Source organism: Odontesthes bonariensis, chromosome 2 (genome assembly GCF_027942865.1).
Source record: "Odontesthes bonariensis isolate fOdoBon6 chromosome 2, fOdoBon6.hap1, whole genome shotgun sequence".
Classification (NCBI taxonomy): domain Eukaryota; kingdom Metazoa; phylum Chordata; class Actinopteri; order Atheriniformes; family Atherinopsidae; genus Odontesthes; species Odontesthes bonariensis.
In genome coordinates this window covers 42,930,417-43,182,861 of record NC_134507.1, presented here as the reverse complement: position 1 = coordinate 43,182,861, position 252,445 = coordinate 42,930,417, and the positions used below count along the sequence as shown (strand labels likewise).

The window sequence follows — 252,445 nt, the reverse complement described above, 5'->3', positions numbered from 1 at the left end:
ACTGGCTGGAAGTTGGTCGCGTTCAACCAGAGGAGTTGAGGCGGGAGAGCTAAATGCGAGACGCTGTCCAGCCATTGTAGCAAAAATCCTTACTAGCGTGTAGACAAGGCAGCAAAACCACAGGAACTGGAAATGAAGGTCTGAGAACTAGCTAGGTACGATAATGTTTGTGTATATGCTAGTCGTGCAAGTAGCCGTGGCCATGACCTCTCACGTGATGAGGAGTAGAAGGCTCGTCGGGCTCCTCCAATCACATGCAAGGTTATTGTTATACGGAAGGACTCGCGAGACAAGCTCGCCCTGGCTCGCGTCTATGATATAAAAAAGGTGTGCCTGTGAAACTCTTGTTTGTTGAAAGATGGAAGTCCCAAGACGGAAGGAAAGACCTCGGCGCTTCTGTGAACATTGCAACTATGAACTCTCTCATTCACAGTATTATGACCACAGAAGGCGCTATTTCAAAAATGGAGTTTGGGAGAGAAAATCCAAAAGCATTCATTAATATTGTGGATGTTAATACATCCACTGTGCATTTAAGTAAGACCAAAGAAAAGGTCACTGTAGTCATGCCACTATGCACAGTGGTTGAGCTCTAGGATGACAGGGACAACAAGAAAGCAGACATTCCCAGCTGCACTCCCCCTCCAGGCAATTGCATTCCCACCCATAGCGTCTTATTCTTACGTGTAGCCTTAATTCTATTCTTACTGTTCTGTATTTTTTATTCTTTTTTATGTCATTGTTGAGTGTTGTACTTTGAGAGCAAAGATTAACCAGAGTCAAATTCCTTGTTTGTTTACGCCAACCTGGCCAAAAAAGCTAATTCTGATTTTGTGTATCTTTTTTTACATAACATTTGCCATTGCTAATTAATCTAGCATACTTTCATTAAATGAATCAATTGAAGCTAAAATGTAAGAGTCTATAATTAGGCTATACTTAGCCTGATCTATTTGTACCAGAGATTTTACCTTTTAGAAAAATCTCACCTGGGATAAAACTCCCCCTGCAACCCTGATTTGGACAGGGCAAACCAGTTTAACCAGTTTTTCAACAGGTTTAGCTCACCTCCTGCCACCCCCCTGTCACCCCCATCCCCCCACACATCCACACTGTCCCAAGTTGCTCAACACACCTACCGGCATTCTCCTGCACGACACCTCTCCATCTGCCCCTCTCCCCCCTCCCCCTCCTCCCCCTCCTCCTCCTCCTCCCCCCTCTCCTCCTCCCCCCTCACCTCCTCCCCCTCCTCCACTGCGGACAACAACACCAGCCCCCAGCTAACAGTGACTACAGGCCAGGTTAAGAGGCAGCTGGATAGACTACATCAGGGGAAGGCTGCAGGCCCTGACGGCATCACACCATGGATCCTGAGGACCTGTGCCAGCCAGCTGTCTCCTGTACTGGTACATCTGTACAACCTGAGCTTGAGTCAGGAGAGAGTCCCGTTGCTGTGGAAGACGTCACACGTGGTTCCTGTCCCCAAGAAGTCGAGGCCATCTGACCCAGAGGACTACAGACCGGTCGCTCTCACATCTCATGTGATGAAGGTCATGGAGAGACTGGTCCTAGCCCAGCTGAGGCCTCAGGTGAGGACGTTTCTAGACCCCCTACAATTTGCCTACCAGCCCCACTTGGGAGTTGATGATGCTGTCATCTTCCTGCTGCAACGAGCCCACATGCACCTGGATGGTGGAGGAGACACTGTGAGAATCACATTCTTTGATTTCTCGAGTGCCTTCAACACCATCCAGCCCCTGCTACTGGGTGAGAAGCTGCAGGGGATGGGTGTCCACAGCTCAGTGATCTCCTGGGTTACTGACTACCTGACAGGCAGGCCACAGTCTGTCCGTCTGGGCAGTGTCCTGTCTGATGTGGTGGTCAGTGACGTAGGAGCTCCACAGGGAACCGTGCTTTCTCCTTTTCTCTTCACCTTGTACACCACTGATCTCCAGTACAACTCTGAGTCATGTCACCTACAGAAGTTTTCTGATGACTCAGCTGTTGTCGGGTGTATAAGAGATGGAGAGGAGGGGGAGTACAGGACACTGGTGGACAACTTTGTGGAGTGGTCTGAACAGAATCACCTGAGGCTGAACGTCAGCAAGACCAGAGAGATGGTGATGGACTTCAGGAGGAAGAAGAAGACGCCTTCACAGCCACTGAAGATCAAGGGGGAGGTGGTGGAAGAGGTTGAGGACTACAAATACCTGGGAGTGGTGATCGACAACAGACTGGACTGGGCATCCAACACTGACGCTGTGTGCAAGAAGGGGATGAGCAGACTTTATTTCCTAAGGAAGCTGAGATCCTTCAATGTGTGCAGCAGGATGTTGGAGACCTTCTACCACAGTGTTGTTGCCGGTGCCATCTTCTTTGCTGCTGTGTGTTGGGGAAGCAGCATCAGAGCCAGCGACTCTAACAGGCTGGACAAAATCATAAGGAAAGCTGGCTCTGTACTCGGACAAAAATTAGAGTCACTGGAAACCGTGGTGGAGAGGAGGACACGGAAGAAGCTGTTATCCATCATGGACAACAAACAGCACCCTCTCCATCACACAGTGGACAGACAGCGGAGCACCTTCTCACACAGACTGCTTCAGCTCCGCTGTCGAAGGGACAGATACAGGAAATCTTTCCTGCCACATGCCATCACCCTGTACAATAACAGTTAAGTGTCATTATGGTATCTCAATACCATGACTGCATAACCGCACAACTGCATTGTTGCACTTTGATGTACATATATTTTTATTTATTTATTTTATATTTTATTTTATTTTATTTTATTTTATTTTATTTTATTTTATTTTATTTCTATTCTTATTCTTATTCTTATTTTTACTGTCTGTACGCTGCTAATGCAAAATAATTTCCCAGCTGGGATGAATAAAGTAGTTCTATTCTATTCTATTCTATTTGCATTTGTATAGCCTCCCCTAGAATTAGGAGCAGGGGGGGTCATAGGGGATGACTGCCAAGCCAGGCCCACGTCAATTTCCGGCAATTCATGGCAGTTTTCTGCATTGCCTGCAAATTGCCGTAAACAGCCGTAAACCTGAAATTTCACGACAATCTACAGTGCCGCATACTGACGAAAATCCCACTTTTCATGCAGTGACTGGTGTAAGTAAGGCCACACCCCCACTAAACAGCTCATTCTGAGGATCCTAAGGAAAGCTCATTTTTGGGACTGGCTGTAATTCTGCACCAAGGCAGAATTTTGGGGAAAAAAACTCAGATACAGTATTAGGGGACCACTAAAGCCTATAAAAATATATAAAAGCCTCCATTTATTTTCATGCCATAGGACCTTTAATTCTAACCATCAATCTGTACTCAGTGCCACCATAATTGTCTCAACACAAAGTAAACGACTACTGAATTGAAAAAAAATAAAAATAAAAATCACCCTTCAAACCCTGAAGAATTTGGGGAATCACAGACTTTATCCAAACACAGAAACACGGCTACAGTTATCTTGTTAAATTGTTACAAAACAACTCCAACTCAAAATAGTTTGCTTTAAAAAGGCTGCTCTGACCCCTGTCTGAAAAAACTGTCTCTATTCAGGGTTCCTCCTGCTCACTATAATAGATTCCTTTGTGAACTCTCATATAACTGCTGAATCCATTTATTATGAAGGTCGAAACATATTGTGGTATTCAAAACTGTTTTATCATGAAGGTCAAATAGACTTAAAATATGTGACTTCTTCAAAAAGAGAGCGAACAACAAAAGTTCTCAAAACCCTTTGGCAGTTTTGTTTGTCTCTGTCTGCAAGAACTCTCACTGTATATTAAACCACATTGTTGTTCTTGTTGAACATTCATATCTTCTTTTTGCTTCAGCGGCATACTTGACAATTCTTCTGTGCTGATACTGAATTGTTCTTGATGGAAATGCATTCTAGCCAGCTGCCAGGGGTTGCGTTTGTTGTGTAAGCATTCCTCAGGGGAGCCATTTTTCTTTTACCACCTACATCTGTACCTCACTAATTCATGACCTGTCTATAAACGCTTTGTTGGAAACAATGCCACCCCCAAAGCTACTGGCTTAAAGATCAGAAAAAGAAGCACTGTCATTTGCAAATTTCCTTTGACAAACACAGATAATTACAGGAATTAGCCTGCTATTTTGTCATTAGCCTTCACTTTCAATGAGTCAATAATGAAAAGAGAAACAAGAGTCGGGGACAAAGACGGATGTCTTTGGAGGATTTCAAGACACTCTCTCCCCCCACCTCTTAGCCCACACATTCAATTTGCTGTTTTATTAATATTATTAATGTAGTCAAGCTTCAAGCTTTGAAGCCAAGAGTTTTTCTTCTGATTGGTATTGTGTGAGCGCTGATGGCTCAGCTCAGTGGAAGTCAGAGTGATTTCAAATGCACTTTGTTATTGCCATGATGAAAATGGCAGCTCGCCTTTTTAAAGCCGTATATTTGCAAGCATGATTATGGGGTGTGTGTTCAAATAAATGAAGCCAAAACAATGACACACAATCAGGACTTCATAAGCCAGCGAAAGGCCACAGACAGATTAATAAGTGCTTTCAAGATACACACACACACACACACACACATGAACATGCAAAAGACTTTGGGAAATATAGATATATGTGACACATTACAGAAGATTTTGTCCAGAATAATTTTGTATCCAAATGAGCAAGAGAAAGCAGAGACAGCACTGTGTAATTTGCTGTTGATTTGTGTATGCACAAATGGAATCTGATGTCTTTCAACATTAATAAGGGTTCTATTTACCCTCTCTTTGTCCTGTCAGTCCTTGGCAGAGAGGAACGGTTAGCTTTCTACAGCGAGAGAAAGACAAGTGATGTTAATCATTGTCCATCGTGCTGCAGCCCTACCATGGCCTAATTAGGAGACAGTAATAACACTGCAGTAATGGGATGATAAGTTGTCAGGAATGGTTTTATGTCAATTTATGTGAAATCTCAGTCTTCTGCAAGACTGAGAAATAATGACTGAAGTTCATATATTTAGCTTGCATTTTAAAAATGGTCTCCCTGATTCCAACTAGACTTCGATTAATGTTTTTTGTCCATATTGAGTGTCGTATTTTTTACCATTTCAAATCTATAATATTCAACATTAGTTCTTTTTTTCAAGCACATTTACATCCATTTTGGATGTCTGGTTTTGGGTGAACAAATATAACCTTTTTTTATGTACTGTCATACAAATGTGATATATGATATCATCATTTTTGGTCCCATTTTGTCATTTTGTGTCTCTTGTAAAATATTCTCATTCCAAAATCATCACATACTGCCACTTAGTCAAGAGTACTTCATGTTAGTTTTCAGCGCATGGGATACCCCCCTTATCGTCACTTTATAGCCCATCTGGAACTGCTCTATGGCAGCATTTGCCATTTATATTTTTGTGGAAGCAAGTGATGCACTGGCTCCACCAATAGTGGATGCAAACAGGAAACATCATTCTTTAGTCTTAGGGGATGGGTACAAACATCAAGTTTGTACCCATCTTCCCCTAATATGTTTCGACCCATCTTTACCCTCAAGCAGCCAGCTTATGTTAAAGTCCTACTTTGAGACAACTGTTTTCTGCTTTGTTTGGTTACATCCTGAGTAACAGGGCTAAAAGATTAAAAGAAGATCCTGAAAATGGGGGGGGGGGGGCTTTTTTTAAAGAGAATGTCAGTTTCATTTTGATAAATATTTCTGAACAACAGTGGTGTCTCCTCTAGTTCGATCTAATTGATAAAGTGGTGAGGAGTAATGTTTAAATTGTCTGTGTGCTTATAATAAGACATGCATTAACTGATAATTCCAGTAATAACATATTTGTTCCAGTCAATTTGAGCACAATCATGTGCCCAGACTTTGTACCTTTATCAATATCAATAAATGTATTATTATATAATACAAAAAAGAAGAAAAAGAGTGGAAAAATCTATTCGTCTCCTTGGTGTCAGACATGCCATAGAGACAAATCAACAATACAAAACCTATCCTCAACTTCCAGCTACTCTCGCCACTAGAGGGCACTACGGATAGTACAATGCTGCCCTCCAGTGGTCAAAGATGATTCTTGTCATTCTGTAGCTCTGGAGCAGCAACTAAATACTTCACTACCTCCTATAGATTTTATTGATAGTCTAGATTTAAAGTTATATTCTTAGACCCCAAACATCAATAGGGTTTTATCACTTTGACTGAAGACCTTTCTTAATTTATGAGAATTGCTAGTGTTTGTGATTATGAACAGATGCATTACTTAATCTGGGACTCCCCTCACCAAATAATGTTCATTTTGTTTTATTTTTATTCTATTTGGTTTTATCTGTTTTCCTTCTCACTCATGATTGGAGTAAATGGAGAGTTTAATTTCTTCATAGTCTAACTGAGCCCAAATGCTAGAAATATCACAATGTAGGGGAACATGTTGTGCTTTTGAGGATGAGAATATTGCATTTATATTTTCATGCATTCTGCATGGTATCTCTGTGTTTGGCAGAATAACAGTCCCTCTGTCACTGTCATCAAATATGAAATCCACGTTTGTGCATCCTCCAAAATTAAATAAATGAATAAACAAACAAGTTTATTTATTTTACAGAATAGGAAGTGAAGGCTGTGGGAAACAAGGTTTTATTGAATGTAAGGCACCTTCTTCATACTGTAATTTTTCATGAAACTACTAGGAGGTGTGTTTGTCACATCAGTTCAATGATTAAGAAACAGCTGATAAAAATTACAAATGTAGATACAAGGAAGGTGAGGAGAAAGGAAGGCAGAAATAGGTAAAACTCAAATCAGTATCAGATGATCTAACTGTATACGTTTATGATGTTAAATTATAGTTAAATTTTGAATTGATTATTTATGTACACACACATATATATATATATAGATATATATATATAGATATATATATATATCTATATATATATAGATATATATATATATATTTACAGTCAAGCCTGAAATTATTCCTCTCCCAGGGAAATTTTGGCTTAAGTTACTTTTATTCAACCGGCTTGACTGGAAATGACACAGGCGTCTCCTAGAAGACAAGGCATCCTTGTGGATTTTTTTTTTTTATTTACATTTGAACAAAAAGTGAAATGTCCAAAATTATTCATACCCTTTGCAAACTGCCACAGTCTGTGGAAAAATCCAAAGTTTTATACCATTCCAAATAGTCCAAGCTAAAGCATCCTAATTGCCCTGATTCGTTGGGAACTGCTGTTTTAATCAACTCAACAAGTGAAAAACAGCAGCTCTCTGCAGTTGGTTTGTGGACAGTCATGGCTTGGAACTCACTGAGAACCTGCAGCTGCGAATTGTGGCTGCTCACAATTTACCAATGACATCAACATTAAACAATTTTCACACGTTATTTAATTCTATGCGGTTGATTCTTTCAATCGCTACACAAGACCTAATCATTTGTGTACCTGAAGAAACAGTTCAGACAGTTTGGGGTAATGTATTTTTGTCAGTCTTTACTGGTTGCTGATAGTGCTGATTTACAATGCACTTTGTACTAGCACACAGACAATAGACAATGAGGTAGACAATCCTCTATTCTCTAAATTTTCTATTTGAACTAATTATAACCAGTTAAGAGCAATATTCTCAATTGCTGTATTTTCTTGAATATTTTCATCCATCTATCCATTCTCTATACTCACTTAATCCTTTTAATGATTTTACGGGGTCGTAAGGGTTGCTCCTAGTTATTTAATTCTAAGAAAAATTTTAGCTAGATGCCCAACCAACTCCCCTCTGCTTGTGGTTCCCAAAATTTCTAAGACTGAAAAAGAAGGAAGAGCTTTCGGTTTTAGAATCCTCTCCTTTTTAGGATAATTCTTAAAACACACTTTTTAGAAAATATATATTTCTAATTTCTTGATTTCTTTGTGCCTAAATTGTTTTGATAAAGTTTTTTGTGTATTTTGATTTATTTAGTCTATCACTGACTTTTATTTCTATTCAAAAATCTGCTGTACGTAAATCTCCTCAGAGGATGTTCTAATTGTTCTTGTTTTTTTGTAACACTTGGTGTTACACTTGTGTTTGAAAACTGCTATATGAATAAAATTGAGTTGACTATTGATGATTTGTGTCTGTCACAATCTTCCATCAAAAGAGATCATGTACTGAGAGTATTATGAACTGAAAGTTCTTTAGTTTCAAATACAGTAACTACAAAATGAACAGTATAGCAAATCAAAAATAGATAGAATATTTTTTTAAATATGTTTGATATGAATAAAAAGGCAAAAATAGTTCAATTATATAAAATAATGCCTTGTAGTAGAAAACACTCAAAAGTGCTTTTATGTGTTTGTGTGTATGTTAGGGTCGACCGTGACTGAGTGGTTAGAGTGGGTCATCCAATAACTGGAAGGTTGGTGGTTCAATTCCTCCTCCACTGTTCAAAAGATTGGTGAACTGACAGCTGGAGGTCCACCTCCTTGCCACGGCTTGAGCAAGGCACTGTGCCCCAATCCCTGGGCGCTGTGAATGGCTGCCCACCAATGGGTTAAATGCAGAGGAGTAATTTTGTGCATTTACATGTATCTACATGACAATAAAGTTTAAATCTAAATCTTAAATGTTCTTTTGGACGACCAATATGTCATATCTAGGAACAAGGTGAGCCCCACCTCCTCATTAAGATGCAAGTTTTTGTCTTTTCCTTTATAAATTTAGCCCCAAGCCTAACCTGTGGATTTGGGTGTGATAATCTTATGTGAAGCATCTTTATGTTTAATTAATTACTTACATACGCAAGTCACGCCCAGTAAAATACTATCCTGTCAAATTGTTAGAGAATATCACAGGGGAAAATGTGCTCTGGCAAAGGGTTTTCAAACCACAGCCATTTTCTAAATACAGTGAGAATCAATATCACTCAGCGTCCATGAATACATTAGACAAACTAAACTTCCAAACCATCTCCATGAATCAACCAATTGGCAAAGGAAAATGGGCAAACATGATGTCATTGTGTCAGTTTGCATGATTCTAATTGTTTGTGACATCTCGGTGAAGAGCCCAAAAGCCACTTTAACAAAATACAAACTCACATCTTATTGTCTCTTCTTCTCTGCAGCTCCACCTTTGATGGACCATACTTGGGACTCATGGGGTTGATGATATGGTTGTTCCACCGAAACTTCCCCTCGATGTCCAATTCAGCATCTATTAGCACATCGTCCTCCCTTCCGTAAATGTACAGGAAGATGCAATCACTTGATGGGCATTGCTGCCTGTCGCACCTTTTCCGGTGCCCATGGGTCTGCAGGGTCATCAGCCAGGAACCACCATTCATCAACGTTTCTTTAATCCTGTTCCAGGATTCTTTAATCCTGGAACGTCTCCTGGTGGCGGAGCAGTGACAGGGACGTCTCCCTGTCAACGCCCTGCAGCTGATATTTGTATCAGAATATATATGTATATGGAAAACACTGTGTATTGTAATATTTCTAATTACGGATCAGATAAATGTTTCAACACCCCCCCCCCCCCCCCCCAATCTGTTATTTGTACCTCTTTTAGGGGAAATTAAGTCATAATTTGGGGGGTCAAACCCCTCCAAACCCCCCTGTAATTCGCATTATGACTGTAGCTATCAAAACAAAGACAGAGGCCTCTGCCACCTGTGGGGGTCCTCCGCCTGAAAATCTCACACCAGCAGAGGAACTTGCTCTAACCAGCAATCGAAGGCGGCCACTGGTGGAAGGAATAGAGTGAGGGACCTCCTTGGGATATGTTCCCAAAAGTGTGCGGGATCAGTATGTAGAAGGTATTGATCACTTTCCCTCAAATTATCAGTCTTTCAATTATAATAAATAATGGTGTGCCTATGTCTGTCAGTGGTGGGAGACACCATCTGCCTGCTTGATCCCCAGACTACAGAGGACATCCCTAACCCATGTGTGAGTAGTTGTATTTTCATTTTCATTTTCTTTCGATGGAAATACTATGCATCCCTGTGATCTCTTACTTCAACAACTGCAGTGTTTCTCCGTTTGCATTTTGATGGCCCCAGCACATCTCGGGCATTTGATGACGAAACTGTGTCTGTAGACACAGAAAAGCCACAGGTAGGCTATTTATTATTAAAAATGTGAAACGGTTTGGATGCGTCTACAGTCTACCTATTCTATACCAATAGGCCTAATTATAAACAATACACTTTACTGCAGGTTGCAACAGGAACACAATTTCGAGCAACAAAGAGTGAAGTAAGTAACTCTTCACATTACTATCACTACCTACATACTTCGTTGCTCACAGGCACATTTCCTTGATCACAGGATGTCCGAACTCTGTACAAACGGAAACTTCTGTGTTGTTTTAGCCAAGGAAATCCCAGAACCAGAGGATATTGAGGTGAGTGAAAAAGATGAAAAATCAGGCTCTCGTTGTGGTGGTCAGGGAAGGATATTCTCACCAGCTGGGTGCAGTGCGTCACTTGACTGAGTAGACCACCGTCTAATGCCATAGCATCTACTGATTGAGGTAACGGCACAATCTGAATCCCCAGCCGCTCAGCCAGTCTGTAGTCCATGAGATTGGCTGAGTCCACCAACACCGCCTGAGAGAGAGAAACAGAGGCAGATGACAAGGTAACAGAGATCCTTGGACGAGAGGGAGAGCAAACAATGTTGGTCTGACTCACCAGGGTCTCCCTGGTCCCTGATGAGCCAGGTCTTTTACTGGACAGGATGAGAGAAGATGGCCACTCTTTCCGCAGTAAAACCAACAGCCTTCCCTGAACTTGCGCTGCCGTTCCTTAGATTGGGCAACCTGGTGCGGCCAAGCTGCAATCGGCTCCTCCGGACCAGATGATGGCGATGGAGCACATGAAGAAGGTGAAGGTCCCCGAAAGTCATTCAAATCCGAACGGAACTTGAAAAAACCTGGAGTGGAATATCTGGAACGGCTCCGCTCTTTCTCCCTCTCTGCTAACCGTTTGTCAATCTTGATGGCGAGGGAGATGAGGGAGTCGAGGTCATCGGGAATGTCGAGAGGTGCCAACTGATCCTTCATGGAAGAACCCAAACTATGGAGAAACGCGTCGATCAGAGCAGATTGATTCCATCCACTATCAGCAGCCAGTGTGCGGAACTCGATAGCAAAGTCAGAAACTCGTCTTTTCTCCTGGCGTAGAGAGACCAGAGCACGAGCTGCTTCTTGGCCCGGAGCGTTATGCTGGAAAATGCGGGCAAGTGTATCCGTGAATTCATCCAGAGAGTCACAAACCCTGGTTCGTTGCGCCCACTCTGCTGTAGCCCAAGCTTCAGCCCGACCAGAGAGGTGTGAACTAATGAAGGCTACTTGGGATCTCTCTGACGGAAATGCAACTCTCCTCAGTTCAAAGTGGAGTTCACATTGAGTTAAAAATGAACGACAATCTCCAGAGTCGCTGGAGAATTTCTCTGTTCTCGCCAGATCAACCATGACCTGTGAATCCATACTGGACTTGTGGACTTGTGGCCGCAGTCGGAGCCAGTTGTGAGTGATCCTGGGCAGGTGAGTGCTGCAGCCCTCGTACCTGATTGATCAGCTGGTTGATTTGACCATCAAAAGTCGTGAGCAGGGTTGACTGGCGATCAGACATGTCCCTCATTGCTTTGCGGACTAAGGCCAATTGCTCTTCGTGTCGACGAAGGTGCTCTTGGTGTGTCCTGAAAGCGGAGTGCACCGTAGAGGAGTTGGCTGAGTCCATGATGGCGTGTTCGTGCTATCACGCTCCGAACTGGTGGACTCAAATGCACGACTCAGACAGAACGTATTCCAAAATCAGTGTCGGTTTAATATTCCAAGGTCTGGTACACAGGTAGGCAAGAGTAGAAAGGCAAAGGTACAAAATCAGTTGGCAAAATCTCTGGTCAAAAAACATGCAAAGGGGTCAATAAATGTGAAAGCAAGACTTGAAATAAATGCTTGAACGAATGACAAAAATGACTAGACGAACATGCAACGAACAAGACAAAGGCTTGGGTATAAATGCACTAAAGGAGGGAGACAATGATACACAGGTGAGAATAATTAGGATGACGACAATAAGACTGTGACAGGAAGTGACTACCAAAATAAAGCAGGAAACAAAGAACAGATACATAGACCTGGCATGACAGAAATAATCTGTTTGAAGAGTTTCAGTCAGGATTCAGAGTGCATCATAGCACAGAAACTGCACTGCTGAAAGTTACCAATGATCTCCTCTTAGCCTCTGATAGCGGACTTGTGTCTGTGCTTGTCCTGTTGGATCTCAGTGCTGCATTTGATACGATCGATCTCAGTATCTTATTAAAGAGACTTGAACATGTTATTGGGATTAAAGGAACTGCATTAGGCTGGTTTAAGTCATATTTATCTGAAAGATTTCAGTTTGTTCTTGCAAATGAAGAATCTTCCTCACAAACCAGAGTAAGTCATGGAGTTCCTCAGGGTTCTGTGCTTGGACCGATTCTTTTCACTTTATACATGCTTCCATTAGGTAACATTATTAGACAGCATGGCATAAATTTCCATTGCCGTGCTGATGATACTCGGCTGTACTTATCTATAAAACCAGATAAACCCAATAGGTTGGTCAGACTACAAGCATGTCTTAAAGACATAAAGACCTGGATGACTCAGAACTGTCTGCTTCTAAATTCAGACAAAACTGAAGTCGTTATCTTTGGACCTGAGCGCTTCAGGGAGAAATTGTCTAGCTATATAGTTACTCTAGATGGTATTTCCTTGGCTTCTAGTTCTACAGTGAGGAATCTTGGAGTTATTTTTGACCAGAATTTATCATTTGACTCGCATATAAAACAGGTTTCTAGGACTGCCTTCTTTCATCTTCGTAATATTGTTAAAATCAGGAACATCTTGTCTCAGAGTGATGCAGAAAAACTAGTCCATGCATTTGTTACTTCAAGATTGGACAACTGTAATTCTTTATTATTGGGCTGTCCCACATATTCTCTGAAAAACCTTCAACTGATCCAAAATGCTGCAGCCAGAGTTCTGAGGAGAACTAACAGGAGAGATCATATTTCTCCAGTTTTAGCTTCTCTTCATTGGCTCCCTGTTAAATTCAGAATAGAATTTAAGATTCTTCTCCTCACATATAAAGCTCTTAATGACCGAGCTCCATCATATCTTAAAGATCTCATTGTAAGATATTTTCCTAACAGAGCACTTCGTTCCCAAACTGCAGGTTTACTTTTGGTTCCCAGAGTTTCTAAAAGTAGAACGGGAGGCAGAGCCTTCAGTTATCAGGCCCCTCTCTTGTGGAACCAGCTGCCAGTAAATGTCCGGGAAGCAGACGCCCTCTCTAACTTAAATCTCTAACTAAGATTAGGCTTAAAACTTTTCTTTTTGATATAGCTTATCTAAGTACAAGTTTCTTGTGTTTACCTTAAATAGTTAAGGATGGGTCAGGTAATCCTGAAACATCCCATAGTTTTTTCCCCCGCATAACTGCTCCATGAAAGTTAAAAACCAAAAGAGCACAACCTAAAACATGGAGATCCCACTGCAACTTAACTCCAGTTAGAGATACTAAACAGACTAAAGCTGGACTTTGTGGCTTGTTGGAAACTCTTGAGAAGGATTTTTTTTTTTAACCCCAGTGTGGAAAAGTTCTGAAATTCAATTCATAACAACTCATTTAGTCAAATTTCCATGTACATGAAAAACAATAGAGAGTCATGTCCCAGGAAAATAATTTTATACTCTACATCTAAAATTAGCTTAACACATGAAAATTCAGACAATTTTACCTCTAAGTCTGCTGTACATGGAGCTCCATGATAATTCTGTGAAGCAAAGTATATCATTTTGACCACCAAAACCAGGTCCAAAGGATGTTATGAGCTTTTTGGATGAAGAACATTACTACCACTAAACAAAGCTGAAATCATGAAAGACAAGAGATAGAAAAGAAAGAAAAATATGTACTTTTATGTGCGCCTCACAGTGAAATCCATCCAGTCACACTATTATTTTTACTAGGACAGGGAAAACAAAGTACTTAAGGCCAAAGGACTTTGAACTGCCTGTACTCTGAGGAAGTACTTGGTCTTTGAAATGTCATCAGTCATAGTGGAACATCAGAGGACATTGGCTGTCTGCACATGGGAAACACTTTCCCTGTCAAGGCAAAGACACAGTGAGGTGTTAAGAATATCATCCTTTGACTGAAATAAGAGTCTCCTCCTATCCATGGTCAGTTTGACAACCCATGACCTTTTCTCCTGTTATGTTTTCAAATCCTGCTTTAAATACAGAGATGGTTAATGGCATTGGTTTTATAGTAAGTTACTTCATTGGAACAGGCTGACTGTAAACAGTTAGAAAAGCTGCAGGAAAAACAATAGGTAGTTTATGAGTGAGTGTTTACGAGGTGAGCAACAAGGAGACGCTGTCATCTTCAACATGGACATAGTTACATGAGGTCATTTTTGGCACTCCCTGTACCTCCTTTGATCGGGACATGTGTCCGAAGAAGGGATAAACTGTAATTAAACCCAACAGCTGCAGATACATGCCCCTCCCTTATGGAAGACATGAGGGAAGCCCATTTACATCACTCCATGTGCCCCAACAAAAATTCAATCTTGCTGAATTGACTTCTAAAAGCAAAGAAATGGTTTGCAGCCATATCAGTGTCATACAGCAGCAACAGGTGGCAGCCCCCATGCTCATGCTGGGATGGTGGAGACGTGGGCCCCTTCTCGCCCAAGCCCATCTTTGTCTCAGTCTGTCAGTGACAGCCAGGGCTGGCTTTTAAAACTAAGGACATGAGATGCCTCCCAGATCCCCTACCACCAGGAATCTTGTGAAAATTAAAGCTCCTCTGGAGACTGTTTTAATGTACAGATCCAATAGCATTCAAGCTATCATCTAACTTGAACATATATATTTCAAGATTTTGGTGTGAATTTTATGTGAAATTCCTTTGACTGCTACAATACTAAATCTGCAAAACTCGATATGATATGAAAATCAAAAACATCAATCAATAAACAAATTGATAAATACATTTGGATTGGCATTTGGAATATGAGCAGTTTAAGTTAGTAGGTATAAATAAAATAAAACAAGATCAAATAATAATAATAAAACATTAATAATTATGATAAGAATCTTACTATTAAAAATAAAAATTCCATAACACCCCACATTTCTCCGATATAGGGCCACACTGTACTGTACACCTTTAACTGAAGGTCTGCTAACACAAATGAAGTTGTACACTGAATTCAGTCTTCTAAATGTTTGGGGATTAGATTTTTGCAGATGCTGTACTAATGTACAAATTGTTTACTTGTGGCAGGTAACTGAATGACTATTAGCACCAACAATTTAACACTAACAATGTGAAAATGTTGTACCCTTGAACAAGGGAAATATCGATGGGAGAACGAATGAACGAAAACAGCCGCCCTCTCCTTCACTCGTTTTTACTGAGTCTTCATGAATCATAAGCACAGCAAACACAAAATTCATATATGGCACAATCACTCCCCGCTTCAGTATCCACCTACGATGCGAGACTCGAACCAGGGCTGGCTGCAGCAAGGACTATAGCCTCTTTCACATGGGGCGCCTGCTCAACCCACTACGCCACGGACCACCACACAGTCACCATGTCTAGCCTATGTTTTTAACATATTCTAAATCAGTGGTCCCCAAACTACGGCCCGTGGGCCACATCCGGCCCGCCTAAACAATTGGAGTGGCCCGCTTAACAATCCCTCTCAACATGGCCTATTTATTTATTTATTTTTTTCTTCAAATTTTATTTTCCTATTATAAAATATCAGCACACAATTATTAAGGTTGGCATTTCAATTAAGATTTACCTTATTTACGAATTATTTACAGTTGTAGCTCATTTTAACCCCCCCCCCCCCCCACACACACACACACACACACACACACACACAATGGTATATTCCAACTTGACTTTGCTTGTGATCAACGGTCAAGTGCGCACGGGCGAGTCGAGCTAACAAAAGAAAAGCAGAAAACAAAATGTCGAAACGTAAAACGGCAGTGTGGACGAATGAATATTTTTTTGTCCAGTGCAAGGAAAAAGCGGTTTGTCAAATCTGCAAGGAGACAGTGGCGGTGTTTAAAGAATTCAACATTCGCCGGCACTATGAAACTCGCCACAGAGGGCAGTATGCTAGCTTGCAGGGTCAAGTGAGGAGAGACAAGGTGGCGAAGCTAAAAAAGTTGAAAAAAAGAGTATAAGCTAAAAGCTCAACATGTCAAAAGTAAAAGTTGCCCAGTAGAGTACAATGCTACGCCAAACACAGACGAACCTGTCATCCGTTCGGGCCAGCTTCAAGGTAGCTAAACTGATAGCAAGCTGTGGAAAGTCGTTCAGTGATGGGGAGTTCATTAAGAAGTGTTTGAATGCTGTCCGGACAAGAAAGATGCCCTGAACGCGGTTAGTCTGTCGGCATCTACAGTAACCAGGCGAATAGAGGAAATGGGACATAATGTACATATCGTACACATAACTAAATCACATCACCTCATTGTTACCTGACATTAGCTTGTGTTTTTATTTTCTATAAATAAAAAGTGTATCTGTGGTACTTCAAATAAACACGTGAAGACTTTTTATTACTTTTTTTTCGCAAACCAACAGGTGGCGCCAAGCGAAGTGCAGCTGCAACAAACGATCATTATAATCTCCATAATAATACTGGTTGTCACTTTGGTCCATATCATTTCCTGTTACAGACTGACCTCGGCCCCCCATCACAGAAAGGAAAGTTGATGTGGCCCCCACCCAAAAAAGTTTGGGGACCCCTGTTCTAAATGATCAAAATTATCTTTTTAACACAACCTATTTTATTGCCATGAAAATATGATACATGTTTTTAAACTCTGAACTTATCTTGCTGCTAACATAGATTTAACTTGGACAAATAAAAGAGTAAGCACATCCGTTAGATTAACAGTGTAACTCTCTGGCGTTGTCACGAGGTACCTAGCCGCTTAGCTTGAACCTGTTTGCATGAGCTATACACAACTTCTAAGACACTCAATAAAACTATTCTACTTATGTATCAACCTACAGTCACACAGAGAAAACTCTTATCAACTCTTATCTTATTAACTAACAACTGTCTAATTGATTGTACTAACAATTATGAGACATAAATCAATATCAGTTATTTTAGTTATGTTTGTCATTTCACTTATCACATACTCCCCCTCAAAAATAAATGTTGTCCTCAACATCATTACCTTTAACCTGAAGTACCCAAATGCATTTAAGCATGGTCAAAGCACTTGTTACTCTTTTGACACATTCAATGTTTTGTTTTGTTGAGTCCACAAAACACATACTGGTGGTCATTGTCCCATATCTGCAGAAATGTCAAAACTGTTTATAGTATGTCCCTTGCATTAACCACAGTAAACTTTGTAACAAAGTTCTCAACTGTGCAATGTTTGTGACATCAGCAACACTCGTCTTTGCTTAACCCATTGGCGCCTAAAGCACCTGCAAAAAAGGCTGCTCAATGCCTAAGCCAGTTTTTAGAAAAGGTCACCAATGCCTGAGGGTTTTTTTAACTAAAAACAATTAATTGAAAACACCTAAGAAAAATTCAATATCTCAGCCTCTGAAACACTGGCTGGATTGTATTACTTTTTTTTTTTTTTATCAATGTTGGACATTTGGTTCATGTAGTTTTGCTTTATGATTCAGGATAATACCCAATGCTGCTATTTATTATACTACTATTACTATACTGTTACTATACTATAACTAAATCATAATCATCATTACTATTATTATCATCATTATTATTATTATTATTATTATTATTAGTAGTAGTAGTAGTAGTAGGCACCACTTCAGCTACATTACTGGCCATGATAGAGACGTCATTGCAAAATAATAATATCAGCAATAATAATAAATGATAAAAAAAAACCTGCAATATATCTTGCATTGTGCAGTTATACTGTATACTTCAGTGACACGACTTCTAAAACATCATAGTTGTCATACTGCAGTAATTCGTACCGGGCTCTCTTTTTTTTTACATAAGGGCAACGCCACTCAAATAAGAATGAGAAGTCGTCACAATGAAGCGCAAGAATAAATAATTACCTCCAGATCATGTCGAAACGATCTCGTGCCATCACTCGGGCAACATTTGTCTGATACAGCCACTTGCTCTGCCTCCAGTAATCCCGGCGAGTTGGTAGTTTGATTATTCCAAAAGTTAGGCAGATACCGATGAAAGATTTCATCTTCTGCTTTGACACGGGGCTCCACTTCGAGTTGGATGGTGTGTGGCCGCGCGCCTGATCCGCATATAAGTTTGTCTGTGTCACCAACATATTCCAAACTTCATCAGTGAAAATATGCGAGAACACATGTACCCCAGCCAGGATCTGGTCTCATGTTGTCCATCGCAGAGGTAAATCCAGCACCAAACCTAAACCTCCAGCAATCACTCCGCCACCTGAAGTTCTATTGCATAATAGATACGATCCGTTGACTCAAAATAGAGTGTGTGATGATGAATGTAACCCAAACATGAAGACAAACAAGAGAAATGGCCCCAAACCTCAGCCAAGGGCTAACCAGATCATCAGGAGAAGCCCAAATCCCACAACAAAGGTGAGGACTACAGAAGCGATCGACACCGCCACACAAAAAGGAATAGACACCATTCTAATAGGGGATTCTATAACACAGCATGTCAGAATGGCAAAGACGGAAAATTTAACTTTTTCTGATACATCAGTCAGGGAATTGATAGATATTTTGCCGACCATTCTGTCTACTCATCCAGATGGCACGAGGATCATTGTCCATACAGGGTCTTTTGATATTCTGAGAAGGAAGACTGGCTCTGAGATCCTGAAGAAGGATTTTTCTCTGCTGTTGGAGAGACTGTGTCACTATGGAGCACATAGGGTCTCCATTTCTGGCCCCATTCCTACTGTGGGTAAAGGAATTGAACTTTTCAGCAGACTTCTTGGCCTAAACACATGGTTGTCAAATGCATGCATCACCCATGGGATTAAGTTCATTGATAACTTTAATATCTTTTGGAACTGTAAGGAGCGTTTCAGACCTGATGGCGTGCATCCCAATGGAACTGGATGCAGATTACTTGGTACACATTTACGTCATGCTGTTGGGACGGCAAACCCAAACATGACTGTACAGATTAGACTGAAGGACACAGCAGCGAGGCAAACAACCCCCAGCCCTCCCCCTCACCAGACCCTTTTAGTCCACATCACCCAAGGTCTCCAAAGGATGTCTCTATCCCAGCCAGGACTCCAGCGACCACCATCTACCAAGAAACGCAGGGCACCCCCCTCCTCCTCTTACATCATCTGTCCTGGCAGATCAGGGCACAAGGGGATGGGCAGGATGTTCAAGGAGCAGCACAACATCCAGAGTTCAAAACAAAGATAGTACTGTTCAAAACAAAGATACCATGCCATGATGCGTTCAGGGTCCCTGATATAGTAGTCCGACTACTGACAGCTGTTCTGAGAACAAGCTGGGGCCCAATAGGATTCCTGTTTTAGTTAGTAAAAGAAGGAATCGAAAACAGTCAACTTCCTGGGTGAATCTATCTAATCTGTTATCGGTACCACGTACAACTCAGAACACAACAGAGACCAGTGTAAACTCCACAAAGCTAGCCTTACTTAATATTAGATCTCTGTCCAATAAGTCACTGTTAGTTAAAGACTTCATAATTTCACACAATTTAGATTTTCTTTTTCTGACAGAAACATGGTTAACAGAGAGCACAAGTGCTACTGTTCTTAATGAAGCAGCCCCCCCAAACTTTAGTTTTATGGATAAATGCCGAAATGGTAAGAAAGGTGGTGGTGAAGCTGCCTTATTTAAAGATACATTCCAGTGTAAAGAGATCTCATTTGGTGATTTCACTTCTTTTGAATGTCTGAGTTTTATTTTAAAGGGTGTTCCTAAAATCCTGTTCTTAATCATTTACAGATCTCCAGGATACTGTGCAAGTTTTATTGATGATTTTTCTGAATTATTGTCTGTTCTTTCGACTGATTTTAACCATTTTATCTTGACCGGGGATTTTAACATTCACATAGATAATATGACGGATGGTAATGCCAAAGAATTTTCTTCTGTGCTGGACATGTTTGGTTTGTGGCAACAGAACCAACCCACCTTCGAGGTCACATACTGGACCTGCTCATTTCTAAAGGTGTTGATATTTCTTCTGTTGTGGTTATTGATTTGGCCTTGTCTGACTATTTTTGTATTTTATTTGATTTACATATTACTCAGAATGTTCAAACAACCAGCTTCTCAGTTAAGAAGAGCTACATCAATGTGAAAACAGGTGCTCAGTTTAGGGAGGCCATAGCTATGTTACCAACAATGAGCGCAGAGTCGGTTGAAGGAATGCTGGATCATTTTAACTTGCAAATTTTTAATGTAATGGAAGCTGTTGCACCGATAAGAATCAAGAGCACCTTGATCAAACAGAAAACCCCATGGAGAAACACCACTACGGTCAAAAACCTGAAAAGAGAATGCAGGAAAGCTGAACGTAAATGGAGGAAAACTAAGCTTCAGATTCACTATGAGCTGTACAAAGAAAGCCTGCGTAGTTATAACAATGAGCTGTGCAAGGCCAGACAGCTGCATCTATCTGAAATGATTAATTAAGAATGTCAACAATTCTCAAACTCTGTTTGCTATGGTTGAAAAACTCACAAATCCTCCTAAACAGTCAAACCCAGACCTCCTCTCCACTGAGAAATGCAACGAATTTGCCAACTTTTTTAGCCAAAAAATCAAAACAATTAGACAAAACATTCACGCCACACAGACAAACAAGAAAACTAATCTGTGTCTAAAACCTAGAAATAACTCTGACGTTATGTCACAATTTAATATTGTTAATTTAAAAATCCTAGAGGAAACAGTTCGGCAGCTGAAATCAACAACTTGTTCTCTGGACATAATACCATCCGACTTTTTAAAAACTGTTTTTACCTCAGTAGAAAGTGATCTCCTACGAATAGTTAACAGCTCACTGGCATCAGGCATTTTTCCCAAGTCACTAAAGACAGCTGCCATTAAGCCACTCCTAAAGAAGAGAACTCTAGACGCCTCTATGATGAACAACTACAGACCTGTCTCTAATCTCTCTTTTATATCTAAGATTATTGAGAAAGTTGTATTTAACCAGCTCAACGACTTTCTGAATGAAAGTGGAAGTCTTGATAACTTTCAATCAGGCTTCAGACGTCATCACAGCACTGAAACAGCTCTGGTCAAAGTGTTAAATGACATCAGGTTGAATACTGATTCTGGTAATGTTTCAGTCCTGGTTCTGTTGGACCTCAGCGCTGCGTTTGATACTGTAGATCACAGAATCCTGTTGCACAGGCTGGAAAACTGGGTTGGACTTTCTGGAGCGGTCCTTAACTGGTTCAGGTCCTACTTAGAAGGCCGGAGTTATTTTGTTACAATTGGCAGCTATGAATCTGAGCGAGTGGCCATGACTTGTGGAGTCCCCCAGGGGTCAATTCTTGGACCTCTTCTGTTTAACTTGTATATGCTCCCTTTGGGTCAGATATTGCAGAATTTTAACATCAATTATCACAGTTATGCAGACGATACACAACTTTATGTGTCTCTGTCACCGGACGACTGCAGCCCAGCAGACGTACTGTGTCAGTGTAAACACCTGGATGAGAGAGAATTTTCTACAATTAAATGAAGACAAAACTGAGATCATTCTGTTTGGTAGCAAAGAGAAGAGGGTCAGCATTGGTAAATATCTTGAGACTCAGGCCCTTACAATCACTGACCAAGTTCGTAACCTCGGAGTGTTGATAGACTCAGATCTGACTTTCAGCAGCCACATCAAAGCTGTCACCAAGGCAGCTTTTTACCATCTCAGAAACATCAACAGAATTAAAGGTTTCCTCTCCCAAAAAGACCAGGAGAAACTCATCCATGCATTCATCTCCAGTAGACTCCATTACTGTAATGCTCTTTTAACTGGACTTCCCAAAAAGAGGATTAAACATCTGCAGCTTATCCAGAACGCTGCTGCTAGAGTTTTAACCCGGACTAAGAGATCTGAACACATCACAGCAGCTTTAAAATCTTTACACTGGCTTCCAGTCAGTCACAGAATAGATTTTAAAAGCCTGCTGATGGTTTACAAATCCCAGAACGGTTTAGGCCCAAAATACATCTGTGATATGTTCAGAGAATATAAAGCCAGCAGAGCTCTTAGATCCAGGACTCAGGTCAGCTGGTCCAGTCCAGAGTCCAGACTAAACATGGAGAAGCAGCATTTAGCTGTTATGCTGCAAACAAGTGGAACAAACTGCCAGTGGAGATTAAACTTTCACCAAATGTAGACATTTTTAAATCCAGGTTAAAGACATTTCTTTTCTCATGTGTCTATGCATGAAATCTGCACGCTATCTTATCTAGACTGTTGCCTGTTTTTAAATTCATTTAAATGATTTTATTTGTTTCTCTTTATATTCTTTTATGTATTTTTAATGCTTCTTGCACTCCCTGCTGCAATGCTTTTATTTTATGTAAAGCACTTTGAACTGTTTGTACATGAAATGTGCTATATAAATAAATTTGATTTGATTTGATTTGATCTAAAGCACTTGCATCTTCAGATATTGGCACCTTCAGCCCCGGTGTACGAGTAAACTTTTGTTATTTGTTTGAACCAATTATTGTGCATTACATGCTGCATGCGTCTTGAAAATAATAATAAATGTACAATGTTGCGTTATGCAACAACCGGCGTTAGGGACAATGTTGCGTTATGCAACAACCGGCGTTAGGGACAATGTTGCGTTATGCAACAACCGGCGTTAGGGACAATGTTGCGTTATGCAACAACCGGCCTTAGGGACAATGTTGCGTTATGCAACAACCGGCGTTAGGGACAATGTTGCGTTATGCAACAACCGGCCTTAGGGACAATGTTGCGTTATGCAACAACCGGCGCTAGGGGCAATGTTGCGCTACGCAACATCCGGCGTCAATGGGTTAAAGTCCATGGGTGTAAGACACTCTAAACTGTCCAAGGCAGAAAAAGGTTTTTCAGTTTACATCCCTTACAAACTAAGGCTGCACTGGCTGTCTCCATACTCGGGGCCTTACATAAAAGGGGAGTGCAGCAAGACTGTAGCAGGACAGAGTTCCAATTTTATCATATCTGAGGGTCTTTGGTGGCCTGCGTTGTCTCTGAGGCCGTTGAGGTCTCTTCTCCATCTCATTTCTCTGTGCGTACTCCATTGAAGAAAGTGATCCTGGCTTTCTGGTAGGATATCATCACTGTTCTCTGGCTGAGGTGGTTCTGTTGCAGGTTCATTTGGCTCTGGTTCAATCACGTCATCTGGCATGACAGGAGTCCTCTCACTGATTCTGATGGTTGAGCCATGATCCGAGGAGGCATGAAAGAATACTCATCCTCTGACTCCTCTCTGACTCCTCTCTGACTTTATCACTCACTGTAGCTTTCCTGTTTTGGTGTCACAGGTGGGCGCACTTCAGTTTCTAGCGGCGGGTGATCACATGGTAAAAGGAGGTTTCGATGCAGAATCCTAGACTTGCCTTCCCCATGTTCAGGTATCAGCTCGTAAATGGGGACATCCTCTCCGACTTGCCGAACAACAGTATGAACCATGTCTTCCCAGTGATTCCTCAATTTTCTAGGTCCACCACGAGGAGTCGTATTTCGGACCAATACACGATCACCTGGGAACAAAACTGAACTTCTCACTTTGCCATCATAACCCCTCTTGCTTCTTTGAGCAGATTTGTGCACATTGTCTCTTGCAATAGTATACGCCTTCTGCTTTCCTTGCTTTCACTTTTCAACGTACTCACGCTGACTATAGCTTCCTGCTTCGGTGAGCAAGTTAAATAACATTCAATGGGTAGTCTTGGGGAGCGGTCATACAGTAGTAGGTCATACATACTTCTGTATGTGTGCAGTTATAAGCAAATATGAGCTTATTCAGAGAGTCTTTCCAGTTCATCTAGTCTTTGTCTGTGAGAGTTTTAAGCATCAGCATTAGAGTTTGGTTGAAACGTTCTACCTGTCCATTCCCCTGTGGAGGGTAAGGGGCAGTCCTTGATCCAGCCACTCTGCAGTATGTGCTCAGCTGTGAGAAGAGCAGATTCTCAAATTCACCTCCCTGATCATGGTGAATGCGCATGGGAAATCCAAATTTCAGTGCATAATCATTGAATATCCTATCGGGCACTGTTTTTTCAGACTTCGATGTTGTAGAGTACACTTGTGCAAAATGCGTGAAGTGATCTACAATCACAGGTATATATTCATAGCCACCTTTACACTTTACACTAGTTCAAAGGGCTCGGTTGTGACAATGTTCATAAGAGAGGCCCTTGTCTCACGGCAAGTTTTTTTTGTTTCAGACAAGTAGAGCTCATTACATATTGCTCTATTTTACGCTGCACGTCTCGCCAGAAAAAGCAATTTCTGATCAGTGAAACCGTCCTGTCAGTGCCTTGGTGCCCCATCTGGTTATGTAGCTGCTTTAATGCTGTCATTTTGTGTTTTTCAGGCAATATAAGTTGGGAGCACGAATGAATGAAAACAGCTGCTCTCTCCTTCACTCATTTTTACTGAGTGAGAAAGAGGTGCGCGCTCCCCCTACTGGATGCATTACCAATAGCAGCGAACATTTAACCACATCACTGGTTTGCTTTCCTCTTTCAAACGCAATCAGGGGTAAATGCATTTTAATACCCTAATACCCTAGTATTAAAATGCATTTACATTCAACTCAAAATGAAACTACGTTCTAACTAACAACTGTCTAATTGATTGTACTAACAATTATGAGACATAATTCAATTTCAGTTATTTTAGTTATGTCTGTCATTTCACTTATCACAAACACTTGAGTCTGATAACATTTACAAAGTATGAAAGGGTGCTGAAAATAACAACACTGCTGCTGTAACTGAAAAGTAGCATCTCACCAGTGTCATAGCATACTTCTGGCACCTCATCGGCCACCGTACTGATCCTTTTAGCCCTTCATGCAGTCATAATCACTATTTCGACTACTGTAACGGCCTGCTCACTGGGCTCTCTAAACGGGCTGTAAGACAGCTGCAGTACATCCAGAATGCTGCTGCTCGATTCCTGACTAGAACCAGGAAATATGACCACATTAGTCCAGTGCTCAGGTCTCTGCACTGGCTTCCTGTCGCTCAGAGAATAGACTTTAAAACAGCTCTGCTTGTGTACAAGTCTCTTTATGGTCTAACGCCAAAGTACATCTCTGACATGTTAGAGCCATATGAACCAACTGGGACTCTGAGAACCTTAGGGAGGGGTCTCCTGCTGGTGCCCAGAGTCAGGACTTAACAAGGTGAGGCTGCGTTTCAGTTTTATGCTCCTAAAATCTGGAACAGTCTTCCAGAAGATGTGAGACAGTTGTTTAAATCCAGGCTGAAAACAGTTCTATTTAGCTGTGCATATGACACCTGAAAGTATTTTATCTGCACTCTTCGTTTTTAATTTAATTAATGATTATTTTTTTCTGTTTTATGGAATAATTTTAGCTGTAAAACACTTTGAATTGCCTTGTGAATGAATTGTGCTCTACAAATAAACTCGTCTAGCCTATTTCACCATACTTCAAGCACCACTTTTTTCAAATACAAAAACAAGTTTTAAGTGTATTGTCCAGAAGGAGCAATGCAGTAAAACAGGATCTAAACTATTTACTTATCTTCTACCAACTAGACTTCCAATTTTTTATTCAGAAATGCAGTTATTTAAGCTAGAAAGGCTTTTTCCCCCCACAGTTTTAGAATTATTCATACTCACTTTGTATTAATAGAGCCCCAAACTAAGAGATTCAAAAAGGCTTTTCTCAATAAAAAAAGTAAGCAGTAGTAGTTTTTCCAAAGACTTACAGCAACAAACCTGTTCTTGTCAGAGCAGGGGAATCCTATAAAGCCTTGGGATTTACCAATGCTTTCTGTGAAGTACTCATAAGCTCTAGCATGGCTGCAGGCATCAAACCTTGAAGTACCTGGCAAAAGATTGGATTAGATGACATGCAGATGACATGGTAAAGAAGGAGGAGTGAGAAGGACATCTTCTATAAAGATTGAACTCTAAGGAGGAATAAGGGAAACTATATAATACAGATTAGATCCTTACATTTCTTCTTTTGGTTAAGGATGAGCTGATGATATATTTGTAGCTTTTGAAGATCGAGTCTCACAGCAAAACATGAATTAATCATGAAAATGTTTGTTCACATGAATGGCGACCTTTTTAACGACATTACATATTTCTATTGGTGACTCCGATGCATTTTCACTCTGTTGTAGACAGAATGGGACTCATTACCCAGAAGGCCTGAAAAATATCTTGCTTCATGTTATGAGTGTCTGTTCCAAAGGAAGCTGTGATAATTTGTTGTCTTTTTGCTCATTAAAACTAAAAAACATTTTTTATTTTAGAACGGTTTCAGAAAATGGTTTATATATGTTTCATGTATTGTGCATCATATAACTAATATATGATTTACTCCTGAAAGTGGCCACTTTTGCATTATTTTTATACAATTTAATAAAAAGAATTGCATAAGAATCATGTGAAAACCATGTATGTGGAAAATAAGGAAAGCACACATCAACATGTGTTTTTCATACATGTTTCATATAATTTTTGCAGTTTTTTTTTTTTTACTTTGCCTGTTATAAAGACATATACTTTACTTATATGAACAATTATATAAAGGTTTTCTGTACGTAAAGTGAATATTTTTTTCCAGGGGAATTATACTGTCTTTATATGTTTCATATAGGTTTATTAAATAGCATCTAATAAAAAACATAAAGGAATGTGTACCATTACATATAGATATGTTAAGGGAATATAATTTTCTTTTATGTTTTTTTTGTATAAGAATTCTTAATAGTCAGCCTATGAATTTGTAATATAATTACTTTTTTATGAATTATTTCAGACAGCTTCATATAAGTTTCTATCATAGGAAACATGTAACTTATATATGAAAGTGACGAAACTTAATTTGTCCCTTTACTACTGCAATACTACTTTCTACCATCCCAGCTACATAACTGCAGTCTTTAATGCAATCTTTCAATATCTGTAATGCTGAAAAAAATGTCTGTTTGGCAAACTTTTTATTTCATGGACTTTGCAGCGAACTGATATTATAGTGAACATCAACATGGGCAAAACTAAGGAGGGATAAAAACCTGCCCACATATAACAATTTCCCTCTAACAGGTAAAACCTGGCTACAAATGTGACACTGTAACAGTAACAGTTACTTCCATGTGGATAATGTTTGTGGTGTGGTAAACAGTGTTTTAAGAGGGTGTTGTAACAGAAACAATTTTATTTTTGGAACGGAGCTCTGTGATCTTGGCAATAATTGTGCTGCCAATGCTGGAGGACTGGGTCCCAGGCCACCTCTCAAGCATTGCACCTATATATTATGAACACAAGAATAGGGGGAAATGGAAAAGAATAACAGTACAATTATTGATCTGGAACCAACCAATAAAAAAAGCATCATGACATTATATTAATGTCTAATGGTGCCAGCTCTATTGCCCTGTATCAGAGATGCATGGAAAACTTAACTAAAAGGAAATACATCACAATGTATAACTTTTGATAAAGAAATGCCTCTATCAAATGCAATATTATACTTCAGACTTGTCACGTCCATGGGGTTTTCCCCATGTTTTTAGTTTTATGTTTTATCATGTTTTAGGTTGTTTTATGTCTTGGTTTTTGAGTTCATGTTTTGCCATTGCCATTCCCCTCACTTCCCATAACAGAGGGGTATTCCACGAAGCTGGCTTAGCGGAAAGCCTGGCTTTTCTCGCTACTTCTGGCTAATCTTAGAGAGAGTTCCGTTCCACGAACGTGGCTTTTTTGAATGCCCGCTGAGTAACCATGGTAACTTATGCCACTGAACTAGCCTGCTCCTGGGCAGGTTAAAGTTGAAGCTTAGCTTAGCTGCATCTCAAGGAATGTCCGACCGGCTGAAACAGACTCCCGAAAGAAATGTTCAACTAGAATTCTGCGCTCCCGCAACTCATGTCTTGTATAAAAAACGAAACAAAAACTGTGGTTATCATATCACCACTTTCACTGTCTCGAAAAGGCATCCTAACCAGATGCCCGGGCCACCTCATCTGACTCCTCTCGATGCGGAGGAGCAGCGGTTCTACTCCGAGCCCCTCCCGGATGACCGAGCTTCTCACCCTATCTCTAAGGGAGAGCCCAGACACCCTGCGGAGGAAACTCATTTCGGCCGCTTGTATTCGCGATCTCGTTCTTTCGGTCACTACCCACAGCTCGTGACCATAGGTGAGGGTAGGAACATAGATTGACCGGTAAATCGAGAGCTTGGCCTTCTGGCTCAGCTCCTTCTTCACCACGACGGGCCGGTGCAGAGCCCGCATCACTGCAGACGCCGCACCGATCCGTCTGTCAATCTCCTGCTCCATTCGTCCCTCACTCATGAACAAGACCCCGAGATACTTGAACTCCTCCACTTGGGGAAGGATCTCATTCCTGACCCGGAGAGAGCATTCCACCCTTTTCCGGCTGAGGACCATGGTCTCAGATTTGGAGGTGCTGATTCTCATCCCAGCCGCTTCACACTCGGCTGCAAACCGCTCCAGTGAGAGCTGAAGGTCACGGCCCAACGACGCCAACAGAACCGCATCGTCCGCAAAAAGCAGAGACCCGATTCTGAGGTCGCCAAAACGGACCCCCTCAACGCCCTGGCTGCGCCTAGAAATTCTGTCCATAAAAATTATGAACAGAACCGGTGACAAAGGGCAGCCCTGACGGAGTCCAACCCTCACAGGAAACATGTCCGACTTACTGCCGGCAATGCGGACCAAACTCTGACACCGGTCATACAGAGACCGAACAGCCCATATCAAGGAGTCCGGCACTCCATACTCCCGGAGCACCCCCCACAAGAGTCCCCGAGGGACACGGTCGAACGCCTTCTCCAAGTCCACAAAACACATGTAGACTGGTTGGGCGAACTCCCATGCTCCCTCCAGGATCCTGCGGAGAGTATAGAGCTGGTCCACTGTTCCACGGCCAGGACGAAAACCACACTGCACCTCCTGAATCCGAGATTCGATTATCCGGCAGATCCTCCTCTCCAGTACCCCCGAATAGACCTTACCAGGGAGGCTGAGGAGTGTGATCCCCCTATAGTTTGAACACACCCTCCGGTCCCCCTTTTTAAAGAGGGGGACCACCACCCCGATCTGCCAGTCCAGAGGCACTGCCTCCGATGTCCACGCGATGCTGCAGAGGCGTGTCAACCAAGACAGCCCCACAACATCCAGAGCCTTGAGGAACTCAGGACGGACCTCATCCACCCCCGGGGCCTTGCCACTGAGGAGTTTTTTAACCACCTCGGCAACCTAAGCCCCAGAAATGGGAGGCCCCATGTCCGAGCTCCCCAACTCTGCTTCCTCATCGGAAGGCGTGTCGGTTCCATTGCAACTAAAGACACGCAACTATACACACGTATTGAACATGAAATTAAATGAGAGAGAACATGGTATTCATTAAAACTAATCAATACCTAACAAACATCCGATCTACACCCACTTAGGACCAGACTCAGCAAAATGGGAGACAGGTAATAATGTTAATAATACAAATTATTGAAAGCTCCTTTCAAAACAGTCAAGGACACTGTACAAACAAGATATTATATAAAAACACAGGAATTAAAACATCATACCATATTAAAAATACACAGAATGGAGCAATCGCTGGAGGTAAGAACACTTGAATGGATGGGTTTTGAGTTAAGACTTGAACAGAGGGAGTGTCAGTATTGCGAATGTTTGGGGGGGGGGGGGGGGGGTGCGGGTGGCGGGGTTTGTTTAGTCAAACCTGGCCAATAAAGATGATTCTGATTCTGATTCAAGTTGTGTTGAATTGTTTAATTATTATTACATGTTTCTCAAGCTGGGGAGAGAAAACAGAATTAAATACAGTTCACACCACGACCTTCTCCTTTATCTGAATTTATACTAACATTCCTCTCCAGTTTCCTAATCTCTCGCTTGATCTTTTTTATTTTCAGTTTCTTGTATTCCATATCTAGTTTGGTGCTCTCTTTATTGGACAAACACATTTCTTCAAAGGCTACTTACCACTCTGAAATATTTTCCTGTACTTTACCTTCACCTGCTGACAGGTACGCTTTTGGCTGTTAAGATTGCTCCTGTTGAGATGTAATAGTGAAAAATTAATATGTGGGTCACACGCTCACGATAATATAGTCACAAAGTATGATGATGCGTGTCGATTATTGGGTTATTAATAAGCTGAGCAGGGCCAGTATATTTGTGCTGTACATCTCATACAGTGACAATTCAGCATGCTTTATGTAAACAAATTATAACACAAAGAGGAGAGCATAAAAACATGAGGACAGTAAAATAAATTTCTAACAATTGACAATGGTATGAAACTTTCATAACTTATGCATTTAGTCTGTCTGCAGTTGTTTGCCATGCCGTTTCCCTCGCTTTATTGATCGCAGCTGTATTACCATTTCTGGTGAAGACACTTTTAAAATCCTCATACAGCTCCATAAGCATTAATTGTTCAGCTGCCGAAAAAATAACAGCTCTTGTCTTGCTCTCCTTTTCTGCCATCTCCGTTTTTCCACCATCCACTCGTCAGGACTTCTTACGTTCCTCGTGCACTCGCACACAGCCAGGCTATGTAAGCCTCGCTTGGATTAGCCTCGCTGAGATGCAGCTAAACTGGCTTCGTGGAACGACTTGAGGCTTAATTGGGAGGTGGTGTTAGTTCAAGCGAGGCTTTCCCTCTGCAGCCTGGCTTTCTTTAGCTACTTTCGTGGAATACCCCCCTGGTCATTAGTTGTCACTCACGTCACCTGTTTTCATTGTCCCCAGCTGCACTCATTCACAATCACCCAGTTCACTATTTAGTTCCCAGGCTCCCCAAACATGTTGTGAAATCCTTTTTCCCTGATTTTCACCCCTCATGCCACGACGCCACGTATCCAAGATAAGTGTTTTTTCTTTTTTTTCCCTTGTCCTGTCCAGCATTATGGCAGCAGAATTGTAATCTGAATACCGTTTATGCTAAACACATTTGCTATGCCAAGGGAAGCTTTATGAATGTAAAGCTCCCCTTGACGCCCATATTCCCTTATTTTTATTTATTTATTTTTGTTACAATATTTAACATGATATGATAATAGTGCCGAACCGGACCGGGGGACAGAGAGAGAGGGAAAGCGAAGAAGAGAAAAAAAGAACAGAAACATGAAGAGACAAACATAAAAAACAATGAAAAATCCGACAACCAGCTGCTACACCTGTAAAAACAAAACTGAAGACGATTCACGGCTTTTGTGGGGAATCCAACCTTAGAAGCACCAGGAGCACCTGTAAGCAGACAAGCAGAGAACAAACACACAAACAAAAAAAAACACAAGCAGCAGCAATCTCATATGATACACAGGTGACCTTAAACCACAGGACAGCACAACAACTGCTTAGTGAGCGTGCTACTGGGCTAATGAATGTGTGTGAGTTTGAGTGTGAGTGTGTGTGCATGAACATGCAATACACAGGGACGACCACGCATCCCCCCAGAAGACAGCAGAGGAAGCTCCCGGACAGAGCCCCCACAAGCATCGGGCAGAGCCCCCCCGGCGACCAGAGGCGGCAGCCTACCAGCCCCGCCAGGCCCCCCGCCACCCAGACATGGGCCGCGCGCCGGAACCGGCCCCCGCGAGCCCGAGCGCCACCAAAACCCCCCTACAGGGGCCCCGCCCAACACCCGAGAGGGCCAGGCGCCTGGGCCCCAGCCCCTGGGCCCCGGGAGTCAAGACGTGCCCACAGGTGGGTGAGACCGCGAGCAGCGGGGAGAAGCAATGCCCCCCCCCATCAGGAACAGCACAAGCAGGCCAGAGGACAGCAGGACCCAGACCCAGACCCAGACCCAGTCACCCCATAAATCATAATAATAATAATAATAATAAATAAATAAATATATAATAATAATAATAATAATAAAATAAATAAATACATACATAAAGACAAAAAAAGAAACACATCCACACACACTCGCACAGCACATGCATCCATCCCCCACCTCCGCTTGAGTGTGGCGTAGCGGGCACATCCGGGGGCCAGCAGCCCCCCAGCCACCACAGACCCCGAGCCAGCAGGACAACTCCTCCTCCTGGCCCCCCCGCCCCAGGCAGCAACCAGGCGACAGGGGTGCGGGAAGACCCCTCCCCTCTCCCCTCTGGCTCTTTGATATTTTCTAATAGTGAGCATTTAAAATTGAGGGGCAAGCAACCTTGCGGAACTGGGAGCGTGGCCCTCCGGGCAGCCTACATACCCAAAGAGCCCCGCCCACCAGATACCACTCAGTGCTATCGCCCCCCAAAACCAAAAGGCTCGTGTATACTTCGCAGCAGTGTGTCGCAGTGAGCTTGTCGCAGACACGACGGAGTTATTTTTGATTTATGCCTTGAAGCGCTGTCTGCGCTATGTTAATCCCACGCCACAACGCAAGAGGGACAATCACGAACAAGCTAGGATTGTGGGTGTTACGGTTACGGAGGTCATTCAACAACAATGGCGACTGGACGAATGCGCACTTTAATTGAGATGCAGCTGATCGATCTAGAAATAGAAGAAATATTGATACTACTGGAGCTGGCAGAGAGGCGAAAGAATCGTCACGGTTAGCACGGTTAGCGTCAGCCGGTTAGCAAACCGGAAATACGCATAGTGTAGAGCGGATGTAGAGTTGACCAATCAGAGGCCTCCTTTCTCTCCTCCCTGCGGCGATGTCTGCGGCACTGTCTGCGGTGAGTTACAATTTGGGGAGGTGCACCAGAGTGTCTGCGTAAGGGGCGGGGGCATGTCTGCGTTAACTGCGACACACACGCAGACGACCTGGTTTCCGACCATAAATCAGCCTTAATGTGTGTGTGTGTGTGTGTGTGTGTGTGTGTGTGTGTCTCATGATTAGTAATGTCTAAGGTGTAATTAAAACAAGGGCGGGGGGCTGCAGAATGCAGCAAATGGGACCACCTACGTGGACCCATCCACTGCCCCCCACAGAACACACCCGCCCTCAAACCCTACGTGTGTGAATGTGTGCTGTGTACAGGAGCCAGAAGGGAGAGGGGTATGGGGATCTAGAAGACCGGGGGAGAGAGGCTCCCCCAGAGAGGGCAGCCAAGGAATGGCTGCAACAGGCACCCCTGTTTCCTGGGATCCGCCACAGAGCAAGAGGGCACGATGTTCACCAGGTCCGGGGCCCGCAGCGTATTCGGGGAGCCACTTGGCAACCCGAAGGCACCCACCCACCCCACCCCAGACGGCCCCTACACATAAAGAAAAGAACAAAACAAAACACAACACAACAAACAAAAACAAATAAACAACAAACAAACCACACAATCACTCCAGTCATAACAGCCCGGGCCTGAGACCCACCATCACCCAGGCCCACCCAAGCCGCCCCCAACAGGGGAGAAGCACCGCCACACCCCACCGCACGCCACCCCACCCTAACAAAGAACAGCCTGCAGGCACATCAGAGACCCCAGAGCAACCAGCCCGACACCAGGACCCGCACCGACCCACCTTCACGGCGGCGTGCCCAGGGCAACCAGACCCCCCCGGGACGCAAGGCAGCGCCTTAAGATAAGTGTTTTTTCAATATCATGCCAAGTCTTTTGTTTTCTTTAGTCATAGTCATGTTCATGTTTTTTGTCCCAGAGTTTAGTTTTTTGTCATCCGGCTCAGCCGCGCCTTTTGTTTAACTTTGTTTTGTGAATAAAACCTAGTTTTTTGCCTTACACCTCTGGAGTGCGCATCCGTGTCCTGCCAACCCCACCTTTCTGACAAGAATGAAAAGAAAATGTTTTCCTAAATGTGTTCATTTCTTTATTTGCTCTCGGACAAAAAAAACAAACATTTCAGAGGCACTTGAAACAGCAGAGAAAGTGGTTGCCTACAACAGCATGTCATGAGAAGACCAATATTACACCTGTGCATACCTGTGCAGTATATGAGAAAAGGAAGATCAGACAGTATTCTATGAATTAGGTTCTTCCATTTGACAGAGGCATTTTTTCATTAACAGCTATACATTGTAGAAATGTTGGGTAGATATGTTTTCCATGCCTCTCATAGAATTTAACACAACTACTACAAAAGTATGACACTATCGAATGCTGTTGTGTTGTATGACTCCATACATATTCGTCATACAAAAAAGCATGGACTATTGTCAAAGGTTGAAAACTTACTGTAGATAGCATCCAGTTTAGTTTTGTCCAGAGGTAGACGAGCATCTCCTCTGCCTCGTTCCCCTCCTCGAAGATTGCTCTCCAGCAGTATCACCACTGGAAAGACTGCTGTGAGCAGATGCCTGACAAATACTGTAGCTGAATTTGCATCAACTGCATAGGCCCACACCTACCCTGACTCTACCATGATTCGAGTCCCAGGATGGATCGCCACATATTTAAACAAGGAGACATGGTGAGTATTTAGGGTTCAAATATAATTTGCTCACCCCTCTTTGTCACGACCTGAGACACAGTCCAGATGGACCCAATTGCACGACTCAGAAGATGAGGTAATCCAACAATAAGTATTTATTTTCCAAAAAAACAAAAGACGCTCTCAAAGAGGATGACGATAATAATTCAAACTAGATTTGAAACAAGATAATTCCTGAAGACTGGAAGGTCACTCACGCTTGACATAAACTTAACTTGAACTGAACAAGATGAACTGACAACAAGACAAGGGAGACAAAGACTGTTTGAACATGAGGTAGGGGGACACAGGTGGAACCAATCAGGGGCGGGGTTGACAATCACAACCAGGGAAAGCACACAAAGGGAGGAAGTCAGGTGAGTACAACATAAAACAGGAAGTGCATGACAGGACTGGACATGAGTGACTTGAATAAACTAAAACATACAGGACCTACACATGAAACTAAACACATAAAGACATGACGTAACATAAACATGATTAACAAATTTGACGAGACATAACAGTATCCCCCCCCTATATGGCCGACTGCTGACGACCCAGGAGCCCCCGAGTGACGGGCATAAAAGTCCCAGACCAGACCCTTGTCCACAATTAAACGTGAAGGGATCCATAAACGCTCCTCCGGACCAGAACCTTCCCAGTCCACCAAAAATTGTTTCCCATGGCCACGGTTGTGAACCGCCAAGAACTTCCTGACAGTATACACAGGGTAATCCGAGGGGGCAGTGGAGGAGTGGCGGCCGGCATCATAGCACTTTCCTTGACCGGCTTGATTTTGCTGACATGGAACGTGGAGTGGATCCTTAAAGACCTGGGAAGGCGTAGATGTACAGATACAGGGTTTAAAGGTGCCATGGCATGAAAATAAATGGAGGCTTTTATATATTTTTATAGGCTTTAGTGGTCCCCTAATACTGTATCTGAGTTTTTTTCCCCCAAAATTCTGCCTTGGTGCAGAATTACAGCCAGTCCCAAAAATGAGCTTTCCTTAGGATCCTCAGAATGAGCTGTTTAGGGTCTGCAGCTTTATCTAATGCAAATTAGGAGGAGAAAGGCGGGGCAAAGATTGCTCTGGTTTGCAAAGATGCACGTAGCGCTAGTCATTTCAATCAGGGGAAAGGCAGATATCGTGCGCGCCATAACACCAACAGCAGGACGGCTATCAAAACAACAAATAAGTACACAACACTCGCGTTACAGTAAATGAGGTGTCCACTCGCATACCTCATGCTATTTACCGTTACATTAGCGACAGTGACTGAGCTATTAGCTGCAGAGCTAACGACACAGACAGACTGATCGTTTTGACTCTGGAACCATGAATGAATCATTATCCTGATTAAATGCACTGAATTTGCGGATTCATTGTTCTTCAGGAAGCTTGAAGTAGGGGGTTTTGGTCTAAAATGAGCGAGCTAACCATCTCATGGGCATGCAAACACCTCCAACAGTCCAGCTGGCAGAGTTAAGAGCTTGTTAACATGTATGACACACGCATACCTGAGGCTATTAGCTGCATAGCTAAAGATACAGACACTTTCTTGTTGTAACAAGCTATGTAACTATACTGTACATACAGGAAAGCAACACAATTATAGAGCGTTAAATTACTTACTTGTCCGATGTCTGTATTTGGGCCAAAGAGAGTTGGTACTGATCCAGGGTTAATTTTCGTTCGGCAAGGCCAGCTCGGTATTGGCCCAAGACCTGGGAACATTCGTCGGTGAAATGTTTGGCGCACACATACACAAATCTCTTCGGTACTTTCCCTGAAAAAACAAAATCTGTCCACTGGCTCTTTAGAGTTTCTGATGCAGGAGCTCTAAACAGATTTTTTTACATCCATGTACAGAGCAATGAGCTGGCAAAAGAGCTGTGGGCGGGGAAAGGCAGTTTTGGCATAGCCATATATGGGCTCTGGGGGGAAATAACCTCGACGTCATATGAGGCGCCACATCATAAGAGGCAGCTTTCCCAATCAGGCCATCTGCATGGTCACATTACCAAAGGCGGAGAATAATCTCCAGTGCATGGTTTAGGTCTATCGTCATTTTTAGCCACTGGGGGATCGCAGGCAGGCTAGAGGAACTCATAATAATGTTAAACAACCTTAGAAAGTGAAAATTTCATGCCATGGCTCCTTTAATGACTTTTGATATGGGAAATGGACCCACAAACCTCGGAGCCAACTTCCTGGAGTCGACATGAAGGGGCAAGTCTTTGATGGCCAGCCAAACTCTTTGGAGGGCCTGTAAGGAGGAGCCGGCTGCCTGCGTTTATCTACTGCTGCTTTCATCTTGGCTGAGCTCCGGAGGAGGACCTGCCGAGCACCGGCCCATATCCACCGACAGCGTCTGACAATGGCGTGAGCCGAGAGGACCATGATCTCCTTCTCGCTGGCAGGGAACAGGGGAGGCTGGTAGCCGTTGACACACTGGAAAGGTGAGAGACCCGTGACTGATGAGGGAAGGGTGTGGTGGGCATATTCCACCCATGTGAGGTGGTCACTCCAGGTGGTTAGGTTCTGGGAGACGAGGCATCTTAAGCACGTCTGAAGCACCTGTTTGAGGCGTTCAGTCTGACCATTTGACTGTGGGTGATAACCAGAGGACATGCTCACAGTAGCCCCAAGGAGCTGGCAAAACTCCTTCCAGAAGCTAGAGATGAACTGCGGCCCTCTATCTGAAACAACATCACTGAGAACGCCATGGATTCGGAACACATTAATCATCATGGCCTCTGCAGTCTCTTTGGCAGGGTAACTTGACAAGTGGAATGAAGTGTGCCATCTTGGAAAAGTGGTCAACCACCGTAAGGATGGTCGTATTACCTTTAGACGGTGGCAGCCCTGTCACAAAATCCATGGAGACCCACCACTTCAGCTCCTTCCTCTATACTGCTTCCACTGCCCAGCTGTACTTCCACCTCAATGGCAACCTGCATCGCCAAGCCTCCTCCTCCGCCTGATTGCACCTCCACCTCTGCAGCAACTGTCACCAACAGGCTTTTTCGGTCCAGCTGTATCTCCGCCTCTACAGCAGCTTCCACCGCCAGGTCTCCTGAGCCAAGCTACACTGCCACCTCTGTGGCAGCTTCCACCACCAGGCCTTCTGAACCCAGCCACACCTCCACCTCTGCGGCAGCTTCCACTACCAGGCATCCTGAGCACAGCTGCATCTCCACATCTGTGGCAGCTCCCACCACATGGCCTCCTCAGTCCAACTGCACCTCCACCTCTGCAGCAACTCCCACCACTAGCCCTCCTCTGTCCAGCTGCACCCCCACCCCCCTCTCTATGATTGATAGCAACATCACTCCTGTCGCCATCCTTCCGCTACAACCTCTGTGTCTAACTATAGAGGAGGTTGGAGTTGAGGTCAGGAGACTTAAGTCAGGGAGTGCTTCAGACCCAGATGGAGTCTGTCCAAGGCTTCTGAGGGACTGTGCTGGTCAACTAGCAGTCCCTCTTCAGAGGCTTTTCAATATGAGCATTCAGATGGAAAAAGTCCCGGTGCTGTGGAAAACTTCTTGTCTCATAATTAGGGCAACCGGTGGAGCTGAATGACTACAGACCGGTGGCTTTGACATCTCATATCATGAAGACCTTGGAGAGACTCCTTGTTCGTCGCATGAGATTGCAGGTTGCTGAGGCTCTTGATCCCCTCCAGTTTGCCTACCAGAAACACATAGGAGTGGAAGACGCGATTCTGTACATGTTACATTGGGCATATGCTTATCTGGATGTGCCTGGTTCATATGTGAGAATCATGTTCTCCCATACTGAAAGATAAGCTTCTAGGTATGGGTATGGCCCCCTCCCTGACATCGTGGACCATAGACTATTTGTCTGCCAGACCACAGTATGTCAGGATGGGGAGATGTGTTTCTGGAACACTCGAATGCAGTACTGGGGCTCCATAGGGTACTGTATTGGCTCCTTTTCTTTTCACCCTTTACCCATCGGACTTCAGGTACAACTCAGAGTCCTGCGACATACAGAAGTATTCTGATGATACGGCTGTTGTGGCATTAGCTGTTTTCACACTGAGATCCGCTACCATCGCAGGTCCAAATTGCCACTTCATCCCGCGTCGAGCAATGTGAAAGCTTGGCGTATTAGGTGATCCGTGCCGCCTGAAGCCGAGTTCTGGGGGCGTTGCCTAGTGTTAGAGCGTCACACGAAACACATAAAATGCTGGGCGTGTACAATGACGTAGGCACAACCCATTCGTCGGAGGTAAGCCTAAATACACCTGTCTGCATCAAATTTTTCAAACCAACGATGGCGGGAAACCTTGAGGACTTGTTTTTGTTGCTGGCTGTTTGTTCGGTCACGCAAGTGTCCTTCTCGCCAGCCCTTCCAGCAGAGGTCCATCTTTCATCGTCCCCGACATGTGGCGGTAAATAACGTCCTCTGCTTGGAGGCTGAGGAGCTTGGTGACCTCCTTGTCTCCCCAGTTGGCCATCTTGCAAAATGTCTCAAACTTGCAGAGTAGAACTTGAAGTGAAACTTGTCCTCACCTGTCGCTGTTGTTCTGATCAGCTGTCCATCCTGTCTTTTAAACTCCTCACGTCACGCCACGCCCACGTCCATCCCGCGTCAATTGCTTTCACATCAAATTCGGATCGGCAAAAAGACTAGGGTCCGACGCGGGTCGAATGGCGAATCGAGTTGACACCCCAGCCCGGATCGTCAGTGTGAAAGGAACAGTGGACACACTAAATTCGCGAATTAAACGTGGGTTCTTCCTCAGTGTGAAAGGGGCTAGAGAGTCACTGTCTCTAGAAACTAAAGACCAAGTCCGGAACCTTGGCGTGCTGATAGACTCAGAGCTGATCTTCAACAATCATATCAAATCAGTCACCAAATCAGCCTTTTATCAACTTAAGAACATATCCAGAATTAAAGGTAGTATAGCGGCAGTATAGCGATCTCTACTGGTCAACCTGAAATTCTACACTGTTGTAAAAATCCCCACCTTCCTCCCCCTCCTCCCCCTCCTCCCCCTCCTCCCCCTCCCCCAAAGCGCAATGAATGTATGAGCTATGAGCCACTGACCTATTCGTGCAACCTGGCAGATAAACGACAGCGACCATGTCTTCTGAGGTACATTGTCCGTTTTTCCTATGATAATTTGGTTGTTTTGCATGTTTGTATTATACACATCCACTAACTAAACATCGTGGCGAATGCTGCCATTGTGTTATTTAGTCAGTGCAGTTAGGTTATCTGATTCACAAGTGTAGACTGCCCACGTAAGATACTATAATCAGAGATTTTCTACAGAGAGAACTCAAGATAATATGCTATAATACTGTTGCTGGAGGAAGTGGCCGGGGACAGGGACGTCTGGGTTTCTCTGCTCAGGCTGCTGCCCCCGTGACCCGATCCCCGGACAAGCGAAAGATGATGGATGGATGGATGGATGGATGGATGGATGGATGGATGGACTGATCTTGAATGGGATTCTTCCCTCATCATGGTGTATTCGTGGAGTGATTCCTTTGTATTAGCAGGCACTTACAAAAGTTACTTCTTAGACAGATGCGCGCAGGGACTACCAACATACACGCCGCAATCAACGCAGACTAGCTCTACACTATTCCGATTACAATCATAATCCGAACAAATGAATCCATTTTCATGTGTAGATAACAATTTTTGTTCGGATCAAAACGCTATTCTTATTCTAATCAGGTCAGTCCGTGTATTTCTGAAGCTAGGCTACGTCTTGAACTCAGAAGGAATTAGAGCACCATCATCAGAAGGGCCAGGCTAACCTGTCTCTTTACGATCTAAAACGCAGATCACTATGGTAGATGAACAAGATCACGCTTGGAGAAATTTCACAAAGATGGGAAGTGCCAACATCGAACGTTTCATATTCAGTCTGTGAAAGGCAGAATATGAAACGCTTGGTGTTGGCTCTTCAACGCAAGCGAACACATAGCCTACAACTACAACTAGCATACAGTACCTAGCTAAGTGCCGAAAACACAAACGACTCTTCTCGCGCATCGCGAGACTTCAGAAGCAGGTCGCTCCTGCAGAAGTTACATATTTGATTCTCAGCATACAGACCCCTGTTGGGAGCGAGACAGGCTTCATTCGCTTACTATTGACTTGTTTAACCTTTGGTAAACTCCTGAAGGCTATAATTTTAGGTGAAAATGCTACCTAGTGCCCCTTTAAGGGTTTCATGTCCCAAACAGATCAGGAGAAGCTGATTCATGCTTTCATCTGCAACAGACTTGACTACTGTAACGGTCTTCTGACTGGACTCCCCTAAAAGAGTCTCAAACAGCTGCAGCTCATTCAGAACGCTGCAGCCCGAGTTTTAACCAGAACAAAGAGATCAGATCACATCACCCCTGTTCTCAAGTCTTTACATTGGCTCCCGGTCAGATACAGAATAGATTTCAAAGTGCTGCTACTCGTCTACAAATCACGGAATGGTTTAGGTCCAGAATACATGAATGACATGCTAGTAGTCACCCAGTAGACCCAGTAGAGCTCTGAGATCTACTGACTCAGGTCAGATAGTGGAGCCCAGAGTTCAAACTAGACACGGTAAAGCAGCTTTTAGCTGTTATGCTGCACACAACTGGAACAAACTACCAGCAGAACTAAAATCAGTCCCAACTGTAAGCACTTTTAAATCCAGGTTAAAAACATTTATCTTTCGGTGTGGTTATGGTTAAGTTTATATTTTTCTTTTTTCCCTTCTTCTTTGATTGCTTTTAACTGTGTTTTCATTTTTATTCTATTTCTTTTATTCTCTTTAAATTGCTTGTTTTTAAATGCCTTGTCTTTATTTAAAGCACATTGAGTTGCCTGTGGTATGAAATGCGCTATATAAATAAAGATGCCTTGCCTTGCCTTGCCTTGCCTGTTTATTTGAATGTCTCATATTTATGGCACACACAAGTAAAATTTGTAAGTATTTTGTATAATGTTTGCAACAGTTTAGTTTAACTGATGATTGTCCAACTTTCCTACTAAGGATATTGTATGAAGCATTACTGTCATATATTGTTCTTATAAATACCCAAGTTTTCATTTTGGTTTCATTTTGTTCAAATTTACTAAGGATCTTATATCTGGTTTCACTGTTGTATGTTTTACATACAAGTTTCAGACAAAGGACATACACATTTGACAAGATTTATCTATATCTTTATACATATGGGCAGTTATCTTTCCCCACATGCATGAAAAATAAAATGATTTTGTGTCTTAGCACAAGACGCAGTTGATTAAATTTACTAACAGTTACTAACTTCCAGTAGACAGGTTTGGAAAATCAGATCTGCAGTGCAGAGGAGAGTCAGGGCTGCTTTTGTTTTCTCTTCTAATACACCAGGCACTCCAGGACCTCCAGCTATTCAGCCCTCGCTTTCACTCTCCCTCTCTTATCTATAAGATCAAAAGGGGCAGATTCAGCTGTGACAACACTCCACTCCACTACTGCCCCCCAGACCACAGCACTCTGCCACTTGATCCTTTCTACTCATCAGTACATGTCAGAAGAAGGCTGTCGTCATCCATTTAAAAAAATATACTCTCCGATGAGTCTAGCCTAGATAACTCAGCCTTCTTTTTTTAATTTTTCCATTGGGACAACTCCAATATTCCAGAGGGGACTCTGCATCGTTACGTCGCATTGGTTGAGAATATAGGATGTATGAGGCATTGTATGATGAATGGCAATAACGACTGTGATGATGCTTGATGCTAGTTTGAGAACACTTGGTATGTAGTGTGACAAAAAGAGGTCACATTATGTGCTTATACCGAAAAGAAGTTAATGGTTAATGACTAGATAATGTAATTCAATTCAATTCAGTTTTATTTATATAGCGCCAAATTACAACAAATGTCATCTAAAGGCACAGATATAATACAGTCCAATTCAAGCCAATTGGAGTTCAATTCAATGTAATCATAATCCAATGAAATCTAATGAATTAATTTGAAAATAATCCAATTATTTCATGTTCTTTCATGTTGACATTTCAACCTTTTTATTCTCCATTATTTCCAACTGCATTCTGATTATTGGTTTGTATGAAGCTGCATCCATATTTTAAGAACATGATTCACTGTTTCTAACACTGATGTCCTTCAGAAACCATCACAGGATGCCCCATGGTCTCTCTTGAGCTTTCAAGTTATTTTGTTCTGTGGGATCAGCACTCCAACTACAACCCCATTTTCCAATTGGAAAAGGGCTTGTTCATATCAGATAGATGTATTGTCTGTCTAAAGTGAAGAAATTAAAGTGTCCTGATACTTGAGTTGCACTCTACAAGATCTTTAAATAAAGTAAACATATCTTATGTGCCACAGACTGCTCCCAAACACGAATGCCTCTAAAACACTTAAGTTGGCTTCATTAAATGTTTGGTTTTTAGCTGGGAAAACATTTTTGATTAATGACACCCTGGATTTTATGTTTTTAACTGAAACTTGGTTAGACCAAAATAACAGTGCTGCTGTTCTCATTGAGTCGACCCCTCCTGGTTACAGTTTTATCAGCGAGGCCAGAGTGAGCAGGAGAGGAGGGGGGGGCAGTCTTATTTCATGAATCATTTCAATGTAAGCAGTTTTCAGTCCTTTGAATATGTGGCCGTACAGCTGAAGGCCTCATCCAGAGTCCTGTTTCCAGTGAATGTTTACAAGCCCCCCAAATACTGTGCAGACGTTTTTTGATGACCTCAGTCAACTGCTGTCTATGATCTGTGTTGATTTTGACTCTAGACTTACTTATCTCTGAGGGTCTGAGCATTTCAAAGGTTACTGTGTCTGATGTGGGCCTGTCTGATCATTCCTGTGTTTTCTTTGAGAGTACAATTTCAGTTAAATGTTATGGATGCTAATGCTCCCATTGAGGTGAAGGTTATCTCTGGAAGGAAGAAGTCTCCATGGCGAAATTCCACACTGGTGAAAAATGGGAAAAGAGAGTGTCGGAAAGCTGAGCGCAGATGGAGAAGAACAAATCTCCAGGTTCATTATAACATCTATAAAGAGAAACTTCACTCTTATAATTTACAACTGAGGAATGCAAGCAAGTCCTACTTCTCTGACATCATCACAAAAAACAGTCCTAATGTTCGGGCCTTATTTGCTACAGTTGACAGGCTAACAAACCCTCCTGTGTTTGTGGCAACTGAACTTCATTCCACCATGGCCTGCAATGACTTTGCCAAATTCTTCACAGACAAAATCCAAAATATTAGACAAGCAGTTGGTTGTCAAATACTGACAGTAGGACACAGACTGGTGCAAATCGGCGCTCCCTGTGCGGCGATTGCGCTGTTTGCGCAGCCTGTCATGCTAGCCAAAGACGTGGTGGCCAAGGGGCAAATAATAAATCTTCCACGTAAAACAACAACTTGCACACTGCAGAAACGTCACACCACTTTATAAACCATCCGACAATAAAGTCACAAGCCTTACCATCAAAACCATATGCACGGTTCTTACATTACTGGCATGGGGACGTTACTTTACGTTACAACTTTATAAACAGCATGTCACTTACCGGTTGTTGGTATGCGCACGCATGTGAAAGCCCAAAACAGTCAATGGACGATACTCCCATATCCAAAGCAATTATCTTCTCTAGAAAAACTGCGTTCAAGTATTTAAAACATTACAACAATACATGCCCAGTAATACTGTTGTAATGTTTTAAATACTTGGGCTTTCACATGCGCGCGCATACCGACAAGAGGTAAGTGACATGCTGTTTATAAAGTTGTTTTGTAACGTCCCCATGCCAGTAATGTAAGAACCATGCATATGGTTTTGAAGGCTTGTGACTTTATTGTCGGATGGTTTATAAAGTGGTGTGACGTTTCTGCAGTGTGCAAGTTGTTGTTTTACGTGGAAGGTTTATTATTTGCCCCTTGGCCACCACGTATTTGGCTAGCATGACAGGCTGCGCAAACAGCGCAATCGCCGCACAGGGAGCGCCGATTTGCACCAGTCTGTGTCCTACTGTCAGTATTTGACAACCTCTAGCAATGGGATTGCGCTTCAAATGCCCCGGAGTTCCCCTTTAATGTCAAGTGTGTTTCCAAAGCCACTAAAAACAGCTGTAATCAAACCTCTGCTGAAAAAGGACAATCTTGACAAGACACAAATGAACAACTACAGGCATACCTCAAATCTCCCATTTTTAAGTAATATCATTGAAAAAGTTTTTTTTTTCAACAGCTTAATAACTTTTTAACACAAAATAACTGCTATTATACCTTCCAGTCAGGTTTTAGACAGCACCACAGCACTGAGACTGCTCTGACCAAAGTGTTTAATGACTTATGTCTGAATACAGACGGTGGAAAAATGTCAGTCTTAGTTTTACTGGATCTCAGTGCTGCATTTGACACAGTTGACCACAATATATTACTCAAACGACTGGAAAACTGGGCGGGTCTTTCCAGAACTGTACTAAACTGGTTCAAAACATACTTAGAGAACAGGAAGTACTTTGTGTCAACAGGTAACTTTACATCTGAGCAGACAAGAATCACATGTGGAGTTCCCCAAAGTTCCATCGTGGGACCTCTTCTGTTTAACATCTACACGCTCCCACTGGCACAGATAATAAAAAACAACAAAATAAACTACCATAGCAATGCAGATGCCACGCAGATATATATTACACTGTCACCAGGAGACCGAAGCCCTGTACAGGCTCTTGGTAAATAATCAAGGTTAAAAGATCAGATGTCTCAGCAGGACCTGGAAAAACTAGTCCATGCATTCATCTTCAGTAAGCTTGATTACTGTAACAGCATCTTTACAGGTCTACCTAAAAAGTCAGTTAGACAACTGCAGTTCATTCAGAACTCTGCTGCTTGAGTCCTCACTGAGACCAAAAAAGTAGACCACATTAGTCCAGCTCTGAGGTCTTTACACTGGCTGCCTGTCCATCAGAGGATAGACTTTAAAGTTATGATGCTGGTCTATAAAGCTCTGAATGGTCCAGGACCAGAATACATCAGAGACCTCCTGACCCAGTATGAACCTTCCAGACCCCTCAGGTCATCTAGATCCAGTCTTTTATCAGTTCCCAGAGTCAGAACCAGACATGGAGAAGCTGCAATCAGCTTCTATTCAATTCAGTTTTATTTATATTGCGCCAAATAAAACAATTGTCATCTCAAGGCACTTAAATAGTATAGTCCACTTCAAGCCAATTGGAATTCAATTAATTGTAATCATAATTATTTTCAAAATAATCCAATTCATTCATATAGAGCCAATTCAAAAACAATTTCCTAGTTAAGGAAACCAACAGATTGCACCGAAACTTGTCTTCAGTCCAATCTCCCGTCCTGAGCGTGCCTGAGGCGACTGTGAAAAGGAACGACTCCCTTTTAACAGGAAGAAACCTCTGGCAGAACCAGAACCAGGAAGGGTGGCCATCCGCCTCGACCAGCTGGGGTTTGAGAAGACAGAAAAGAGGGGAAAACAAACACTGTAACACCATTCAAAGGATAGCTGTTGGAACAGGGAAACACAGTTAATGACCACAATCATGTCACATGTACATAATATCATTTGAGAATTTTTTTGAAAAAGAGAGTAAAGTGAGGAAAGGTGTGACAGATGAGCTCCCCCATGATGGAGCTTGGTCATTAAGACATAATTATATGTGAGGAGAAGAATCTTAAATTCTATTCTGAATTTAACAGGGAGCCAATGAAGAGAAGCTAAAACTGGAGAAATATGATCTCTCCTGTTAGTTCTCATCAGAACTCTGGCTGCAGCATTTTGGATCAGCTGAAGGCTTTTCAGAGAATATGTGGGACAGCCCATAAATAAAGAATTACAGTAGTCCAATCCTGAAGTAACAAATGCATGGAGCAGTTTTTCTGCATCACTCTGAGACAGGATGTTCCTGATTTTAACAATATTACGAAGGTGAAAGAAGGCAGTCCTAGAAACCTGTTTTATATGCGAGTCAAATGATAAATTCTGGTCAAAAATAACTCCAAGGTTCCTCACTATAGAACTAGAAGCCAAGGAAATACCATCTAGAGTAACTATATAGTTAGACAATTTCTCCCTGAAGCTCTCAGGTCCAAAGATAACGACTTCAGTTTTGTCTGAATTTAGAAGCAGACAGTTCTGAGTCATCCAGGTCTTTATGTCTTTAAGACATGCTTGTAGTCTGACCAACCTATTGGGTTCATCTGGTTTTATAGATAAGTACAGCCGAGTATCATCAGCATAGCAATGGAAATTTATGCCATGCTGTCTAATAATGTTACCTAATGGAAGCATGTATAAAGTGAAAAGAATCGGTCCAAGCACAGAACCCTGAGGAACTCCATGACCTACTCTGGTGTGTGAGGAAGATTCTTCATTTGCAAGAACAAACTGAAATTTTTCAGATAAATATGACTTAAACCAGCCTAATGCAGTTCCTTTAATCCCAATAACATGTTCAAGTCTCTGTAATAAGATACTGTGATCGACCGTATCAAATGCAGCACTGAGATCCAACAGGACAAGCACAGACACAAGTCCGCTATCAGAGGCTAAGAGGAGATTGTCACGCCCAAGGGACTCTGCCATGTTTTTAGTTTTGTTTCATCATGTTTTCAGGTCTTGGTTTTGAGTTTTTAGTTTTGCCATTGTTTTCCCCTCACTTCCATGTTCAGTTCATTACCTTCACTCATGTCACCTGTTCATTCCCCACCAGCTGCACCCAGTCACTAATCACTCAGTCCCTATTTAGTTTCCAGGCTCCCCTGTTTCCTTGTCGGATCTTTTTCGTACCTACCCATGTCCCTTACCTACTCTCCTGTGATTTCCCTCATGCCATGCCACGTTGTCCTTCAAGTTAAGTATTTATTTATTCTAAGCCATGCCAAGTTCTTTGTTTATTTTTTCCACAGGTAGTTTCTTTAATCCGGCTCAGCCGCGCTTTTTGTTTGTACTTTGTTTTTTTGATCCCTGTAAATAAACCCAGTTTTGCTTTTGAAGTCCGCATCCGTGTCCTACCTTCCCCACACCCACGTGACAGAGATCATTGGTAACTTTAACCAGTGCTGTGCTATGATGCACTCTGAATCCTGACTGAAACTCTTCAAACAGATTATTTCTGTGTAAATGATCACAAAGCTGAGCTGCAACTCTCTCTAATAGAAACAATTTTATTGATAAAGAAGCTCATGAAATCATCACTGCTGAGAGTTAAAGGAATACCTGGCTCAACAGAGCTCGGACTCTTAAGGCCAGTGCACACCTTTACGATTCGTGTACGATTTTGTCGACCCGATGACTTCGCATGGGAATTGTAAAGGTGTGCGGTAGCAGCCGACAAACGATTTTGTCGTTTGTCGTTTCATCGGATCAAATCAAACATGTTTGATATTTCCGTATGGATTTCCCTTGTGCCGAATACAATCGTATGTGTGTGCGGTAGAGGCCTGCGCGGGACAGAATTTACAGTCCCGCGCCCGCCCGCTCCAGCCCGCTCCCGCAAAAAGATAGGATTTTTAGTCCCGCTCCCGCCCGCAATTCCTGCATGATTCAGACGTTCGCGTTACTTCTCACGGAAGTTCTTGTCATTGGCTTGAGGAAAGAAACATGATCTTAGCTGCGCACACCACTGTCCGATCCTTCACGTGGGGCACATAGTGCAGGAGCGCATTAGATGGCACAAGCAGCTGAGGCTTTACAGCAATAAGCCTACCCAACATACCTACCAAAATCTACCGTGAATATTAAGAATAATATATTGTACATGTTATATGCCACTCCTCACATTTCCATTCTTGGAAGTAAAAGTATATTTTTAGTTAATATGATTTTAAACACAGCGTGATGGAGCCCCGCCCCCTACTTTGAGTGGATTTGAGCATAAATATCTAAGCCTACAGCTCACGTTACATTGATTTAAATGCAAACAAGTGGAATGAAAACAATATGTGTTATTAATTACCCTACCTTTTCTAAACCCAGAATGTTGAAAATGTAACACGTAATCCAATTATTATTTAAGTCGGTTAACCATGCCCTGTCCCTCGTCGTTGTGCAATGCGCATCTCCTGAATAAAAGGAGAGATGGGTCGCGCTTTTGAACTTCTTTTAGTTAGGCTTTATTTCTTCTCAGTTGTTTTCAGCAGCAGGAGATCATTATAGCTTTTATATTAAACACGTTTTTAGTTACCGGGACTGCAGCTTATCACCGCTCCCGCCCGCTCCCGCACTGGGCACTCCCCCTCGCGCCCGCAATGAGCTTTCAAAATGTGTCCCGCGCTGCACTGCTTTGTGTTGGGTCCCGCGAGTGCAGGGCTCTAGTGTGCAGTCTCTGTTCCGATGTCATCGCACAGGATTATTTAAACAGCCAATGGGAATAGCGCACTTAGTCACGTTGGACGACAACGACACAAACATGGCTGCCTCCAGTTTGAAAGTCACGTGATTTGTGGCTTCCTATTTCGGTCATGTGATAACATTCGGTCAAAAAACTCGTAGGTTCGCAAGTGTATGCGGTGGACATGCGAGCGTGTCAAATACGGTCCGAATTGTTATGCCGATCACCCGACAAACGATGCAACGATGACATCGTAAAGGTGTGCGCCGGCCTTTAGTCAGCCTGGCTACAGTGCTGAAAAGAAACCTGGGATTGTTCTTATTCTCTTCTATCAATGATGAATAATAAGCAGTTCTAGCTTTACGAAGGGCTTTCTTATACGTTATTAAACTATCTTTCCAGACTAATTGAGACTCTTCTAAATTAGAGGAACGCCACTGTCTCTCCAGCTTTCTTGCAGTCTGCTTTAAAGCACGCAGCTGTGAATTATACCAAGGAGCCAACCTCTTCTGGCTGATTACCTTCCTTTTCAGAGGGGCAACATTGTCCAGTGCTGTACGCATTGAAACTATAGTGCTGTCAACAAGAGAGTCAAATGTTGCTGGAGTCAAATTTAGGAAGTCGTTTTCTGTCATATCTGCACATGGCAGTGAAGAAAAGGATGATGGAATTAATTCTTTAAATCTGGTTACAGCATCCTCTGATAGACACCTTCTATACGTAAATTTCTTCTCAGAAACTGTATAGTCAAGTAATGTAAACTCAAAGGTTATCAGAAAATGGTCAGATAAGACAGGGTTATGAGGGAACACTGTTAACTGTTCACTCTCAATGCCATAAGTCAGCACAAGATCAAGGGTGTGATTAAGGCAGTGAGTCGGTCCGTGAACACTCTGAGAAAATCCAATAGTCTAATATAGAATTAAAGTTCATATTCAGGCTGTCATTTTCAACATGTACATGAATATTAAAGTCACCCACTACAATGACTTTATCTGTACTCAGCACTAACTGGGATAAAAACTCTGAGAATTCAGAAACTCAGAATAAGGGCCAGGTGGACGATACACAACAACAAACACAAGAGGTTTCTGGGATTTCCACTTTGCGTGGGAAAAACTGAGAATCAGAGATTCAAAAGAGCTCAAACTAATCTTGGGTCTGGGACTGATTAGTAACCCTGATCTGAAGATAGCTGCCACTCCTCCTCCTCTGCCTGTGGTTCGAGGAACGTGAACATTTAAACAGTCAGAGGGAGTTGCTTCATTAATGCTAACATGATCCTCCTGCTGCAGCCAGGTTTCTGTAAGACAAAATATATCAATATGATGATCACAAATCAACTCATTGACTAACAGAGACTTCGAAAGGAGAGATCTGATATTCAGCAGACCACATTTAATAGTTTGATGTTTTTGTTCAGTTAAAGTTTTTGTTTTAATAATTTCTTTTTGCACAAGAGGATTTGCTCCTTTTGTGTTAATCGATTGGGTGGGTAGCAGCAGGTGGGAAGCTGCAGAGAAGTGTGTAAGACTACAACTCTGCATCCTGGTCTGAGCCCTGGGTTGTCATGTTCTAGGGTGACAAATAAATTCGGCCATATTTCTAGAAAAGAGAGCAGCTCCTTCCAAAGTGGGATGGATGCCGTCTCTCCTCATCAGACCAGGTTTTTTTTGTACAAATTACTTAGCAATAAAACCTTTTCTGATTCTGATTCTGATTCATTTGAATAAAGCTCCAAATCTGAAGCTTGAGTTTCAAAACTTAATCATATTTTAACTACTGATTTTATCTGGTTTTATCTATTGTTCTTATTTCTTTCTTTTTTGTTTAAATTGTTGTGCTTTTTATTTATACTGTCTCTGTAAAGCACAATGACCTTGTTGTTGAATTGTGCTATACAAATAAACCTGCCTTGCCTCGATAACTTGTTCACAGTTGAAGGGGACAAGAGTCTGGAGATTGTTTCATAGGTTGGACACAGCTTGGGCTATTCATTCATTTTACACCATCTGCTTTTCCATTTGCTTGTGGATGTAGTGGACTGGAGGTAATGTCTAAAAATCCATACTGCTTAGTTAACTCCCTGAATTCTCCCCTGCTGTACTGGAGAACATTATCACTGACCATACATTGAGGGATTCCATGCCTGGCGAAGACACCCTTGATGTGTATGATGACAGAATGTTTAGATGTAGTGGATAGTTGTGCTATCTTAGGGTAGTTAGAGTAATATTCTAATACCAAAAGACAGTTCTTGCCATTCAGGTGAATTAGATCAGATTTTGCCATGGCTCAGTAGGCATATCTGTAATCAGCATTTGGTTCCTTAGTTTGTTTACTGATGCGTGAGACATGTGCTGATCATTTTTTTCAATACCAGTGTTCATACCTGGCCAATAGACTGCTTCTCTGGCTCTCCTTTTACATTTTTCTATTCCAAGATGTCCCTCATGGATTCAGTGAAGTATATCCTGTCGCATGTTTAGAGGGATGACAATACTGTTTTGTCTCAGCATGAGGCCATTAGCCACACCTGGCTCAGCTTGAACGGGGAAGAACTCTTGGCATTTTTCTTTTGGCCACCCTGTCAGGACATTGTCTGCCGCTTTCTGCAGTTTAGCCTCTTTGGCCGTTTTTGTGTGCAATTTGTTGCAACATGTGATCAGATGGAGGAAGTTTCAATGTCATCATCCGTCAAACTGTCTTGTTTGTGTGTGGAGGTTGCTGGGTGCTCTTGAGAGTGCATCTGCAAGTACAATTATAAATATACTTTCCTTGTGTGTAAACTAACCCAAAGTAATGTCACTGTAACTTTATCATCATTCATTGAATTCTAGGCATCAGTCATTGAGGTTATTTTTAATGATTGAGATAAGCAGTTTGTGGTCAGTCTCAGCTGTAAAGGTTGGCAAGCCATAAATGTAACCCTCTCTGGAACTTCTCGCATCCAAAAACCAATCTGCGGTTTTGGAAGAGGGGTTAGGAATAAACTTCCTTCGGAAATTAATCATTCCCATGGCTCCCAGAACTCCTTTTTTATCGGTCGGGGAAAGCATGTCCAAAGTGGCTTGCACTTTTGTCAGATCTGGTTCCATTCATGATCTTGTCTCCTAAAAAGGGGATTTCAGTCAGGTTGCCAGTCCATCACAGAGACAAACGAGACAAACAACCACACATGCTCACACTCACTCCTAAGGACAAGTTTAGAGACACCAATTAACCTAACATGCATGTTTTTGGACAGTGGGAGGAAGCCGGAGTACCCGGAGAGAACCCACATATACACAGGGAGAACATGCAGACTCCACACAGAAAAGATCTAGCTGGGAGTTGAACATGGAACCCTGTTGCTGTGAGGCGACAGTTCTAACCACCACACCACCGTGCAGTGAGTTAGCACAAACGTAAACCAAAATTAATTTTTCTTTTGATCTGCAGGCAGTATTTTAAGATGGAATGGACTTGGAAAGGAGGACTGGGTTAACATCAAGTGGCAGCCTGGTAAGATGTCCCACACCTACCAGAATGGTGACACCAGTTGTGGGATCTTTGTCATGCAGGTCATTCTATGCAACATGTTGTCTTTGAGAGATGATGATAGATAAAACATGTTATTTCACTGTGTAAGATCATATGCAGAACATGTACTGTTATGCCATCCGTACAGAGGGCAAAGATGTTTCCAAAAAATACCACAGATGTTTCACATCGACTAATCAAAACAATCTCTTCAAAATTTAAGGAGAGAAATGGCAGAAGAAATTCTCAAAGGATCAGGTATCATTTGAAATAATAAAAGTAATGTGCTGAACACTTTTTACAAATGGAACACTGATACATTTAGGTTTTTTTTTTCAGTTTCAAAGCATGAGTTCTGTTCCTTCTGTGGAAATGAGGACCTGCCCAAAGCTGCTGTTTGGGTGAGACTTAGTGCCTAATTGTTTAAAAGAAAAAAATCAATGGACAACCTGAATAGTGTATAAACTGTAGATTTAACGGTGTTTGGCGATCATACACAGAGTTGACATTTACAGTGATAATCAAGAGAAACAGAAGCAAAGTACGGAGAGACAAACGGCAGCCCTCACACACTGGCACTATGTTTGAAGACTGACCAAAACAGTCAGAAATCTATGCTATTTTACCAGCTATAACTACTTCACATGTTCTGTTTACACTGAACGACCTGGTTACCTTTCAAGGACAAGCACCACAAGTGGAGACAAAATTATGAGAAAAGAAAGGACGTGTAAAACGGCTTATGGAGTCAAACTAGCATATGGCCCTCTTATTTCCTGTGTGCATGGAGTTGCTCATGTCAACTATAAGTGTGTGACTGATTACATTTACAAATACGTTTTTACTATTGGTCTGGAAAGACAAGTAAGAGATTTTATCAGAAGATGTCTAGTCTGTGCTCAATGTAATTCTCAAACTAACCCGGGGAAGCATGATCATTTACCAAAACCTGATTCGGCTATTCAGTTTCTACAGATTGACTTTTTACATTTGCCAAGAGTTAAAGGATATTCATATCTTCTTGTCATTGTGGATTGATGTTCTAAATGGCCTGAAGCTTTCCCTACGAGGAAAGTGCCCAAACAGCTGTGAAATGTTTAATAGAACATGTTATTCCTCGATTTGGTATTCCACTTTGGCTTTAGATATTTAGATGTTCCATATTTCATATCATCCACAAAGTTCTGGACAAGTGGAACAAACTCATCGAACAATTAAGGATAAATTATTAAAGATTCATCAATCTAGACAAATAAATTGGGTTGAGGCATTACCGTTGGCTTTAATGTCAATAAGAGTTATGCCTAACAAGACTACTGGTTTGTCACCACATGCGATACTAATGGCACAGCCATTCCTGTTAGGGGTAGCTGTGCTCTTTAACCCTTGTGCGGTCTTAACATTGTGTTTACTCCCTTTGTCCTATGGGTCAAAAATGACCCGCCCTACCAAAGCCCCAAAATAAAGCAACTTCATTGAATTTTAAATCCAAAATCTATTTTGTCTGATGAAACCACCTGTTATTGATCTATTCAACTCAATTCAATACATTTTTATCATGTATTTTTTATTACACAATACAAAAAGACAATCACCAGTTTTCAGAATTACACTTTTTTGTAACTGTCAGTTGGACCAACAGTTTTCTTTTTTCTCAGTTTTCTTTGACATAATAAAGGTTTATTATTGCTATTATATAAATGAGAAGTCGTGCTGATCTTCAAAGCTTAACGTCTTTGAATTACTCTGCCTACTTATCTCATAACCTTGGTTTTTGCATTTTTAGCTATGGCATGAGTTGTTATCTTATCTTGTTGACTGTGTTTAGTTGATCATGAAAAGGAGAGTATTATGACAATAACTCCTCAGTCTGCTGGAGGAACTGTGGAAATCAAAATGCAAACCATTACCATATTTTCTGGGACTGCCCGGTCATGAAGGACTATTGGAAAAAGATACACAACACCCTACAGGACATCTTCAAATGCGAAATACCCCTCGAAATTAAGATTATGTTTTTCGGACACATACCTGAGGGATGGCTGAAAAGAGATAAGCACCTCATAAATATCCTGCTAATGGCTTGTAAAAAGAATATAACCAGGAAATGGCTGTCACAAGAGAGCCCAACTGTCAACATATGGATGGACATCACAATGGACATATATAAAATGGAGAGAATAACAGCATTTGTTAATCTTAAACTGGAGAAATTCACCTCATATTGGGAAAACTGGGTCAACTATGTCATGCCCTATAGGCCTGATTTTATTCTACAAATCAGTAACTATGCCATATAAAAAGGATCACTCCCCACTTTGTACATATTCTTGTGTTTTTTTTGTTATTGTTTGGTTCTTTTTTTTTTTTTTTTATCGTTTAGACATAAAACAAAAATACCACTTTGGCATTTAGGACAGACAAGAGATGTAAGATGTATGCACATGTACCGGATGTGAATGTTTGTTTCTGAATGTCAATTAAAAAAAAAATTAAATTATAATATTTTTTTTTTTTTTTTAAGTCAAAAAAAGAAAAGGTAAGTGTTCCGACTGTTAAATTTCATGTGAGTGAGTATATTCAAAACACTATGCATTCTTTTGATTCTTCTTCTGATTCTCCAGTGAGACTTACACGTGACATAACATCCAAGCCTCAGAAAGGCAGTACTGGTTACATACCATTTACACCCAAGGAGTTCCAGTGCTTATATTCTCCAGTGAGTGTGAATGGAACCAAACCCTTTATTATCCAGAATGTGACAGTCCAAACATTCACGCAGACTTATGTTAAGGTTGAGACTCACTATAAATCTCTGAAGATTCACTTCCCTTTCTGTTAATGCGTATTCCTCTGGAATTCTGCAATATGATGTGGATGAATTTCACTCCTGACATGGTGGTTCATTATCATCTTGATGCATCGCAACTGTTCTAAAAAGCCCCATAATCTGCAACACTGCTAATCGAGGTTACATGCCGCTATCCCACCATTCCGACATGGGCCTCAAATTGTTATTTGGAAAATTAATTTTCCATCAAAGGTCCCGTCATTCCATACCTTTTTCCTCCTATTATCGGAATGTTTTATTTTTTCTAAACATCTGGCCATTCCGACAATTCCTTTAAAGGGATAGTTCGCCTCTTTTGACATGAAGCTGTATGACATCCCATATCAGCAACATCATTTATGAACATCTTCTTACCCCCTGCTACGTCCTGTGAGCAGAGTTCCAGCTGAGTTTTGGTGTTGATGAAGGTAGTCCGGCTAGTTGGCTGGGGTTGCAAAAATAAAGCGTTTTGCTTCTCAAAACAATATGCGTTCAAAAGAGTAATACATTTACATCACAAAATCGTTCTCCAGGAAAAAGTCAGACCTCACAATCGCTTGGTGCTATTTCACTGCCTGCTGCCGCCTGCCGACAGCCGCGCCGTGTTACGGTGTTTGCTGCTCGGAAGCAGGGGACTGCTCGGTCTGCACTTCGGTCTGCACTTCGGTCTGCACTTCGGTCTGCACTTCGGTCTGCACAACAAGTGGCTCAAACCCCTCCATGACCATGAGTTGGATCAAGTATGCGTGGAAAAGGAATGGAAGGAAATCAGCAATTCAGATCTGTTTCACAGTCTAGTAACTCATGCTTGACCCATTACTGAAAGCGTAAAGATCTTAGAATTAGGTTTTCATCGACAGTAGCACTTAAGTTGTGTATCTAACTACAAAAGCTGTTAGGGTATCAACAGAAATACCTGATCACCTGATTTTATGTATTTCCTCCATGTGTGGTCTCTGGCTTCTGTTGGTATGTTGATAGAGTAAACTTTGCTCTTTCTAAAATGGTTTAGCATAGTTTGAGACTGTAAATACATTGATTTCATCATGTACAGTGGATCCTTACATCCTTACATTTTTTCAGCTTGACAGCTTCACCCCTGTAGCTAAGGAAGCACCTGCCCCCATACTTGGCTATTAGTACTTAACCTAAGCTCATAAGTAATAAGTATAAAAGGAAAATTCCACCGTTATGGCAATTTTACATTCTGCATGTATCTCTAACACTAAAATCTACGTATAACACTTCAAGTGATATTAACACATCAAAAGGAAGTGTGCATCAGTTTATGCACACTGTCCTTGAATTCACCCTGTTCATTTATATAATTTATAACCTTGAGATGTTGGCTATATGATTTTAAATACAACTCTAAATCAGAAAAAGTGGGACGGTGTAAAAAATGAAAAACAAACAGCTGTGACCATTATTGTAGATTTTTTTTTGTACCCCAGCAGGACGTTCAAACTGTTATCCCGAAAGACTCATGTAGTGTGGATGTGTGGTGGAGAAACTCTGGCCAGATACAACCCCAATAAACCCCAACCCCTTATGGAAAAGAAAATGACAAAAAAAAAAGCCAAATCCAAAAGAAAAGTTGGACCGAGGGTTGGAATATAGAGCTAACAATGAAGTAATAAAAACAATAATCATCATCATCACCATAACTCATTTCAATTTATCAATAAATATGTGAGTCAAATGTTGATGGACTAAGAATTGGACGATGGATTAAAGAGATGGCATTAAACATGACAATGGAAAAGATAACATACATTATTAGACGGAAACAACAAGTTTTTGATGATACCTGGAGACCTTTTCTAAGACATGATGCTAATGTTGGTAACTTGCTCCAGCAAGAAGAGACTTTGAGGGAGTAGAATGTCTGTGTGATATGATATAATGTTCTGAGAAACGCCCTTGACACTCATTAGCACTGTAACTGTTTTCAGTACATATATTTAAAAAGTATGTATTATTATATATTTATTCATTTATCTCTATTTCTATGTTTTATTTTTATTGCATTTATTTATTTATTTACTTATTGCTTTTTTGCTTGATGTAATTTGCAAACAAAAACTAATAAACACATACATTAAAAAAAAAATATGTGAGTCAAATATTGAAATGTTACAAAAGAAAATATGATAATTTGCACATTTCTCCCTCTAAAGTGCAGATAAATATAAATAATTCAAGCAATCCAGAGGAATTTCAGTGTGGAAAAGGCAAGAGTGCAAGCCTAAGCAGGACACCTGTGATCTATGATCCCTCAGACAGCGCTGCATCAACAACATGTCACAATGACATTGTGTATTCGTCAATAACTGATAGAACCACATGGGCAAAGGGATTATGTGGGAAACCTTTGTCAGGCACTGCAATACAGAGTTACATTCACAAATGTCACTTAAACTTTCCAGTGCAGAGCAGAGGTCAAATGTTAACCATGTCCAGAAGTGCCTTAAACTCTCTGGGCTTGGAGAAAACTAACTACTTTTTTACTGCTGAAACGTAAAAAAAAAAGTATTATGGCCAGACTAGTCAGTATTCCAGATTCTTTTTTTGAAGAAATGTGTTCAGGAACAAAGATGAAAAAGACCATCCAGACTGTTATCAACAATAAGTTCGAAAGCCAGGCTCTGTATTGCTATGGGTTTGAGTCAGTGCTCTTGGCAAAGCCAAATTCCACTTCTGTGATGGCAGCACTAATCCAGAAATCTTTTCCTGGGATGTTCATGCATTTTTCATCAAATGTTCTGCACACAATACTAATTCATGGCCATGGAAGAAAAGGGTATTCGTATTGGCCTGGCCTGCGTACTGTCCTGACTTATCCCTAAAAGAGAATGTGTGGGGATTTTTCATATTAAATAAAAATAAATAAATAAATAAGCAATTACCCCAATATTTTGCACATCTTAGGATTTTTTTGAAGGAAGAATGGGGCAAAATGGATGTACATTAATAAATGAAATGACATTAATGAGAAAAAGAATTCAATATCTCAATAACCCTTTTTTTTTTAAATTGGTCTCCATTTTGTCCCAACTTTCTGATTTTTGGTTGTAGAAATAGTTTATCTGGTCAGTGTTTCTCCACACAGCACGAGTTTGTGGTGGAGAAAGCCTGAGTGTCCCCCAGGGATACAACAAACTACCCTATTAATGATGTGATAGTAGCAGTTACTTTTCCTTCTTCCTTCCATATTCAGAAGACAGTTCTTCCAAATATGACCCCATATAACTTGTATCTGGAAGACTTGTTCATTTTTCCTTAGTATTTCAGCATTTTATAAATGTCCAATAGATGGCGGTAGAGAACAAGTGTAACGAGCGGTTGATCTCCTTTTACATTTAACCAGCTTCCTTCATATCTCAATTTAAGCAGATCCTGCCTACTTGTGCCTTGTTCATAAAGGGGGTCTGTTTATGGCCATCTGCACAGTATGTAATATCATACAGACTTTTAAACAGCACATAAACCTTTATTATTGCATTATTCAATGAGTCCTTCTGATTTCACTCAGTGAACAATTTTTAAAAAGAACAGAACAAATCAAAATGATCTCTATAAGCAAGCAATGATCAGTATCTGCCTGACATTCACAATATTTATGCTCATTTTTATTGTATTTTCAGTGCACACTGCGGAATCATTACTAAAAAACGATCTTTCTTACTGTCCACATGTGCACAGATTCTAACTGAAGTTTCATCAGAATCAGAATCAAGTTTATCGCCGAGTAGGTTTTCACTTACAAGGAATTTTACTTGGTGTAGTTGTTGCAAACAATATAGATATACATACAGAATTTTCATGTCTGAAAAGTGGGCTCCACGTTTTTTCATGTTTTTTAAACTAAAGTTTATATTTTGGCTACCATAATAGCATTTTTGTATGAAACAATGGTGTGGACAACATTGAAACCCATCACCTGCCAAATGACCTGCGGTTTAGTTACTCTGAGCTAAATCAGAGCAGTCAGTTTGGGTTAACAGGCCAGCAGGGGCCAATCTTTGCCAGATGATGCAATGAGAATGCTGGGGTTTTTCCTCAGTGAAGAGTGCTTGGATTTAGACCTGAGTTAATCCCATGTGAAAACAGCACTGCATGCTCTCTGCTCTCCGGGGCTCCTGGATAAATACCAGCCAATTAGAAGTGTCTGGATAGGGTTTTAGGGAAGAGTTGCAGCTACAGCCATGAGGACTGTCTTTGTGACCAATTTTTTTTTATGCTGTTTGAACCGGTAGAGACTTAAACTCACATGATATTAGTCACTTTAAGGTGACAAAAAGAGCTTTAATAAACAAAGAAGACAAATCTAAGGAGCAGAGCATAGGTATGCATCTTAGGAAACACTCTTTATCTGTAGTTATTTTAATGTACTATGACAGTGATATGAACCAGTTAAATATTGATTTTCTCATTCAGTATCTCAGCCAACCCATTGTTACTTGTTCAATAAACAAAGATGGGAATATTAAGAGTTAGAATGTTAGGCTCAGAGTCAAGATTACATGCCTGTTCCAGCAGGCAGTTAACTAGTTGTTGTCAAGAGCATTCGTTTTTAGTTGAAAGCAGCATAAAAAGTCTTTAACAAATGCAAGACTAAGCAATGAGTTTGATTAATTGGATGAGCAAGGGGTTGAATTGGGCCACGGCTGTCCAGTGCGCAGCCACAATTCTGGACATATAAAAGAGATGCAGCCAGTGGGATTTCACCCATATTGGAAGCATCCATTTTTAAGCCTTGTCCATTTCCATGTTATTCTTTTTGGATTTTAAATGTGACCACATTAGAAGAGGATAGAGCTGGAGAGTAATGGTTGAAACATGATTAGACAAAAATGGGTACTGTTGAGACCTGATATCTATGTAATTCTGAGATTATTTTCAAAAAGGCCCAGCAGCACACTGGTTAGGCGGGACTCTAGCTAATGACTTGAGGGAAAAGTTAACTGATTTAGTATTTCATGAGAACAGTTGCCGTTTTTATAAATAGGAGCCAACTGAAGTTGAAGATTAAATAGGCTAGAGCCAGTGCCTAGTGGTCTTTAGTGGTATTGCACTTTCAGTAAACATTACCTCAACTTTTGACAGGACACATTTGTGTTTTATGGAAAGGCAATGGCCCAGCACATCCACTCCACCATCTCATAGGGAGTCAGAACAGAAAGAAAAAAAAAAAAAAATAGTCAGTAATGCATCTTTTGTTGTCGTGACATCTTAAAAAGTTTCACTTCCACAATACAACTCCTCACAGCAGGCTCAAGAGTTAGAGAGGACTTGTAGGTTGCTGAACGGGCGGTGGTCTGGTTCCTACCTTTCTCAGTCTTCATGATGAAATATTTATGTGCACGATATCTAATATGTGTCTGCTTTTGTATCTGCAGCATGGTCTCACATATACAATGCTCATCTGTCTGGATGGCATGTATATTGGAGTCCATTATTAGATGGTGGGGGAGTTCTAAGGCAAACGGGAAATTACATGCAAGACAGCACAAGCTGGAGGAGCTGGGGAAGAGGACAGAAAAGCTCAGTAGGTTGAGTCTGCACTGTAGAGGCTTACTGTCGGAATGTTAATCCTCCTTATGTATCACAGTTAGAGGAAGAGTAGGAAGAGTACAGAAGGGAGAAGAAGAAGAGTAAAGGAAAATGGAATAATTATAAAGGCAGAGGTGAGAAGACAAACGGGGGGGGGGGGGGGGGGGGCAAGACTGAAAAAAGACACGAGTGCACAATACAACATGGAGTTACTGAATGCTTGCTTAAATTTTTTGTGCGTGTGTGTGTGTGTGGTTTGTGATCATGTGTGTTTCCATCATTATCTTTATTTTGACTTTAAATAAACCTCAAACAAATTGCTTTGGTGGTCTATAAAACTGACACAAGTCCAAAAGAAAGCTGTTTTAAATATGTTCCTTTGCAATGTCTGTGGTTCCTATCCATGCAAATAATTGCTTCCACCCTCAAGCAGCAAAGCTTAATGGAATTTGTTTGGGTTGTCCCATAAAAAATGAAAAACAAAGTGATTCAAGATTAAGATTCGAAAACTTAACTCCCTCTCTTGCCTATGTGTTAATTGTTTGTTGGGCATCCCTGTGTCAAGGCAGATGGAAACTGTAAGAATGTATACAATTTAAATGATAAAACCCCCCAAAATTAGAAATAAACGCTACAGTTACTTTACTATAGAATTAAACTGGTAAAATGAGAGGATATTCCCATTCAAGTGATACTACTAATACTACAGACCTTTTGTAAATATTCTATACTTACTATACTATACTTTAGTCATATTCATAAGAGTATGACTCTCAATGAATCCTTAAACCCAGTCCAAAAGACTAAAAAACATATGCTCAAGTTCACTCCAAAAGCCAATCTGGAATCACCAGCTGACCTAACATGCATGGTTTGGGACTATGGGACTACCTAAAGTAAAGCCGAGCAGGCACTTTCGTTTACATCGTAAATATATGACTATTTAAAAAAAATGTGATTCTATGTCTTGAATCAAACCCCAAACTAGGTGTGGGCCCTACTTGCAGACAGGTGTCTCGTTGCTGATTATCACCTGTAGGGATGACTATTGTATTGCAGCTCCCACCTGCTGAGAGGTGGAGGCTGTTGGAAATTATAGCCAGACTAAAATACTGAGTTGGTGTCATACTGATGGTATATAAATGCATTAGATGTACAAAAATATTCTTAACATATGCAAGACTTAACAAACTATCAGGACATAATGATGTAAGCAAATTGGTTAGCCAGAGTTGTAACACTTCATTCATGAGTAAGTAAGATGCAAATCTAACCTGGTGAATCTGAGTTATAGCAATTTGCTGGCAGCAGTAATGAAATGTTTGGCATGATTGTTAGTGCATTAAAATATCTATAAAACTTTGCATTACTGGGTTTAATATATCATCCTAAACTTCCCTCCCTGTCAGTGGATGTGTATATCACAGCCTTGAAACAGATGTAAATGTTAATGCTTCAGCACTAATCTGCTGTTGACTGTAAAAGTGATATTGGTCCCAAGGACGTTCCGGTGACAGATTATAAGCGGATCCAATAACACACAAGCACGTCAGTTATGAGATTTTGGCTTTTTTCTGCCATAATATTGTCTGATAAGTTCATATTGTGGCATTTGCTTTTTTTTTATTAGCACATCTAATGTTAAGGAAGTACTTTGACCATTAATGTGATTTAGAATGTTGCTGCTTTGAAAATGTCCCCTTCAACATTATTTTCAGACTTTCTGCATGTGAGAAAAATAAAGTAAAGTAAAAATAAAATAAAATAAAATAAAATAAAATAAAATAAAATAAAATAAAATAAAATAAAATAAAATAAAATAAAATAAAATAAAATAATTCTGTTCATTTCCAGATCCCAACCCCCATCAGATATTTGCTAAGAACCAGTTAATTCGGCTGAAATCAAAGGAGCAGGTAGCAATGAGCAGTGGTCGACTTCAACAAAGCTAAACAAGGTCAGAACTATACCAGATAGCTTCCAGGTCATAACAATGGCTCCACGTTGGCTTGAGGCATGGAGCTGGAGGTTTGCTTATATGCTATGTTTTTACACTGGTCTTGCTTTCGTCGTACAATTGTATGGCATGTCTTCATTAAATCGCTATGGATTAAATTAAAATCCAATAAGATTGGATAAAATAAAATAAATAAATAAATAAATGAATAAATAAAAATGCACCCAGTGATATAAAATGATCTATTATGGTATTTCACAGATTTTTCCTTAATACTTTCCCCTTGACCATGTGTACCAAAATTTTGTGAAATTTCCTCCAGCAGTGTGTGTATTGCTCCCAGAAGTAAAATCCTAAAATTTGATGTCTCTCTACTGCTTTCATATTATGCAAATAAGCTAGCCTGGCTGACGCGTCCACAATCTCGATGAGATGGTGGTCTGGGAACTAGGTGTGCATTTTCTCGTATTTGAGGCGTGGTTTACGAATGCCTGGAGCCGTTTATTGGGCGCTACGAATGTCTATCAAATGACGTCAGGTTCTTCCCATGCTGCTTTGCGTGCGATTAATAGCCAATTGTATCACTTATACCAGATGACGACAGAAATTCGACGAGGAAGAAGAAAAAAAAGGAAAATAAAAGTAAACTTGCGCTCTAAGCTACTTAAATTAACAACAAAGTAGGCCTATATGCTATATTCTACATGAATTTTTATGTTGTAGAGTTGTGAATTTATTTTATCAATGGAGAAATTGAGCAGCCTTGCTTTGTTGTCTACAGTAGTAGATCAACCCTCATCTTACTTTGAAGCTCCCAGCTCTCTGAAGTGACGTCGACGCAGCTTTAGCTGCAGAGAAGCTATCAGGCTTGTGTTGATGATAATAATAAACTCCTGGACTATAATCAAACTTCCAAATGCATCCTTTTGTGAGTACAGACCATATTTGTACTACTGTAGAAGTTTGGTGTCATGACATGTGATTTTAGTGTGGTAATTTTGGAGATACTGCCAGGGTCCGTTAGCGCTTGTACGAAGCTATTCGGGATAACTCAGTAACTCAGCTGATGTTCAGCCAATATCGGAAAAACTGCGGGTGGGCTACTTGGCTGGATGTCACGGTTCAAATGACCCCAGGGTGAATCTACTCCGAAACACTTTCTAAGGCTGCATTGAACGGTAACGTTGTGTCCGCTGTCATGTTGGATTAACACTCTACAAGCTTCGGTGTAGCGCATAGACGTCGTCATCGTCTTGCTGCCCCCCCGTTCTGTGATTGGTTCCCAAACTCTGGCAAAAATAAGGGCGGTGGTTTCCAGGCTGACTTTGCAGTGAGAATGAAATCGAGCGCAAAGCAGCATGGGATTTCCCAGGCTACAAATAAGCTACAAATTATTGATATATTTCCTAGAATGTCTAGGTCCAGGCCATTTTTTGTAGACCACATTCTGATGCAAATACATATAGAATTTCAAGTCAGTCAAAGTTACTATTAATAACAGTGCCACCCTCCATCAGATTTCTTATGGAAGTAGTTGTGTCTTAGCTCATGTGAAATGATCAAGTTTTGTGTCTCTCCATATGTCCAAAGATCAGTAAATTAAACAAGACTGCAGAACAGCAGTAATCATTCTAAAGCCACATCCACATGACCATTCTTTGTCATAGTTGGTGCTTGTTCACCAGCTTTGAAAAAACAAAGGCTGCTCTCCTACAGAGACATGTATGTTTGTTAACCGTTTCTACAACTTATTCCTCCATGTATTTTCCCATCTTCCTCCTCTGTATTCTCTGAGGTAATCGTTAGAACTTCCTGAGGTTATGTCCGGCCCACGGTCTGTGCCTTCTCCTCCTTTTGCAGTGTGAGTAAACATCAGGGACCCCCGCAGACCTTCTCTCCAGTGGAATATTGATTCTTTAGCGTTGTGTGGCAGAGAGGAGCACATACTGTGACCGTCTCACCTCACTCCACAAAATAGCTCTGTGAGGAGGCCACCAGAAGACCACTGTAGCTAAGGTCAGGTCAGCAGGTTGATCTGGAAACTCTTTGCTACCTCTTTTTAGAATCTGACAACATCTCTCTTAAACTGAGGTTGATGGATATAATAGTTGCTCAGTTTGAAGAAGATATATCTTTAACCTAAACCCTGAAAGCTAGCATTCATTTGATATTGATAAAGACGTATGTAACAATTTGTCGTAATTTAAATAGAGTTGGCCCTCCTATTTGTTCAAATTGATTTGACTTACAACATCTTTGAACTGAAAACTGCTGTTTGATGGCTCATAGTCTGACAGGACTATAGAATGGTAAAACCTTTTGTTTTCACCTTTCTGTTTCTTCCTTTAACCATTGAATCCATTCACATTTTTTTAAAAATCAGTTATTATTTAATCCTATGAAAAGAAAACACCAACAAAAAGTAACAACTTTTATCTTATTTTCTTTTTCTTCTTCCGCAGTTATACTGTTAAGATAACTCAGTGGGTTAATATTTAAATCTGTGAATCTTACCCACAAGAAAAGTGTAAACTCAGGCAGACAACAGTTAGTGCTTCATGGCCATTAAAGGCAAATTAATGTTATATACGTAGATATAGTCTGACTTATATGGTTAAATAGTTTCACTCCTGTGGTTTACACATATTTTTCTAGTTCTTGTATATTTTTCTTAAAGAGAAAATACACATTATGTTACCTCCTATTTTCTTTTACAAGATAAAATTAAAAAATAAAAGAAATAAAACTTATAAATGGTATGCATGGAGTGGTATCTATTTATGTATTTCTTTACTTATTTATTTGATGCCATGGGTAGCAATAAAGGTTAGCCCTTTGCATTTGTTCTAAAACTTTAACCTGTTCGGTCCCAGGAGTCTTTCTGGTGTACCTGCTCGAAAAAGAGTAAGAGTATTTCTCTGCCATTACAGACTCTGTGTAAACCATCTTGTGATACATCATCAGAGGCAGATCAAACTGGATGTTGCCCTCCTGGTTGAAGAGGTTAAGCAAGTGTACATTTTAATGTTATAAAGTGATAATTCCCTATTGTTGTTAGATTTAGTGGAGAATAGGGGTTTCTTTTTGATAGACACGTCCATTTACTCTTATTTAACGTTTCACCATACAACCTGTTAAAAAAAAACAATCTGTACAGGAGGTCCTCCTAATTAATTCCGTAAACTCCATGAGATGATAACAACCATTAAATAAAGTTTCAAGCTACTAAAAGGTATACTTAGACAATTGTTATATTCTATGTAGATTAGTTGGAACTCCATTTCCATGGTTTTTAAATCAGGATGTTTTTAATGATATTCCAGCTATATGTTTTTTACTTTTTACCTTTGAAGTTTGACGTAGATACAGTTATTACATTGCGGTTTTTATGTTGTAATGGCAATATTAGAAATGAACTTAAAGGTCATCCCATCATTGTTTTATTTCTTGAAATTACTATATCAAAGCAATTTTTAAAAAATATATATTTTTCTCAACTTGAGCTCTACTTGAAAGTTCAACTTCAACAAGTTGAACTTTCTTCAACTCAGGGTCACATGGGGACTGGAGCCTAGCCCAGCTGTCACCCTGGACAGGTCACCTGTCCATCACAGAGCCACAGACAAACGAGACAAGCAACCATCCACACTCACACTCACTCCTAGGGTCAATTTAGAGTCTTGACAATATGGATTTGTGATTGAAATAAGTGACATAAGAGATGCTATCTATCAATCAGCACAAAAAAAAACCTAAAAAGCAGAAGTAATGAAAATATGATAAAAAGTTATTGGAGCTCATTAGGATGAATGGGCTTCTAAAACTTGTTTTTTTTGGCTTGACAGGGACACTTCACTCCTTGAGGTCCTTATGTAATCCTGGCACTCATTCAGCCCTCACTTCTTGAGGCCCTTATGTAATCCTGGCGCTCATTCAGCCCTGGCCTCTGTGAATTCCTACTGTTATTGGATAGCCTGTGGTTAATGCACGGAGTGTAGGTCAAACATATCAGTAGGCAGTCATCAGGGACATCTATATCTCCCCTAACTCTCTCCTGTCCAGCCTACTATGTTCTTTCAGTGTTGTATAGGTGTTGCCATGGAAGTGAGTTAAGCCTCCATGGTGTTCTGCTCAGTGTTTTGACCAACATCAGGCAACTATTGTAATATGCTCTCAAGGTAAGTTGTGGAGGAACAAGTATTGCTCTGCTCCATATAAAAGTCAATTTATAGTTCATAGAAACATATCTTTTATTCTTTAATGAGACAAAGCAGGCTACACCAAAAAAAAAAAAGCTTGTTTTTTGTTATAACAGCTGCACTCTTACATACATTTTTTTTACAGTCATGGACTCCCTTTGTATAACACCACACAAAATCTATATACTCAATGGCTTTTTAAAGATTTACTTGAAAAATGTTGCTGATATTCTGGTATATATGCATGTGAAAAGCGGATTTTGTGTTGTTAAAAGCTCGAGGTTGTGTTCACTTTCTAGAACTGCCCTCTTTTCACCAATCCAAGTCACCCTTTGACCTGTGACCTTTTGAGGTGAGAGGAATTCACAACAAAGTTTAAAGTTCCTAAATGATGTGTTCATAGTACACCAAACTAGGGTCTTTGCTTTTCAAGAACATGCTTTTCTCATTTTTAAAGTACTACGTTTTCATGTATTTTTGTCACATACAAAACAGAAAAAGTCCATTATATACACTCTCCATTTCCCTCAAATTGCAACCACAGGTCGCTCTTCCTGTATCAGTGGCAAAGATTGAATTGGATGTTTATAAGGCCAGTATGCTGACCAACAGTCCAGTTGAAGCATCCAAATTTCATTTACCCTTGGTTTATATATGTACTCTGATCATGCAGTTCAAAGGAAGGAAAATCATAGTGGACACAAATCTTTAGAAAATCCTTTGAGGTGGTTGGTCAGTTCAGCAATAAAGTCTCAAAAAATGGAGGAAAATCCTTTGAAGATCGGTGGTCCGTCTGAAGGTGTCTATTTGCTGTGTCGGTTTTGAGAATTATTCTCATTCTGTACCATCAAAACACAAACGGTCAGTCTACTGCACATTTGGCAGTTATGAGATGGAACTGAAGAGATGAGAAGTGGGGTAACAGTGGACTTGTAAGCTGGTAGGTTACGTCAAGGGTTAGAGTTGGAGCTTCTTCTTCATACTGGCCGGTCAACAGCATATTGGCAGGGGCTTAGGTTGGACACAGGGTTCTGCACTGTCGGGTAAGCAAAGTTGGTGTGCTGCTTCGCTTTGAGCCGCAGGCTTGCCAGGCTGGAGTTGCAGGTATCTCTGTACATGTAAGGACTGGCTGTAGTGGCATAGGGACACGTGGCTGCAGTCACTGCTACCGAGTTGAGAGCCGTAGGGCTATTGAGGTTGTTGAGGTTGCCCAGGTTGTTGAGCCCAGTAGCAGGAACTCCAGCCACTGCTGAGGGCACCATGCTAGAGGCCATGTTCATAGAGGGGATGGAGCTGGGGGGTGAGAACATGGGCTGGGATGACAGGGGGCTTACATTCATTGAATTAAAGAATGGGAAGCTCTTGGCAGAGAGTGGGCTGCTTGCTAGACTCTTTGTCGCCCAGTTGTTGTAGGAGTAGCCTGTGTACATGTCATCATAGGGTTGCATGAGTCCATTGAACTGGGCACCGAAGCCATTTTTACATAGCTCTGCCTGCTGGTTTCTCTCCCGTTTTCTCCACTTGGCACGTCGATTTTTGAACCACACCTAGGGAAACAAAAAGGAGAGAATAATGTGAGTTTGTAATTTATTGGATGTACTCTCTGTGAACTCTGTTGTACCCCCATGGCAGGGCAGGTTGTTCTTCAATATGACACTGAAACCTAAGGTGCCTTGCAAACCGGGACCTAGCAAGGAAGCAAAACATTAGGGGCTTTTCCACTAAGGTAAAATACATTTTTTTAAAATATCCTGTCTTTTATATTACCAAGTATCAGAGGAGTAGTGTTGCTGTGAAGTATTACTCAAGTAGCCACCTCTCTTGCTGTTACTGGAAAGAACAGAAGTAAAGTTGACCAAAACTTTGAAAGAAAGCCCAAGCTGTCGAAAGCAGCTTGGGCTCTTGACTTTCAAATAGCGAATTAAAAGTTACATTAAGCTTATGCGTTTAATAATCCGATATTATGATGAGGCTTATCTATCAAGGTAGTGGGGGTTAAATTTCTGTACACACAGAACATTAAAAACTCCTGTGAATAGATATCTAATTTGTCTGCAAGTTGATTGATATTGAGATGTTTTCACAGCTTCACTCATAATTTAAATTGGTTTGATTTTTGAGAACGAGGAAAAAAATAGAAGATTGAACGAGTTATTTTCAAATGAATTTTTCCTTCAAAAACTGTAGTCAATAAAGTCTAATTCTAAAACACATTCAGTCAGACTACCTTAAACCCTCTTAAATGATTTCAGTATTATTGTGTGCAAAGGTATCCAGAATTTTTTAAATATATAATGATCCCAGAAAGTAAGTTGAAGTGTATCATCAAACAGTCATATTAGGCCAGGCTTATTAAAACTAATCATTCACTTATTTGAATAGTGAGATCCCAATGAAAGAAATGTCAGGGCAGGGGTATCTTCACATTTGTATTTTATGGACCTATATTTAGAGGATATGAATTTGATTAGAGCTTTAGTGGAAAATCAAAAATGGGTGGTTTTAGAAATTAAAACTATGCCAATTTTGTCTATGGGTAAAGTTCTCAACAAACTTTGCTCTGAATTTAATATAGAAAGGAAGATGCGTCAGAAAGCTAGTGACCATCTGTTAACACTTGTGTATTTGTTATATTTTATAATAATTTAGTATCAGAAACTACTAATACTTAGTCTTGTCTGCCCTCTTGGCACACATGCTGTACGTCATCCAGTCCTGTGTTATCATAGTAATAGAATTCCACTGACCATTAAATTTGAGTTTAAAGTGAATGACACTGAGTTTTCCATCACATCCAATGACATCTTACATCTTGAATTATTTAGGAATAAGCTCCACATAAGGGAAATGTAAATTAAAATAATAACTGACACAGAGTCCTAAAACAAAACAGTGCAAATAATAAGGTTGCAGCTCACTTAATATTCTGCTTTGATGATGAATAACTTTACAATCACTACATATACATGTAGTACATGCAATATTAATATTTTTGGAGCTCCTGACAAGTTCATCACTTTATCATAACAGTGCATAAAATAAAATGTTAGCATGCTAACAGTGCTAACAGGGATGTTACATTTGGTACGCGAAGGCTCCGTTGGGGTACATGTCATCATCAGAGGGTGTGCACAATGCTCCCTGTGAAAAAACAGTGAGCTTGGCATTTTGATGTGGTCACACAAAATTGTCAACTGACTTAATTCGCTCAGCACGTGCCCAGGATGGGGGCGAGGGTTAACCCCGGATGGCAGAGGGCTGTCATTCTCAAATGGATGGGGTTAGGAGTTAAAAATACATGGCAACGGTTAGAATTAAGTTACATGGTTAGGGTTTAGATATTTGACTATAAATGGGTTATGATTCCCTTCATGTCACATGCACTATGGAAAACACCAGCCTACTGATTTGTTACCAACTCACTAATTAGAATGAGGTGTTGTGACTCTACATTTTAGGGATGTGAACAGTTGTGCCTTTTAGCCAACACACTTTTCAGTGAGACTGGGCTGTGGGACTAAAGACAAAAACACCATGAATTTTTGTTGCCTTTTTTTGTACATTCTGCATGTCCTATTACATGATAATGAAATTCTAAAACAAACAAAAAAAGGTAATAAATGACATCACTGATCAACTTTGAAGGTCTTCACAGTCAGTCCGCCCTGTATGCCCAAAGACTGGATTAAGTGTTATCAATATGTTCCTCCTGACTGCAACTTTGATGATTAAAAACAGCTCACTGACAAATCATGTGAATCAAGCTGACAGATGACATATTTAGGGCACCTAGGAATCTGTCTGCATGCGGGGCTTTAAAGAGTCACTGGTGGATATTAGGGGAAAGACAATGTGCAGTCTGTTGTCCTTTCAAAATAACAACCAAGAGTGTGTGCTATGTGACCTTTCATCCAGCCAACATTAATTTGATCCATTACTTGTCAGGCAAGCCAGCAATTGTATTGTCATCCATCAGAATGTGTGTCCCTCCGCTCCATATAGCTGCAGTGACCAAACTGTTGGGTGTGGCCGCATTCTGTTGCACCTTTGACATTTAAGTTTAGTGACTCGACTAAAGCTTTGGTAGAGGGAACAAAACATTTTAGCTGGTAGAAGAAATAATAGTTTTCCACGTATTCTATTAAACCATTCTAGAATTATCATTGAAAACTCATCAATAGAAAGGCTAAAACATCTATAAAGTTGGTGGAGTAAAAATAATAATAATATCTCGGGTAACAATTACAAGTACACTTAGTAACTGTAGAATTTTTTTTTTCTATAATCCCTTAACACCTATTGTCGCATATATGCTACAAACCGTTTGACTCAAACAACCAGCTGAGATAGCATCTTTATTCCCCCAATGCCGGTTAGTCCATATTCACTACGGACCTAGGAACCTTTATATAAATAAATATGTAAAAAAAAATGGGTGAATAAAAAAAACATTGTTTTACCATACCAAATTACATACCAAACATACCAAATTGACTCCAAATTGACCAGGATGCCTGTTGTCGCAAATTTGCAACATACCAAAATTTCTATTTATTTTTTGTGTAAAAGTGAAATTAATAATCTCAGCATTATTTACCATCTACTTAAAGGCTAAAACACACACAAAACATTTTTTAATATACAACTATATAAATTCAGGCGTTTAAGGGGTTAATGGTTTTATAAAAGCCAGAAACTCCAAGAAGAGGACAACATGACAAGTGTAAATCATAGTAGTCAATCAGAAAGATATGCTTGAGTTATGTGCCTGGCCAGGACAGGGTTTTGCTGGATTATGTATTGTTTTTTTGGTATTAATGTTGAGCTTAATGTAGGCAGTATTCATTTCAATTATCCTTAAACATGCTACATTTGCACAGGAGAATCAGTGTCCATCTGCTCAGGAGAATATTAACTGAATGGAAAATTTGGTCAGGTGGAGATGCTGGAAGGAACGTAATGAACATCATCACAAGTCATAATAACATGTATTACCAATCTCATTGTCAAGTGTTCCTGAAACAACAGTATCAAATCTGTTTTCCTTCTTTCAGTATTTTGTTGGCTTTCATTCTACCAAACATCTCACTAGTTGCACAACTCAGTTTCCATTCTAGCGGTAGAACTTGTGTACCCACCCTGACCCGTGCCTCAGTGAGGTTGGTCCACACAGCAATCTCCTCTCTGGTGCTCATGTCTGGGTAACGATTCCTCTGGAAGGTGGCCTCAAGCTCCTGGAGCTGCTGGCTGGTGAAATGAGTCCTCTGGCGCCGCTGCTTCTTCTTCATAGAGCCGTCCTCAGCGCTGGACTCCTCCAGCTGGTTCTGGTGGGATTTCTCTGTGTCTGCAGATACACAAACAGGAAAACAGTTTGAAGAAGCCATTGGCTCTGTTCTTAAACAACTGACCCCCAATGAAGGAGGATAAATGTATGACCAGGGACAAATATGAAGTGAAAGTAAGTTGAATCAATTTAATTTATACAAGGACATTTCTTTTTGCTATTCTGAACTCAAATTCAACTCCTTTGTAATGGCAGCTTCCCCTATTGTTAGCTTCTCCTCCCTATTATTAAGAGTATAAAATTACCACAGAAGTAGGAAAAGGTTGAGAAGGTTGGGATTTTAATAAATGAAGGTTGGGGGCCTAATGCTGTCCAACCTATTTAAAGCATTTTTTGTCCCCGTCAAGAGTGGCAACTGTTGATATAATCACTTTGCCAAGATGGAAACGCACCAGAAGCGTGATGGAAGCTGCTTCAGAGCAGAGAACTACAGATACTGAGTTTTTATTGTGAAATCGTAAACATTTGCCACATATTTTTTTCATACACCGACACACAAATTTTACAATCAGTCATGTGATCATGTTGCTACAGTTAAGCCCACATGTGTCTGCACACCCTTTAGTTGTATTTAACCAGCTGGTTCGTAGAGGATTTCATTTGAAAGCCAGTGCTTTGAAAGAAAGAAAATGACATTGTGATAGATCATGTGCCTTATGAAGGAAGTGTTATCAGTCTGGTCCAATTCACTGTGTTTTGCAAAAAAATAAGAATTTGTGAGGCTGATTTTGTGCTTAATGAAATGTGCTTAAAGTAAATCTGGGCAGATGTTTTGCTCCTTGAGTGTAGATTTTGGAATACTTTTGATTATGTTACTACTTACTTTTGAACTGTATCAACACGGTTTAAGAAGTCAGTTACAAACAGTAGCATAATCTGCCGCCCTGTAAGAATTTAAAGAAGACTTAAGCATGACGACTTGTTATGAAATGATACATTGCATCTTTGGCTGTTATCATTGATATAAAAATTCATGTGTAAGTCCAATGTTTAGTGTTGTGACTGCTCACAACAGTGAGCAGTTAGTTTGAGCATTTTTTAATAGTTTTATTATTTGTGCAAACAAACAATCTAGGCTTCATCTAAAAAGTAAATGCAGTTGATAATAAATGCAGCAGAGTTCTGTGTAAAATATCTAGTACTATAATACTATAGTATTAGTGAAAGAAAGCATCAAATGGAAGCACTCAAGTAAAGTTCCTTAACATTTTCATTCAACTGCCTTATTTTCTTTATATGCTCTTCCAGCAGATAATGTTAGGTGGAGTTTTCAAATGCAAATACTACGGGGAAAACTGCAAAAAGCTTAATATTAATAATAAAACAAACAAACAAACAAAAAAAGCATTTAAGCCTAAGGATATATAATCGCTGTTTTGGTGGCTGACAAGAGGAGATCTGTGGACACTTGAAAGCTGACACATTGTTTAACGGCACATTATTCTGATCCTTTTCTGATATATTACATCAACACAATCCAACCCCAGCTGAATGTAACCAGATAACATCACATGATCAAACGTTAGCAGAAATCCCTCCATCTCACAAGCTGAACAATGACAAGGATGGATGTAACGATACCGGGAGAGAATGACTACAAAGCCTGCATTACATCCAAAGATGTGCAGGAACACCGAATGATTGCATTATGAACACAGCACAGCAAGTTTAAAAGACCACACATCCATGTTATGTCTGTCAGGACTCCTCTCTGCCAGATCTGACTCCTGCAATTTGAGGACCTCACAGAAAGAAGTGAAATTAGTTGGCTAGCTAATCCTGCGGATCAGGCTTTTGTGACTGGGGCAGGTTGGGGTCTGTTTGGCAAGGGCTTAGCTCTCTGGGAGCAGTTCAAAATGATCAGCGGGGTTTAAAAAGAGGCTCCACAGGGCCACCAGCAAAACCAATAAGGGCCAGGCTGAGGCTGTTATCTGGGAGTAAACCGACACTGGGTAAGCTGTCACTTAAGGCCAAAGTCTATATCACAATACAGAGGAAAGGGCAGCCCTTTTTAAGGTGATGCACTGACCAACAATGGGAGCAATCTGACTAATAACGTGCCGACATGACAGAGATACTCAAAGTCAGCTTCTCAGAGGACTTTAATCTGGAAAATGACTTCAAGATGCTTTTAACCAAATCACTTTTCCACATCTGGAAAAATCTGAAAATGTCAACAGATATTGACAGAAATAAATAGCTTTACAAATCAAAAAGCAATGATGGTTACATCTAGACAATCAGATTCAGATCGAGATCCCGGAGGGGGGGGGGGGGGGGGGTTGTTTCATTACAGCACTCTATTAACGACAAAACATACATTTTGTCAGAGCTTTCAAAAGCAGCCTACTACACTTGCTGGTAAAGCCAAAGTCAGGCTTTACAAGAGGCGCCTTTATTTCAAAGAGAAAGGTTCTTATAACAGAGCTCACGTAGACGATTCAGTCATGGCCTCAGGCATAGGCGTCAGCTTAGTCTGCCAAGGTGGGGCAGCCAAATGATTCACTCCAATAATGGAGTCCAGATTCAAGGTTATTTAATTGTAACAATAATTCTAAACAAGTAAATCCTAACAGGAGTAAATGTACCTGTGCTCTCTTAGTATGAGTCAGAGGGAAAATACGTGGAAAACACATGAATTAAAGGGCTGTCTTTCATCATTGTTGTTTTAACAATCACATTCATTCTTACAGAGAAACCAAGACATGGCTATTTGCTGGGATTGTCTGAGTCAAGGGCTCCCAAAACACTTCCTGTCTTGTAGAAAAATGTGTTTAGGCCTGTAAGTGTATAAATGACTTTAGATTTGTATATCTTTTCTCCCAGTGACAAAAAGAGAATTGAGAGAAAGTGATAGAAATGCTTTGTCCAAAAGTTGCCATCTTAATTTTACATTCGATGTCAAACTCCTGAAACTAGCTTGTAAAATGTCCACGCTGTGTCGGTGTACCTAATGATTTCTCATGTTAATGTTTAAGAAAATCATTGAATATTTTACAATAAGGTAAATATTTCGATTATTGGTCAAATAAAATAGATTTAGAAAAAAAAAAGCTAAAAGTGAATGACGGCCTAATTCTAAATGGTTGAAATAATTCCTCTGTGCTTCCGCTTTTCTTTGGATGATGTGTTTTACCTTTAAAATACAAACCTGCAATTGGCTCATGCAACACTGAGGATGTGTGTTTGAATAGAGGATTTATTAAAGCTTTTGTAAAGAGACTTTCTCTTCTTTTTTTTTTAAGACTCGTGAAAGCATACTCCACATCTCTGTCCAAAAATAGAAAGCGTTTGTTCAGACTTAATTTCTAAATATACACAGTTTGACGGTTAGGTCACACACACACATAAACACACACTCACACCAAGCCAGATAAGTGGCTGCGCCATAACGAGAGCGAGCGCAGAAAACCCCCCCAGCTGATTATTTGGAGCCTCATACATCACTTGAATACATGACATAACCTAAAGATGAAATGGTGTTTCCTTCAACATGGCCTCGGTCTGATCTCAAATATTTTGGAAGCGAGTCATCACCAAGAAGCCATCCATCAACAGCCTGCGTTTAGGAGATTAAACGGATGTGTCGTGTGTGATCAACCACGTGCCCTATAGAGTTAGAATATTTCACTCCCGATAAAGACCGTGAGATGCTGTCAAAAATCCTCGGAACAGGAAGAAACAATCATCGTCTTCCTCGCGAACATTCCTTGTTTTGTAGAATAAATTCAGAATAAAGTCAGGAAGCCGGTAGCGTAACAGCTCACTTAGATTTATTCCCATTAATAAAGAAGTAGCCTAATACAGGGGCAATTTTAGGATCTGGTCTTTAGGGGTGCCCAGCCCCCAGTACTCACAGAGGCACATTATTTCTCACTAATTGAGGCGAACTAGTACATTTATAAATTTTGGAGCCATATTTTGCTTTGAGTAGTGTTTTCTCCTACAACATTCAATTTTGACCTCTTCATTTCAAAAGGCTTGACAGGGATAAGAGAGAGCCTGAGACAAATATTGAAGATAACTCAACGTTTATTTTGGGAGTAAAGAGTTAAAACAAAAACAAATGCTAGAAAATAAATAAAATGGTCACTAAAACAATGCATCCTTGTGCTGAGCCAGGGAGTGCCGAGTTATCTCACGGTGGTGCCTTGGCACCACTAAAAATACCTTAGCCTCGCCCCTGGTAACAGCTCACTTAGATTTATTCCCATTAATATAAAGAAGTAGCCTAATAAAGGAAACTAGTCAGGGAGTAATACACTTCTTTCTTCCCAACGCATTTTCATATTCAAAGACAGACCGAGCAATGTTTGATTACAGCCGCACGCGGACCGGCGCGCGCATAAAGAAGGACTCCATCTCAGGTACAGCTGATGGGCGCTCAGCTTTCCGCCGACAGTTTAATAACGAAATATCGCGTATGATAATCTTTATTAAAATGACTGTGGGTAGAATGGAGCCCGCTGGAACTCTACCTGAGGGTGAAATACTGAGGACAACATGGCAACGAGCTGTTCGAGCTGCAGTGCGCGTCAATTAAGCTGAGCTGATTATCTTTCAACTGCCAATATTTTCGGAGCATTTCCTTGAATAAAAGGGAGGGGCGGGGGCTGGGGGTTGCTTTAATCCAGCGGTGCAAACCGTGGGCCTAATATATCCACACAACGTAAAGGTTAGGTTGAGTTGAGTCTGGACAGACAGGTGCGTCCACAGTGCGCCTTTCCCACTGACCGCTGGTATCTTGGCCCTTACATCCCTGGTCGTGCTGCGGGGTCCCGGAGTCGGAGAGCGACAGCGCCGGACTGCGGGCTTCACTGTCTGTCAGCAAATTAAAATCCATGACCAGGCTCTGCAACAGACAGAAAGAGACACACATCAGCCTTCTGACACCCAGTATAGCCAACACTACCAGCAGCAGCCTCCACAGTAATAATCCCATCATTAGATACATTTTATTAAAAGGGTTAAGATATTTTCTGTGATGTCTAAACCTGATATACTCACCTAAAAATACTGCTGCAGGAAAACAATATATTTCCTTATATTATTTGTTCCGCACTGTTACCATGCTGCTTTACTTATTTGAAGAGATTACTTTGTGTTTCTTGTAATATTCTGTGTCTGTGTCTGCTGGATTACATGGGGATTTCGCTGAAAAAGTTGGCCGCTTACAGCATAATATTCCCATACAATGCAGACATTGTTACATGAAATGTGTCAGTAAGCATGCCAGAATCCTGTTTTTGTTCACTCGTTCTTACAATGTAAAAGCCGCCAGTCCTTCAAACACTCCAGCTCCCCTTTTTAGATTATGCTAACAGAAATATTGATACAGCAACTTACCCGTCAGACAGGAACAAAACACTGTGTGTAAAACACTGATTTAAAAAAAAAAGAAGTATAGAGTCCTACCAGAAGTCACTTTAGAGTTTGCTTAAAAGCACAGCTGATGAGTTAACATGTGTTTTTGTGCCTTTTTATGGTGAAGAACACCTAACCTGATTGTTTTCTGCTTTCACTCCTAAACAGACTCCTTCCCAACACGAGGAAAAGTAAATCAAAGCAGACTCCGTCTGCAGTGGCTTAGTGTGTATTTCGTTCTGTGTTTTTTCTTTCTTCCATCTTTCCATTCACCCGGTGGTTGTGATCCTGACCCTGTTTATGAGAGCCTGGCATTTTAACAAGACTTGTCCTGATGTGGGCCTATTTTGAGTAACATGGAAAGAGCAATAAAGGTTTTCAAGCCAAATTAAAGCTGGTGAGGAAGAAGTCATGTGCAGCGATGCCCTAAAAATAATCAGTTGTTTATTTCTCTGAGAGCATTTAACACCGTGGCAACGTTGAGAGAGAGGAGGTGCAAATATTTCCACCAAGCTGAGAGAGTGTTGGGGTGATTTAGGGCTTCAATGCAAATAAACTTAAACAACTTTGCATAAAATGCATCCCGATTCAAAGTGACAGGAACAGATGATGTTCTGCAGTGTCCTAATCATTATGTCTTCAATGTTAGCTGGCAAAAAGATAATGAAAGAAGAATAAAATGGAAAAGGTATCTAACCACTGCACTCTGCTGCTGTTTATCACTATTTTTTTTATTTAATTTACCATTTTTCATTCCATTAGAAATTTAAATAAGACACCAGTATACGATGTTCTGTCTTTAAATAGAGCCTAAAGCGACCCTGTTTACTTTTCATTGCCAGTCTCAGTCAGCCCTGTGGTTACGAACGTTAAACAGGTGGAAACAGCAGAATTCCATTTTAAGAGGAAGGCGTATTTGTGAAGCCCCATACACTCGTACGCTCACACACATTCCCAACCACCAGCAACAGCACATTGTACGACTTGATTAAACCGTTTGAAGTAACTGAAACAGGATTCTGGTGGTCCGAACATCAGTATATCCTTTGCTCTTCCAGTCAGCTGATGATGGATAAACTGATATGAGATAGAAGGCCTATTATTTTACATCGTGCTCATCCTAGGACAAATAGTAATCGGTTTTGAATGATTTTAAAACCCTGTTTAAATGATTTTTAAAAACACATACAACCTCCAAAACCAGCCATGCATTTATTTGTATATGAATGTAGAACTTCTCACAGAACTGTTGAAGACCCAGTCAGAAGTCCAAGCTTGCCGTTGAACACGGTAATATTAAGTGTATCCTACAGGGAAGGTGCTCTGACTTTTCATTTTTTTTACTGAGGTTTTTTTAAATGTCACATAACAAGAGTTTACCTAAAGAATGATGATGTAGTCCAAAATGCACAGCCTGGATCAGGAGTGTAAATACAACACGTCCTGAACATCAGTCACTTCTTATCACATCAGAGGAAAAAAATTTAAATTCTTCTTCTTATCATTAAATTACAGTCTAAATTATTCAACAAATTTGGAACAAACAGACTTTTAAGAGATCGGAGAGGCCTGAAATAAACTTCACATTGGCTTCACAGAAATCCACTCAAGCTTTATTGTGAAATTGATGGAATGGGTGTTCTTTGTGCTCATCACAGAGTTCCACTCTCTGCTTTTCTGATGGTTCGGCCCTGACAAAAATGAACAACGTCAACACTATGAATGGAGAGCTTTCCGTTTAAACTCCTCCTGACCCTCACCTAACATTGCATCTGCCACTCAGCAACACAAGGCCAACATACATTTTCTAATTAAAGGTTTAGCACCTTATAACAACTGAATATCCGTGACGTCTGACAATTCCATCAACCGTTTACTCCATCAGACACGTTTTTTTTCTCACACAAAATGCTTAAAAGCTACATTAATGTCATCACGAGTCACTTTTTGACTTCAAAGAAGACTCTTGCATCTGTTTTTTGTTGAGCGGCCGTGAGAATGATCGCCGCATTTCACAAAAGATTAGAAGACAGGAAAATTGGACTTCTGCTGTCAGCCGGAGGCTATCGCCCCATCCCTGGGAAAGAGATGCAAGAGCGAGGATAAGGTCAAGCCTCTCAGTGGAGAGATTACCTCGGTAAGCACACTGCCTCGGTGTCGTGGTTTTGGATTAATCGGGCTCTGATATGGATTTGTGGGTTAAAGTTGACTTTTGGGTCAGAACGATCAGTTTCATAATATCGTGTCGTCGTCAGTTAGAATGTTTCAATCACGGAAAACGATGTGCTTCTGGTTTCAGATTTCCATCGGGAACAAACTGTGCGTGACCTCCATCGTGCGTATTTGCGCCAAAGCGCTTGATCTTGTGTCTGATTTCAAATGGCCCTGATTTGACATTTCAGGGGAACCTTTCCTTGCAGAGACACATGTTCGTAATGTGCCACCATGAAACGCTCCAGCCTGGCCAAAAAGCGCCACAGCCTCCTGCCAGCCAGCCAGCCGCGCGACGCGTCCGACTTCTTCCAGCTTTGACTTAAAGTAACTCAGTACCGGATCAGTACCACACGAGCAGCTCTTGTCCTTTACAGTTGGAACATGAAAAAGTAGATCATCGCCTCGTGTTTGTTTACCTAAAGATGCGCGTTGCTCGTGTTTTAATATCCCAACCATTGGTTCAGTTGGGTTAGAGCAACAGCTGCTCCAGTATGGTGCTGTATTTTGGTCCGAAATATGAACGTGAAGCAGTCCCGCGCGGACTATATTCGCTGTGGCAGTGATGGATGAACAACCGGCCTGGTGTCAATGTGGTGCTGAAAGGCCGGCTGCTTGGCAGCAAGCGGAGTGCGGGTGATGCAAGCCAGTCATTTTGTCCGTGCACCCCACACACCCACCCACCCCCACTCTTCTTTCCCCTTCGCCACCGAACTACACACACATGGACGCGCACTCATCGGGGCCTCTGCGTGATAATATTTCTAGAACCGGGAACCCTCCTCCTTCTCTGCTCAGTAAGTTGTCATAGCCTACGCTAAGAAGCGGGCTGGGGGCCTGGGGGGGGCTGGGGGTCCGGGGGCCTCAGCTGACAGTCAGACGATCACGGCTGTGTCGTTGTTGTTCGACCCTGTGAAAAGTGTGGAATAAATCTGGGATTTCGCAGTAGATTTCAGAGGGCCCGGTCTACTTTCTGGAGGGCCCTTGAAGCGGACAGATCTCGCCTTTACGTCAACCTGACGCGCAGTGGAGGAGCCTCATTAAACACAGCCAGAATGGGACTACGCGTTTACCTTTGATGCTGATGTTGGGGGGCCTCGTGATAAAAGATTAACACAGCTGTATGACGAGAGTCTCGAGTTTGCATAAAGTTGAGTGTTTTGCATAAGCAGTCGCTCTGTGACACCGATCTAATTTAAATACATATGTGGTTATGATAATAAAAATAATAATTTGGAGGCAGAAATCCTCTCATTTTTCGGCAGACTGTCGGATCCATCTGGCGACGCGCGCGGTAGACTGCTTGCATTTGCACGCACTGCATGCATTACCCTGGGAATTATTCATAAACGCGTTGAGAATTAATTCCCGGGATTAAGAGTTGATTAAGATGTGTGTCACTTTGCTGTCTGAGAACTTATTAAGGGCCTCTTCGAAGAGGCGGCAGATGGAATTTCAGTCCAATGTTTGTAGATGTTAATTTCTGCCCTGGTATAACAGCCATTTGCATATGATTGAGGGAGTGAGGCCCAGGCAGTCCTGCAGCAGAATCGCAGGGAAATAATTGGCCGTTCAAGCCAATAAGAAGTCCTCGGCGCGTGATTAACACAGAGCTTTTTCATTTCCAGAATCTATGATGGTTGATCAAATGAAATTTCACTGATTTGACTCAGTCTGTTGGTGTAAAACAACTTTTGTAATTCACATCAAATCATTTGATACATCAACGAAGCGGACGTTTTCATTCTAAGGGAGCAGTCAAAGCTGTGCGAATTGTTCCTTTAATTAAAAAAAAAAAAATCACTCATTTTGAACAATATGAGTTGTGTAAATTTAAATATCTTAAATCTTTAGTTTGGCATTCGTAGCTTTTTATTCAGTAAATTCACAGGTTGAACGAAATCCTCTGACTGCAGCGAGGCGTTTTTTTTTTTTTTTGTTTGTTTTTTTGCGCATCCCGCGATTTGAGAAACTCTTTTAATTATTGTGCGATTCACTGGAAACGTGTGAGTTACTATTAAATTCAAGTTCGGACCTCTTGCGACAATTAATTCTCGTCTCTAAAAATATCTATTTTTTAAAAACAGAACAGTTTCTTCATTATTATTGGAAATGACATCGTGCTTTCACTGCCTGATGAGAGCTCAGCCCCAGGGCACAGGGTCGGGTGATAACCAATAAAAAACTTTTTTACATTTCCACCCTGAGGCCAAACGTGAACTTCGAATTGAATGAATCTTATTTCCATATGTCTGGATTTGAGAATAGATGCAAAAGAGGCCATAAACTGAAGGCTTGCAGGAGGAAATCTGACCTGGTGATCTGGAAAAGTAAATCAAATGTTTTTCTTTAAATCTAAATATGTTTTTTTTTTTTTTTGCTTTGTCAGAAAATAGAAATACAAACTAACAGTGTTGGCTTAAAAGCCTAACATAAATTCTTTTTTTCAATTGAATCCCAGCTGTCATATGGTTCAGGCCTGTTTTTACTCAGCGAACTCCTCGATGATAAAAACACGAGGGTGAACATTTCAAATTAATTTCTATCATGTGTCTATCAGGATTTACTTTAATTATATTTTAATGGTGTGGTTATTTACTTTAATTACTTTTTTAAATGTGTTTAAAAAAATAAAGATAGATTCTGAAAAAAACGTGAGAATATTATTATTATTATTATTATTATTATTATTATTATCATCATCATCGCTACTATTCTTTGGATTATATTGCCGTTGTTGGCAAACTGTTTCTGAGGCCTGAGCGATGTTCTCTCTGAGATGGGTTTTCAGTGTGGATGCAATTATTGAAAGTAAGAATGGAGTTGTGGTATGCGAGTGCACGCGCGCGCGTTTTGTGCCTGTAAATGGTGGTGGGTGAAGTCTTTTCTCCTTTTTTGCTCTTCTCCTGTGGAGAGCCATTTCCTTCACATCGCCAAACATGTTTCATCTTTTATTAATATATCTTTACAAAGTCTATCTACGTGTCAACATTTTGCAAGAGCCGGATCACGATAATTTTTCTGGCGCCCCAACAGAAGAGCTTTTGTTGAAGCAGGGAAGCGCTTTACGCACTCAGTAAGAAAAAAACAACAACAACAACAACAAAAAAAGGCCTCACAGACGGACAGACACCAGGCCGGGACAGACTGAGAATATGAGGCTATGGAAAGAAGACGTCGACCAACTCTACACACGAGAAAAATCAAGCGCTGTGCGCAATGTGGAAAGTTGTGAATTGCATCTTGCTGTTCTTCTTTCCATGTCGACTATGCACAAATACAATACAATTAAAAGGCCTTAATCGGTTGAATTTTTTTTTTAAACTACAAATATAGAAAGAGAAGAGTAAGGCGAGTTTAGTTGCACTTACATCGAATCCCGGTCTGGTTAAATTAATCCGTGGAATAGGCAAAGAGCTTTGCTGCTGCGTGATGGATGTCCTGGCCTCAGGTTTGTTGGTGACATGGACAAAAAGTTCCCGGGTGCAGAAAAGAGTCAAAGATGCGTTCGCCACTCAGTTCCCTTCTTCTCCTTCCTCCTCGTTTTCCCAGTGTGCTGTCAAACATGAAGGCTGTGGAGGAGTGAGGCTTGATCCCCACATTGAGCAAAGGGAGGGAGGGGGCGGGAGCTGCCTTCATGCTAAATATTCTGTGTGACAGGTCCGCTGGAAGAAGGACGGCCCCTTTCTTTTCTCTCCCCCTCGTCCACTCCCGTTCTGACTTTGGGAGCACATGGAGCTCTCCCGCACGCATCGGTGTGCAAACACACGCCGCCTCCCTCACCCTTCTCTTTGACATTGTGCGTTTACAAACCGAAAGTGCGGCTCTTTATTCACCTGTAGTGTTTGGGGGGCTCGGGTCGCAAAGATGTGGAACTTACTGTGCTGAAAGTTTTTAAGTGCAAATATAATTATTCATTTTTTACACTTGGAACATGTTTTACTCTGAATAGTAGACCAAAATGAAATCAAAAGCAAAAATAAAGACAACATATTGCTGTAACATACTATGACCCTTTTTGACAGTGTTTAGAGCAGGCAAACATATCTTTATTCCCATTTGAGACGAGCCTAAGTATTTGCATGAAAGGGTGGCAAAGGAAAGTCAAATCAGAATGAAATCTGCATGTAGCCTACTTTCTTTTGGAAGGTTTGTAGTTTAGGGGTGAATGTTGAAAAAACTGAAAGAAGAAAACAAAATAAAAATTTGAAAATTATACTAGGGTGATGAAACTTAAGTGTAAGTGCTGAAGAGATGAGGGAAGTTCACTTAGATCACTTGCTGAATAATCATGGATGGAATGCTTTTTGTTTTCTTTTTTTTATTCATTCACTCATTCATTCATTCATTCCCCACTGTTGGGCCTTATCTACACAGCATGATCAATAGCAGCCTGTCCTTGGGAGTGGTTCCTGTACTTTTTAAACATGCAGTGGTACAGCCACTGATTAAAAAACCTGGTCTGGATCCTGCTGTCATAGCCAATTTTAGGCCCATTTCCAAATTGTCTTTCCTTTCTAAAGTTTTAGAAAAGATTGTTTACTGTCAGCTCATGGACTTTCTAAATGAACACAATGTGCTTGAAATGTTCCAATCTGGTTTTAAAACATTGCACAGCACTGAATCAGCGCTTTTAAGAGTTTTTAACGATATCTTTTTAGCCACTGACTCTGGTCACTGTGTTATTCTTATACTGCTGGATTTAACTGCAGCATTTGACACAGTAGATCATGACATTCTGATCTCTCGCCTGGAGCATTGGGTGGGCATCAGGGGCCCGGCGCTGGCATGGCTCAGGTCTTACCTGTCTCATCGGACGTTCTGTGTCAGCCTTGGTGACTCTGTGTCCTCTACTGCTCCTCTCTCTTACGGGGTCCCTCAGGGTTCAGTGCGCGGCCCTCTTTTGTTCTCATTATATCTTCTCCCGCTGGGTTCCATTCTCAGGAAGCATGGTATTTCATTCCACTGTTACGCTGATGACACTCAGATTTATGTCCCCCTTAAAAAAGCTGACTCCTTCTCTCTTAAGCCACTGGTAAATTGTTTAGATGAAGTCAAGGCTTGGATGGCTCTAAACTTTTTAAATTTTAATGAAAAGAAGACCGAAGTGATGGTCTTTGGTGGCACCTCTGAGTCCCCCTCAATCGATCTCGGTTCCTTGGCGCAGTACGCCAAACCTATTATAAGTTATCTGGGGGTAAAAGTGGACGCGTACCTCAAGTTTGACAGCCAGATTAAAGCTGGGGTTAAAACGAGCTTCTTCCAGTTGAGACAGTTGGCAAAAATAAAACCCTTTCTTCCAAGACAGCACTTAGAAACAGTAATCCACGCCTTTGTAACCACTAGGCTTGATTACTGCAATGCACTTTTTATGGGGGTTAGTGGGTCCTCCATCGCACGCCTTCAACTGTTACAAATCGCAGCTGCACAACTTTTAACTGGCACTAGGAAATTTGAGCACATTACGCCGATTTTAGCATCTCTCCATTGGCTTCCTGTCCATTTTAGAATTCATTTTAAAATTCTTTTATTTGCTTTTAAAGCCATGAATGGCCTTGCACCAGTGTACCTCTCTGAGCTTCTGCAGCCCTACGCACCCAGTCGAACCCTCAGGTCAGCTGATCAGCTGCTCCTGAGGGTTCCTAAAACAAGGCGGAAGCTCAGGGGGGACCGAGCATTTTCTGTTGCTGCCCCTAGGCTCTGGAATGAGTTGCCGCTGCACATTAGGCAGGCCCCTTCCTTGTCCTGTTTTAAAAGTCGTCTTAAAACACACCTCTTTTCTTTGGCTTTTACCACCGTCTAGGTTGTTTATTTTATGTGCACAGTTTTGTTTTATGATGTTTTTATTGTGTTTATTTTAATGTACAGCACTTTGGTAACCTTTGCGTTTATTTAAAATGTGCTTTATAAATAAAATTGATTGATTGATTGATTCAAGGTAAACACAAGAAACTTGTGCTAAAGAAAAAAAAATAATAAAGGACCAGACTCAGTGAGTAATTCCCTATACTCCCTATATAGACCAGTGAGCAGTGCTGACCAACATATCACTGGGGTCATCAGGTGGGAACCTCCTTTCATCAGTGTTTCGTCTAGTTGGGCCCACGACACCTCCAGGAGGCTAGACAATGACCACTGGCGTCCCAGAGTCACCCCCCTAATGCCAGCCATCACTGCTCCTCACACCACAACAACCATCTTTTACAACCACAAGCTACCTCAGCCTCTCACCAACTGCACACCAGTCACAGCGGGGTGGGGATGCAAACCCTGGTTCGGGTAGGGGGAGAACTAAAAGCGGTTAAGATAAGTAGGAATGGGATTCAAACCCTGGTTCGGGTAGGTGTAAATGAAAATATAGAGGGTGTCAGAGGTGGAGGCAGGACAAGACACACTAGCAGATTCAGCAGACAAACTCACCTAAACAATCCTACAGTCACTAAGAATGCCAGCAAAAACAAAGCCATACAACTCACTCTCACCAACTGCACACCAGTCACAGCGGGGTGGGGATGCAAACCCTGGTTCGGGTAGGGGGAATTATTTGAATAGGGACATTGCACATTAATGAACATCAGTATAAAAACAAATGTAAATATGCCGGATTATAGCTACAAAGCTAGTTTTCATCCGTAGTCCCTAGGCAGGCAAATACACAAGAAAGAAAATACATAAGAAAGAAAATATAATATACAATAGAAGCATCACAGGGAATGTTTAGAGTCTAATGGTCACATGACTGGTTTGCTTTCAGCCATAGTTTAAACTGAGCTCTAAAGCTGATCAGTGTGGGGCTGATTCTGACCGGAAGGTTGGCTCCTCCATGTGTTGAAGTTTCCACTACAAAACACCACACTGCCCCACTTAAAATGCACTCAGACTGTACGTAGTAGGTATATATTCGTGATGCGAATCACGACTGGGGCCTTTCTGTGTGGAGTTTGCATGTTCTCCCCGTGCATGCGTAGGTTCCAGTGGCGGCTCCTGGGGTTGGGGGGGGGGGGGGGGGGGGGGGGGGGCGCAATAGTAGCGATGATGACTAAAGTGACCCGTTTAATGGGTAAATTAATAAGTAACATTTCTTCACTTTATATTAGAATTGATTTCCCATTAATAATAGTTACAATTTCTGTTGTTAATCAAAGACACCACCAGACTATTTACATTAAAAAAGCAGAATTAAAAAATCAGAGGCAGAATAAAGCGTTGGCTGTTTCACAGACCCCGAGCCAAGTTTTCCGCTCTTACCAGCTCCGCGAAAATCCTTGGTTACATGGTTTCCCTCCCTTAGTATAAATTTGTTTTATATTTAAACCTGATTGTTTGGTTGCCAATTTATCCTCATTGCTATGCCGACTGAAGGGGATTTCTTTCAATGAAACAATTGAGTTACTCCGTACATTCTAGTGCGTGGTGGCTACGCTAACTATCTTCAGGTTACGTATGAAGAAAGCACGTTGGGGCGAGCCCTACCGGAACCCATGGAGATTGTATTGTAACGCCAGGAATTTGAAAAAAAAATATATTTTATATTAGAGTCAATGGGAGCAGTTGGGGCGATTTTCAACCTGACCGAAATTGCCCCAAAGGGGCAGTACCTCATGGAGAACGGCCTTACGCTGATTGGACAGTGACAAACATAGCAGCTGAAACTGTCTAGAACTGTCACAACCACTGTAATGCTGTGGAAAAATCAGATGCACCACCAAAGGGAAAAAATAAGAAATTTTTCCCTTTGGTGGTGCGTCGCCCGATCACCCTTATGGACAAACTGCCCCTGGTGGGTTCTCTCCGAGTACTCTGGCTTCCTCCCACCACCCAAAAACATGGCAGATGGCTTAATGATCTCCTCAACCTCAAATAAACCAATGAAATGTGTGGAGAGCTTCCTTGACTGGGATGTTCTGAGAGGGAAGCCAAACCTTCTGATCAGGCTGGTAATGTTCATTAGCTTACTGTTGTGACTTTTCTGATGAGCACAATAATGCTGTGCAAGTGTCCCTCCAAACCTTACGACACCGGTTAATGTGAGCCTGATCAGAAGGTACAGCCAGATCATGCTCCTTTATAGGGAATAAAGGGGGCTGATATCTGAAGGCACATTCCAATGTCGATTTGCCTGTGGCTGAGCTGATCAAAGTGTTATGAGCGTACTCAATCCAGTGAAGATGTTCACTCCAGGAGGCTGGGTTTGAAGCAGTTACACAGCGGATAGCTGCTTCCAGTTCCTGATTTGGACGGTCAGTCTGACCGTTAGTTTCAGGGTTATAACCAGATGAAAGACTCACAGTAGCTCCCATGTTCCTTGCAGAACATCTGCCAAAGCTAAGAGGTGAACTGGAGAGGTGTCTCTGTCCCAGACCATGTCTGCCGGAATGCCGTGTAACCTGAACATTGGTTGCACTAGAAGTTTTGTGGTTTCCAATTCAGTAGGTCATTTAGGTAATGCTACAAAATGCACAGACTTAGAAAAAAAAACGATCTACAATAGTGAGAATGACAGTGTTCCCTTGGGAAGAGGGATGGCCAGAGACGAAATCCAAAGCAAAATGAGACCAAGGCCGACCTGGAGTGGATAGGGGCTGCAGGTGACCTGCGGAAGGTTGCTGAGAAGACTTTGCCCGATTACACTGTAAACACACCAGCACCAGTGAATAAATATCTGAAGTCATGGTGGGCCACCAGAAGAATTGATGTAGAAAGGTAAGAATACGACAGATTCCTGGATGACATGTTAGATAAGAAGAGTGCCCCCACCGTAACGCCTTAAAGTAGATTGCGGAAGGTACATAAAGGCAGCCCGGGGATCATCTGCCAGGATCAGATTCAGTCTTTTGGGCCTGTCCAATGGCTATCTCAACCTCCCAGGTAAGAGTTGCAGCTACACATGTTTGGCTGGTTCTGAGGTAGCAAACTGGTGAGAAAAGGCATCGATCCAGGATCCAGGTAAGTGATGGTGAAGTTGAAGTATCCAAGAAATAAGGAAGAGCGTGCCTGCTGCACATTTAACCTCTTAGCTGTCTGGAGATAAGAGAGTATCTTGTGATTGGTCCACAACACAAATGGATGTTCGCTCCCTCCAGCCAGTGTCTTCACTTCTCAAAAGTTAGTTTAATAACTAGTAACTCCCCATTTCCAACATCATAGTTTTGCTCAGCTGCAGACAGACGACGGTAGAAGAAAAGCACAAGCGTGCAATCTCCAGCTCCAGCGCCGAACGTTGAGGTAGTACAGCTCCCACTCCCACATCTGAGGCATTCACTTCAACTACAAATTGTCTATCAGGATCTGGCTGAGTAAGGATGGGTGCAGTTACAAAACTCTCCAATTCATAGAGAGCCTTCTCAGCCTCTTTGGACCTGGTGAAAGGAACGTTTGAGGAGGTGAGTCTAGTCAAAGGAGCGGCTATGCTGCTGTAATTCTTGACTAAACATTATGAGAAGTTCACAAAGCCAAGAAATCTTTGTAGTTGTTTTGCAGTTAGAAGCACTAGGCCACTCTGCCACTGCTTTTATCTTAGCCAGGTCTGCCTGGATTTTGCCATGTTGAATGATCTAACCGAGGAAGCTAATAGATATAGCATTGAACTCACATTTCTTAGCTTTTACTAGTGGTGTGCCGCTGAGTTCTATTTGTCTCCATATATGATATGATTTGAGTGAATCTAGTTTTGTAAAGATTTGTGCCCCAGTCAAGAGGTCAAAAGCTGTACTGATAAGGGGAAGAGGATTTGTTCTCGATGGTGTTTAATCCTCGGAAGAAAATACAGGGACGAAGAGTGCCATCTTTCTTGGATGTAAAGAAAAAAAACAACTCCCAGAGGTGAGGAAGAGGGATGGAAAATGCCCGCAGAAAGAGACAGAGATGTACTTCTCCGTTGCTGCCTGTACTGGACGGGTGAGGTCAAATAGTTTGCTGAACTGTAATGGGCCCCAGGTATAAGGTCTGTAGCGCAATCATGAGAGTGATAGGGAGGCAAAGACAGAGCTTTATCCTGACTAAATACCTCGGCCAGATCATGATACATTTCTATAACAAGAGATATATATCAATATACTCAGAGTCTTTCTCAAGCAGCTGAACAGTGGTGAGAAAGCTAGGTGAGCGAAGACGAGTGGCATAGCAAAACTTTCAACTGAGTAAATGACAAGAAAAGACTTGAGGCTGAAAAGTTGTCCACAAGACAAAATGTATAAAATATGAAGTATACTATTAATTTAAGATGGCTCTGTCAGAAGTCAGCCATGGTGCCTGAGAACATTAAGCAATGAACCTGTATTTAATTTGGCCAAAGGTCATTTCTATCCGTGCCCTTGTTGTAGCATGTGCATGTGCATGTGCATGTGCATGCCCTTGTTCCTGGATCAGGATATGGCGTGAGGAGGTACGGCCAGCATGCATAGCCTCTGTCCCCAAGCAGGACACCATTCAACTCTCCTGCAGAATAAGAGAAATGTTGGATGGATATACATGTGTTAAGACTTGGCAATTTGATGCAATATGTGCCTTATATGGCTATCTATAATAAAGTATGACGAGCACTTTAAATTCCTTAAGATGACCTCTACACCTGACCTCTCATTACATTACCAAAATTCTGCCTATGCTACACCTTACTTCAAAAGTACACTCCTTCAGGTTAGTAAAATTCATGCGCCTTGTGCAAACCTCTGTGCCAGTGAGGATGCTCGGAAGATCCTAGAATCATGAACTGATCCCGGCCATTTAGCTTCAATGTTGGAAATGAAATGACCTCCATCACAGATCATCTGTATGCTCGGAGGATAGGAGTCAATGATGAGGTTTCACAGGGCATAAATGTAACATTGCTCAGCATTACTCAAAGGGGTTGATGTGGTGTTTTTCAAAATGAGAAATCCAGTTCAGAGTCTATGGACAATTATCCCCAAGTGTACCTGTACATTTAGGATATGGAAAAATGTTCGGTTTACATAGTCAGCCTCCACGGGTCCAGCAGGGGCCTGGACAATGTGACAATGTTTAAATCCAGACTGAAAACAGTTCTATTTAGATGTGCATATGACACCTGAAAGTATTTTATCTGCACTCTTCACTTTTAAATTAATTAATTAATGATTTTTTTTGTTTTTTGGAATGATTTTATTGCCTTCTTGTGATTTTATGTAGCTGTAAAGCACGTTGAATTGCCTTGTGTACGAATTCATCCATCCATCCATCCATTATCTTCCGCTGGTCCGGGGATCGGGTCGCGGGGGCAGCAGCTTGAGCAAAGAGACCCAGACGTCCCTGTCCCCGGCCACTTCCTCCAGCTCTTCTGGGGGGACCCCCGAGGCGTTCCCAGGCCAGCCGAGAGACATAGTCTCTCCAACGTGTCCTGGGTCTTCCCCGGGGCCTCCTCCCAGTGGGATGGGCCCGGAACACCTCACCGGGGAGGCATTCTCACCAGATGCCCGAGCCACCTCATCTGACTCCTCTCGATGTGGAGGAGCAGCGGTTCTACTCCGAGCCCCTCCCGGATGACCGAGCTTCTCACCCTATCTCTAAGGGAGAGCCCAGACACCCTGCGGAGGAAACTCATTTCGGCCGCTTGTATTTGCGATCTCGTTCTTTCGGTCATTACCCACAGCTCGTGACCATAGGTGAGGGTAGGAACATAGATTGACCGGTAAATCGAGAGCTTGGCCTTCTGGCTCAGCTCCTTCTTCACCACGACGGGCCGGTGCAGAGCCCGCATCACTGCAGACGCCGCACCGATCCGTCTGTCAATCTCCTGTTCCATTCGTCCCTCACTTGTGAACAAGACCCCGAGATACTTGAACTCCTCCACTTGGGGAAGGATCTCGTTCCCGACCCGGAGAGAGCATTCCACCCTTTTCCGGCCGAAGACCATGGTCTCAGATTTGGAGGTGCTGATGGTCATCCCAGCCGCTTCACACTCGGCTGCGAACCGCTCCAGTGAGAGCTGAAAGTCATGGCCTGACGACGCCAACAGAACCAAATCGTCCGCAAAAAGCAGAGACCCGATTCTGAGGTCGCCAAACCGGACCCCCTCAACGCCCTGGCTGCGCCTAGAAATTCTGTCCATAAAAATTATGAACAGAATCGGTGACAAAGGGCAGCCCTGACGGAGTCCAACCCTCACAGGAAACATGTCCGACTTACTGCCGGCAATGCGGACCAAACTCTGACACCGGTCATACAGAGACCGAACAGCCCATATCAAGGAGTCCGGCACTCCATACTCCCGGAGCACCCCCCACAAGAGTCCCCGAGGGACACGGTCGAACGCCTTCTCCAAGTCCACAAAACACATGTAGACCGGTTGGGCGAACTCCCATGCTCCCTCCAGGATCCTGCGGAGGGTATAGAGCTGGTCCACTGTTCCACGGCCAGGACGAAAACCACACTGCACCTCCTGAATCCGAGATTCGACTATCCGGCGGATCCTCCTCTCCAGTACCCCCGAATAGACCTGACCAGGGAGGCTGAGGAGTGTGATCCCCCTATAGTTGGAACACACCCTCCGGTCCCCCTTTTTAAAGAGGGGGACCACCACCCCGATCTGCAAGTCCAGAGGCACTGCCCCCGATGTCCACGCGATGCTGCAGAGGCGTGTCAACCAAGACAGCCCCACAACATCCAGAGCCTTGAGGAACTCAGGACGGACCTCATCCACCCCTGGGGCCTTGCCACCGAGGAGTTTTTTGACCACCTCGGCAACCTCAGCCCCAGAAATGGGAGGCCCCAAGTCCGAGCTCCCCAACTCTGCTTCCTCATCGGAAGGCGTGTCGGTAGGATTGAGGAGGCCCTCGAAGTATTCCCCCCAACGACTCACGACGTCCCTAGTTGAAGTCAGCAGAGCCCCGCCCTCACCATACACGGTGTTGACGGTGCACCGCTTCCCCCCCCTGTTTTAATTCCTGCGTTTTATCTAATATCTTGTTTGTACAGTCCTTGACTGTACAAATAATTTGTATCATTAACATTATTACCCGTCCCCCATTTTTCTGAGTCGGGTCCTACGTGGGTGTAGATCGGATGTTTGTTAGGTATTGATTAGTTTTAATGAATACCATGTTCTCTCTCATTTAATTTCATGTTCAATACGTGTGTATAGTTGCGTTTCTTTAGTTGCACTGGCACCGACTGATTGATTTTTCGAGACAGTGAAAGTGGTGATATGATAACCACAGTTTTTGCTTCGTTTTTTAGACAAGACATGAGTTGCGGGAGCGCAGAATTCTTGGTGAACATTTCTTTCCGGAGTCCGTTTCAGCCGGTCGGACATTCTTTGAGTTGCAGCTAAGCTAAGCTTCAACTTTAGCCTGCCCGGGACCAGGCTAGTTCCGCAGCATAAATTACCATGGTTACTCAGCGGGCGTTCAAATAAGCCACCTTTATGGAACGGAACTCTCGCTAAATTTAGCCAGAAGTAGCGAAATAAGCCAGGCTTTCCGCTAAGCCAGCTTCTAGGAATACCCCCCTGGACTTGAAAACTAACAAAACTAAGACATGAGAGTCTCATGTCCTGCACCACTTTCAAAACCATGACAAAACTAAAAACTAAACAGGAACTAAAAACATGACCAAAACTCAGAGACATGACAGAGTTCTCTGCAGATAATCCAAATGAGTACAACCCACAAAGTTATTAAGAACTGACTGCACTGTCCAGGAAAAAGGGTTGCTGTGATGGCAGCACCTACAGCCGCACAGCTAAAGTCGGTAACCCAATGCACCAACACTTTCAGTTATGTTTAGTTTATTTCTTGACACCATTTTGTGTACATATTTGTTTAAACTTAGTTGACATGCATTAGTTCTATTTGTAAGCGTGCACCTTTAGATATTATTGTATTTTCAACTTTGTTAAATTTGGCTTATTTGTTTAACCTTTTTCTATTTCTTTTACCGGTGCTGGGGGGAGCCATGTGGGGCAGGAATGAGCACTAGGGTGCAGGCAAAGCCACATTCCTTTGGATTCATGAGTAGTTTGTTTATTTAGTCATTTTGCTAATTCTTTGTTTGAGTAATTATTAAACAGACTGTTAGGTTCTGTTTCTTAGGTTATTTGTTAGTATGTGTTACCCCTCTTATGTTGAACACTGGTCTGATCAGCCAGTATTTAAGTTCTCCTTTGTTTCCTGTTTGTTAGGTCAGTTTGGTTCTTTTTTGTGTGAAGTTACTTATCATTTGAACACAAGGGCGTAATTTTGGTCTTATCTGTGGTTGGGACACTACCCTCCTCACACACACACACACACACACACACGCACACACACACACACACACGCACACACACGCACACACACACACACAGGGAGAAAAAAAATTGTCACTGAATTATGCTGAACAAGAAAATACTGGATCAATTGAAGCCCTGACGGTCCAGCTGCACACAACCTGCACTACATCTATACTGGATCTCTGAGTTTCCTGAATGATAAATAATGCATCAATGAATAAAATGTAGACCTTATCTGATGACTATATTCAATTCAATTCAATTCATTTTTATTTATATAGCGCCAAATACAACAAATGTCATCGCAAGGCACTTAGATAATAAAGTCCAATTCAAGCCAATTGGAATTCAATTCATTGTAATCATAATTATTCATAAAATAATCCAATTCGTTCATATAGAGCCAATTCAAAAACAATTTCCTAGCTAAGGAAACCAACAGACTGCACTGAAACTTTTTCTTTTTCGGTCGAATCTCCCGTCCTGAGCGTGCCTGAGGCGACTGTGGAGAGAAACGACTCCCTTTTAACAGGAAGAAACCTCTGGCAGAACCAGACTCAGGAAGGGTGGCCATCCGCCTCGACCAGCTGGGGTTTGAGAAGACAGAAAGGGGGGGAGGGGGCCGCGGCGGCACTGTAACACCATTCAAAGGATATCTGTTGGAACAGGGAAACACGAGTTAATGACTACAATTATGTCACATATACATAAAGAGAGTAAAGTGAGGAAAGGTGTGACAGATGAGCTCTCCCAGCAGTCTGGGCCTATAGCAGCTTAACTATGGGATGTTTCAGGATCACCTGAGCCATCCCTAACTATAAGCTTTATCAAAAAGGAAAGTTTTAAGCCTGGTCTTAAAAGTGGAAAGGGTGTCTGCTTCCCGAACATTTACTGGCAGCTTATTCCACAAGAGAGGGGCCTGATAACTGAAGGCTCTGCCTCCCATTCTACTTTTAGAAACTCTGGGAACCTCAAGTAAACCTGCAGTTTGGGAACGAAGTGCTCTGTTAGGAAAATATCTTATAATGAGATCTTTAAGATATGATGGAGCTCGGTCATTAAGAGCTTTATATGTGAGGAGAAGAATCTTAAATTCTATTCTGAATTTAACAGGGAGCCAATGAAGAGAAGCTAAAACTGGAGAAATATGAGCTCTCTGTTAGTTCTCATCAGAACTCTGGCTGCAGCATTTTGGATCAGCTGAAGGCTTTTCAGAGAATATGTGGGACAGCCCAATAATAAAGAATTACAGTAGTCCAATCTTGAAGTAACAAATGCATGGACTAGTTTTTCTGCATCACTCTGAGACAGGATGTTCCTGATTTTAACAATATTACGAAGATGAAAGAAGGCAGTCCTAGAAACCTGTTTTATATGCGAGTCAAATGATAAATTCTGGTCAAAAATAACTCCAAGGTTCCTCACTGTAGAACTAGAAGCCAAGGAAATACCATCTAGAGTAACTATATAGCTAGACAATTTCTCCCTGAAGCGCTCAGGTCCAAAGATAGCGACTTCAGTTTTGTCTGAATTTAGAAGCAGACAGTTCTGAGTCATCCAGGTCTTTATGTCTTTAAGACATGCTTGTAGTCTGACCAACCTATTGGGTTCATCTGGTTTTATAGATAAGTACAGCTGAGTATCATCAGCATAGCAATGGAAATTTATGCCATGCTGTCTAATAATGTTACCCAATGGAAGCATGTATAAAGTGAAAAGAATCGGTCCAAGCACAGAACCCTGAGGAACTCCATGACTTACTCTGGTGTGTGAGGAAGATTATTCATTTACAAGAACAAACTGAAATCTATCAGATAAATATGACTTAAACCAGCCTAATGCAGTTCCTTTAATCCCAATAACATGTTCAAGTCTCTGTAATAAGATACTGTGATCGACCGTATCAAATGCAGCACTGAGATCCAACAGGACAAGCACAGACACAAGTCCGCTATCAGAGGCTAAGAGGAGATCATTGGTAACTTTCAGCAGTGCTGTTTCTGTGCTATGATGCACTCTGAATCCTGACTGAAACTCTTCAAACAGATTATTTCTGTGTGAATGATCCCAAAGCTGAGCTGCAACTATTTTTTCAAGAACTTTAGACATAAAAGGGAGATTGGATATAGGTCTATAATGAGCTAACACTTCTGAGTCAAGAGTAGGTTTTTTAAGTAAAAGGTTTAATTACAGCAACCTTAAAAGTCTGAGGTACATATCCTGTCAACAAAGACAGATTGATCAAATCCAATATGGAAGTGTCAATTAAGGGGAAAACCTCCTTGAACAGTCTGGTTGGGATTGGGTCTAAAACACAAGTTGATGGTTTAGAAGAGACTATTGCTGTCATTAGTTCAGAGAGATCAACTGGGCAGAAGCCGTCTAAATACAAATCAGGTTCTAAAGATACTTCTAAAGCTGCTGTACTTGATGATACATCACTGATAATAGTGGGAAGGACTCCATCAATCTTCTCTCTAATAGAAACAATTTTATTAATAAAGAAGCTCATGAAATCATCACTGCTGAGAGTTAAATGAATACCTGACTCTTAGTCAGACTGGCTACAGTGCTGAAAAGAAACCTGGGATTGTTCTTATTCTCTTCTATCAATGATGAATAATAAGCAGTTCTAGCTTTACGAAGGGCTTTCTTATACGTTATTAAACTATCTTTGCAGACTAATTGAGACTCTTCTAAATTAGAGGAATGCCATTGTCTCTCCAGCTTTCTTGCAGTCTGCTTTAAAGCACGAAGCTGTGAATTATACCAAGGAGCCAACCTCTTCTGACTGATTACCTTCCTTTTCAGAGGGGCAACATTGTCCAGTGCTGTACGCATTGAAACTATAGTGCTGTCAACAAGAGAGTCGAGTGCTGCTGGAGTAAAGTTTAGGTAGTCGTCCTCTGTCATATCTGCACATGGCAGTGAAGAAAAGGATGATGGAATTAATTCTTTAAATCTGGTTACAGCATCCTCTGATAGACACCTTCTATACGTAAATTTCTTCTCAGAAACTGTATAGTCAAGTAATGTAAACTCAAAGGTTATCAGAAAATGGTCAGATAAGACAGGGTTATGAGGGAACACTGTTAACTGTTCACTCTCAATGCCATAAGTCAGAACAAGATCAAGGGTGTGATTAAGGCAGTGAGTCGGTCCGTGAACACTGAGAAAATCCAACAGAGTCTCATATAGAATTAAAGTTCATATTCAGGCTGTCATTTTCAACATCTACATGAAAATTAAAGTCACCCACTACAATGACTTTATCTGTACTCAGCACTAACTGGGATAAAAACTCTGAGAATTCAGACAAACTCAGAATAAGGGCCAGGTGGACGATACACAACAACAAACACAAGAGGTTTCTGGGATTTCCACTTTGCGTGGGAAAAACTGAGAATCAGAGATTCAAAAGAGCTCAAACTAATCTTGGGTCTGGGACTGATTAGTAACCCTGATCTGAAAATAGCTGCCACTCCTCCTCCTCTGCCTGTGGTTCCAGGAACGTGAACATTTAAACAGTCAGAGGGAGTTGCTTCATTAATGCTAACATGATCCTCCTGCTGCAGCCAGGTTTCTGTAAGACAAAATATATCAATATGATGATCACAAATCAACTCATTCACTAACAGAGACTTCAAAAGGAGAGATCTGATATTCAGCAAACCACATTTAATAGTTTGATGTTTTTGTTCAGTTAAAGTTTTTGTTTTAATAATTTCTTTTTGCACAAGAGGATTTGCTCCTTTTGTGTTAATTGATTGGGTGGGTAGCAGCAGGTGGGAAGCTGCAGAGAAGTGTCAGACTACAACTCTGCATCCTGGTCTGAGCCCTGGGTTGTCATGTTTTAGGGTGGCAAATAAATTCATCCATATTTCTAGAAATGAGAGCAGCTCCTTCCAAAGTGGGATGGATGCCGTCTCTCCTCATCAGACCAGGTTTTCTCCAGAAAGATTGCCAATTATCTATGTAGCCCACGTTGTTTGCTGGACACCATCTAGACAACCAGCGATTGTAGGACGACATGCAGCTAAACATGTCATCAATGGTCAGATTTGGCAGGGGTCCAGAGAAAACTACGGAGTCCGACATTGTTTTGGCAAAATTACACACCGATGCAACATTAATTTTAGTGACATCCGATTTGCGCAACCTGGTGTCATTAACGCCGACGTGAATAACTATTTTACCATATTTACGTTTATCCTTAGCCAGCAGTTTTAAATAGGATTCTACGTCGCCCGCTCTGGCCCCTGGAATGCATTTGACTATGGCCGCTGGTGTATCTAATGCCACGTTTCTGACTATAGAGCTGCCAATTACCAGGGTTTTTTCCTCAGCGGGTGTGTCGCTGAGTGGGGAAAATCTGTTTGAAGCGTGGACAGGTCGATGGTGAACAACGGGCTTGACTTTAGAGCTATGCCTCTTCCTGACAGTCACCCAGCCACGTTGTAATCCTGGCTGCTCAGGTTCTGCTAGGGGGAGGCTAATTGAGCTAGCTACGCTAGGTGGCTCCACACTGGCTAAAGGGACCTGGCTCGCTATCGGTTGATTTTCAACAGTGCAGAGCCGAGCTTCCAATTCAGATAACCTCGCCTCCAAAACTACAAAAGACTACATTTGTTACATGTACCATTATCGCTAAAGGAGGCAGAGGAGTAACTAAACATCTGACACACGGAGCAGGTGAAAGCAGCAGGAGATGGAGGAAGAGAACCGGTAGCAATGCTAAGCTAGAGAACCAGACACAGCGCTAAAAAGTGAGAATAAAGATTAAAGATCTGTAGGAGTGTGTTAGAACAGAACGGTAAGCTATAGAGTTTAACTATGCAAAATTGTGTAAGTTATAGATAGAAATAAAGTGATTATCAGTAGTCCAAGCGGAGCAAGAAATTCCACAGTGCACAAGCAAGGTAACAGGAAGTGATGCAACACGTCTTACCGCAAAGCAAAGCGTCACAGCGTCAGTGGGTTTCCAAAAGATGAGACAAGAGACTATGCATTACACTTTTCAAACTTATTAGAAAAAATGTTTGAATATTACAGGAATAGCCAAGATTTAGGCTGTATGGAACCAACTTTGTTTATAATTAAAAAAAAAGAGAAACAAACATCTCCTGATAAAAAAATGCAAATGAAATAAAGCAAAGGATAATCTAATGTTCCATTCCCACTGATGCCCTCTGATTGTGAGTTGTCAGCTGGATGCTCGGCTGTCTGCATCAGATCTGCGCTCATACCCGGGCTCAGTCTCAGCTGTCTGTTGGAGATCCAACATAGCCACTGCACATGCCGACCGTGTTTGTTGGTCCTCCTTGAGCTTCATCCTTTGCTCTCGTTGAAGAGATGCCTTGGATTTCGGCTTAGTGGTTTCATAACCGAGCTTGACCGTCGGAGCCCAGTCTACCGACTCAACGTCACCCCAAGTGCTAGGGACGCCTAAAAAGTCACAATGAAGCCCATATTAGACTACCGTAAACTTAATAATCATTACTAAGTAAATGAGTATTTAACAACAACCCAATGCTATATAAACAGAGCCACAAAAACAAAGTTAGCAGTTAGCAAACATACCTCTGACGAAGTGGTCGCTGCAGACACGAGAGTAAACAGACTCTGCTCCTCCCGACTGCAGACGTAGGTTTAAATCCATTTTTTACGGCGTTGTTCTGTTAGCTTTTTATATTTCTCACCTTTGTGTACGACCACCTTTGGTATTCTAAAGAAACTTTTGTCCTTTTCACAGGTAGAACGGTTGGAGCAGCCGTAAACAGCACAAAACACGGGCATCTTGCTTGCAGTTCTATGGGCAGAATTCCTTTCCTGACAACCATCTGAAAACCGCGCCCCCTTACGACCACGTGACTGAAACCAAGCTATTGAAGTAACTCTCATCATTACTTCTATTGGTCAGACATTTCCTCTTGCTACACCCTCTACAATGGACTAAAAGATTTCGTTTTTTTCCCAAACATTCTATTTTAGTGGGTGCAATGGGGTCGTGAGGAGGTTTTCAGACAATATGATAAAAAATGCTCCAGAAAACATCACAGACCCCACCTTTAATTCAATTCAATTTTTCAATTCATTTTTATTTATATAGCGCCAAATACAACAAATGTCATCTCAAGGCACTTAGATAGTAAGTCCAATTCAAGCCAATTGGAATTCAATTAATTAATAATAATCATAATTCATAAAATAATCCAATTCGTTCATATAGAGCCAATTCAAAAACAATTTCCTAGCTAAGAAAACCAACAGATTGCACTGAAAACTTTTTGTTTTTCGGTCCAATCTCCCGGCCTGAGCACCGTGCCTGAGGCGACTGTGGAGAGAAACGACTCCCTTTTAACAGGAAGAAACCTCTGGCAGAACCAGACTCAGGAAGGGTGGCCATCCGCCTCGACCAGCTGGGGTTTGAGAAGACAGGCGGCGGCACTGTAACACCATTCAAAGGATATCTGTTGGAACAGGGAAACACGAGTTAATGACCACAATAATGTCACATATACATAAAGAGAGTAAAGTGAGGAAAGGTGTGACAGATGAGGCCCCCCAGCAGTCTGGGCCTATAGCAGCTTAACTATGGGATGTTTCAGGATCACCTGAGCCATCCCTATTCAAGGTAAACACAAGAAACTTGTGCTAACGAAAATAAATAAATAAATAAAGGACCAGACTCAGTGAGTAATTCCCTATACTCCCTATATAGATCCATATATAGAACCATCTTTTACAGCCACAAGCTACCTCAGCCTCTCACCAACTGCACACCAGTCTCAGCGGGGTGGGGATGCAAACCCTGGTTCGGGTAGGGGGAGAAATAAAAGAGGTAAGATAAGCGGGAATGGGATTCAAACCCTGGTTCGGGTAGGGGGTAATGAAAGTATAGAAGGTGCCAGAGGTGGAGGCAGGACAAGACACACTAGCAGATTCAGCAGACAAACTCACCTAAACAGTCCTATAATCACTAAAAATACCAGCAAAAACAAAGCCATACAACTCACTCTCACCAACTGCACACCAGTCACAGCGGGGTGGGGATGCAAACCCTGGTTCGGGTAGGGGTAGAAATAAAAGAGGTAAGATAGGCGGGAATGGGATTCAAACCCTGGTTCGGGTAGGGGGTAATGAAAGTATAGAGGGTGCCAGAGGTGGAGGCAGAACAAGACACACTATCAGATTCAACAGACCTAACTATAAGCTTTATAAAAAAGGAAAGTTTTAAGCCTGGTCTTAAAAGTGGAAAGGGTGTCTGCATCCCGGACATTTACTGGCAGCTTATTCCACAAGAGAGGGGCCTGATAACTGAAGGCTCTGCCTCCCATTCTACTTTTAGAAACTCTGGGAACCTCAAGTAAACCTGCAGTTTGGGAACGAAGTGCTCTGTTAGGAAAATATCTTACAATGAGATCTTTAAGATATGATGGAGCTCGGTCATTAAGAGCTTTATATGTAAGGAGAAGAATCTTAAATTCTATTCTGAATTTAACAGGGAGCCAATGAAGAGAAGCTAAAACTGGAGAAATATGATCTCTCCTGTTAGTTCTCATCAGAACTCTGGCTGCAGCATTTTGGATCAGCTGGAGGCTTTTCAGAGAATATGTGGGACAGCCCAATAATAAAGAATTACAGTAGTCCAATCTTGAAGTAACAAATGCATGAACAATGAATGTGTCATTATACATTCTGCTATTATTGTCAACATTATATAAAATATTTAAATCATTACAAGTCAATGAGCACAAAAGGTTAAGTTATTTAGCTACATCAAATACTACCTCGAAAAATACCAGGGTTGGTGGAGCCCTGGGTTTCATCTTTACCTCGCAAGGCTAGCTCGAAAATCCCGCAAAATTCTTCCAAACTTCCTTCTCCGCATTAGTACGACGACTAAAGGGTACTTCTTTCAGAAACACTACCGTATTGTTGCACTCGACACTCGCCATCTTCTTCGTAGAATGTTTTTTTTTTTCTTTATTGAAAACCATTATGTTACAACAACAACGTAGAATGTTCATGGTCCCGCGCAACAGACATATGACGAAAGCACGTTGTGCATTGTTTGTGCGAGCACATAAACCCTCATAGAAAATGTATTGGGAGCAGGATTTTTGAAAAAAACTGACGTACCATTCATGTCAATGGGTAGCCTGGCTGACGCGTCCACAATCTCGATGAGATGGTGGTCTGGGAACTAGGTGTGCATTTTCTCGTATTTGAGGCGTGGTTTACGAATGCCTAGAGCCGTTTATTGGGCGCTACGAATGTCTATCAAATGACGTCTGGTTCTTCCCATGCTGCTTTGCGCACGATTCATAGCCAAGTAGAGTAGATTCACCCTAGGGTTATTTGAACCGTGACATCCAGCCAAGTTTTTCCGATATTGGCTGAATATCAGCCGAGTTACTGAGTTATTCCGAATAGCTTAGTACAAGCGCTAATGGACCCTGGCAGTATCTCCAAAATTACCACACTAAAATCACATGCCATGACACCATGGCTGCTCAATTTCTCCATTGATAAAATAAATTCACAACTCTACAACATAAAAATTCATGTAGAATATAGCATATACTTTGTTGTCTACAGTAGTAGATCAACCCTCATCTTACATTGAAGCTCCCAGATCAAGGAAGTGACGTCGACGCAGCTTTAGCAGCAGAGAAGCTATTAGGCTTGTGTTGATAATAATACACTCCTGGACTATGTACAAACTTCCAAATGCATCGTTTTGTGAGTACAGACCATATTTGTACTACTGTAGAAGTTTGGTGTCATGGCATGTGATTTTAGTGTGGTAATTTTGGAGATACTGCCAGGGTCCATTAGCGCTTGTACTAAGCTATTCGGGATAACTCAGTAACTCAGCTGATGTTCAGCCAATATCGGAAAAACTTCGGGTGGGCTACTTGGCTGGATGTCACGGTTCAAATGACCCTAGGGTGAATCTACTCCGAAACACTTTCTAAGGCTGCATCGAATGGTAATGTTGTGTCCGCTGCCATGTTGGATTAACACTCTACAAGCTTCGGTGTAGCGCATAGACGTCGTCATCGTCTTGCTGCCCCCCCCGTTCTGTGATTGGTTCCCAAACTCTGGCAAAAATAAGGGTGGTGGTTTCCAGGCTGACTTTGCAGTGAGAATGAAATCGAGCGCAAAGCAGCATGGGAATTCCCAGGCTAGTCAATGGGAGCTTCCTGGTGCAAATTCGACCCAGACAGAAACCGCCCCAAATGGGCGTGGCAACACCAGGCGCGACCTTAATCTGATCGGACAATGACATATACAACCAGTTTGCCTACAGTAGATCAGTCCCGCCTTAGCAACTAGATTAAAAAAAAGAAAAAAAAAACCTTTGTGTTTGGTAGTGCGTCGCACAAATCGCCCCTATGAAGGAACCACCGCTGTTCACACATTAATAACACTTTTCCATAGTAGAATGAGTGTTTACGTTAGCTTAGAAGTCTAGCATAGTGTGGGTAGTTAGCTACAACTTACTCTCTGGGTGGTGAAATGTCTTTTGATGTCTCTTTTCTTTTTCAGTGACATTTCCTATTTACAAAGAAGAAACACGGGCAAAAATGTTGAGACCAAACGAAATTTACTTTCATGATTTTGTGGCGTGAAGCCTGTCTGCAACAGCCAATCTGATCCATCAATGTGTGAATTTGTGCGTTTTACAGCAGCTCTGCCACACAGCATGTGTCCTCGTCAGCAGCGGTGGCTGACCCTTCAGTCAATCAAATGGCAGCATATCTAACCTTGTTGCAGGTTACACTGAACATTGCCACGAGGGGGCACGTTGGAAAAAGAGTTCTCTACAAATGCTTAATACTACGAATGAATTTGTGAAAAATATTCTATTTAATGCATTATGTAAAACAAAAGTGTTATATTAGAATATTATCAAAAATATTGGTAGGGGACAACTCTGTCTTTCCCAAACCTTGGTTGTGACTTGTCCCTATGGTCCCTATGCAAACTTACGCCCTTGTTTGAATAGTTAGTTTGAAGTTACCATTATGACTTTCGTTTGGTTTTGTTCATTTGATCTCTTTTAAGGGCCCTGATGTTTGTTGAACATTTTTTTGGGTAAATAAAACCTGTTCTCGTTGGAACCACCAGTGTCCTCATGCTTGACCAGCTCGGTCCCTCACATATGGTGGCAGTGGTGGGACCAGCCAGTTGAGGATGCAGCCATACACTATGGGAAGAGTAAAAACAAACCAGAGACCAAGATGGCTGATGATCAAACCACTTGTGAGGAGGAAATGGAGGCCAGAGCTTCTGAAATGGCAGCAGACACTGAGGGTGAAGATGTTAGAGAACCAACTCTGACAGATTTGGCTGGAATCTTGCAGGCCTTCATGGGACAACAGGAAGCACGGGAGGTAAAACTGAAACATGAATTTACATGTGAAGATCACCGTTTTAAAGCTTTGCAACATCAGTTTCAGCTTTTGCAAATGGAAGGGCAGGCTTGCATCAGCCTATTGCAGCTGATTCCAGAGGCTGTTCCAGAGGTTCCTTTGGGATTTCAAATCCCCACCAACATAACTGAGATGCAACAAAATGGCTTATCATTGTCAGCAATTTTGTTGAGAGCTAGAGAAGGAGAGTCTGAGGTTGAGCCTAGAGACGACAAAGAGGTTTTTTTTTTTAAAGAATGGCATCCTTTACCATCAGCATGGTCAGGCTAAGCGGCTAGTGGTCTCTCAAGCAATCCAAGATGTGGTTCTTACCTTGGGCCATTCTGTTCCCTGGGCTAGACACCGAGGGAAACACAAGACCACTGTTCAAATTCAACGGCATTTCCACTGGCCTGGCCTGCACTCGAATGTAGCACAATTCTGCAGGAGTTGCCCTCAGTGTCAGAACACATTAGTTAAATGCCCCTCAAGAGTTCCACTTCAACCTCTACCTGTTATTGGAACTCCATTTAATCATCTTGGGATGGACATTATTGGTCCAGTAGAGAAAAGCAAAACAGGAAATCAATACATGCTGGTCATTACAGATTATGGCACTAGATATCCTGAAGTCTTTCCATTAAAATCTATAAAGGCAAAATCTGTGGCTTTTTCTCGGATACAGTTCTTTTCAAGGGTTGGTTTCCCCCGTGAAATTCTCACCGATCAGGGAACTAACTTTATGTCTGTGCTATTGAAACAGGTTTATTAATTACCTGGCATCAGGAGGATGAGGACCACCCCATACCATCCACAAACTGATGGGCTCACGGACCGCTTCAATCAGGCCCTCAAACAAATGCTCCGTAAGTTTGTGGATGACATCGGATCTGACTGGGATCAGTGGCTGCCTTACCTGCTTTTTGTGTACAGGGAAGTACCTCAAGCTTCCACTGGGTTCTACCCTTTTGAACTTCTCTATGGTCATGAGGTAAGAGGCCCTCTGACTTTGTTAAAGGAAACATGGGAAGGAAACCAAGGACAGGAGGAACTTGTTAATGTTATATCCTATGTTATCCAGATGAGAAAGAAACTGCAAAAGATGAGTGAGTTAGCCCAGACATGCCTGGCAGAAGCATAGGAGTCACAAAAAGCTTGGTATGAGTGTACAGCCAGAGAGAGGAGCTTTGATCCAGGCCAAAAGGTGTTGGTAATGTTATCTACAAATGATAGCAAGCTGCTGGCAAAATGGCAGGGTGCCTTTGAATTGCAAAGGAAGTTAGGCCCTACTACTTACCAGGTTGCAACTCCAGGGCTTCAGCGATCAAGTAGAGTGCTTCATGTCAACCTGCTTAAAGAGTGGATAACACGCAGTGAAGTGCAGAAGTGGTGCTCATCCGTGTTGTGGAAGAGGAAGAAGAGGTGGATCAATATCTACCCTCGCTTTCAGATTGTGCATCGACTTCAGGTACCTTAACTCTGTTTCAAAGTTTGATGGAACTACGAATGGATGAGCTTACTGAGTGCTTGGGAAAAGCTAAATATCTCACTAGCATTAACCTTTCTATGGGCTACTGGCAAGTGCCTCATAGTGAGCGGTCTTGTGAGCTGACAACTTTCCGCACATCTTGGGGCCTGTTTGAGTTTATGTATTGCATTCAAGTAGATGGGAGCCGTTCCATTAAGGACTCTGTAGGCTAACATCAGTGACTTGAATTTGATGCGGGCGGCTTAGGGTAGCCAGTGGAGTTCAATGAACAGAGTGGTGACGTGTGCTCTTTTTGGCTGACCGAAGACCAGACGCACCACCGCATTCTGGACCATCTGTAATGGTTTCACAGCACAGGCTGGGAGACCAGTTAGGAGGGTGTTGCAGTAGTCAAAGCGGGAGATGACCATAGCCTGAACCAGGAGCTGGGTGGTGTGTTGGGTTAGGTACGGCCTGATCTTTCTTATGTTTAGCAATGCAAAGCGGCATGATTGAGCAACGGAGGTAACATGATCTTTAAAGGTTAGTTGGTCATCAATCATGACACCCAAGTTTCTAGCTACCTTTGATGGAGCGAGAGATAGGGATTCAGTTTGGATGCAGATGCTGTGGTGTATGGTTGGTTTGGCTGGAAAGACAAGCAGTTCAGTTTTAGAGAGGTTTAGTTGGAGGTGATGGGCTTTCATCGATTTCGATATGTCAGAGAGACAGTTTGAGATGAGGAGAGATGAGGAGCATTATGCCCAGTGTGGCATTTAACGGCCCAACATGCCCAGTGCATGTATACTTATATTCTAACAATAAATATGAGCGCAAACCAAAAAAAATAAAGAAATAGGGGGAAGTAGAAAATTGTAAAAAGTGGAAAATAAAGAGTTGATGCACAATGTTTGAGGTGAGGTTTTATGCTGAGGACAAATGTCGATATTTACTGTTTACTGTTACATTGACCAAAATATTTTATTACAGAGGCTGGAATACATTTTTGGAGTTCAAGGTAGAGAACTAAGCTGTTTTAAGTCCTATTCATGAGACAGATTTCAGTTTGTTTATGGAAATGATGAGTCTTTTGTACACACCAGTTGGCCATTAAGTTTCACTAGGTTATATGCAAAAAGCAAAGTACACTATATTGCCACAGGTGTGGCGATAGAGACACATTCTCTGGAGTGACGTATCACGCTTCTAGGTTTGGCGGTTGCCAGGAGAACGGTACTTGTCTGACTGCATTGTGCCAAGTGTAAAGTTTGGTGGAGGGTGGATTATGGTGTGGGGTTGTTTTTCAGCAGCCTGGTTGGCCCCTTAGCTCCAGTGAAAGGAACTCAGAATGCTTCAGCATACCAAGAGATTTTGGACCATTTCATGCTCCCAACTTTGTGGAAACAGTTTGGGGATGGGGCCTTCCTGTTCCAACATGACTGCGCACCAGTGCACAAAGCAAGGTCCATAAAGACATGAATGAGCCAGTTTGGTGTGGAAGAACTTGACTGGCCTGCACAGAGTCCTGACCTCAACCCGATAGAACACCTTTGGGAAGAATTGGAGCAGAGACTGTGAGCCAGGCCTTCTGTCCAACATCAGTGTCTGACCTCACAAATGCGCTTCAAAATAGTAAAAAATTCCCATAAACATACTCCTAAACCTCGTGGAAAGCTTGCCCAGAAGAGTTGAAGCTGTTATAGCTGCAAAGGTTGTGCTGACGTCATATTAAACCCTATGGATTAAGAATGTGATGTCACTGAAGTTCATATGTGTGTAAAGGCAGATGAGTGAATATTTTTGGCAATATAGTCTATTTGTATTCAATAATGCTAAAAAAAATCGCATGGGCCTTTGTTAGAGTAGTGGAAGTGTGAAATTTCAACAGAGATTGATTTCCCTACACTGATTCAAAGAAACCCTAATTCTTGTTTGACAAGCGTTAACACATTTCTCAACACAGCTGTGGGCTTTGAGATATGGCATTAGTGTACACAAGGCCAAAGTATATCATCTTTAAGTGACCTTTGCTAGTGGTGTTGGAACTGGAGGCTTGCAAAACAGACCACTGGAGTTAGATTAGGTATGAAAAATGACCAAAACTCAAATGCAGGTGTATTTGCTTTTCTGACTTGATGTGAAATAAAAGAAAAAAAGAAAAATCCAATGGTGCATGCCAGCAGTGACAAAGTGTTTTTCAGCTCCTGCTGACAAATGTGATACTGGATGAATATCTCCAGTAATCTTTATATCACTGTCATACAATAGATCAGCTATGGCTAATGGAATCGGGTGGAGGTGTGTGTCTCATGGTGAACCGGGCCTGGTGTCAGGAGGGAAACATCTCAATTGTTGGCACAGCTTGCTCCCCAAATTTGGAATGCCTCCTGTTGCAGTGTCGTCCTGTATGGCTTCCACGTGAATTTACATCCGTCACGTTAGCGGCTGTTTACATTCCACCGCATGCAAACAAGGACGCAGCACTTGAGGAACTCCATGGGCTGATCAGCAGACAGGAGACGGCTCACAGCGCTGGTCATAGCCGGGGATTTTAATCATGTTAAATTCACCAAAATCATGCCCAAATTACACCAGCATATTCCATTTAAGACGCGAGGGGAAAACACACTCGACCACTGCTACACTCTCTTCCGGAATGGTTACAGAGCCCTCCCCCGCCCAGCTTTTGGCAAATCAGATCACTATGTTTATTTATTTATTGTTTTAAGTGTTTTAGGTTTTAGGTTGTTTTTATCATGTTTTATTTGTTTTTAGTATATCGGAGCTTCCAAGCGCAAAGTTTTTCACATGTATGTACCCACAGTGCATCTAAGTGACGAAATAAAGTGAATCTGAATCTGAATCTGAAATTACTGTGGTGTACATTATGGAGGAAACTGATTTAGTGGCTTAAGCTTCTGATGAATTTGGACCAATTTAGAAATCACAACTCGGAAATGTAAGCTGCCCTCTTTAATTTTCCTTTCTTTTTTAAATGATCTTTTGATATGCTGTGCAAGGATAGAAGCACATGATAAAAAGCCTTTTAAACTTTCATCATTTTAAGCAGACATTGTGGAGGGCTTGTTGCAGCTAAACTGAAGAAACCTCTGAATGAACACATTTTGTTGTTTGATCACAGATGGTGAGCAATGTTGTCCATTATGTTCAGCAACTTGTTCAGCATTCTTATTTGCATAATCAGCTCCAGGGGTTCCAAAACAGTTCCCAGCATAGAGCCAGTCTTCTTTATCAGTGTGTTCAGTTACTTTGGATCTGATGCTGTTGCTCCAACAGATGACTACAAAGTAGATTGCATTCCAGTTGTGTGTGTGTGTCTTTTCCCTTGTCTTTCTCTGTGTGTGGATGTGGCTCAGGTCTAATGCTATATCTTCTCTGGCCTAATGACCACTCTTCGGCAGATTGACCTCACCAGACGTCCTTGCCATGCTCTCCTTCCACTTACCTGAACATTTACCTGGCTTTTCAACATCCGTCCTACCTTCTCCCTCCAATACATCGCCCATCAACTATCACTACCAACACCAGCGGGTGGCTAGCTCACCACTCACCTTCTACAAGACCTCTCTGCCATCCTGGATGAGAAGGACTCACTTCAGTTGGAAATACGAACTCATAAGGAAGTAGTCTAGAAATATCATTCTCTATTGTTTTTAACCTGCTATTGATGAAAAATTAATGACTTGAAACCCACCACTGTTTTCATTCTGCTTTTGTGTCCAGAATTGTGACAAAAAGATGATATTCAATTTCAATTCATTTTTATTTATATAGTGCCAAATACAACAAATGTCATCTCAAGGCACTTAGATAATAAAGTCCAATTCAAGCCAATTGGAATTCAATTAATTGTAATCATAATTATTCATAAAATAATCCAATTCGTTCATATAGAGCCAATTCAAAAACAATTTCCTAGTTAAGGAAACCAACAGATTGCACTGAAACTTTTTTTTTTCGGTCCAATCTCCCGTCCTGAGCGTGCCTGAGGCGACTGTGGAGAGGAACGACTCCCTTTGAACAGGAAGAAACCTCTGGCAGAACCAGACTCAGGAAGGGTGGCCATCCGCCTCGACCAGCTGGGGTTTGAGAAGACAGAAAGGGGGGGGGCACTGTAACACCATTGCTATTACCATATAAGTTCTACCCAACCCCAAAACGATAACCAAATTGGGTCCCCTGAAAGGTTCCTATTTGGTTACTTAGATGAGTCGATAACAGTCTCTCCAGGACTTTCATGATGTTCGATTTGAGGGTCTCTAGTCTGTAGTTAGGAATTGCGACCTGTCCAGGGTGTACCCCGCCTCTCGCCCGATGACTGCTGGGATAGGCTCCAGATTAAGCGGGTATAGAAAATGGATGGATAGTCCAAATAACAGCTTAAAGTGTCTGCTGATTCGCGTTCTCCGGGTAATCGCGTTGTACTCTGGGAAATATATCATACCCCTTCAAACGGAGTCTGCCTGGCCGAACCACTCTGTTTCGAGGGTTACAAAGCCCTCCCCCTTAGCCCTTCCCCTCTGCCTTAACGTGATTTGGGGCACCCCTACCCCTACACATGAACGCGCAAAACAGAGGGGTAGGGGTAAGGGGTAGGGCCAAGGGGTGAAATGGGATTGGGCCTAAGCTGTTATTTGCACTATTTCTGAAAATAAGCTGCCTTACCAGTCTGTAATGTGAGTAGCCTAATAAAAGAAATTAAGGACAAAAGGTTTGTGAGCATGATTATCACATCAACATCATATGAACGACTGGAACGGATATTGGTATGAAGAGATTTATTATACAAGGGATAACAAAAAAATTGGGGTACATTCTCAAACAAAACAATAACATCTTAACAATTGGTGGTCCAATCGGCAATAATTTGTAGGATGACCCATCTGCTGGAAAGAAAAACATGGAAAGATCAGGCTTTCATCCTCCCAAACCAACACATTGATAGCACACACAATGCAGTGCATTTATTTATGTCATCAAATCTGAACCTGGTACAAAGAAAACCGCTTCAAAAACGCATGCGCTGCATGTTTATCCCAAACGGAACGGGCCGTCACAATGTATAAAGATACATAAAAGTAAACAATAAAACTAAAATAATAAATGTATATATATATTAATAAGTAAAATAATAATACAAATAAATAAAAACAAATATACAATAGGTTAAATAATAATAAATTACATGTGCATGTAATAAGATCAAAGAAAAAAAATAAAAATAAAAATAAAAACTACTATCCCAAACACAAACCACCCACCCCCTGGATCCAGATTCCAAAAACCTTAATCACACACTACAGTTGAAACGCACGGAGGACAGTTAGGAGCTTAAGTTTCAAGCCTTTATTGCCTTTGTCTGCCTGTGTTTTTCTGTCTCTAATAGTATGCCCGTGTTCTGTCTTTGTAATTGTTCATTGTATGATTTGTAGCTGTGAGGCTTTAGAGTCTTACTGTGTCTGTACCTGCCTTGGGACTACGGATGGAATTTAGCATCTTTGCTAAGTCCGGCACATTTACATTGATAAGCCATGCATTAATGTTGATCAATGTGCATTGTCCCAACTAAATGAATAAATAAGTCTACCTGGAGGCAAGAACCTATTGAAAACAAGTTCAGCTTATTGGCTCTGTACCTGACCACACACATCCAACGTGCTGTTCTGATGGAACCTGTTTTCCAACTTTCTCCTGTGCGATATCTTGTTCTCTCTTAGTTACTTAATTACTTACTTAATTTCCTGTTTCCCTCCATGAAGACTAACTTCTTCATGTTCAACAGCTTTTACAGGTCACTGGTGATCCAGGGCTTATCGTTGTGGATATCTAAAGTCTTATTAAAGTTATCCTTTCTTTTATGATTAACAATGTTTCTATCAGCAGCGATAATTGAAATAATCATGTGATGGTATGTTCGGTTTCCACACATTATACAGTTTTATTTCATAATTTTCAGGAGAGCATTATCAAAGTTATATATGGAAGACTAACTTGTGAAACAAAGAACTGTTATTCCCTATAGTGATGCAAATAAATCTGAGACAGTTGAAAAAGATCTCAACATATTGCAGAGGAAATGTTGCAATTTCAAATCTCACAGGTGATCAAACAGTTTGCAGTGAGCAAATAGAGGTCTAACCCAGTTTATGTACATGCTTTAAACATAGAGTAGTATGTTCAGTGGGGCTGTTGAGCAAATAATTGCGACTGATTGCAAAAAGAAGCATGATATTGAAGGATAGCAGCTGAGCAATCTCTGCATTAGCCTAAGCTTCCATTGAATATTAGGAAGATATATTGATTTTTGCATCATTTGATTAATTTGGCATGTGTTCTCAAATCCTGTGACAGACTTTGACAATGCAAGTTTATTTTTTCATTCACTGTCTTTTGAAATAAATTTAAAAAAGCATAAGAGCATGAAAATGTATGTGTATAATTCAGTTGAGAACAAGTTGTGTGTTGCATCTTGCTGCCCCAATGTGTGCACACTTAAAGCACAGTATGACAAAATTGTATTCCATCATCGTTCTGCCCTGCCATTAGAAACATTAAAAAACCTGAAATGCTGTAAAATGTTTGAAACACGTACGCAACTTTCATAGTAGTGGTTTTTTTTCAAAATATGTGTGGAGCTAAGAATTTCCCACACCATTGTTGATGCCCACTCAGGACTACAAAACCCACTAAATCTTTTCATGGAATACACTAGATAATCTCTCATGAGGATACAGACTGTTTATAGTGTTTATCTAAGGCTATGAGAAAACAATCCATTTGGTTCTTGTTGAAATATTTCCAGTAATCTTTATATCACTGTGATACAATAGGTCAACTGTGTCAACTTTTTTTAACGGTGGTTGAAACATATAAAACCAATGAAAGAAAAATGTAATTGCTTTTGTATCAAACGTTTCAATCGTTGTAATAATGATCCACAAATGGCAAGTCACAAATGTGGTCACTGTAATTATTAGTAAATTCCACTAGAAGTGACTTGAATTGGACAACAGACTTATTCAACTTGGTTAGAATTAGGCTAAATTTGTGGTCTGATTTAAAACAGTAAAACTTCCCAGAGACACGAAATATTGAATTTGATTTAATCCAAACCATCATCTTTTCTGCCTAAGCCAAACCAAAAACAGTGACCTAAATGCAGTTCCCTCTGCAAACTTGTGTTTTCTTGTGCAAGTTTCCTAAATGGACTTCTTTGTATTCGGCTGTCTTTGTCTTCCCTAATATTCTGACCATTCATGTGTCTCATCTGCTTGAAAGCACCACTACACTTTGATACTACCACCACCATGGTTTGCTATAGAGTGTGTATTAGTAAGTGATGAGCAGTGAGTCATATTTAAAAGGCATTGTGATTAGATTGCTGCATATACAAGCAAGTGTTATTTTCATCAGACCAGAGGACATTATTCATAACTTTCCCCTAAGAATCCTTTACATGCTGTCAAGCAAAATCCCCAATGGGCAGGCATATGCCTTTAACTCAAAAGTATTTTTTTTCCCCCAGTTCTTTCTTAAAGCTAACTGATGGAGTGCTGGATGTTTTTCTGGCTGACACAGATTAGGTCTAAAAGGGTTTTATTTCTGCTTTGAATAGTCAAATAAACCAACATGCCTTTGCCTTTGCACCCAGAGAATAACAAATAAGACCACAGGTAACCAGCAAGTTTAAATCCAGTATCTAAACAAGTTACACCTAACTGCATTTTGGAGTGCCACAGCACACTCTAAACTCTTCAAACTAAGTTTTTAAACTTGAATCATTTGTAAATATTCAAAAAGCATGCTGAAGTATGCAATTTCAACTAACTAAATGCACTAGTTTATCATCTCTATTATCCTTTAATACCCTTCTGAGAGTCATTAGTGTCAAACTTGAGTTTGTGACATGTAAAAATTCTGTACAAGTCTAGGTCCGAGTGTGAGTTTATTTCTAGGGTGAATATTTCTTTGTTCTCTCTCTTTGGTTTTCATTTTTAGAACTTGATTTGTATTAAGACAGTATGTTTGTCCAGTCAAGCTCTCTGAGCTAACAGCAATAGTCTCTTCTAAACCATCAACATGTATTTTAGACACAATCCCAGCCAGACTGTTCAAGGAGATTTTTCCATTGATCAACACTTCCATATTGGATTTGTAGGCTATGCACTACATACTTTTAAGGTTGCTGTAATTAAATATTTACTTAAAAAAGCTACTCTTGCCCCAAAACTTTTAGTAAATTATCGACCTATATCCAATCTCCCTTTTATGTCTAAAGTTTTTGAAAACATTGTTGCAGCTCAGCTTTGTGATCATTTACACAGAAATAATCTGTTTGAAGAGTTTCAGTCAGGATTCAGAGTGCATCATAGCACAGAAACAGCACTGCTGAAAGTTACCAATGATCCCCTCTTAGCCTCTGATAGCGGACTTGTGTCTGTGCTTGTCCTGTTGGATCTCAGTGCTGCATTTGATACGGTCGATCACAGTATCTTATTACAGAGACTTGAACATGTTATTGGGATTAAAGGAACTGCATTAGGCTGGTTTAAGTCATATTTATCTGATAGATTTCAGTTTGTTCTTGTAAATGAAGAATCTTCCTCACACACCAGAGTAAGTCATGGAGTTCCTCAGGGTTCTGTGCTTGGACCGATTCTTTTCACTTTATACATGCTTCCATTTGGTAACATTATTAAACAGGCATAGATTTCCATTGCTATGCTGATGATACTCAGCTGTACTTATCTATGAAACCAGATGAACCCAATAGGTTGGCCAGATTACGAACATGTCTTAAAGATATAAAGACCTGGATGACTTTTAGACAAAACTGAAGTCATTATCTTTGGACCTGAGCGCTTCAAGAATGAACTATCTAGCTATATAGTTCCTCTAGATGGCATTTTCTTGGCTTGTAGTACTACAGTGAGGAACCTTGGAGTTATTTTTCACCAGGATCCGTCCTTTAACATATAAAACAGGTTTCTAGGACTGCCTTCTTTCACCTTCGTAACAGTGTATATGGTGCTTTTCATTCACTTAAAGGGGAACTCTGGGGCATTTGAAGCGCATTTCCATTGCTAGAGGTTGTCAAATACTGATAGTAGGACACAGACAGGTGCAAATCTGCGCTCCCTGTGTGGAGATCGCGCTGTTCGCGCAGCCTGTCATGCGAGGCTAATACGTGGTGGCTAGGGGCAAGCGCTAACCCTTCCACGTAAAACAACAACTTGCACACTGCAGAAACGTCACACCACTTTATAAACCATCCGACAATAAAGTCACAAGCCTTACCATCAAAACCATATGCATGGTTCTCACATTACTGGCATGGGGACGTTACAAAACAACTTTATAAACAGCATGTAACTCACCGGTTAGTTGTACGCTCGCGCATGTGAAAGCCCAAAAGAGTCGATGGACGATAATCACATATACAAAACAATTATCTTCTCTAGAAAAACTGCGTTCAAGTATTTAAAACATTACAACAATACATGCCCAGTAATATTGTTGTTGTTTTACGTGGAAGGGTTAGCGCTTGCCCCTAGCCACCACGTATTAGCCTCGCATGACAGGCTGCGCGAACAGCGCGATCTCCTAGGGAGCGCAGATTTGCACCTGTCTGTGTCCTACTATCAGTATTTGACAACCTCTAGCAATGGAAATGCGCTTCAAATGCCCCGGAGTTCCCCTTTAATTTCCGACTTATCCAAAATGCTGCAGTCAGAGTTCTGATGAGAAGAAGCAGGAGAGATTATATTTATCCAGTTTTAGCTTCTTTTCATTGGCTCCCTGTTAAATTTCCAAAAACAATTTGAAATTTTTCTCCTCGCATATAAAGCTCTTAATGACCAAACTCCATCATAACTTAAAGATCGCAAATTGCTTTATTTTCCAAACAGAGCACTTTGCTCTCAGACTGCAGGTTTAATTGGGGTTCCTAAAAGTAGAATGGGAGGCAGAGCCTCTGTGGAACCAGCTGCCAGTACATGTCCGGGAAGCAGACACCCTCCCATCATGATGCATCTTTCCTCACATCTACTCTTCATGTACATATGACATATATTGTTATCATTAACTTGCGTTTCTCTTTCTCAGCAAGTATCCCTGGCATGGTGTTATGTGCTTGTTGTGCCATCTTTCATGTCCTCTCAAACCCCAGCTGGTTGAATCAGATGACCACCCTTCCTGAGTCTTGTTCTTTCCGAGGTTTCTTCCTTTTAAGAGAGAGGTCTTTTTTTTTTTTTTTTCGACCGTTGCCTTGTACATGATCAGGGTGGTGGATTGGCTTGAAGAGAAGTTTTGGTGAAATCTGCTGGTTTCCTTAGAGGCAACTTTTTTTCATTGGTTCTGTTTGAATTGGACTAATTTGGAATTTATTGAATTGGATTTGATTGGATTATGATCAACTGGATCGTAATTTGGGCTGAATTGGACTGCATCTTTGAAGTGCCTTGAGATGACATTTGCTGTGATTTGGCACCATATAAATAAAATGGAAATGAATTGAATTAGAAAATGGAGCTCACAAGAGGCTTTCCATGTCCATAAGAGTGACAATGCATTATGTGTTCAATGATCAGCATGAATAATAGCAGATCAGGAAAGAAGTGGAGAATGCCACGTAAAGGCAAAATTACAAGCAAAATAGATGAATACATTAAAATACATACAGATCACACAGTTATACTGCTCTAAGAGTTGGATTTTTGCTGATTAAAGTATCACGTTAATGAGATTACAGACAGACTTCGCAATGGGATTACATTCGGAATGCAGCCTCGGTGGAGATGCAGGCCATGTTTTCGTCATCAGCACGGTACAACCTACCTTTACTCTTATGCCTCTTGCTTTATCCCGCCCTCATCTCTCTGTAACACATTGATACTTTCTTCTTTCAAAATCAGTTTCATTTTAAATTATAAAAAAATAACCGAACAAGTTTTACAACAGCTTTAGCTTTGACTACACCATAAATTCATGGATCTTTAAGACTCGTAAGTATCTTTAAATAATCCGTTCAGCAGCACATCAATCAAAACAGTAGTCAAGCTAGGTTGAGACTGCACAGTATTTCCACGTCAGTGTGTTTACCAGAACCAGATTGACAGCTACAGGAAGTTGTTCAATTTATTCACTTATGGGGAATTTTTCAAGATTGAATAAATAACTACTTTTTGGAAATAGTACGTTATCACACAGTGGAATGTTCGAAATTTTTAAATTATCTGACTGTTACAGTGAATTGAATTTTGGTCTTCTTCATTCACTGTTGGCCGGCTAGCGTGCTAGCTTGTCGTGCAAGGCTAGCATCATCTACACCAGGACTCCATTTTTAAGATAGAAGCCACACAAAGGTAATACATCTCTTTATTCTGTACTAGTGCGAAGATGTATTTATAGATAAGATTCTGTTCTATGATATAAAAGGGATGCATAAACGTATATAAGTGTAGACTTTGAAGACATGTTTGCTACACGCTAGCTAGTTGAGGTAGATGGTTAGCTATCAGGGTTCTGGGCAGGTAATTTGTAACTAATTGGCAAGTAAAGAGACCTGTTTAAATACATTTAATAGTATTCACGAGATATATTCTGCAATTTCAGTGTTGCCAAGATGACTGTCAGCAGTTTCTCCATCTCACAATGTTGGTGGATATGTCATACTAGCTTCACAGTGTCGTCAACGCCTCTGTCTTGATCTAATTAGCTAGCTCCCTTTCTTACCAAACAGCTAAAAGTGTCAAACTTATAATTCTTAGGGTTTTGCATGGCTGTGTTATGTTGCACTAGCACGACGTGCATTTGAGGTTTCGTAATAGCTATACACTGCATGTGATGAATTGTTACTGAAGTTGTTTTAAACTGCCTCGTTCTGCTAATTTTACAAGTTACAAAGCTTCCGTAGAAATGTGATAATGAGCCTGTCATGATCAGTAAGTGAAACGAACAAGCTGTCTTTGACATCTGAGATCAAGGAAGGAAGCCCAGAGTTTACTGTGAAACGTGCTGGAACGAATTTCATTCACAAATTCAGAATGAGATGAGGTGGAGAGATGAATTGCCACAGACCTAAAGAACAGGTCATTTTTAGCCTAAATGACTTTTAACTGTAATGTCAATGGAGGATTAAAAGTCGATTTTATTTATTCACGCTAAAATACAATTCTGAAACTTAAACAATATTGTCTAATGAAATGATAAACTCCCACGTCTCTGTCTGCAATCACTAAGACAAGCTAAGCAAAGGCACAGTTGCAGGGGAATGGAAGAAATGTTGAGTACTTACAGGGAAACGGTTCTTTGAATGATAAAGATGAAACATCTGACACAACAGACCCGACCACAAGTTACTCAGTCCTTCCCATAATTACTGACTGTCTTGAATTGTAAGAACCGATACATTGCCTGACATGCACAAAGTCACCAAAAAAAAAAAAAAAAAAAAAGTCACCAACTAAATTGAACAAATAAGAAAGAGCATCGGAAAAGTACTGCAGTGAAATATATTTCAGTTGTCAATGTGTTATTTTACTGGAACTGATGTAGAAAGAACCAAGTTGGAAGACATATCCTGTGATGGTGAGGAAAAAATAAAAAAGTGAATCTGTTTCAGAGGGGTCAAGGAAAGGAAACAAGTCAGGAAACTACGGAGGTTGGGTTCAGAACTGTTAGCGGTGAACCATCTTCAAGGAATAAATGCTGGCAAAAGAAAATCTTGAATGATCACTTACATGTCTGGTGAAGTCAAGTTGAAGAAAATCCAAAGTAGAACTAAGGGCAATTTTTAAAAATGAAAGTAAGAGCATTTCTAGACATGCAACATGAAGAGAACTCAAGATATTGGGACTAAACAGTTATGTAGCCTTAAGAAAACCACTTATCAGTGAGTATAATAAAATAAATTTCTTAAATTTGAGAGGGAGCATTAACATTGCAATCTGGATTAATGGATAAGGGTCGGGTTGTCTGATGAGTCCACATATATTCTGTGATGTGTGTGATGGGTGCATCAGGACAAGAAGAACGATGGATGAAGTGTCGGTCACATGCCAGAAGCCTAAGGTCTGCGGGGGCTGTATTATGATGCCAGATGTCTTAAAATGGTTAAAATGGTGAGAGCACTGCAACATAAGAATTTCCCGCAAGGGATTAATAAAGTTATTCTGATTCTGATTCTGATTCTAGGTTCAGCATTTTTATGCGGCAAAACAAAAAGTAAAAGTTGCGCTGATTATCCGAATATAGTCAAGTCAAATTTATTTGAATAGCACATATCGTGTACAAAACAATTGAAAGTGCTTTACATAAAATAAAAGCATTGCAGCAGGGAGTGTAAGAAGCATTAAAAATACATAAAAGAATATAAAGAGAAACAAATAAAATAACTAAAATGATTAAAAACAAGCAACATTCTGGATAGATTAAGATACCGTGCAGATTTCATGCATGATTAAAGAAACGTTTTTAACTTTGATTTAAAAGTGTTTCCATTTGGTGAAAGTTTAATCTCCACTGGCAGTTTGTTCCACTTGTTTGCAGCATAACAGCTAAATGCTGCTTCTCCATGTTTAGTCTGGACTATGGACTTGACCAGCTGACCTGAGTGTACTGAATGACAACCTTCTTTTCCCCACATTAGATTTTTCTTTTCCCTTTACACGCAGTAATACATGGCCTATTATAGTCCAAACCATTTTAATGGCCATCTTAATGTTCTTGCTGTCATATTTGATTTAATTGAGCTACATCAACATTTAATTTCCCTCTGGGATAAATAAAGTATTTTTGAATTGAATTTGAATTTGAATATGTTATCTCCCCTCACCTGCTAAATAGTTAGGTGTGCAGCTTCAGGGACAGTACTGACAGGTGATCACATCAGATAGCTGTCTTCACCTCAGTGTGCTGCTGAAGCAGCTCACTGCAACCACTTAACTTTCAAAGGTGTTTCGAAAACTGGTGGTCTGATCTGGTTTAGTCAAAAACCTTGTATGTAGGCAACTGGTTCTGGTTTAGATTATGTAATCAACTCCATACCACATTCTGACACCTCTGCTCTTCAATAAAGTCGAGAGTAATTGTACATTTATGTCAAACATGTGAAAGGGGCCTTTTTGCAAGTTTGCACTGGCAATATTTATCTGCCATTTCTCGTTGCCCTTTCTGGAAAGGGGAATGTGGTGCATATTCTGCTATCAGACCATGGAGCTCAACCAGACATTGCAAACCAAAAACTCTAGATTTACAGTCCACATATAAACTTTACAATTGGAGTCTGTGAAAATATTCACCCTGAAAGACATTTCATTTCGTTTCACTCTCCAAAATTGTATTTGTTCGGGGCAATAAAGGCAAACACAGACTCTGTGATTATTAAACTACGCTTTTTCGTGTGTACAGCATCTGGATTCACCAGGCTCAAATCAAAGAGAATTGTTTAGGCAAGCTGAGACATCATTTTCAGTTAAGACCTTTAAACCATTGAGAATCTTTGCGATGTGCTGGTGAGGGTTTTCTGTAGCTGTCTGACTCTTTCTGTTATCAATACAATATTGATTCTGGATAAAAGGATTGTTGTGACATCGCAAAAGCTTATTGACACAATGCCATGGTGAATGCATTCCATCATTTCAGCTACTCCAAGCAAACTACTCCATAGGTAGTAGTTTGCTTGTTTTTTTTTTTTCAGATGCTTACTGCATGTTGAATTATAAAATGAAACAACCTTTTTTTTTGTTGTAAGAATATTTTTTGTAAAATAAGTATTCTTGTTGAACTACAGAAGCCCAGAGCGGACGTGGTACGTATAAACTTTTTTTTGATTGTTTTCTCGAGATAACGAGATAATTATGTTGTTATCTCTAGAAAACAATGATCGAGTTAATTTACCGATGGTTTTCGAGGCCACTTTTTCTCCCCAGTCTGCCCCTGTTTGTATGTGTTTATATGTATTTCTGGCAAAGGTGTGCCCATTTTTACCCCCCTTTCATTGCAAACTGAATAAAGTAGCCTATGAATCAAACATGGAATGTGGGGCATTTGTGTAACAATTCTGCTTGTGAAAATGCACAAAGCAAATCCCGCTGGTGTGACAATTATTTCGTTTTCTCGAGATAACGAGTTATTTATCTCGTTATCGCGAGAAAACGATAACGGCACCTCTTGTGCATCATCCGGTAACCATGGAGACTGCCTGGTCCCCTCAGCTGGTCACTGATGAAGTTGACTATATCAGCAGGATCACTGAGGTGTAAACGCCTATTGAGCTGCAGTCGAGCCAGACGTCTCCTTAAATGACGCGGGCTGATATGAAAGTTATCTCTACAAGACGAACAAATTGCAATTTCAGCTGTTAGACCTCGACAGAAGTGAAATCTGATGCGTTGATCTAAAATCTGACATTTTCAGCTTGAGTCCGTTGTTGGAAAGGCTTTAAGAACACTGAGAAACTGATCATGAGCATTCAAGAAAATATCGTCATCTCGTGATCTTGAAAACCATCGGAAAATGAACTCGTTATCTCGAGAAAACGACATAATTATCTCGAGAAAACTATCAAAAAAAAGTTTATACGCACCACGTCCGCTCTGGGCTTCCGTATTGAACTACTACTATGAAAGGATTTTTTTATGTACTGATATTAAGTATAAAAACATGTTATATATGCTGCGTAGAAATGTCAAACTTTGATGAATTGTTGGCTGCATTGTTCAAACCCTTCATTCATACTCTATGGGGTTGAGGTTGGGTGATTAAGGTAGGCATGACATGAATGATGTCATATCATCCATCTCAATCTTCTCTAAGTGGTTTTTGCTTAGTCAAGAGTTCAGATTTGGCATCAGTATCTTGCTAGAGTGAAACTGCAAGACAGCGATGGCCATGTTGTTTCAATATCACCAACTTTTCTGGAGTTAAACACTCCCAAACCACAGCTGACCGTCATCTGTGCATCACAATGTGGGTTACACACAGGAACCTTAATCTCACTGTAACAGTTCATATTTTCCTTTCCAAAATGCAAATTTAAAAAAGCTCAAACACATTGCATTGGACGAGTGGCGTGTACAAGATGTTTCGAGGCTGCTATTGTTGCCCGAGGCTCTGCAAGCAAATACGAGATAAAGGAGCCAGTAATCATGTACAGGATACATTCTATGGAAATGACCAGGAATGAAAAAAGGAAGTTTTTTACTGAACACACTGTTTTAACACTATGTTATGTAGAGGGTGGGCAGTATTGTCCATTATGTACATGGACTTGTACAGGATTCTTCTTTGAACAATCACTGCAGGGTCTCCAGTCCCCAGCACATCTTCAGCCTTGTTTATCAGTACTTAAGAAATCCAGTTTGTTCTGTCCCTTCTTGGAAATGGCTCATCTCTTTTGTTTGTATTCAAGATGAGGTAATTGTTTCTGGACCATGCCACAAAATTGCTGACCACTTCCCGTACTCAGCCTCTTGTCCATCACTGATACCGCCAACGACTGCCAGACAAAAGAACAGAGGAATTCGGCTGTAATTATATTTATATTGTCTTGGTCTGACTAAAGGCCTCAGTATGCTTCTTCGTCGCTATCCGTCAATCCGCCTCCGTAGTCAAGGAGAGGCTCTCCGTCCTTTCGAAGTTCTCCGTCGGGCTGTCGGATACGCAAGGCAATTCACCTCCCGATCAGTAGGCGTCGCTACGTTAAACGACCCAATCTCGCGAAGTCTATGGTGAACGTCGTTGATTGATTGTTTACCTTCCGGCTCCGTTCCACTCCTCACAGTGAACGATGGCGCGCGCGAGATAAAGACTGTTGTTGGAGTTGGAGCTTATTGATTTTGAAATGCAAATAATTTTGACCAAATGTTGACCGGCACACAGTAAACTCTTTCAAAAATGGCGGTGTTGTTGTTCTGAGAGGAAGGAGCTTAACCGGAAAAGTGATTCCAGAAATGATGTTGTTAGCCGACCAATCACAACCCTTGCGATCTCCGCGAGTCTCCGTCTCCTCAACGGATAAATAGGAATGTTGGCCGACGCACGCAAGCGACGGAGAGCATCTCCGTAGGCGACCATAAATCAGCCTTTACACAATGTTCTTCATGTCATCATTATTATTATTATTATTATTACCCTTCTTTAATTCTTCTTCTTCTTAATTGCAGTCATCATTTATTTCGTAACAAATAGATGTTTTTTGCTGTTGCTGTTTGTGTCATTAGAAAAAAGTCCATTAGCCTTCCAGGCCTGTACAGTTGGAAAGGAAGCGCTGCCACTGAGCGCTTTGCAGCTGTATTCTGTTAGAGAACATTGCATCATGAAGTTGTCAGTTTGAAGTCTGTCAGTGTGTCCTTACTTTTATTGCCTTTACCTTTTTCATATTGTTAACCGATTATTGTTTTGAATGGACTTAGTGAATTTAATAGAAAATGGCCCAGGTCACCCAGTCCTTTTACTCGTAAATCTTATTTCTGAATAAGAGTCTTATCGGCTACGACTTTGATGACACTAGAAAAAAGGTTAATCTAACCATTTTGAACTGTTCTGCTTGTCAAACATGAACACCGTGTCAATCTGATTCTGTTTGGTTTTCCATATTTGTTTAAGGCATTATCAAGATGGACAAGGAAATGTGCTGTTTAGTTCTTAGGTCCTGTGTGCATTTTCAGTGTGAGAATTCCCAGACTTTGACTTAAAGCTTGATGTCTTTAATTTTGATATACATTAAACTTCGGATTTACGTCACATTTTCATTTTTAGACCTTAGATGAAATTGGTGTTTAACCATCTCATGTAAAGGATTTTACCTTTAACTACTCCTGGTGTTTTTTGAGCCTACATACTGTATTTGTGTCATTAGAAACACTCGGGTTATATTCAGTGCACGTAGATCTTTAACAGGACTCACATTAGCTCTTAGTGTTGTTGGATGTTCTATTTGATCCAGGTGTTTTTTTTTTTAATGCTCAAATTCACACTGACTATTTGACAAGAAGAGCGATTTTAAAACATTTAACGAACCACCTGGCATCTGGAAACACTTTAGATTATTTGAACTGCAAAAAAAAAAACGTGATATGAAAAATCTGCTATGCAAAAAATGAAATTCTTTTGATATGCAACTAATATCAGGAAGTACTTTAGCTGTTTTTAACCTAAAGCCAGCCTGACTAACCAGCCAACCATTGTGGAGGTGCTGTAGCATTGCTCTCTAACTCTGTGAAAACTCGCTAAGCAAAGAGTAACCATCACATGAAAGATGCCTCAAATCTACGATATGTACAGTACTATGGTGGCTCATTGAATGACTGGTTTTGATCTGACTGCTTGTATTTATGAATGAAAAGGTAATTACGCACAGTTATATAGTAATTAGAAGATGAAATATATTGAGACAAATTTAGATGCATTGCTAGATATTTCAGCTCAGCTCATACTGACATCTTCTGTTTTATTCTTTTCAGGCAGAAAGGCAGCATGGTGGACAAGAATATTTACATCGTGCAGGGTGAAATTACCACTGTCGTTGGAGCTATAAAGAGGAACTCCAGATGGAACACCCATACTTCACTGGTATGCTGTTTTTACTGATTTTTAACTTTGTTAAAGGGATAGTTCGCCTCTTTTGACATGAAGCCGTATGACATCCCATATCAGCAACATCATTTATGAACATCTTCTTACCCCCTGTGCGTCCTGTGAGCAGAGTTCCAGCCTCATTTTGGTGTTGATGAAAGTAGTCCGGCTAGTTGGCTGGGGTTTAAAAAATAAAGTGTTTTGCTTCTCAAAACAATATGCGTTCAAAAGAGTAATACATTTGCATCACAAAATCGTTCATCCAGAAAAAGTCAGACCTCACAATCGCTTGGCCCTATTTTCTCTCCCTTCGTATCACTGCGTTCAGCCACCTGCCGATAGCTGCGCCTGTTACGGTGTTTGCTGCTCGGAAGCAGGGGACTGCTCGCTCTGCACTTCGGTCTGCACGGTCTACACAGCAGGCAGTGATACGAAGGGAGGAGAGAAAATTGCGCCAAGTGATTGTGAGGTCTGACTTTTTCTGGATGAACGATTTTGTGATGCAAATGTATTACTCTTTTGAACGCATATTGTTTTGAGAAGCAAAACGCTTTATTTTTTAAGCCCCAGCCAACTAGCCGGACTACCTTCATCAACGCCAAAACGAGGCTGGAACTCTGCTCACAGGACACAGCAGGGGGTAAGAAGATGTTCATAAATGATGTTGCTGATATGGGATGTCATACAGCTTCATGTCAAAAGAGGCGAACTATCCCTTTAAGATTAGATTCACAAATATTAGGTAAATAACTCATGACTACAACTATCAAATGAATTGTAATGCATATTGATATATTGTGTCTCTGATAGCCTTCTGTGCACCCATCATATTCTTTTTCTGGTGTTTTCTGCCTAGGATGAAGAACAGGACCCATTACTCAACAGCTTCAGCCAACTTAAGGAAATACTCAATAACATAAAAGGTATGTTGGGCGGGGAGGTAATACACTTCTGTACTTGTTGGGATCACTACCAGTTTAGATGATTTCTCGTCCAACACCATTCATCAAAGCTGGTCATCTGTTTTCAAGGTGAAACTATCAGCACAAGCTAACACACAACTACTGTTTATTTAGATAATACATACTAACAGCTTACCTGTCCAGGTGAAGAACAGGAAGTTCATGTACAGGTGTTACTGGACACAACACTAAGTACACTCAGGGGATTTTTTTACACTCTTACATTGTTGTATTTTTTAGGTCACTGTGCATTCTAGACAGTTGTTGCTATTGTTGGAATAGATTCCAAGGGATATGCATTCGTTTAAAGATCAAGCAACAGGAGCATCCCTCCTAAAAGACCTTAAGTTGTCCGAAATCTCCTTTCAAAAAATTTCAAAGGCACAAAAACATAGTTGAGAGGAGGTACAGAAGAGCAGTTTGCTCTAAGAACAGTTAAATTACAACATGCTGACTGTGGAACCTTTTCCCAGTGATTCTCAAAAATGAGTTCCCTCGCCTGAAATCAAGATTTACTCTGTTGCTGTTCATTAACGATTAATCGCTTTCAAGATTCAAGAAAAAGAACACCAAAAAACAAAACCCACCATAACATATTATTTGTATAAACCTCAGCGAGTCAGCACTTTTATCGCACTGGATGCTATTCTTTGTCTGTTCAGGAAGGGGCTGTTTATTCACACCCGTCAATAATACTTTCCAACTTCATCGGGTCTTTTTTCAGGAGATCTGTAAGAAATCCCAGGGTTTAACAGTATTACTGTCAGTCAATTTCATTCAAATGCACGAGGCCTGTTTTTCTCCACAGTGCATTTGCTATGATTCTCGGTAACAAGTGGTCGCACAGTGTTAAGAAAAAGCAAATGCTTCACTGAGCTTTTTGTAGAACAAGTGCAGATAAAAATCTATGAGAGTCCGAGGGAGCTTTTTCTGTAACTTTCCCCTTTGTTTTCTTTTCTTTTCTTCTTTGCTCTGTTTTCTTACTTTTCCTACAACTTTGCAAATGACACATTGGGCCTCATGCAAGAACATTTTCGTATTTTTATTCTACATTTCTCTCACTTTTTTCGTAAGAAGGTCTTGTACGAACACGCCACGTCAGATTCAACAAGCGCTCTTAACTTGGGAAAAAGTGTGTAAACGACTTGCGTAAATGATGAATCACAGCTGTGTGTATCTAAGTTCACGTGCACGAGGATAGTAGATTTGCATACTCCACGCCCAAAATGATACCATATAAGGCAGTGCTTCCTCGCTCCTGTGCCAGGAAGTGTTGAGTCATGAGAATGGCATCAAGGAGCAAAAAGAACAACTTTACAGGCTCTGAGACTGAAGTTCTGCTTTCAGAGATCCAAAAAGGAAAATCTGTCATTTTTAGCAGCGTCAGCAGTGGAATTACGGGACCTGATAAAGGGTAGAAATGGGAAGCAATTAGGAGTGCTGTTAATAACATGTCACCGAAATAAAAAAATAAATGGTTTGATATGAAAATGGCTTAAAAAAAATAACGTCTCGCCATGGCCAGGCGCTCGATGACTGCAACTAAAGCCGTGCAATCAGTTGTTGCCTCATCATGATGGCACTTTGATGGGGTGGTCCATGAGGGGGGTCTTCTGGCACCACGCCTTCTGGTCTGCCTGGGCTGGTTCAGGTGGAGACCCTCGTTCATGGCAATATTGCGCCATGAACGAGGAATCGAGACACACCCACCTGGCCTTCAGCTCAGTGCGCTCCACGACAGCACGGGTGTTTTGATGCGTATATGTGTGCAGTCTATTGCTCCGATTATGTTTGGCAGTCCAGCCACAGCATGAAAGTCCCTTTTAATTTGTACTTGTTGGACAGCGGTGTATGGGAATTTGATGTACCATGGGTGATAAACTGATGAGAGCTTTGATGACCAAGGGGAGCGCACGACTCACAGAGGACTGGGACACCCCCGATCTGTCTCCAATCTCCCTCTGAAAGGTTCCAGTGGCCAAAAATCCAAGGGTGGTGAGGACCTGGACGCGTGGTGGAATTGGGTTTGATCGGCGTGTTTTTCTCTGGAGTCGTGGCTCTAGCAAGCTGCATATTTGTAGCAGCACAGTTCTTGGGAATCTTAATCGCGATGTCAGCCATTTGTCTGTCTCCACACGGTCTCTTCCAAGAGCCTGACGCGCTAAGGCATCCAAAAGTAGCAAGACAGCCGCTGCGTTTCCCGTTACAGATTCAAATTAACCTTCAATTAGTGCACAATTTAAGTCAAACAGAATAATGTCAGCATAATTATGGGGTATAATGTATATTTATTTATGTTTTCTTCAAAGTAATTAAATATACAATCCATTAGTCAAGCAAACGTGATTTGAATAACAGCGGACTATTTTACGAAACTCCTACGACAGCTCTGGATCACTCGTAAATTCTGTTCGTACCTGAAAGAAAACGTAAAATACGAAAAGATTGGTGAATGCGCAAATTCTCTTAAATCACTCGTACGCACGACTTAAGAACAAATCCAGTGTTTCCCACACATAGACTAATTTGTGGCGGTGCGCCACAGATTCAACACCGGCCGCCACATATTGCGTTTCGTTATTATTATTTTAATTTAACGCTATTTAAAAAATACTCGTATTCGTTCAGCTGCATTTCCTTAACCTGCTCTCCCTCAGTCTCTCTGTCCCTTGCGTCTCTCTCGCATAGCCTACACACACACACAGCCCCTCCCCTCCGTGCTTCCCTGGAAGCTTGCTAGCTTCAGCGTCGCGTTAGATTAGCTCTGGCTCAACCGAAAGAAGTCGGCTGGCGAAATTCACGAAAGGTTGGTATCACGTGCACCTTTATAAAATCACACATTAAAAAGTCCTATAAAAATATTTTATATTTTGAATACAATGTTGTCCCGTCCCGACCCATAGCAAACAAGCGATTACGCCTTCTTTATAAAGTTAACTAGTCACAAGTTTGTCGTAAAAATAAATAAATAAATAATGTAGTTGGGTTGTCGAGGTCAAAACACTAGCAGCTGTGAATCAAATAAAGTAGTTTTTTTAAACTCTTACACTGAATGTTTGCTGCTTCAATCCAGATGAGTATTGAAAAATATTTGCCGCGATTGAAAGAGAGACGTGCGTGTTGAGGATGAGGAGCAGCCTGAACCGGAGGTATCAGTCTGAAACAGCTGAACAGTCCCACCAGTGTAATTAGCTATGTTAATCATTTGTTTACAATGAAGATGTGAAAATCTGCAGATAAGCCGCACCTGTGTCACCCACCGTGACACAGGTGTCACACATCCTTACGTCCCCCATAATTTTCCTTGATGGAGAAATTATCCAGGTTCTTAACTCCCAATGTGACATATAGCCTATGTCACATTACAGATCTCTGACAGTGGGGGGTGGTATTCTGGAAAAAAATTCTGAAATGGGTTCTATGTGGTCTATTTAGTCTGTGTTATAACCCCTTTAATTTTCATTTAAGTAGAAATGGGTCTGGGCTCTTATGGGTTAATACAATAAAGTTCTGTGTGAGCAATTATTAATGAAGGAATTATTTTGAAGAATTTTTATTTCCCCCCCCCCCCCCCCGTGGCCCACCACCACACATTGCCTTCACATCTGTGGGAAACACTGAAATCTGTGCGTACGAACAGTTCTTGCATGAGGCCCATTGTTCTGAAGCTGAATGCTGAGTACATGTTGAATATTGGTGGTATTACTGTCTGGTGCTGATATGGCTCTTTATAGTAAATTTTCAGCTAATTTTTAAAGCTTTTTTTTCTTTTTCGAGGTACTGTCTGGGAATTTTCTAGGAATTTGGAATAATGCCGGCGAGTGATTAGCATCTAAAAGAAAAAAGAAATGTTTCTGAAATTGCTTGCAAGGCTTCCTTATCCCCAAGTGCTTCATAAACTCAATAATAGAAACAAGTATATGACTGTGGTGGGCCAATGGCTTGCAGATATTGCAGATTTCGCAGATTTCTTTAGCTCATGTTTAGGTTAAAAGAATGAGCCTCAGTGGGATTCAGCAACAGAATCGGTGTACCACTTTAGGCCATATTGTGATGACCAGAAATATCAGCAGTGTGTGCAGATGATTTTCAGAGCCAATAAATAAATATTTTGATAACTGACTGATATGTTCAGTCTTGTATGTTTCTATATTTTCTGCATTTTGTGTGATCTGGAACTATTAAAATGCTTAGATTATTTAATCTCCCTCAGGTGATCCAGTTTCTCTATTTGAGGTCATTTCTAAGTGGTGCAAAGCCGTTGTGAATACCCCTATTATCTGATTCCATTAGCTGCAGGTTTGCAGTTAGAATACTGAATATGAACATGATAAATCATGATAAAGCTAGAAAGTAAAAAGGGCAATCATACTATCACTGTGTGGTTACTGATCACTGGTGAGTTTGAGTGTCTGAACAATGGTGCTTTTTGGCCATTTTTGACCCCCCCCCCCCCCCCCTTCCCCCCCTCCTCTAAGATCCAAGCTGGCTCTCAGGGCAATCCTACATTCCTTTGCAATGAGAATCCTGGCAGCTCTCAAAGCTCTACAACTCCACTTGTAGAAGATGTGAGCAATGGGAAAGATGCAACACATGGAGCTGCATTGTAGTAAGCCCCCACTGCTGCAGCCTTCCTCCAGGGAATTCCTCTGCCACTGCGAGATGGACAGGCGCTGCTGGCTGTAGAAGAATCCAGCATACTCGTTAACCCTTCTCTTTCCTTTTCCTCTCCCTTGAAGCATTTCTCTTTGGCTATCAAATCATAAAAAAAACATATATCTCTGATCCCATTACTGTATTTAACCAGAATGGAAATTGATTTTGGTATTTTTTTTTTAAGGACGTTTACACAAAATAAACAAGCATTTTAAAGGCCGTGTTCCGTCCTTGAGCCAAAATCTCCTGTTCATCCAGCCCCTTAAAGGTTGCGTTTATGAGCTCATAAGAAGCTAAATGGAGATCAAACAACCACAGTAGAGGTGAATTCTATCCTTGATAGGCTGATCAATTTGTTTTGTTTCCCAGTACTATAACAAACTAATAGATCTCTCTGGCTTTGTCTTTTACACGGACACATAGCTATATTTTGGTAGAAAATCTTGCGGGTGGGCTGTGTTTTGCTGCTGCTTCGAGGCTTTGCAGCTGCCCAGCTGTCTGCTTAATGAAAGCTCAGTAATTCCATTCATTCGAATGTGTATCTCGCTCCCTGTAACAACAAAAGCCAACCACGAACAGAAAAAGGAATTAGTCCCCACAAGATTTCGCAGTTCCTTTTTTGTTTTTCTGCTCTTATTTTCTTTCTTTCCATCTTTCTCTGTGGCGCTCTTGGTGTGTTTGAGGATTTCAGTACTCTGGCACCTCTGTTTTGTTGAAACCAGTGTGATTGACAGGACCATGTGCCATGGAGGTGGAGAGTGTTGCAGCTGGAAGTATATCATCTGCAATTTTAGTTGAGTAAATATAGCAGGGAGTCTTGTCAAGCCGAAAGATAAATTGTTCTGGGAAAGGAAGTGTTGTCTCTCTTTTCTCAAAGCAAGAAAAAAGTTTCCTTCAACTCTTGGAAAATATAAGGTCCTTTCTCGTCTCCGGAACAATGGCAGCACAGTTGGACCAGGGGCAGCGATGGACCATGTGTTGTAAAGCCTCAGCTCCACCTTGCTCTTTCAGCCAAGCAAATCAGCCTCAGGAAGTGGGAGCCTTTGCTCTGATTTAAATGGCACGGTTTGGATTGGGCCTGATATCTAATGCTCCATCCCTAACCTCATTAGACCCATATAATTGAGTGCTTTCCACAGCTCAGTGGTCAGCATCTGTCTTTACATTTGTACTGACTTGAAGTATTGTGGTACTTTTTTATCTTACTAAGAAACTCTTCAAACTTGTGGAACACGTTGTTACATAAATGATGTTAAGGATGAGGAAAGCAAATTCTCTAAATTTGCGGATAATTGTTCACATCCTGTATTAGGACTCTCAGTTCAGTAGGAGAATTTTCTACACGGTCCTTTTCAGTTTGTATATTTCACAATAGAAAGCAAAAGTATTCTTTGGAATTTTCTCTGCTGCTGCAGAAGTACAGATGCATGCTCTGCTCCGCTCAACACAATAAGAAGCCCGGTCTACTCCTCTCAATGTATCATAAAGGAAACATGGTGATTTTCAGCATATTTTCTGCACGACGGGCTGCCTCCTGGGCTCTGTAGACACCCTTTGCCACTGCACCCCCCCCCTCTCCATTTTCAGCTGGGATTGCGCATCTCTCAGCTGTGATATCCTTGTGTGAACAGCAACGGTAGAAAAACACCCAACCAAGTTGTCCACACTTTCTCCTGAACGTCTCCGGTGTTCATGTGTGAAAACCGTTTTGGTGTCTTACTTGACATCTCACTTGGGTCTTTCTCTTAGAAGATTGGCATCACAAAGAAATATCTGCCCTTCTCACTTGTTGAATAATTCTGTGGATTTCTTTTATTTCTTCGCTGTACATCGGAGAGTAAAAAGGTGTGTAGAGCAACCTCTCTTTCCTGAAAAAGATTTTATTCTTTCAGTTTCACCTCTTTATGCAGAAGCCACTGAGCCTCAGCGTTTCAAATCTTCCATTCTTACCTCTCACTCTCCTTTTCTATCAACCCCCTCTGCTGCAGCGAAGGTCAGATTTTTGACAAGTCTGCTGAAGAAACAGTCAGCTCCTAAATCCCTTCATTTTTATTCATACAAATACAGGTTTAGAGCCCCTTGCAGCTCCCTAGATACATAGCTAGAGTGGCCTTTTGACTGACAGCTTTTTCCTTTTCATCCAGTCACTAATGAAATTCACAAGCACAACTCTAATTGACTCGAATCACCAGCACTGCACCAGAGGTAGATAGTTGAGTTGCAGTATGAACATGGTGGAGCATGATTTGATCACTCTCCAGCTGACCTTTACAATAATTTATCTGGTTTCCTCAAAGCAAAGCACAAAGCAGTCCTAATTTTGCAATGGAATTGCAGAATAATGGCAAAAATTATTTACGTTAAGTCATGCAGTTTGAGGCCCCAGCACTTAATGTTACACTTAAAGAATGACACACATTTTTATTGTCACATAAAATAAAGGCTCCGACGGCGATATTTTTGTTTTAAAATGTCTTCTTTCTGTTTTTGTATCATCTAATCAATGCATTAGTGATATTATTAATTTCAGTGGTTTTTGCCATATTGTCAGTCATTAAGAGTTAAGGGGCACATGCCATCCCTCTTTGTCTCATTTCAAGGTCAAGTGTGTGTATGTATGTGTTGTGTCAGTCCCCAGCTGTGGTCAGATCAGCACAGACGGGTCTCCAGGGGTCGCAGCCCAAGTATTTGGCATCTGTTTGTGCTCCTTAGCCCCTCCCTAACCCTCTGACCCCCTCCTGTCCTCTTCCATGCCACCTGATCTTTACACATATATCATTCCCAATTGAAGCACCAGAAGGCAGCTGGCAAATGCTGAGAAGTAGGAACCATGATTCATGTCGCTTAGCCACTTATGTAAAAATGTTTACTCATGAGGGCATTCTGCGCGCAGGAGAATCTGCCTCATGGCAATGTTTAGCATGTCTGCTGTGTGGCCTTGGTGTCTCCTGGCTTTAAGCATTATATCACGAGTTAGATTCTCATTCCTGCTGTCAGTGTTATTTTTATATGGTCAAAAGACGATAAACTCAGTACATGGAGTCATGACTTGCATTAATGTCACATTGGAATAGTTTAAGTTGACACTTTACCATAAATGATTTCTATAAGCATGTGATCAACACATGCAGTACAGGAGTTTATTCCTGCTTGTATTAATAGCCATACAAAGGACTGCTGATAATGGGGGAGAAAAGATTATTTCTCCCTTTGCGATTGAATTATTTTTTCATTTCATTTTCATTTCATTAAACATGTATTTAAAAAAATATAGTGGAGCTAAACCATCAATTATTGATTGACGTTATATATATATATATATATATTTTAGTGGTGGGCCGTTATCGGCGTTAAAGCGGCACTATGCAACTTTTTCATGGTCATAAAATTGCTTGGCAATCATCAGATTGCTTGGCTGACCCGTTCTGATGAAAACGGTGACATTTCCATCTCCATCTGGTGGCCCTAGCCCGAAACAGCGCTTGCAACTTTGCCTGTGGCGCCGCGTGCTTTGTTTACCTCTGGAAGTCTCGCGACACACGAGAGCCGAGAACTACTGCTTCACGGCAGGTCTAAAGGGCTCTGAGCCGAGCCAGGGAGCCTGATAAGACACACCTCTCTCCATTAGCTGTCGACGGCTAAATTGAATGCGGTTAGCTTCTAGAGTAGTAATATATAATATGGCTAGACTGTCGCCTTATTTTCTACGGAGCTCCCCCTACAGCTTTGGGGTGTGTATTGCATAGTAAACAAAACCCGTATTACTGAAAGTTGCATAGTGCCGCTTTAACGTGCTGCGATAATTTGAGAGTCTTATCGGGCGATATAAAAAATATCGCCGTTAATCTATTCTCAAAGTTGGGTTGGGAACTGGGTCAAAATAGGTAGCCTAAGCAAACTGTGATGACTTTTACCTTGATATTTTAGCTCGGGTGTGGGCTGATGTACTTTGTCTGCCGTTAGGTGTGATTAAAACAGAAGAACGCTACTTTGCAGAAGCCTGTGCTAGGCAGTTTATGGAGGTCGCTTATCTGTGGGGGATAGTTGACAAAATCTGCCCTGTTGGAACAGACAGCGCTCCTAATATGGTGGCCGCAGGGAGGATACTGCGCGTGTGGCGCAACAGAGACGCACTGCACACAACGCTATCTCAACAGCAGCACCATCTGGCCCTCCCAACAAGTGCTGAATATGAGAAGTTGGCGAAGCTAGAGAAACTGCTGGAGCCATGCATGTGAATAAACTGGTCTGCCCTAATGTTGCGACCTCCGCTACCTGGTAGCAGAGGTCGCTGACTCGCTGGAGAAGCTTCGCTTGAGAATTTGCTTTGGTTGCTTTGGTAGCTCGTGACGTCACATTTAGAATGTTCAATTCTTAAAGGCCCCGCGGCTGTGCAGCACCCCCGCGGAAAAAAACATGAGCAAAGTGAGGGCAGGGACACGAATAAGCGTGTTGTTATTTACAATTTTTTATACAAGATATACATCACTTTTACAAATTATGTAAAACTACATTAGGTACACCTGAGAAGAGCAGGAATAGCAGAGGCGGCTGTGAAAATAAACTAAATTCGAAATAAAATCCGAAATAAATCCGAAATAAAACTTAATTGCAGTGAGAAAGGTATGCTTGGGGTTACTACACTATTGTATTGAAGCACTCGACACGGCAATTGCAAGTCTCAGGATTAAACGACTATTGTTTGGATAGGAACCAAAGTTTACACGTCTGTTTCCGTGAACGCCGCGGATTGTCGGACCCCTGAATGAGCCATTTTAATCTAGATTAATCTAGATTAATTTCAAGATTTCAGTGAGATTAATCTAGATTAAAAAAATTAATCTATGCCCACCACTAATATATTTATTTGCTTTGTTTAGAAATTTCTGAATTGTTAGATGAAATAGTCTTCATACTTTTTATTCAATTAGTACTTTGAACTTCGTGTCGAGTTCTCATGCACTGTAAAGAATCCGTCGCAGCTGATTCATTCACAGTGCAGTCTTTCCTCAGAGATATTTTTCCATAACAGTTGGGAGAATGCTCTCTATTTGTGGTGCACACATGTAGAAAGCTGATGTTTGGAATTAACATAGAAATAGGTAATTTTGAGTCATCAGTATGTGGAAATATGTGTTGATCTTAGTGACATTTTAAGGGATTTTCCAAGTCGACTATTCAAGCCAATTAAAGTCTATTAGTCGTGAGGTCATCGTGATGTCATCATTTAACGAACGTTCCTCACCAAAGAAGTTATTTGTTCTTGTGGTTTGCTGCCACACGAGCGATTAGCCACAATAAAAGCAGTAGCACCGTGGTAAGCTAGCTTCATCCTGCATAATGTGCATTCAGCTTTGTTGTCCAGTTGAGTGAAATACTGCAATGCTTCGTTTAGTTGTGTTGTTGTTGCCGACGTCTGCTCCGGCTGAAACATATATCTTATGGTAACATGATATGTACAAAATGTGCCACCTTGTCAGTACAGCTAATGGAAAATGTACTCGCTCATTATAGAAACTCCCTGTATTTAAAGATACCCTAAGGTTTTCCAGTTTTACATATAATCTTTTATCCTAAAACTTACAAAAAAATTGAAACCTTCATTCCCAGTTGATTTGTGTTTCCTGACTTCTGAGAACAAAATGAAGGCATCCGTAACTTTCCAGCTACATGTTACAGTGCCAGAGAATACTGGCTGCATCAGTATGTAATTGTGATTGATTGTTGATGGAGAGATGCCATGGATTATGCAGGTGTTGTACAATGACAAGCATTTGGCCTGCCAGTTGCAGAAGTCCCCATTAAAATGGCCATGATTAATTGGAGTGGGTCCTCTCCCCAGACAGCCTGCCACCTAGTGCTGGTTAGTAGCCGTAAATCTGGCCAGTTAACAGTGCTCTAACCGGGGACTGACAGGCAGGGCTTACACCCAGTGTAAAGAGGGGATGCAACTGTTGTCCTGTTTCAGAAGTTTTCAACAATGTGCTGAGTGGATGGAGAGTCCCAGCAGAGGGCTATTAATCATCCTGGCTGGGTGTCTGTTGTGTTGGGGGTGGGCTCAGGAGCTGAGGGGTTAGATGGAAGAGAGGGTGGAAGGTGCTATGGAGGAGCTGGACGTGCTGACAGGACGAGTGGGCAAGATGTGAACAAAACAAACGAGCACCCCTGAGCCCCAAACAAGAGGAAGGGAGAAAGGGTGGAGGACGGTGGGCAAAAGCTCGGACACAAGAAAGTGCTCCTCACTCACATCGCCACATCTAGCAGGCGTGGAGAAGTTTTCTTAGGGCTTTGAAGTTGTTATAATCGGATTTAGTTTTAATGTGTCATTAAATGCTGATTAACAGTCCGTTTCTGAATATATTCCGCTTGTTGTTGAATTATTGTCAGTACTTCTTGCCACAGTGTTTGCTCTAAACACTTTTGTTTTAACCACCTTTATACCTCTTCTGCATGCTGTCTCCTTGTTCAGATATACTGGACAAAACCTATGGCCAGACCTCCTACAAAAAACCTAGGCTGTGGCACACTAGAAAAGATTGTAAAAAGTGTCAGCTGTTTTTTTCTTTTCTTTTAGCCTTGGCCCACACAGTCCGGATCGGCTCAGTTAACCCTCCCAGTGCTGTCAGCTCTGACTGATCATGAGGATTTAGTGCAACCTGGATTGTGTTTTAGTGTTCTGTTAAGTATATTCTTATGAGGTGGTAATTGGGGTTCACCACAGGAAAGATACCCCTAACTCAAACCCAGCCCCCTGTTTGCTCTTCAACTATTAAGCTTTAAGTTCAGCGTGGCTCTAATGAACTACCGCTGAGTTTGGATTCATTAATAAAACAGTGGGTATTATATGGATTTGGATGTTTCAACACCTCTGAGTCGAGCACCAACTCTTCAGTGGGGGTCGGCTCTAAAAACAGGCTCATGGTTGGCATGCGGTGACATGTTGATTGGCTGAAAAGTATTTTCAAGACTGACTATACAAGCTGGTATTGACAATTTCGAAGGTGTCAGGTGTAGGTTTTCAGTGGTCGAACGAGTGTATCTCTAAGTTTAGCCCACATGCAAAGCAGTGTTAGTGGCATTTTAATTTTGTTGACATAACTTGAAGTCATGTCAACAAAATTGTCTTTGTTTATTTTGGTTTTAAAATCATTGAATACACCTGACAAACGTAATTTAAAGGATGGGTCATATGTTTTTGCTCTAATACGGTGTTGCGTTTTAGTATATATTTGTGTTAAGATCCCTGTTGTGACTGTTGACAGGATACACAACTAAACAGTGAGTTAAGAGTATTTCGCTTATCTTTGCCTAATGGTATGAGGAGATGAGGTTTCACAAACTCCTTCCTCTTTGTTTTAAGCCAGTGGTTGCTCAAAAATATACAGAGATAATACCATAAATGATCCCGTCACCACAGAAAAAAAGATCTCTGGATAACAAAAGAATGAACTTGTGATCCTGATATAATGGCATTGAAGAAGAGTTTAAAGGTAATTTTTTTTATTCTTACAACAAAGAAAATGTATGTTTCAGTTATTGATCATAAACCTCCATTCCGCCACATTTGTTTATGTGTTAAACGTATTACTGTGACTTAGATCTAGTATTAAAGTTTGTTGTTAACCTTCTTGAAACAGAAGCATGTTAACAACGGGCCATGCTACTGAGCTGCCTTTGTCTGCTGTAATGGAGCGTAAACTTGGGGAAAGTAGACTCTGGTTCTTTTGCCATACTTTGATTCATTTTATGTAGCTTGGGTTTTCTTCCAATGAAAGGTTGTGCCAGTAGCACACTGCTTCATGAAAATGAGTTTGTGGAAACTCAACCTAGAAAAGTGTCAAACATACGGGACTTTTTTGGCTAAATTTGACAAGTATACTTTATGAAGAATTCCTGATGGCACAAGAAAAGGCAAACATAAGAGTTTTGCTCAGATGGCGACAAAGAAGAAAAGAGTTGAAGAAACAGTTGATGAATGTAACCGCTTGTAAGAAGCTTGAGAGTACACGTGTGAGACATGGAGGATCTTCCGTCTTATATGATCATAACAGGGATAATTCCCTGTTCCAACAGTTGTTTCCAAAGTTTCGGTGCAATCTGTTAGGAAATTGTTTTTGAATTGGCTCTATATGGATTAATTTGATTATTTTATAAAAATTATGATTACAATTAATTGAATTCCAACTGGCTTGAATTGGACTCTATTATCTAAGTGCCTTGAGATGACATTTGTTGTATTTGGCGCTATATAAATAAAAAATTAATTGAAATTTAATTGAAAATTGAATTGAACCTGGTCAAAGAAGCAGAAACATAAAGACGAAAAAAAAGTGTAAACATGGAGTCACATGTTTTTTACCCCGACAGATCATTTGGTCATCTTAATCCAACTTCATTTCTTGGTTTTATATATTTCTGTGGTTCATTGACATAAGAGTTGATATAATAGTAATAATATTGTACTCACTTTTGCTGTTTCAACTGCCTTTGGCTGCAGCGAAGTGCTTTGTCACGTGTGGCAGAACATAGAGAACTTATGTATAAGTTTAATGATGAAAGAAATATGTTTATGGCATAGTACTGTTTGTTGAGTTTTGTGGTTTTTAAACACAGGGCTATAAATCATGGCAAGTTGATAGTGTTTCCACTATTCTGATGTAGGCTTTGTTGCCATGTTGTAAAATGTATTTGTGAAAAGAAGGCCTGAAATAGGATGTTTACGTCCACTGCGTCTTTGACAGTCCTGTAATTCCTTATGGACAGTTATGCATGGTAGGCTGGGGTTGTACAACAAACTAGGCATTACTCTTACCTTTTGGTCATTATCATAAACATATAATGCTTTGTGGTGTGAGTCAAAATGGAAAGTCGGTGGTAACGAATTGAGGCCGTTGTTGCCAATCTCAGTGGGCAGCAAAGCCAGTCAAATCAAAGCACACAGTTGACTAGCCGTGGAAGCAGCACTGGTATGAAGGTCTTTGCTTTGGACGGGGGGAGGGGGTCGAGGGAGTGTTGTTAGAGTTGTTGTGGTTGAAAATAAGGGCCCATATTAGTATTTCGGAGAGGAACTGTCTTGCTGTCTTGCTTGTGTGGCGCTCACATCCTTAAGCCTTTGGTGTCTCAGTGTGAATCCCTCACTGCCTTGATGGACTAGGTTAATAAACCTCTCAGCAGCTATGCCGCCCACAGACAAGCTAAGCACACACACACACACACACACACACGCACACACACACATATGAAGTCTCTTGACACACACACAGCTGCTTGTTATTTCATGCCCCATAAGGGTGCTGTGACCACAGACATTGTAATACACATATCCAATTAGTTAAGCATTGCACCGCTGTTGGTCTCCAGCTTGGATTCTCACAGATACTAAACATGCACTACAATTTTATTTAGTTGTAAGAGTCAAATCGCTGAAAACAATGTTTTCTTTGAAGCAGGAATTTAGGCCGTTTAATGAAATGGTTTGACATCTTCTGATGTCTGTAACCTGCACCGTGTGATTATTCCAGATTCCAGTTTGTCTGCCCACTTCATCCTGTTCAGTCTGTCAAGAGATGGCTGGAAAAATGTGTTTTTCTGTAGAGACAAGATGTTTATGTGATGGAGACAGCTTTTAAAATATTTTTAGTATGACCATATTGAAACTTGCTAAGTACGGGGAGAGTGATGCTCCTATTTTATTTCAGGGAAATCACTTGACAGAATTATGCACATCATCCATATTGTTGTCATCTCTATCCCGTTTGAGCTTGGAACAGTACTTGGGCACAAGACAGTCACCCCTGATTGGACAACCAGCATTTAAAAATAGCTTTCCTATTTCTGGGTGGCAGCTGGGGGGTTTGAAAGGACTGTGTGCTGTAAAGGTGACATGGGTCAAAAATTTCTTGTTGAGGGATGGCAGGAGGGGGACTGTTGGGAGGAGGTGGGAAGGCATGCTTTTGGGCATACATGGGTGGTTGGTTGGTAAGCATGATTAAACAACTGGCTACATTTCAAAGCACAAATATTGAATCAAAAGGAGGTGACACATGCTACAGGAGTGCTTTAAACCTGTTGACGCACCGCTTCTTAAATAGAGCTGGATCAGCACTGCCGGTAACAAATTTTGACAAAAGCTGCCGTGCTGACAGGAGAGGCAGCCGAGCAGGCCTCTGTGGCCCTGCGCAGCTGACGACAAGACATGCTAACAACCTGTGGCAACAAGAAGGTGTTGATTGCTCCGAAAGCAAAATAGACTTGCCAATATGCACAAGTATGTCCACTCACTGCTCCGTTCCTTTGTTTCACAGCATTGGACTGCACAAAGTAGCCACTTGACATAAATGTGTCTGTCTGGCTTTTAAGAGTTCTACAAGGTGCGTGTTTTCAAATATAGAGAATCTGGATTTTTTTTTGGTGTTTTGAAATCTTTTCAGCAAGAAAATCTGTAGAACTATATTGAGCTGACTTACTCACTTTCAGTGGAAAAAAAATGTGCCATCAATCATAATGGCACAGCCAGAGCTTATTTAGGGTTCTTTGCATTGGGTAGGGGTACATTGTATGAAGGTTGCCAGGCCATCACAGGGCCAAATATAGCTGGGTTTTCATCCAAATATTAACTTTTTCCAGATTCTTTATTGTCATGTACCATGTACCAATGTGCATCATTACTGCCAATGAAATGTGTTGTGCTTGGTGTCAGCTCAATTAGCAGAGTTAAGCATGTAGAAGTATTTACAGTCGAATCTGATAATATATAATAAAATAAAATAAAATAGAGTCGGTACAACTCTGGTTGTGTGAAAAATGTGCAGTTTGGGGGGTTGTGTGACATCAGCAGCTCACAAGCCTGATGGCTGCGGGTCGAAGCGGTCTCTGAACCCGCTGGTTCGGGTGCGGATGGTCCTGAACTGTCTCCCAGATGGAAGGAGCCTAAACAGCTCAAAAGTCGGGTGACTGGGGTCTGAGGGGATCCTCCTGGTCTTCCAAGTACTATTACATTTTTATCCAGTTGTTTTTGGGCATCTGTCTTCTTCTTTGATTACTGAAAAACACAGAATTGTGGGTAGAAAAGAGGGATGAAATGTAGTAAAGCATCTGGACTCGGTGCCCAACCTAGATGCTGGCAAGCCCAATCTGCACCCATGTTTTGTGGATTTTATTCAATCTTTTAAAGAAAATCAGCATTACAAAATGCACATTTATGATCCACATTATCACATTTTTATCCACGACAATTAGGTGGGTTAATCAAGATGAGCAATAGATTGCAGTAAGAAATTGTTCTGAAATGCATGACAGGCATATAAGTAATGTATGCAGGACATTGTAAATTATAAAACTGTAAATAAGGCCTTCTAGAGCGGGTCCTTACAGGCACATCTTCATGCTGAGGCAAAATTATGTCATTGTATTGCATGTTTTTTTCGGCTATATTAACTACAATATTTGTGTGATGAACATTTTTTCTGATTCAAAGCATTATTCCATTAATTGTAATTTTGATTGTACACAAAGCAGAAATCCACAGTTCATACTCTGACGGGGGTCTTTCCTTGGTAGGGAAATGTTACAGTTTCACTAAAGTGATCCCTTTAAAGCTATTGCTGTTCAATAAATAGTGATTTCTTTGTGATAGAAAATATGAGCTCTGCTATTCCAGATTCCCAGTATGTTTTTGTGTTTCGCAGTTTATACTTAGAAGGACAAAGAATACCAGATTTGCATCTTTGATGCAACAAAACGTAGCTCGGTAAGGGTAAAATATGAAACTAACGTCGCTCAACAGTAGAATCATTCTATATAAGAATTTTTATTTTGCATAATAAAAGATTAAGTAACATTTCAAAATGAAAACTAAAGCTAAAAAATGCATCGGGTCCATCCATGGACTTGCCACTGGTGGTAATGATGTAGTGAGCAGCTAGTGGAGATGTACATTCCAAGATTTCTTCATTTTCCTGCATAATCCATGAATGACAAGATCAACACTCTGTTTTCTCTCGCAGTCTGACTAACGCCTGCACGGTCAAGGCAGCTAAAAGCCATTCCAGCCATGCAGATATGTGTTGGTTGGTTTTAAATTGTAAAAATTCCTGCTAAACCTGTAGGGGTTGAGTATGTCACGAGTGGTGAAATGTTACTAAATTTATGACCTGGAAGGGCCTGTGGTAAGCAGAGCGTGTGTGTGTGTGTGTGTGTGTGTGTGTGTGTGTGTGTGTGTGTGTGTATGACAGGGCGGTCTGAGTCCAGATTGTTTTGGTTTGTAGACCTGAGGCAGGGGCTGTGTCTGAGGAGGCAAAGGGTCAGACCCCGAGGTCAAGGAGGAATTATCTTGTGGAACTTGTGAGCATTAATGTTGCTATTGCAGTTAATTATTGTTGAAACTAACTCTGAGCTTAGGGAACTAATTCCTCTATAATCAACATCAAACATATATTGGTTTTGGATTTATACAGTATGTAAGCACTGTGAATTGAGGAAAAAAAATAAATCTGTACTTTGTGGCAGTTTGTGTTGCATTTTGAGAAAACAACTACCACCATACATACTCATGCATACTGGTAAATATTATACAGACTTCTTAATGATGATTTGTGTTTTGTTCTCACACTCAAACCAAGCAAAATGATCTAAACGGGCGAGTTCATAAGGAGCTACTGAAGTGGTCAAAGGAGGGTTGGGATATCAGACAGTGCAAGGTGCACACCAACCATTCTGTTTATGCTGTTTTCAGATATGAACATAATGACTTGACACACCTTAAAGCACCTGTTTGTTTGTAGTTTATTTGGCAGGGACAATGCAGTGCACATTATTACAAACATGACATGGCAAAGGCCATGACAAAACTTGCAGATGTGAATACATAAAAAGGTTTATAGCCAGATGGCTAATTTGCAACCCCAGTCCCTGATCAGGCTTCCTATTCTAATTAAACATCATATAAATCACATACAACATAGAAATATTCAATTACATGTTATCTTAAAACATGCATCCTATAGCATTAAAACCTTGGTCAAAAGAAAAACAATATAATGTGTGTGAACTATATGTGTTGTGTGTGCATGAGTGTGTGTTATCTATTGTGTAACATCATGATTACTGTTTTGGTTTTCCTTCAGCCAGTGTTTCACTTTTTTGCTAAATGTTTTAAACTCAGTCTGTGTTTTTATTTCATTTGGTAATTTGTTCCACATTTGATTTCCAATAACTGAAAAACTGGACTGTCCAAAACTGGTTTTGCGCACCTCTGCTATACAGTTGCCATTCACTGCTCCCCTGGTGGCCACCCTTCTTGTGCTTATTTTTCTCACAAAAGGACACAGTACAGCAGGAGCAAGATTATTTGCACATTTAAAAATCAATTTAAGAAAAGAAAACTTCATAAAATTCTCAAAGCTTAAGAGGTTATATTTCGTTACTATGAGGCAATGGTGCCACATTATAGGTTTCTGGTTTCTGAAGATGCTACTTTATTGTTTCCCATTACTTTTTCATGGGACCCTCATTGATTCAGTGGTATTGATGAGTTGCAGTTGTTTACTCATGTAAGTTAAATACTTTTTATCAATGACATACACATTGCTGCAGAGGTTTGAACTATCTCCGATTATTTGTGGGGTTCACCCCTCTCATATGTTCAAAGTGAGACCTGTTACTATTTTACTATAAAAGTTGGTAGAAGATAAGAAGAAGAAGAAAATTAAGCATTGTATATTTTGTCAACCGTTGCCCATGATTTGTTTTTGTTTACACTGTCTTTGTTTCTTAAAGTGGAAAAATGCATGTTTAAGGTTCAGTGACTTATTGTCATTGAAACAGCAGGTACGAGAATAAAAAAATAAATTGATACAACTTAAAGCGATACTCCGGAGTAGATTCAACCTGGGGTCAACAAAGCAAGGCTGCTCAATTTCTCCATTGATAAAATAATTTCACAACTCTACAACATAAAAATTCATAAAAAAACATGTAGAATATACTTTGTTGTCTACAGTAGTAGATCAACCCTCATCTTATTTTGAAGCTCCCAGCTCCCAGAAGTGACGTCGACGCAGCTTTAGCAGCAGAGAAGCTATCAGGCTTGTGTTGATGATAATAAACTCCTGGACTATTTTCAAACTTCCAAATGCATCGTTTTGTGAGTACAGACCATATTTGTACTACTGTAGAAGTTTGGTGTCATGGCATGTGATTTTAGTGTGGTAATTTTGGAGATACTGCCAGGATCCATTAACCCTTGTACGAAGCTATTCGGGATAACTCAGTAACTCAGCTGATGTGCAGCCAATATTGAAAAAACTGCGGGTGGATTACTTGGCTGGATATCACGGTTCAAATGACCCCAGGTTGAATCTACTCCGGAGTATCGCTTTAACAATCCTTGTGTTGGAACTTGTCATATACTTGATTGTTTCTGTGGTTCAAAATTGCAGTTGCAATGATGATGTAGACCTTCGGTATGAACAACAGGATTGAAGTGATTTCCATGCACTAGATTGCATGTAATTGAACTTGAATTAAATTGGGTCACCTTCTCTGAAAAGTGTCCTGAGATGACTTTTGGTGATGGTATATAAACTGAACTGAAATGACAGTGTTTTCAGTGTTGTTAGGATTTGTTAGACATTAAAGCTGCCGTCGGCAACTTTTTTTTTTAGTCGTATTAGCTTGAACTGTCATGGGATTCTGGAAGTAGAATATTAAATAGGCTGTTTAGGAAAAATCCCGAATTCTGTAGCTCCCTCTAAAGCCTGTAATCGTGCTCGCAAAAATCGAGCGCTCCCGGCTGTTTTTAACCAATCATGTTAGGTTTATTATTTATCTATTATCTGAGCAGAACTGTCACCAACCACGTCTTCCATGCTGAGCGTGAGTCTGCCTCAGCCTGTGTGCACGCACACTGGTGTGAACTCACGTGCACAACCTCGTCCACAGAGGGGGAGGGACCTGAAAGTTGTATCAGTTCGAATTTTCCGACTTTAGACTCGGAATTTTGAAAAACTGCCGACGGCAGCTTTAAACTCCCACCCTTAGAACTCATATCTGCTCTTTAAAAATGACATATTTAGATTTTTTTTGTCTCAAAAGATTAGCCCTTTCATGGCTAAAAATGACTGTCACGTAACTCCGTGTCTCAGTTTCTATGCATAAAACTGTGACTATGCAAATCAGCCATGCCTCTGTCTACAACTTGCCTGGATACAACCCTTCTCATGTGCCTTTGCTCAAACTCTTTAGCTCAGTGATACTCACCATTTTTTTCACAAGAGCCACATTGGCAGAGCAAAATCAAGGGTAGAGCCACTTTTACGACAACATACTGAGTCCCCTTTTGCAAATATGCATTTCTACATATAAAACATCCCACAAAAAAAGAAACAACCAGTGTTAATTTCGTCAGCTTTTTTTTAATTTAGTCTTAGTCTTAGTCACAATGTCGAAAATCAATTTTAGTCTTAGTCATATTTAGTCATTGCCTTCCCAATTTAGTCTTAGTCTTAGTCACAATGTCGAAAATCAATTTTAGTCTTCGTCAAATTTTAGTCATTTTAGTCAACACTGTACATAATAGAACTTCTCCACACACTGCTTCTCTTTTTAACATATATCACACTGTACAGAATAAAACTTCTCCACACACTGCTTCTCTTTTTCTCTATTTTATTTATATAACACTGTAAAGAATAAAACTTCTCATCTTGGCCACCACCGGCATCGGCGGCATGATCAGTCATTATCATGCAGGTTGTTTTGTTGTCCTTCGCGTTGTAAACGAAATGGCTCCATACATCCAGGCGTTGTTTTCGCCCAGCTCCAACAAACCGTATACCGGTATCCGAGCCCGACGCCATGACTGGACTGCAAAGTTGAACTAGCTATGGTTAAGTTATAGCTTGCTATCGGCTACGTTACTTGACTGATTGAGCCGCGCGAGGCACTGTGGGACAGGCGCCGTGCAGGGACAAACAGGGCAACAGCGCGTAATCTTCTGAAGTTCAAGAAACATTTATATTAACAATTACAAATTAATTATAAACAATTACATTTTTTAATGTCCATTCGTCCATGGCTTGTAAATTTCGTCTTGTCTTAGTCTCGTTAACGAAAATCATTTTTTATTCTCGTCATATTTTTATTTTCTGGAAGCAATTTTGTGCGTCATCGTCTCGTCATCGTCACGGGAAAAAGGGGCGTTAACGAAATATTTTCGTCATCGTCCTGGTTGACGAAATTAACACTGGAAACAACACAGCCAATACATTTTCAATCAATAAAGACCATATTTACTTTAATACTGGGATGAGCGGAAGCTGGCATGCATGTCCTTGACTTTCTTCATGTTGTATTTGTAGTTTGTTGTTGTAATCATAGTGAGACATTCAAGATGAGCATGGTTTTTGTGCTGCTTTTTGCCCTTTTTTTTAAATTAAAAACCGATCTATTGTGCCTGCATCTCGCGGTACACCCGACGTTTGCCTGCTCGTCCCCTCTCTGGCGTCTTCATGCTGATTTTCGTTTGGTTTTTGCCCTAATTTAATTAAAAACCGATCCATTGTGCCTGCATCTCGCGCTGGCTAAAGGAGCTAGCGTGCTCTGCGGTCATGTGTGAGGTGGGTTAAGCGGACTGCGTTGCCAGGTTTAACAGTGCCCCCTTTAGGAAACACTATCAGTGCAATCTGTTGGTTTCCTTAGCTAGGAAATTGTTTTTGAATTGGCTCTATATGAACGAATTGGATTATTTTATGAATAATTATGATCACAATTAATTGAATTCCAATTAGCTTGAATTGGACTTTATTATCTAAGTGCCTTGAGATGACATTTGTTGTATTTGGCACTATATAAATAAAATGAATTGAATTGAATTGAATTATTAAGCCTTAATTAATACTTAATAAAAATACTTAATACTACAAAAACACAAACTTAATAAAAATACTTAATACTGTGCAGTATTCGTTGTATGTTATTTGAAAAAATGTATTGTATATTGTTATAAGCTACTATGCGAGTGCGAGCCACCAATTAAAGCTTGAGGAGCTGCGCAATGAGTATATCTGTTAGCTAACAAATACGTGTGTTGAAAGAGCTGGTTCCTGATGTTAGTCGCTTATGAAACCATAACGGCCCGAATTCAGGTTTTTGATCCCGTCTTTGATACACTGCAATTTCAGAACTGCATATTTCGCTCGTCTCTTTTACCATATAAATAACACCATATGGTCATGTTAACAAGATCCAAAATATGACTAAGGTGTGACTATTCTGCATATCTCCAATACCTTTTAGCTCACAATGTAAAGCTGTATAGATGCCAATCCAGTCTACTTCAGTGTGTGAAGAGATCGATTTACGTGTGCATTGTGGGAGAGAAATGATGGCATCGGATTGATTGAATTGATTTGAAACGAATCTCAGATTTGATTTTCTTAACATTGTCAGTAATTGATAAGAACGTAGACATATGATATTTATGTCGAACCTCCCCACTTGTGCTTACAAAGGCTTTTGGTACAGCTGTCGACATGGTATCTGTCACATACAACTAGAGACACACTATGGCATTTTCTTTTAAGGTGACAAAAGGGATAACTAATTGTTTTTCTGTTTATCAGAGGTGACATGACCAGTGGCGCAAGGGGGTGAGGAGGCCCTATGTTGCCATAGCTAAATATACATCCCTGACAGCTCCATAATAGGTTCCAGGAAGTTCAGTCGAAAATAAAAACAAAGCAACATTTCTAGCTGATTGGCTTTGAAAGGCCGTTTTTCCTTGCTGAATGGGAAAAATGTGGACTTCAGCATTCCATGGCTGTGATGCCAGTCGGATTGGATAGGCGCAGCCTTGCGTGTGCAGAATGGGACTGCTGTGAGGGAGACGCATTGCACTGCAGAAACCAACATTGTGGAGAATAAGGGTACATGTTTGAAAAAGCAGCAAACAAAAATGACAAGATTTTAATCTCTGCATGCTTTTGTGAGTGTATGTGTGTATATATCTTTATATAGATAACGTGTGTTTGTATGTGTGTGGATGTATGTGTATATGTATTTATTTTCCAATTTGAGCAGTGTGCATTGGGATTTTGCATGTATCATGCCGTAGAATATAATTTTGAGACCACCTATATGGTGACAGTGGCACCTTTTAACTTTTTTTTGTTGAGCAGAACAATATGCGAATGAGAGGCCCGCTATTTTGTGGTTTGGAGCTAATCCCTGTGAAGTCTGTTGGAAAAGGCTAAATAACTGAAAACCGTGCCCTTCTCGTTTTCACAGAGAATCCATTGGATATCTTTCAACTTTTAAATAATTTCTGTTGACTTTTTTTATGCCTGACAGTTTGCTTTTTCACATGTAATACATGTGCCCTAACTCCAGGTAATATTTGCTCTATGAGAGACAAAAAGGCATGTTTAGGCTTGCTGTACGCTGGGCATTTTGTTCTTCAACATTCTTTTTAAGACCAGGAACACCGTGTTGTCACTTTTAGTACAGAATGAATCATATATTCATGAAAATAATGCCGTCCTTGGATCCCATCCCCATTTGCTGAGCTGTCTGACAGTTACCTCATAATTACTTTTAAGGAGGCTCCAGTGCAGCTCGGTTTAGAATTACTGCACTCTTGGCAAACAGCCTCAGTGGTACAGTCCAACAGACTTCAGTAAATTATGTTTGTATTTAGTTTTCTTTAGCTTTTTGCCTCTCAAGTTTGGCCTAAATGATGTGCTGAAAGATGCTTTATGACAAACAGAAAGCCCTAGGGAGGTGCACTTTATACATGAGTGGAAGTGAACTGCCATGTGAACAGCAGCGAAGTGGCTCATTTTTCTCTCTCCTCGTCAGCCACTCAGCCCCTCCTCAATTGACACGCTGCGAAAAACAAGGAAACTTTGATTTCACGGAAGCCAACGAGGCTGAAGACGTATGTATATGAAAACCTTCTGAAACGGATTGTGACGCTTCTCAGAATAGTTTGAGAATGCAGTTTCTTTGTTCATGAAAAAAACGATGAAACTAGATGCTCGCTCTTTAGCTGACACCTGTATTCATAGGTGAAGAGTTACTGCCTGCCTGTTTGTTAGGCTGCCCTCGTGGCTCTGTGGTCTGTCAAATCCAGCCCTGTTGCTCTGTGTCCCCTCTATGGTTGACATGCAGGCCCACAAGGGAGTAATTTATGACAGTTGTCGCCTTGGTTTGCTAAGCCAGCTCGGGCCATCTCCAGCCACTCTGAGCAGAGCATTTCAGTGGGCCCGTGGGGATAAACCCGATAGGCTTTAATGTTTCCCCGCCATGGAGCCTGTGTAGCATTAACGGCTCGAAATGTCCCTTGTAAGCATCTGTTGTTTTGAAGTGACCATGTGTTTCCATGGAGAGGGCAACCTGTTGCATATGGAGAGCTTGCATGCATAAGCTTATGAATGCATTATATGATTTTTTTTAATTTCTTTTTTATGTTTGGAAAGATTATAAAAGATTATGAAATGTAATTGACGTTCGTTATTTGTCAGCATCTATTTAGGGTTTCCATAAGGCCCCAGATTGATCAGTTTAGAGTTCTACAAGTCCTGTTAAAAAACTGAAAGATCTTTTGAGATGACAGAATTCAATGCTGTGAATGAGCTGCCTCATGTGTTTGATCCCTGCTTTGCATATAGATTTGGGAAAAATAGGCCATGAAAGGTCACATTTTTGACACGATGTAAATGAGTGAAAATCATTGTATGAAATGGATAGAAATGCTTACAAAAAGAAAACCACACATATGAGCTTGTACACGCAGAGAGACGCTTCTCACCACTGGAAATGGATGCAAATTTATCAATTCATCTTAACCCTACTTCTCGCCCAATGACAGCTGGGACAGGCCCCAGCCCCCCAGCCCCCCGACCCTGAATTTGATTAAGCTGGTATGAAAAATGGATGCATGGATGGATCTTAACTCTGCTTCTTAAACACAAATTTGCTACCAATACATATCTTCCTCACATGATTGATAAATCCAGACCATTAAATTAATTTAACCAATTTATGCTCAGTTAAACTGATATACTGACATTTTGTATTATCTGATTTAAATTGATCACATTTTATCAGTTCATGTAATTGCTTTAAAAACATAATACAGTCGACATCTTCCTTCTTTCTTTTATTTTAGTCAGTACTATAGTTTTTTTTCCATCTTAGGAAGGATTCACATGTGCCTATTTTAAGGCTTCAATGGTTTCTCTTTTCATTCATCTAGAATGGAATCATGTTGTGTCTTGTCGAATTGAATTTTGGGTGTTAAACTTTTCAAGCAGCAGGTCAAAAGACAGCCAGTCAACAGGCGCGTCTGATCTTATAACAGACCTTTGTGGCAATTTGAGTCAGCAGACACACCCATTGTTGGTTATTATTTCATCTGTGTGGATCCCCCAGTACAAATGGTAAGGAAGGTCAAAAACTCCTCACAGTATCCAAAAAGACATGAAAGAGTTGTATGATAAATCACAGAAGTAAAAGAAATGATAAAAAGGAAGAAATAATATTTGAATTGGTCACAAATTGAAGACACTAAAGAAACTAAGCCTCATGACTACAAATACTAAAAAGTGCAGTTTTCCATATCTTTTCAGTCAACATAATATTGATTTCTGTTTTAATTTAAGACTTGTCAGTTGTCAGGTACCAAATCCCTTAATCACAGGAAGGCAAATCCAAAAGAGAGTATTTTCCCTGACAAAGTACCAAAATGTTGTTTAACTTAAAGTCAAATATTCATTTTGTTTTGAAAGTTAAGTTCTGTTTGTAGTTACTGCGTGACACAGAGACGCACATTTTTAGGCTATTGATTTCTGTTGTGCTTTTTATTTGTCATATCATTTTTATTTGTTCTAATATTATTTACTTATTTATTTATTTATTTATTTTGTTGGTTAGTCATGGCCTGGCGCTGGGATGTTCTGTTTAGCCTAGGAAGGTCTGTGCAATTGGGGAACCACCACCATCAGGAAATCTGCTGTTTTTTTGTTTTTTTTAAATATTTTCTTTTCCTGGAAAAAAAAATAATTTAGGAATAGATTATTTTGAAATGAGTTTGTACTTGTCTCCACTGCTAATCGGTACTCATTTGATGTCAGCTCTTTGTTCTTAGAAAGGGACAAAGTGACACAGAAGTGGTTGCTAAGCATTTTTTATTATTTTTCACTATGTAAGGAGCTGTAATTTTGAATATGCGTGTGCTCTGGATGAGCTAAACGGCATTTAGTCTTGGTGATGGAATATCACACAAGCTTTACCTTTTGCAGTGATCAGTATGCAAAGTCGCTCAGTTTTGTACTTTGGCAGTGTTTGGGAAGTGGTTGACATGCTGCCTGTCACGGTAACACACACTGCTCTGTTGTTTCCCCAAACCATCCACCTCTTCCGCCCAGGGTAAACTGAAACAACCAAGATTAGTATTAATCCCTCTTAATGCAGTGGCTCATAATATAGTCATTAGGTGACTTGAGACTAAGCCATTCCACCTAACTTCTGAGATTTATTAAACACACACAGAGGATTTGCTGTCAATGCTTGGTGGGTATGAAGCGAGCTTCACGTCTAAAAACGGTGCTATCAGCCTATTAATACTGATGAGGTGTGCTGTGAATTGTTACATTCAAGTGAGGAGTTAGCAAACCGAGGCAGGGATGAAACGGGATGACTTGGATGTCCTCTGAATCCTGCCTCCCTGTACTTGTTTTACGATCCTGATTATGTTCTAAAAGCAATTAGATGTCTTGAATTAAATTATTAGCGGTCAAAACCACTTAACATATCCAACCTAAATGTGGAGATGCAAGATTTTCAACATAAGCAGTGCTTTAAATAACTGTTACATAAAGGTAGATTGATGGAAATGTGTAATCAAACGAGCTGTATCTGAATGTGATATTTACGTATATACACGTGTGTATATGTATATATGTATGTGTATGTATATATGTGTATATGAAAATATATATATACGGCCTCTGTGCTGGTGGTATTTTCTGCCTTGTGTGAACAAAGTAGAGTCAGCCTGTACAGTGCATGGTTTCTGGAATCCCTCTTACTCCCCTGGGAATGCCATTAGTGGAGAGCTGAAGGAGTGCAGCAGGTGAAACAAATAAGAACGATAACACGGACACAGACACACAGACTTTCACCAGAGCTTTGTCTGCTTTGCCTCAGTGTTTTCTTTTTTCCTCTCCCTACATATCATATTTTGGCCTCGCGTCTCTCATTAACTCTTCCTCTTTGCCACTTGGTATCCTTATTGTTGAAGTATGTCTTGTCCTTCTGAACAGGAGTATTGTATGACTAATGTGGTATTTCATAGATAACACGATCAGTATTTTAATGCAAAAGAAAAACAAACAATAAAAAGTAGTGTGTTTAATATTGTGTTATTTGAAGATGTTTTGAGCCTAAATTTGACCATAAATATGTGACTTTTCTACCAACCAGTGGGTGGCTTTGGACTTCTGAAAAGGTTCCTACAGTTTTTCTTTGTTGTTGCCTCAACATTTCTCTGGCTCTTCATCTTTTTTTCTTTGCAATTGCGAATATGGTTACTCTTCAACCTGTGAAGTCATCCTAACACGCGCATGTGTACTGGGTCATCCAGCTTAACGTGGTCACACACAGCCTTATTTTATACCACCTCAAACCCAAACAGTGGGATTTCCTAGCTTTGTCAACCTCACCCAACTTTTTATCTCTGACACACACTGCGATTGTTATGGCTGCATGGTTAAAAGATGGAATAGAAGTGTGAGTCTTGGTCTCCACTCTTTCTTTTTCTGGAATTAGAGGTGATAGTATGAACCAGTTGCATGTGAGGGGCACCTCCTTGCAACAGCACAAGCTAGCACTCACACATTAAGATGCAATGGAATGATTTGGATTTGTTTCCAGGCAGATCATCTGATAAAAGTGTAGTGTTTATATCCTGTCTGTTCCAGTGGAGTTGAAATTAATTTAGCTATGAAATAAAGTCATGATATCCTGATGAATTATTTCTCACAGTGTTATCAAATACTCCTTTCCTATAATACCCTACTTATAATTTCTCATACTTTCAGCAATGTTACATTTTTTAGAAGTACACTGAACATGAAGTATGCCCGTCATTTGCAGAGGGGACAGAAGGCTGTGAAACACATTAAGTGGACATTGGGGGCTGGCCAGCTCCCCACTGGAATAATGCAGTGTCTGTGCAAAGTATGCGGCATAGAAAATAAATTTTATGTTCAGGATAACAGGTGCAAAGCTGCACAGTGGCTGACACTATGACCCAGACAAAGTTTGGTAATGAAGTCATGTTCTTTTGAATGCACCTGCTTTCTGTTTTGAGAGACAATTTGGCTAAAGTTTCTTTTTTTTTTTTAACATAATACTACATTTTGGGAAAATTCTTCTTCTTTAATGGCACTGTTTTAGAAACTGTTTTTTTTCAGAAGCAATCTCCCGTTACACTGGCAGGGGAATGGGTGACGAACTAATCTTCTATATCAGTTACACTTGTGGCATGGACAAAATGATCTGGATCTTATTTATTTATTTATTTTCAAGTTTTTGGTTAGCTGTTGTTTCCTGGCAAAAACACTTATTATATATGTGGAGCACATGTGGTCCTGCATGTGATCCGGGAAAGCCGAGGATTGAACCACAGAGCTACAGCCGCCTTAAACAGAACACTCACAATAAATTTGATCAAAACAAATATTTGAAAAATAAATTTGTCAAAACAAGTTGACTAATTAATTTGCCCCCATCTACCTGATGCCTGTTCATATCTTAATAGAGAACAGTGTACTCTCATTTTACAGTCCCTGAAACACATCCCCTTTGAAAGATTTTCAGTCTCCAGTATCTCTCTGACTGGAGCACGCTCTCTTGGGGCCTCTGAAATTATGATACAACTATTTACACAGGAGTAAAAGTCCTTTTCATCAGTTGACAGACCCCTAATGAGCTGTGCACATGTTGTGTCATTTCAGAAAGTCAGATTTGCTTGAACTCCTTTCTTCAGTATGTGCCTGTGTTGAATTCTGTTGTTGTTGTTGCATATTCTTCTGCAGACCCAGAACCTTCAACATACTGCTTAAAAATGCAAATTTGTGCTTCGGGAGTGGTTCACATTTAATGCTTAAAGGGATAGTTCGCCTCTTTTGACATGAAGCTGTATGACATCCCATACTAGCAATATCATTTATGAACATCTTCTTACCCCCTGCTGCATCCTGTGAGCCGAGTTCCAGCTGAGTTTTGGCGTTGACGAAGGTAGTCCAGCTAGTTGGCTGGGGCTTAAAAAAATAAAGCGTTTTGCTTCTCAAAACAATATGCGTTCAAAAGAGTAATACATTTGCATCACTAAATTGTTGTCCAGGAAAAAGTCAGACCTCACAATCGCTTGGCCCTATTTCCTCTCCATTCGTATCACTGCGTGCTGCCGACTGCCGAAAGCCGCGCCTGTTACAGTGTTTGCTGCTCGGAAGCAGGGAACTGCTCGGTCTGCACTTCGGTCTGTACAGTCTACACAGCGAACTATCCCTTTAATCTTTCTGTCAATAATCTGGTTTCCGGATAAATTTGTCTGTACTGCTGTCAGCCACGCTGAAAGAAGTACAAACAAGACATTTCATTCCTTTTCTTGCCATTTTTTAGCCATGTAAAGTGCATGAGCCATTTCTGTTTAGAGCTCTTTCTTACCCAATTCATCATCTAAACATCAGAAATTAAGTATTTAGTGTTAAACGAGGGTCTTATTTTTTCTTCCTTATTTTTTTTTGTAAAGATTATTGATTAGATGAAGAATGACAGTTGGTTACCTAAGCCCTTTTTAGGCTGGTCACAAAAACCTCTGACATCTGGCTTTTTAGTGCAGTGTAAAGTGTTTAGTTGTCATTCAGTCGTGCATCAAGTGACTGCTGCGGTCCAAGGTTTTTATTGGCTCCAGCACGGCATAACGTGAATAGGAGTTGCAACACCGAGGTATACACAATAGTTTTCACTGAGGATGCTGTGGACGAGGCCACAAGAAGCTCACCTTCTTTACAGAAACGTAGTCACTGAGAATAACGTCTCATGTGGAAACTCTGAAACTGACAGTAACAACTTGTTGACGAAAAGAAACTTTTCACTTCCCTGCAAGACAGCCTGCAGGTCACTCCCAGTCCTGTCGTGTGGGTTTGACATTCGCATTCGTGGTTCCATTAAAAATCCTAAACTGGCCTGATTATTCCAGGGTGGCTGAACACGGTGTGCAGGGTATAGTGTAATGCCATCCCCTAAAGGCACATTTAGTAACTTTGGTCACTAAAAATGATCACTACAAAGGGTTGCACCACATGAGGTATATGTGTCCATTCCTCATTTCTATTTAAGATGTATTTCCAAGTTTATTTTCTTGTTTTTAAGCTTTGTTTCTTTTGTTATCATCTTCGTGGGTGACATCTTGAGGGAACAAAACTTAATCGGCACTTGCCTGTTGATTACTACTGCCTCCTTTCTTATAAATTTCAGATAAAGAATCATCAAGAAAAACATGAAGCCGACTAACAATAAGATGAGCATATGCTGATTTTGATCTTACTAGTAGTGATGTGTGGACCAGGCACGATAACATGACAACCATTACATGTTTCCGGTTTACATTATATGATTAGCACAGTTTTTGGTATATGGCAGCAAACATACTGACACTGCAGCCCTTTTTGCATATGGACTCATCCTTATCAATTAAACAAATATAAATACATACAGCAAGCTGATTTTGTGGAATCATCTGAGAAAGGTTTTAGCTACAACATAAGCTGCATCCACAACATTAAGTTGAATGTTCTGCATCTGACTATGGCTCAGAAAGTCAAGTGAGAAAGTAAACAGTTGTCTAATGCAGAAGTGACATGGTATAAAAAGCTACGATAAAGCTTTTGACCTAACTGCTCTGACATTTTTCTGATTTGAGTTGTTTTTGAAGGTGAAAAATGTGCTTTTCCATGGTGGCTCTTCCCCCTTCCAAGAGGCTTTTAGCTGGGCTTGCCCATCACAATTTGTTTCAGTAGCTGAGACGCCGACTACTAATAAGAACTTCACAAAACCCACCTCAAAATGTTAATAATAATAATAATAATAATAATAATGAAGCAAATTCACCAGGAATAACATGAGCAGATTGACGAATGAATTCCTTTTGCTTTCTGAACCACCTTTATCTTCCAAAGTAAAACTTTGGAACACACTAAAACCAGTCTTTTTGGAAAACATTTTGCACCTTGAAGATTAACTCTTTCGGTGCCATTGACGTCTATAGACGTCAATTTAAAAAAAACCGTTCACTGCCAAAGACGTCTATAGACGTCAATTGCGTTTTTTAACGGAGCGGGCTGGGGGACAATCTAGCGGAGTTCGTCACTAAATCTTAGGCTTGTAAACACTAAACAGAGAATATACTGGCAAAATTACCCGCTAGGTGGCAGCAGTGCAACTATGCACAAAAAAAAAAGAGCTCGTTTTCTCCATTTTTTTGGGTCAAAGAGCTGTTTTTGGTGAAACCAACCTATGTTCTACTGTCTATTACTAAAAGACTGAAAATGGTAGAAACAAACTTTTTTTTCCTGATCAAAGAAGAGAGTCTAGTCTTTGTTTTGGTAATTTCGGTGTGTACATAGTCATAAGACACACTTTTCTGTGGGTCTTGGAAAATCAGTCAAAATACTGAAAAACACTTGGCAGTATGGGTGTCTCTGCACTGAAAATGGCTGGCAGCCAATGAGTTAAGATTACTTTATTTTCATGTAGTCATTGTCACACGAAAATTACTCCTCCACATTTGACCCATCCAGGTTGGCACCTGTTGAACACACTCATGGAGACAGATGCCATATACACCGGAGCGGTGGGCAGCCATTCACAGCACCCAGGGAGAATGGGGGTACGGTGCCTTGCTCAAAGGCACCTTGGCCATGGCAGTTCACCAATCTTTTGGGCAGTGAGAGTGGGAATGGAACTGCCGGCCTTCAGGTTGTTGGACGACCCACTCTCACCACGGCCGCTCATAGACTTTTTCATAAACTCATGTTTATGTGCAGACTGGAGAACCAGAGTTTTTGGCTTCCAATATAAGATCAGAATATGATCATAACAAAATAATACTAATAATGATTAGATCACCCATCAGTGCTGTCATAAAAGGAAGTATATTAGGCAAGGGCGGATAACCTATGACAGCAAAGGACAAGAATAGGGAAGGTAATGGCACTTGTAGCCTATGCTGTCAGCTGTTACTGTGGAAATGTTCTGGTTGTGTTTCTATGCAGATAGGTGCTATGTGGACATGATTTTTTCCCTTATTTCCCCTTATTTTTTAGGAAAGGAGGAGGGAAAAATACCCATGTTCATGTGTACTTGGCCTTTGTTTATGGCTCAGAAAAGGCATTAAAGTGTGCCGTAGCTCTCACACCTTGGATCTTTTAGCTGCATTTGTAGGCTGGTGTTTGTTGGCAGACAGCAGGAAAGTCTGGGTTTTTGCCATTGTATTTCAAAAATTAGTAGCAACTGTTTGTTTGCTACTTTTCTCTAGAAGCAATGTAAATACGTCTTTCGATAAACATAGTGATTGATTGATCAGGCTTTGGGACCGTTGAAAGAATTGTTATTCTGTTGGCTCTCTGCTTTCTACTCCGTCTTCTGTCCTCAACAACCTAGTGAGAGAGCTTGTGTAAATACGAATGCAAACTATATTCTGTGAAGCCCATAAGGAAATGCACTCCTGCAGTGGTCATTACAGCAGTCCTCCCAAGCATTTGGAAAAGTTTTAATTTCTCCGGGGCCTTTCAAATTGCCTGTTTATGTTCCGCTGAGGCATTGATCACGGCATCTATAAAATACCAGTGTGGACCCATGAAATGACTAGATGGAGCTCCATACAATTGTTCCATCCTAATTGCCCCCTTGTACAAGTGTCAATTCCATTCAGAAGAACACAGGGACCAGGAGCAGAGAAGGATGAATGAAAATAAAAAAAGAAATGCTTGGGGGGGGGGGGGCAGCAGCCTGGAAGGGCTGACATTTATCAAACTTCTCCCGACAGTTGGATAGAATTACTGTAAAGCAAGACTTTGTTCAGCAGATGAACATGAGAATTCTCTCTGGATTTCATTTAGCAGTGCTGGTCTTGTTAAAATGTTGTCTTTCTTCTAAATACAAGGAGCCTTGGCATTGTAACCAAGGACTCTGAATTTTAATGTTAGCAGCCGAAGAGGTCCAGATCAATAACCATCAGTGTTTGGTTTTGGGCCACTGCGTCGGTCAAAGGGGGGGGTTACCCCTCCTTTTTCTGCTGTGTATCCTCTTCCTTTCTCTGTTGCACTTCAAAGAAAGTGTCTTTCTATTGCCCGTAGTTTCACTAAAAGCTTGAAAACTGTATTACAGTTAGGATCTGTGTCTATATGCCTATCCGATAGTTCACAGATGGATAAAGGCCATTCATTTTTAATATCTGCTGAAGTCTGCACGTGATTGCATTGATATTTGTATGCCTCCCCCCCCTTGGTTTTGTGTACATGTACAATAAAAACAATTGTATTCAGTTTTCACGTCAAACATTGAGTGGCCCAGCCTGCTTGCTCGACCCCGTTCCTTTTTTGGCCTGGTTGTACAGGGTTACAGTACAGTGTTGTTCTCATTCACATCCTATATGTTTCTATCATACACTGATAAGCCCAGATGTGGGGTTCAGTGTCTTCCCCAAGGACATTTGAAAACGAACACGACAAACATGAAAGGTCTAGCGATCCAACGACACACCCTCTGATTGGTGAACAACTGCTGAACTGATTAAGCCATGTTGGCATCTGTTTGCCAACTTATCCACTTATCGAGTTGCAGTCTTGATGCCATAAGAGCGCCATCTGCTTTGATGTGTCTGCATTTAAAAGATTCCGTAACACTCAGCTCTTTACTGCTGTGATTCTGTAGAACACAGGACTGTTTATATAACTTTGAAGATGCTTTGAAGTGACTCCGCAGTTTAATTATCATATGTTTTAAATAGAGACAGTCTGATTGGGTGTTAACTACAGTTTTTCTTTTGTCTGGACAGTAAGGTACATTTGCACCTCCGATTTATCTGCTGCTGTTGCTCCCTGTTTTCTAAACCTTTTCTGCTTCAGTGCCAATAGATGTGCATGTGTTAAAGATGGGTGCTGCTTCGCTGTTAGCCTGCCTCATCCGGAGATGCTCTCCTCGGGGCAAGGGTTCACCCCTGCCTCCCCTCTCCATCTTTGTTGGGGTCATTTAGGGAGGTAATCCACACATGGCTGGGTTACTCTCACTGAAACCCTAAGCAAAAAGATGGGGCTCGACTATGGCAAGGGTAGATGGGATCAGACTCACCATGAATTGTGGAGGGCTTCAGGAACCTTTTGTAAATTAAGCTTAACTTTCAGTCGGACTAGTATGAATTGAAATCGGCGCTTTTACACGGCTACAAATCACACACCGCCCTTAGATGGCAACATGCACAGCTGGGTGAGCTATATTAATCCTGCTTTTTTTTTTGCCTTCAATGTCAGCCAGAGGTCAACCTGGTTATAGAGTGATTGCCTCACCACAACTGCAGCCTTTGTTATTTATTTCACTCCACTCCAAAAGCCCAGGAGATTGAGTTGAAGTGTAGAGCCTGCATTTAGACTTTATTTAAGAAGATTGGTGATGGCCACCGACAGACTGCTCCAGTCAGTGCTGTGTTCACCGATGGCCAGCCAGATCAATACAACACAATTGAGTTTTCCAATCTGTGGTCTTTGGAAACTCAGCCATAGCACTTACAGGGTGATCGCCTCTGATGAAGTCTTCATCAGGATCTATTGACAGATTCATTTGAGCACCCTCCTTCCACCCTTACTACATGCTTTTTTTCTCACTGTAAAGTAATGGGACACTAAAACCCCCTTTAAAAAGTTTTCTCCCAGCTGATAGACAGACCAAATCAGCAGAGCTCTTTCTCTCTCTCACAAGTTAGAACCAGTTTAGATTTTGGTTAATTCTCAAGTTTAAAAAAAAAAAAGTATTTATTCTATCTCTCACATTTTTTTGTGTCTATTTTGCTCAATTTACGCTTTCTGTCACCCTACTGTCATTAAACCAAGACTGTTTAAAGATTTCAAATTTGACAATAACTTGAATAAAATACCAGACCAAAAAACATTGAGTTAGACTGAAAGTAATAGATTTGCTTTACAAAGAAAGATCTTAAGAGGACCTGGAAACTGATAAAGGGGCTGTGTGAATTTCTGAATTATTTCATATATGATGTCTAAACAAGCCACAGGAGTATTGGATATCAGACACTAATGCACAGCGGTCACATCTGCGCTTTTGGAAATTGGTTGGACACTGTCCTCTGTGCTTTTGATGTCCAAATTGTTGTCTGGAGTAAAGCTTTTCTTGGGAAAGCCATAATCCTTGCAGTATTGCTGTGGCAAGCAATCCTCTGGGACAACATATCATAGCAGCATGCGTGACTCCACTAATTTTCCCCACTGTTGTTTTACCTGTTTTGTATTCCCCCACCCCCCACATGGATTGCATGTTTAGGTTTCCCAGACTAAAATGCTCAGTGAAGCCTGAGTACCTCCTGCAGCTTAACCTTCAGCTGTGTTGAGCTAACTGTAAAACTCAGCGGTGGAGCGTTGTGACACTGATGAGTATGATTTGTTCCTGATTTGAACTATACTGTCATTTTTTTTAAAGACTTATTATTTGAAGTTTCTAAACATATGTATTTATTTGTATAATCTAGGGCTGGGCAACGATTAAAATGTTTAATCTAATTAATCACATGATTTCCCTGATTAATCACGATTAATCGCATTTGTACGCAAAATCCCAAAATTAATTCAAAAGTAGTGTATAGCTTTTAGCATTTAGTTTTATTTTAAGTGTGCTGCCATATGAATGAAAGTACCATAACATTTGTTGTGCAAACACACTTTTAACATCAGCATCTTTCTGTAGTTTTTATGTAGAAGCCTCGCTCCACTGTCTGTTTCCTTGAATGACTTGCTGCTATCAGTTGTGTGTTTTGCCTTTAAGTGATATTTTAGGCTGGAACTACTACGGTGAGAAGACAATTCAACTTGGCAGTGTTTACAGATGACTTTTTGTTCTGTCGACTCCGCCGTCTGGAAGAACTTTAAAATGAAAATGGCCGAGTAAAAGTTCCGTACCCTTCTCCATGTTTGGTGGATCCGCCGATTACTTTCTTTTCCTGTTCCACAGCAGACAGCAACAGACTTTTACAAAATAAAAGCCTGTGAGCGACACACTTTTACAATAATAAAATAAATGATAAAACAGGGGTGGTCCGTGGTGTAGTGGGTTGAGCAGGCACCCCAGAGGCTATAGTCCTCGCTGCAGCTGTCCCCGGTTCGAGTCCCACATCAGACGGCCCTGTGCTGCGTGTCGTTCCCCCTCTCTCTGCCCCCTGCTTCCTGTCTCTCTGAACCTTCCTAACCATTAAAGGCACAAAAGCCCCCAAAAATGTTTGGTTTTTTTATTTAAAAAAAACAAACAAAAAGAAAACATGCGTTAATGCGCGATAAAATATTTAATGCGTTAACGCGATAATAACGAGTTAACTTGCCCAGCCCTAGTGTAATCACGATTATAGAAATGCACAAACGTCTTCCCAGAAATATTGAATTGTGTCCCATGATTTTTCCCTGTTTGTCTTGCCTAAGCAGCATGGAGGTATGTACGGTTGCAGCCTCCTGTGATGTTATTGCTCACTGATCTGGCCTTCTCGGGGCAACAGAGCTGTTTAAACAGATCATCATATGAGTGCAGGGGAAAAGTACATGACACTCAACACAGCATTGTTGACCGATCTGCTCTGGATTGTTTTGTGATGGCAACCTTCCCCTTGCGCCTTTAGCGTGGAATGCAGAGAAATGGGAAGGTAGCCCAGGCTTGTAGGTAAAAACTGCATTTAATGTGGGTTGCTGTCACAGTTCAAAATGCATCTTGTATATGATTTTGAGTGCTAAACTGTCCAACCTATTGTGAGATACGTCTATAAAAATGAAACCTTTCTGTATGTGTGTTTGCCTGACTACGTGTGTCTTCTTCTTCTTCAGAGCTGTGTGATATTGAACCCAACCTTTTCCTAAGGCCGTTCCTGGAAGTGGTCCGCTCTGAAGACACCACTGGACCAATCACAGGCCTCGCTCTTACCTCTGTCAACAAGTTCCTCTCCTATGGCCTTATTGGTAAGAAATTTCTCACTTGATTTTTGTCAGCCTTTTATCCTAAAAGAGTTTTGGGAACAATGTTAAAAAGCTAAATAACTATTAGATAGCAGCTTAAATTCAGAAGTAAATAAGACAAATGACATGTACATTAAAGTACATTAACTCCGTTTTACTTTTCTTATTTAGAAACAAAACGTTATGGTAACGCAGATTTGAAAAAGGTGCTCTGTAAAATCTAAATGAAAATAATAATTTTATCATCATTCATCCATCCTTCTGTAGCCTGTGTTTGATTGGGAGTCGTTCCAAGGCAACAAATGTTGACATAAAGAAATGACATTTTGCTGAGCTGTAGCTCAGGAGGAAGAGGAGGTTACTAACCCCATGTTGCCTCGGATGTGTTCGTTTGTGTATGAATGTGTGCGATAGAGAAATAGCACTGCATAGCTTCAGACACTGTTAAGACTTCGAAGTGCTACATGAGTGTGTGTGAATGTGGATTGAGGTGGGAAAGTGCTTTAGATGATCGACTTGACTTAAAAAGCGATTTATAAGTAAAGTTGATGTACCATGTTCCAGCAAAAAAAACTTGAGAATTTATTTTCTTCTTTCCAAAATTTAGAATTCTGAGAATCTTAAAAAAATCACTGTATGTTTGGGCTAAAGACCGAAACTGAGGGGCTGTGATCTTGTAGCTGTAATTCTGTACTGGTTAGAATTCCCATGCACTGTCAACACATGGCAACAAGATCTAGAGATGCTGCCGCTTTTTCCGAGCCAAAGCTAATACTGATGGACTTTTCTGTGGCCTGGTTAATCAAATATTGAAATTCCTGAAATTCCTAAAGAAACGTGTGTGTTATCAACCAAATATATGAGAGAGCTAGCACCATACAGTTGGGATGCTGAACTCTGGTACAATGTCTTGTTTTGTTTCTCCTGAGTTCCCAAACCCTCACTGGAGAGTTGGTTCAAGGTGATGAAACACAATGATAAACAAACACTCCTTAATGCCATGTGTGTATTGGGCTATGGCTGGTGATCACATGCTTTTAGTCACAAGTCACAGATCACGTTTTCATATGAGATTGTGATTGGTGGAGCTCTTCCAGGCACACGTAATCATAGATCATTTAATAGAGTTGCATGATTCTGAGAGAAGAAAAAAATGAAACAGATGCAGTTTTTACTGCAATGTTGCATTAGAAAAGAAATGAAAACAAATAAAAAAGCCTTTTGAATGGCAGTGAAGAGGAAGAATATTGAAGGACTGTCAGTGAGAGACTAATGTATGAAGAGAAGATGGGATCCAGCATTTGTGTAAAATTTTGGTCTATATGTTCTTTGTGGAGGCCCTGCTGTCGCTCACAGTGCATTAAAAACCCTTATCTTGATGTGTTTAAGTTCATTTGCCCGATGCAAGCACAATGTCAGCGTCAGCATCATCTTGACCCTTTTGAAAGGTGTTTTTTTTTTTCTTCTTCCATTTTTTTTCACGTCGTTTTGTTGGGAAGCTTGTTTTGGGCAGTGCTGTTGCTTATTGTCAGGCCAGTCCAGGAATTTCAGCAATGCTCCACTCTCATAATTGTTTCAGAAGCCAACTTGTGCGGGTGTACATTCAGGACTGCCTGTCCTCATTAGCCTCATCACAAAAATATGGCCGAGTGTCTGCCAGTTGTTGTGTTAAGTGTGAAATGAGCATGCATCACCAGATGTTAGTTTTGTTAGTGGGGGTTGAGTCAATGTTACAACACTGCCTAAACAGCTGCAGCTCTTATTGAACAATGGAAGAGCCTGAAATGACAGCAGTATTAAGAATGTTACCTAGAATGTTCCTTGCATTTCTGGCCCCCGTTTGAACGGTTTGCATTCTTCTTTGTGCTATAGAATAATGGAATGGCAAAGCTTAAATAAATGAAAACCTTTCTCGACTAAATAAGTGTTAATTTGTTGTGAATGTTGGATTAAAGTGGATACGAGCAGCAGTCATTGCCTTCGATTCACACTCGGGTGTCCAAGAGTACATGTTAAAAGGACTGTTATCCAAGGCACACATACAGAATATCTGTTCAATTATCACATCACAAATCCTAGTCCTGGTCCCAGAGCCTATGTCTGCCTCTTCAGACCTGACACCAGCTCCCTTAATCCGGCCAACCCCCACTTGGAGGCTCTGGCACCACCAGCATCTCATCAGCACCGTTCTAAGAGGTGCGTCCCCCTGTCCATGCAGCTCTGGTGCAAGTTAAATGTTCTCATTCTCAACAGGAAACTGGGGCATCCCAGTATGAAGTTAGGCATATTACACTCACCAATCATTTATTTTAGCCTTTTTTTTTTAAACATTTTTTCATGGTGGGGTTAAGGTAGGCCTGCAAATTGGCAATTTTGAGTTCAGAGTATTGAAACTTTATTTGGTGAAGGTGTATAAACTCTTAGAGGAGAGTGTGAAATTACATTTTATGAATATGCAAATGAACTGTTTATAGATGTAGATTTTGACGGGGATTGTTTTCTATTTTACATTTGTTCGTTGTTTTAAAAATAGTTTTAAAGGTACATATTTTATTCAGTATTTTCTTTTTTTTGATAGCTGCAACTTAAAGCATGCTTTGATTGTTTGGGGAGTAGAAAATAAGAGAAGAGAGTAGACGTTAAAAAAAAAAGGAGGTAGGGAAGCAACAAAAAACACCTAAAACCTTAAGCAGAACTGGGACCGTAACCCACGCCCATTGTCTGTGGCCATAAAACAGCCAGTGTGATGGCTGTGCCGTAAGATCGTTCCAGCAAGTCAACTTTAGATGGTCGACCACCACCCAGGCCACCTCTGGAAAAACACAACCATCCTCAGAAATGACAGATGAAGGTAAGTTCGTAAACTGGTGTTCCTTGTAAGATGAATGGATGGAAAACTGTTGTGGTCAGGTACTGCCATCTGCTGGCTGGAAGTAACTGAGTTGTCCTTGATGAGCAGCTTTTGCTCCTTTTCTTTGATGGGTTCAGATTTTCTTCAGCAGTTTAATTTAGAACTCGGATTACATTTTCCACCCGTGTTTACCTGCTGATTCTGTGTGGCAACATTAACTAGGTTGTTCCCAATCCATTCATATCCATCTCTGAAGATTTCAACCATACTACAGACTTATGAACAAATCTGCAGACTTATTTGTAATTAATTTTTAATTTAGTTTTGTTACCTATCGACTGTCTAACGATAGCATATCGGCAACAATGATTCATACCAAAGTAACATAATTTCCTTTTGGGGAATGATGAAGTATTATTGAATTGAATTGAATTGAATTGAATTGAACCGTTTACCTGGGATAAGACAGTTGCTGTTTATGTGTTGGTTTTGTGACACTTACCGTAAATAATCTCTTACTGTGAAGTTTGACGTTGGGTCATTTTATTATGCACTATCAACACACTGGAGCAGTCAGTCTTCTTCTTTTTCTTGAATATGATCGCAATCCTTTATTTATCGTCGCCACAAATATCTTCGTTTTCTTCTTGTCAGGTTTTGGTCCTCTTCATAATCTCTTTTTTTTCATTCTTATCAAGTGTCAAAGATTAAGGAACATCATCTCCCACACCGGGTGTCATTTAGATGATGGTAATCCCTCTAAATTGTGGCCTGAGATGTGGAAAGAAACATTTAGCCCAGTCTTGTTGCTCGGTTATTCAGAATGCCATTCTTTCTTTTCCCACAGCTCATCTTTCCTCCTCTTTTGGTTCTTTTGTTTTCTCTCTGTTCTCCATTCCCAGCGCAGTCAGCAAAGTCTGTGCTGCTCTGAGCCTCATGGTCACCAGACTATTTAGGGCTCAGAGTGAGTCTCGGCTGAAGCGTAAGCTGCAGCCACTGCTCGAAGAGATTAACTTTTAGTACGGTTGTAACCTTGTAACCTACCTATGACATATTGAACAAAATTAAAGTTAGACTTATTGGCTTCTAAAGAGAGGTATACAGTAACATGGACACTTGTCATAATTTAAAATACATCATTTCTATTCCATGTGGCTGAACTAAGAGATGAACAAAAAAAACCTATAATTCGAAACAAAATATGGAAGAAAAAAGTATTTAGGTAGATGTAACTTTCAGGCATTTTACAGTATTTCTGTGTGAATATTTTCATGCTCTTTGGTGTGGTTTGTAGTTTTTATGCTTTTGTAAACTGTTGCTGCCTATTTCCCGACTTTGATCAGAGCCAAACACATCCTGAATCGTGCTCGTCCCAGGATCTTTCCAGAAATTCATTTGACGGCGCCAACGTCTGTCATTAAGAAAACAAAATTCTATATGTGCCTGTGCACGCTAGCTGTTGCTAAAGCAGAGCGACCTGTTCTGAAAAGTGACTGATCCTTTGCTATTCAGTGGACGTACAGGTGAGCAAACCCATTTCCTTCACTGATCACGGAAAAAGCTGCCGTCCCATTGTTTGATTTCTAAAGAGGCATCGGCTCTTATGCAGAGTGCAGCTTGAGAGCTTTTTGTGTGTTGCTCACTTAAAAACGAGCCACTCTGGCCTTTCTGCTCCCTCTCACTCATGCCATGTCTTTGATTTTTGACCTTAGTTTAAACTGCTTTATGCGGCAGCTGGTTCAACCCCCTGTTGACTTTGCCCACATACCCTCAGGCGCACACACATACTGAGCCTCTCTTTTCCTCAGTGTTATTTTAACAATGCGCCCCCCCACACCCCTCCTTTGGACACCATTTGTATAGACTGTGTGCCAAGAGCAGGATTAGTGTTTTATATCACTTCTGACATTCTGCTGGATCCTCCTGTGACTCCAGTTTCTGAGTCTGGATGTTGGAAGTTTTCAGAGCAGCCTTCTTACTTGTTGTCGCTTCTGTGGAAGGATGTTTGCTCGCTCTGCCTCAGCGCTGTCAACCACGCACGCATGAACCAACTTCTGACTCGATTACCGTCTGCACTCCAGTTCACTGTTTACCACTTACTAAATTGTTGCAAACATGTAATAAGTGAGTGGCTTTCTAAATGAGATAAAATCTTATCTGTTGTCATTTAGCAATCACTTTAAGCAGACAAATAGGGTGTGACTTTAAACCATGAGCTGTCCATCTTTTCAATATGTCAGAGCCTTCTTGTTACTTAACTTGGGAGATCCTGATCTTCACCCCCCTTTCTCTGTCCCTCCCCTCATCCTTCCACCTCTTCTCCCCCCTCTACTTATTAGTTAATGAATTGCTGCTCTTGGGGGCGATGGGAAAGAAAAACAGGCTGACTCCAAGCAGATAGCTGGGCAGCCACTCAGGTTTCAAAAACACTGGCTCCTGTTGCTCTGACAGCCAGTTTGTCCCAGCCTGCCCCCAACAAAGGGCCACATCTGGTCATTAGATCCCAGGGTTGGAAGGACAATGTGTTTGGAACGCTTGTTTTCTTTATTTGTTGAGCTGTTTGGAACATTTTCTTTCTTTTAAGAACAGTCATTACTGACAGTTGTTACAGTGTTTTCAAAAGGTTTTCAAGCCTCACATTTTATGTTTCAGATTAATCTTGAAGTTGATTTAATTATTGAATTAAATACAATTTGATAAGTTGAATTCAACTGTCTACACATAATCTTAAGTATTCAGATGCTACAATCTAAGAGAAAAGAGGGATTGGTGAATAAACTGATTTAGGTTTCCTGAGGAGCGAGCTAAAGTTTAACCCCTAAACCATCAAGATTTTTATAGAGATTTTGTGGATTATGTCTACATGTGTGACTTCTGCAACACAGTTGTTTATGTTGTGAATACACTTTCTTAACCACAGAATGTTCAACAGTCCTTAATGAGTTCCAAACTGTCCAGGTTGCAACGTTGTGCTGCAAACTAGGTTGAGCGTGACACTTATTACTGACACAGTCAGTGGGGTCACATGGCACCGAAAGGATCGGATTATTGGCTAAATTACAATAAGACTGAGTTATTAAGTTCATGTAGACACCTTAATCTGACAAGAAATTGGATCGGATTAAGACCCCGAGATAACTGGGTTGAAAGTCACTCTAAACCTGCTTGTAGACGGTGACGCACGTGGTGAATTAGACTTTGCGTTCTGCGCATGCTCGAGACTTTTTCCCGGGGTCGTGACCCGGAAGTCGGAAGAGACGATATTCCTGTTGTTGTCGCCGTCAGAAAGAAACAAATAACGCAATGGAGAATGCTCCGTTGGGCATCGAGTTTGTGCAACAAGCAGCTCATCACAGACCAAATGTAGAGGGACGTAGCTTCATCTTGCTCTTTGTTCGCCATCTTTCTCGAATACCTGAGTTTGTTGTTGTTGTTGGTGGTGAAGAGGTCAACAGGAAGTGGCTCTATTAGCAATAGTTGAAATGGGTACAGCGCCACCTATCATACCGGGGTATGACACGCTTTTTGCCTCTGATCCGATTCATTCACCGCCATATATCCAAGGAGAATTACCCTTGCTCAAATAAGGAGCAACTCAGACTTTTGGAATTTAGCCAATAATCTGATCCTTTCAGTGCCATGTAACCCCACTGAGTGTTGGCTAAAACTGCCAAGAATCTTTTGAGATTTGAGTAACTTTAGAGGGCAAACAGGTTTGCTCCTCTATGGGCCCTGTTCTGTATAGCTTTTAGCTTTAGCCGCACCCTTGCATAAAATTGTGTGTTTGTCTGTTTGCAGATGCTAACCATGAGGCAGCTGCAGAAGCCATCGAGAACATGGCGGATGCAGTCACACATGCTAGATTTGTTGGAACCGACCCTGCCAGCGATGAAGTCGTCCTCATGAAAATTCTGCAGGTGCAAAATACTTCTGAACTGCAGCTGCGGTTCTCTTGCTTGATCCAGTGGATGTAACAGTTGTGTTTCATGTGGCCTCAGATTCTGTACTGGTAAATCCAATGGAAAACAGCAGCCCTAAACAGCACAGTTCTGATAGAGGCAGGGCAAGGAAGGGATGAGGAGGCTGAAACATGTAACATAGAAGCAGAGATTAGTCTTTTTCTTTTTTTACAAGGACAACAACACAGACTAACCAGTATTTGACTAAATGCCATTCATTGTGCACAGGTAGATATGAAAATATATTTTAAAAAAAAAATATTATTGTTATACTGCCTGTAAAGGCATCATCTCGTGCAATGCGCAGTAGACCTCTGATCATAATGGGCCTTACCAGCTCCTATTTGTTTCTATGATACATAGAAGTGGCAGGAGTATTTTTCTGTGCTGGATTAAAAATAAATGATAATAAAAAACGGTCAACATGCACGTAGCAGTTAGAAGTAGCCTGAATTTACTCATGTATTTCCACTTTTTGTTTACTTAGGAAGTTGTAAGTGAGTGAAAGTTGTACTGTGCGCAGGTCTTGAGGACTCTGCTGCTGACACCAGTCGGAGCTCACTTAACCAATGAGTCCGTTTGTGAAATCATGCAGTCCTGTTTTAGAATCTGCTTCGAGATGCGCCTGAGTGGTGAGTTTCATCATACACTTATCAAACTGTATTCTGATGGGACGACAGTCGGTTTTCCTCGTATGTATGTATGTATGTATATATGACACTCTTTTCTTTGTTTGCAGAGCTCCTTAGAAAGTCAGCTGAACATACTCTGGTTGACATGGTGCAGCTACTGTTTTCTAGGTAAGTGTATGGGAAAGAAGTGAGAAGGGATGACTTTTGTGTTTGTATTAGTTTTAGATTTTCTTACATTTTTGTGGAAAAAGTGAAGCATAGTTTAGTTTGAAACCCCCTAACTTGCGCTGTCTCAACACTCCTCCTTTGCGTCTGAAATATAGACAGGAGGGTTCTGCATGTCTGTCTCACAGGCCTCATTATTCCCCATGAAGCTCATGAATTTCATTTCGCTGTATGCATAGGGTCAGTGGGCCACTGATTCTCTAATGCCATAACATGATTTCTCCTTTGGCATTTAGCATAAACGCTCGTCTCTCTGCATCACCCCCCCCCCGATACACACACGTGCACACACACACACACACACACACACACACACACACACACCCTCCCACATCCAGTCACATTCAGTCACAGACGAGGGGAATGAGCCAACTGAGCTGCACACCATATGATCTACATATAGATGAAGGTGCCTCAACAGAAAAGCCCCGAGCCCCAACCCCCACAAAAATAGAGAAGCACATCGTGCATGTGCACTAGCACACGTGCACAACTCCTAAAATTAGAACTATTATATCGGAAGATTAGTCACAAAAATAGCTTTTGAGTTTCTTAATATTGAGTGCAGCGGAACAGTAAACTGTTCCCAGAACAAAGTCGGGGTGTGTATCCACAACAAAGTGCAGGGTCTGCTCCATTCGGTGAACTCCAGTCTTACTTTTTGCCAAGTTTGTCGCCATCCTCTGACTCTCCTCCAAGCATTCTTGGCCTGTTTTAATTTACTGGCAGAACTCTTATGGCACCTTGTTATCGTGTCTTACAAGATTTTACTGTGTGCACGTAAAACACAGCGGCCACGCTCGTAAACACAGGCATCCCTGCACATGGACACGACATATAAATGTACTTCATCATTCTGATACTACTCCCTTTCACACACACACACGTCCCACATCTTGATTTGCTAATGTACAATCCCCAGCCCTCCACTTGCCCACATATGCTCGATAATAGAGATGTGAATGTGCAGTCCCCCTTTTCCCCACCCACCCACTGAAAGAGAATAATGAGCAGCAGATCTGTTCAGCTCTTCAAGAGGAGTCTTAGATTGCCTGCTGAAAGTATTAGGCATGTTAATCTGTTGGACCCACAGATCATCCAATAATCGTGCTTGCAAAACAACACTCTATTAACACTGAGTTAATATCAGGAGGGGGTTGCAGACTCCAGCTTGTCGTGTGTGTGTTAGACTGCCTGGTTTTGACATCTCATTTTCCAGCTAAGCTTTAGAGTCCACAGAAACCCAGTGTGGCACACATGCACACATTTTGTGTGATAACTGAAGAATAGAATTCAGCAGAGCTCATTAAAAACTGGGAAGGGTTATTTGTGGCTCAGGCTGAAAATGCTGAGCTTCCCACTATAATATTGCCTCTTCATTTTACATTACTTTGTATTGTTAGTAAATTATTTTAATGTAAAGTGATAGTTTAAAAGATAGTCACTAGGGCTGGGCAACGATTAAAATTTTCAATCTAATTAATCACATGATTTTCCTGATTAATCACGATTAATCGCGTTTGTACACAAAATCCAAAAATGAATTCAAAAGTAGTGTATAGCTTTTAGCATTTAGTTTTATTTTAAATGTGCTGCCATATGAATGAAAGTGCCATAACATTTGTTGTGCAAACACACTTTTAACATCAGCATCTTTCTGTAGTTTTTATGTAGAAGCCTCGCTCCACTGTCTGTTTCCTTGAATGACTTGCTGCTATCAGTTGTGTGTTTTGCCTTTAAGTGATATTTTAGACTGGAACTACTACGCTGAGAAGACAATTCAACTTGGCAGAGTTTACAGATGACTTTGGTTCTGTCGACTCCGCCGTCTGGAAGAACTTTAAAATGAAAATGGCCGAGTAAAAGTTCCGTACCCTTCTCTTATGGATGGATCCGCCGATTACTTTCTTTTCCGGTTCCGCAGCAGACAGCAGCAGACTTTTACAAAATAAAATAAATGATAAAACAGGGGTGGTCCATGGTGTAGTGGGTTGAGCAGGCGCCCCACGTACAAGAGGTTATAGTCCGCATCGGACGGCCCTGTGCTGCGTGTCGTTCCCACTCTCTCTGCCAAAAAATAATAATAATATATTTTTTTTGTAATTTCAAAATATTTTTTTTTCTTTAAATAAATAAATAAAACTTCCGTTAATGCGCGATAAAATATTAATCGGCGTTAAATAATCAACGAATTAACTCGCCCAGCCCTAATATTCACATTAATAAATAACAACCAGGTAAATGAGCCTTTATACCACTGAAATATTAGGAACTTCATACCTCTGCTATATTACGGATTATGAAAAATGCTTTAAGATGTTTCTTGTAATACAAACAGTCCAAACAATACAAATTTTTAGCTGCTGCAGCTTCAGTTTAAAGGCATTTAGCTGGAAAAATGCAAGCTGACTTTTATCATTAGATTGTGACATTGAATGCAGTATGTTTGTAAGTGAGCATAGCTCTTAATGCAGTCTTTTATTTTAAAATATGTACACATTCTGAAATAATACAAAGTAATAGAACAGAAGTCCCAGTGAGGTCCTGGAGCTGTACGCAGAAGCTCCACACCTCCAGCAGCTCAGCAGAGTCTGTTCACTGTTGAGTTGTTCATCCTGTGTGACGCATCAAATCAGTTCACTGTTCTTCAAAGAATGATGGACAACCACCAAAATCCATAGATTGTTCAGCCTCACACACCAGATGGTTTAGAAACGGAACCATCTCAAAGTCTGCCATAGGAAACCAAATAAGAGACTAAGCTGGTGATTGGATGATGTCGCATCAGTTGCTGTTCCAGCTGAATGTCAGTCAGCTGAGAGCTTATTTAATTGATCAGTTTGGTTAGATAATCATCACAAGTATGATACATTTTTAACAATCTATTAGAATTTGTGGTCTTAAGTTAGGGCTGCACAATTATGGCCAAAAAGATTATCACGATTATTTTGAGCAATATTGATATCACGATTAATTATCACGATTATTTGTTGATTTTAACCAAAACATATTTTATTGTCACATAGGCGTATTATAACTGCTTTCACATCCATATTGTGCTACATTCCTGGTAATGTACAAACATGTGCAACAAAATAAAATGGCCTCGCCCTCTGCCACGTTAGACGTTTTTTGTTTTCTCTGTTAAGATTGTTTATAGCTTATAAGACCGACTGCTACCTGTTGTGGTATGTGCGCCACGTTACTTTGTCCTCTGTAACTAGTGTCTACATCTAGAAACTAAATTGCGCGGTGCAGGGAGCAACTCTGATTGGCTCATGGAGGCATGTGATCAGACAGTGGTTTACGGAGCGCTAGAGTGGCTTTAAAAAAAACACCAGAGAGGGTTAAAGCGGAGGATCTTTGACAACACCTTTAATATGGAGCGTTCTGTGGACGGAATGACGCATTTTAAATATCGCTCGATCACGCGAATTTGATCGCGGGAAGCCAATATCGTTATCGTGATTAAAATTCGATATATTGTGCAGCCCTACCTTAAGTGCTTGAATAGCAGTAACTTGGACTTCTCTTCTTGGTGTTTGAAGACATTTCACCTCTTAGATTCAGGCTTATGAACTGTTGTTGGGACATTCATAATTTAAAAGTAGTTAAGGTCATGTGTGTGTGTCAGTGACCCACTCGGCCATTCTGTGGGTCATTTAGGTCATTGTTAGTTGTTTACCTGCCTACCAAGGTGCTTTAGTCAGAAGATTTAGGCTACGGCTACACGAAAACGTTTTTCACTGTAACCGATACTTTTGCTTATCGTTTGGCTGTCGCGGCCACACGGAGCCGGCGTTCCCACTACCCCAAAACGATAGTTTTTGAGAACGGGTTCCAGAGTGGGAAGATTTGGAAACGGCGTTGTTTCGTTTCCATTGTTACAGCCAAAACGGATTCGTTTCTGCGTCATAGCCACATGGCCAACGCCAGTGACGTATACACATACGTCAGTGACCAGAACAAAAAGCGGCTTCCATTCAAAATCCGGAAGAAGAAGACAACACAACAAGGACAGACAGCGATCATCATGGACCCCACAACATTGATAGCAGCACTGCTGCAGACACTGCTAACTACAGCGGCGTTGTTGAAGGAACAACGTGAGCTTCGCACTGGTAGAAGTAGGGGCGTACACACATGCGCATTGCTTCTTCTATTGTTCTGGTGTAACCGGTGGGGGTGGCTTACAGCGCACCTAGAGGTGTGGCGTGTGTACTGCATCGTTTTCATCGTTTCCATTAGGACACAGAAGCGTTCCCGTGTGGTCGCAATAATTTTCGTACCCGTTTTAAAAAAAAACTTGTTTCGTTTTCGTGTAGCCGTAGCCTTAATGTGCGCATTGCAGTGAAAGCACCTGGGAGGAGGAGTCAAGGCTGTGGATGGGTAATACCTGAGGCCACTTTCTCTGCTTAAAGTAGTTTCTTTTAGTTTAACTTGGATTCCTTTATTTATTATTTTTTTATTTATTTATTTATTTATTTTTTACTGCTTTCAAACCATCTGTCTCCTTGTCGATGTGCTTAGTGACAGGATCTTTACAAATACACACTTATGGCTAAGACCTCAAATTTCAACCGACATTATCTCTAGCTCACTTAAAGGGGAACTCCGGGGCATTTGAAGCGCGTTTCCATTGCTAGAGGTTGTCAAATACTGATAGTAGGACACAGACAGGTGCAAATCTGCGCTCCCTGTGTGGAGATCGCGCTGTTCGCGCAGCCTGTCATGCGAGGCTAATACGTGGTGGCTAGGGGCAAGCGCTAACCCTTCCACGTAAAACAACAACTTGCACACTGCAGAAACGTCACACCACTTTATAAACCATCCGACAATAAAGTCACAAGCCTTACCATCAAAACCATATGCATGGTTCTCACATTACTGACATGGGGACGTTACAAAACAACTTTATAAACAGCATGTCACTTACCTCTTGTCGGTAGGCGCGCGCATTTGAAAGCCCAAAAGAGTCAATGGACGATAACCCCATATACAAAACAATTATCTTCTCTAGAAGAACTGCGTTCAAGTATTTAAAACATTACAACAATACATGCCCAGTAATATTGTCGGATGGTTTATAAAGTGGTGTGACGTTTCTGCAGTGTGCAAGTTGTTGTTTTACGTGGAAGGGTTAGCGCTTGCCCCTAGCCACCACGTATTAGCCTCGCATGACAGGCTGCGCGAACAGCGCGATCTCCACACAGGGAGCGCAGATTTGCACCTGTCTGTGTCCTACTATCAGTATTTGACAACCTCTAGCAATGGAAATGCGCTTCAAATGCCCTGGAGTTCCCCTTTAAACTAGTTATTAGCTCGGTTTGTTTTGTGTCCCCCCCCCCCCCCCCCCCCAAAAAAAAAGATACTGTCTTATCTAACTTGTTTGTTTTTCCAGAATACCGCAGTTCAAAGAAGAGGCCAAGAGTTATGTTGGTGCCAATATGAAGAAGGTAACATGACTGAGATGCTGAATATGTATTTGATCTGCTTGCAAATATTTTGCTCTCTTTTTTTCTTGTCTTTGATCTTGCTCATTGTCATTAGGCTGTTTGTGGCTGTGAAGTTCAGTTATTGATCACCATTGAACTGACTGACAACAGTGTACACATAAACATGTTCTACACATGAGCAAACTGCCTCTGCATGTTAGCAGTTGTCCTTTTTATCCTGGCTGTGGTAAAATGGCTTTGACTGCTTAGGCAGCCTAATTAAACACTCATAGTGTGGATAAACCCTTATTTTCCTATTTATGGTTGTCTTGAGCCTGATACGGTGCCCACCCTTACCTAATTTCTTGCTGGCCTAGATGACACAGTAAAATAATGTTCACTGTGTCAAAGCGCATGGGGGTGCCTTGCTTTGCTTTAAATCTAGTTGATTTCAGAATTTTGATAATGCAGCTTTTAAATGCAGCCATCATCAACAAAGAAGTGCGTCCTTCTGAGAGTCGACCTTTTTCTTTCAATCCATTAATCCATTCTGCCCGAAGCTGCACCTGCTGAGGACAGTGAGAACTCTGAGGAACTGCAGATTTAGCTCTCCCTGTGAAAATAATGAATTTCTAAAACACTGTCGTTTAATTGCAACCTTAAGGACAGCGTGCAATTTGAAATCCATCTGATTTATTTGTTAATCTATCACTGTATAGTTGCTAGATTTATGTCAAAAAGTTGTTTTGAAAGATTTTTGCACGTTTTTTTTTTTTTTTTTTTTTTTTTAATCTCTTCCTGCGAAACACAAAAATATTTTGATGGCACCTCAGGAACATCTACATTCATTTGTTAATTCATATAACATTTGGTGTGTCTGTCAGACTATGGGTTTTGGTTTTACAAAATGAGCTTTACATGGGAAGAGAAGACATTTACAAAATCTCCAGCTCCGGAACAGCAGATTTAAGTTATTGAAAGTTTTGCAGTGGGAACATTACAAGATAATTCATAATGCAATTATTTCCAGTTTCTGGGAATCTGCCTGTTTTGTCGCTTTGTTTGAATGGCTGTAATATTGTTGGTATATACTAGGGCTGGGCAACGATTCAAATGTTTAATCTAATTAATCACATGATTTCCCTGATTAATCACGATTAATCACATTTGTACGCAAAATCCAAAAATTAATTTAAAAGCAGTGTATATCTTTTAGCATTTAGTTTTATTTTAAATGTGCTGCCATATGCATGAAAGTGCCATAACATTTGTTGTGCAAACACACTTTTAACATCAGCATCTTTCTGTAGTTTTTATGTAGAAGCCTCGCTCCACTGTCTGTTTCCTTGAATGACTTGCTGCTATCAGTTGTGTGTTTTGCCTTTAAGTGATATTTTAGACTGGAACTACTACGCTGAGAAGACAATTCAACTTGGCAGTGTTTACAGATGACTTTGGTTCTGTCGACTCCGCCGTCTGGAAGAACTTTAACATGAAAATGGCCGAGTAAAAGTTCCGTACCCTTCTCCATGTTTGGTGGATCCGCCGATTACTTTCTTTTCCGGTTCCGCAGCAGACAGCAACAGACTTTTACAAAATAAAAGCCTGTGAGCAACAGACTTTTACCATAATAAAATAAATGATAAAACCTGCGCTAATGCGTGATAAGATATTAAATATGTTCCTGATTTATTTATTATTATTTAAAGATGTTAAATAATTGAGTTTTAGCTACAACTATATTTAATATAAAAATATCATCTACATTCAACATAATATAATTAAGTCATCCAAGCTGTGGAATGGTATGGTAACCAAAAAATATTTAAAGGAGACATCTTATGCCCTTTGATCACAAGCTGAAACATAGATTAAATATATGTATATATGTAGATTAAATCACAGATCTCTTTTTAAGATGATGTGAAGTATGCAATTGTTGATGAGAGTTTGCTGTTGATGGGAAAGCAAATGTGTGTAGTGATAAAAGTGGGCAGGCTGAAAAACTAGACTCTCTGCTGGTATTGTGGCATAACAGTACACCTCATATCCTAATTCCTTCAAGAGTGTTGAAAAAGCATTCCAGCTGATTAACCTTTGAAGCTGTGGGAGAGAATGAAAACCGTGAAAAACTTTCAAAATAGCAGAAAGTGTTTAAAATACTCGCAAAAAAAGACGTTTTGTACATACTATCGCTTGATGTATTAGAATGATATGGCTCCATTTGATTTGGCAGTTGATTGCTTTTTGCATGGCCTTTCAGCCCACCCGCTCACACTCCCTGCTCTTTAGCTGGCTGTTTATTCCATAGTGATTAGAGCCTGTAGTGGCTGTCTCTGTGCCCTGTCTGAATCTTACACCCAGCTTGTGATGCATGGATGTTCATGCTCGAGTGTATTATGTGTTGGTCCCACTGCTGATAAGTTTTCCATCACTAATCATGGGTACCTGCATCCTCCCCTTCTCTTCTGAGGCTTACAATATCTTGTGGAAAAACAAACGTGTGCAGGTAAGGCAAATTAATTTAATGCAGTATGTTGGCTGGAGAATCACTTTGTAACCAGTCTTTTTTAAGATCTCACTAACCTCCAGCATTTGCAGATGTAAGATAAAGCCAATATTGATGTTAAACCTAACCACAGGTCACATAGTGAGCAACACCCCCCCCCCCTCAGCGTCAGGCACCAGTGCACCACTAAGACCTTGGCTATAAATTGGAAGCAAACAGCTGGCTGAATCTACATTCCCAGCCAGCACCCTTCCTTCTTTGTATGTGTTGATGTCCATCTTGTTCTCTTGGTGACAACTTGAATAAAATACTTTTCTCAAAAAAAAGAAAGAAGGAAACCTTCTTTTTCTTTGTCTGTAAATGAAACACACGTTCTGGACAGCCTGTACCATATGGCAGCTGCTTAACATTTCTGTGCTTCGAACATTTTTGGTGGGTTGAAACTTTCATTGCGTCTCACTCAGTCAGTTGCCATGTGTCATGCTACCCATGTGCTTGCTCAGTTATTGTAGGATAGAGATTTTTGTTTTCTACAGCTTTATAGAATTTCTACATTTGCAGAACAAAAATTTAACAGAAAGCAGCCAACATTTTCTTACTTTACGTTTATGTTCACCTTCAGCTGACCTTTTTTTGTGGTACAAAGCAGTTTTAACCTGGTGACCAATGGTGTTTCTTTTTTATCTCTCCAATTCATATTTGTGTCAGATATTAAGTTGTTTACAACACAACACCTAGCATGAACACACTTTTAAAGCTTACAATCTGTTACTTTCATTGCTGTTTTCTGTGGAAAAATAAAGGAATTTGAGTAAGGAAGAGCACAAATTCCAGCTGTAATCAGTTATTATGGGGCATCCACTGTGTTTGACAGGCCTAACTTAAGTTTGTTGTTTCCTTCAGTTGAAGATGCGTGCTGGTGGAATGAGTGAATCATCCAAATGGAAAAGGCAGAAACGCTCGCCAAGGCCACCTCGCCACATAGTCCGAAGTTCCTCTGGTCAGATTGATCCAGGCCAGTCCAGCACCCTTAGCAACAACCTCTCAGGTAAGAGAAAGTCTGCTGAAAAATAGACTTTCATTCATCACTGCACCTTATATGGCTATCAAAAGTTTTTATGAGAAAGGGTTATTTTAAATCCTTTTAAAATCTGCAGTTTTCTGTTCTTCTCATGAGCGTAGAAAAGTAAAAACTGGGTAAGAATAGTGTGCAAGTTTACGGTTTTTCTTCTCAACAAATGCTTAAGGAATCTGGTGGACCTATTGTGGACATTGTGCTGCTTATTTTTATGCACGCGTTGGTGAATAGTGTCGCGTAACACTATTCTGTGTCTGCATTTCGGTTTCCCTAGGCGGTGTCCCCTTCATTGAGCAAGGCTCCAACTCGAGCCTCCCAGCCTCTGACAGTGCTGGCTCATCCATATCCAGCCCTACAGCCACAGACAGTGGCTTGGACACCTGTTCCAAAGCCACCTCAAAGGAAGACCTTTCTGACCTGGAACAGTGTAGCTCCTCTGTAAGCCCACCTTGCACTGCCACCTCACTCCCTGGGATTGAGTCTGGCTTGTCAGATGCTCAGGTAGGAATGTTTAAAATTCCGATGGCACTGCCAATAATCTCTGTTCACAGGCAGTGTAGTTAGTTGATGACTCACGTTTTGCCACTGCCTCCTCTTTCCACGTGCTCTTTGTGAAAACCTCTCAACTGTAGGGAGATCGTCCACCTTTTCTGTAGAACGGAGATGCTCCATTAACTTGTACTGTGTCTCCATTTGTGTGTAGACTGAGGGCAGACGGGTAGAACCAGCTCAGTCAGCCTCAGTAGAATCCATTCCTGAAGTTCTGGAGGACAAAGACTCTTTAACCGAGCAATCAGACTCCACATCTGTCCATGACATGGACTATGTCAACCCTCGTGGAGTCCGCTTCACACAGTCCACACAAAAAGACGGTAGGGATACCAAAGGTTTTTAAAGCTGTGACTTCTCTTGTGTTGTTACTATTTTGCCTCCTTTTTACATTTGTGGTATTTTATCTGCAACAACAAAAAAACCCCACAGATTTCTTAATATAGTTTCCATGGCAGCTGCTTCTTAAACACTGAGAACATTTTCTGTTATTTCTGCAGTGCTTGCGTTCTTCCTTAACCCCTGTCTTCCTCTTGGTTCTTGTCTGAAGGAGTGTCCCTCATCCCCTATGGCCTGCCTTGTTTAAGGGAGCTTTTTCGCTTTCTGATTTCCCTGACCAACCCTCACGACCGCCACAACACTGATGCTATGATGCACATGGGCCTGCAGCTACTGACTGTAGCACTGGAGTCAGCACACATCGCTAACTATCAGTCTTTACTAGTCCTGGTCAAAGAGGAGCTCTGCAGACATCTTTTTCAGGTGGAAAAAAAAGAATCTCCTTTTTGAATGTTGAGCTTCGTTGTCTGTTGTTGCATTGATGCTGGTGAGATAGTTCTCTCACCTGAACTGTTAACTCTTTATTTATTCATAAATACATCATATTTGCAAGTGTTTCTTTCTCCTTTTTTTTCTAAATTTGGAATAATTACAGAAGGTGTTTGAACTGGTATTAAGAATAAAATAACTAAAAGAATGGAGAAACCTGGAGCTTTTTCTCTAACATTATTGTTTTAATGTTTTTTTATTCTGTCTCTGCTCTGTTTTATAGCTGTTGAGTGTGGACCGTATGAACCTATATGCTTCCTCCATACGAGTTTGCTTCTTGCTTTTCGAGAACATGAGAATACATCTAAAGTTTCAACTTGAGGTAAGTTTCTACTTGTTTAAATGTAATATAGCTCTGTCAGTTGAACACCATTTAAAGAGACTCAAAACAATAAAACCTGTATTCAACAGCAGGAACCTTTTTCAGGTATCAGGATCTTTTAGGGTTTCTTTCCTCTGTCCCCTACATTTCAGCCCCAGGAACCACAGACTTAACAGATTTCAGGGGTAAAAGTCTTTGTCTCTAATTCAGCCCTGGAAGGGAGATCTTTTTTAGATTTATCTGAATCTTTGGAGTTGGGCTTGCAGCACTGAACGTTTCTGATTGGTCATCGATATTTCGTTTCCCGATAAAGTATCGATTTTTCGGCCACGAGTATCGATTTTAAATTCTTTTTTTAAAATTTAAAATTTTTTTTAAAGCAAACTTTATTGAAAAGTCAGACGTTACAATTAGTGATAACACAGAACATTAAGGTAATACGATACAATGCCAGGGGGTCACATTATACAAAACAGTGATAAATTAGTTTATAAAAATGTTGTATAAAGAGCATAGCTCTCACGTTTTTTTCTGTTTGTCTGACTGTGTTGTCCTTCCGGTTCAAAGGTTGGACCATCAGTCCAATCAGCGATGATTCATGTCAAATCACACTGTCCCTTTTTTCCCCCCAGAAAAATGTAAGTGTATTGAATCGTATCGAATCGTATCGTTGGCTGAATATCGAGTATCGTATCGTATCGGGAGATTAGTGTATCGCTACAGCCGTAATTCAAACTCAAATATGCAGTTTTAATCTGCTGAGAAGACACAATGTGCACCGCAAGCTGTGAAGGACAAGCCAGCTCAAATGGGAATGGGAAGAGAAGACAAGAAACGAGTGATTTTGAACAATAAGGCATTCATTTCTAACTGTTTTACTGCAGTTACATTGTAAGGCACAAGAAAAAACACCTATAACCTATTGAAATATGGAACGCTAACAAGTTCATCACTTCATCATTTACTGTAACTGCTTTGTCTCTACTATGGAGAACAAAGAAGCGATCATGACGAGAAACGACTGCATGTAAGCAAATTAATTACTTCCTGAGATACTTGCAAAAACAACCACAACATTTAAGAATGTGTCACATTACTATAAACTAGGGATTCACCGATCCAATATTTGGATCGGATATCGGTACCGATATTGAAGAAAATTCGAGATCGGGTATTGGAGACCATTTCTCTACTTATTATTATTATTATTATTATTATTATTATTATTATTTATTCTATTTAAAAAAAAATCCCCCTCTTATTCCAGTATTGGCATTCCTCCAAGGGCCTTCTGCCCCCTCCAGTGGTGAAAAAACTTGTTAAGTTGGGACTACCTACCTTTTTATTTTATTTTATAGTTTTTACCAAGCTAGAGAAGCTATTGTTTTGTTCAGATTCTTTTGTAACAGATGTTTAATTCCCATTTGCTCTAAACTATATAAAGAGCTGATTGCTGTTTATTTTGAAAGTCTTACCAACCAAGCTAGTGAAGCTATTGTTTTTTTTCTCAATTTCAGCTCCTTTATTATTTAATATTTTGTTTTACATTGGATTGTGAATCCCTAATTGCACTGACTGAACCAGTTCCACTTGTTATATTTTTATGGTTAAGATTGTTTTACTGGTGCACAATTATTAAATGAATAATTAATTCAGTACATTTTATATCTGTTTATTTGTTTAAAAAAAAAAATAGGAAAGAAATGTTTAAGTCGAGTCTAATGTTGCCTTGCACATAAGAATGATCCCAGTCTTTTCCACACAATGAAACTTACCGTTTGTTGCCATAATTCTGTATCGGTATCGGATCGGTATCGGCCGATACTAAACCTCATGTATCAGTATTGGAGGTGAAAAAAGCGGATCGGTGCATCCCTACGATATACATATTTGATTTCGGTCAGATGTCAGAGGGGGCATCGTTACATCATGGCAAAAAAAGCATTGAATCGGGGCAATAAAATGTGTTCCACACTGGTAAGATTATGAATAACCGCCAACATGCAGTTCTTTGTTTGATTGCTTTTGGATACTGTGTGATAAGTGTGGCTGGGCCTCAGGGACCGGTGACACACCTCAACGGACTTCATTTACCTAATCTACCCTAAACCAGAGACCTCAGTGGAAATGCAAAAGACCCTGCGCTGTACTAATCTTGTAGACCTGAAGTAAAGCCCTGAGCCGTCCACGATCTGGGTGCTGTTGGACCAAATCAAATGTCATGAGTCTCCTTAAATGTGATATACAAATGGACGGTGAAGCTTTCCTGAAGATGTGAACTAATTGACCCATATGCTGACATGCCAGATGTACTTGAAGAAACTAATGGACATCATCACATCGGAGAACATAAAGATGCCCTATGAGATGAAGGAGATGGCTCTGGAGGCCCTTGTTCAGCTGTGGAGAATCCCTAGCTTTGTCACAGAGCTGTACATCAACTATGACTGTGACTTCTACTGCTCCAATCTGTTTGAAGATCTGACCAAGCTGCTATCCAAGGTAACATAGCCAAACATACGGATTTGCCGCTCTCTATAAATTAAAATAGAAAAGTTGTATTGAAGTACAACAAAGAAATCTCCTTCTTTTTTAGGTTATAATAATAATTACCAGATGCTTCTGCAAGTTACATCTCATTGATTTAAAATGAGCAATAGTTAGTTTTTCTGTTCGTCATTATTTTACTCATTTCAGTGAGAAGGTATTATATCTTGTATTTGATGAGCACTCAAAAGAATCACATTTTGAATGCCATAAACTGAACAATTTCTTTATTGTAAGTATTGTGATAAAAACTAATGTAACAGTCCTACACTGATCAGTCTAATTAATTTTTAATTTCAAGCCTCTAGTGATGACTTTGATATCTAAATAAATCCGCTATTTGGTTAAAACATTATGTCTTTGAAAAACCTGCTTTTTCATCTTTTTTCCCCCTTTTTCTCCCCTCTTTTTCATACATATATATGTATGGATAGAACGCATTCCCAGTGTCAGGGCAGCTGTACACCACCCATCTACTGTCATTGGAGGCCCTGCTAACAGTAATTGACAGCATTGAAGCCCAGTGCCAGGCCAAGGTGCCAAACAACACCGTTCAACAGGACCAGTCAGACATGCTGCTGGCTGAGGGTGAAGGTTCCATTACAAATGGAACTGACCCTACAACTGGTATGCACATCCCTGCACCACGTGCTCCTCATCATCTAACTGCTGTTTCATGAACTGTTTGAACTTTGAATAAGGAAGTGCTATTTGTTTTTCCTCTATTTTATTATTCTCATTTGTCATCTTTGCTTCTTTATATAGTAATTCTAAATATGTTTTGTTTTGTTTTAATGTTCTTTAGATCTTAATAGACTAGGCAACACTAATAGTCTGAGTCAGCCACAAGCTGAGACTGCACCAGTATGTCCGCCGACGAGTGGACATCTTATGGCAGAAAGAATGAGATTGGGTAGACAAGATCAAGGCGACAACGATACTGGTGAGGCTTCTTTTTTCTTTTTTTTTTCCCTGAAAGTCCCCCAAAGCACTGCATAGACGTTTCTCCAAATGTTATTTTCTCCTTCAGCAGAGAGGAGAACTCCAAAGAAGCCTCAACGTTTCTTGTCATATTTACCTGAGTCACAAGAGCTGATGGAAATTAGAACAAAGAAGAAGGTAATTCATGGTGATTGATATATATTTGCATTGACATTAAAACCATTGCCAATCATAAAATCTATTAATACTATCGACCTGCTTATCTTGTATGTGTCCAGCTACTGATCACAGGAACAGAGCAGTTTAACCAGAAGCCCAAGAAGGGAATCCAGTTCTTGCAGGAGAAATGTCTTCTTAGTGACCCCCTGGACAATAACCAGGTGGCCCAATGGCTCAGAGAAAACCCGCGCCTGGACAAAAAAATGATCGGCGAATACGTTAGTGATCGCAAGAACATGGAACTCCTGGACAGCTTTGTGAAGTAGAGTGAAATTCCAAGGCATACTGCACATTTGTTGATCCTTTATTGTTGTTTGAATCTAATGTGAATCTTCTTTTCAGTACATTCACCTTTCAGGGGCTTCGTATTGATGAGGCCCTGCGCCTCTACTTGGAGGCCTTTAGATTACCTGGAGAGGCTCCTGTAATTCAACGACTTCTCGAAACGTTCACAGATAACTGGCATGTAAGACCCTTTTCCCCACTTTCTGAAAAAATGCTCTAATTAGTCTTTATTGCTATGTAGTTAACAAGATTAGCGCAGTATCTCAGTGATTGGCTGCTTGGGAGCCATTAATCAGACTTCAGTAATGGACCAAACTAGGTCTTGCTTAAATTAGATAAAAGCCTAAAAGGCAAATGTTCTTACAGCTTTTCAGAAGTTAAAGCTTGGTCAACCCCACAATGATTAAGAGGTACAAGATAAGTGACAACAGGATCCAAATTTGTTAGATTATATTATGCAACTCGTGCGACTTTTTGATTCAACCCCTTCAAATCTTAGCATGAACTTCCAAACTTGAGCTTTGATGCGAGACACTGCAAGACACCCTCAGAGGTCTGTAGAGAGCATGCCAAAGCAGATGTTTCAGCATGTCTTGTAGATCAAAGCTGTTCTGACTGCATCTAAAGTTAAGGTAACATGTTATGCCAGGGTGCTGATTATACTTTGCCATGTCTGTATACTTAAATTTAGCCTGTCAGCAGCTGAAGCTTCCAGGTGGGGCGTTGATTTTCTTTAGCTGGCTAAAGCAAAATTTAGTGTCGACTTTTCAGTTCTTCTAATCTTTATAACCCTCATCAAAATCATTTGGGTAATGATGTCTTTGTTTTCACGAGTTGGTTTCTTTGCACTCAGTAATACGCAGTTCGCAGTTCAGCGAACTGAGGCTGGTCACACATTTCCGTCGTAGTAGGACATAAGTATGAACACAGACTCACAAATATACACAAAGGGCAGACTCGATAGAGGCCAACATTTGACCTCTCAAAATAGCAAGCAGAGTCATGTGACCTGGAAACTATTCCTAGTAATGTCCTTTTCATAGTCTGACAACATACACACGAATAGTTTCTTTGAAAGGGTAGATGATTAATTTTAGGCAGTGACACTGTAAATGAGTTTTCCACTCTATGGGGATAGCATGATGTCAGTGGGATGTGCAAGGGGAGACACAGAGCACAAACAAGGTTAGGTGTTCTTTTGTAACCCACACCAAAACCATTTTTTTATATTCTTACTCTGAAACAAGTGACTTTTAACTTCAGGTGATACGCTTTCCTTGTGTTGTATACTTGTTATGAATGTGATTCTGTATATGTGTGTTTGTAGAAAGTGAATGGATCTCCATTCATGACCAATGATGCAGGCTTTGCCTTGGCCTATGCTGTCATAATGTTGAACACTGACCAGCATAACCACAACGTACGCAAGCAGAACATCCCCATGACTGTAGAGGTAATTTCACTCACTCACTCTCTCTCTCTCACACACACACACACACACACACACACACACACACACATATTTCCAGTGCATGTGATAGTTTTAAGAGTTTCGGTTTTGCAACATTTTGAATTTCCAATCCAATTTTATTTATAAAGCACTTTACAACAACCTCAGTTGACCAAAGTGCTGTACAGAAAAATAAAAACAAAAAATTCAAAGAATAAAATACAAGAATAAATTAAAAGACATACACCAGCTATATATTTTAAAATAATAATAATACTAAAATAAATTAAAAAATAAAAATGTATGATAATAATAATTAAAATAATTATACATTCAACATCTCACATCGTGTCGAATTTTGGTGCAAATGAGAAATATCTTGAGGTGGGTATAGATGGTGGTTTATAGACATGTTGACTGTAAAAAAGCAAAGTTGTGCAGGAGTGACCAGCTCTGCTTTGACTTTGGAACATGAGGATTTAGGTGTAAAGGGGGCTCAGAGGAGAGACATTTGGTAATGAGTATTTCAGATTTGTTGTCAGTGCTGTAAGTAGCATGAATGAAATTCCACACATATTTGTATTTGGTTGAAGCCCAAATTTAAAGGATGTGGGACATTGAGTTTCTTTTTCAGGGAGAGGACACAAACTGGTTATTTCATATGTCCATCCTTGAGTTGAGTATTATCACATCAAACACTGCCTAAGTCAGTTTACGTAGCCATTTAATATAACCTATGACAAAATCTGTCCAATTAAACAATCTAGTATAAAACGACAATATCAAGACAAATCATGGATGTCAAAAGGTTTACAAAATCCATTTAAAAAGAAAAATCCATTATATAGAGAATTCATAAAAGAAACAGAACTAAAGAAGTAGAAAATAGATATAAGAAATATAAAAATAAGTTCACTAATATTATGAGAAATGATAAATATCTGTATTACAGTAAATTATTAGAAGACAGTAAAAGCAATATTAAAGGAATATGGTGTATACTAAATAGCATAATTAGAAATAGCCCCAGCAAGAGTAATTATCCTCAATATATATAGAAATCGACAAGGATAATTATAACATGAATGATATAGTAGACAACTTCAATAAAAATTTAGTAAATGTCAGACCTGCTTTAGCAAATCAAATTCCTGATTACAGCACATCCATAGATATTGATGTTAAGTTCATCCAAATAAATCCTAATTCTGTCTTTATCCAAGAAACTGGAGAAAAAGATGATAGATATTGTTAATAAATGTAAAAACAAAACCTCCACGGATTGTGATGGCATAGACATGAAAATGATTCAATGGGTAATTGAAGGGATTTTGAAGGAACCTACATTTTCAACCCGTCATTTCAAACTGAAATATTTCCTGACAAAGGGAAAATGGCAAAGGTTATTCCCTTTTTCACACAACTTCAATCACTACAGACCTGTTTCACTTCTCCCACAATTCTCAAAAATTCTATAAAAACTTTTTGTGTTCAGACTGGACACATTTATTGAGAAAAACAAACTACTCTGTGATATGGGTTCAGAAAAAGCCGGTCCATAACATCAGCACTGATATAGAAGAAATCACAAATCGCAATGGATTATAAGGAGTATTTATCGATCTCAAAAAAGCATTTGACACAATTAACCATGAAATATTATTAGATAAATTAGAAAGATTTGGGATAAGGGGAGTAGTGCTAAATTGGATCAGATGCTACTTAAACAACAGACAACGGTTTGTGATGATGGGAGACGAATCGAAATGTCTAGACATTGTTTGTGGTGTACCACAAGGGTCAGTATTGGAGTCGAAAAGATTTATTCTGTATATTAATGATACATGCAAAAGGTCTGAAGTTTTTTAATTTGTTATGTTAGCGGATGATACTAATATCTTGTGCTTCTGTATCAGATCACCTCAGAAATGGAAAGGATAAAAACGTGGTTTGAAAATACAAAATATATGGTATTTGGTAATGGTAAGATGAAAAATTAGATTCAGCTAGAAATAGATGGTGCCAACATAGAAAGAGTGCAAGAAATAAAATCCCTGGGAGTGACATTTGATGAGAAAATTTCCTGGAAATCACACATTAAACATACTCAACACAAACTTTCTAAATGCATTTCAGTCTTTTCCAAAGCAAAGCATGTCATAAACCAAAAAGCTCCTTTTATTCTTTACAATTCTCTGGTGCTGCCATATAGAAGCTAGCAAGCTCATTACTGGAACTGTTTTTATTACAAAGAAGAGCCATACAACACAATGTAACACAATGTCGTGAACACATGAATCCTCTTTAAAAAATAAAAATTCTTCGAAATAATTCCTTCGTTAATAATTGCTCACACAGAACTTTATTGTATTAACCCATAAGAACCCAGACCCATTTCTACTTAAATGAAAATTAAAGGGGTTATAACACAGACTAAATAGACCACATAGAACCCATTTCAGAATTTTTTTTCCAGAATACCACCCCCCACTGTCAGAGATCTGTAATGTGACATAGGCTATATGTCACATTGGGAGTTAAGAACCTGGATAATTTCTCCATCAAGGAAAATTATGGGGGACGTAAGGATGTGTGACACCTGTGTCACGGTGGGTGACACAGGTGCGGCTTATCTGCAGATTTTCACATCTTCATTGTAAACAAATTAATAACATAGCTAATTACACTGGTCGGCCTGTTCAGCTGTTTCAGACTGATACCTCCGGTTCAGGCTGGTCCTCATCCTCAACATGCACGTCTCTCTTTTAATCGCGGAAAATATTTTTCAATACTCATCTGGATTGAAGCAGCAAACATTCAGTGTAAGAGTTTAAAAAAACTACTTTATTTGATTCACAGCTGCTAGTGTTTTGACCTCGACAACCCAACTACATTATTTTTATTATTTATTTTTACGACAAACTTGTGACTAGTTAACTTTATAAAGAAGGCGTAATCGCTTGTTTGCTATGGGTCGGGTCAGGTCGGGTCGGGACGGGACAACATTGTATTCAAAATATAAAATATTTTTATAGGACTTTTTAATGTGTGATTTTATAAAGGTGCACGTGATACCAACCTTTCGTGAATTTCGCCAGCCGTCTTCTTTCGGTTGAGCCAGAGCTAATCTAACGCGACGCTGAAGCTAGCAAGCTTCCAGAGAAGCACGGAGGGGAGGGGCTGTGTGTGTGTGTAGGCTATGCGAGAGAGACGCGAGGGACAGAGAGACTGAATGAGAGCAGGGAAAGGAAATGCAGCTTAACGAATACGAGTATTTTTTAAAATAGCGTTAAAAAAAATAATAATAACGAAACGCAATATGTGGCGGCCGGTGTTGAATCTGTGGCGCACCGCCACAAATTAGTCTATGTGTGGGAAACACTGTCTGATGAATTAAAGCAATGTCCAAACCTAACTCAGTTCAATAAACATTATAAAGTGATTAATTACACGAGGTACAGGGATTTAGGGGGGTGTTAATTACAGGGTGTATAGTTAGGTGTAAAAGTTGTTGTCTGTTGTTTATTTTTTGTCAAGTTTTTTGTTGGTTCGCTTGACATGTGTAGACTTGTATGTGATTAAGTAAGTGTAAATAAGTATAAACTTCTTCCTTCTTCTTTTCAAACACTTAAAAGATAAGGCACATGGAGCCTTCCATTTGTTATTTTTGTTTCTTCTCTTTTTTCTTTTTCTTACTTCTGTTTACAACGTCGTTGTTGTTGTTCTTTACACGGTTGAAATAAACCTAAACCTAAAACCTTTTATTTGTGCTTCAGTGCGTTTTAACAAATATTCATTTACAGCCTAATTGTGAATGGTGGGAAAAATAGCTGCACTGTTTTTCTGTATATTTTTTCTCTCATTGGGACATGTTGCTATTTGAGTCTGATGGTGTGAAATTCTTCCAAATGTGCCAGCATTTGCACTTGACAGATCAGAAAGCCACAGCCAACAGCTGTAGCCAGTGGTGGTCCATCTTAGAGGTGAACTCATCCTAAGCTGAAGGCGGGGGGAGGAGGTGGGGTCTCTTTCTGTCGCTTGCTTTATCTGCCGTCTCTGTTTTTTCTCTTTGATTGACAGCAGCTGAAGACTAAACATAGTCTCAGGGGGAACTTGTGAACAGTTTGTGGGTGGGCTACTCTCACTGACAAATAATAGCAACCCGCTTTCTCTTTCTATCCAAGTTTCTCCTCTGCTCACATATTTTGTAGGCTTGATTTTCTTGAGTCATTCCTTCATTTACAGCTGCTGCTGTATGTTTACATGATCTCTTTGCAGAAGGCTCATTGACCTCCAGGCTCAGATAACAGGCACAGGCTACCGCACAATAGATTTTAGAGAGCCAGTAAAAGTGGCGCCTAGCACTTCACTTACTTAGCAGCTTGCAATGTGTAGCACGCACCGCAGCATATGTTGGCAGTGGGGTTATTTTGGAAACGGGAAAACTCTGCCCAGCATCCCTGCATGTAAATCAGATCCTGTTACTGTACAATGACATGACACGTTTTGAGTGAGGTTAAGGGAAGGTCAGTGGTGTGATGTTGATTTTGTCCATAAAACTCTCCACGTTGATGCCAGCAACTGCTCCCAAAGCTGCTCAGATAATGAGTGCTGATGTGTGTTTGAGACGGCATGTCGCTGAATTGAGCATTACAAGTAAAAGGCTGGTCCTCAACAACCTCCTGCTCTCTCTCGAGCTCTGTCTGCTGGTGTTTATTTCTCTGTGTGTCCCAGCAGAGAAGCTCCTGTTTCCTTTCTTCATACCTGCTAGCAGGACAAACCCTGCCAAGTCGAGGTACAAAAGTGAGCCTTGAGGCTATCAGTCATCGCCAGGTGGTTATGTTTATTTACGGGAGCTTCTTGGCTCTAATCCCTGTTTTCCTAACTATGCATCTAAAGCATATTAAGTGACATATAATGAGTGTTTCCACCCGAAGCCCTTTTAATTGTTGGTTTGATTCTCAGTTAACAAAGCACTGAATGCCAGATGCTTTGGTGTCTGAGCTAAGCTCCTCTGTTGAGATGCATTGATTGATGTGCTGATGGTAGAGATCTGAAATGACAGTCCGTTTTCTGTGCGAGGCTTAAAGTTTATGACAGGAAACAAAGATTGATGTTTTGTTTTTGTTTTTTACTCTACACAGCAATTCAAGAAAAATCTGAAGGGTGTTAATGGAAACAAAGACTTTGACCAGGACATGTTGGAGGACATCTACAATGCTATCAAGTAAGCTGCCATCATTACACAGAAGTGACCTGACTCTATTTGGTTTTACCAAATAATTCATCTTCCAACCATGAATGATCTAATCATCTCAAGTTAACTCTGAAATCCCAAAATCTCAGATCTCTGGCCAGATCAGATTTCTAATCTTGTTTATTTCTTTATTCTTTGATTTGAACTGTTCAAAGCAAACTTTAGTGTACCTAATTCTCTTAGTGTACCTAAGGCTCTTTTGCTTTTTGCCTGTGTTTAGACCTTGTTTAAAGCGATACTTTGACTGTTTTGAATGTTTTCAACTGGAGTTGTAATTGAATTATGTTTTAACTGCAGTAGGCAGTGGTCAGCTCTCTCAGTTTGGAAAATTAGGGAAGATTCCTGATGGACAAGCCTAATGCTCAGAGAGGAGGACATCTGAGGAGCAAGTTGTCACCATCAAAAACAACTCAAAACTAAAACATTTCATAGAGCTTGAACGCTATATGGTAGATTTTACATCCTGGGACTATTTTCCAGGCCATTATAAACCAAAAAATCCCAAACGTTTGAGAACTTTTGCCTCTTTTATTGAAGTATTGAGTATTGGAAGTGATGTCACAAATGTTTTCTGTGTGTAGGAATGAGGAGATTGTGATGCCAGATGAGCAGACTGGTTTAGTGAAGGAGAACTATGTTTGGAGTCTGTTGCTTCACCGCGGGGCCACGCCTGAGGGTCTTTTCCTTCACCTTCCACCTGGCAGCTACGACCATGACTTGTTCACCATGACTTGGGGTCCCACTATCGCTGCCCTTTCCTTTGTTTTTGACAAGAGCCTCGATGACAACATCATACAGAAGGCCATCGCTGGCTTCAGGTACTCGAGCTTAGAACAGTCGGCTGGTAAAATAATGGAACAGGGAGACACTTTAAAAGCACAGCCAGAAATTGTGATACACTCTTCATATGTTCTTCAGCCCACCTTTACTGGGGAAAAAGATCTCCCCTCTTATTGTCATTTTGTCAGTAAAGTTTGTAATGTTTCAGAAAAGTGGACATTCTACATCTTTTCCTTAACGTGGAGGATTTATACAGCATTCCATAGTTTGTCATTATTCCCTACTTCTACATTTTTAAAGTGAAGAGGTGCTTTGCTAAAGTGGCAAGAGATTTAACATCTTTCTACTGTATCGCATAGTGGAAATTGAAGCAGTTATAGAAGCATACATAGTTTTAGGTCCACAATGTTCATATAGTTTGACTTTACTAACGGAGTCATTTAAATGATATGTCCTGTGAACTGAGCTTTAATAGCTCCAAAAGATTTAATGTTAAGTGTTCTTCCCTTCTTTAACAGCAAACTGAGAATGTTGTATACACAAATGATGTTTTAAATCTGTATGCTCATTCGTGTTTCTGTCTTTGCAGAAAATGTGCAATGATAGCAGCTCACTATGGTTTCAGTGATGTTTTCGACAACTTGATCATTTCTCTTTGCAAGTTTACAACCCTAAGCAGTGAGGTGAGTCCACCCACCTTGGAGAGAAAATTCACAGCTTTCTGTGCTGGTGAAGTGTGACACTATAAAAACACATTTCTCAGTAAGAAAAGTAAAGCTAACCTATTATTTAACACCTTGTGGAAATGAATGAAAGTCATTTGAGGAGCCCAACAGCCAAAATTGTATTTGTAATAAACTTTAAATACAGTAACTATTTTGGAATTTGTGAGTGAGAGTGTGTCTTCTCCCCCTGCAGTCGGTGGAAAACCTTCCAACAGTGTTTGGCAGCAACAATAAGGCACAGACAGCAGCCAAGACTGTGTTTGACCTCGCCCATCGGCATGGTAACATCTTGAGGGAGGGCTGGAAGAACATCATGGAGTCCATGCTGCAGCTGTTCAGGGCTGAGCTCCTGCCCAAAGCCATGCTCGAGGTCAAGACTCCATTTGTAAACTCTTAACACGCTTTTCATTCTCAGTGACAGAGACAATGTCTCCTTTGTGATAACACTGTAGTCTGTGGCTTGTAAAGCGAGAGATCCAGCAGTTTGCATACTCTGCTGCCACCTGCTGTTAAGTGCTCAAACTCTGTTCGTTGCCACAGGTGGAGGATTTTGTGGAACCCAATGGAAAAATTTCTCTTCAGAGAGAGGAAACGCCTTCAAATCGGTAATACAAATCTCATCCACCAGCCAATGATATGGCTATATGAAATGTTAGTAGAGAAATGTTGTGATGTCATCACAAGACGAAACTTTTCCAAATATTTTTTGATCCAGTGTGTTTTCACTATCTCTCCGGCCAAGTTCCTTTTGATTTAAATTTTTCACTGAGCACTCTTTAATTCCTAGAAGATTCTTTTTAGAATATAAAAGATAAATAAAATGTCATTAGACCGTTCTGATCAAGATGGCCAAGAGTAAAAGTTCCATTTTCATTATCTGTTGTGTATCAGTGGTGAGTCGGCAGTGATAACTTTTGTTAACTGGCTGACACTGAGTGGAGCCGAGCAGTCCGGACTCAGAGGACCATCCACTGAAAACCAGGAAGCCAAGCAGGCCGCCATCCTCTGCATAAAGGTACTGAGCACCATGTCCACAGCTGTTTAAAGATTTCAGCATTTATCTTTTTTTTTATAGATTTTATATATGTTTTGTTGCCTGATCACTCTCTCCAGTGCATTCAAATAGTGATCGTAGTTTGCCAGGTCCTAGATTTACTAAACACAATTTTAAATTCTTGTTAAAAGACAAATTTAATCGTTTATAAATTCTTGGCTAAAGCCTGAAATAGCCTTCTTTGATTGTCCCTGCCAGACTGCAGCCATTTTTTACTATGACATGTTGCCTCAGAAGATTATTGTAATAATTTGAAAAGTCTGTTGGCTGCATAAGTTCCACTGTAGTTTTTACCGGCCGTGAAATCTGGACCAACTTAACTTGCTTAATTTCATTAGTCCTATTTATACACGACTGTGGAATGGTCAGAAGTTATAGGAAATATGATTTTTTTTTAATATGCTTATTTCTTGTATTTATGGAATTTTCAATCCTCAGAACTAATTGGTTCTTCCATCACCCAGTCAGATATTTTCCACTTCTCTGTTTCTCCCTGTTTTTAGCAATGTGACCCAGAGAAGATGATCACAGAGAGTAAATTCCTCCAGCTTGAGTCTCTGCAAGAGCTGATGAAGGTTATTATTCTTTACTACCAGCATCTATTATCCTCCTATTATCAGTTCACAGTTGTCTGGGGGAGGGGGTGTTTTTTCTTCTTCTAAAAGAAAGAAAATAAAGTGATTTCAGTGACATTCCCCCTCATCAGGCTTTGATATCAGTCACCCCGGATGAAGAGACTTATGATGAAGAAGATGCGGCCTTCTGCTTGGAAATGTTACTGCGCATCGTTCTTGAGAACCGGTAGGAGCTTTACAGGACAGTCATTCATGTTCTCTGTTCTGTTTTGAACACAATAAGTCATTTTTTCTGTGTTCGCAGGGACCGTGTGTCATGTGTTTGGCAGACAGTGCGGGACCACCTCTGCCACCTCTGTGTTCATGCACCTGAGAGCTGCTTTCTGGTGGAAAGGGCTGTGGTGGGGCTCCTTCGACTCGCAATCCGCCTTCTACGTCGGGAAGATATCAGCTCTCAGGTATGAAAAAAGACTCTAAACCAAGAATGCAGCAGAGTTGATGTGATGTTACAGGCTGAGAGACAGCAGGCCAGCTGAGTGGATTTTACTTGATGTCCTTAGTTAGGGATGGGAATCGATAACCGGTTCTTGTTGAGAACCGGTTCACAGGGTTTCAATTCCTTGGAATCGTTTGGCGATTTTGCAAACGATTCCCTTATTGATTCCAGTGGGCGCGAATGGCGTCCAGTGCAGTCAACAGTAAACATGGTGCCCAAGCGGTACAAACGCTCGAAAGTTTGGTTACACATCCCTAAAAAAGACGACAACAGGGCAACTTGCAAAGTGAATATTTCACCAAAGGGAGGAAATACTACCAACATGCAATAACTATGAATGAATGTCGCGTTTTCGATCCGCTCCGGACTAACGTTGGTGAATCTGAACCCAGCAACGTTAGCTACGTTAGCATGTCCTCGGCTAACACTGCAGGTAACTAACTAACAAACAAACACTGCCTATCATGTTAGCGCCATTTGCCTCATTGTAAAACCTGCTGTTAGTAACGGTTAAGGTTAAATGAATGCCTTCTCAGGCATTACATTTAGATGAAATCATGAGAGACAGAGCCTGACTGGCTCAGAGCCAGAGGCTGGTGGTACTACCCCCAGTTCACCTCTACCTCCAGCTTCTCCTTTCACCAGAGCAGGGAAGAGTTAAATTACCCAGGCCATGATAGACCAATGTGGACCTCACCGTTGTTGGGTTTGTGAGGTCATGACTCGTGTTACTTCTAAACTAAACAAAGTTGATGCTAATCGACCGGTTTGTTGTCCTTTTTCTCCAAATGAGAATCGATAAGGGAACCGATAAAGAACCGAATCGTTAAGCAGACTCGAAAATGGAATTGGAATCGTAAAAATCTTATCAATTCCCATCCCTATCCTTAGTACAAACTCCTTCATGTAGACATGCAGCTGAATACGCCAATTTCATTTCAGTCTTAAAGTCCAGTTTGCCCCCAATAAAAGCGTCACCTTAAGGTGTGATGCTTGTGCCAGCCCAGGATCACGATGTTCAGCGTGCTAATCAGAAAATGTGTTTTTGGACACAGCACTGCTGACTGATGGAAGACTGAAACATGTGCAGCCCTAAGTACATTTATAGAGTGAATTTGCTAACATAACCAGTAATTATTTGCTTGTGTGGCCAGTGTCATGAAAATGAAAGCACACTCCTCAGGGGAGATGAAAGAAGTGAGACACTTGTTTATTTTGTGCATTTATTAAGGCCAGAGCTCCAACCTCTTTAAAGACTTATTTTCCTCTCGCTAATCCTCCCCCTGGACATATGATATCCACTTAAGGAAAAAGAGAAAAATAAAGTAAATAACAAACCTAAAAATATGTAAGTAGGAAACATTGATAACGTAATCAACAATTGGCTAGAATTATTCAAATACTCCCACAGTTACTACTGCAACCTGACGTTATTACTGACATATTCAAATTTACCCTCTTCAGGTCATAGGATGAAAAGTATAAAGTGTGTGTAGTGATGTATGCTGCTTGTGCTCCTACATCAAATGAACTTCACACTGGAGTCCAACAATATGATAAGTGAGGATGTAGCAAATTCTGCTTTTTTTAAAACCATTTTGGCTTTTTGCAATACATTAATAATCTTCAGAGAGCTGTTGTCGTTCCGATTATGACTAAGATTAACGAACATATATGTCATCATGTACCAGAATCATAATGATTTACCTTATTCAGCTTTACATACAGGCCGGGACCTAAACAACCAGCTGCTCAAAGGTCATTCTGATTACTCTTGCGAATGATGTTTATCACATATGATTATAAATTAGTTTTCCATATCAATATTAATTTTGTTTCAATTCGTTTGCTGGTAAGAAACAAAACTCTTTACGTGGTATCCATTCCACTGATTGTGTCAAAATGGTTATAAAACTAAATAAATAAAATAAAAATAAAATGTCTCTACAACTCAAAACTCAAAAATCTGGTGTCATGGAAAACTGTTTTGCCTCTTTTTAACTTTTAGATTTTAGACTAGAAGCAGGTATGTTTGCAGCTATGCCTGTGGGCCCTGAATTATACGAAGTACAACTCAAATAAATTGAAGGAATTTTGCGTAAAAAGGCTGTATTTAACTTTAATTACTCAAACCAAACAAGGATATTCAACATTTCCAAAAGATACAAATTCAATTCAATTTTTTCAATTAATTTTTATTTATATAGAGCCAAATACAACAAATGTCATCTCAAGGCACTTAAAGATGAGGCACAAAGAAATAACAAATAAAAAAAACCGATGTCTAGCATGCTCATAGCTTTTGCTTTATCAGCCTGTCCTTCAGACCCCTCAAAAAAGTGTGATTGTATTAACCTTACAAAAGTAGATAAGAAAACAGACTGAAATGTTCCATCCTTCTAATAGGGTCAACGCATCGCAAGTGAAGACTGATCTTATGTTGTTGTCAATTTGAAAGTTTCAGCACATTTTTTTTAAATGAAACTCTGATATACTGGCTTTACTCTAAACACAGCGTGACCACTGGCCTGTGTCTTCCTCCTTCTTCTCCTTCCACAGGTTCTCCTCTCCCTGCGTCTCCTACTGATGATGAAACCGCATGTCTTGTCCCGGGTCAGCAGGGAAGTTGCCTACGGTCTTCATGAGCTTCTGAAGACCAATGCAGCCAACATCCACTGTACAGATGACTGGTACACACTCTTCTCCCTGCTGGAGTGCATTGGAGCAGGGGTTAAGCCCCCTGCCTCCTTCCAGCTGCCCTCCACAACTTCTGACAATGACACAGGTTCAGTATTTCTTGCTGAATAATCTTTTTATTCTTTTTTTCCTATTGTCAAACAGTCATTTGGGTGAGAACAGTGAAACTCGTGGGTAGGCTGTGAGGACATTGAGTTGGGTTGGGCTATGTTCTGGATATCCATCTCAGAGGCAGCTGTAAGGTGGTCGTTGCTTGTTGTTGTGGCCATTTATGTTTCGTAAGTCATGGGTTCTATCGGTTTGGTTTTCTTTGGGATATTGGAATATACTTTGGTTGATTTTGAGTCAAGATATGGGGTTAATTTTTGTATTTGAGATTGTTTAAATTATTTTGGTGACTTTTGGACCCACCCATTAATCACACAGATCAAGAACACACCAGGGGCTCTTTTTTGTTTGCCAAATGTCCAGTGTGAGGACGGGAGGTGGTGGTGGTGGAATGATTTTTTTGACCACTTTTAGATCTTGTTAAATTCAAATAAGTTTCGTTTTCGTTTTCATCTAAATTGTAAGAATTTTTTTTGTTATTGTTTTGTATATATTTTTTTGTTGGTAAAAAATAAACTACACATATTTTAACAATCAACTGAAGTGCGTGCAAGAACACAACCACCTGCTGCCACCCACGGCCTTTGTTGGAAAATATCATTTGGAAATTTAAAAGGCCGCGACACTTGTTATCCTCACTGGGGCTGAGTTCACTGACAGTTAAACAGCTCTGCAGTGGCAGGACCCCGGGGTAGCTGAGATTTGTCTTGCTCCTAAAGGCCTTGGATGTGGTTGGGCTATCTCGGTTAACACATCTGTGTAATATTGCATGGAGGTTGGGGAGAATGCCTCTGGATTGACACTCCAAGGCTGTTGCCAGCATCCCAGTGAAATCCCATGATGCTGGAGAGAAGAGTCTGGTAAATTGTTGAGCTTCAGATTCACGAGGAGCAATGTGGTTTTCACCAGACCAGGGGCCTCATGAACAAAGACTTGTGGATTTCCTACTGAAACATGGCGTACGCTCAAACCCAAATGCCGACAACTATACAGGCGCTGTGCCATTCTGTTTGGGTGAAAAGAGAGCTGTGCCAATCTTTGCAGTCAGCCCACTCTCTAAGTTTGTCTGGACACCCTCCTGGGGAGGCTGTTCAGACATGTCCCACTCAGAAGAAGACACACGTGTGTTGGACACATGGCCTTCTAATGCATGGACCCAGGAAAAGGATTTCAAGTTATTATGTAACACAAAGTAAATGCAGTGAATACCCTGTAGTTAAAACGTGTCAGCACCAGAGGTTTGGTTAATGTGATACAGCTACTCTTTAAGCTTTTAGATGCTTCCATTCCACTAAATGTTATAAAGCAAATGTTTATGTATAAAACAGGCTCATTCTCTTTTTGAAATCTGGAGGATATTGCTTTGTATCCATGTGGGATTCACTTGGCTGCAATCTGCAGTTTTGCCTCTTGATATCACTTCATCTAGGCATTTTAAATTGTTGACCAAAAGCTTGTTTTTTCCGATGTTAGAAAAACACAGCTATTTTTGTTTCCAGAAGCCTTTTTTCAGGATTAACTCAGAACTTGTACAGTTACAGATAGTTTAAAACGTGAGCTCAGTATAGTGATGTTTACATTAAAGAAAGAAAGAGTCAGCCTTGCAAAACAACGACAGATGATGTATATTAATCAAAATATGCATGTTTGCTTTGTGTTTTCCAGGGGCCCAGTCAGATAGTGAACTGTCATCTCATCATCCCAGTGAAGTGACTTTAGACCGTGGCTACACGTCTGACTCAGAGGTCTACACCGACCACAGCAAGACCAGGATACCACGCTCCATAACTGATGTGGATGTAGCAAGCAGCGGATGGCTTGTGGTCAGTGACAGCCTTAGAAATGATCAAATTTGATATGGTGTGCTATATTAAGTCTGCTAGTTTTGGTGTGATCCTGCAGACTGCTACCAACTTGCTTTGAATAATCTTAGGAAGGGGAGTAGGACTAGTCTTCAATTCCCTGCATTTGTACACAGTTTGTTTGACTTTGGATTGTTGCACTCCAAATCTTTTAGAAATAGTTTGGTGACCTTTTCCAGCCGATGAGCATCATCAGCTCTTTTTCTGAAGTCCTAAGAAGTCTTTTTTGATAAATGACTTCACGATCTAACTGTGCCTCCAATGTTAGAGGGCCCACTCACACCTGCCTGTAGTCCAAATGACAAAAAGCACTGACTTCACCCTCAGGTCAACTGCTACTGCTCGAGCTTCACACAGTTCAGTCACTCAGTTATTTCTTACTGAAAACTTTTGCGCAATAGCTAAATATACTGTAATATTTTTGGGGTTCTCCTCATGTACGTTTTAGAACTTGAAATATTGGAAGTGAAAGTCTGGTAATTTAGGTCATGTAGAAAATATATTTTGCAGAAATATAGACTCTAAAGACTCTGTTTATCTGCCGGAATGTACAGAATACTAATGTAACTGATATATAACAGTTCAGTTTCATATAAAAACTAACATTTGAAATGAACTCCGATCACCTTTAAAATAGAAATTCCATATGTGCTCGGGGTGAAATAATAATTTCTTTAAGAATATAACATGAATGATATGATGGACTAATATATGTTGTTATTTGTTTATTTATTCATAGGTGGGCAAAGATGACCTGGAGATGAGTAAGAACCACCAAGTAAACTCCAAAGCTCAGCTGAATCACCCACTGGTCAACCAGTACAGTCTGACACTGGGTCAGGACCTGGGCCAGCATGACACCAAGTCTCTTATCAAGTGTGTGGAAACGCTCTCTTTCATCGTCCGCGATGCCGCCCATGTCACCCCTGACAACTTTGAGCTGTGTGTCAGAGCCATTCGAGTGTTTGTGGAGGCCAGCCTCAACGGAGGTGAGACACTGAAATTCAGGAGATTGTTTACCAAGTAGTGAAGCAAATGGGATGATGTGACTGACAAGAGGCCATAAAATGCTCATGTACAGTGTACTGTAACTAGTAGTCTGTCAGTTCTGCTTTGTTTGGACTTGTTCAGTCAGGCTTTGATGCTAACCCTGATGGGATCATCGGAGCTATTTGTCCTATTCGGTAAAGCTTCCCCAGAGGAGCCACTGACTGGTCAGGCCACTAGTAAATATAGTATATGGATGCTGAGATATGAAATCAGCTCACTATCCCTTAGAGAAGTTCCTTCATGTAAATTTAGATTCAGATTTGTGCACCTTTATGGAAAACACAAAGAAAGATTCAAATTTAGTTGTCTTCTTTTCAATACTTAGGAGTGTCATCATGCCCTGGATGAGAGTCAGCACAGAGATGATATGTTTCTATATTTAGAGTTTCAGTTACAGTTGCGCAATATTTAAGTTATTCAAGAGTAAAATTACAAACTGTGTGAGACACTTGAGTGCACTCTCTGAAGGTTGCAGTCAGGTGTGCAGAAGTATTCATGTTTGCTGGCATTACTAACTCTGCTCTCATAGCTGTTTTTCTATGGTTTGATAGGGGCTAATTTAGCATTATTTCAAACCGAGTTACAGCATTTCCAGAAAATGCACGACAGAAGAAAGAAGAGAATAGAAAAAAACTTAATTCATCCGCCAGTGTGAGAAATTCAAAATTAGTCAAGTAGCTCAAAATCTTTTTCAATTTTTTAAAATATTTACAATGATTGTGTATTACAACAATACTACTACTAATAATAATTATAACAATAAATTAAGACAAATAAATTTGAGAAAAAACATATCAACATTCACTGTTAAAAAGCCAAAGAAGATTACTGCAATTTGAAATATTTTGGTATTCACATGTTTACATTCACATCCTTTATGTGCATTAGAACAACACAAAAAAACAGAGAAAAAAGATGCTGTGTTTGCACAACAAATGTTATGGCACTTTCATTCATATGGCAGCACATTTAAAATAAAACCAAATGCTAAAAGCTATACACTACTTTTGGATTCATTTTTGGATTTTGCGTACAAATGCGATTAATCGTTATTAATCAGGGAAATCATGTGATTAATGAGCTTAAAAATTTTAATCGTTGCCCAGCCCTACTTTTTTTTTTTTATATAGTATAGCTGTTATTATCACTATTCAATGAGAGTCTATGTGGCTGACACCTTTACTGGATCCTTGTGTAAGACTACTATGGTCTCCTCTCTCCTAGATGGAGCCACTGGGCCAAATTCTAATGCATAATGATACGCTTTCAGCAAGAGTGGTGATCATTTTTCTTGTAGTCCTGTATAAGATTGGTTTACATATCCATCTGGGGGGTCCGAGGCTTTAATCATTTTTCAGCTTTGTAATTGTATCTTTGGTCGTTTTGTCCAATTCCTTTTTAATTGAATCTGTTTGGTTACTTTGGTTAATTTCATATTCTTTAAATATGCTGACAATCACAATCATTTGCGCACATGTCTGAGTTTCTGTAGACTAACTTCTAAAAAAAACCAAAACAGGTTTCTGTGATGTTGTCGGGTTTAGTAAGTAGTTTCATAGAGTTTTCAGGTTTTATTTCTGTACAGTGTTGGATGAACGTTGTTCATTTGATCTTATTGCCAAGAACCGGCTTTCCATATCACCACATTCATGATATTTTTGTCTTAGGAATCTCAGAACCCTTTAGTCCGTTTTGTCTGTATTGTGCCTGTGTTTCTACCTCAATGTCATGCCTGCATTCTTACTCCTCTTCCTGTCTGTGCCTGTCATCCCCATCTGCCCCCCAAATATCTTCCCCCTCTTTTATTCAACCCTCCTCTTGCTGTTTGTGACCTGCAGTACGATAGGGATTAACTTTGTGAAATGGCAGCGGTGCACTTCTTTTCTTTTATGTACAGCTGATAGCCTTTTAATTTTCTCCTGGTGCTTCAGGCCACTGGATCCATGCTGTACACAGATGAACAAAAGCAATGGGATCAAAGCTCATGGCTGAGGCATGGTGCTATTATGTTTGGGTTACTAATAGAAAGTGCCAAACCTGTTATTACTCTATTGAGCTTTTGTGGTCTGACTTCAAATCATTTCTATAAAGCAGGTTTCAAGTTTTGGATCTGTCCAATTGCTTTGCGGTTGTTTTGACGATCGAAGCGTGTAATTAGTTGGTCGTTTACACACATTTATGCTGTGATGGTTTCATAAACCACTTACGAAGTCTTCGTCAGTGCTTCTATCAGGGTTTTTTTTCTTATATTTGTTGTTGTTGTATGTTATTATGCTGAAGAAAGCGCATAACAGCTGCACCAAAGGCAGATGTCTAACTTGGCCATAGCAGTTTTCATTAAACATAAAACGGGACTTTTATCTAGAGATCGCCTTGTGTTTTTTCCAGTTTCGTGCTGATGTTTGGATGTTAGGAGGAATCTTGCTGCCTACTGTCAACAATCTGAACTTTCCAGGTGTTTTCAAAGTACTCAACAACATTATTGACTTATTATGTGTTGTAAGGTTTCTGGATCACCTCATCCGCTTGTCATCAAGTTCTTCAGAAGCATTTTGATGGCCCATTAACTTGAGTTAGGTGTGTTCAAGGAGGGAAATATCTCAGGTGTTTCAGATTACGTAGAACTTGGTCATTAAGAGCTTTATATGCGAGGAGAAGTGAGTTAAATTCTATCCTGAATTTTACAGTTAGCCAATCTATCAACGGTAAATAATCAGCAGCTTCGTGAAGGGCTTTCTGATGAGTTAATACACCGTCTGTTCTAGAGGAATTTAAATTTTTCTAATTTTTAAAAATATATATTTTTTGGGTCTTTTTATGCCTTTAATGGACAGGACAGTTCAAGAGACAGGAAGCAGGGGGCAGAGAGAGGGGGAAAGACATGCAGCAAAGGGCCTTCCAATGCGGGACTCGAACCGGGGCCAGCTGCAGCGAGGACTATAGCCTCTGTACATGGGGTGCCTGCTGTACCCACTACGCCACTGACCACCCTGAAATTTTTCTAATTTGGAAAAAAAAAAAAAAAGCTTTCTTGAAGTTTGCTTTAAAATATCCACATGTGACTCAAACCAAGGAAACCGCCCTCTCTGACTTATTACCTTCTGTTTCCAAGGAGCAACATTGTTCTGTGTGATATGCACTGAAGCTGTAAACAAGATGATCAACTTCTGTTGGAGTAAAGTTTCAATAATTCAGACCCAAACTTTTGAGGTCCGCTGGATGTAAGACAACAACCAGTAGAAATGTTTTTAGTATTTTCACTTGAGTGTGAAAAAGTGAGAGTCAGGCACTCAGAAAAACTATGGCTAATGTTTGATTAAGGACTGAAAATGTAAGTAAGTAGAAGGGGTTGACTCATTGATGCTAAGAGGATTGTCCTGCTGCAGCCAGGTTTCTGTAAGACAAATCAATGTGATGATCATCGATCAAAACTACTGGAATTTTTTCCAAGTATGAAGTAATATCCAGCTGACATCAGCACAGTTCAGAACAAAGCTGCCTCTTAGACGATTGTAGATCTAAAAGAATCATTTTTTAATTTTCCAATAATTTGCGTCCCCAGGTTACCGCAACCATGACAAGAAGAAGACCCATAAGTATGACTCCTCCAAGTCCCGGCTGAGGAAGAAGGCAGGGGGGAGGGAGAAGGACAGTGGGGGCAGCATGAGACGGGGTGGCAGCCGAGCTTTCAGCCAGCGTCCATCACGTTCCCACAGCGACGAGGAGGAGGACGAGGGTGTCCCGGCCAGCTATCACACGGTGTCATTACAGGTTAGTCAGGATGTAAGTACAATAACCCTCTTTATCCTTCTACCTTTTCTCCATTTAAGTCCAATTGTCTCTAAAGCATCTTGATTCAACCCCCCCCCCCCACGTCACTAAAAAACGCTAAAATGCTTCTACACCACTATAGAAAGTGACTATGGCATCAAGATGTTTTGGAGAAACCATGACTGAGTACCAAAGGGACTTTTAGGATGGGTGTAACCTGGTGCTGGAACTGTAGATGTGATATGGCATTTTGAAGCTGTCCTTTGGAGCGTTAACATTACACCCTTCCTGACAGTGTCTCATCTGTCTGGTGTTTTTCCTATGTGGTAATCTAAGGTTAAAGATTTCTAAATGATACCGTTGTATTTTAATCCTCATTTTCCTCATGTTCTGCACACTAACTTCTTGTCTAACCTTCAATGGGCCTCATGCAAGAACATTTTCGTATTTTTATTCTAAATTTCTCTCACTTTTTTCGTTCAACTTCATACGAACACGCCACGTCAGATTCAACAAGCGCTCTTAACTTCGGAAAAAGTGTGTAAACGACCTGCGTAAATGATGAATATCACCCGTGCGTATTTAAGTGCACGTGCACGAGGATAGTGGATTTGCATACTCCACGCCCAAAATGATACCATATAAGGCAGTGCTTCCTCGCTCCTGTGCCAGGAAGTGTTGAGTCATGAGAATGGCATCAAGGTGCAAAAAGAATAACTTTACAGGCTCTGAGATTGAAGTTCTGCTTTCAGAGATCCAGAAAGGAAAATCTGTCATTTTTAGCAGTCAGCAGTGGAATTACGGGACCTGCTAAAGCCAAGAAATGGGAAGCAATTACGAGTGCTGTATGGAGACACACCCACCTGGCCTTCAGCTCAGTGCACTCCACAAAGGCACAGGTGCTTTGATGCGTATATGTGTGCAGTCTATTGCTCCGATTATGTTTGGCAGTCCAGCCACGGCATGTAAGTCCCTCTTAATTTGTACTTGTTGGACAGCGGTGTATGGGAATCTGATGTACCATGGGTGATAAACTGATGAGAGTTTTGATGACCAAGGGGAGCGCATGACTCACAGAGGACTGGGACACCCCCGATCTGTCTCCAATCTCCCTCTGAAAGGTTCCAGATGCCAAAAATCCAAGGGTGGTGAGGACCTGGACGCGTGGTGGAATTGGGTTTGATCGGCATGTTTCTCTCTGGAGTTGTCTTCACATATATGCATATATGCAGCTTGCTGCAGACACAACTGAAATCGACGTGATGTCAGCCATTTGTCTGTCTCCGCAGGACATCTCACGCTCTCTTCCAAGAGCCTGACGCGCTAAGGCATCCAAAAGTAACAAGTCAGCCACTCGTTACACTTCCCATTGACCTTGTTATATACAGAGTCAAATTAACCTTCAATTAGTGCATAATTTAAGTCAAACAGAATAATTTCAGCATCATAATGGGGTATAATGTATATATTTATTTAGGTTTAATTAAATATACAATCCATTAGTCAAGCAAACTTGATTGGAATAACAGCGGACTATTTTAGGAAACTCCTACGACAGCTCTGGATCACTCGGAAATTCTGTTCGTACCTGACAGAAAACGTAAAATACGAAAAGATTGGTGAATGCACAAATTCTCTTAAATCACTCGTACGCACGACTTAAGAACAAATCTGTGCGTACGAACGGTTGTTGCATGAGGCCCAATGTTCCAGTTCTGATGCTTGCTTCCAAAGTAATCTGCTCCTTATCTATTAGACTGGATTTAATGGAAAAACCAACTGGTATGACATGATTAAAGGTTATTCCTGCCCAAAACAATAAATCTGCACTGTGACTCTTTTTCTTTTAACAATGACTTGTGACTCATATGATATTGATCATAATGCTACAAAAATAATCCCCCTCCTTGAGATTGATGTATTATTGAGTTTTGCAATGTACTGGTGTACTGCTATAAGGGGCAGTACACCAGTGTAACACTTTACTGTATTATACACAGTCAAGTGTAGACAAGTCAACGTCACAGTTTGTTACAGTGATTGTTTGTTTCATATCCTGCTGCTGGTACTAAATGATTAAAGATGTTTTTCCATATCATCATACAACACTTGATGCTGTTCATAGAAAATCAGAAGTCTTGTTATTGTTGACACTGGTGTTTGTGGCCATGCAGCTGTTAGACCTGATGCACACCTTGCACACCCGGGCAGCGAGCATCTACAGCTCCTGGGCAGAAGAGCAGCGCCATCTGGAGGCGTCAGGGAAGAAGATTGAGGCCGACTCGCAGACTTTGTGGACTAGCTGCTGGTGCCCCCTGCTACAAGGTAAGCCAGCATTACACAACACTGTAAATGGATAGCTACGTTTTTAGTCATTTATGTTTTTCTTATTAAAAGAAGCAGTTACCAATCTGATGTCTGAAATTTCCAATTGTAGATTAATGATGTTTTTGATTAATTTTACATTTACAAACTGTTACAAATCAGGTATACAAAGAATTAACAATCTCTAAGTCATTAGTGGATGCCCTGCTCCACATGTCCTGCTGAGCACTATTAATGTCATAACCTCATTAACATGAGCGTAACATCAAATATATACATATACATACATGTGTTCTGCATTTGAAGATTTGCTTTGAAATGACTTTTTAAGGAATTGTGAGCAGATATTGAGGGGCTTGAATGTCTTTGTTGCTTGATCAGACTCGGGGGGGAGTTTGGATCTCCATTGTAGCTCACGCCTGTCATGTCGTTGGTTTCCTTCTCCAGGCATTGCTTGGCTGTGCTGTGATGCCAGGCGACAGGTCCGCATGCAGGCCCTCACCTACCTCCAGAGAGCGCTGCTCGTGCACGACCTGCAGACACTGGATGCAACTGAGTGGGAGTCCTGCTTCAACAAGGTTCGAATCCCAAAGACAGTTATTACTCTTCTGAAAGTCAGTCAGTTATGACCCCCTAGATTTCAGAAGTGAGTTGATGGAGTGTGTTTGCAGGTGCTTTTCCCCTTGCTGACGAAGCTGCTGGACAACATCAGCCCCGCAGATGTGGGTGGTATGGAAGAGACCAGAATGAGAGCCTGCACACTGCTGTCAAAGGTTTAGAGCAACACACCCCGCAGCACTCACTGCCGGCAGCCAGCACATACATAGTTTTAGAAGTTATCTGTCATTTAAAGTAGGGCTGGGCAACGATTAAAATGTTTAATCTAATTCATCACATGATTTCCCTGATTAATCGCATTTGTACGCAGAATCCAAAAATTTATTCAAAAGTAGTGCATAGCTTTTAGCATTGAGTTTTATTTTAAATGTGCTGCATTTCTAGAATGCGCTGCTGAGGGTGGCAGCACGTTGGAGTAGCTCTGTACCTCACATTGAGATTTTCTTTTTTTTCTAAATTTCATTCCTGTTTTTCCTTGGAAGAAATTGCATTTTTTGGACAACCGTTCCTTCCTGCCTTGGATGCTGTGCAGCTGGATTGATTTTTCCCAATACGTTTGTATATTTTGCTCTTTTGTTATGATGCATAACCATAGCAACAGGGTGGTTTACAACAGGGAGCAGCTGATTAACATTGGAAAACCAGAAATAATTCGACAACTGAAGCCAGAAATCCCACTGGAATTGAAAAGGAGGCGTCGTGGATGCAGAGCAGGAGCAAAGAGGAGAGAAAGAAAGAAGAAGTTCAAACCATCTCTGCCATCCGTCATCATGGGCAACGTAAGATCGTTAGCTAACAAGTTGGATGAACTTCTAGCCTTGACAAGGACTCAGCAAGAATATCGGGAATGTAGCATTATGTGTTTTACTGAGACATGGCTACAGGATCATATCCCCGACTCCAGCGTCTCTCTGCCGGGCTTCCTGACTGTACGAGCAGATCGAGATTTAAAGAGTAGCAGGAAAAGGAAAGGGGGTGGATTGGCAGTGCTTGTCAACAACAGATGGTGTCACCCAGGACAGTTTTCGTCCATATTATTTGCCAAGAGAGTTCACCAGTGTTGTTTTGGTGGCTGTTTACATTCCACCCTCAGCTGTTGCCGACACTGCATGTGATGTCATCAGTTCCGTTGTTGCTAAGATACAGACACAACACCCCAATTCTTTTGTGGCAATATCTGGTGATTTTAATCATGCCTCACTCTCTGCTACACTGCCAACTTTTCAACAGTTTGTCAGCTGCTCTACCAGAGAAAACAAGACATTGGATTTGTTTTACACAAATGTCAAGGATTCATACATTTCCAAATCAAGACCTCCCCTGGGAAAATCAGATCACAACCTTGTTTTTCTCTGTTCAGCATATAAACCCCTTGTCCAGAGACTACCTGTCACAAAAAGGACTGTTAGAAAGTGGTCACAAGAAGCTGAAGAAGCCTTACAGGGTTGTTTTGATGCAACCGATTGGATTTCTCTTTGTAAGCCCCATGGAGAGGACATTAATGCCATGACTGAGTGTGTGACTGACTATATAAACTTCTGTGTGGACAACACCATCCCCACCAGAACAGTGAGATGCTTCCCTAATAACAAACCCTGGATCACCAGTGAGCTAAAGGAACTATTGAACAAGAAAAAAAGAACCTTTAGGGAGCGAGGCAGGGAGTTACTGAGGAGTATACAGAAGCAGCTCAAAGTCAAGATCAGAGAGAGCAAGGAGGTGTATAGAAAGAAGCTTGAGAGTAAACTGCAGAGGAACAATATCAGAGATGTGTGGTCAGGAATGAAGAAGATCACAGGCCTCAAGCATAGGGAGGATCGGATGGATGGAAGTCTGGACAGAGCAAATGAGCTGAACACATTCTTCAACAGGTTCAGTTCAGGAACAAGCTCACCATCCTCCCCTCCTGTTCCCAGCCAAAGAGACATCCCACCCTCCTCTGACCCACAGCTTTCCTGTAACATCTCCACCTCCACCTCAGTCATGGATTCTTCTGCTTCCACTAGTTTGTCTTCAACCAAATCAGGAGATGCTGCTGTCCCCTTTGCCTCCCCCTCCCTCTTTTCTGTTTCTAGAAGTCAGGTGAAGAGGCAGTTGGAGACACTGAACCGGAACAAGGCTGCAGGTCCAGATGGTGTCAGCCCCCGAGTCCTGAAGGCCTGTGCAGAGCAGCTCTGTGGGATTCTGCAACACCTTTTCAACCTTAGCTTGACCCAAGAGAAGGTACCACTGTTGTGGAAGACATCCTGTCTGGTTCCGGTACCAAAGAAAACTCACCCTTCAGTCATCAATGACTACAGACCTGTTGCCCTGACATCCCACATCATGAAGGTCCTGGAGAGACTCCTGTTGACCCACCTGTGTAAGCAAACCAGCACATATCAGGACCCCCTGCAGTTTGCTTATCGCCATGGAGTTGGAGTTGAAGACGCTATCATACACCTGCTTCAACAAACCCACTGTCATCTGGACAAAGCAGGCAGCACTGTGAGGATCATGTTCTTTGATTTCTCCAGTGCATTTAACACATTTCAGCCTGATCTGCTTCGTCTGATACTCCAGAAGACTCAGGTGGAGGCCTCAACAATCACCTGGATTAATGACTACCTGACAAACAGACCACAGTTTGTCAGACTGAAGAATTGTGTGTCTAACCAGGTGATCAGCAGCACAGGAGCACCACAGGGGACTGTACTGTCACCATTCCTTTTCACTCTGTACACTTCAGACTTCCAGTACAAGTCAGACTCCTGTCATCTACAGAAATATTCAGATGACTCTGCAGTTGTCGGGTGTATCAGAGATGGACAAGAAGCTGAGTACAGAGAGCTGGTGGACCGCTTTGTGGCATGGTGTGGGAACAATCATCTCATCTTGAATGTTAACAAAACAAAGGAGATGATTGTAGATTTCAGGAGAAACGGGGTCAGATCAAACACTGTTTCCATCATGGGAGAAGAAGTGGAGGTGGATGAGGAATATAAATACCTTGGTGTTCATGTGGACAACAGACTGGACTGGAGACACAACAGTGAAGCCATCTACAAGAAAGGACAGAGCAGACTGTACTTCTTGAGGAAGCTAAGGTCCTTCAAGGTTTGCAACAAGATGTTGCAGATCTTCTACAAGTCTGTTGTTGAGAGCGTCATTTCCTCTTGCGTCATCTGTTGGGGCAGCAGCATCAGAACCAGGGACCTAAAAAGACTCAACAACCTGATAAAGAAGTCTGGTTCTGTTCTGGGGACGACTGTGGAACCTCTGGAGACAATAATGCAAAGAAGGATTTTGCATAAAATCAAGAGAATTATGGACAACCCTGAACATCCTCTCCATGAGACTGTTATCAGAAAACAGAGTCTCTTCAGTCAAAGGCTTCTTCAGTTTGGATGCAAAACGGACCGCTACAGGAAATCTTTCCTGCCCACAGCCATCAGCATCTATAATAACACCTTGATTTAATTGAGCTACATCAACATTTAATTTCCCTCTGGGATAAATAAAGTATTTTTGAATTGAATGGAATTGAAATGAATATGGATGAAAGTGCCATAACATTTGTTGTGCAACACACTTTTAACATCAGCATCTTTCTGTAGTTTTTATGTAGAAGCCTCGCTCCACTGTCTGTTTCCTTGAATGACTTGCTGCTATCAGTTGTGTGTTTTGCCTTTAAGTGATATTTTAGACTGGAACTACTATGCTGAGAAGACAATTCAACTTGGCAGTGTTTACAGATGACTTTGGTTCTGTCGACTCCGCCGTCTGGAAGAACTTTAAAATGAAAATGGCCGAGTAAAAGTTCCGTACCCTTCTCCATGTTTGGTGGATCCGCAAATTACTTTCTTTTCCGGTTCCGCAGCAGACGGCAACAGACTTTTACAAAATTTAAATTTTTTTTTTTAAAAATGCGTTGATGCGCAATCAAATATTTATCGGCGTTAAATAATTAACGAGTTAACGCGATAATAAGGAGTTAACTCGCCCAGCCCTATTTTAAAGATTTTGGATTTGTTTTTTTTTAAATGCTCTCTTTCCTGCAGCTCTCTGTTGAGAAACCTTTGGATTGCATGGGACATATATCTAGTCCCCAAGTCAAGGGCACTTCACTAGTCTTAGCTTTACAACGGGGCAACACTGACATGATTCCTCCAAAGCCCCCGAACAGTCTTTTATCATCTTATATTAGCCTGCAGAACTAAGAGAATACCTGTGGGTCAGTCGTGCAAAAAGAATTTCTTAAAGAAGTAGCATTTGCCATTTGACATACAAGACACGTTACAGCTCCCTTTAGGCTCTTTTTGCACAGCATTTGAAGGGGAATGGGTTGAGGTGGAGCAGAGCTTATTGTCTGTGTTCTCCCAGGTCTTCCTCCAGCACCTCTCTCCTCTGCTTTCCCTGCCCACCTTCGCTGCCCTCTGGCTCACCATCCTGGATTTCATGGACAAGTACATGCACGCAGGATCCAGTGATTTACTGGTGAGGATGGTGGCAACACTAACACACAGTATTTATGTGAATACAGCTAAACCTTCCAACAAGTGAAGAAGGGTGTTATAGATGTGAAATCCTGGAGCTGAACGACTCCCTGACTTTGTGTCTATGTGTAGCTGGAGGCAATCCCAGAGTCTCTAAAGAACATGCTGCTGGTGATGGACACGGCAGGGATTTTCCACAGTGCCGACTCCCGGACAGGATACTCAGACCTGTGGGAAATAACCTGGGAGCGGATTGTTTGCTTCCTGCCTCACCTGAGGGAGGAGCTCTTCAAACAGACGGTCATCCCAGGTACTCAGCACTGTTCTTATTATGCAGAAGAGTTCAAAAAGTACACACACCCCTGTTAAAATATTAGCTTGTTGGAATATTAAAGAACACGACCACAAGATTAAATCATTGCAAAACTATTTCCACCTTTTAATGGCACCAATAACCTGTACAAGTCAGGAAAAAAATATTTTATAAGTGTGCTTATCTTGAAATACTGTCTGAAAGTAAAGTGACACTGACTTACATTTACTCAGTTCCATCCTTCAGCAGGACCCATAGTCAGCAGAGAGCTCACAAAGCGTCAAAGGGATCTTACTGTAGAAAAGGAGAAGGGTACAAAAAAAATATGGGACAACGGTGATGTTAATGAAAACTGGACATCCCTCCAAAACCGACGAGAGAAAAACAGCTCAGTTGCCACGAGGCCTACAGCAGCACTAAAGGAGTTGCAGGAATTCCTGGAAAGTTTGGTGCTACACGTGACAACAACCTCCCGTATTCTCCATATGTCTGGACTCTGGGGGAGGTTTTCAGGATGGGAGCCTTTTGTCACAAGAAAAGCTTTTGGCTCAGCAAAATTTTGCTAAGAAAATACATTAAGTGTCCCAAAAGCGGGAAAATGTGTTACTGTATATGACACCGAGGTCGAAACTAGGGATGTCCCGATCAGGTTCTTTTGCCTCCGACCGAGTCCCGATACGATACTCTACAGTACATTAAAAAAAATGAAGAACAGCGAAGAACCAGATCCAGGACGTCCCTGATTCTTTATTTTCTTCACTTATTTTATCATTTAACACTTATAAACACAGCACTTCTGTGAGGTAGCTTGAACAAAAAAAGTCATCCAGTAATAAACAAATTCTTCACATTGGAGTTTAGTGCAACAATGTCTAATATAAAAATGAGCAGCAGCTCGACTTGAAATACCTGGCAGGAATGTAAACAAAGAAGCAAATAAAGTGCCCCAGTGTTCTAAAGTAAGGCAGTAATGTGCTTTAACTGCACTCCTAATTCTTCCTCTCCTCCTCTGGCTTCACAGAAGGAAATGTACATTTTTCTTGATAAAAACCAACATCTCTACCTTGTCAGGTTTGAGCTTGTTCCTGTTCTCATCAAGGATGTTAGCCATGGGGCGGTCTGTGGCGTAGTGGGTACAGCAGACGCTCCATGTACAGAGGCTATAGTCCTCGTGCAGCTGGCCCCGGTTTGAATCCCGCATCGGACGGCCCTTTGCTGCGTGTTATTTCCCTCTCTCTGCCCCCTGCTTCCTGTCTCTCTTCACTGTCCTATAATAAAGGCATAAAAAGCCCCCCAAAAAAATATTACAAAAAAAAAAAAGGATGTTAGCCATGTCTTTGCCACCTCTTGAAATCCCAAGTTTGCATATGTCACAGTTTGCAATCGCAACGTTTTTGTCGTCCACTTTAAAATACCCCCACACCGCGGACATTCGGCCCCCAGCTTCAAGCTGCTGCCGTGTTCTGCTTTGCTTTACGGCAGCAAAGTGACGTCATGCCGCTGCGTTGTTTCTGTGTGGAGCTGAGACCAGAGACATAAAAATTCGGGGAGTTATGATTGCTGTGGTTGGGGATATACACCTTCCTCAGTCGAAATGCAATGTGGAGGCATTAGAGACCCATCCAAGATGGCGGCCGCGCCGATACGTCAGCTCCAACAGGCAGCGTCAGTCTGTGAGACGTCTACGTATATCATGTCTATGGTTGAGACGGTCTGACTCTGTACCACCACATAACAGGAAATACTAAGCTGTGATTTTTTTCCCATTTGTTTTTAAATATTATAGTTCTGATAAAAAAATAAATATTTAGAATAAATATACAGATATAGATGGGCTATATATCCGATCCTTGATCGAGAGGTAACGTCCGATTTCGATGGAGTCTGAAACCACGGGATCGGATTGGGACATCCCGAGCACATGGTTGTGGAAGTTCTCTCCTGGGGGCTGCTTTTCTTCAGCTGGAACTTTAGTCAGGGTGGAGGGAATTCTGAACAATTCCAAATCCCAGTGAATTCGCCCTGATCCTATGTGATGAAAGTCCTGGAGAGACTGTTATTGGCTCACCTAAATAAGCGAGTGGACACCTTTCAGGACGCTCTGCAGTTTGCGTACCGTCCTGGGGTTTGTGTTGAAGAGGCCATCTACCTGATTCAGCGAGCCCACCCTCATCTGCACAAAGCATTGTGAGAATCATGTTCTTTGATTTTAGTAGTAGTAGAGTAGAGTAGAGTGTACTTTATTGTCCCCAGGGGGAAATTTGTCTTGGGCTTCCAACAATCACTGCATAACATACAGCACTCGCACACTCAGCATACAACATAAACATAAAAAAAACAAAAAAACATAGAACATAAAGCACTAGATTTTCTAGTGCTTTTAATACAGTTCAGCCTGCACCGCTATGGAAGAGGCTCCAGAAAACACAGGTTGCTGTCTTCACAGCTCCCTGGATTACTGTCTACCTGACAAACAGACCACAGTGTGTGAAGGGTTTGAGAAGGTGGCCAGCATCACAGGAGCAGCTCGGGGGGACTGTTTCTCTTCCCTCTGTGCACCTCCGACTTTCAGTCCAACTCACAGTCCTGTCATCTCCAGAAATACTGATGACTGTGCAGTTGGTGGGTGTATCAAATCAAATCAAATCAAATCAAATCAAATCAAATCAAATTTATTTGTATAGCACATTTCATGTACAAACAGTTCAAAGTGCTTTACATAAAATAAAAGCATTGCAGCAGGGAGTGCAAGAAGCATTAAAAATACATAAAAGAATATAAAGAGAAACAAGTAAAATCAGTGGTGGACAAAACGCTGAGCACAGGGAGTTGACAACAATCCCCTCATCTCATATGAATATACTTAGCAATATATTTACCGTATTTTCCAGACTATAAGATGCTATAATTATTAGTTGATGCATTTCACAAAATCCAAGAACAGACATTTAATCTGGAAAGGCAAGTTATTCAACTACACAATAGCACGCAGAACAACAGGCTGAATAGGTGTTAACGTAACACACTAAAGCCCAATTCGCACGGGATAAGTATTACCTATGGACCCCCCGTAATTCGGAATAATTGCGGAGAATGTCTGAGTTCTTAGTCCTGTGCGAATGCGCCATGTCCGTGATTTGTGGGGTAATAATTCCGCCGCGAATTACCTACTGTATTTCGGCGAAACACAGACGTCCTGTGGTAATTTAAGTCCCGTCTGAACGCACACCTGTGTGTTCAACCTATGTGTACAACCAGGTACAACGGGGCAAAACAGGAAGTTACGACAATTACGGAATATCCGCTCATGATGTCTGTGATTTCAGTAAATTACAGACTTTTGCTTGTCCCGTCCGAATGCACCACAAAAAATTACAGAGGTGCGGGGGTAGTTGCGAATTACCAGTGATCCATAGGTAATACTTATCCCGTGCGAATTTGGCTTAAGTCATACAGCTACGCAATAGCACTTCAGCCCATGGGGAAGTCAAACGTGAGGGGGACCATGTCCGTGTTGATAACATGATCCTGTGACATGTTGTGTTCCGTTACCTGCTTTTCAATGAACTCACGGAAACTGTCGACCTCGGCTTGGAAGTCTGCCGGCAGTCTGTGACACACCGGTGTCCGTGCTCTGATAGAGAGGCGGCTGCGTTGCATGAAGCGGTCGCACCAAGAAGGCCCGCCTGCAAAGTCATTTATATCCATCTATTGGCAAGTACCAGGGATGGAGACGTAACTGCACCGTTGATGAGCCTCTCCCGGCAGGACGTTGTTCCAGCACCCACCTGTGGACTCGTTCCTCCAGCTCCGGCCATCTTGCTTTCAGCCCTCGATTAGCTTTCTTTGTTTTCTTCATCGCAGTAAGAGTAACCTCTGCTTCTCGCCAGTCCCTCACAAGTTTCTCACTCACTCCAAACTTTCTTTCGGCTGCTCCATGACCGTTTCCGGCTGCATATTTTACTACCTGCAGTTTGTAACCTGCAGAATAGGATTTTCTTTTTGTTTGTGTTCAGACTTTCTCAGCTGTCTTTAAGTTAATGTTTCAGTTCTTTTTTCAGGGGTACAGGAGCAGCATATAGTTATAACAAGCCTACAGTGTCCTGTAGATAACAATGTTTACTCCTTGGTTTATGTCAGTCAGTATGAATTAACATTTAAAAACATTTTAGATCATTTATATTTTGATATAGAAGTTGCAGGACCAGCCAAACTATGGAAAAAGTGTGACTTATAGTCTGGGAAATACAGATTCCCGGAGGTTTAGCTGGACAACAGATTGGAATGGAAATGCAACACTGAGGCTGTCTACAAGAAGGGACATAACAGACTGAAGGACCTTAGCTTTCTCAAGAAATACAATGTCTGCACCAAGATGTTACATCTTTTTCAAAGGACTGGGATGGAAAGGGCAGTCTGAGAGTCACAGAAGCCTAACAAACTGATAAAGAAAGCCGTCTCTGTGCTGGGGAGCGTCCCGGAGCTGATTGCTGTACAAGTTAGTGAACATAATGAAGAATACTGAGTATCCTCTTCATAACATCGAGTGTGATCCGTTCAAGGCTTCTTCAGCTGTGATGCAAAAACAGAAAGATCCGTCCTGGTCCTTCCTGCCAGCAGCAGGAAATGTTTCTAATGAAAGCTTGTTGCATTAAAAAAAGTACTGCAACTAAAGATTTTCTCTTCTGGACAAATCACGTATTTTTCATTTCATTTCAGCACAAAACCTTCTGGTGTGAGCAGGACCGAGACCTCAAACATACATTAAAATCAACAAAAGTGTAGTTTCACCAGAAAAAACTGAAAGCATGGCAGCCAGAGCCTGTGTGGGGTGACCTGAAGAGGGCCGTGCACACAGATCCCCTCGCTGTCTGCCAGCCAGGCACATACTGCCAAATAAAAGTGGGATATGCTGACACAATTCCACCCAAACATACTGAATTAAGTCAGTAAATCAAAAGGTGCTTCCACAAAGTATTTGGTTCACACTTATACAACTCACTTATTCTATAAGAAAAGCACCAAAAAGGTGGGAAAAGTTTTTCAAAGAATGTCTTTGGGTCTCATTTGTTACTTCACTACAACAACAGCTGTGTGTTCAGCTTCTGAATCTGCTGTGATGGCCGTTCTTAGAATGAATCATCCTTGTGTTTAGATCCGGTGCCCAATCCCCCAACAGACCCAGTGCAGCCAGCACCCACAGCAGTCCGGCCTCCATCTCCCCCGATGTCTCCACCTCTGGCTCAGCCACCCTCTCCGGTCCCAGGCCCGGTAACTCCTGCAGAGACTCAGACTTCCAGCCGCCCAGAATCACCCCACGAGCCTCCAGCAGCCAGCACCAACGGTAAATAAACCTTCCTTTGTTCCACCACCATCACCGTGGGTCTCTCTGCGTATATGACTAGGGATGGGAATCGAGAACCGGTTCTTGTTGAGAACCGGTTCCCAGTGTTTCAATTCCTTGGAATCGTTTGGCGATTTTGCAAACGATTCCCTTATCGATTCCAGTGGGCGCGAATGACGTCACCACGCAACGTTGTGTGGCGAGTCCAGTGCAGCCAGCAGTCAACAGTAAACATGGCGCCCAAGCGGTACAAACACTCGAAAGTTTGATTACACATCCCTAAAAAAGACGACAACAGGGCAACTTGCAAAGTGAATATTTCACCAAAGGGAGGAAATACTACCAACATGCAATAACTATGAATGAATGATTAACGTCGGTGAATCTGAACCCAGCAACGTTAGCAACGTTAGCATGTCCTCGGCTAACACTGTAGGTAACTAACTAACTAACTAACTAACTAACAAACACTGCCTATCATGTTAGCGCCATTTGCCTGATTGTAAAACCTGCTGTTAGTAACGGTTAAGGTTAAATGAATGCCTTCTCAGGCATTACATTTAGATGAAATCATGAGAGACAGAGCCTGACTGGCTCAGAGCCAGAGGCTGGTGGTACTACCCCCAGTTCACCTCTACCTCCAGCTTCTCCTTTCACCAGAGCAGGGAAGAGTTAAATTACCCAGGCCATGATAGACCAATGTGGACCTCACCGTTGTTGGGTTTGTGAGGTCATGACTCGTGTTACTTCTAAACTAAACAAAGTTGATGTTAATCGACCGGTTTGTTGTGCTTTTTCTCCAAATACAAAGACAAAGAACCGAATCGTTAAGCAGAATCGGAAATGGAATTGGAATCGTAAAAATCTTATCATTTCCCATCCCTATATACGACTGTGATGAGACTCGTGCTGCACTTGAGCAATAAAATGCTATGTAATGTGGTCATTGTTTGACTTATGAAAGCATTTAGACTACAAATCTTTTTTTTTGTTTTAAAGGACCCGACCAGATGTCTCCAGTCCCACCCTGCGTTCCTCCCATGCCGGCACCGTTAGCCACATCTCCGGTCCAGGCGCCCTCACCCCTGAGCCAGTCCCCACTGATCCTGCAGCCCCTCGCCTCTCCCCTGCAGGTGGGAGTCCCACCCATGTCCCTCCCAATCATTCTGAACCCCGCCCTTATCGAGGCTACATCCCCTGTCCCGCTGCTCTCTGGGCCCAAACCTGCGAGTCCCTCTAACGAGGTCAAGTAGGAGAGCTCCATCTGCCCTGCGGCCACACTGCTCTGACAACACATCCACCATATCTGCCCGTCACCAGGGCTCAGACCGGGAATCATAGCTTTGGAATCAGATGAATGTAGCTGGATTGATTTTTAAAGGAATAGTCTCCCAAAACACGTGACGCTGTCATTAAACACCGGCTGTTTTCTTTGTACCATTATTACGTTGATCCCTGCGGATGGATGGAGACATCGTGCCCAGTTAAGTCTGAACGGCCCACTTCTAGCAGGTTAGCAGGGAATTTATAGCACCGACATGTTTGTCCTCGGGGGGGAGGAAAGTGTTGGAGTTTGATCCAACAGTTGGTTTGAAACTTCAAACTTCTTGTATATTTATTTTAGATGGATACAATAAATCATCAGATTGAGCATATCACCACAAGTTTGTTTTAGGAATATGAAAATGGCTTTAAAATACATCTGGTGGCATTCTGTATTTTTCTGGTTTTTTTTCAAAATCTTCTTTAAAAAAAAAACAAAAAAAAAACATCATTGACTGAATATTCGGCCCCATAATGTCTTTGTGCTAACGGCTAACGTGCAGAAGTGAGGCTCCCGCGTGTGACACGAGTCGTTTTTTGGCCCCATGGTGCTGAATGGTACAGAGAAACATATGCTCAATATTAGTGATACATATGGGAGTTATTCAGTATCAGAGAAAAGTAAAAATCCCACCAGTAGCATGATTCAACAGTAACACCTGAGGTAATAGTTTCCACGTGTGAAGATGGAATCAGCTACTAGTTCCCGCAGATTAAAGATGGTCTGTATCATAAACCCGAGTGTTTAAATGTCGATTCGGCTCCGTCACTCCCGCGACTTCTGATGAAGCTTGCAGGGGGCTCTCCACCCGCGGGGGGCTCTCCACCCGCGGGGGGCTCTCCACCCGCGGGGGGCTCTCCACCTGCGGGGGGCTCTCCACCCGCAGGGGGCTCTCCACCTGCAGCATTTTAACTTCACAACACTAGACTGAGCTCATGCTTTGGGCTCGGTATTAATCTAGAGATTTAACAGGGACGGCGGTGATGAGTGATATTTTAGGTACTGCATTTCGTTGATTTAATGGGAGTTCCAGAATCTGTGGCAGGCGTTGTCTCAGTCTGATTCAGAACTTTTCGTGCTGAGCTGTACATTTTTGTTTCAGTGGCCATATTTTGTTGAATTGTCTGTAAACAGAGATATCAGCTTTTTTTTTTTTTTTTTTTTTTTTTTTTTTGTAGATTTTTTTTTTCAGTTTTTCAAATATTAACCCCCGAATGAAACTCCAGAAACAGATGCATGTCTTTCTCGTTAATCTGCACCTGAAACCTTCCTCAGACAGAGCAGAGGTCACACGTATGACATTCCGTAGCTGAGAGACTTCGGTGGGCTGAGAACAGACAGAAAGAGCCGAGGACTGATTTCATTTGATCACGTTTGTATATCTGCCAGCGGATGTGGTTTGTTCCCGGAGCCTGAGGCGGAGCTCTCACTCATCAGCTAACACAACAGCACTGATTGAACATTTTATTGTAAGCTGTAATCAGAACTGTACTTCACATTGATAATTACCATGTGACGGAAAGTGTCCAACTTTAAAACGATGTTTTGACTCAGATTTGATCTAAAATCTATTGAATCGTGTGACTGGCATGAAAGGAAATGATTAATTAAACGTCTACTTCATTCACGTTTACGCGCCGTCTTCAATAAGGAGTGTGTTTAAGCTCGGAGCTTTCATGCCTCTGTGAAGGCCGTCCTTCAGACACCAGCTCTGTGAAAGCCACACGGGTTTCTGGTCTTCTGGGATCCTGTTGGTCAGAGTTACGCCATGAGATCCAGCTGCAGTCTGTAGCCCTGTGGGACACCTGGGAAGGACTCGCACTAAAGCATGACACTCATTCTACCTTCTCACCCGACCGGCATCTTTCAAAAAGAATTTGATTCAATTTAAAGCCGAGTACAAGCATAAAACACAGAATCCAGTGGAACTGAACCCCCGTAAGATGGTTTTCAGGTGTTGAACTGGATTCATTGATATTTGCAGTTTCACAGGAAGTACTCAGTTGTGGTTACGTTTCACTATCAGCTGTTCAGCTGCTGAGGTTAGCCTCACTAAATGTGTCTTGACATTCTTGCATGCTGACCGTGCCTTGAGTACAATAACACGTTAATCTGTTTAATGCCAAACCTGTTTTTGAAATGCGTAGCTATGGAGTGAAAGCTCGTGCTCTGTTCAGAGTGGCCTCAGTGATATTTAATGTTATTTATTGAACTGGGAACGGGGAGCTGTTTCTGCTGCAGTACGGGCATCATAGATACAGTGTGTGTGCGTCAGTCAGGTAACACTACAGCCTTATAGAGCCACCAACATGCCAGCTGTGTGTTCACGTGTTGTACGGGACTCTTAGATGATCAGGAGCTCAGCTGTGCTCCAACGGTTAAAAACATGAATAAAATATGTGAACATGTGTGTGTGTGTGTACATATATTTATATAAAAATATATATATATATATATCTACACACACACACATGTATGTATCTATATAAAATATATATAAATTAAAAGTAATGTACTTTTTACTATGTAATAAATAAAATGTAAAAGAATTCATCATCCAAGTGTTTTTTTTTGGAATCATGGGGGATATGTTACTATTAATAATGACTACTTATTTTATTAGATCGCACATTTAAACCTAACATCTTAAGACACTTGTTGAAGTCAGAGATGTGATTTGACGATGTCATAAAAACCACTTTAGTTGACATATTAAACCTGTTTACACATCTTGAGGAGCTGATGCAACAGAACTGGGAGGTCTGAGGTTGGGGCTCAGGATGTTTTGTGGAAGGACTCTTCGTCCTTTCCTTCCTCCTATCAAAGTTAAAGTTGTTTAACATTTTTAACACAGTAGTTAAGATGGATGAAACCATTGCAACATCATCGGCTAAGCTGTGGACTGCTGTTTGAAAGCATCGAATTGCACCGTTTTCTGTTTTCTGGTGTCAGAAGTCCCCATATTTGGACCACAAGGTGGAATTGGAGAGTGATTCCTGAATCTTGATTACGCAAAAGCGTCTATCTTTAAGGTCAAATATTGATGGAGCTAACTTCAGAGAAGCAAAAAAAATCTGACAAATTTTGCATCAATGTCCATTGGAGCCATATTATGGAGCCAGAGGTTGATAATGGCACTTTCTCACAGCAGATGCACTAATTGAACTGGTATTCTTCCTTGTTGCGCGTGTGTGTGTGTGTGTGTGTGTGCGTGCGTGCGTGGATTGGGACTGTGCGATGGCTTTTGGACAAACATACTCTGCGACAACAAAAATAATAGAAGCATGTTGGAAATCTGAGTATTTTGGTGTAAAACATCTGAGTTTTATTTCAAAGCCAAATGAGAACCACATCTTTTAGTAAACTATCAGAAACTACAGAGGCCAGGAAAATAAATTGTTATACTGTATTCATACATGGAATGTAAAAACATTAGTGAAACAAGACAATAATAACAAACCTTAAGATTAAATGATCTAATCTGGAAAGAATGCAATCTCTTTAAGGGACAGTGGAACATAAAATGTGAACAGCACTCCACTCACAAATACTGCTTCCCTCTTAACCAAGACAGACTCCACAACAAAAGCCCTACTGTTGTATCACCTACCGACACCAGCAATAGTTAGAAAAACAAACTCCCAAAAACCAGGAGTCCTCACTTGCCATCTAGCTTGGCCATTTCTTGAAGGTATATTCCGATGCTCTCGCTGTCAAACAGCACAAAGTAAATGTTTTTCAGAGAGGAGCTGGTGGATGACACAAAATGGTTGGAGATGGCCTTCAGGATGAGCTGAGCGGCTGTTTGCTTTGGAAAGCCGTTCCTGAGGGGGAAACAGAGACACAGGTGTTTGTGATTGTCATAAAAGACACGCAGAGCAGTGAGGACTGCTGTGTAAGTGCAGCTGTTCATGATGTCCGTGTCACAGATGGAGGAAGGTTTTAATATCGCTGTAAGGATGTTGGATTAAATTTAGTTCACAGCTGAATGAGACAAAGAAGCCTGTCAGCACTCTGCAAACACGCAGTTAAGTGAGATAGATTTAGATGATAAAGATCTTCATAGCTGCTTATTTCATGGTGGAACAGACAGTTGCAGTGAAACACAATTAGTTTATTATATACAGTCCTATTTTACTGATTGCTGCTGATCAGAGATGTGCTGCTGCCCCCTGCAGGTGGTTTCTCACGCAGCAGCAGATTCAGACCATTCCAGGCCTCACTATTTTTTATTCTTTTTCTTTTTTTTTGTCCAGCCATCATCATGAGGAGGAGTGTGATGTTGATGCATGATGTTGATGCTGAGCAGTGCTCAGTCTGCCTTTATTTACCTTAACAGTCAGATAACAGCGCCACCATGAGGTGAACTGCAGACTGTAAAAAGACCGGCTGTGACTGAAAGCTTTAAGAGCAGCAGAGTGACAGTAAAACAGAGTAAAGGCTGATTTATGCTTCAGACGCAAAGCCTCTGACGCTCGGACGCAGAGCCTCTGCGAGCGTCAGAATCTTGACCACTCCCCCACGCAGAGGCTCTGCGCGCGTTGTCGTGCACCTCAGAAAAATCCTGACTACGCGACAGACGCACGCAGACCACCAACGGAAGTGCGCTGACAAAAGCGGCTGTGATTGGTCCTCGGTGTGCCTTTCCGGTTGTCTGTGTGGCTTCCTCCTTTGCATTTTCGCCAACTCCAATGAAAGAAGCTGTTCTTCTTCGATGTCGAGCAACTCCAGATCCATATCTTGCATACACTTTTTTTTTTTTTTTGAAAAATAAACACTTCCGCCGGCGCCCCTGAAGTTCTCGTCACTGCCCACCGAAATTCTCGCGAGGGGAAACTGCTGTGCGTCCCGAGAAATTCCAGACTGAGGTTGCAGAACCATAACATGAAAAGTGGTTCGCGACCAGAGCAAAGCAACACGTCAAGACGACAGACGCAGAACTATAATCTGCCCTTAAGAGGAGTGATGTGTGTTCTTCTCACGCGGGGGACTTTGAAATTAGGGCTATCGCGTTAACTCACTAATTATTTAACGCCGATAAATATTTTATCGCGCATTAACGCATGTTTTATTATTTATTTTATTATTGTAAAAGTGTGTCGCTCACAGGCTTTTATTTTGTAAAAGTGTGTTGCTCACAGGCTTTTATTTTGTAAAAGTCTGCTGCTGTCTGCTGTGGAACAGGAAAAGAAAGTAATTTGCGGATTCACCAAACATGGAGAAGGGTACGGAACTTTTACTCGGCCATTTTCATTTTAAAGTTCTTCCAGACGGCGGAGTCGACAGAACCAAAGTCATCTGTAAACACTGCCAAGTTGAATTGTCTTCTCAGCGTAGTAGTTCCAGTCTAAAATATCACTTAAAGGCAAAACACACAACTGATAGCAGCAAGTCATTCAAGGAAACAGACAGTGGAGCGAGGCTTCTACATAAAAACTACAGAAAGATGCTGATGTTAAAAGTGTGTTTGCACAACAAATGTTATGGCACTTTCATTCATATGGCAGCACATTTAAAATAAAGCTAAATGCTAAAAGCTATACACTACTTATGGATTCATTTTTGGATTTTGCGTACAAATGTGATGAATCGCGATTAATCAGGGAAATTGACTGGGATTAAAAAATGTAATCGTTGCCCAGCCCTATTTGAAACATTTTCTTTGCTCTGTGACCATCATGAGAGCGAGAAGCACTGAGTCGGGAAGTTAAAAAAAAATAATCCACAGACTGGTTTTAGTTTAATAACTCAGATGGTATTAAAGGCCAGGATGTCAGGATTCTTGAGATTCTCATTTTCTCATTCTCATCGCTATTAATGCACCTCAATTCTTCACTCTTCAATCCCTTATTGTCACCTGATGGTCACTGTGTACATCACCCATGTGGCCTCAAGGTGTTCCAGAAAACTAACAGCGTACTGATGCATTTAGAACATTTCAGCCGTCAGAACTGAAGAAGCATCATTGTCACTGTTAACAGCTACAATCTCAGGCTCTATGAGTAAACTACACCTGGAACCATTTGGGAGGCCCCAGCGTTCTATGTGCCCCCATCACCAGGTCAGAGACCACCAGTGATCGACTGTGGGGCTCAGAATGGAGCTCACCGTCCGGCTGGTAGTGACGGGAAAGCCACGGACTTGAGTTTCTTGTCTTCTGCGGCGGTGAGGCAGTTCTTTACGGTCTTCTCCAGCTGGTCCTCGCACTTCTCTGAGCCCCACTGTGGGATGTTACAGTGAATGATGAAGCGCGCTGCCATCCCACTGGCCTGGCTCACTGCCACTGCGGGACACAAAGAAGGACACGGACTGGGTGAGTTCATCCGAGGGACCGTTTCATATCACACTTTATCAACCACTCCACTCATTTAAGGCTGAAGGATCTTGGGCCCCAATAATTCTTCTTCTAAAGGCTGACAGGGTAACAAAACCCTCAATCTACTTCCATACTCAGCAGGTGAGTGCTGGATTCAGCTAGATTTTTCTTTTGACTGCTTCTTGTAAGGAATTGTCAGCCTTCTTTGTTTCTGTTACATGTTGCCTAATGCTGGAGGATGTCAGCAGCACGGCTGTTGCAGTCTTTACCTGATGCCACTTCCAAAGGCCCCTGAGCTTTCCGCAGCTCTTTAACTCCATCCTGGAATTCTCGGCCTCCAGCTTTCTCCAGTGCGTTGCCTGAAATCACAGCACAGCAGCTGAGATTGTGTGACGGAGTTCTTAGTGAAAGCAACAAAATAAAAAACTGCTGTAGCGCATCAGGACATGTCCTCCTTACCAACTCCATCTTTCAGGTCCATCTCTGCATTTGTAGGGTTAATTATCCCCTCCACCTTGATGGATCCAATCTTGCTGACTTCACTCTCTGTTAGTGAAAGCTGTGGATTTACAGAGGCATGAGCGGGTGTTGCTGTGTTCTCTTAGTGTGTTTTGTACATTTGAGCTTTTATAGAAGATCCAACAAACACAAATTTCTGTCCTAGCTGGATAACTTACAACTGTAACTTCTTCAGACAACTATGAGTGCTATTGACCACACACGTGCTACCTTTTGTCCGAGGAACAGGCTCTTTGCTGACAGGATGGTGAAGCCATCTCCGGGTCCATCTTCCACTGAGGAACTTGGAGCAGACTCTTTATCGTTGTCTGTGTTCTTTGCCAGGAGGAGAAAAACAGTTCATTTAAACCAGACATTGATCAAATCAGAATTCATCTTCAATGAATGATCTGGGAAAATCTGCAATCAAATGCTTTGTCAGAGTCTCGGGTTTGTTATCTAATGTTAAATACGTATTCTGTTGAACATTCGCTATACAACCAAAGACTTCTCCGACAGATTTATCACTTTATACTAATCACAGAGAACATGTTATGTAATAAATGCATTTATTTATGCATGAATAAATAAATACCGTATTTTCCGGACTATAAGTCACACTTTTTCCATAGTTTGGCTGGTCCTGCAACTTCTATATCAAAATATAAATGATCTAAAATGTTTTTAAATGTTAATTCATACTGACTGACATAAACCAAGGAGTAAACATTGTTATCTACAGGACACTGTAGGCTTGTTATAACTATATGCTGCTCCTGTACCCCTGAAAAAAGAACTGAAACATTAACTTAAAGACAGCTGAGAAAGTCTGAACACAAACAAAAAGAAAATCCTATTCTGCAGGTTACAAACTGCAGGTAGTAAAATATGCAGCCGGAAACGGTCATGGAGCAGCCGAAAGAAAGTTTGGAGTGAGTGAGAAACTTGTGAGGGACTGGCGAGAAGCAGAGGTTACTTTTACTGCGATGAAGACAACAAAGAAAGCTAATCGAGGGCTGAAAGCAAGATGGCCGGAGCTGGAGGAACGAGTCCACAGGTGGGTGCTGGAACAACGTCCTGCCGGGAGAGGCTCATCAACGGTGCAGTTACGTCTCCATCCCTGGTACTTGCCAAGGAGATGGATATAAATGACTTTGCAGGCGGGCCTTCTTGGTGCGACCGCTTCATGCAACGCAGCCGCCTCTCTATCAGAGCACGGACACCGGTGTGTCACAGACTGCCGGCAGACTTCCAAGCCGAGGTCGACAGTTTCCGTGAGTTCATTGAAAAGCAGGTAACGGAACACAACATGTCACAGGATCATGTTATCAACACGGACATGGTCCCCCTCACGTTTGACTTCCCCATGGGCTGAAGTGCTATTGCGTAGCTGAATGACTCTTAGTGTGTTACGTTAACACCTATTCAGCCTGTTGTTCTGCGTGCTATTGTGTAGTTGAATAACTAGCCTTTCCAGATTAAATGTCTGTTCTTGGATTTTGTGAAATAAATTTCATTTTCTTTGTGATTTATATGTTTTTTTCCTCTTCATGATGCATGTTTTGACAGATGCGACTTATAGTCCGGAAAATACGGTAATCCCATGTAAAGCTGCTTTTTGTGTCTTTTTGTGTGTGTGTGTGTGTGTGTGTGTGTGTGTACACACACTGTTTGTGTTTACATTAGATTCAAACTTTTTACTTCAGCTTTGAAATCCTGGCCCTTAAATAGACTAGCGACCCATCCAAGGTGTACCCTGCTAACTGGGATAGGCTCCAGCCATCCCTCGACCCTGAATTGGATCATTTAATTGAAATCCTTTGGAAATCAAAGGTTTTGCTGATGACCTGTAAAAGTACAGTTTGTTGCGGTAAAAACTTAACCCAAAGTATAGATTATATACCGAATTGAACTGAATCTCTTTGAATATCCCTGTGTTTTCTGTCCACTTAGTTGACCTGACTGACCTTTGGCTTGCGGCCTCGTTTGCCTTTAACCTTTTTGAAGGATTTGATGGGCTTCTTGCTTTTTAAGCGTTCTTCTTGCTTTTCAGGGATGGATGTCTGGCTGTCCACTTTTACGCGGCTTCCTCTCTTCTTGGAGAGAAGCTCTGGGTGGATCCGAGGCAGAACCCCTCCATTTGATATGGTCACTCCCCTTAGAAGCTGATGGAGAAAACATGTCAGAAAGAAAAAAACTGTGACCATTCACACCTATTTTTATTGGGTTATTTAGAATCTTTGCAACACTGGCTTGTCTTGTGCAGATGTGAAATATCTGAGGCTGTTTTGTTGGAACGTTGCTGCTGGCAGCTGAAACCTTCACATTCCTGCACGTTTCAGTGCAGTCTGTTGGTTTTCTTAGCTAGGAAATTGTTTTTGAATTGGCTCTATATGAACGACTTGGATTATTTTATAAATAATTATGATTACAATTAATTGAATTCCAATTGGCTTGAATTGGACTTTATTATCTTAGTGCCTTGAGATGACATTTGTTGTATTTGGTGCTATATAAATAAAAATGAATTCAATTGAACTCCTGCTCCAGGAAAAAGGCTTTAACTCCATCTTTTATCTTTTTAAGAGCAAACAAAAATAAATACAAAAATAATAAGAAAAAGTCTCTAAATCGGATCACAAAGTTGCTAAATTGGCAACAATCCAGAGAACCTGCGAGAGTTTGCTTCCCACTGGGTTTGCTCTCAGAAAAGGTTTCTGTGCATTAACCCTCGTGATCGTAGACCTCAGAGTTAACGTAAACTGATCGAAATCTCACTTCCTGTGTAAAATGTATCAAATAGAGCTGCATTTATCAATATATTCACAACAGGAATGTAGCAACTGGTAAAATATGCTTGTTATAGTAATGAGTCGACAGAAAATGATCAACAGGCAGTCCTCCTTGAATTGCTTTTTGGGCCACTAACTCCGTTTTAAGCAGCTTTTCAGTGTAAAAGCACAGATGACCCGCTGTACACCACCTTCGTGAGGTGTACAGATACAGATGTTCATCAGATGTTGTATTTTGAATCTGTTACTCCAACCAAGTGGCCAAAACATCTGTTGGTTTCATACTTTGATACTTTTCTGGATTACCAAAATGTTCTCCATATTACATGTCAATTCATACTAAAAGTAACTTTTTAAATGTGCTCTAAAGTTTCGATATAGAATTATTAGATAATTGTAGCCAATCTTGGTAATTACTTTAACTATTTCTCATGTTGATAGTATATATTAATAATGGGTTAAGTGTTTTTTTAAGTGACCCTGTGTACGTTTGTCTTTTTATTGGTATTTTCCTCTTATTTTATATTACATTATATTTAATTAGGTGTAAATAAAATGGGGGAAAATATAAATACATAAATCTAACTTTTTCATTTATCAATTAAAGGTGTGCTGGTTAAAGAGAGCAGATCTTACCCTGAGCATAGCACAATAACCGTTGTACTTTAGAGAATAAGAAGCTGGCTCCACTTGCACATGAAGGGACAACCCAAACATCTACACACAAATATGAGTCAGCGCTTTGTAGAGCACTGCGTTACCTGGTTGAGCTCTTCGTCATTGGCCACAGCCAGCTTGATGTGTCTGGGTGTTATTCTGCCTTTCTTGTTGTCTCGTGCGGCGTTTCCTGCCAGCTCCAAAATCTCAGCTTTGAGGAGAGGAGAAAGTGCAAAGAAGATTTCAAGTTATTTAAATCAAATCAGATCAAATCAAGTCAAATTTATTTGTATAGCACATTTCATGTGCACAACAATTCAAAGTGCTTTAACTGTAGATGACGATTCGCCTGAAGTCAGGTAACATACCTTTCATTAAAACGACAAAGAAAAACCAGTAATGACTGAAAAAAGAAGAAAATCTGAGCTGAAACTAAAAAGTAACAGCTAATGGAAAATCCTGATCAGCAAAAGTAAGATGAGAATAACCTGATCAAATGTGGCACTCATGACACAAACAGCATCTGTGTGAGGCACAGGTTGTTTAAAGCCTGTTGTTCTGCTGATTCACGCTTTCTCAGTCACCACAGTTACGTGCACAGTTGAGAGTCACAACAGTGAGAGCTCAACATGGCCATTTACTTTGACCACTGTCCCCGTTCCAGTATACAGGCACAGCAGCAGAAGCCAGTCACTGACTGATGTCTGACACTATGTGAATAACGTTCAAGATTTTCTTGTGCTTCAAACTTTACTGAATAAGATGTAAAAGTGTATCTGAACTCACTGCACAGTAGGGGTGGGATGATATGCTTTGTCACGATTCGATTGTATCACGATTCTAAGGTGCCGATTTGATTTGTATCACGATTCTTGATAATTGCAATTCTACAAGTATTGCAATTCGATATAATTAGTAATTGCAATTTTCTTCCTCCTTAAAAAACAAACAAGTTGAATCATACACTTCTAGAATGAATGTCGTTCCCATAAGCAATGCACATCAGTCTGTGTCAGTCATTCCAGCAGCTGACATTTATTTCAACAGACAAAAAGAGGTACTTAACATGTACAGCATTTTTTAAAGTTTACAGTTACAAAATTAATTGAAATGTCCACACAGCACAAATGTGGGCTAGTTTTCACATAACTTAATGTAATGAATTAATGAAGTTTTTCTGGACACGGATATGATGTAATATAATCGATTCTGGGGAGAAAAATCGATTTTTAAAATCATCCCATAAAAAAAAATCGCGATATGTACTTAAATCGATTTTTTCGCCCACCCCTACTGCACAGATGCTGTCTTTAAGTTGCTTGAAACGGTGATCAGTATATCCGAATCGGACTTTTGTTAGATGAGACTGCAGTTATCAAATCAGGATTTTATCAGAGCAGAGCGACAGTCTGGAAAAGCTCAAAGTGACCACAAGTTGACACTTAGTCGTAATCGGCTGATTTTCAGTTACATCCAAAAAAAGACGAAAATAACAAGGTTTTATTCTAGGGCTGGGCAACCATTCAAAATTGTAATCGAATTAATCACATGATTTCCCTGATTAATCACGATTAATCGCATTTGTACGCAAAATCCAAAAATGAATCCAAAAGTAGTGTATAGCTTTTAGCATTTAGTTTTATTTTAAATGTGCTGCCATATGAATGAAAGTGCCGTATACATGCACAGTGGGTGTGTTATCCTGGTTTTGAGATGATTCTTACGTGTGTACACACATTCTAAAAGTCGGGTTTTGGTGATACGAGCACAACAACTGTCTTTTTCATAGTGTGGGTATTTTGTGTCTTCTGTTCCCTCGTGTAATCACAAAGTGACTCGAGATCGGGGTTCTGTTGGGCTAGAGCAGGGCTCCTTGTTCTTCTTATTACTTTAAATGTCTTTCTTGACCTTTACTGTATGTTCGGGCTCATTGTTCTGCTGAACAATGCATGTTAAACCAATCAAATCAAGTTTCATTGGAATTTTGCACAGTATTATGTCAGTTTCCTTTTTGGACAAATTCAGCTGGACAGAGAAATTATGCAAAATGTTACAGTCAACAAAGTGAACATGTGTTAATCTGTTTGCAGCAAGAGTTACACTCATACCAATAGAAATATATTCCTTTCTAGACATTGGATCTTGTATACAAGATGCTTTCATCATGAAATGCCTACCTACCTGCCAGGTACTCGATCACAGCTGCCATGTAGACCGGTGCCCCCATGCCGATGCGGTATTTGTGCGTACCAGTGCGCAGATACCTCATCATCCTCCCCACGGGGAAGATGACACCTGCCCTAGATGATCTGGACAACTTGGTGACCTTCTTCTTTCCTCCTCTGGCTGACATCTTGCTCTGGACACAGCATTACCAGACCCAGCAAATCACATAAATGACATTTTTCACAGTATGTTAAAAAGAAAACAATTGACTATTTGCTAAAAAAAAAAAAAGTTCCACAATGAAGGAACACAGTAAATTCCCTAATATTGTGGGTGTGAATGGAATTTTGGCATGTAAAATTATTATAAAAAATAATTTTTAAGAAAGAGAACAAAAGACATAAATTACTATTTCAAATGATGTACTATTAAAGCGACACTATGCAACTGTTTCATGGTCATAAAATTGCTTGGCAATCATCAGATTGCTTGGCTGACCCGTTCTGATGAAAACGGTGACATTTCCATCTCCATCTGGTGGCCCTAGCCCGAAACAGCGCTTGCAACTTTGCCTGTGGCGCCGCGTGCTTTGTTTACCTCTGGAAGTCTCGCGACACACGAGAGCCGAGAACTACTGCTTCACGGCAGGTCTAACCGGCTCTGAGCCGAGCCAGGGAGCCTGATAAGACACACCTCTCTCCATTAGCTGTCGACGGCTAAATTGAATGCGGTTAGCTTCTAGAGTAGTAACATATAATATGGCTAGACTGTCGCCTTATTTTCTACGGAGCTCCCCCTACAGCTTTGGGGTGTGTATTGCATGGTAAACAAACCCCGTATTACTGAAAGTTGCATAGTGTCGCTTTAAATTCTATGTTATTTCAACTTACAGAGAAATAAATAAAAAACTACCAACGCTTTGCAAGTGGCTAACTGGTGTGTGTTCTTGGCCACCTGAATGCACACTGCACTACATCCATTTTTCATAAAATCATTATACTATACACCAGAGGTCTTCAACAGGGGGTCCGCGGAGGTAAAGCAGGGGGGTCGCGAAATCTTTGGTTGATTAGACGATTTTTAATATTTATTTTTTCTTTTTCACAAATTGTGTGCAAACGTGTGCCATCCACAGATGGTTTGAGGATTCATTGTCCCATCTACATGCATGTTTAAAGTTAAAATCTGTGGATTATTTGAATAGCTCAGTGTTGTATGCAAGATGTTTGTTTATAAATGGCAGTGGCACGGCCACCCTGTACCTTGCACATGTTTAAAATAAAAACATGAATATCTTAACCTGTGTATTATTTGAATAGCTTAGTATTGAATGTACAATAACAGAGTAGCTATGTTTATACACGGCACTAGGCCCCGTTAAATATAAAACACAATTGTATGCCATATAAAAAGTAGGGGGGTCCCTGCTACAACTCTCCATCAGTTTGGGGGTCCCTGGCCTGAAAAACGTTGAAGACCCCTGCTATACACTATCCAGATGAAAACTTCAGTGGGTGTTCTGTTTTTACTGTTGATTAGTGATTATTAACAAGATAAATACCTGTATAAATCATTTATAAGCATCAGTGGGTTATCAGTACTCACCCTCTAACACAGTGAGATGATGAGAAACAACGACACCTTCATCCGTTTAGCTGAGACTAATAGCCAAATACAAAATAACTTTCTAATTAAATACAAATGTGTAGTGGTGCTGTACGAAATAAAAAGAAAGCCATGAATAACCTCTGCTACACCACCATGTGTTTGCCGGGATGAAAGCTAAAGGGTTTCAGCTTCTCTCAGGAGCTCCATGTAAACAAGCTGCGGCCTGCAGCCGAGCCGCTGGAACGCCATCCGTTTATTTCTGACGCGCGAGCTTCGTCGCTGACATTAAACGTTCTCGGGCACGAGAACATGAGGGTTCGGACGAGCGAGCCCAAAGGACAAACACGGGAACATGGCCGTATCCGTGAAAGCTAATCTTTACTGTACCCAGTCCAACAGAAACACCTTTTTCCGACGTAGCTACGCAGACGTTAAGATGTTTAAATTGTTGGGAAGGCTGACACGGCGGTGCTAGCTTACACAGAGCGGTACATTCATATATTCACTGCCGTTAATTTAGCGGGACGAGGACGTAGACGGGAGTTCATATCAGCTACGGGAGGTTGTTAGCGTTTTTTGCTAGTTAAAGCAAATATTTCGGCCACTTCGCCGTGTTATTCCTCAGCAGATACATTACAAGAACGACCCCATTTCTTTAAGCAAAGTCCCCGCCCTCCCCCTCCGTTTTCCATTCAGTCTCGGATCCGCTGCCCGGGTTTAATCACATCAGACATAGAGAGTGAAGCGTCCCGTCAATCCGGATATGCGCCGCGGCATGAAAAATGACCAAGAAAAGGGGAAAAGAAGCATCCAAGTTTTTTACCTGTTTTTGTTCCTCCGTGCAAATACAACCCGAACCCGAGGTGCTCGTTGCACGGTGAAATACAGTGTTTAGTTTGGGGCTCTATATATTTGCTTGTCCTTGTGCGTAATAATCTTGCCTGCTAACCTTAGAAAAAAAAAAACAGTGTAAGCGACAGGAACAGCGTAGTCTGGTTGGAGGCTGGCTCTTTGCTACTGATGCTGCAAAGGGGAAAAATTCAATAGTGGGAAAATCCTGTGAAAACGCCCCCCCTTAACAAGGCTTCGAGAGCGAAAATTCTACAAACAGTAGTAAAGGTTGTATTTTGTTAGAAGAGAAAATGTAACCCATGATAATATAGATAAATGCTACAGAGGCAGAATTACACCAGAGGCACCTAGCATAAGGTAATGCTATAATTCAGTTCTTCTTTTAGTTTTTGAGGCGGCGGTTTGTTACTGTAGTCTGTGCGCGAGTGAGTGACGAGGCAGACGAGAGAAAGGGAATTAGTCACGTGATCCTTGTTGATCAGACGGTCAATCACATCAGTCATTGATCTGTCAAAGCCTCCACATCCCTGAGGAATGACAACAGCTACATTTACTGTCACAAAATCACCACATTTTACACGACGTGTATGAAAGTTTTTCTGTGCAATCAATTCAATTCAATTCATTTATTTATATAGCGCCAAATACAACAAATGTCATCTCAAGGCACTTAGATAATAAAGTCCAATTCAAGCCAATTGGAATTCAATTAATTGTAACCATCAGAGTTTGAATACGAATTTCTAATATCAAATTTTTACAGCATCAAAATCAGACTTTGAATTTGAAAAACCAAGTGTAAAAAAAAAATTCAACTTCAAAAAATTCTGTGGAAAAAAATTCAACTTCAAAAAATTCTGTGGAAAAAAAATCAGTGGAAAAAGAACCAGACTCATCATCCGGGTATAGAGGGAGAAGCAATCGATCCCTGTCTCAATTCATCAGATCAGTTCAATAGACATTGAGTAACATCTATTACTCAATTTTCTTAACACAAATGGCAAATAAAGTAAACTCACTTTCCCCAAACCACCATCAACCGCTTTGGTGGACATGGCTGATCTGTCCAATGGAGCGTAACTTGATTGGCTGCCATTGAAATGAATTGAGACAGGGATCGATTGCTTCTCCCTGTTTACCCGGATGTTGGGTCTGGTTCTTTTTCCACTGAATTTTTTGAAGTTGAATTTTGTTTCCACTGAATTTTTTGAAGTTGAAATTTTTTCCACTGAATTTTTTATTTTTTTTCCACTGTTGGTTTTTCAAATTCAAAGTCTGATTTTGATGCTGTAAAAATTCGATATTAGAATTTCGTATTCAAACTCTGATGGCACAGAAAAACTTCCATAGACGTGGCATGTTTGGTATTATATTCTGTAATCAGTTACTCTTCCTGTCATTTCAGGATGCCACAAAAAAAATCTGCTAGCATAACTTTGAACTTTTTGCATGTTTACTGTTGCATTAAATGTTCATAGGTTTAGTTTGATTTCTACCAATTCATTGACGTTGTTTATTGTAATGAGTGGAAACCTGTCAGGAAGGCGAAAAACAACGTTTTGCAGACGTCAGGCCGTGAGAAAAATTACAATTAAAAACTTAATTTCAGTTAAAGGAAAGGTTTTGTGGACTGTCAGAAGCACTGGCAGGGTTAGATGCCAAAGCAGTAAGCTTTCAATGTTCTTACTCAAAAAAGGTCTTCATACTGTGAGCTGGCTCCTGTTTAGAAACATACTGTTTCAACCTTAAGTTCATGCATTATTTATTAACTGTCAGTTAATTGTCAGTCAGTTATATTCCATTCATAAGCATAAAACACAAACCGAATAAGACTCTTCACACATGGTAAGTGTTCTGATAGCAACAAGTACAGGATCTCTTTGTACCAACATATTGCATTCATCTGTGTGTAATTGCAGGAAATAAAGTACTCCATATATAGAGAGAGAGTACAAGTAAACCTCCCAATTCAAAAAGTGTTCCAGTTGGGACACTGAAAAATGTTTTTTTTTTTTAAAGAAACATGAAAATGTAGAACACAGGAAACATATTAAATGGTGAAAGTTAGAACTTACGGTTACGGTTTCAAGTAAATATAAGCTAATCTTGAATTTGGTGGCAGCAACATGTCTCAAAAGGCACACACACACACACACACACACACACACACACACACACACACACACACATATGCATATATATATGTAAATATCTTTATCTTTCATTTCCCCGTGTTTCTGGCCTGGTGTGTTTTTGTGTTTATTTATGTGGGTTTCCTGTCCTCTCAACCCCCAGTCGGTCAAGGCAGAAGCCCTCCTGAGTCTGGATTTACTGGAGGTTCCTGAGGTTTTTAAAAGGGTCTTCTCCTCTCACCACTGCCCTGTACACACTCAGGACGATTAAATATGATCTATTGGTATCCACGTGCGCTCTTTTTTTATTTATTTTATCGTCAATACTTTTGATTTGACTGTCCTGACACTAAGCAGTTGAGATATGTACAGAATTGTTTAAAATAATGTTGCATTTAATTGTGGAATCACTCAGTTAAAGATCCAAACTTTAGGATTGAGAAATTTTCATGTGAAATCTGGACTTGATCCCATTGTGGCTGATATATTTCCAGTTTGACATTAAAGGGTGCAGCCTGAGTTTGTACAGACTCTGTGTTGTAAGTAAAGTTTAAAATGTATTTATTTACTAATCAATCATCCAACATCTGACAGTGCAGCTGTTAAATTATCACTAATTGAACTGCTTACACATCAAAGTTTGAATTAAATTCAAGTTATCAGTTTAAATTTTCGCCCAGGCAAAACTTTTTAACTTAACTGACTCCTCTTTATTTCAGGTGAGAAATCAATAGACTACTAAATAGCATTAGAATTCATTTAAAAATTATTCAAGTTAGCTTCACCTTTACCAGCAGCAACAAGTGATGAACACATGAAAACATAATTAATTCATAACTGAAATCAAGCTATGCAATGCACACTATCCTGAAGCAGTCCATTCTGCACAATGAGTAATTAGATTTTGTTTGTAACTTTTTAGGATCTCATTTTTCAATGATATATATTTTTCCATTTTTCCATTTCTGTAAAATACAAACACTTTCAATTCAATTCAGTTTATTTATATAGCGCCAAATTACAACAAATGTCATCCCTAGGCACTTGAATATTATAGTCCAATTCAAGCCAATTTGAGTTCAATTAATTTTCATCATAATCCAATAAATTAATTAAAAAATAATTCAATTATTACATATAGAGATGAATTCAAAAGCAATTTCCTACCAAAGGAAACCAACAGATTGCACCGAAACTTGTCTTCAGTCCAATCTCCCGTCCTGAGCGTGCCTGAGGCGACTGTGGAGAGAAACGACTCCCTTTGAACAGGAAGAAACCTCTGGCAGAACCAGACTCAGGAAGGGTGGCCATCCGCCTCGACCAGCTGGGGTTTGAGAAGACAGAAAAGGGGACAACAAACACTGTAACACCATTCAAAGGATACCTGTTGGAAAAGGGAAACACGAGTTAATGACCACAATAATGTAGGGATGGGAATTGATAAGATTTTTACGATTCCAATTCCATTTCCGATTCTGCTTAACGATTTGATTCTTTATCGGTTCCCTTATCAATTCTCATTTGGAGAAAAAGGACAACAAACCGGTCGATTAGCATCAACTTTGTTTAGTTTAGAAGTAACACGAGTCATGACCTTACAAACCCAACAACGGTGAGGTCCACATTGGTCTATCATGGCCTGGGTAATTTAACTCTTCCCTGCTCTGGTGAAAGGAGAAGCTGGAGGTAGACGTGAACTGGGGGTAGTACCACCAGCCTCTGGCTCTGAGCCAGTCAGGCTCTGTCTCTCATGATTTCATCTAAATGTAATGCCTGAGAAGGCATTCATTTAACCTTAACTGTTACTAACAGCAGGTTTTACAATGAGGCAAATGGCGCTAACATGATAGGCAGTATTTGTTAGTTATTTACCTGCAGTGTTAGCCGAGGACATGCTAACGTTGCTAACGTTGCTGGGTTCAGATTCACCGACGTTAATCATTCATTCATAGTTATTGCATGTTGGTAGTATTTCCTCCCTTTGGTGAAATATTCACTTTGCAAGTTGCCCTGTTGTCGTCTTTTTTAGGGATGTGTAACCAAACTTTTGAGCGTTTGTACCACTTGGGCGCCATGTTTACTGTTGGCTGCTGGCTGCACTGGACTCGCCACGCAACGTTGCGCGGGGACGTCATTCGCGCCCACTGGAATCGATAAGGGAATCGTTTGTAAAATGGCCAAACGATTCCAAGGAATTGAAACACTGGGAACCGGTTCTCAACAAGAACCGGTTCTCGATTCCCATCCCTACAATAATGTCACATATACATAAAGAGAGTAAAGTGAGGAAAGGTGTGACAGATGAGGCCCCCCAGCAGTCTGGGCCTATAGCAGCTTAACTATGGGATGTTTCAGGATCACCTGAGCCATCCCTAACTATAAGCTTTATCAAAAAGGAAAGTTTTAAGCCTGGTCTTAAAAGTGGAAAGGGTGTCTGCTTCCCGGACATTTACTGGCAGCTTATTCCACAAGAGAGGGGCCTGATAACTGAAGGCTCTGCCTCCCATTCTACTTTTAGAAACTCTGGGAACCTCAAGTAAACCTGCAGTTTGGGAACGAAGTGCTCTGTTAGGAAAATATCTTACAATGAGATCTTTAAGATATGATGGAGCTCGGTCATTAAGAGCTTTAAATGTTAGGAGAAGAATCTTAAATTCTATTCTGAATTTAACAGGGAGCCAATGAAGAGAAGCTAAAACTGGAGAAATATGATCTCTGCTGTTAGTTCTCATCAGAACTCTGGCTGCAGCATTTTGGATCAACTGAAGGCTTTTCAGAGAATATGTGGGACAGCCCAATAATAAAGAATTACAGTAGTCCAATCCTGAAGTAACAAATGCATGGACTAGTTTTTCTGCATCACTCTGAGACAAGATGTTCCTGATTTTAACAATATTACGAAGGTGAAAGAAGGCAGTCTTAGAAACCTGTTTTATATGTGCGAGTCAAATGATAAGTTCTGGTCAAAAATAACTCCAAGGTTCCTCACTGTAGAACTAGAAGCCAAGGAAATACCATCTAGAGTAACTATATAGCTAGACAATTTCTCCCTGAAGCTCTCAGGTCCAAAGATAACGACTTCAGTTTTGTCTGAATTTAGAAGCAGACAGTTCTGAGTCATCCAGGTCTTTATGTCTTTAAGACATGCTTGTAGTCTGACCAACCTATTGGGTTCATCTGGTTTTATAGATAAGTACAGCTGAGTATCATCAGCATAGCAATGGAAATTTATGCCATGCTGTCTAATAATGTTACCTAATGGAAGCATGTATAAAGTGAAAAGAATCGGTCCAAGCACAGAACCCTGGGGAACTCCATGACTTACTCTGGTGTGTGAGGAAGATTCTTCATTTACAAGAACAAACTGAAATCTATCAGATAAATATGATTTAAACCAGCCTAATGCAGTTCCTTTAATCCCAATAACATGTTCAAGTCTCTGTAATAGAATACTGTGATCGACCGTATCAAATGCAGCACTGAGATCCAACAGGACAAGCACAGACACAAGTCCACTATCAGAGGCTAAGAGGAGATCATTGGTAACTTTCAGCAGTGCTGTTTCTGTGCTATGATGCACTCTGAATCCTGACTGAAACTCTTCAAACAGATTATTTCTGTGTAAGTGATCACAAAGCTGAGCTGCAACTATTTTTTCAAGAACTTTAGACATAAAAGGGAGATTGGATATAGGTCTATAATGAGCTAACACTTCTGAGTCAAGAGTAGGTTTTTTAAGTAAAGGTTTAATTACAGCAACCTTAAAAGTCTGAGGTACATATCCTGTCAACAAAGACAGATTGATCAAATCCAATATGGAAGTGTCAATTAATGGGAAAACCTCCTTGAACAGTCTGGTTGGAATTGGGTCTAAAACACAAGTTGATGGTTTATAAGAGACTATTGCTGTTGTTAGTTCAGAGAGATCAACTGGACAGAAGCCGTCTGAATACAAATCAGGTTCTAAAGATACTTCTAAAGCTGCTGTACTTGATGATACATCACTGATAATAGTGGGAAGGACTCCATCAATCTTCTCTCTGATAGAAACAATTTTATTGATAAAGAAGCTCATGAAATCATCACTGCTGAGAGTTAAATGAATACCTGGCTCAGCAGAGCTCGGACTCTTAGTCAGACTGGCTACAGTGCTGAAAAGAAACCTGGGATTGTTCTTATTCTCTTCTATCAATGATGAATAATAAGCAGTTCTAGCTTTACGAAGGGCTTTCTTATACGTTATTAAACTATCTTTCCAGACTAATTGAGACTCTTCTAAATTAGAGGAACGCCACTGTCTCTCCAGCTTTCTTGCAGTCTGCTTTAAAGCACGAAGCTGTGAATTATACCAAGGAGCCAACCTCTTCTGACTGATTACCTTCCTTTTCAGAGGGGCAACATTGTCCAGTGCTGTACGCATTGAAACTATAGTGCTGTCAACAAGAGAGTCAAATGTTGCTGGAGTAAAGTTTAGGTAGTCGTCCTCTGTCATATCTGCACATGGCAGTGAAGAAAAGGATGATGGAATTAATTCTTTAAATCTGGTTACAGCATCCTCTGATAGACACCTTCTATATGTACATTTTTTCTCAGAAACTGTATAGTCAAGTAATGTAAACTCAAAGGTTATCAGAAAATGGTCAGATAAGACAGAGTTATGAGGGAACACTGTTAACTGTTCACTCTCAATGCCATAAGTCAGCACAAGATCAAGGGTGTGATTAAGGCAGTGAGTCGGCAGTGTTGTGCGTGAACGAGTTCGAAAGAACGCGTTCATTGAACACGCTCATTTTTTCGTGAACGTTGAACTGAACGCAACACATTTTTTAATAAAGAACTTGAACGTGAATTAGTTCACATTATGTGTCATGAACGGCAGACATCACTTTAAATGAACGTTGGAATTTGTTTTCCATTGAAAACTGAGTGACATCTGTTTTCTCTTTTGAAATGCAACGAGAGAAAGTTCCTCCCTCCTGTATTCTCGCTGGTGCCGCTTAAATCATGTATCACCAGACAGAAATGGTTTTGACATTGTGTGCGCAATGCATTGCGGGCAACGTAGTGTCCGGCTGAGAATAGTTGAATAACATACTGGCTTCCGCACGACTTTACCCGTGATGAATTGCAGCAGAGCGGGGTAGGCTGGAGGAGCGAGCGAGAGAGAGAGAGAGCGCGCGCTGCAATTTGAAAAAAAAGGCTAGTGGAAGTGATGGCACGGAGACAGACACCGATTCTCCTTATGAACATTTAAAACAATTTTACACTCTTGCAAACCTTTTTTTAATTAAATGCTGGCAGATTTCATTGCACTAAGTATAGAACTGGTCTACCTTGTCTGTACTGCTGCAAGTTTCATCACCTGGTAAGAAACCCACAATTGCAGTGTCATGAGAAAATGTCTACAATGAGCAGTTTCAAAGAACGTATAGTGATTTCTAGCTCGTAGTGTGAAAAAAAGTATTTGTTTGAATATCTCACGAAAAAAGTAAAATGAACTGAACTTTGAACTAGTTCAGAATTAAAATTGTGAACTTTGAACGTGAACTGTTCACTTTGAGCATGTATGAACTGAACTTGAACTAGTTCAGAAAAGCTGTGAACTGGCACAACACTGTGAGTCGCTCTGTGAACACTGAGAAAATCCAATAGAGTCTAATATAGAATTAAAGTTCATATTCAGGCTGTCATTTTCAACATCTACATGAATATTAAAGTCACCCACTACAATGACTTTATCTGTACTCAGCACTAACTGGGATAAAAACTCTGAGAATTCAGACAGAAACTCAGAATAAGGGCCAGGTGGACGATACACAACAACAAACACAAGAGGTTTCTGGGATTTCCACTTTGCGTGGGAAAAACTGAGAATCAGAGATTCAAAAGAGCTCAAACTAATCTTGGGTCTGGGACTGATGAGTAACCCTGATCTGAAAATAGCTGCCACTCCTCCTCCTCTGCCTGTGGTTCGAGGAACGTGAACATTTAAACAGTCAGAGGGAGTTGCTTCATTAATGCTAACATGATCCTCCTGCTGCAGCCAGGTTTCTGTAAGACTAAATATATCAATATGATGATCACAAATCAACTCATTCACTAACAGAGACTTCGAAAGGAGAGATCTGATATTCAGCAAACAACATTTAATAGTTTGATGTTTTTGTTCAGTTAAAGTTTTTGTTTTAATAATTTATTTTTGCACAAGAGGATTTGCTCCTTTTGTGTTAATTGATTGGGTGGGTAGCAGCAGGTGGGAAGCTGCAGAGAAGTGTGTAAGACTACAACTCTGCATCCTGGTCTGAACCCTGGGTTGTCATGTTTTAGGGTGGCAAATAAATTCATCCATATTTCTAGAAATGAGAGCTGCTCCTTTCAAAGTGGGATGGATGCCGTCTCTCCTCATCAGACCAGGTTTTCTCCAGAAAGATTGCCAATTATCTATGTAGCCCACGTTGTTTGCTGGACACCATCTAGACAGCCAGCGATTGTAGGACGACATGCGGCTAAACATGTCATCACTGGTCAGATTTGGCAGGGGTCCAGAGAAAACTACGGAGTCCGACATTGTTTTGGCAAAATTACACACCGATGCAACATTCATCTTAGTGACCTCCGATTGGCGTAACCGGGTGTCATTAACGCCGACGTGAATAACTATTTTACCATATTTACGTTTATCCTCAGCCAGCAGTTTTAAATAGGATTCTACGTCGCCCGCTCTGGCCCCTGGAATGCATTTGACTATGGCCGCTGGTACATGACACAGGAGTCATGTACTCAGTAATATTCCAGGGAAGTTGTAGCGCCACTCATATCGGTTGTCAACCTTTGGACTGGCCTCTGCTTGAGCGATTATATTGATAAATGACCAAGATATTTTTCTTTGACATTTCTTAAATAGGATTTTCTTATCTACTTTTAAGACTGAAAACTGTATTATTTTTAGGTCATAGTGATGCAGAAATCCAGGGAATTCTAAAGCACTTTGCAAACTCTCACCTCTGTAAGGCAGAGTTGCCCTTTTTTTGTCAGATGGCAAATAGGTGTCTTTCAGTGGGTCGGAACCTGGGTATTTACCAGTTTTTAAGTCGGTGTTCTTCATTGGGACGAGTGCAGAACACCATCATGCCTTACATCATCAAAATCCTCATCCACAGTTTCATGATCAGCAGCCCAATAATCTCCTGACAGAGGAAAGTGGGGGACATAAGAGTAGAAGATATCATATGACAACAAATGTGTTCACAAATGCAAACACTTTGGTGAGTGACATCCAAACTGTTCCTGTATGTGGCACAGGTTGCTGCTCTTGTCACTGCAATGTGTTTATTTCACCAGCAGAGGTCAGTGCAGTCCTGATACAGGCCTGTACAAAACTGTGATTACATATGTGGGTTCACTGAGTTACTGAAGGCAAGAAGACATAATTATTTGATATCATGAGTAGAATAGGAGAGGGCCATGTTTACATCTGTAAAAACTGCCAGTTGGACTCAAAGTCAGTTTCAGTAAGTTTCAATAAGTTATGTGGGCTGTGTGTAAATCATTTACTTTAAGGACGGAGAAGACCCTGCTGAAAATGTAAGCCTATAATAAAATAATTTCTTCTTTTCCATAAATGTATGTCATTCTACTATCAAAACAACCACCCGGGTCCTTATCCACATTGGTATGGCTGAACTGGTTGTATTTTTGAAGTACCTTGAGATGACCTTTGTTGTAATTTGGCTCTATATAAATAAAATTGAATTTGATTTACTTGAATCACTAAAATTAGAAACAGTTTAGGTGAAAATCACCAATCTGCCTGTCACTAAGAAACCTTTCATGGTCAAAGCCACATAGCCATGGCTTGGTTTGAAAGTGAGCTTTCTGGCAGATATCAGCAGGAAGGCATCGCTTTAGCCATCTTAATGTAACCAAAGACCTTTTCCTTGGCCACCCCTTGGTCAGTCATTGGAGCACATGTATTCTTTTTATGTCTTCAAGATCTTAATCTAAATTAATCAAATGAACTCATCTTGAATTTCATGGTAGCAACATGCCTAAAAACAGTCGGGGCAGGGCCTTGTGTGACACTGTAGCATCTGCTCTTCTTTTAACTGTCTGTTTAAGTCTGGAAATTGAAGAGACCAATTGTTTGGTCTTTGGCTCAGATCAGCCATAACATTATGATCACCTGCCGAATACAGAGTGTGCTCTCCTCATCCCGCCAAAAGTGCTCCGACCAGTCAAGGCGTGGTCAAAGCAAAGGATCCTTTGGGCCCTGTGGATTGTGGGGAAGGTCTTTGTGTATCGGGCTTGCTTCCCACTGATGCTATCAGATCCCATCAGATTGGTATCTGGAGAGTTTAGAGGTAAAGGGAACACCTCAGGTTTCTTGACATGTTTTTTGGCACTTCCTAAACGGTTTTTCCTCTGTGGAAAAGCTGCTTGTTTGGGGAGTGGCGCTGCCAAAAATGTTTAAGTTGGTGGCAAAGTTAGACCCATGTGAGTCCCAGGATGCAGGTTTTCCCAGCAGAACATTGCATTAGATCAAGATGAGAAGTGTTGCTCACTTTATCTGTCAGAGGTCATAATGTTATGTCTGATTGGTGTATAACAATCCGTGTGTGATACAGGATTTTAGCTGCAGTTTTGGGAAAGGTCTGGAATGCAGGACAGCACCTGGGCTCTTCTATGATGCTTGAATAACCACTGAGGAATATTATTCTGAGATTGCTCCACATGTTGTTGATAGTTTAGCACTGCATTCTGTTTTTTACATTTTATTCAGCACTTCAACCTTTTTAGAAATTGGGGTTGTTAAATCAAAAGTTACTGCCACTAATCACATTTCAGGTTCGTAGGATCAGGTCAGTCTTTCAATACAAATACAGGTCAATACAACCACCTGTGATTCTGTCTCTTAGAAGCCTGATAACCAGCAACTGGTGAGTGTGAATGAATGAATGAATAAATAAATACTTAAATAAATAAAACTGAAACTGGTTTTTAGTCCTTTAAGATTAAGTCTTCTATCACATGTGTATGTCTTTGCTATGATTAGTGCCTCCCACTGTCCACCACAGAGCACGGAGGTTTAATACAAACATTAAAAGCCTTGCACACTATTGCATGTTGTATGCTTGGTTCTTTATTTACAAAGCTATCACGTTTCCATGTCATTTCCACGTTTGTTTCCATATTACCAACTGACCTACATCCTCCAGAGTATTTGCTCCTGCTACTTATTCCATGTCGATCTCTAAAGCCTGTACAAAATTTGGAAAAAGATTATTTAAATATGCTGGCGTAAAGAACAAACTGCAAAATCAGCTGTTTTTTTCTAACTGAATTCATGTAAATCTGAATTGATTTGACTGAACACATCAAGGTGTAAACACTCTGCTGCATCTGTTTTAAACTACGATGGCGTGACAGTTCCAGGATAGTGTGATATTTCATGCCTCTTTAGTTTTCATGTTCATGATTCTGAGATGTACATGCTTATTTTGTGTATGTCGCTGTGTGGACCACTTGCGTATGTACTGCTGTGCAATTAATGTTGATGAGAAAGACATTGACCAAATGGGAGCACGTGTTGCTCTAAAACAACATAGGCTCTGTGCCATAACTAATAGTATGTTTTTGCAACGGAACAGAGTTTCAATTAATAAATTCATCAATCGATAACAAACATACGGAGCCCCTAAAGGGACATGGAGGGATTTCTTTTTTTTTTTTGCGAGATCTCGCAAAAAATAAAAAAGGTCTCTTCTTCGTCATTAATATGACAAATAATACTGTAGTAAAACTATGAGAAAAGCTATCCACATGTCTTTCAGCAGTCATCAGAATAAAGGTGACCATCTGTTGAATCACATCAAGGAGTCAGATGTCTGTTCTCATGGTGAGCACACACTTCGTGTGAGTATTAACATACAAGTTGAGTCACTGAGGGAGTTTCTGCAGGATGCTGGATCTACTTTGACTTACAGGATGTGATCAGTGTGGTCTGTGTTGTTCACAGGTAAAGTAAGACTTACTACTGTAGCAGATGCTGCCTGCTTCACCACCATTTTTCAGAGGGGCCCAACAGATGACTTCCCCAGCTATCTGTCTGAATGCTTTTAAGGGGTGCTTCTGGGAGTCAGGAGGCCCCAGAATGCCTCAGCCAAAGGGGCATGGACACTTTTCGTCAGCATCCACTATGATTGAGAAAACACCTGGATATAAGCAAACACTGTGCTGAATGTTGAAAAGAGTGGACCAGGTGCTTCTGGCTCTGCTGTGAAAGGAAGAGGCTCTGTGTCTATGTGTACTAGTGGCTCTTCATTTGATTTTTTTATTGATATTTTAGGAAACTAAAATATCATCCAGATTCCACTGTTCTTGTAGAATGACTCAAATAAAGATTAAAGAACAATACAGAGACTGAAAATACCAATGAAACAACTTTTCCACACAGTTTTAAGATAAATGTTCTCAAGGTCTCTTCTTCGTCATTAACTAAAGGTTCTAGAATGCACCACATCTGTTGAGATTCTTCAAAATACAAACCGCCCCCTGTGCAGCATATGTTTTAATACATTTTTCAGCAATGGTTCGAAGCTGTGTTGCTTATATGATTTCTCCTCATACTTCTGACATTTTCTTTAAAGTATCTGCTATGATGAGTTACCATGCAAACCGAAAACCTTACAAACTGTAGTAACTGATTGCTTTCTGAAACCCAACTAATGACGGCTAATCTCCAACAAGTGCAACAGGAAATGCCAAGGATGTTGGGCAGGAGCAAAATAGAGAAACAAGTGGAGTAAGTTTTAAACATATCTTCCTTCAATCATCATGGGGAATGTGAGATTGTTAGTAGATAAATTGGATGTGCTTTGGAGTGCTCATAAGAACACACAGGGAATATCGATAAAGTATAATCCTGCATGTGTTACTGTAAAGGGGAAGATCTGTACTTAGTATAATGAACTATTAGCCCATACTATGTACTAAGAAAATGCGCTTGTGTTCTTATCCTTTATAATATAATAAGTGATAAAACACACACACACACACACATATGTATATTCAATTCAGTTTCAGTTTTATTTGTATAGCGCCAAATTACAACAAATGTCATCTCAAGGCCCTTAAATAATACAGTCCAATTCAAGGCAATTGGAGTTCATTTCATTGTGATCACAATCCAATCAAATCCAATTGATTAATTTCAAAATAATCCAATTAATTTGTATAGCGACAACTCAAAAACAATTTCCAAGATAAGGAAACCAACAGATTGCACCAAAACTTGTCTTTAGTTTGGATCAGTAGTACAAGAGGAGCAAGAAATTCCACAGTACACAAACAAGGTAACAGGAAGTGATGCAATACGTCTTACCGCAAAACAAAGCGTCACTCAGAGGTCTGTGGGCGGGAAGCCGACAGGTGAGTATCAGAGTGAATCTTGTAAGATCCATGTTTAGAATAGAATTTGCTTTTACTGATCAAAATGGGTTTTCCTTGTGAGCTTATGGCTCTCTCCTTAAGGTTTCTCAAAAACAGTGGCAGCGCAGAGTGACTGATTCCTTAGTTGTAGATGGAAGCTGGGACTCTGTTAACACATTAAAAGGTTCCGGGGTTGGAAAAAATCCAAAAACCGAAGATGATCATAGGTAACAGTAATTTCTAAAGACAAAAAGTTCAACAGGTTAATCCCAAGAAAAACATCTTCACTGAACACAAAACAGAAATGCTTAGCAGAATAATACAGCATGTGAGCAGACGAACTGGCATTAACTGAAGAACTGGCCCAGGCATTAAGGCAGCGAGGAGACAATTTAGCACAGTTGAGTTGAATGTTCAATCAGCCATTTGGAAGCTCACCCGCAGGAAGTACACCAGCTCCTGTGAATATCTCTCTGTGGCCAACATACCTCAACCTCCCTGCCCACCCTCCCTCGTAGGACTCCTGCACCCACGAAGGACAACCAGTGGCTCCCTTAAATATCTCTCTGACATTCACATTCACATTGGTTCTATAAACATTCTACTCTTTTAAATGACTTCTCTGGGTCTAGTCCAGAGTTTGGCGGCACAAGATTAAGATTAGATTTATTTGTCATGTATACACATGAAATTTGTCCTCTGCTTCCAACCCATCCAGGTTGGCACCTGTTGACACACACATGCACAGGGTCACACACTCATAGAGACAGATGCCAACCTGGAGCGGTGGGCAGCCATTCGCAGCGCCCGGGGAGCATGGGGGTACGGTGCCTTGCTCAAGGGCACCTCAGCCGTGACAAGGAGGTGGACTGCCACCCCTCCAGCTGTCAGTTCCACCAATTGTTTTGAGTGGCGGGAGTGGGAATCAAACCTGCCAACCTTCGGGTTATTGGACGACCGACTCTAACCACTGAGCCTATAGACATGTAGCGTTATCGGGCATTTGCATCAAATATAAGGATTTATAAGACGTTTTCACTGTCTCAAATAAACCTTTAAAACCTCAAATTCAGGGCACCACCTACCGTTATCTTAACTTTAAGTTACAGTCAGGTAGGAAAACTGTTAAAATCTTACGATCCTGGTATGTTAAATTAATAATCAGTTAATAATCAATTAATAATCAGTCTCATATCTCGCTACTTTCGTGAAGTTCTCGTTTGGTTGGACAGACATTACATAAAGAAAGCATACGACACAATCTGTGATTATAACATATATATAGATATATGAACTATTTATTAAAATGATATGACCAAAACATGAACCTTTAAAACAAACAGGAGATGCATTGAATATGGGTGATTATATAAAACACTTAGTGAATGGAAAATAAAATATGGGGAATGGGGAGATACTGGATGTCTTCAAATAGTTTGGGTTGGCTGACTATTTGACGCTAAATACTGACATTTCGGATTAATTTATCATTCTGTGAAAGCCTCGAGACATCCATCAAACCCACTTTAAGGTGAAAACGGGTCGGTCTTACTGTGCTGAAGTTCTGCTTAGTCAGCTCGGAACACGGCAGCGGCCACGCGGGGTCCGAGGGGATTTCTCTTCCGCTCTCTGTGGTGGCTGACTTTAGCGGACTTCTCAGTTGGTTCTTTCACCGGGAAACGGGAACGATGGTGCCGAGGGCTGTGGTTAGATGATCGAATCTTCCGAGTGTCAGTGGGTCCGTTGCTTCTCTGATGAAGTGAACTTAAGTTCACAGAAGATTAATAAAAGGTTGCTTGGAGTTGGCTTTCTGGTAGGAAAACTTCATTCTGTTCTTATCTTTGTTCGGGTCTTTCTTTATCGTCTCCGGGGTCTCACTGGGTTCTGGAGGGCTTCCTTCGGTCGTCCTCTGCATCGCTCATCCTCACGTCCTTCCGCTCTCTCCTGAGATTATGGGAAAACTCCCAAACTCTGGTGAGCTCTTCTCTCCTTCTCAAATCATCTCCAAATCTCTCTGAGCAACTGTTCTCTGCTCAAATCTCCTTCTGAAACTCTGGGTTGGAACTCTTCTGGAACAAAAGGCAAGAAGCCAGAAACAAGAAGCCAGAAGCAAGAAGCCTGTGTTTTTCGCGGGCTCCGGGTTTTGACTCTCGGAGGCGGGGCGTGACGTAAGCTTACACTACTCTTTCAGCCAATGATATGCCTGAACTGTGGTGAATGTCTGCCTGGGTGTCTGTGTAAGATGATCTGTTTTATATGGGGATTTCTGGATGAGACAAAGAAACTCTTATTTCTCCATTACTCTGTCTCATAGAACATTTGTCTCGGTGATTCTGAAAACACCACATCTTGTTAAGATATGCAGATTAAAGATATAACATAGACTTGCAATATAAAGACATCAAAATAACACACAACGTAATTGATGATTATGACTTTCAAAATTCAGATGAATATCTATGAAATCGTGACATATGAATAGTGAACCACACAATGTTAATTTTCTGTGTTAACAATGGGGATACCAAACAAATACCAAATAGATACCGAAGGGACATCGTTAAAAGTTAAATTGTTGCATATATCTTGTCCATTTTACTGAGTCCTCGGGGATTTAAATGTTCAACTAATCAACACTGCAAACCACTAGGGGGCAATGTGGTTCCATCAGGCAGGTTGGGCATTTTCCACCAAAATCAGTTCTTTGTCAATATTTAAGCCAGAATCGTACAAATTGTCTCTATATGCGTCTTGTGATCAAGCTGGAAACCTGAAAGAAATTGTATACGGTTATCAAACACATTTAATATAGTTTTAAGGTTCGACTAAGTGAGTCTTAGTGAAGTCTTCTCAGTTCGTGTGTAGCCATCTGGTCTCTTTCTCTGGTGGGAAAGGGTGTTAAAGTGTCAATTTCGATTTATGGTGAAGATAAGATAGTAAGTCTCCAACATCTCCAACAGAAAGGTTCTTTGTTCATTCGAGTTTATCCCAATTTATGGAGAGCGTCTGTTGCGAGTTCGACTCCCCAAAAACTCTCAAAAGGGTAGAAGGTTAACGTAAATTAGGCAGTTTCTGTCTCTTTTTCCTTTGTGGAAAGAAAATGGAGATCTGTTTTTTATCCACATACATAAACATCCCCCACAGGAATGTTGGTATCGTCAGAGACTGAAGGCCTCTTAATCCACACGGCACTGTGACTGCTACAGACAATTATCACAAGCCGTGATAATCCATGTACGTTCAGTTGAGTTTTTCTGCATCTCCACCGCTTTGCTACTAATTACATCTTATATCTGTAACCGTATTTATGGTTTACCAAAAAAGGTTTTTCTACGTCATAATAAAGGACCAAAACTTTGTAAACACTTATTACAAATGAGCATCTACCAAATATAGGACAGGAAAAATAAAGCTACAATACACCCTCACAGGATTATGTGCTGGAGGGCTCAGGATGATGATTCCATGTGAATCAGTACTCACCTGGATATCTGAGTAATCATTTAGAATGAAAATAAACAGTCCTTATGTTAGTTTTATCTGTTTTATTTTTGTTTGTTTTAGGTTGGTGATGATTCTCTGTAGGTTTATGGAGATTAGCATGAAGTGCAGTCTGTCTGCTTTGGTAACAGCTGAAGAAATTGCAGCAGTTTGGTCAAGTAATTTACTGCAGACAGATTAATACACTGGTTTCCAAATAGCTGCAGCTATGGTGTTGTGATGAGGTTGATTAAAACCCAATGACTTTATAATTATACTCCACTTTAGACAGTAGTAAAAGTAAAAAGTAAAAGCTCACAAAAAGATTGTGTGTCTTCGAGTAAAGAGTAAATGTAAATGTATTTTATTTATACAGCCCTTTACAAACAATCATTACGATGTACCAAAGTGCTTTACAGCAGGTAATAAATAAAGAGAAGAATAAGTAAAAACAAATAACAACAATAAAAGAACAGTGAAAGCAATATAATACAACAAAATCAAATAAGATCGAATAAGATAAAAGTGTCATCATACTACTGGGTATTAAAAGCAATCCTAAATAAGCAGGTTTTTAGCCTAGGTTTGAAGAGGCCCAGGTCAAAAATAAGACGCAGCTGGACGGGGGGCTTATTCCAGAGCCTGGGGGCAGCTTTGGGAAAAGGCTCGCTCACCCCAGGGTTTGTGTTCTGACCTGGGCACTTCCAGCAGAAACTGATCTGTTGACCTCAGAGCTCTACCAGGACTGTTAAAAGCTCAGATAAATACGATGGGGCGAGGCCGTTAAGAGCTTTAAAAACAAACATTAAAAGTTTCAAATCAATTCTATAAATATATAGAGTGGGTGTGTATACTTGTTTTCCTTTGACTTTTCTTCTGTTGCAATCAGCAAACTTGTAGTATTTGACATGGTACAAACTAGAAATACATCACATAAAGATTAAAAGGAAATTAGTATGGACGAATTAGTAGCACAATATGTAATTGTTCATACTCTTGCATGCTGCTGCTTTCTTCCTATTCTCCCCAAGATAAGTTTACATACTTTTTTATAAAAAGTCCCAATTCATAACTCCTAATTAGTTGCATCTTGGCTTGTAACTATTACAAAAAGAAAGGGGAAAAAAAGAAGAAAAAGTACAAATTTAAACCACATCAAACTACCACCATTCAACATAATTACAAATGGTTCAATCTCTTAATCTATGGACGTATGTATCTCTACTATTTTCATTTCAATCTCAGGCTTACACCATGTATGCCTGAGATTGATTCAAGATGTTA

At 40.9% G+C, this 252,445-nt stretch overlaps 3 protein-coding genes across 8 annotated transcripts; 1 reads left to right on the top strand and 2 right to left on the bottom strand.

The window, feature by feature from the left end:
• Window positions 1-67,116: 67,116 nt before the first annotated feature.
• Window positions 67,117-83,610, bottom strand: pitx3 (paired-like homeodomain 3). Its single transcript, XM_075481995.1, has 4 exons — window positions 83,381-83,610; window positions 77,169-77,286; window positions 72,229-72,434; window positions 67,117-68,637 (listed from the first exon to the last, which is right to left on the bottom strand). The coding sequence occupies exons 2-4, from the start codon at window positions 77,275-77,277 to the stop codon at window positions 68,068-68,070; spliced, it is 885 nt and encodes a 294-aa protein (XP_075338110.1). The 5' UTR covers window positions 77,278-77,286; window positions 83,381-83,610; the 3' UTR covers window positions 67,117-68,067.
• Window positions 83,611-117,223: 33,613 nt separating this feature from the next.
• On the top strand, window positions 117,224-221,786 carry gbf1 (golgi brefeldin A resistant guanine nucleotide exchange factor 1). Of its 5 annotated transcripts, none has more exons than XM_075481945.1 (42): window positions 117,224-117,509; window positions 119,169-119,267; window positions 124,611-124,719; window positions 125,579-125,645; window positions 162,500-162,631; window positions 169,278-169,396; window positions 169,962-170,070; window positions 170,178-170,238; window positions 175,697-175,751; window positions 178,204-178,239; window positions 179,143-179,287; window positions 179,592-179,818; window positions 180,021-180,189; window positions 180,417-180,628; window positions 180,918-181,016; window positions 183,324-183,518; window positions 183,998-184,190; window positions 184,369-184,506; window positions 184,597-184,682; window positions 184,784-184,986; window positions 185,067-185,190; window positions 186,337-186,462; window positions 191,604-191,686; window positions 192,298-192,534; window positions 193,086-193,179; window positions 193,415-193,591; window positions 193,762-193,826; window positions 194,113-194,236; window positions 194,779-194,850; window positions 194,982-195,076; window positions 195,155-195,308; window positions 197,906-198,131; window positions 199,817-199,974; window positions 200,753-201,002; window positions 204,626-204,846; window positions 207,009-207,159; window positions 207,607-207,737; window positions 207,831-207,932; window positions 212,140-212,253; window positions 212,385-212,562; window positions 217,721-217,909; window positions 218,909-221,786. In XM_075481945.1, exons 2-42 carry the CDS (start codon window positions 119,182-119,184, stop codon window positions 219,160-219,162), a joined length of 5,766 nt encoding a protein of 1,921 aa, XP_075338060.1. In that variant the 5' UTR covers window positions 117,224-117,509; window positions 119,169-119,181; the 3' UTR covers window positions 219,163-221,786. The 5 variants fall into 5 exon arrangements, with proteins under 5 accessions (XP_075338060.1, XP_075338070.1, XP_075338087.1 ...); XM_075481955.1 differs by having other exon boundaries at window positions 184,594-184,682; window positions 204,626-204,834; XM_075481972.1 differs by lacking the exon at window positions 119,169-119,267 and having other exon boundaries at window positions 184,594-184,682.
• Window positions 221,787-222,533: 747 nt separating this feature from the next.
• macroh2a2 (macroH2A.2 histone) lies at window positions 222,534-234,489 on the bottom strand. Of its 2 annotated transcripts, none has more exons than XM_075481923.1 (9): window positions 234,094-234,489; window positions 231,678-231,855; window positions 229,601-229,707; window positions 228,015-228,212; window positions 226,279-226,383; window positions 226,009-226,108; window positions 225,819-225,908; window positions 225,342-225,516; window positions 222,534-223,057 (listed from the first exon to the last, which is right to left on the bottom strand). In XM_075481923.1, the coding sequence occupies exons 2-9, from the start codon at window positions 231,847-231,849 to the stop codon at window positions 222,892-222,894; spliced, it is 1,113 nt and encodes a 370-aa protein (XP_075338038.1). In that variant the 5' UTR covers window positions 231,850-231,855; window positions 234,094-234,489; the 3' UTR covers window positions 222,534-222,891. The 2 variants fall into 2 exon arrangements, with proteins under 2 accessions (XP_075338038.1, XP_075338048.1); XM_075481933.1 differs by lacking the exon at window positions 234,094-234,489 and adding an exon at window positions 233,268-233,939.
• Between the last annotated feature and the right edge of the window lie 17,956 nt (window positions 234,490-252,445).

Excerpts from the sequence above, each read along its gene's own strand:
- gbf1 (XM_075481945.1), top strand. The coding sequence starts at position 119,182 with ATGGATGAAGTGTCGGTCACATGCCAGAAGCCTAAGGTCTGCGGGGGC. Across the intron at positions 201,003-204,625 it reads GGAGGCCAGCCTCAACGGAG|GTTACCGCAACCATGACAAG; the intron begins GTGAGACACTGA and ends TTGCGTCCCCAG. Across the intron at positions 212,563-217,720 it reads CAAACAGACGGTCATCCCAG|ATCCGGTGCCCAATCCCCCA; the intron begins GTACTCAGCACT and ends CCTTGTGTTTAG.
- macroh2a2 (XM_075481923.1), bottom strand. The coding sequence starts at position 231,849 with ATGTCAGCCAGAGGAGGAAAGAAGAAGGTCACCAAGTTGTCCAGATCA. Across the intron at positions 228,213-229,600 it reads ATGACGAAGAGCTCAACCAG|CTTCTAAGGGGAGTGACCAT; the intron begins GTAACGCAGTGC and ends TTTCTCCATCAG. Across the intron at positions 226,384-228,014 it reads AACGAGGCCGCAAGCCAAAG|AACACAGACAACGATAAAGA; the intron begins GTCAGTCAGGTC and ends CTCCTGGCAAAG.
- pitx3 (XM_075481995.1), bottom strand. The coding sequence starts at position 77,277 with ATGGATTTTAATTTGCTGACAGACAGTGAAGCCCGCAGTCCGGCGCTG. Across the intron at positions 72,435-77,168 it reads TAAGGGCCAAGATACCAGCG|ACACAGAGAAATCCCACCAG; the intron begins GTCAGTGGGAAA and ends GTGTATCTGCAG. Across the intron at positions 68,638-72,228 it reads TCACTGAGGCACGGGTCAGG|GTGTGGTTCAAAAATCGACG; the intron begins GTGGGTACACAA and ends TTGTTTCCCTAG.